This window comes from Lepus europaeus, chromosome 6 (genome assembly GCF_033115175.1).
Source record: "Lepus europaeus isolate LE1 chromosome 6, mLepTim1.pri, whole genome shotgun sequence".
NCBI lineage: Eukaryota > Metazoa > Chordata > Mammalia > Lagomorpha > Leporidae > Lepus > Lepus europaeus.
Genome location: NC_084832.1, coordinates 108573151 through 108861508, shown reverse-complemented (window position 1 = coordinate 108861508; position 288358 = coordinate 108573151). Strand labels below are relative to the sequence as shown.

The following is a 288358-nucleotide window of genomic DNA, read 5'->3' as shown; positions in this document are numbered from 1 at the left end:
ATAACAACACACATAAAGATGACTCCGAAATGTGAACAAAGGACTTGTTGGAATGAAAAACCAGCATCATCTTCAAGTCTTTTAACTGAACTGAAATATTCACATGAAATCATATCTAGATGAAGCATACCATTTCAAAATCCACATGAAAATAATTCCACAATCAAGACTGGATAGCAACTTGCCAATGATCTGCAAATCTCTGAAGACAAGAATGTTTCCCACTATGCTGAATCACAGAAGTGGATGAAAGTTTAGAAATCCTCGTAACCACCCTCTTCCTTCATACAGAGACCTCCATCTCAATTCCCCTGAAAGGTGGAGTACTTTTAATGAGTAACCAATATTTAAAGTGCAGTTACTAGTTGCAAGATCCTTAAAAAAAAAAAAGATTTATTTATTTATTTGAAAGGCTGAGTTACAGAGAGGCAGAGGCAGAGAGAGAGAGAGAGAGAGAGAGAGAAGTCTTCCAACTGATGTTTCACTCCCCAAATGGCCACAATGGCAAGAGCTGGACTGACCCAAAGCCAGTAGCCAGGAGCTTCTTCCAGGTCTCCCACATGGGCACAGGGGCCCAAGGACTTGGGCCACCCTCCACTGCTTTCTCAGGTGCATTAGTAGGGAGCTGGATCAGAAATGGAGCAGCAATGACTCAAACTGGCACCCATAAAGGATGCTGGCACTGCAGGTGGCAGCTTTGCTCCCTATGCCACTGCGCTGGCCCCCATAGACCCTTTTCTAATCATCATCTATGGATCCTTTTCAAATTATCTTCTATGTATTAGTTCTTGTCAAAAATTGTATGAGGAATATTCTAATGTAGAAATGGGGAAAATGGGGGCCAGTACTGTGGCGTAACAAGTAAAGCAAGTAAAGCCACTGCCTGCAGTGCTGACATCCCATATAGGCACCAATTCGAGTATTGCCTGCTCACTTCCAATCCAGCTCTCTGCTATGGCCTGGGAAAGCAGTCTCCTGCACCTGTGTGAGAAACCTGGAATAAGCTCCTGGCTCCTGGCTCTTGGCTTCAGATCAGCCCAGCTCTGGTCATTGCAGCCACTTGGGGAGTGAACCAGCAGATGAAGTCCTCTCTCTCTCTCTCTGCCTCTGCTTCTCTGTAATTCTACCTTTCAAATAAATAATCAGAGGGAGGAAGAGAGGGAGAGAGAGAGAGAAATGAGGAAAATGAGCTCAGAGAAATTAAGCAACATGGACAAAAAGCATGTTGCTCATACATGGCAGACATGGAATTCAAACCCAAGTCTACTGTCTTAATTGTGAGACCATCCTTCACTATTAACAACTAAAGCTATTCATTGATGAAATTGACTATTCCGAAGTGAAGTGAGTTCTCTCTCTTCCTCAGAAATACTCCAGCAGAGGCAAAACACATGAAAATTCATACACTATAATGGTTCAACCCCCTATCTCCCACATTCAAATTTCTATCTACTAGAGTTATTTCTGGTCCTTAGAGCTACAAATAGAACTTCTGATCTCCTTTACTCATAATAGACCTTAAATGATTTGACCCTTCCTTTTTCATTCACTCTTCATGCTACCTAGTTTTCACATTCTTCACTAACTGATTAACCTCCTAATGCAACTTCTACCGCCTCTCCACTACCCTCCTCACCATTTCAGTAAAGAGGATAGCCATCCTTTGCATTAAATGTAGCATTGGATTTTATGTGTGGTTGAGTGGTGGGCCAGTTAACTGATTAGACTTTTTAAAGTATTTTTAAAAATCAACTCTGAAAATTGATAGCAAACTTTGAATTGCTAAACCAACTAATATTTTTCAAGCTATCCAACATACATGCAATTGCACATTTTTGTATTTTACCTCAGTATGTATAAGGACAATTAATGGCAAAACTACTACTCAAACAGTACTCCATACTTTGCGTGTCTGGGTGGGTGCAGTCTATTGAAATCTTTACGTAGTATATACTAAGTTGATCTTCTGTATATAAAGATAATTGAAAATGAATCTTGATGAAGAGTGGGATGGGAAAGGGAGTGGGAGATGGGATGGTGCAGGTGGGAGGGAGATTAAGGGGGGAAAAGCTGCTATAATTCAAAAGTTGTACTTTGGAAATTTATATTTATTAAATAAAAGTTGAAAAAAAAGAAAAAAAGTTAACACTAAGAAGGGCTTATGGGTCAAACACATTTCCAGACACAAAGTAATTTTATTATTAGCCTAATCATAAATATATGGATCCCAGAAGGGGGTACAATTCATTTGTTTTTCCATGTGGGCTGCCCTTCTGAATATTCAAGTTGTCCAGCATCACTTCTCACTGCTGGTTGATGCTCAAAGTTCAACCTTGATTTTGGCCATACATCTGTATCTGGAAGTCATGATGCCCATGCTCTTAGTTTCAACCTGGCAACAAAGTTTGGCCATGGTGAAAGTTTTTACCAAATTCTTCAAAAAAAAGTCTCTAAAGAACCAACAAACTTCTGTCTTGCAAACAATGCCAAACTATCATTGAATAACTTAAATGATCACTTTACTAACAAAATATCTGCTTTTTCAACAGTTTTTGTTTTTAACAAGGCTTTATCTACATGCTATTAACACATTCTTGTGTTTCATTCATTTGTATTTTTATTTCCTATCTTGGACTTCATTCTTATGTTTTATGCATACGATCCTAAACTGTTGGTGAGCTCTCAAATTATTATATTTTTAAGTTTATATTTTTAACAGTTGGCATTTAAGTCTTCCTTGAATTTGCAGCAATATGACCAAAATTTAACTGGTGAGTTTACAGACTTCCATATAACTCTACCATTGTCTCTCTCCTCAGTGAAACTCAAAATTTCCCAAGGACGAGAGAACAATCCATCATGGGAAGCGGGATACACAGCAGACTCATAGAATGGCAGATGTTCTAACTAGCACTCTGGCCTCAGAATCAGCCCTTAAGGCATTTGGATCTGGCTGAAGAGCCCATGAGAGTATTTTAGGCATGGAAAGCCAAGACACTCTGGAAAAAAAAAAAAAGAAGACCTAAATGAAAGATCTCTGCGAGTGAGATCCCAGTGGAAAGAATGAGGCCATCAAAGAAGGAGGTACCTTTCTCTGAAGGGAGGAGAGAACTTCCACTTTGACTATGACCCTGTCGGGATAAGATCAAAGTCGGCGAACTCAAAAGGCTTCCATAGCCTTGGCAACTCATGACTAGAGCCTAGGGAGATTTCTGACGCCATAAACAAGAGTGTCAAATTGTTAAGTCAACAACAGGAGTCACTGTGTACTTACTTCTCATGTGGGATCTGTCCTTAATGTGTTGTCCAATGTGACGTAATGCTATAACTAGTACTGAAACAGTATTTTACACTTTGTGTTTCTGTGTGGGTGCAAACTGATGAAATCTTTACTTAATATATACTAAATCGATCTGTATATAAAGATAATTGAAAATGAATCTTGATGTGAATGGAATGGGAGAGGGAGCAGGAGATGGGGGGGGGTGCGAGTGGGAGGGAAATTATGGATGAGAAGCCATAGTAATCCATAAACTGTACTTTGGAAATTTATATTTACTAAATAAAAAAAAATTTCCAAGGACAATAGTAAAAGTACATAAATGTACTGTACTCTTGCTATATACAAGTACTTGCTAAGGAATATGTGTACAATGTTCCTTAACAAGCTTTCACATGTATGTTCATATCATCTGTATGTGTATAAAATGGTTTTTCATAACAATTAGAGGAAATAGGATTTTTTAAAGTCAATTCTATTGAGGTACGATTTTTAAAATAAAATGCACTCATTTTAAGTGTAGAGTTTGATGAGTTTTGAGAAAAGATTCCATCAGATAACTATCACCTAAATCAAAATATAGGACATTTCCAAAGCCATTCTCTTGGATGCCTTATCAGTCAGTCCCTGCTTCCCTTCCAAACCCTGGCAATCACTGATCTTATTTCTGTTTCAGTGGATTACTTTTGCTTATTATAGAGTTTCACTAACACGAAAGCATGCAGTTCATACTCTGTGGGGTCTAGTTTATTCTCAGGATTACGTTTTATGATTCATCAATGTTGCTGTATCAGTAGTTTGTTCTTGTTTCATTTTTATTGCTCAACAATAATATCCAATTGTACGGCTATCACACAATTTTTTATCCATTCACTTACCGATAGACAGTCAGTTGTTCCAATTATTTTTTTTCTGTTGATGGATTTGTGATATTTATTTATTTTTTTTGTAACTTTTATTTAATAAATATAAATTTCCAAAATATAGCTTTTGAATTACAGTGGCTTTTCCCCCCGTAATTTCCCTCCCACCCAAAACACAAAGTATAAAGTACTGTTTGAGTACTAGTTATGCTGTTAATTCACTTAGTACAACACATTAAGGCAGAGATCCTACATGGGGAGTAAGTGCACAGTGACTCCTGTTGTTGATTTAACAATTGACACTCTTGTTTATGGCGTCAGTAATCACCTGGAGCTCTTGTCATGAGCTGCCAAGGCTCTGGAAGCCTTTTGAGTTTGCCAACTCCGTTCTTATTTAGACAAGGCCATAGTCAAAGTGGAAGTTCTCTCTTCCCTTCAGAGAAATGTACCTCCTTCTTTAATGGCCCGTTCTTTCCGCTGGGATCTCACTCACAGAGATCTTTCATTTAGGTCTTCTTTTTTTTTTTTTTTCCAGAGTGTCTTGGCTTTCTATGCCTGAAATACTCTCATGGGCTTTTTAGCCAGATCCAAATGCCTTAAGGGCATTTTTTCTTTTGAGTATTACTAGGACTAGAATTGCTGGATATAAAGTAAGTGTATATTTTACTTTCCAGGAGCAAAAATTTTTTTGCCCAGAGTAATTATACTCTTTTACATTCTTATCAGCAAAATTAAAAAAAAAAAAACTTTAGTTGATTCACATTCTCACCAGCACTGTGTATTGACTATCTTTTTTTCATTTTAGCCATTCTAGTGCGTATGAAGTAGTATTTCACTTGGTCTTAATAAGGACTCTTTAATGATGTTTAGCTTCTCCTCATGGGTTTATTAGACATTAAATGTCTTATTTAAAGTATCTTCAAATCTTTTGCTCACTTTGGAGTGTTGCCTTCTTATGGAATTGCAAAAGTTATTAATCTATTCTGAATTCAGGTTGTTTATTAGATATTGCAATTACTTTTTCTCAGTTTGTTGCTTTCTTTTTCATTTACTCAATGGAATTTTGAGAGGATTTTAATTTTAAAATAGTCCAGTTTACCAACTATTTTCAAAAATGGATAGTATTTTCATGTTATAGGAAAACTTTGTGTACCTCAATGTTTAAAAGATCTTTCCCTTACTTTTGCTTCTAAAAAAAATTTTTATAGTTTGATCACTTGTTTTTAGGTCAATCATCTACTTTCAGTTTACCTTAGTGTATGTTGTAAAATAGAATCATGTTTTTTCATACAAATTTCCAGGTTTTTAAAAAGCATCATTTGCTAAAAGAAATTCTTTGCTCATTGAATTATCTTGGCACCATTGTGAAAAATCAACTGTCTGGGCTCTATTCTGTTCCATCTATCTATATTTCTATCATTGTGCCAATATCACACTATATTGATTACTATGGTAACATATTAAAATTACAATATTTGTATTGATTACTATGGTAAGTCTTCTCCATTTTGTTTCTTTTTTTCAGAATTGCTTTTGTCTATTTCAGATCCTGTGTCTCCTTATAAATTTTAGAATCAACTAATAACTTTCTATAATATTTTCACTCACACTTAGATTTTTATTGACATCTCATTGACTCTACAGGTATACTTGTGAAGAATTACTCTTAACTATGGTGAATCTTCTAATCTATGAGTATGATAAGTCTTTCTATGTATTTAGATCTTTGTTGATTTCTCTGATTAGTGTTTCTTAGCTTTCAGTAGACAGCTCTTGTACATATTTTAGTAAGTTTATGCCTATGTATTTAAGGAATTATTAACTACATTTTTCAAATGAAAGAGCAGGATGATCAGTGAGATTATGTAATTCTTCCCAGGCAGCAAGTGGTAGAGCCAGGATTTGAATACAGAAGTGATCAAAGACCATTTTTTCAACTACTGAGCCAGAAATTCTCATAGCAAAAATTGGAAGAGGCAGTTGAACCAACTAGGAAGCTTTTCCAAATCTCATGTGTCCACTGTCCCACTAAGCATTCTAATATCTCACTGGAGGAGGATGAGCAGGTCTCGATAGTTTGGAAAGCTCCCAAGGTGTCTCTGCTGTAACCTACTGGTTAACAACTACTGGGTGGAGATTTTTTTGCAATCAGAAACCTACAGCATGGTCAGTTTCAGCTGCCACCCTTTGAAGCCTTTGATAGCTGCTTTCTAAAAAGATCAAACCAGGAGAGAAAGAGTTTGGCATGACAATGAGAGCCTGACAGATCTTACACAACAAGAAACTACTTCATACAAAACAAAAATTGAGTCTCTCACACATTCTGATCTCACCTATGTTTCCATTCTACAGAGAAGCTTATAGTCTAGTTGTTTAAGATGAGACTTATACTAATTTTGAATATAAATAATGTTTTAAGGTCCAACATTTATTTCAGATCTCTTTTTCTTCACTCATTCTCCTTCAACCTATTTTGTTTCCCCTTCTGTCTCTCCTTCATTCAATATGCTGAATCAAATATTGATGTTTGGAGTATGGAGAAGCACACAGGAAAGAGAAAGGGATGGGAAGACGCATCACAGGTGCGACGTGCCTTGTGCTACATTCCGAGAAGAGATCACAGTCCTGGAAGCATGTTCACAGGGAGGCATGCTCAGGAACTGCTCTGCTTGAGAGGTCTGCATGATGTGCTGGGTGCCTTACACCACAGGGATTGAGTAGCACAGACATGGAAAAGAATAGGCTGAGCAGTGATATCTATACATTGTGCATTGAGGGGGAGGGCAAGGAGTTCACAAATAAAAGCTATTTGAATGGAAATCAAACCTTTAGTAGATATTTATTGTAATATTAGTAATTACCCAATGTTACTCTTCTCCCAGTCCACCTTGCACAATACCCTGACACCCTGACTTTTAGAGAGAATAAAGTGGCAAACACCCTTACATGAAAAGCAGTGCACCTAGACTCACAGGAGCTGAGTCAATTTACTTGCCATGTAGCTTTAGACAAATCATTGATGCATCTGAATGTATTCCTTTTATATTTAAAATGAAATGACAATGTGTGCTTACCAGGTTTTTTATGAGTATTAACTGTGATAACAGGGTTTGTTTGGTAAACCTCCAACATATAGTTGATATTGATGGTGGCATTAGTAGTATTAATAGTATAAATATCATTCACTCCTCCTAGCTCACTGCATATAAGCCACATCTCATTCTAATTACTTGTCTTAAGGAGCAAGTCATGTTATCCCTTTATCTGTAAAAATCATTCAGTTCCCTTGCTTCCACTCAATGGAGCTCCAAATATCATCAGAGTACTAGAACTAGGAATCAGGTGCCTGAATGACGATTGCTGAGATCATTAAATGGTCATGGAGCAAGATTGCCTCATTTTTAGACTTAAACATGAGTTCTTTTAGTGACAACCACATGGAGATCAGAGATACTGTAAAGTCACAAAACTTACAGGCCCCTATAGTCAGCCTAGCTACATAGAGTCTTTTGTCTTAGCCTCTGATTCTCATCACTGATATAACTTCATTCAGGGAAATTGGTATCTTGCCAAGATTAGAACTCTTGATTTATGCATCCTGGAAGGGATATACTACTTTGTGGCTTGTAGGACCACTTCCCTTTAAATATTACACTATAATATAGGATATTAGAATATTATTTCTAATAATGACTAACATCTAAATAGCACTTTACATCAGCAAGCACATTCACATTCACCCTCATAACAACCTTGTAAGAGACTTCATTTTATCCCCAAAAAGAGGCAATCAAGACTAGAAAAAGGTAAGTGAGTTTTCTAGTATGATACTAGTATATGCAAGCTAAGAGTTAAAACCAAGGGTGGGGGCCGGCGCCGCGGCTCAATAGGCTAATCTTCCACCTTGCGGCGCCAGCACACCGGGTTCTAGTCCCGGTCGGGGCGCCGGATTCTGTCCTGGTTGCCTCTCTTCCAGGCCAGCTCTCTGCTGTGGCCAGGGAGTGCAGTGGAGGATGGCCCAAGTGCTTGGGCCCTGCACCCCATGGGAGACCAGGCGAAGCACCTGGCTCCTGCCATCGGATCAGCGCGGTGCGCCGGCTGCAGCGGCCATTGGAGAGTGAACCAGTGGCAAAGGAAGACCTTTCTCTCTGTCTCTCTCTCTCACTGTCCACTCTGCCTGTCAAAAAAAAAAAAAAAAAAAAAAAAAAAAAAACCAAGGGTGGGAATTTGGCATAGCAGTTGAGACACCACTTGAGATACCCACATTCCATACTGGAATGCCTGGTTCAAGTCCTAGCTCCACTTCTGAGTCTGGCTTCCTGCTAACACATACCTGCAGATGATAGCCCAAGTTGTTGTGTTCCTGTCACCTATGTAGGAGACCAGGATTGCGTTTCCAGTTTCAGTTCCTACCTTCTGTCTGACTCAGCTCTGGTTTATACAAGCATTTGGGGAGTGACCCAGCAGAAGAAACATCTCTTTTTCTCTGACTTTCAAATGAATGAATGAAAGAATGAATGAATAAAACCATAAAACCACTACCTATGAGTTTATTTTGTCCCAACTTTAATTTAGTGAGAGAAGCCCTTATTTGGCAATTTGGTCAAAATGTACATTCATTGGGCCAGCATTGCAACGCAGTGGGTTAAGCCACTACCTGCAAGCTGACATCCCATATGGATGACTGAGTCCCAGCTGCTCCACTTCTGATCTAGCTCCCTGCTAATGTGCCTGGGAAAGCAATGGAAGATGGTCTGAGTGCTTGGGCCCCTGCCACCCATGTGGGAGACTCAGATGGAGTTACAGGCTCCTGACTTCAGCCTGGCACAGTCCCAGCTGTTGTGGATATTTGGGGAGTGAACCTGTGAATGGAAGATCTCTCTCTCTCTCTCTCCTCTCTCTGTTACCCTGCCTTTCAAATAAATAAATTTTTTTAATTGTTCATGAATTCATATAATCATTCAATGAACAAGTATGGGTTCACATACTACCAGTAACTTTGCCATCAAAGATATTCACAGTCTAGCAAGAAAACAACATAGGAACATGTCTTATTCACCTTTTTAAAATGATTTATTTATTTTTATTGATTTATGCATTTATTTGTTTTTCTTAAAGATTTATTAATTTTAAAGAGTAGAAACATGGAGCGAGAAAGAAAAAAAGAGAGAGAGAGCAAGAGAGAGAGGAAGAGAGAGAGGTATTCCATCCTCTGGTTCACTCCCCAAATGGCTGCAACAGCCAAAGCTGAGACAATCTGAAGCCAGAAACCAGGAGCCAGGAGCCAGGAGCCAGGAGCTTCCTCCAGGTCTCCCATGTGGGTGCAGGAGCTCAAGCACTTGGGCCATCTGTTGGCTGCTTTCCCAGGCACATTAGGAGGGAGCTGGATCAGAAGTGGAGCAGCCAGGACTCAAACTGGTGCCCATATGGGATGCTGGTGCCACAGGCTGGGGCTTTAACACACTGTTCCACAGCACTGGTTCCCCAATTTATGTATTTAAACAGCAGAGTGACATAGAGAGAGATGTAGACACACAGAGAGAGAAATCTTCCCACTGGTTCTCTCCCTAAATGTGTGGATGGTAGAAACCCAAGTACTTGAGCCATCATCAGCTGTTTCCCCAGTGCATTAGCAAGAAGCTGCACTGGAAGCAGAGGAGCTGTGGTTTGCATTGGTACTCCAATGTGAGATGACAGTTTTGCAAACAGCAATTTAACTTGCTGAGTGACAACGGCAGCCCCTAATAATGTCTTACTCATTTCCAAATGACCAACTGCTGACACACAATCTGGCACAGAGCATACTCGTTGAATGAATCAATGATATATGAATTAATATATCAAAAATTAAATTACTTTTTAAGGCAAGTGCTAACACAATGAGAAATTGCTCTGAAAAGCATGAAGTGCTACATAAATTTTAAGCATTGTAACTGTATTCAATGTGGGGTGGAATTTTAATTTCATCTAGAATGCTATAGTGAGTTCTTAGATAATCTTTGCAATGTCCTTCTTTTTTCATCCTATTTAACATTATTTCCTTCATATTCAACATGCCATCAGTAGGAAGACTGTTTTAAGTCCCTACTTCAAGAGTTCTTTAATTCCCTGACCTGATTGCAATCACTTCAGCAAATTCGCCCACCCTGATTCTATCATTGCCAAAATTCCCATATGGAAGGGGAGGAGCTCTCATAGAGGACTTGGCATGAATCCTTTAACAGCACTTATCTCGTTCTATTGTAATTATCTGTTGACATATCTTTTTCCTCCTCCAATCAATGCCCCCTTGATAATTCACCTACTAAAACTTTTTAAGATCTCAAAACACAACTCTCAAATTTCTTAAGCAAAATTTTCATCCTTAAGAATTAAATCCACTTAAAGTTCTTTTATATTTAAAAAAAAAAATATTTAACAGTGCTTCCACTGTGTGGCTAGGTACCTTTTTTTTTTTTTTTTTTTTTTTTTTACAGGCAGAGTGGACAGTGAGAGAGAGACAGAGGGAAAGGTCTTCCTTTTCCGTTGGTTCAACCCCCAATGGCCACTGCGGCCGGCACACTGCGGCCAGCACACCACGCTGATCCGAAGCCGGGAGCAAGGTGCTTCTCCTGGTCTCCCATGCGGGTGCAGGGCCCAAGGACCTGGGCCATCCTCCACTGCACTCCCTGGCCACAGCAGAGAGCTGGACTGGAAGAGGAGCAACCGGGACAGAATCCGGACTAGAAATCCGGACTAGAACCCGGGGTGCCATTGCTGCTAGGTACCCTTAATACCTGTCTTTCACTAAAGTCATTAGCATGTAAAAGCCTAAGATGTTTTGGAAAACACACACAAGCTAAGTTGAGAGAATAGTTTTGAACTAGAAAGCCCACTGTTTCCCAGTGATGTGGTGATGCCCATGGCTACCACATTTTATTACAAAAATTAGTTTACCTGATCTTTTGTATATAAAGAGAATTGAAAATGAATCATGATGTGATTGGAAGGGGAGAGGGAGCGGGAAAGGGGAGGGTTGTGGGTGGGAGGGAAGTTTTGGGAGGGGGAAGCCATTGTAACCCATAAGCTGTACTTTGGAAATTTATATTCATTAAATAAAAGTTTAATAAAAAAAAATTAGTTTACCCAGTCAGGATCAAGTTATTAGCTAATAAGTATTACATAGCTAAGAATTCCATGAAGCATATTCAGGAAAATGTCATGGACCTTGTGTTGATATTTTTACTTAAAATAAAGCAGCTGCTTTTAGTTTAAGGAAATACTTAACAATTGAGGTAACATCTACCATGCCACCCATCTATCCCACATCTGGGCACATATCTGAAAGAAACGAAATCTACATATGAAAAAGATATAGGCAGCCGGCGCCTCTGCTTACTAGGCTCAGGCTAATCCTACACCTGCGGAGCCGGTACTCCAGGTTCTAGTCCCAGTTGGGATGCTGGTTCTGTCCTGGTTGCTCCTCTTCCAGTCCAGCTCTCTGCTGTGGCCCAAGAAAGCAGTGGAGGAAGGCCCAAGTGCTTGGGCCCTACACCCGCATGGGAGACCAGGAGGAAGTGCCTGGCTCCTGGCTTCGGATCGGCATAGTGCGCCGGCCGTATGGGTCATTTGGAGGGTGAACCAACAGAAGAAAGACCTTTCTGTCTCTCTCTCTCTCACTGTCTAACTCTGCCTGTCAAAAAAAAAAAAAAAAAAGAAAGAAAGAAAGAAGAAGAAAAAGATATAGGCGGGGGCCAGTGCTGTGGCATATGGGTAAAGCCACCACCTTGCAGTGCGGGCATCCTATATGGGCGCTGGTTGGGAGTCCCAGCTGCTCCACTTCTGATCCAGCTCTCTGCTGTGGCCTGGAAAAGCAGTGAAAGATGATCCAAGTCCTTAGGCCCCTGCACCTGCATGGAAGACCCAGAGAAAGCTCCTGGCTTCAGATCAGCGTAGCTGCAGCCATTGTGGCCATCTGGGGAATGAGCCAGTGGATGGAAGACCACCCCCCACTCTCTCTTTGCCTCTGCCTCTTTGTAACTCTGTCTTTCAAATAAATCAATAAATCTTTAAAAACAAAACAAAAAAATTAAGCATTCCCATGTTCTTTGCAACACTATTCACAATAGCCAAGATAGGGAATAACTCAGATGTCCATTAATGGATAAAGAAAATTTGGTATACATACACAATGGAATATTATTCATTCATAAAAAGAATGAGATCCTGACATTACAGCAAAGTGAACTGGAAGTCACTAAGTGAAATAAAAACAGACACAGAAATACAAATACTGCATGTTCTTTCTCATATGCAGCAGTTTTAAAACAATTGATGTGAACATAGAATAGTGAGTATTAGAGACTGGGAAGGTTGTGGGGAGGGAGAATAGAGAGAGACTGGGTAACAGGTACAGACACACAGCCTGAGGTATTAAGCTCTAGTGTTCCACAGCACAGTGGGGAGACTCAAATTCATAATAATGTATTATATAAAAAACCAGAAGAAAGGAGCTGGTAGGTAGGCTCCAAACATTTAGAAATTATCAGGATATAAAGCTAATTGCCTGATTTGATCAGTATATGTCATTTGTTGAAATATTGCACTGTATTCCATAAAAATGTATAAATGTTACACATTAATCAAAAATTAAAAGATTGGGGTAACAATCACTTTTTTCAATAACAGATGGTCATTACTTTGAGCTCATTTTCTTGTGTGTTAAATGTTCCTATCATTCTATGTAGTATCTGTGTACCCATGCTAAGGAACTTCAAATTTTGTTAGGATCAGTCATTACAAGCTCCTCAAGAAAGAAGTAGTGTTATTTCAGTATTTCATTTGGAATAGTTCCTGGAGTGATGTGTTACTGAGACCCTTGGAAAGCCAAGATAGTTCTGCTTTGATAAATATGCCACAAGCAGATGTTCGGCATTTGTGCTGTGTACCAGCACCACCCACATTTGGAATTGTTTCAGGCTTATGAGAAGGACAAGACCAGAAAGAATATTTGACTCTGAGAATTAAGCTAAATAAGAGTAGACAAGCGTGGATGTTTGTCACAGCAGTTAAGACACTGCTTAGAACACATACATCCCATAGCAGAATGCATGGGTTTGAGCCTTGGCTCTGCTTTTGTTCTACCTTCCTGCTAATGTGCACCTTGGGAGGCTGCAGGTTTTGGCTTAAGTACTTTGGTCCCTACCATTCCTACAGGAGACCAAGATTAGATTCCAAGCTCCTGGCTTTTATCTGGCCTGGCTGTTGTATGCATTTGGGAAGTAAACCAGTGGATGGACAATCTCTCTCTCCCCCTCCCTCCCACACACACTCTCCCTCTCTCTGACTTTCAAATAAAATCAAAATTAATTAATTAGTTTATTTTTTAAAAGAACAGATTTTAAGTAACACTTGGAACAAAATATATGAATAGGATAGTATGTGATATTTAATGTTCAATTATGTACTATTTCTTTATAAAACCCTAAAGCCTATCTTTTCAATTCATTACTCTCTTAAATTTTTTTTTCAAAACATAATTTCAGGCTATGATTTTCAGAAAGTTAATTTTAATGGTAAATATAGTCATAGAGGGGAAAGGTTCACAAACACATTAAAGACAAAATTTAGCAGAGGAATGTTCTGTCAAAAAAATTCAACTCCATTGGCAATAGCTGTGTGACAGCGGTTACTCCAGATAGCCTACTGTTGAAGGCAGAGTTGCTGGGAAATGACTGACACATTTCATCAAAGCCTCTACTCAGCTGCCTTAGCCAACTGTCGTTGGTAAATGACTTAATCTTTGCTAAACTTTCATGCAGGAAAAGCAGAGTAGTTGAAATGCACCCACATATAGACCTGAAACTCTAATGAGATCATTTGACATTCTGGTTGATAGGAAATCTACATTGTGTTTTGACTCGCCTGCCACCATTGATACGGTGTATTTCCAGCCTGAAAGGTTCAAAAGTGAGAGTTATTTTATAACACATTCCAAATCTAACTTAGAATGAAGAAATCAGGAAATGAATGAGTTAATTGCAAGTTATTTGTTATAAGGTAAATTTTTAATCGTGTTTTACATATATTATTTGTTCCTTAAGGGAAGTAATTGGTTAGGAGGACAGAAAGACATAAATATTTTATGTAATCTCCTAAAAATAAAGAGTTGTGTGAGTTCTTTCATGAATATGTGTTTATATGCCTTAGGTTGAGGGAATTTATTCATGAATTTTGTTGAAATGCAAGATAATGCCACATGCAACATCTGCCTAAGTCAACTGTGGATGTCACTGCCACACCTAACATTCTGCTAGAATTTCATACTGTTTTGTACTTCACGGTAAACTCATGCTTCCCCAAAGTGTTGGGCTGGGTGCTGAATGCTGATCTTTTCTACAAATGGAGATAAGATTCTACTAATGTAGACAGCTTTTTTTGAGCAGGAGTAGGAATCAAAATGAACTCAGGGAGCCTCCGCTGTTCTGTACCACTGGGTCAGGTAAATCCTATTATGACATTTACATATGCAGTGGGCAGAAAGGTCCAGTATCTGCATTCATGTGCATTCCTCCGTTTCCATCACTGCTTGAAAAAGATAAATTGCTATTACCAGGAGAATTAAAAGAAAAATGTTCAGTTGATGTCATCCAAAGCTTCTTTACCAAGGGAAATTGGCCTAAGCTTGTTAGTCACTCAATATACTATGGCCCCGTGATCAAAGGCAACAACCCCAAATTGCATTCTGCCACTCATTCTTTTTCCTTTGTCTTTACTTCACCTCTTGAAACGACATCAGTCCATCTGTTGCTGATTCTCTACAATTAACTCTGCACATTGGGTTGCTCTCTCTCTCACAATCTTCAGAGCTGACTTTCTTTTAACTAGGAAATTTTATCTTGCCGGTAATCAGAGAGCTCAAATACAGACACGTATGAGTTTCAGTCAAAATTCTTAATACGTAAATTTGAGTTGCTTCTAAATTTGGCAATATGCCTTGCTTTCTCCAAATTCATAAGACAGATGAGACACAAAAGTGAGATAAATGATGGCGTCCTGCTATTTCAAATGCCATATTGATGTAGTCATTATTTGTGCCAATAAAGCTCACTGTCATCTAATTTTAAACTGTTTCTCTGTTAATTACACTTAATTTTTTTCTTTCCTCTTTTTTGATATCATATGTTCTTCATTTCACAGAATCCAAGTTTCTGAACAACTGAATCTTCCAAGCAGTTTACTGAGGGGCTATTACATGCAAAACACTGGTTGGGGGTTTGGAGAGTTTAAAAACATGAACCAGTTATTCCTAGCAGATAATATAGGCTCAAGAAAAGTGTGGAGGAAAGAACAGAGGAAGGAAAGGACAGCGGTAAAGGAAAAAAAAAAAGAAAAGTGACTAATAAGTCATTCCACAAAAGAAAATAAGCGTTCTGTAATATCCTCACAGCAGGCGTTATTACTTGACATTTTATTGTTTACTTGTATGTTTATAGTCTTTCTCCTTAGGCAAAAAATAAGGACCCTGAAAGGAACAAACTTGGTTTGTAAGTCGGTGTTGTTCACAACAGTGAAAATATTTTTCCCTGGAACCTAGGAAATTCCAAGGAAATGTTTAATTAAAGGACGGATGAATAAAAGGATGAATTCCTTGACCTTAGAAGGCCAAGAATGCTTTTCCACTTTCCACATTCACTCCTAATACACTACCTTCCTTTTATAATCTTTACTCCTACAACAGTGATGGAATCTACTCTGTGCATCTTGCTCATCGGCTAATCAACTGCTCTATGCAAACAAACAAACAACAACAAAAGTGAATTTGTCTCTGTTAATTTTCTTCATGCAGTCCAAGCTGGAAGCTGATCGCTTCCAACTGGTCTTCCTTCAGTAGGTTAAACATGTAATCCTTGCACTACATTTTTAGCATTGTTTCTCCATCTATCCCTCCAGCATCTTGCTTATTGTGTTTTTTCTTTCATTTCTTTTTTATTTAGCCTCCAGAAGTCCTACATTTTTCTGACTCAAGAATTCATTTTTTAATTTTTTTATTTATTAATTTTCATTTGATTTGAAAGGCAGAGAGGGGACCAGCACAATGCCAGCATTTCATATGGGTACTGGTTTGATTTCTGGCTGCTCCACTTTCTTTCTTTCTTTCTTTTTTTCTTTCTTTTCTTTTTTCTTTCTTTCTTTCTTTTTTTTTTTTTTTTTTTTTTTTTGACAGGCAGAGTGGACAGTGAGAGAAAGAGACAGAAAGGTCTTCCTTTGCCGTTGGTTCACCCTCCAATGGCTGCTGTGGCCAGCATGCTGCGGCCGGTGCACCGCACTGATCCGAAGGCAGGAGCCAGGTGCTTCTCCTGGTCTCCCATGGGGTGCAGGGCCCAAGCACTTGGGCCATTCTCCACTGCACTCCCGGGCCATAGCAGAGAGCTGGCCTGGAAGAGGGGCAACCGGGACAGAATCTGGTGCCCCGACCGGAACTAGAACCCGGTGTGCTGGCGCCGCAAGGCGGAGGATTAGCCTATTGAGCCACAGAGTCAGGCCCCACTGCTCCACTTTCAATCCAGCTCCCTGCTGGTTTACCTGGAAGGCAATGGAGGACGGCTCAGGTGCTTGGGGCTCTGCACCCACAATGGGTGACTCAGAAGAGTCTCCTGGCTCCTGGCTTCCATCTGGCTCAGCTCCAGCTGTTGCAGGCATTTGGGGAGTGAACTGGAGGATGGAATATCTCTTTCTTCTCTCCTACTCTCTCTCTATAACTCTACTTTTCAAATAAAAAATAAATAAATCTTAAAAAAGAAAGAAAGAAAGACTGAGAGACACACAGAAAGAAAGCTCTTCCATTCTCTGGCTCACTCCCCAAATGTTTGTAAGAGCTAGGCCTGGGCCAGGCTGAAGTCAGCAGCCTAGAACTCAATCCAAGTCTTCCCCAGGGATGGCAGAGACCCAAGTTCTTGAGTCATCACCTGCTGTCTCCCAGGGTATGCTTTAGCAGGAAGTTGGATCCAAAGAAGAGGAGTTTGGAATTGTACCAGGCACTCTGATATGTGATGTGGGCATCTTCATCAGTGACGTAACCACTACACTAAATACCCATCCTGTCTCAAGAATTCTCTTAGTTACTTTCCTGGAGTCTTATTTCTCTTCATTCCCATTTTTGTTTTATGCTTTTTGTCCCCAAACACATTTGATTTACCACAAACAGAAATCTGTTTCCTCCTGGGAAAATTTTGTTGCCTCATAGAACATACCACTAAAATAGTAAAAAAAGTGCATAGTTGATTATTTGTATTTAATTATAGTTCAGATACTCATGAAAAATTCTTTGCTTCTCTTTGCAATTAGGTATATTACAAAACCTAGTATATCACTCTCCAGTTATCCTTCAAAGCTTTCTTCTATTTGACGGTAGTGTAATTGGCTCTTAATTTTATATCGCATTGGTAGATTAAAAAGACAGCTTGCCCTTGAGAAATCTGAATGAGTAGGTTATAAAGATAAGTTCTATGTTAGGTATATCTTGCCACAACAAAAATTTAGTTTAAGGAAAAAAAAATACATAAAAGAATTAAGACCATGCTAATTATTGCCCTAAATGGGTCTGGTATCTCCTACTGACTAGTTAATAAACAGCTCCAAACCAAACTTGAACTAATGGCTTTGGCAGTGCTCTTGATTTGGCATCTTTCATAATCCTATGTTGAAGAATAACTATTATTATTATTTTTTACTTAAATAAAAACCCATATCTTCCTGAAAACTGTCATTTTGTAAAAATATTGCCAAAGGGCGGGCCCCTACTAAGAAATGTAAGACGTGCAATTCACACATCCTTGTGAAATGCAAGTGCCTGTGAACTCTGACAGGCAATAATTACTGGCAGGCAGAGTTGGCTGTCAGTTAATGGCATGATTTTAGTGGGGTAAAATGCTTCATGCCTGAGATTTCTTCTGTGTGCCCTCTAACTGATACCTTAAATTCCTCTATTAGACATTTGTTTTTAGGTGGATGATTCTCAAGAGGGTGGGATGTGGGAGGGGAGACAAGGAAGGAAAGGGGCATATGAAAATTTCCATATAACTCCAAAATCATATTTAATACATGCATTGTTTGGTCATACAGATTGCTGGAACTAAATGTCTTAGTTTTGTCTTTCTTTGCTTTGAAAAAAATGTGGAAAAACCTTGAAAGACACCTGAGTTCTGCAACACTGAATCATAACAGTTTTGGTGAAAATTTGTTTTCTTCATAATCTTTACAGTAAGTGAAAATGTTTCAGTGGGAAACAGTTTATCTGCTTGTTTTCCTCCACAGGACTCACCTAGTAGATCTTTATGATGATTTTGAAAGTCAACATAGCAAGATTAGTTTTGCTCATGACTAGAACCCTCTTTTAATCTTTCCTGAGTTCCACTGGGTCCTGTGGCGCATTCCAGAGCATGGGGAAACAGTGGCACAAGTTCACACTGACGACTTCACATGCCACTGAAGAGCGCCATTCACATAGGCTGCAATACATGGTGACCCTCAATTCTACATTCTACTGCATCTCACTTTTTTTCCTTCCCTCCCAAGGTTGGACCTTAACCTCCAAAACCATGAGCCAAAATAAATTATACTTCCTTCCTTCATAAGTAGCTCCTCTCAAGAATTTATGATAATGATAGAAGCTGACCACAATGTCACTTCTTCTCATCTTTCTTCAACCATCCAATCCCTCTCTCCTGATCCTCACTTTAAGCTGATAATCTTACTTCCTATGTCATCAATAAAGTACAAGTCATCAGAAGAGAATCTCCACACACTTCCACTATCATGTCCATTATCTTACTGCATCTGTACACAACTACCCTTCTGTGTTAGTCAGTTTTGTGTCACTGTAACAGAATATATGGTGCTGGACAATCTGTGATTCTGGCAGTTGGAGAGGGAAAATAAAACAGTGACAGTACCTGGTGAGGTCTCTGGCTGCATTACAACGTGCCAGATCTCAGATTGTGGGCATGGGGAAGAGCTGGTGGCTCATATAGAAGATATCACATGGCAAAAGAAGAAATAAGAGACTTGGGAGGGACCAGACCCACTTTCCCATAACCACCTGCTCCTTTTGGAACTAACCTACTCTTCAAGACCTGCATTGACTGGATTAAGATGGCAGAGTAGGGAGGGAGCTTGCTGCTCAAGTCTAGAAGATAATTTAAAAAAAAAAAATGGAAAGAGTGCAGTCTCAGGGAAGAGTTAGGGAGAAGAGAGCAGAGGAAACTACATAAATTGAAGGAAAACAGTGGACCTATGTGGAGGGCAAAGATGTGCACAACTTAGGATCCCACCAGCTGAGAGCCTCCACACCAACGTTGGGGAGCAAGGTAAGGCCAGACTGCAGCAGCCCAAGCCACTGGGGAAAAAGCTGCAGGAAGAGCCTAGAGGGAATCCAGCTTGGAGCCCCATGGGGGATAGTGTACCCACCAAACTAGAGGAGAAAAAACAAAGGCCGGGGTATGTTTTCTCTCTCCAATCATCCTACAAAGGCATCCTGTAACAAGCTGACAGAGCAGGTGCCATTTTTGATACATGTTAACTGCTGCACCAGCTTGTGTATGCACTCAGCAACCAGCTAAGCAGAGATCCCTGAGTTTGGTGGAGAGAATAGGCAGGGGGCTGAGTGCTCATGACTGTAAGAGGCTTGTGTGCTGGGACTGTGAAAACACTGAGGCTGCGTGGGAGGACTCAGAGTGTGACTGAGACATTGGGCAGTCACTTTGGGAGGCTCCACACTTTCAAGGCTCCCTGGTTATCTGGTGAGAGACATTCTAGAGAATCTGAACTTATACTGGGGATGCACATTGTGTGATCCTTGTGACAGAGAGGATGAATAATATACCCATTGGGGCTGGTGCTCAGGCACTGGTCTTCTTTGAGGAGAGGAGCTCAGCTGAGTCTATGCTAACAGACAGAACAAACCTCCTCTCTGATTAAAAAAAAAAAAAAAAAGAGATTTACCACACCAAACCTGGGTGTGTCACCTCAGATATACCCTTCACCCTGGAGCACTGAACAGAGCTCCCTGGCCACTCCCACCTCACATCTCTAGCTAGCCCTGAAAGCAGACACTCCACTAATCGAATCAGACACAGTCCAAAGAAAAAAGCCACCACAGCAAAAAAATCAAAGAAGAAACCAATGAGTATCCCCACAAATGCCAAATAACCAATCTAAGAAACAAGAACAATATGATGCCCTGAAAAGAACACAGTACCTCAATACTAGATTGCGAAGATGATGAGATTAAAGAAATGCCAGAGATGGAATTCAGCAAATTGATCATAGGATTACTTAGAAGTAATCAGAAGAAAATGTATGAACTAATAAAATCTATACATGGCATGAAAGAAAATTTCTCCCATGAAATTAAGATCTTAAAGAAAAAGAGAAATCAAAATGAAATCTTGGAAATGAAGAATTCAACAGAACAAAATAAAAATACAGTGGAGGGGCTGGCGCAGTGGCTCACTTGGTTAATCCTCCACCTGCGGCACTGGCATTCCATATGGGTGCTGGTTCTAGTCCCGGTTGCTCCTCTTCCAGTCCAGCTCTCTGCTGTGGCCCGGGAAGGCAGTGGAGGATGGCTCAAGTGCTTGGGCCCCTGCACCCGCATGGGAGACTGGGAAGAGGCACCTGGCTCCTGGCTTCGGATCAGAGCAGCTTCGGCCTTAGTGGCCATTTGAGGAGTGAGCCAGCGGAAGGAGGACCTTTTTCTCTGTCTTTCTCTTTCTCTCTCTCTCTCTCTCACTGTCTATAACTCTACCTGTCAAATAAATTTAAAAAGAAAAGAAAAATACAGTGGAGAACCTTAACAACAGGATTGGTGAAGCTGAAGAAAGAATATAGGACTTAGAAGACAAAACACAGGAAATTATACAGTCAGACCAAATACAAGAAGAAACTAGGAAACTAAAAAACACTGTTGGGAATCCACAGGATACTATCAAATGACCCAACATATGGGTTCTAGGAGTTCCTGAAGGCTTGGAAAGAGAGAAAGGATTAGAAGGCCTTTTTAGTGAAGTAATAACAGAAAATTCCCCCAATTTGGAAAAAGAAAGTGACATACAAGTACAGGAAACACATAGAAATCCTAATAGACATGACTAGAAAAGATCTTCACCATGACACATTGTAATCAAACTTGACACCATAAAACATAAACAGATTCTACAATGTGCACAAGAGAAACCGAGATTACTTTCAGAGGATCTCCAATTAGACTCACAGTGAATTCTCATCAGAAACCCTAGGAGAGGATGGTGAGACATAGTCCAAGTCTTAAAAGAAAAAAGAAAAAAAAAAAAACTCAACCCAGAATACTATACCCTACGAAGCTCTCATTTATGGATGAAGGTGAAATAAAGACCTCCCATAACAGAAACTGAATTTGTCACCACCTGTCCAGCCCGGTAGAAGATGCTTAAGGATGTGCTACACACAGAAACATGGTCATCACTATGGAAGAAGGTAAAGGAAGGAAAGCGCCCAGTAAAAGTACAAAGGAAATCCAAAGTAAAAAAATAGGAATAGTTATGGGAAAATGGCAGGGTAAATTTGTTACTTATCAATTGTCACCTCAAATGTAAATGACCTTGGGGCCAGCACTGTGGCACAGTGGGCTAATGCCCTGGCCTGAAGCGCTGGCCTGAAGCACCAGAATCCCATATGGGCACCAGTTCTAGTCCCGGCTGCTCCTCTTCCAATCCTCTGCTGTGGCCTGGGAAAGCAGTAGAGGATGGCCCAAGTCCTTGGGTCCATGCACTTGTGTGGGAGACCCAGAGGAAGCTCCTGGCTCCTGGCTTTGGATCGGCACAGCTCCAGCCGTTGTGGCCATCTGGGGAATGAACCAGCAGACGGAAGACCTCTCTCTCTGCCTCTCCTCTCTCTGTGTAACTCTGACTTTCAAATAAATAAATAAATCTTTTTAAAAAAGTAAATTACCTTAACTCTCAATTTAAAAGACACAGACTGGCTGAATGGATTAAAAAACAAAACCCATCTATTTGCTGCCTACAAGAAAGACACATCACAAAGACGCATGCAGACTTAAAGTGAAAGGATAGAAAAAAAATTTTTTTAACTTTTATTTAATGAATATAAATTTCCAAAGTACAGCTCATGGGTTACACTGGCTTCCCCCTCCCAAAACTTCCCTCCCACCCACAACCCTCCCCTTTCCCGCTCCCTCTCCCCTTCCAATCACATCATGATTCATTTTCAATTCTCTTTATATACAAAAGATCAGTTTAGTATAAATTAGGTAATGATTTCAACAGTTTGCCCCCATATAGCAACACAAAGTGAAAAAAAAAAATACTGTTGGAGTACTAGTTATAGCATTAAATAAGAGTGTACAGCATATTAAAGGCAGAGAGAAAGGATAGAAAATTATATTCCATGTAAACAGAAACTGAAAAAGAGCTGGTTTAGACATCTAGATATCAGACAAAATAGATTTTACACAAAAACTGTTAAAAAAGACAAAGAAGGACACTATGTAATAATTAAGGGGTCAATTCAACAGGAAGACGTGACTATTATAAATGTACATGCACCTAATTACAAGACACCTGCCTATTTAAAATAAATCTTATGGGATCTAAAGGTAGACATAGACTCCAATACAATAGTATTGGAGTAATGGACAGATCAATCAGACAGAAAATCAAAAAGGAGACAGCAGAGTTAATCGACACTATAGACCAAATGGACCTAACAGATATCTATAAAACTTTTCATCCTACAGTTGCAGAATAGATGTTCTTTTCACCTGTCCATGGAACCTTCTCTAGGATTGACCACATGTTAAGCCATAAAACAAGTCTAAGCCAATTCAAAAAAAATTGAAATCATACCATCCAACTTCTCAGACCACAATGCAATGAAGCAGAAACTCATCAACTCAGGAATCTCTATAACATATGCAAATCCATGGAGAATAAAGAACATGTTCATGAATGAACAGTAGGTCATAGAAGAAATCAAAAAAAGAAATAAAAAATTCTGGAAACAAATGAAGACAACACAATATATCAGAACTTATGGAGATACAGCAAAAGCAGTGTTAAAAGAAAAGTTTATAGCAATTGGTGCCGACATCAAGAAATTGGAAAGGCACCAAATAAATGAGCTAACAATGCATCTCAAAGAACTAGAAAAACAGCAGCAAACCAAACCCAAAACCAGTAGGAGAAAAGAAATACTTAACATTAGAGAAAAATCAACAAAAATTAAACAAAGAAAAAACAATACAAAAGATCAGCATAACAAAGAGCTGTTTTTTTGAAAAAATAAACAAAATTGCCACACCATTGGCCCAACTAACCAAAAATACATAAATAAATAAATAAAAGGAGAGAAGAGCCAAATCAATAAAATTGTAGATGAAAAAGGAAATGTAACAACAGACACCACAGAAATAAAGAGAATCATCAGAAGTTATTACAAAGAGCTTTATACCAAAAACTGGAAACCTGGAAGAAATGGATAGATTCATGGACACAGACAACCTATCTAAATTGAGCCATGAAGACATAGAAAACATAAACAGACCCATTACCAAGACAGAAATTGAATCAGTAAAAAACACTCTCCCAAAAAAGAAAAGCCCAGGACAAAATGGCTTCACTGCTGAATTCTACCAGACATTTAAATAACTAATTCTACTTATTCTCAAGTAATTCAAAAACAATTGAAAGGGAGGGAATCCTCCAAAATTCTTTCTATGAAGCCAGCATCACCTTAATTCCTAAACCTGAAAAAAGATGCAACAGAGAAAGAGAACTGACCAATTTTCCTGATGAACATAGACACAAAAACCCTCAACAAAATTCTGGCCAATTGAATCCAACAACACATCAGAAAGATCATTTACCCGGATCATGTGAGATTTATCCCTGGTATGCAAGGATGGCTCAACATTAGCAAATCAATCAATGTGATACATCACATTAACAAACTGAAGAAAAAAAACATATAATTATCTCAATAGATGCAGTGAAGACATTTGATAAAATACACTACTCTTTCATGATGAAAACTCTAAGCAAAGTAGGAATGGAAGAAACATTCCTCAATACAATCAAGGAAATTTATGACAAACCCAACCCATGGCCAGCATTCTATTGACTGGGGAAAAGCTGGAAGCATTCCCACCAAGATCAGGAATCAGACAAGGATGCCCACTCTCACCATTGTATGCAATATAGTCCTGGGAGTTTTAGCTTGAGCCATTAGACGAGAAAAAAAAATCAAAGGGATTCAAATTGGGAATGAGGATGTCAAACTATTGCTATTTTCAGATTACATGATTCTATATATAGGGGATCCAAAAGACTCCACCAAGAGACTATTGGACTCATAGAAGAGTTTGGTAAAGTAGCAGGATATAAAGTCAATACACAAACATCAAAAGCCTTTGTATACACAGATAATGCCACAGCTAAAAAAGAACTAAGATCAATCCCATTCACAACAGCTACAAAAAATAAATAAAATACCTTGGAATAAATTTAACCAAGGATGTCAAAGCTCTTTACAATGAGAATTATAAAACATTAAAGAAAGAAATAGAAGAAGAAGACACAAGAAATAGAAAAATCTTCCATTTCATGGATTGAAAGAATCAATATCATCAAAATATCCATTCTTCTGAAAGCGATCTAAAGATTAAATGCACTACCAATCAAAATACCAAAGACATTCTTATCAGATCTAGAAAAAAAAATAATGCTGAAATTCATATGGAAACACAGGAAACATCAAATAGCTAAAGCAATCTTATACAACAAAAACAAAGCTGGAGGCATCACAATACAAGATTTCAAGACATACTACAAGGCAGTTATAATCAAAGCAGCATGGTACTGGTACAAAAACAGATGGATAGATCAATGGAACAGAATAGAAATGCCAGAAATCAATCTAAGCATCTACAACCAACTTGTATTTGACCAGGGAGCTAAAAACAATCCCTGGAGCAAGGACAGTCTCTTCAACAAATGGTGCTGGAAAAACTGGATTTCCACATGCAGGAATATAAAGCAGGACCCCTACTTTACACCTTACAGGAAAATCCATTCAAAATGGATTAAAGACCTAAATCTATGAACTGATACCATCAAATTATTAAAGAACATTGGAGAAACCCTGCAAGACGATGGCACAGGCAAATCATTCTTGGAAAAGACCCCAGAGCTACAGGCAACCAAAGCCAAAATCAACAAATGGGATTACATCAAATTGAGAATCTTCTGTACTGCAAAAGAAACACTCAGGAAAGTGAAGAGGCAACCAACAGAATGGGAGAAATTATTTGCAAACTATGCAACTGATAAAGGATTAATAGTCAGAATATATAAAGAGATTAAGAAACTCAACAACAAAAAGCGAACAACCCAGTTAAGAAATGGGCAAAGGACTTAAACAGACATTATTCAAAGCGGAAATCCAAATGGCCAACAGACACATGGAAAAATGCTCAGGATCATTAGCTGTCAGGGAAAAGCAAATCAAAACCACAATGAAGTTTCACCTCACCCAAGTTATAATGGCTCACATACAGAAATCTACCATCAACAGATGCTGGCAAGGATGTAGGGGGAAAAGGTACCCTAATCCACTGTTGGTGGGAATGTAAACTGGTAAAATCACTATGGAAATCAGTTTGGAGATACCTCAGAAATCTGAATATAGACCTACCATATGACCCAGCCATCTCACTCCTGGGAATTTACCCAAAGGAAATGAAATCAGCAAATAAAAGTGTTATCTGCACCCCCATGTTTATTGCAGCTCAATTCACAGTAGCTAAGACATAGAATCAACCTAAATGCCTGTCAACTGAAGACTGTATAAAGAAATTATGGGATATGTACACTATGGAATAGTACACAGCAGTTTAAAAAAATGAAATCCAGTCATTTGCAGCAAAATTGATGAATCTGGAAAACATCATACTTAGTGAAATAAGCCAGTCCCAAAGGGACAAATAACCATATGGTCTCCCTGATCTATGATAGCTAGTAGAGCAACTAAAAGTAATCTGTAGAAGTGAAATTGACATTTTGAGAAACAATTACTTGAACAGCCCTTGTCTTACTGTCGAGGAACAGTTTTTGTTTTTTTGTTTTTTTTTCCCTTAATGGAGAATGGGACTGGGAATGGGAGAGGGAGGAGGAGGTGGAGTGGGAGTAGGTGGGAGGGCAGATATGATGGGAAGAATCATTATATTCCTAAAGTTGTACTTATAAAATTTATACTCATTAAATAAACAGTCTCTGTGGAGGAAAAAAAAAGAAAAATATTTTAAAAGACCAGCATTAATTCCTTCACAACAGCAGTCATAACCCAACTGCCTCACAGTAAGTGTGGCCTCCTAAAGCTTCCACCACATTTCAACACTTACATTGTGGGGACAAGCTTCCAACACATTAGCTTTCTGGAATAAATCATATCAAACCCACAGTACCTACCTTCCTTTTTACAGTGGATAAAATACCTGTGTTAAGACTAAGGTCCGGCCGGCGTCGCGGCTCAATAGGCTAATCCTCCACCTGCGGCGCCAGCACACTGGGTTCTAGTCCTGGTCGGGGCGCCGGATTCTGTCCCGGTTGCCCCTCTTCCAGGCCAGCTCTCTGCTGTGGCCAGGGAGTGCAGTGGAGGATGGCCCAAGTGCATGGGCCCCTGCACCCCATGGGAGACCAGGAGAAAGCACCTGGCTCCTGGCTTGGATAAGCACGGTGCGCCGGCTGCAGTGCGCTGGCCGCGGCGGCCATTGGAAGGTGAACCAACAGCAAAGGGAAGACCTTTCTCTCTGTCTCTCTCTCTCACTGTCCACTCTGCCTGTCAAAAAAAGACTAAGGTCCAAACTTGAACGCTAGATCTCATCTTTAAGGACCACACCAACAATTATCTCTCCCTCTTACATATCATGACATTTTTCTTTACTGCACAATCCTAGCAATATAAAATCCATTTTAATACATTTCTGACACTAAAAGACTTTTGCATATTTCCACCATCCCCCTTAAGTTACTATTCCATTCCACTACTCCTCTTTATATACAACTTCTCTAAAATTCATTCATGTTTGCTCTTTATTTCCTCTTTTCTCATTGTATGCTTAACTCACTCCAGTGCAATAAAACAACTCATCAGGGTCGCCTTTAGAAAAATATCAACAGACTGCCACTTCTTCCTTCCTGAAATAGTTGAATCTCTTGTATTTGGGGAAATTTTATCCCTTTTTCTCCTCTTACCTCCCTGGCCTCTCCCTCTTGATCTTCTTTGCTGTGTTTCTTCATCTCTTTGACCTCTAAGCACTCCTTTTGGAAATTATTAGACCTCTTAGCTTTTCTTGCTTCATTCACTTTCTAAATATCACCCAAATGCAAGACTTTAAATGCCACCCACCTATTGATGGCTCTAGAAATTATCTTTGGTGATGCTCCTCAACTTCAAATTCACAGACAACTCCTCACATGACATTTACTTGGATGTCTGATCATTTTAGAATTCTAACACATTATTTTCCATATCTCAACCCTGCTCTTTTCCTTCAATATTCTTCATAATAGTACATGTTCTTAACCAGCTGAGCAAGTCAACAACCTTACCATCATCTCCTTCTCTCATATCCACATCCAATCTAACAACAAATTCTAGCTTGTTTTCAAAATACATCTATAATCCAAATATTTATCAACGCTTTTACTGTTACAACTACTACCATAGAAAAGCATGATCATCACATACTTTGATCATTACAGTGAATTCAGAACTGGTTAGTCTCTCTACTTCTAGCCTAGGTCCCTGCTATCATCCATTCTCACTTATCCCATAGAAATAGAATTGAAGCTGTGTGCAACACTGCTCATCATTTACCAGATTCCTTTTCAGTAGCTTAGTTTTCACCATTAAAATGTGAGCAGCCCTATTTTATTAGGACTCCACCTAATAGCTGCATTGAACCTTAATTACCTCCTGCAAGGCCCTGTCTCCAAGCATAGTTACATAAGGAGTTAAGGCTTTGACATACAAACTGTGGAAGGACAAAACTCAGCCCATAACAACCCTAAAACTAGTCTGTTTTCTGCAGTTTTCAGACCATTCTCTGTAAATGTCAGATTAATTCATTCTTTGGTGGGAAATCCTCCAATGCCTTCTCATTTTAACCCATAAAAACCAAAACCTTACAATGCCCTCCTTCCCCATGACCCCTGCTAACCTCATCTAGTATCATTTTGCTTTTGCTCCTTTCACTCCAACTACAAGGGATTCCTTGCTATTTTTTCACACATTCTTTCACCTCTGTACTTTCTGTTGTTTTGTTTCCTGTACTTAACTTCATTTTCCTCTGATATCCACATTACTGGTTGCTTTACTTCCTTAAAGTCTTGGCCAAATGTTATTTTATTAAAGGAACTTCCCATGACTACCCAACAGAAAAGTACAACCCCTTACTCCCAACTCTCTACTTCTTACTTGCTTTATTTACATTTATTCATACATTGTCTCTCTCTCTACAAATTAAAATATAAGCATTATAAGAGCATAACCTTTATTTTCCTCACTGGTTTATCCCCAGTATCTAAAACATGCCCAGGACAAAGTAGGTATGAAATTTAGACACATTGTTTCCTTCATTAATAAATGAATATAGGAATGGGAAGGCAATAAAAGAGGCATTTAGAGACAGAAAGAAGTCGACAAGAGTTTTCTGCTGGAGCCGGCATGTGATGCAGTATGTTAAGCTGTCACCTGTGATGCCAGTATCCCATATGGATACCAGTTCATGTCCTGGCTGCTCTGCTTCCTATATAGGTACTTGCTAATGGGAAACCAGAGAAGATGGCCCAAGTCCTTCAGCTCCTGCACCCACATGGGAGACCCAGATGGAGTTCCAGGCTCCTGGCTTCAGTATGGCCCAGCCCTGGTCATTGCAGCCATTTGGGGAGTGAATCAGTGGATGAAAGATCTTTCTCTTGCTCTGTCTCACCCTCTCTCTGTAACCCTGCCTTTCAAATACATAAATATTTTTAAAAAAAAAAAGAGTTCTCTCCTAAGCATATGGCTTCGATTGGGTTGAAGAATTTGACAGAGAACAGAAGAGGTAGAACAGGAAACAAGATTAGTCCAATATTAAATATAATGGATTTGAGATTCCAGTAGGAATTGAAATATAGTCTGGGCCTGTAAAATGAATCTCATCTGGAGAAACATGTGGGCAACATCAATCTATCCATGACTGTATTTGAAGTCTTTGAAGTAGATGATCTCTCTCCAAGAAGAAGTGTCATAAGAGATCCATAAAAGACCTCCAAAAACTCCCATGGATTACTGATAATGGTATAAAATTAATTTTATTTCTTGTGTCAGAAAATATCTTTATGAGAGTATCACAGTTATCTTAAATTCAATTCTGTTTCTGCATCCTTGATAATTCTTTTATATCTTTTATATACATATTATATAAAATATATGATTTTTAGCTTTAAAAGTTAATAATTATTAACATTTTCCCATATTCACCTTATATGTAGATATTATATACATACAGATATATACTATTTCCTTGAAAACAAAGAGATTATTATCACAAAGTGAGTGATTCATGACAATGATCATAACATGGGGAAAGAAGGGTATATTGCCATGCACATGGTATGATTCAGTGAAGTAATTTTTTAAGATTTATTTATTTATTTGAAAGGCTGAGTAACAGAGAGGAAGAGGCAGAGAGAGAGAGACAGAGAGATAGAAGTCTTCCATCTGGTGATTCAATCCCCAGATGACCACAATGGTCGGAGCTGTGCCAATCCAAAGCCAGGAGCCAGGAGCTTGTTCTGGGTCTCCCATGAGGGTGGGCCATCTTCTACTGCTTTGCCAGGCCATAGCAGTGAGCTGGACTAGAAGTGGAGCAGCCAGGACTCGAACTGGCACCCATATTGGATGCCAGCACTGCAGACGGTGGCTTTAGCTGCTATGCCACAGTGCTGGCCCCTATTAAGTAATATTTTATAACTATTTACTAAATGATGTGACATCCACAGATAATTCTCTTAAAAAACAATATCTTGGTAAATTGATATCAGTCCATCAAATTTTGTTTCACTTTTTTGCTTGTTTGTATTTTTAGTCCATCAACTTTTGTGGCAGCTACAAAACAAAAAAGAAAGTTGTATTTCATGAAAGGGTAAGAGTTTCACACATCAGGTTCATTGTATACTAGCAGCCCATTTCCCAGAGATGAACTTTCTATTTTCTAAGGTATTTGCAAGAAAAGGTGATTTTCCTTCAATTGCTTCCATAAAGCATGAGATCTCCCAGTGAAAGAACAGTTTTCCAACTTTTTCTCCAAATGGACTTATGTCTTCGGTCTTTGGAAGAAGCTGGGCTTCATGATCTGTTTAGTAAACCCACAGAATTGTGTACCGCAATTTTGTGATCTTTTGGGCCGAACACCATCCTTTGCACTTGTGGTATCATTTGTCTCTCCCATTTCTTTTACTTAATTGCCTTGCTCCACCCTCCCAGTATGGAATTCTGGTGTAGCTGACACCACACCCTAGGTTCCAGGAATGGGCGTGTGACTCAGAGCTGCACAGGGATAAAATTTTATCCTCCTGGCCACAGTGATTTATTTGGAGGTGACTCCCACTTGGTTGATGATACTGCCAAGACTTGTGTCTACACTGCTTAGTGAATGGAGTTACATTTTCTAAGGTATGAAAAGTGGAGGATTCCAACTGGAGCAACAAGTTACCCATCTGCCTACAAACAGGCTTTGAATCAAGCTAATGAAGAAGGCAGAATGAAGAGATGAACAGAGACTCAGAGACTTTGTGCTTTTTGCGTTTTTGTCTCTAAAGATGTATTTACTTATTTTTTATTTAGTTACAGAAAGAGGAGGAGAGAGACAAAGAGAGAAGTCTTCCTTCTGCTGATTTACTCCCCAAATGACAGCAACAAGCAGGGGTTGTCCAGGCCAAAGCCAAGAGCCAGGAGATTCTTCCAGGTCTCCCACATGGGTGGCAGGGACTCAGAGACTTGGACCATCTTCTGCTGCTTTCCCAGGCACATTAGCTGGGAGCTGGATTGGAAGTGGAGTAGCAGGGACTGAAACCAGCATCTATATAGGATGCCTGCATTGAAGCCTGTAGCTTAATCTGGTGAGCCACAGTGCCAGCCCCAGGTTTTAGTCTCTAGATCAGGACATGTGTGATGCTAGTTCCAGCTTGATATTTTTCATCTCTCCAAATGATTACTCTTTTTCTTTCCAAGGATTTTGAATTCAGTTTCTACCATTTGCAAATCAATGAGTCAGTTAATGGACTGAAAAGGACTTGGACCCCAAAACTTACGCAGATATTTAAACCCCAAAATCTTATGATAATGGTTAATGGATTAATGCTAATTGTTAGTGGAGTGGGGTGGATGCTTGATCCAATCATAGCATCTGAAGGTGGAGCTTTGGGGAAGTGATTTGATCGGGTTAGGCTGCTAGGGTGGGGCCCATGGTCAGATCATGATGGCTTTATAAGGAGAGACTAGTGTGCTGCTTGTATTTCATTGCTTCCTGGCCCACCATGTGATGGATTCTCCACACATGCTCCACTTTTGCCAGCCTCCACTGATGCCAGACTAATGGGGTCACTGATCTTGAACTGTGAACTGTTAACGAAACAAAAAGCTGAGTAATCCAGAGTCTAATACAGAAAAGATTGTCAGAGTTCATATACTCTTACAAAGAAAATTCCAGACCACATCTGCAGATAAGCTGTGGGATACAAAAGCCCTGCAGTGTTTTATTATTCTATATGTGTAAGGGCTACCCATGTACTCTGGCTCTCAGTTTCTAAAGGGTTAGGTTGAGGGAGGAAGTCCATTTTATTGTCTTCAGTTGCAATTGGCTCTTCTAAATCTCCCCTATCTACTAAGGTAAGACTTGCCCAAGCCTCACGATCCCAGGGAGTGCAAAACCAGGATTCCCCTGGAGATTGCAAGATAATTTAAATAAGGTTGTCCAGCTTTATCCTATTCCTTAGAATAAGTTATAGCTATCGGCAATACCACTGCAATTTCAAGACCTGGGTTTATTTAAATAAACCTAATAAACTTGTCCCTGGGTCTCCTGTTCTCCAGCTTGGGGGTTTGATTAGTGTCATAATTAATTTATCAATGATCTGAGGCCAGAGAGACTTTGATCTCAATGTTTTTCTCTTAGCCTCCTCCTGTTTAGGTAAAATATTAACAAAATATGTTGATTAATAAGCTTTTAATAATTCTATTATCTTTTTACACAAATGAATGGATAGCAGGTCAACTGAAATTTGACTGTAGCCACAAAGCAAATTACTGGAAGAAGTTACCTTGTTTGTTTTCTGTTTGTTTTTGTATGTGTGTTTTTTCTTTTTTGAAAAGAATAGGAGCTGGCATTGCCTACATAAACCTTATTCTTTTCATCCTCTGACAAGGATTCCCAAAGGAAGACCCTGTGGGACACTATCTGTCCCAGCAGGAAAATACACAAAAGCCCATTCTTGCTTTTGAAGTTTATCACTTTTAAAATATTGCTATTATGATGATAAGCCCTTTTGAGATAGACTTTTTTTTTTTTTCATGGATATTCTGATAGTGTTCAAGTCAGGAGCAAAACAAAGTCACCTTTGAATTTCCTTTTTTGTGAAGTGTACTTCACTGAAAGCTGAACATCTCATTAGCATGGAAAGAAGAGACCAGAGGCTGGCATTGTGGTGCACTGGGTTAAGCTGTTGCTTGCAATATCAGCATCCTATACTGAAGACCTGGTTGAGTCCTGGATACTCTGCTTCCAATCCAGCTTCCTGTTAATGTACCTGGGAAAGCAGCAGAAGTTAGCCAAAGAACTTGGACCCCTGTCACCCATGTAGGAGACCAGGATAAAGTTCTTGGCTCTTGGCTCCAGCCTGGCCCAGACCTGGCTGCTATGGCCATTTGAGGAGTGAATAGGAAATGGAAGATCTCTCTATCCCTGTTGCTCTGGCTTTCAAATAAATAAATCTTTTAAAATAAAAGAGAAAGAAGAGACCCTTAAAAATTTAGTTCCAGGGTCTGATGCTCTGGGTGGAGTCCAGAGCTCTCACTAAGGAAGGCTGTCCACACTTTAAAATGTTGCAAAGCATGGTCCCAGTCTCACGGTATTTCTGGGGCTTTTAGCCCACTGAGAAAATGTTCACTCTATTTCTGAACCCTCACGGCTGACTTGGAACTAAGTGATAAAAATGCTTCCAGAGTGTGATGGGTCATTTTAATTGTCAAGTTGACTAGATCAAGGAGTATCTAGAGAACTGGTAAAACATTAATACTGAGTATGTCTGTGAGGGTTTTCCAGCAGAGATTGGTGTGAACATTGGTCCAAAGAGTAGGAGGAATCCAACCTCAATGTAAGCAGGCAGCATCCAATTGGCTGGGAGCCTGGATAGAACAGAAAAGAAGAGAAAAATATTTTCTGTCCCTGTCTCTGTCTCTGTCTCTGTCTCTGTCTCTCTCTTTACTGGAACACTCCCCCTCCTGCCCTTAGACATCAGAAGTCCAGGTTCCCCAACAACCAACACCAGCAGCCTACTGGATTCTCAAGTCTTCAGCCTCAGCCTCAGAATCACATTACTAATTTCCCTGGTCCTGAGGCTTTTGGACTAGCATTAAGCCACATCACTGACTTCCCAAGATCCCCAGCTTATGCATGGCCTGTCCTACTCAGCCTTCACAATCATGAGTCAATTCCTCTAATAAATCCCCTTCTCTCTCACTTTCTCTCTCCCCTTCTCTCTCCCTTTTTCTCTCCTTCCTTCTCCCTTCTATTCTATTGGTTCTGTCTGCAGAACTCTGATTTACACATAGAGCGCGCATTTCTTGTTGTTACTGGAATATAAATCAGATATTCCTAGCTTTTGCCTAGCAAGGGATATTCAGCATAATCCAAGTAGTCCGTTGGCATGTTCAACAAACAGCTGTTGCATATTTACATGCTACAGGTTTTCCTTAGCCCTGTCCTCAAGGCAGATCATCTAGAATTGTGTTACTGACTGAATATTATTTACCATTATGAAGTCATTTTTTGTCTTCACTTTAGAGAAATATAGTTGTCCTTCTCCCATATACCCCAGATAAAATATTTTCACATAAGTTTTTAATGCCAGTAGCAAAGGATCTTTTTTAAAAAATATATTTATTTTATTTATTTGAAAGGCTGAGTGACAGAGAGAGAGAGAGAGAGAGAGAGAGAGAGATCTTCTATCTGATGGTTCACTCCCCAAAAGGCTGCAATGGCCAGGGTTCATCCAGGCCAAAGGAAGGAGCAGGAATTCTATCCAGGTCTTCACTCGACTAGCAAGGGCCCCAAACACTACTATCCCAGCACATTAGCAACGAACTGGATTGGAAACAGAACAGCCGGGACTCAAACCAGAGCTACCATATGGGATGCTGGCTTCACAGGCAGCAGCTTAACCCCTGTGCCACAGTGCCATCCCTGTAGTAAAGAATCTTGAATAGGCAATTCCCAGAAGAAAAACTGAACTAGTAAAAAAAGTTTTAAACCACATGCTTCATAACTAATAAAGAACTCAACTTTGAATTTCAGTAAAATAGAACCCAATTTAGCCTACACAGAGGAAAGTCTAAACCCTTCCTAATTCCTTCAGAGTTCTTCAGAATCACTCACTGTAATTCTTTCCAACTCTTTTCCAGTTCAGGCACATGATTTCAGTGCATGCATGGAACATCATACCACAAGTAGTGTCTTTCTGTAAACCATGTGCCACAGACATGTAATGCATCCTTTCCTTAATTTCCACATGAAAAACAGACTTGACAAAAGGTTTATAGTGACAGCTCAATGTGAGTCACTATTTTTAAAGTCCTACTTCCTGGGACCAGTGTGGCACAGCTAGTTAAGCCACTGCTTGCCACCCCATCATACCATTATTGGAGTGCTGGTTATAGTCCCAGTTGCTCTGCTTCTGATCCAGCTTCCTGCTAATGTGCCTGGGAAGGCAGCAGAGGATGGACCAGATACTCAGACCCCTGCTACCCATATAGGAGGCCTGGATGGAATTCCTGGCTCCTGGCTTTGGCCTGGCCCACACCTGGCTATTGTAGCCATTTAGAGAGTAAACCAGTGGACAGAATATCTTTCTCTGTGTCTCTTCCTCTCTCTCTCTGTCACTCTTCCCTTCAAATAAAATAAATAAATAAATATTTTAAAAAAATAAAGTCTTACCTCCTTTAAAAGCTGCCCGTCCCTCTATTTTCAGAATCTGCCTCTCCTAGAATCATTTCCACCACCACTAGCCTAATCTCCTTCCTACATCAAAACTCAATTTCTGGGGTCGGTGTTGTGGTGTAGCAGGTTAAGCTGCTGCCTACAGTGCCCGCATCTCATATGGGTGCCAGTTCAAGTTCTGGCTGATCCACTTCCAGTGTAGCTCCCTGCTAATGTGCCTGAGAAAGCAGAAGAAAATGCCGAAGTCCTTGGGTCCCTGCACCCATGTGGGAGACCCAGGAGAAGATCCTGGCTTTGGCTTCAGATCAGCACAGCTCCGGCCATTGTAGCCATTTGGGGAGTGAACCAGCAGATGGAAAATTCTCTCTCAGTCTCTCTCTCTCTCTCTCTGTCTCTCTCCCTCCCTCCCACCCTTCCTCCTTCCTTCTCTTTCTCCCTCACTTCCACTCCTTCTCTCTCTTTGTAACTCTGCCTTTCAAATAAATAACCTTTTTAAAAATTTTTTTAAATAATAATAAAATAAAAAACTCAATTTCCCCATTTTATCCTGCAGTTTTCCACCCTTTACTTGACTCAAGGCATCCTGAGTCACTGCTATTTTCCCCTAAGTAATTCGTCTCTATTCCATATCCTTCCTTCAGCCTAGAAAACTAGAACTGGTGCAAATTTCAGAATTTTCTCTTTTGTTCTCCTATGGACTCCACAATTTTCTTTAAAAAGTAAAATCATTTAGGTATGTTTTCATTTCACCTTTTGGTACCTACTTTTAAAAGGGAGGCTGCGGTGATTATTTTGGTCTTTTTTTTTTTTAAGATTTATTTATCTACTTGAAAGTCAGAGTTACACAGAGAGAGAAGGAGAGGCAGAGAGAGAGAGAGAGAGAGGTCTTCCATCTGCTGGTTCACTCCCCAGATGGCCACAAGGACTGGAGTTGCGCTGATCCGAAGCCAGGAGCCAGGAGCTTCTTCTGGATCTCCCACGCAGGTGCAGAGCCCAAGGACTTGGGCCATCTTCTACTGCTTTCCCAGGCCATAGCAAAGAGCTGGATCAGAAGTAGAGCAGCCAGGACTTGAACCAGCATGCATATGGAATGCCAGCACTGCAGGCGGCGGTTTTACCCGCTATGCCACAGCGCCATCCCCTATTTTTGGTCTTAAGTAACATTTTTTTTCTCAATTATATTAAATTAACTACAATTTTCATAATAATAATAATAATAATAATAATAATATTCAGTACCAGCAAGGACATAGTGAGGTTGTCACATTAACACATTGCTACAAGAAGTGCAATAGAGAGCAAGGTAAAAATAGCACTGAAGTCAAGATATTTTCAAGAATCCATACTTTTGAGACTAGTAATTCCACTTCTAGAAACTTATGCTAGAAATAACAATGGATGACTTGAGGTTTAAGTCTAAAGATTTTCCCTGTAGTGTTGTTTAAATAAAGTAAGAGACAGATGGTAATAGCAGGCATTGTGGTTGAATGTGTTAAGCTGCTGCTTGGGATGCCTATATTCTACACTGGAGTGCCTGGGTTTGAATGCTGCCTCTGCTTCTGATCCCAGTTCCTGCTAATGTATACCCTGGAGGCAACAGATTAGGACTCAAGTACCTGGGTCCCTGCCACCCACATGAGAGCTCTTAAGAGAGTTCTAGGCGCCTGGTTTTGGCCTGACAGAGCCCTGGTTGTGGCAGGCATTTGAGAATTGAACCAGTGATTGGAAGATATTGATCCCTCTCTCTGTCATTTTGCCTTTCAAATAACAAAACCTAATTTTTTTTAAAAAAATTTAAAGACCAATGAGAAAAGAATAATTAATAATTCATGATCTATTTGTATAACATACTGTCATTAAGAGAGACATAGAGCAAGACAGCTTCCATCTGTTGGCTCACTCCCCCAGTAACAACAGTGGCCAGAGCTGGGCCAGGGTCAGAACTAGGAGCTGGGAATTCAGTCCAGGACTCCCATAGCGGTGGCAGGAGCCCAATCAATTGAGCAATCACCACTGCCTCCCAGGTCCTGTATTAACAAGAAGCTGAAATCAGGAGCCATTCATAGCTGGGTATCAAACTCAGGCACTTTGATACAGGACATGGACATCTTAACCAGCATCTTAGGTTAAATGCCCACCCCAAAGAAATCTTAAGCCATACAAAAATAGGTTATTCCAATTTTAAGCTTCAAGTTCTCAAAAATAATAAATAACTGATAACTAATTTATATTTGGACCGCTCAAAGTTCTAAGCACAGTCCCTGCCATGTGACAGGCATGCATTAAATATTTCTTAAATGATGAATGAATGCATGATTGAACAAAAAAATTCTGGGTTTGTAAAATAAGAGTTTCCTTTCTTTTCCTCTATTGCTTTATGATCTACGTGGTCTCTTCTCTTTGAGAACACACAATTTAGATGCAAGATAAGATAGACACATATAACAATAGTGAGCAAATAAGACATTTAGCAAGTACTGAATTCTACTCAGTTTATGGGGAGGTAGAGCAGAGAAGTCATCAGAGTCCCAATAGGAATTCGTAAATCCGGCCAGCGCCATGGCTCACTTGGCTAGTCCTCCACCTACGGCGCCGGCACCCCGGGGTTCTAGTCCTGGTTGGGGCACCGGGTACTAGTCCCGGTAGCTCCTCTTCCAGTCCAGCTCTCTGCTGTGGCCCAGCACGGCAGCGGAGGATGGCCCAAGTGCTTGGGTCCTGCACCACATGGGAGACCGGGAGAAAGTACAGGTTCCTGGCTTTGGATCGGCGCACAGCGCTGGCCTTTGCAGCCATTAGGGGAGTGAACCAACGGAAGGAAGACCTTTCTCTCTGTCTCTCTCTCACTGTCTATAACTCTCTCTCTGTCTCTTTCTCTCTCTCTCTCATTGTCTAACTCTGCCTGTCAAAAAATAAAAATTAAAAAAAAAAAAGAGTTCGTAAATCCGTTTCCATTGCTTGGATGAACAGACTCAAGACCTAATATCTTTCAACAGGTATATAGCCTTCATAATCAGGGGAGAGCATGTTTTCCCAAAATTGTAGTATCTTCCACCCATGCTCCCAATCAAGCTCAAGGAGTTCAACATAGGCAAATAACCCATGAAAAATTTGGATGTACATCTGCAGGCCCATACAGACTCCTCTTTTAGTTTAGCTGTTAGTCTTAAAACCAAGCTTGCAGAAAAGCAAAATTCTTGTTAAGTTATCTGGTTAAATTTCTTCCAAAATTCACCAAAAAGATTTTGGCTACCTTTATAAGGTGAGAACAAAACAAAATATATTCTATATCTAGTAATGTAGTGCAATCCAATGAAGGGTCATGACATAATAATACATAAGAATTTTTGTCCCCGCTCCACCCCTCTGAAGACCCATTAATGGTAATAGTGGCCCCATTGAGAATGAATGATCTACAATACTCCTGTGGGGAAGAAAAAAACAATTTAAAGTGCAACATTCTTTTTTTTAAAAAAAATTATTGACTGATTTTAAAGAATTACAGAGAGAGAGGGAAAGACAGACAGAGATCTTCCGTCTGCTGGCTCACTCCCTGGATGGCCTCAACAGCCAGGGCTGGGCTAGGCCAAAGCCAGGAGCCAGGAGCTTCTTCCAGGTCTCCTATGTGGGTGGCAGGGTCCCAAAATATTGAGCCTTATTCCAGTGCTTTTCCCAGGCCATTAGCAGGGAGCTGGATTGGAAGTGAAACATCTGGGACAGGAACCAGTACACCCATGAGATGCCAGTGTCAAAGGTGGTGGCTTTACCTGTTATGCCACAATGCTAGCCCCTTATTGCAACATTCTTAAACTCTAGCACTGGACCAGTAGGATTATGTTTGTAGATAAGGTTCAGCATATTTAAAAGGTTGATGTATAAAAGGTTGCATCTAGGGCTGGCATTGAGGCACAGTGGGTTAAGCTGCTCCTCGAAACAGTGGCATCTCAAGTTAATGCAGCTCCATGCTAATGTGCCAGGGAAGGCAGAGGAAAATGATCCAAGAACTTGGGCCCTGCCATCCATGTGGGAAACTAGAATGGAGTTCTTGGCTCCTGGTTTTGGGCTGGCCCAGACCTGGCTGTTGTGGTAACTTGGGAAATAAAACAGCAGTTGGAAGATATTCATTCTCTTTCTCTCTCCCCCACCCCATATTCCTATATCCCTATATTCTTAAATCCCTATATTCCTATATCCCTATATCCCTATATCCCTATATCCCTCTCTCTATAGCTCCCCTTTCGAATAAATAAATCTTTTTAAAAGATGGCAGCACCTTATTTTCTTAAGTATTTGATTCAATCTTTTATTTATTTATTGCCCTAATCATGACATCATATTTGGAAGCAAAACTTGAAAAGTAACAAAAATTTGATAACAGAAACCCAACAGATGATTAAGTTAAACATAAAAATCACCACCTATTCTAACACTCCTGACATTCCTTTGATAGATTGCTATTGGCAATTCTATACATAGCAGCTTGCATTTCTCTTGGCCCCCTCCCCACTCTCTCTCTCAATCATTCATCCTGCATATAACATACATAGCCACATATCTATATCACTGAGAAAGGATCAATCATTTTTTCCCTATGCTGCTGAGACATACAATATTTATCACAGGTTATAGAAAAGAAGAAAAGAAAATCTAAGAATATTCCCTTCAGCTGTATTTCTGTTGTGGAACTGGGAGCATCCCAGTCCTGATCAGTTTTGCTCAGTTGTCAGCTCATTCCAGCACAATCTAAAGTGCAACAAGGCTGATAAAGTTAGGTACCCACAGGCCGTGACAAAGAAAACAGACCTGGTTATTGGTGATTTTCTTCACTATATTAAACACTACTCCCATTAGGCAAACTCCCTTCCATTTCTTTAAACCTCTCAATACCTTGTAAATCAAATATTTATCAACTGAGAACCTCTTTTCTAGCCGTCTGATGTTTCAGCTCTGACAAAGTTGGCCACTAGCCAGTTGGTGAAGAAATCTGTGAAAGGAAAGCAGCCACAAGAAAAAAGAAAACTCTATTTCATTTTTATTTCACAGGAACAAACTGCCAACAAACCTTCCCCCACCTCCCTTTTTTTTTTTTTCTTAACTTGCCCTTGTGAAAATGCTTGCCCAGAGTGAGCAGCCTAGCCACTCACTTAGTCAACAAACACTTACAGAACACTCATCAGTGGGGTTCATACGTCTGTGGCCCCTTGAGATCCATATTAAGAATTTTCTAAACAGATCTTTAGGTAGACATTGTGACTAATCTTCAGCTCACAGAAGTGTGTACAGAAAACACAGCAATTTACAAAGGTGGATCAGGAGTACTTTGACAAACTGTGTGTTTAAAAAAGAGTAGATGCAGTTGTTTATGGAAAGTTTGTAAAAGGAGGCAAACCCTGAACCCTGACTTAAAACAGAAGAAAGAATCCATATGGTGAGTGGGCAGAAGGAGGTGATGAATCTACATGAAGATGCACTTGGCTTATTTCCATGGACAGTAATTGCTCCAATAGGATTACTCTGTAGATGGGCCACATTTAAAGAAGTCAGAACCATTTTCAAAACTGTTCTGTAGCTAAACATATAGAAAGTGGCCTAAAGCAACACAACTGTCTACAAAATATTTTAATTCAAAAAAATTAAATATCATGCATAATCATGCAGGTGCTGTGGTTACTGGCATATTGATTTGAAAAAGAACATGCTCAACTCACTGAACATCAATCTGGTTGCCCAGGACTGACATTCACCTTCTGTTTTATTCTAACCTCAAGTACACAACAGGACAAGTAGCAGGTTTTAAACATACATGTCCAGGACCCACCACTAGGGTTCTAACCCAGTGGAACCAGGATAGAGCCAAAGCATCAGTGTTTTTCATAAACTCTACAAATGGGGAATGGGCATTTAGCCTAGTGGTTAAGACACCCCCCCCCCATCCACATCAGAGTACCTGAGTTCCATTATCAGTTTCAGCTCCTGACTCTATCCTCACATCAATGTATACCTTGAGAGGCAATGGTTCAAGCAATTGGGTCCCTGCCATCCATATGAGAGACCTGGATTCTGTTCGCTGCTCCTGGATCCAGCCTTGGTCTAGCTCTGGTCTAGTTGGAGGCATTTGAAGAATGAACCAGTGGATGGAAGCATTCTCCCCCACTCTCTCTTTTTCTCTTGGTCACTCCCTCTCTCTTTCTCCTTGACTTTGCTATTCAAATAAATAAATCTTAAAAGAAACTCTACAAGGGACCCTACCGCACATGACAGGTGATCCTACCTTGCAGTACAGCTGCAAATTGTGGCTCAGCACAATTTCTTATTGCAGCCAAGTTCTCAAAATAACTGGCTTCAGCTTATGACATGGATGTCTACTTATGGTTTCGAAAACTGGTTCTTCAGCTTACCCTGCATTTTTTTGTTTTCAGAATCTTTATTTCCATTTTGGAAGAAGAAAAGTTAGTGACCACTCCACTTCCTGATCCTATAGCTCATGATTTCTACACGATGGTATTAGTCTTTTCCACATAACACAAACATAGGAACCCCTACATGGACTGAGGCTGCAACACTGCTTCCAAAAGCCTAGTGGCAGTTCCATGATCAAGAATATTTGATAAATAGTGGCATTGCTTTATATCAGAGCTGTGTGTGTGTGCATGGGTATTTATGAGTGTGTATTTGCAAATGAAGAAGAGAGAGGTTGAAGTTCTGGTCCCAGCTCTTAATCAAGTTCCTACATCATACCAGGCATCTTGCTGTGGCACAGTGGTAAGCATCACATAGCAAACATTACATATGAAACTCACAGTGTAACAGCAAAGGTAGAAAGTAATTATGAATGTAACATATTGTGGCTTAAGTGGTAAATTCTGGGAAGAAAATCAAGAAAGTACAGTGACAAGAGAAAGCCAAAGATTCTTCCCAAATACTAGAGTCAGAGAGGTCTTTCTATAGTCATAATATTTAATATTTAAGCTTTCAGCGAATACCTGAAAGGCAAGATGTTGATGATCATATAAAGAAGTAGGAGGAAAACATCTCATCCTTGTGAGGAAACTCAGAGCTCAAGACAGCTTAACCATCCAGAGCCATCTGTAAAATGCTGAAATTGGACTACATGGCTTCACATGTTACTTCCTGCTCTAAAATTCTATGAAAAACAGACCCAAGCAATTAATGAGTAAGGAGGTAGATGAAAAGCATTAAGCAAAGAATTTCACCACAATTTGACAGACATACTAAAGTTAGAGATGGAAATGGTCTGTTTATCTAATTCCAATTCCAGTGATTGGTTTAATGACCCAGAAATAAGGTTATTCGCCTCTTCACAGTGGTATAAGCAGGTGCTTCAACTCACAGATCATCTATATGGCATTTCTTGAAAACATCTCTTTAAAATGGAAAGCTTAATGGACAAAAATACATAAATGGATAATGTAAAAAGAAGACAGGAATCAATTATTCTCATTAGTCAAAAAGACAGAACAAGCACTCAGGGCTTTTAAGCTGTAGAAGGGAAAACTTGGGTTAAATAGAGCAGAACCTTACTAATTCCCTCTTCAATAATTTCCAAATCTTATAATTTCCAGAAAGAAAACTGGTAGTCACAGTCATATTTCAATAAGCATTTCCTGGCACAAATGTACATGCAAAGTTCTCATGAATTAGGATACATTGCTCTTTTTATGATTTTATTTATTTTTTTAAATTTTACTTAAGTTATACAAATTTCATGTATTTCATATATACAGATTTAGGAACACAGTGACACTTTTCCCCCTGCCCTCCTTCCCACCCACACTCCAACCCTTCCTCCTCCTCCCTCTCACATTCCCTCTCTTTAAAAAAAAAAATGTTATTTATTTATTTGAGAGATAGAGTTACAGACAGTGAGAGGGAGAGACAGAGAGAAAGGTCTTCCATCTGCTGGTTCACTCCCCAGATGACCACAACAGCTGGAGCTGAGCCGATCTGAAGCCAGGAGCCAGGAGCTTCTTCCAGGTCTCCCACGTGGGCACAGGAGACTGAGCACTTGGGCCATCTTCTACTGCTTTCCCAGGCCATAGCAGAGAGCTGGATCAGAAGAGGAGCAGCTGGGACTAGAACCAGCGCCCATATGGGATGCTGGCACCTCAGGCGGAGGATTAACCTACTGTGCCACAGTGCAGGCCCCCTTCTCTTAAATTTTTACAAAGATCTATTTTCAGTTTACTTAACTATCGTATAGTTAATCCTACACTTAGTATGAAGAAAAAAAAAGAAAAAAAAAACACTTCTTCAATGGAAGAGGATACATTACTCTTTAAAATGTACTATATACTTGGTGCAAGGTACAGTTCTGTATTTCATTCCTACTAAACTAAAAGTCCTTCATCGAAAGCAATAAGTTAAATACAGATTTGGCTATAGAAGTCTTTTGTCATAATAGAACTTTCCCTTTTGGTTGAACTCTTACTCTCAAAATCAATAAATCATCAGGGGGGTTTCCATAGAGCTGTGTGCATTAGAAGTCAGACATCAAAGTATCCTCTTTCTACCAGGAATATAAGCCTTGTTTCATAAAGTTTTCTTTTGCACTTACTTTCAATTTATACATATATCCCATAGGAAGATGAAAAACATCCTACAATGTTATCTCTTCTAAATCTTCAAAATAAAAAGTAAAGCAATACATAAAAATTACACACACACAAAAAAAAAACACTAAAAAGTAAATAATGTCCTATATGTTTTAGAATTTAAGAGACTGTCCTCTTTAGTTTACAAACTTGATGATCATCCTTAGGTCTGGTTCTATTCAACACTGGCTCAATGCATCTTAATCAGTCTTCCTCTCATCCTAATGGGCCACAAACACTCCATAGTATATCAGCAATTTGTAGTACGGATGGGAAATGTACCCGGGTACTTCAAAAGGTTCACAGAAAATGGAAATAAAAGGAGTTTTTACATTGCTGAGAAAAAAATTGGAATTCAGGCATTGCTTTTTCATAATGCACATTTAAAGAAAGGGTTTGGGGCAGATGTTTACTCTAGCAATCAAGACACTGATTAAGATCTGGGTCTGGCTCCTGACTCCAGCTTGCAAATGCTCACAGGCAGCAGTGGGTCCCACCCAATAGTTGAATCTCTGCCTTCCACATGGGAGACCTGGATTGAGTTCCTAGTTCCCAGATTCAGCCAGGCTCAGCCTGGGTCCATTGCAGGCATTTCAGGAGTAAACCAGCAGATGGGATGGCTGTGTGTATTTGTCTCTCTGTGTCTCTCAAATAAATATTTTTTTAAAAAGTGTTTCTTAAAAACAGAAAAAGATAGGTATCCATGGTTTGAATTGTGTTCCTCCAAAAATGATGTGTTGAGTCCTAATCTTAGTACCTTAGAACATGACCTTCTCGGAAGTAAACTCACAGATACAATCAGTTAAGGTGAGATCATGTTGGACATGTATGAGATGGTCATGTGAAGACAGAGGTGCACTGAGACAATGTCAACATTTCAAAGGCTAAAATTACAGTTAGGCAGCTGCAAGATGACAAAAGCAAATTTGTGAAATGCCCTAAATTTATTGACAAAGTCTGGAGGGAAAGTGGGGAGAGGGAGAGATAAGGGAAGTTAATCAGTCATATTTCTGCACGTGTGTTAAAACCTTGACTTAAGGGGGCCAACATTGTGGCACAGTGGGTTATTTTTTTAAATATTTTTTCCAAAAAGATATAAAATAAACGTGGGAGAGGATAAATGTGACAGTGAGATCTACAGAGTGAATCTACATAGTCATAAGGAATCAGAAAGGTTCCCCACCTAGCAAGTTATGGCACCAGCAGAAGCCTGAATGGGTTACAAGGATGATGAGGTAGATTCATTTCCTAGGGATCCTGTAGCAAAATAACACAAACTGCATGGCTTCAAACGATAGGAACTTAATCTCTTACAGTTCTGGGAACCAGAAATCCAAAATCTAGGTTTTGCAGGGCCATGCTCTCATGGAGGCTATTGACCTGCTTTCCTTTTGTCTCATCTACATTTCCAAATCTGTCAAGACACAAGCCGTTAAATTTCAGGTAGACTCTAATCCAGTATAAGCTCATATTAACTTGATGACCTCTGCAAAGGCCCTATTTCCAAATGAAATCACATTCAGGGTACAAGGTGTTACAATTTAGACACAGCTTTTTGAGAATACAATTCAACCTACAACATGGGGTTGTAGATGTTGAGTAGATGTTGGCTCTGACACACAATGTCAAGGATCATATGTTTCTCCATCGCCCTGAACAAAGTCCCTGAACTCAGCCGCGGTTCATCAGGAGATTCAACCGCAGAATTGACTGTATTAATAGCCTTGGGAAAATGGGATTTTTTAAAAAAAATTTATTTGTTAAACAAGTTTCACGTATTTCATATGTACAGATTTAGGAACATAGTGACACTTCCTCACCTACCCTCCCTCCTACCCATACTCCAACCCTTCCTCCTCCTCCCTCTCCCATTTCAGAATGGAATCTTAAAAAATAAATGGAGCATAGTTACACTTTTTCTCTTCCTAGATTATGGACTGCAATTCAGAAACACTGCAATACATTTGAGTAGGTGTATGAGGGTACTTCAAAACATTCATGAATAGATGGAATTAAAAAGATAAGTTATTTGATACAAAAAATTTTAATTCCTGCATGTGAGAGGTCTTCATGAATAATTCATATTATAAAAAAATGCATGGATTTCAAAAAAATTTTGCACCAAAACAAACATTTTAATTCAATTTTTCCACAAACATTTTGAAGTAGCCTCATATACAAAGTACTTTTGGCACACAACTAAGTCCAAGGGGCAGCAGGACTTGTAATAACCTTGTGCTAAACTCAGGAAAAAATAAGAATTAACTCACAGTAAAAAAGGATGAGAAAAATGCAAAAACCTTTCAAGCACAGAGAAAAATATGAGTTTAGGAAAAGGCGAGACAGAATTCTTTTTGTGTGCCTGATATTAACAATTGTATGAGGGGAGTAGCAGATGAGGCAGGATGGTGAGCTGGGGCCAGGTCCTGCCTGTGTCGGAAGGATGGCTCCAGTGGTTAAGTGAAGGAGAGTATGAGAAAGGCATCAGTGTAGACTGAAGTCAGTTAGGAGGTTACTGCAGTAAATCCCACAGAGACAGTGGAGCTAAGGCTCAGGTAGTTGGGTTCCGGCCATGCACACAGAGTTTCTCTCTCTCTCTCTCTCTCCCTCCCTCCCTCCATCCTTCCCTTCCTTGTTCCCACCTTCCCTCCCTCCTTTTTTCTCTCTCTCATCTCTTAGATAAATTTTTTTTTAAATTAAAATACAAATTCAAAAGTTTTATGAAAAATATTTAGCCTTACTATATGCAATTTTCTATTCTGTTATTGTTTTTAAATGCTACTTACAAGCCACTACATTGATTTTATGACCATTAATGGGACACCATTTTAAAAGCACATAGGAAAGCACCCACTGAGAGACAGTGGCACTGTCCCAAGAAAACAGAAGTAAAAATTTCAGGGAAGGGGGAAGAAAAAGAATTAAGCTGTAGACATGTTACTTTACAAGCCACTACATTGATTTTATGACCATTAATGGGACACCATTTTAAAAGCACATAGGAAAGCACCCACTGAGAGACAGTGGCACTGTCCCAAGAAAACAGAAGTAAAAATTTCAGGGAAGGGGGAAGAAAAAGAATTAAGCTGTAGACATGTTACTTTTTAAAGTTTATTTGAAAGTCATAATGTGTATGAGAGAGGGAGAGAGAGAGAGAATGAATGAATCTCCCATCTGTTGGTTCACTCCCTAAATGGCTACAACACTCCAGGCTTGGGTAGCCTGAGGCCAGGAGCTTGGAACCCATTTGGGTCTCCCACATGGGCAGCAGAAGCCCAGGCCCTCTTAGCAAGGAGCTGGGTAGGAAGTGAAGCCAGGACTCAAATCTGTGCTCCAATATGGGATGCTGGCATCGCAAGCAGCAGCTTAACTCACTGTACTACAACATCAGCCCCTATACATGTCTTTTTGATGTGCTAGGATTGAAACTTATCTGGGCTGATTTTGTTCACTTTGTACAGTCACATTTTGCTTCTAGAGTCACCTTCCTGAGGTGTCTGATAACAGCCATGCTGGACCCACAAAAAGCAGCCCCATACTTCTCACCTCCACATTCAGGTACAGTTGTGGTCTGTGACTCTGATGTCCAACAAGACCGGAAAAGAATTTTCTGTGACCTTGTATACATTTCAGTGAATATTTGGTAAAAACTGAAGTCAATACATGTTCAATAAATAAATTTTAAAAAACTAAAAAAAAATGAACTTGAGGAAATACAAGCAACTTCAACTTTGAATTTTTGAAATTGTAAGTGCACATTGTCCACAGTGATGAATATAGGAGGTCTAATTTTAAACATAGTAATGTTTTTACTAGGTGGATGATGCATGTGACCCAGGAATCAAGTATATAAGTAGCTATTACTAGAGGATATTTCTATACATTGGTTTTATAAATGGATACCAAATACACAAGGCTGCTCACTGAATATTCTGCAGCTCAAACTTTGCATACATCTGCACAGAAAGACACACACACATAAGACCTCAGTTTTCTCCTGCCTTTAAGCATATTTTTCTCTATCCTTTCCATTCTCCTACACTGTGATCCCCTGATCCTCTCACACACAAATCTCTTTGTATTTCTGCACACTGAAAGACTCCCTATTTTGTCACCACCTACCACTAATTAGATCATCTATCTCAGACTATAATTTATGAAGAAGGCTGAAATTTTATCATCATGGTTTAGACCAACAGAAAGTTTCAATTTCAATTCCACTTGGGTAACATGTGTCCTGATGGCAATTTTCTTGTACCAATTTTCTTTTGCCATCAATGCCACCAGAGCTTGGTGTTTCCTCCACCATCCTGCCCTAGATCTATTTCTTACCTTATCCACCATTGCCCCTAGGAAGTCTCAGTTACTTTGATAGTGAGTTACTATCTATGCCTAGATGAGCAGCATCTCTGTCTTCAGTACATACCTCTTGTCTGGGTTTCAGAACTATTGCTAATCCCATCTATTAAGTACCTCCACTTATTCAAATGGATTAGCCAATATGTCTAAACTTCAATTTCAAGATGTCCAAATAGAACTCATGGTTCATGGCTCTCCCTCAATTCACTCCTCCCCTGATTTGTTCCACCTGTGACATTTTTTAACCGAGTTAATGCAGGAAGAGATGAGAAGAATTAAAGTAAAGGAGAAATGGAAAGTCAAAATAATCATTGCTTCAAATTCTACTACTTTAACAGAGGCTCTTCATTCTTGCATAACAAAGAGAGATTTAGGACCTTGTATGGAGGTAGTTGGTAGTTAGTCGTTTTCAAGAGCAGGCTATGTGGATCACCATGCAAAAGCAACTCACCATGCTTATCGAAAAAAAATTTTTTGGACTGACAAATTCAGCCTAATTCCTCTCTTATCCTTATTTTTTGCTCTGGTCTATGAATTCCAGCAGTTCAACAGGATCAAGTGAAAGCAAATCCAAAATGAGCAAACAGTAAGGTTCACTGAAGACTTCAAATTACCTTAGCCTAAAGATAGGATTCAAAAAAAAAAAAAAAAAGCCCAAGTATTTCATCAACCCAGACAAAATCAGATACTTAATCCCGGCCTGTTCGTATAAAGAATAGGTGTTCATTTTAAGCACCTGCATTTTCCACAAAACAGTTTCTAGGCAGGCACTCAAGAAAAACTTTTGTTTGAATGTCTGATTGAATACGGTGCATCTAGCCTGTTTATTGGCCTCTCAGTTTTACTAAACTATCTCTAATCAGTAAACTTGCTGCTCTTAAAGAAACACAGAAAACAAGATGGTGAGTGGCTTTATCAGGACTTTCAAATCCTGTCAGTGCCTAGGATTCACAGCTACTGGAATAACCTATTGAGCATCAAATTCTGGCACAAGACTACAAAGACATTTGGCCTAGTGGTTAAGGTGTCTGTTAGGGACTGCATATCCCATATCAGAATGCCTGCCTTCAACACTCAGCTCTTGACATCTGCTTCTTACTAATGTAGACCCTGAGAGGCAACAATGATGGCTCAAGTAATTATGCTACCCACCTGGGAGACCCAGATTGAGTTCCCCATAGCTAGTACTGAACATTGCAGGCATTTGGGGATTGAACTAGCACATGGAAGCTCTGTGTGTGCATGTGTGTGTGTGCATGTTGGAGTGTCTGCCTCTCAAAAATTTTATTTTTAAAAGATTTATTTATTTTATTTGAAAGGCAGAGTTACAGAAAAAGAGAGACAGAGAATTTCCATCCCATGGTTCACTCCCCAAATGGCTTCATCGGCTGGGGCTGGGACTGGGGCTGGGCCAGGCTGAAGCCAGGAGCCAAGAGCTTCATCTGGGTCTTCCTCCTAGATACAGGGGCCCAGGAACTTGGAGCATCTTCTGCTGCTTTCTCAGGTACATTAGCAGGGACTTGAATCAGAAGAGAAGTAGCCAAGACTAACTGGTGCCCATAGGGAATGTAAAAGTTAAGAAGCACAAGATTAAGCCCTGTCTATTTAGTAAAGCATGGAGCATTTCTTTTTACTTTCCATCAAAAGAGACTACCTAGCTCTGAAGGACAGAAAGTAATTTTCAATTGTTACTACTTAATCGGAAAATAATAAATTCTTTATTTTATTTAAGTTATACAAGTTTCATATATTTCCTATATACAGATTTAGGAACAAAGTAGGGTTTCCCTTCCCTCCTGTCCACATTCCAACACTTGCCCCCACCTCGGATTCCCATTCTTAATTTTTACAATGACTTATTATCAGTTTATTTAGTGATCATATAGTTAGCCCTACTCTAAGTAGAGGAGTTCAGCAAATAGTATGAAGAGAAAGAAAATAAAACAAAGCAAAACTAAACAACAGATTGTTCTTCAATGGAAGAGACAAGGACTATAAACAATCATCCATTCTCCAGATGTCTATTTTGCTCAAATACATTACATTTCAGGTATTCTATTAGATGCATCAGATCAAGGAAAACATTTGTCTTTTTGGGACTGGCTTATTTCACTAAGTATAATGGTTTCCAGTTGTGACCATCTTGTTGCAAAAGAGAGGATTTCTTTTTTTTTTTTTTACAGTGGAAAACAATAAATTAATCTTAAATATCTAGCAGTCATTGGAAGAGCAAAGAAAGTACCAAACTATATGGTTTAACTTTTAAAAATATAAAATGCCCCATATAGTGTTTGACACATAGCAGGTACACAATTAATGCTACTGTCCCTTCCCTCCCTTCCTTCTCTGCAATCTACTTTACCTTCATTTCTGTCTGTCATTACTATTACCTTATTGTTCATGACTAATAGGCATAGGAAATAGGCAGATGGATATCTTGTGAACACAATTACTTCAATTTAGCTCAATAAGAAAAATGAGAAATCCTATTCAACAGGCATACTTAAAAGTCTTCAAACCATGTTTAAATTTTTTTTTATTTTCATTTTAGACAGAAGAGATCAATCTTCCATCTACCGGTTCATCCCTCAAATGCTGGCACCAACCAGGACTGGATCAGGTCAAAACTAGAAGCCCAGAACTCAATCTGGGTCTTCCACGTGGAAGGCCAGGACCCAACCACTTGAGCCATCACCTCTTGCCTCCCAGGGTGCACATTAGCAAAAAGCTGTAATCAGAAGCAGAGCACAGACTCAAACCCAGGCACTCCAAAATGAGATACGGAAGTCCCAAGCAGCATCTTAACTGCTGAGGCAGACAAATGCCTCCAATTCTTTTTTTAAAAAAGTGTTGCTTTTCTAAACATGCTATGGGAGAAAATATTTCTGTATCTCAGGTGGGCCCCAAACCTGAAGACTGTAAAATTTCTGTTTTTTTCTTTTATAGAGGGAAAGCAACTGTCGCTGTTTGATGAGAGGAAATATTAAATGTTTGGTGAAGCCTGAGTAAAATTTGAAGAAGGAGAAACTTAGATTTATTCAAACTAAAGCCCTCCTCTGACAACGCCCCTTACTCGTTCTACCTGCTTAATCCCCAGGAGTCCATCTTGTACCCTTTGCTCTTCAGAAAACGACAATTTCCTCTTTGGGTTTTTCTTTGAAACCACTGACGTTAGTCATCATTCATTGCCCTGATATGAGCGCAAAGCACTGATGTTTCAACAGGGCTGTAACAGGTGTTTACCACTGTGCAAACACACCTCTCTGCAAAGCAGATAAAACAAGTGCCCCCATTTCACCGACATGGAAGCTCAGGACATGTTCAAGGTCATACAGCCAGAAAGCAGGCAGCCTTTCTAGGAAGACAGCAAGAGAAGGGCTCTGTTTGGAAAGGTCTCTCACAAACCATAGGAAAAAAGTGAGACAGGACTCCACGATAAATGTTCTGCTCTCTTTACCAACAGGCCCTGGCTGACATGTACAGCACTAATATAGTGAATTTTCAAAATCAAAAAACTGCTAAATAAAAAGGAACCAGCCTTGCGTTCAGCTGGGTTGTTGGACTTGTTCCACTAAAACATTGTCCCAGAACTTCTCTGAGATTCACCCCCAGACTCTATTACTGGAGGAAGCCAACGGAATAGATAAAATAAATTCAGTGCTATTCAAAATGAAGTATCTTACACATATCTTACTCCTCGGTCTCAACCATATCGATATTGTAGTTGGTCTCTTGAAAACTCATAAATAGTGATGCACAAATGTCCTTAATATATGAGATTTTAAATTACTCAAATAATGACTAGAAAGTATAAGAAAGCAGATTGTCCCAATTTACAACCTCAGAGCCAGGGCAATGTGTGTAAGCTCCATTTGCGTATAAAGTGGTATTTCCCACACAGCTCCCGTTGGTGATGGCAGGGTGTCACCAGGCTGTCACTCACAGCATGTGGGTAAAAAAAATGGAAAGAATGAAAGGAGAAAAGGAGAAAGAGAAGAAGGCAGAAGAAAGGAACATAAGGGAGAGAGGGAGGGAGGGAAGAGAAATGGATGGAGGAAGGGAGGGAGGGAAGAAAGAAATCTTTAGTCTTTATCTAAATACTCAGTATTGAATAAGTCATTCTTAGAACTAGATAGCAGAATCAAATTGCCTTTTTGAGTCTTGAAGTAAATTATCAGCCTAGTACAGACCCAGGCTAAGACAGATATAGCATTTAACTTCACGGGTGGCTATAATTTCTGGATTTGTAAAAGAGTGATTCTGCTTAGTCTATTCCAAAAAGGACATGTAGTTTCTTAAAGGCCCTGTATAAATCAATTCACAATCATACTGAGGTAGTTTGACTGTGACTCCAAAATGTCTGAGTTTCATTTTCTCCCTGTTAGAGATGAAACCACTGACATTCATTTTTTATGGACATTTCCAGCTAAAGACTTTTTTTTTTGGTAAGTTAAAATGTGAAGAGCATGAAAGAGAAATTATTCTGATTTATGATGACTTCCAATCAGCACCAATTAAGAGAAAATGAACCAGGGAAATTGGAGTGGGGAAGGGAAATAAGATCCGGCAAAGTGAAAGTGTTTAAACTGAAGTTTTCTTTCACTCGTGATCCCCTGGGTAGAATCAAGCAAAGACAGCTTCAAGATCAAGGGCCCTGGTGCCCCCAAGGCCTCACCCACATCCAGCTCCTTCACCTCTAATCTCTCTCTAACACAACTGCCGGGGCCTCGTCTACACATCCACTGCCATTAGACGAGAGTCTTTCAGGCACACAGAAATGCTTGTCCTTTATTAGAATATTCCAGTATAAATGGAAAGCGGATTCTAATATCACCATATGCTACACTTATACTTGACTACATTCCCAGCTAAACACCTTCTGGTTTCAAGTTGAAAATCTGAAGCCTCAAATTTCACACATTTTTAAAAACTATTTATGTCAGTGCTGCCCTTAGATCTGAGCACGAGAGGCCTCTGGGCTGGGTTGGTGCTCTACAGGGTTCCCATAAGCACGTGGGCACACACACATTCAATCCACCCAGGACTGCATCTGTGCCTCTATCCCTCAGGGTCCAAGGCTGGCACAGCACAGCTAGTATCAAAACCACCCACCCTCGTGATGAACACTCTTCCTTTTTTGCCCCATTACCCCCTCCCCCCACCTCCCAGTAAGGAACCATAATTGCAGTAAAAGTTGTGGGTTGTAAATGAATGGGTAGCACTTCAGAGTATAAGGAAGATTTTATTGGCAGAGGCATTTAAGAGATGAGAAAAGTTAATTAACATGTACCATCTTTTCCCTGAGGTGGCATGAACACAGTATTTTATTGCATGCCACAGTTTTCAGCAGTGCTACGTGTTTCCTGTTTTTTCCTTTGTGTTCCAACTCAGAGGTCCAGTGGCACTCACAAATGAGCACAATAGATGCAACCATTGCACATGGCAGCATAGGTACATTTTACACTGTATGCCGTTCATATTGCTCTTACGGGTGAGTGTGTGTGTGTGTGTGTGTTTCTCAACTGCTAAACTATTCACATTTGGGGTAGGACAACTCTGTTATTGAGGACCTTCTCGAGTACCATAAGACATTTAGCAACATTTATAGTACATCTCCGCCAGATACCAGTAATATCTCCCCACCCATCCCCCTTTTCCCCACTACTTGTGACAACCAAAAATACCTCTAGGCATAGACAAATCTGCCTTGGTAAAGTCATCACTGGTCCACTAGTTGAAAGCCACTAGGGTAGACATTACATACATGAAGAAGGATGTTTCTTTTTGTACTAACAATCTGATTGAACTCTAGAAATTCATGAAATTCTATCTTTATAAAAAATTTACTGAGTTAAAATAATGTTGCAAGTATATCTGAAAAAAGTTAACTTATATTTTTACATTCACTTTAATTGACATTTTTAAGATTTATTTCTTTATTTGACAGGCAGAGTGACAGGGAGAGATCTTCCATCTACTGGTTCCCTCCACAAATGGCCACAACTTCTGGGACTGGGCCAGTCCTAAGCCTGGAGTCCAGAGCTCCATCCAAGTCTTGCAAGTGTGTTACAGGGGCCCAAATTCTTGGCCACCATTCCACTGCCTCCCCAGGAACATTGGTAGGAAAGCAGATCAGAAGTGGAGGAGCTGGGACTCAGACCAGCCCTCCCATATACCAAGCATACCAAGAAGCCGGCATCTCAAGAAGCAAGCTTGAAGCATGGCACTACGATACCCATATTGAATATTCATTTTGATAACAATATATTGAAATATTATACTTATGTGGATGACATATTTTTAATCTTTTAAATTTTTTGAAAGGGATATAAATAGAATATAGTATATCTTACAAAATAAAATGAAACAAAAGTCCTAAAATATCAACCTTCTAAAATGTGGACTACTTAAACTTTTAAAAACTGGGAACTATAAAAATGAGTAGACACCTGTCACTCATAACCCACTATGTTAACACTATTACCTTAGGTGAGATATGGTAACTCCCAATGTAGATGAAAAGAGGGAAATCAGAAAGCATGTTACACTCACAACTCCCTGGGGAGAACACAGCATACCACCCAAGGCTGCTCATGTGGTATGATGTTTCGCCTTCAGGATTCCAGGTGAAACTTAACCCCCATTGTGGTAGTGCTAAGGTGTGAGGTCATCAGGAAAGTAATGTAAGTCACGAGTGAGGAGCCTTCATGAGTATATTAGAGTCCTTTTGTTCTGTTCTTCTGCCCTTCCACAATGTGCGGTGAAGTCTTGGTTCCTTGTGCCTTTCTGCTTTCTGACTCCCACCACATGAGGAGGCATCAGAAAGCACCATCTGGAGCCACTGCTGTGGCTCAGCGGGAAAGCAACTGCCTGCAATGCTGGTATCATCTATGGGAGCTGGTTCACGTCCCATCTGCTCCACTTCTGACCCAGCTCTCTGCTAATGATCTGGGAAAGCAGCAGAAGATGGCCCAACTGGGCCCCTGCCACTCACGCAGAGACCTAACAAAGCTCCTGGCTTCAGCTTGGCACAGCGCTGGCCACTGTGGCTATCTGGGGAGTGAACCAGTGGATAGAAGATCTCTCTCTCTCTGTCTCTCCCTCTCTCTCCGTAACTCTGAATCTTAAGATAAATAAATAATCTTTAAAAAAGAAAAAAGCATCATTTAGTAGCAGAGACCAGGCCCTCACTAGACACCAAACGCGCAGACGTCTTGATCTTGGACAGCCAACCTCCAGAACGATGAGGAGAAAGGTATGCATCCTTTCATCCTTTTATAAATCATCCAGTCTCGGGTATTTTGTTCCAAGAGCAAACTGAACTAAGAGAGTCACCCTGGGAAAGCAATGGGGCCAGCCCGGGGAAGGAGAGAACTGTAGGCAAGGGTCTTACTGTGGATTCTGTGGGAAGTATCAAAGGACAGAATTATAACAAGTTTAAAGATGTTAATTGGTTTTGCTTGTGATACTAGAATCGGGTAATGCTCCATTTCATAACACAGAATAAGTATTTCAATGACTTGAGCAGAAGGAATTGATTTTATAGACAAAGAAAAGCTGAAGAAGGCAGCAAACAAAAAGCCAGGAGCAAGTCGATCCTCTAAAGTTCTATCCTTGGAAGACTGGACAGTGACAGAGAACAGTAGAAGTCTAACCAATTGGTGAACTTCAGGTGACTTTGGGCTACTTTTTTTGTAAAATTTGAGGCAGAGGGAAATTCATTATCATGCCAATTGAAACTGGCTTGTTTCCAAAATTTGGTTGTTATGTCTGTCTCCTGATTTTTTGCAAGGTAGATAACAACTTAGTTTCAGTTTGGTGACCTGGAATTAAGGAGGAGTATGCCATTTTGATTTTTAGACTGGGCTGTTGGAGCCTAGTACAGGAACTTAGTGCAAAACAATATCATCTTATTATTTTGATTTAACAGAAGGAAAGGAAGAAGCAGAGCAAACAGGTTTGAGATTGGATAAAATTTGAATAAATTAAGTGGGTTGGGACATAAGGGTATAGCCTGACTATTTCCTAACACCAGCAAAGTGAAAGCAGGAATGGGAGAGCTGGATAATGCAGGTGGATGGGTGTGTGGACCTTCCTAGTTGCTTAGGAAGGGGAATCAACCAATCCTAGCCAGGACTTCAAAAGTGAACTAAGACAGAATTTTTAAAAACTCTGTTATACCTACACATAGAATTCAGGAGCAGGACTTTACAATTTCTTCATTTGATACATAATTATTGGTCATAATAATTAAATGAACAAGAAAGGTTAACTCATTAGATAATAATTGGGACAGAGCATATAAAAAGCCTGAAACTTCATCTTCTCTTGTAAATGAAGATTTAATTAATTGTGCTCCAACAATGAGAAGGAATGAAGGCCTTCTGTAGTTCTTCTTGACCCATCTGCAAAGATGTTAGATGTAGACCTAATTTAACTTGATTGAAAAAGGATTTCAAATGGCTTACAAAAATGTATGTTTATTAGGGAATAAATGATAGAAGAGGAGGTCACAATGACGGGAAGATGAAGAGAGAAATCCACAGGGATAAGCCACTGCTCTCCAGGTAACCAATCCTGCATATAAAAGCTGTCTTTAGAGATGTTGTAGGACTTGTAGACTTGGGCAACAAACGTGATTCCCTCATCACCAAATCAGACATAACCAACAGTAAGTTCAAGACTCACTAAATACCTATCAAAAAACAAAAACAACTAGATAACCAGAAGTGCACCTTTTCCAAGAACCAGGAACCTGAGAATTCATTCTGGATTCTTGGAACTGAAAACTTTCTGTTCTGAATGATGCACAAATCATATTTTTATTTTTTTTTTTGTTCTTGGTTTTTTTTTTTGTTTGTTTGTTTTTTTGTTTTTTTTTGTTTTTTTTTTTTTTGCAGAGTTAGACAGTGAGAGAGACAGAGAAAGGTCTTCCTTCCGTTGGTTCACCCCCCAAATGGCTGCTATGGCTGGAGCTATATCGATCCGAAGCCAAGAGCCAGGTGCTTCCTCCTGGTCTCCCATGCGGGTGCAGGGGCCCAAGCACTTGGGCCATCCTCCACTGCACTCCCGGGCCACAGCAAAGAGCTGGACTGGAAGAGGAGCAACTGGGACTAGAACCCGGTGCCCATATGGGATGCCAGCGCTGCAGGTGGAGAATTAACCAAGTGAGCCACGGCGCCAGCTCCCACAATTCATATTTGTTGCAGAAGTTTTCTACCCTCCTGCATTAGCTAATTTTGCTTTATTATTTCCTTCCATAGGAATGTATAGCAGGCAGTGGTTCATTGTCACCACTCAAGTTGATTGTCAGCACTGTTGTGCTCCCAAGTGGCTTCACTGAGGGGAATGAGATGGATCAGGAAAGGCTGGTCCACCAACACACTTGATAATTGTGACTGGTGGCACTGCCTGAGGCACCAGGGAAATTCTCTTGCAATATATCAACCCTTCTCTATCTTTCCCAGGTTCTGGGCATCCAGAAAATGGTCCTTTCTGGATGGTAACAGATATCTTATGATTGAAGAAATGATGCTATAATCAGAAATTAGAGAGGGACCCATTCCATTTATCCATTTAAAATCTTACATCTGTGCTCAATACAATTAAATTCTTCTATTATTCCAAGAGCAAGCATCACAAAATAACAAACTCAGTGGCAGAGAAGAAAAAAAATCTATTTTTCAAAGTGACTATATTTTCCATTTATGTCCCTAACTAAAGTTAATTTACTGATTGCTTTTGTTTGTCTGACAACTAATCATATTTAGTGAGTACTTATTGCTGAGTACTGCCTTAAGTACATTGTGTCTGTTTATTCTCAAGACAACCCTATGAAGTTATTGTGACTTTGCATTTAAGGAAGCTAAAGCTTGAATGTGCTGAATAATTTGTGCAAGGTAACACAAATAAAACAAAGACTCAGAATTCAAACTCAGGACTGTCTAAACACAGACTAAACAACTTTAACCATCATGCACCTTAATAATTATATTACATTGCAGAGGCATGATTTGCTGCATTAATCAAATGTGTGTTTATGTTCTGAGAAGTGCTCATTAAGTGATTTTGTGCAAATATCATATGATGTACCAACACAAAATATGATAGCTATGCATGACACTAGGTAATATAATCTTATGGGACCTCCATCAAGTATGCAGCTCATAGTTGACTAAAACATCATTACACAGCACGTGGCCTATACGTACCATAGCTCAGATACACCATGGGTTAAATAAACTTTTGAACACTAGCCAAAGAACATTACAGTCAGATTGATTTTAACTTTTAAAATAAAATGTTGTGTTGGGTATTTAGCTCAGCAGCTAAGACACTTTTTGAAATGCTCATACGTCATATTGAAATACCTGGGTTTGAGTCCCAGCCCCTCTGCTTCCAATCCAACTTCCTGCTAATGTGTAACCTGGAAGGCAGTAGATGATGGCTCAATTATATGGGTTCCTGCCACCCAGGGGGGAAACCTAAATTGAGTTCTAGGCTTCGAGCTTCAGCCTGACCCAGCCCTTGCTGATACAGGCATTTGGGTACTGATTCAGTAGAGAGGAAGCTCTCTCTCTCTCTTCCTCCCTCTCTCTCTCTCTCTCCCTTTCAAATAATAAAAAGAATTTTAAAATATTTTAATAAATAATAAAATGAAATCAAACAAGATGTACTGGATGCTTCATTTCAAGTTAACATGTATACATTAGGGAAATGTGGAGATGTGTACAAAAGAAAAGAAAGGGCTCCCCTTCAAGAAAGGACCCTACTCTGTGGAAAAAACGCTGGAGTGGAATCAAAATTGAGCAGAATCAGCCCAACAGAGACAAAGGAAACAAAGTTGGGGGGATGTAAGGGAACCAGGAAGTGTTGGAAAACAAAAGAAGTGGGAACTCTCCCAAATTAGAAAAGCTACCCTAAACCAGGCCTCTAAGACTCAGAAACTAATTTCACATAAAAAATGAGCAACACAAAAAGTTTTGAAGTCAAGTCCTATGCAAAGTATTTATAAGATAAAAGAGAATAAATAGCAGAATAGCATCACTACAGATAATAAGAGCATATCATACTGACAAGGACAGATCAAAACTGGAACCTATTTCAAAATGAGCAAAAAGACATTAGGAAAATGATATAAGGTCTAAAAGAACAGCATAAATCAGAATTACAAAAACTCAGAAATCAGGTGACAGAACATAGGAAAGAATCATAAATAAATGAAAAAGTCACTTCAGAAAATAAAACAAAACTAGAAGGAAAACAAATCAAAAAAGCACAAAATGGGGCAGGTGTTTGATAGAGTGGTTAAGTAACTACTTGGAATGCCCATATCCCATACAGGAGTGTCTTGTTCAAGTCCCAACTACTTCAATTCTGATCCAGCTTCCTGCTAATGCAGCTTCTGGGAGGCAGCAGGTGATAGCTCAAGTCCTTGGTCCCTGCCATCCATGAGGGACACACAGAACAGGTCTCCTGGCTTCGGGTTTGTTGCAGGCATATAGGGAGTGAATCAGTGGATAAAAGGTCACTCCAGTCTGCCTCTCTGTCTCTCTTCTTCTGTGTCTCTCTTTCAAATACAACTTAAAAAATTTTTTAGAAAAGCACAAGATGTGAAATTAAGAAAAATTTTTAAAATAAGAAATTTTAAAAGATTAATAAGAAATTAACAAAGAGAAGATGGGCAAAGATTTTAATTTCATGATATAGAACAATCTAAGGAAGAGGGGAAAAAAAAAGAAAACAAATGCTAAAACCGTTAAATCAAAAGACTTTTCTTGAAATTAAAAAAGAAAATGCAAACCATACACAGAAAGAGCACACCCCACATCTGAAAAAATCACCTCAGAATGCCCACCAAACCATATCCTATAAAACTCATGGATTTTAAAGAAAAATAAGTTCTTTGAGGAACTAAGAAAAAAAAATAACAAGTGACTTGTAACAGAAGAATTAGGTTACCATCAGAATATATAACAGCCATGCTTTATGACAGACAAAAATAAAGTAACCTAATTAATACACTCAAGGAAAGAAATGACTAAAGGAAATATAAAGAACAGGATATTTTATCTGGCAAAATTGACTTTTAGGTATAAAGAGCATAAACAGATATCAACATGCAAGAGCCCAAGGAATATTATTCCCATAAGCCCTTCCTGGAAAACATACTAAAAATGACCTTCAGAGAAAAAACAATCATTAGACACAAGGACTGATGTGAGAACTAAAAATATAAAACATGTGGTTATAACAGAACTATAGCCAAGTGAACAAAGGGGAAGTATATACTAATGGTTATATGTTTAGGTACTGTAGATACAGTAGAGCTATAAAACTTAATAGAAGGATGGGGAAAATATATTAAAAAGTATTTCCAGTAACTATAGTACCAGTGATAGTGTTATTTGAAAATATATATGCAATCGAGTAGAGAAAAACCAAAACCCTCACAAGGTATATGCTGCATGTATATGAGCAAGTGGCATTCAGCAGGTATGTGCCACCAAGTGTGAAGGAATTACATCTGCAGACACCTCTTGTTCTAACCCGTGCAAGCCAATCCAGGCCTCCCTCACGCTCAGATTATCATTTCAATTTCTCAGAATACAAGGTTGAATAGCAGTAGACCTGGACAAAGCCCTGAGTAAGCCCAAATCTCCCTGGAATGTTTAGCTTTCAGAAATGCTCTCTTCTCTGTTTGGAAATAATAAGTGACAGAGCACACTACATAAGGCTCTCCAGCAAGCCAGTGTTGAGACAAGATTACATGCATGAGATTTACGGGGGGTGTGCTCGTGGGGACCAATATCTTTGAGGGAATTTAGGAGGAAGCATTCCAGCAATGGAAGAATTGGGGTTATGATACAGGCAAAATTCAGATCTCAGATAATTCACAGAAATTCCTGGAGGTCAGGTGGTTATTTGAGATTGTCCCACCTGGAGGTGAGAGGCACCAGACTTCATTACACACATTCGTGGAGGTAAACTGCATTTCACCTTGTCCCTTCAGTATCTTTTGAGTTTATATCCTGAGTAAGAGTTTTGCTTCAAGCTTGTAAAAATGTCTCCACGTTTGACCTTTAAAGAATGCTATATGCCCAACCAAAATTCAGTTTAAATGAAAAGCTGCAACACATTGCTAGTATCACAACATTCTCATTCGCAAATTCAACCCATATATTTTTTAATGTTTTCTAAGTCCAAGCACTGAGAGCAAAGCAGTACAAACATGGTGGTGAACATAGTTCCCTTTCTGGCTAAAATTTACTGTCTCTGATGTATCACTCAATGTTGTTCAATTCTGCATAATGATGACATTCTGCATATGTTCAGAGTAATCTTTCATTCACTTCCATTCTGGGGATGATGGCTACAGAAGATAATTATGCCATTCTTGAAAAACCTATAACACTTCAAGATTTTTCTGTGACATTTCTTCTGTGAGATAAGTGGCTTCTTTAACTTGATATCTATTTGAGATTGTAGCCAGAAGAATTAGGCAGGGGATTTAGACAGCAATTCAAGATAGTGTTCCTGATGCCTTTATAATGATTGGGTGTCATACTCAGGGACAGTTGAAAGAAAATTACACTACCAGCGTTTGTAATCATTCACCTTTTTGCATGGGTGCATAGAACATGTGTGGGGATTTAATTTCCATGGGTTTTTCAAGTTTCTGTATGTCTGGAGCCTGTATGTATATTTGTGCAACAAAACACTGCCTTTACAATGTTGTTTATCATTACTGCCATTCTGTAGCTCTTATGTCATGATTAATTTACATGCTGGTATTGTCACACTATTAGGATCTTTTTCTTTGTAGAGGATGACGTTTTCCTTATCTTTTTGCTTCCAGCAATTGTGCAGTCCCTTGAACATGGGAGGGACACTACAGCCGTATTCAAATGAATTGGATATGAGGACATGGGACTCCAATATGCTTTACTCATTATATTAAAACTTGGGGTGAGCATTCATTGTAGTGGCTAAGATGCTACTTGGGATGACTGCAGCCCATATCAGGGTGTCTGGGCTCAAGTCCCAGCTCTGCTTCCCACCCCAGCTCCCTGCTAATGTTCACCCTGAGAAGTAGCAGGTAATAGTTTAAATACTTTGATCTCTTGCCACCCACATGAGAGATCAGATTGAGTCCCTGGCCCCCAACTTTGGTCTGATTCAACCCCAGTGTTGTGGACATTTGGGGAGTGAACCAGCAAATGGGAGGCATCTCTCTCTCTCTCTCTCTCTCTCTCTCTCTCCTTTCTTCCTCCTCCTCTCCCTGTTTCCATTCCTTTTAAATAAATATAAATAGATAAAAATTAAGATCTTGCCCAATTCATGTTAAAGCTGCTGTTTTACATGTCTACCAGAGTTCAAAATTTCACACCTAAATTTCACTGAATTTAAATAATTTTCTCAATAGTGTAATCCAGTATTAAGGAAAAGGAGACCATTTCATATAAGATGTTTCCACCTTTCATGACAGCAATCTGACAATACCAACAGATTTTTATACACTTGAATGCAAGGACACATATAATAAAAGGATTTATTCTAAATAAATAATCTTAAGTGTAGCCACACTGTTTGAGTGTTTACTTTTATTTCTTTAGTGTTTCCTAGAAACTTTAATGACCCATGTTTAATTTCTGTACATCTCATAATTTAGGGAATATATCTTACTCAGAAAAAGGATTTCCAGTATTTCTAAATTTTTATTTCTGATTTAAAAAAAAAAGAGCCTTTAGCAAAATGCTTGGTTATTTATTTAGGTTACCTATAGCTTTTACTTGTTTTCAATCCTTAAAGAGTTTAGGAATAGGTAGAGATTGTTAGCAACTACACAAATGAACAACTTAAAGATGTAATCTTGACATGTGTTTTAATTTCACACTCTCATCTGGCCTTTGTACTTACTGGGAGACAACATTCATTCTCTTTGATAAACAGCAGAAATTTTATCAGATTTTGTAAAAATTAATGAAGTCAAGAAGTCACAGTCAAATATTCTGTGAAACCACTTTATTAGAGCAAGATGGAAGGAGAGCTGCAGTTCTGGGCTCCTTGGGGAGCTTCCAGCACTCAGGATAGTAGGAAGATGTGGAGAAGTGGATGGGCTGTGCATTCTTTCCTGGTGAAATATGGACTCAAAAGTGACTGCTTCCACTCTTCTAGCTGCCAGCAAATAGAGAGCGGGGATCTGCAGTTTCTCTTAGGAGCTCCTGAGATGATCGTTATTCCCCTACTGGCTTTTTATACAGGTGAGTGCCAACAAGGTTGCCTCTATATATTCTTGAACTTGAGTCACCTCAAACTGTGTATTAATTACAATTTGCACCACCATTACCACCACCATGAATACTTAACTCCAAGCCTAGCCTGCAGCAAAGTCAGCATTTGCCCACCCTCTCTACCCAGCCTACAGAGGCAAAGCTTGGCGGTGTGGCCCCTGTGGGAATAAGGGTGATAGGTAGTTTTGGAATTATCAGTTACATCCAGAGCAAGAGGAATACTCAAAGGAGGCAATCCTAAGTCTCATTTAATAGTAGCAAATTGGTCCAAATTTGAAAATAGCTTTCTGTTGCAGGGAAGTAAAATTCTTCTAAGAGATTTATTTTCCAGCTGTGCTAATTAATCCCTGGGTGTCACTTGGTGCTGTTGCTGAGAAGGTGTCTCTCTTAGGACACAAATTTTCCTTGCAGCCTGCGAGTTTTGAAAATTGTCTGGGGGAGAACTGGATGGTTGCACTCTTGCCAACCACCCCCCACACACACACACAAGGTAAAGCTGGCAGCAGCTTCCTCTTCAGTAGCTTAGCAGACACTTCCAAACTGTTGAAAAATGTAAGTTGGGTCAGGACAGGATGCAGGGAGAACAGTTGACAACACTAGACAATTCTGTGGGCTCTGCATGAATTCAGGATGCAAGCATGCACAACATTAGTTCCTTTTTCTTTATCCCATGGCACAAGAAAAGGGACTCCACAGTTACAGAAGTAAAAGAAATTTCAGAGTCATAGCTGTGGGGATAAGGGCCCCCAATTTCTCCTGTGGTTCATAACACTAAAGTAGAGAGGTTGCTCATGGCTGTAGAAATATTAAACTGCATTTTGGCCAAGGGCACTATTGGAGAGAAGACAGAGCTAAGAGTCCATTACCAAAGATATCTGGGGGCAAGGAGTAGAGAAGACAAGATGATGGAGCTTCAAGAAGACAAAAGATCCATTCATGCAACCAACATTACACACAAGTTAGGAAAAGGGGTAGCTGCCATGGGATTCAGAATTTGGGAAGATGAATAGTCCCAAAAGAAGAAGGGCATTTGGGCCCTGGAGAACAGTGTGAGGGAAGGTGGAGGAGGAAGAATCAGCAAACACAGTTCATCAAAGCTAGAGCATGGATTTGAGGAATGGGGAAGCTATCAGAGAATGAGGCCAGGGAGGGAAGCAGGGGCCCGGCCATGCAAGGCCTTTCCACCATGTGGAGGACTTTTAGTTCTAGATCTTAAAGTAAAAGGGGCTCAGGCCATCAACACACCTGTGTTTTCAGAGGTAACTAGTAATTACAGGGGCTTAAAGTAGAGGAGAGTGCATTTACCCTAGTGTTTAAAACACCTACGTCCCACATCAGGGCAGCTGGGTTCAACTCTTGGTTCTAGCTCCCGACTCCAGCTTCCTGTTGATGCAAACCCTAGGATGTAGTGGTGATGGTTCAAGTAATTCAGCTCCTTTCACTTACATGGGAGATCTGCATTTGTGTCCTCAGTTCCTGGCTCTGGCCCCAGCCCAGGTCTAGAGAGACAGAGAGAAGCACAATGTGGTGCAGCCAACCTGGTGGCAGCCACATCTTTGTATAGGATTTTATGGAAGCCTACTTATTCATTACCCTAGCCAGCCTGGTGTCCAGGGACTGACGCCTTGGCATTGAAGTTTGTTCACTATGTGAGCAAGTTACTTAATGTCTCTGAAACTCTATTTTTCTCATCCTTTAAAGTGGGGATATTATGTCATTTCACAGGGTTACTGTGATAATTAAATGAGTTAATAACATTGATAATGGCTTATAACGTACTATCTGGTATGTAAATACCAGTATATGCTATTTTCTTTCCTTTCTTTTTTCTCCTGTATTTTTGTATGTGGTGATAACCCTATTGGCATGAATTTCTGTCCCTTTCCCACTGTTCAAATCTGACTTGATTTGTTTATTCATTTATTCATTAGTCCCTTCATTCAGCAATGGTTATTAAGTGCTTGTCATGTACCAGAAAATGTGATCGGGGTTGAAGATGAATATGGCAGTGCACACTCTATTGGAAAGGATAAATAAATAAATATACAAAGGCAATGTAAAAATAATATGAAATCTTCCTTGACTGCTCCAGTTGTATATGATTAATCATCTCTCTGATTCTTTATGCCACTTTCATCACTTATGGTAAAATTACCTTGAAATGTAGTTAACTTTTCAAGTGGCTATGATTCATCTCCCCAACCAGACGTAAGTTCTGTAAGGATGGGCACCATAGCTCATCATTTTTGCTACTTCCTCATTGCCTTGATCATGAGAATTCAATAAATACATGAAAATGATTGTCATGAGATAGAGAGACAGGACTTTATTCATTCACACAGGTATGCGAGTACATTCCACTTAGACTCTGCTTCTCTTTTTCAGATGTATCATGGAATCAATATCCAAAGAAATAAGGCATGCAATATAAGTTTTTATCCATAAGAATGATGTGTTTTTCCCCACTATGTACAAAATTCCTATTTCCAAACTCCAACCTTTCTCCAGTCTTCAGCCACACCCAGGACCTCACATTCTGCAGTGCAAAGAGCTAGATTTTTCTTTCACGAAAAAAGGAATCTACATTAAATGGACATTTCTCAGACTTTCTCTCCCTGTTTCCCCCACACACACACATTCATTTATGGCTTCATCTATCTTTCTCCCATCCCATCCTATCTTCATTCTTGCTTAATCTTACACACTTCAACTCTCCTCTGAGTATGATTTTCTCCCAATTCAGATGAATCTTAATTGTTCACTTATTCCTCCCTGCCCTATGCCCAATTCCTAGGATTTGAGCTTTTCTCAGCTGGCTACTTTCTTGGAGCAAACAATAAGGGTCTCTAACTATCTAAAGAGTAAGAAAAAATATGGAGGAGGAGGAGAAGACAAAGAAAAGAAAACCCCCTCTTTGACTAATTCCCTCCCCTAACTGCCTCATCTCTGTCCTTGATTCATAACCGAGCTTAGTTTTGGTGTGGGCCACACTTTTAAAAGACTTTCCACCATTTAAAAAATGAATACTGCCGGCGCCGCGGCTCAGTAGGCTAATCCTCCACCTTGCGGCGCCGGCACACCGGGTTCTAGTCCCGGTCGGGGCGCCGGATTCTATCCCTGTTGCCCCACTTCCAGGCCGGCTCTCTGCTATGGCCCGGGAAGGCAGTGGAGGATGGCCCAAGTGCTTGGGCCCTGCACCCGCATGGGAGACCAGGAGAAGCACCTGGCTCCTGGCTTCGGATCAGCGAGATGCGCTGGCCGCAGCGGCCATTGGAGGGTGAACCAACGGCAAAAAGGAAGACCTTTCTCTCTATCTCTCCCTCACTATCCACTCTGCCTGTCAAAAAAATAAAATTAAATTTAAAAAAAAATGAATACTGCCTCCATACGGAAGTCTTAGAGAAAATTTCACAAGCATTTTTAATGTCTATATATTTCGTTCAATTTAAATTTAAAGACAGTATGCTTTTTTCATAACTGAATCACAAATTACTTAATCAATGCCTTAGAATTGAATGTTAAGGTTGTTCCCAATTTTCTGTCATTATAAACAATGTTGTGATAATTAGCTGTGTATGTGCATTTTGTGCACTGGTAATTAGTAATAAAATGAAATTTATGGGTCAGAATCCAAATTTTGGAAGGGTTAAATATTTTCACAGATAACTCACCTTGAAGGAGCTCACTTAAAATCCATACTTCTTTCCCTGGCATTCACTCTTCAGCTCACAGAAATCTGACTTCCATTCTCACCACATCACTGAATCTGTTTACATTATCTTTTGGCATCCAATTTCTAAATTGGTCTCCCTAACTCCTCTAAAGCATCTGGCACCATTGACATTCTCTTCCCACTCCCAAGAAATTTTCTACTCTTAATTTCATGTCCATCGCCGTAATCACTCAGCCACAACTACCTGTTCTAGTCTTAATTTCTGCTACATCACTGATCCTTGCCTTCTTTCTTGCCTTTCTATATTCCCATCTCCCAATTCAGGTTTTCCACACTGCTTGGGCTACCCATTAAAGCTGTTGTAAGATACTCATCCCATCAAACAACATTTTAAAATACCACCAGAAACAGCTAACTCCAAAAACTCTGACTGCAGTTCAGGAATGTTTTGCCTTAGTTGTAAGCTAGTATATCCAGTCACCAACTGGACATTGCTTTCATATTCAACATTTACAAAATTGAACTTAGCCTCCTGGCCAACTAGTTCCTTTGTTGGCATTTTATATCACAACTATGTTGATTGTATGATAGAACCTAGTTGTCTATCTCAGAGCCATCCCACTTCTCATTATGCACCATGTTCTACTTTTTTTTCTCAGTAGAGCTCTCCTTTTTTTCCCTAGGCTGTCAATGTCATAATCAGTGTTCCTTTCATTGTACAGCTGAACTATGATCGACCTTTTATATTTTCTGTAACCTATTATTCTGTGGACTTTTGGCTTGGGAACTGAGATTGAGTCCTCCAAGCCACAACACAAAGTCTTTTTTTGAAAAGGGATAGATATAAGTTAATACATTTGTTTACACTCAATAAAAATTTTTTGAATTGAAAAACTGAATACATGAATGATGGCTTTATGCTCCTTGTCACATTTTTGAAGTAGATGGTATCTATGGTTCTTGCCTCCCTTGTCTGCCTCCCTTAAGTTATTCTTTCTTCTCTCAAGGCATTCAGACCTTCAGTGTTGATCAGCGTCTTCTATGTTGACTAATGAGCTGAAAAAGGCTTCCCTTGTAATATGTGTGATAGCTCTCCTAGAACTATTTGCATGTTGACTGGTCTGTAGTATAGTAGAAACGAATGACTGGTGGAGGACAATGGATGTTTGCAATAATTTCATGTTGCCCATATGTAACAGAGACAGAATTTTCGTGCAATATAATAGCAACTAAACATTTGCCTTGAGAAAGTATGCTAGGGCAGGTCACCGTGTTATATAGAAGCCGTGGTCTTAGCACACGGTCTTCTGCCTTGCCTGCTCAGGGACGTGAGCTATGTTGTGCAGAGGAATCCCTACATAAAAGGGCCAAATACAAAGCCATGCTCCCATGGTTGAACATGCTCCCATGGTTGAAAATGGCCCTTGTGGTTCACGTGTTTTGTTTTTTTTTTTTTTTTATGTCAATAAGCCACATATCTCAACCTTAGAAACTATCCTGTTCTTTACTCAAACGTTTAAAGGAGAGGGAAAAAAATCTTCAGTCTTGCTAATTCTTTGTACAGTTCTTGCATTAAGTCATTAAAATCTCTCTACAGAGCTTTACAGGTACTCAAGTGGATTTAAAAAAAAAGTGCAGGACAGTTTGTATTTCAAGAATTATGTAACACTCATTCAGCTTAGCCCCTGTTTTTTCCTTTTCAAACTCCCAGTGGCCCCCAGCTTTATATGGAGAATAATGCACTCAAAATAATGCTGGTCGGCACAGCAGTCTCCCATTTTTCAGGCCACAGGATTCCTCATTATACACAGCCAAGATAATGTTCTATGCTGGCACACTGGGCTCTCCCCAAACATCACTACATTCATATAATATATCATTTAATTGGTGAGGAATGAACAAAGTGCAGGATTAGATCAGGGCAGCAACAGACTGGTTTTTGAAGTGCTGTGACATTATTTTATAAATGACATATCTCAATCTAAAGATACTTTATACTTGAGGCACTATAAATTCCACTTGCATTTGTTGGTTTATTCCTGTGAAAATATTAGCATGAAACATTGAACAGCTTCCATCCTGCCAAAAGCAATGTTTCACTTCATGGGTATCTGTGACTTCCACTGTTCCTTCCTAAGCCAGTAGTACCTGGCAAATGACATCACTGAAGACTCTGTTTCTGTTTTTCCCACCAGCAAGGTGTGGCTGGAAGAAGGCAAAAATCTAACCCTGCTTGTCCCTCAACCTCTGCCTTTCTCCTCAGAAGTATCTCCTCTAAACACCGTACTGCCTTTATTCATCTGTGTAACATTTTTTGAAAAGACTTATTTATTTATTTGAAAGGCAGAGTTATTGAGAGAGAAAGAGAAAGAAACAGAGAGATAGATTGAGATTGAGATTCTATTTGCTGGTTCACTATTCAAATGGCTTCAGCTTTTGGGTTTGCACTATGTTGAAACTAGGAGTCTGGAATTCCAGCTGGGTCTTCCACCTGGGTGGCAGGGGTCCAAGCACTTGGGCCATCTTCTGCTGCCTTCCCAGCATACACATTAGCAGGCGGTTGGATTAGAAATGGAGCAGCCAGAACTCAAACCTGCACTCTGATGATGCCAGCATTGCCTGCAGAGACTTATTCCGCTGCACCATATTGCCCACCTCCTGTGTAACATGTATTATCAACCATGTTCAAGGAATTTATACTCTTTATTATTATTTTAACACTTTACTTTGCAGGAGTCTCTGTCAGAGTCTTTAAGAATGATACTAAGACATCCATTTCCTACCAAGATGAGTAGCATGGACCAGATTTATACCCGGGCTAAAAGAACTAAAAACAAACAAACAAATCAGAAAATGTATGTAAAAAAAACTATTTTTCAAGACATTGGAATTTGAGGCTGGCATTGTGGCATAGCAGGTTAAGTCTCTGCCTGCAAAGCTGGCATACCATATGGTGTCAGTTCAAGACCTGACTGTACTACTTCTGATCCAGCTCCCTGCTAATACACCTGGGAAGGCAGTGGAAGATGGCCCATGTGCTTGGGCTCCTGCACCTAAGTGGGAGAAGCTCCGGGCTCCTAGCTTCAGCCTGGCCCAGCCCTGGCCATGGTGGCCATTTGGGGAGTGAACCAACAGATGGCACATTGCTCTGTCTCTCCTCTTCTATGTAACTCTGCTTTTCAAATAAATAGAAAATAAATCTTTTTTTTTTCTTAACAAAAAAAGGACATTGGAATTCATAAAATTAAGAGCAATGACTGCTGAAAAATAGGGGAAGAATGAGATGAGTACTGTGAATGCCCAGTTTATTAACTGGAAAAAATTTCCCAGGCTGTAGAATAAGAAAGGACTCTTATCCTTTTGCCTGAGCTGAGAAACAAACTAGAAATCTAGACAGGCCCAGGCAGCTGGAACTCATTGTTCAGGGTGCCACAAAGGAGAGTGTTTCACAGTTAGTTCTGGAGATCTTCAGGCAGTCTCCCTGGAGTATAAAATAATTACACCTCATTATAGAATTCTGCTCAGGAGTAACACAGGTGATAGAATTTGACAAGGACACTGAAAGAGTTATGATAACTGTATGCCATGTGTTCACTAAGGCAGAGAAAAAAATTGTTAAGCAGAGACACAGAAATTTATTAAAGATGGAAAGCAAACTTATAGAAATGAAAACTACAATGCCTGAAATGAAAAATATACTGTGTGAGAATAAAAATAGATTAGATGCTCACATGAAAAATCTTAGTGGATTTTCAGACACAGAGAATTAGAAGTTACCCAAAAAGAAACACAGAAATAAAAAAGAGACTGCAGAGGCAGGTGTTTGTTATAGCTTTTAAGATGCTTCTTGAGATGCCAACATCCCACTTCAGAGTGCCTGTTTCCAAGTCCCAGCTCTGCTCCCAATCCCAGCATCCAGCTGATGCACACTCTGACAAAAACAGGTGGTAGCTCAAGTAATTGGGTCCCTGACACCCACGTAGCAGATCTGGATTGAGTTCCCAGCTTGAGCTTCAGTCTAGCCCAGCCTCGGTTCTTGTGAGCAGTTGGTGAGTGAACCAGTGGGTGGGAGAGAGATATCATTTGCTCACCCTCTCTCCCTTTCAAATAAATAGATAAATAAATAAAAATTTTAAAAATTTCCAACTCTTTCCTTAAAGAAAGAAAGAAAACTGAAAAAAATAAATGAACTGAGCTTCCATGAATTTTACAACTAAGTGACTTAAGATACATGTAACTGGTATCCACAAAAGAGAAGGGGCAGATAAAATATGAAAAGGTGTAAGGTATAATGGCCAAATATTTTCCAAATTGGATGAGAACTATAAAGTCAACCCCATAAAACCTAGACACCCAACAAACCTCAGCACACACACACAAAAAAAAAATGCAGAAAATGTCATCAAGGACCATCATTGTTAAGATGGTCAAAACCCGCCATGAACAGGAGTGTCAAATTGTTAAGTCAGCAACAGAAGTCACTGTGTACTTACATCCCATGTGGGATCTGTCCTTAATGTGTTGTCTAATGTGCAGTGATGCTATAACTAGTACTGAAACAGTATTTTTACACTTTGTGTTTCTGCGTGGGTACAAACTGATGAGATCTTTACTAATTATATACTGAATCGATCTTCTGTATATAAAGACAATTGGAAATGAAAAAAAAAACAAACCTGGTGTTAAATTGGAAATGGCATAGAAAATTAATTAATTTTTAAAAAAAATATTATGTAGGATCTCTGTCTTTAATGTGCTGTACACTCTTATTTAATGATATAACTAGTACTCCAACAGTATTTTTTTTCACTTCGTGTTGCTATATGGGGGCAAACTGTTGAAATCGTTACCTAATATATACTAAACTGATCTTCTGTATATAAAGAGAATTGAAAATGAATCATGATGTGATTGGAAGGGGAGAGGGAGCGGGAAAGGGGAAGGTTGTGGGTGGGAGGGAAGTTTTGGGAGGGGGAAGCCATTGTAACCCATAAGCTGTACTTTGGAAATTTATATTCATTAAATAAAAGTTTAATTAAAAAAAAAAAAAAAGATGGTCAAAACCAGTCACAAAGGTCGGTGCTGCGGCTCACTAGGCTAATCTTGCGGCGCCGGCACCCCGGGTTCTAGTCCTGGTTAGGGCGCCAGATTCTGACCCGGTTGCCCCTCTTCCAGGCCAGCTCTCTCCTGTGGCCCGGGAAGGTAGTGGAGGATGGCCCAAGTGCTTGGGCCCTGCACCCGCATGAGAGACCAGGAGGAAGCACCTGGCTTCTGGCTTCGGATTGGTGCATCACGCTGGCCATGGCAGCCATTTGGGGGAAAAAGGAAGACCTTTCTCTCTGTCTCTCTCTCTCTCACTAACTCTGCCTGTCAAAAAAAAAAAAAAAAAAAACACAAAAAGAAATCTGAAGCAGCCAAGGGAAAAAAGGCATATTATGTGCGGAACAAAGATAAGGATGGTAACAGACTTCTCATTGGAAACAGTATAGCAGCATCTTTCAATTACTAGAAGAAAAATACTGATTTAGAATTTTATATCCAGGCCAGCGCCGCAGCTCAATAGGCTAATCCTCCGCCTGCGGTGCAGGCACACCGGGTTCTGGTCCCGGTTGGGGCACCGGATTCTGTCCTGGTGGCCCCTCTTCCAGGCCAGCTCTCTGCTGTGGCCCAGGAAGGCAGTGGAGGATGGCCCAGGTGCTAGGGCCCTGCACCTGCATGGGAGACCAGGAGAGGCACCTGGCTCCTGGCTTCGGATCAGCACAATGCGCCAGCTGCAGCGCGCCAGCCACGGCGGCCATTGGAGGGTGAACCAACGGCAAAGGAAGACCTTTCTCTCTGTCTCTCTCTCTCTCACTGTCCACTCTGCCTGTCAAAAAAAAAAAAATTATATCCAGCAAAATATTTTATAAAAGTGAAGGCAAGGCATAATGGGTAAAGCAACCGGCTGTAGTCGGTATCCCATATGAGCACCACTTCAAGTCCCGGCTGCTCCACTTCCAATCCAGCTCTCTGTTAACATGCCTAGGAAAGCAGTGAAGGGCAGCCCAAGTGCTTGGGCCCCTGCACCAATGTGGGAGACTCAGATAAACCTCCTGGCTCCTGGTTTCAGCCTGGCACAGCCTTGGCCATTGAAGCCATTTGAGGAATGAACCAGCGGATGGAAGATCTGTCTCTCTCTCACACTCTACCTGTGCCTCTTGCTCTCCCTAAGTCTACCTTTCAAAAAATAAATAAATCTATTAAAAAAAAAAGTAAAGGCAAAATAAATGCTTTTTCAAGAGTACAAAGCTGAAATAAATTAATCTTTTTTCTTTTTATTTAAATCTCCCATAAAGAATTTTTGCTTTTCTTTTGGAACTGGAACTCATATGCACTGATGAAAGCATGTAAAATCATATCACCACTTTGAAAAATAGGTTAACAACTTCTTAAAAAGTTACATCTACTAGCTATTCCATTCCCAGGTATTTACCTCAGAAAAACAAGTCTTGATCCACACACCAACCTTTACACAAATGTTTACAACAACTTTATTTGTAAGTAGTCAATAAATGGAAATAATCCAAAAGTCCATCTGCAAACAATGTGGTATATCTATACAATGGAATTCTATTCAGCAATAAAAAGGAATGAACTACTAACATGTGGAACAACACAGAAGGATATCAAAATACTTATATTGAGAAAAAGAAGTCAAAATTTAAAAATAATACATATATATACATATATACATATATAAAATTCCAGAAAGTACAAATTAATCCATATTGACTTTCGGTGATTTGAATGTGTTCCCCAAATTTCATAATGTGGGCACTTAATTCAGATGTTAATTGCAGGTGGTGCTTCTGAGAATTAAAATGAAAGTCATCAGCTAGAGTCCCGTGATGGGACTGGTGGCTTTCTAAGTGGAGAGCCTAGCTGACCAGTTTGCTCTGTCCTTCCATGCGATGCCCACCCCGTGTTATGACACAGAGAAGACCCTCATCAGATGGCTGCACCTTGCCCCATACTCTTGGACATCCCAGCCTCCAGAACTGTAAAACATAAATTTCTTTTCTTTATAAATTACCCAGGTTGGGATATTTTGTAGCAACAAGGAAAAACAAACAAACACATGATGGAAAGTAGATCAGTGGTTGTTTGGGGCCTGAATAAGCTAGACTAATGCATTTTTGAAATTCATGCACATGAGGGTTTTCAAAATCATCCAAAGATTTCAAAATAGAAATTTTCACCAAAATAAACTTATCTTTGAATTCCATTTCACCGCAAACTTTTTGAAGTACTTGCATGTAAAATCAATTGGTACCAAAAGACTTGAGTCTGATTCCCACAAAATGACCTTGACATGTCCCACACACTTCTCTAGTATCAAATTCTTGCATTATGAAACAGAGATAATGCCAGCAAATTCAAAGGGTTGGTGCAGAGGGCAACAGAGAAAGGAAAGGAGAAAGGAAAGGGAATGCTGTCTTGTGCAACCGGACCACAAATTCCATAAGCTTCCTGTTTGCTGGAGGATTCAAGTGAGCCTCCTCAACCACTTCAGGGAGCGCCCCAGTGCCCTCAAACCATGAATCACTTCCGTGTTTGAAGCTGTCTGGGAGAATAGGCTGGTTGGTGAGAAGCACTCTGCTTCTGTGTGACAAGAGTCATGCATAAAGAAACAGTGGAAATCGGTGCAAATGGCCAGCTCAGATTTTATGTTTCCAGCCATGAAAACCGTACAATTTGCACTGTAAAATTATGCTGGCTTATTCCTCTCAGTGGATGCGTCTCGCTTATCATTTGTTTTAATTATTCTTGATGTGTTGCCTATCACATCACAAAGAGAAAGCAATAAGCAGTTGTCATAACAACAAAGCTCTTCATTACCCTGGGAACCTTCGACAGCTTTATTTAAAATGAAGGAGAAAAAAGAACCCTAACCAATTAGCTTTATCAGTCTGATTCATGTTCTTAAACTGATAACAGTGTTTCCTGAAGAACTTACAATTTGATGGGGAATGTGTCATGAATATTTATGCTAACATAAAACTCAGAGAAAAATTGGCAAGCTAATTATCACTTGGAAGGTGTTTCGGTCAAATTCCTGCCCGGTGATCCATTTGATTTTTTTAAATGACTTTTATTAAGCAAATCAAAGAATTAGTGGAACTTTCACCAACATCTATTTATTGGTTCAAGAACAGCCATGAGACCTCTTTGGGTTTAAACTTTAAAGCTAAGGTTTCACCCTCACTAATTCGATTTGCTTTAACTTCTCATTCAGTGAAACCGGAAATGTTCTCGCCTGCCTCCACTCTTCCTTCTCTGTGCTAGAGATACGGCGGAAGTCTCCAGACAGTTTTTAATTCCGCCCTTCTCTGCAGAATTTAAAAAGCAGATGTTTTCTTCTGGCTGCAGGAGATAAGACTGAGAAGTAATTATTGTTCTGGTCCCAAATCCCACAGGTGTTTTCATTCCTGCCCTTTGACCACAGGAAAAATAAATACTAAACCTGAGAGGGTCTAGCTGGGGCACTCTTCAAGTTCAGACTTGAAGCCAAATGTTTGACTACCTCCTGGAAGTGAAAACCTGTGCAGGAGTCAGAAAATGTTTTCTGTCAAGAGCTACATATTAAAATGTTTTGACTTTGCAGGACATAGGGTCTCTGTTGAAACTTCTCAGCTCTGTTGCTATTGAGTGAAACAGCCATGGAGAATATGTAAACCAATGGGCTTAACTGGATCTGGCCCAGCCATAGTTTGACATCTCCAAAGGATTCCCAAGAAATTAGGTGTCTCCCACGAAGGAAACAAATGCATGCATTATTTAAATAAACACTTGTGAACATTTGGATAACATGTTCACAAAGGTTTTTCATATATGTTACTTCATTTAATCCTAAAATGAAGATTATTGTAAGAGGGAGGCATTCTCATTTCTTCATTGTCCACAAGGGAAAACCAGGCCTGAGGTGCTTAGGTAACTTGCTTCCCAAGATTAAATCACTGGGGCCGGTGCTGTGGCTCACTTGGTTAATCCTCCGCCTGCGGCGCCAGCATCCCATATGGGCGCTGGGTTCTAGTCCCGGCTGCTCCTCTTCCAGTCCAGCTCTCTGCTGTGGCCCGGGAGTGCAGTGGAGGATGGCCCAAGTTCTTGGGCCCTGCACCCACATGGGAGACCAGGAAGAAGCACCTGGCTCCTGGCTTCGGATCAGCATGGCTTCGGATCAGCATAGCTCCGGCCGTAGCGGCCATTTTGGGGGATGAACCAACAGAAGGAAGACCTTTCTGTCTCTCTCTCTCTCACTGTCTAACTCTAGCTGTCAAATTAAAAAATAAAAATAAAATAAAAAAGATTTAATCACTGATCTCTGGATTTCAGTTCCCATGCTCTTTCCAACACCCAGCTGCCTCATAAACAAAGAAATCCATATGGATCAAACAGAAACAAATATGATCGATCAAAATGTCTTATAGATGTGGTTAATGCCCAACAGAGTAAAAAATAATGCTTCAACACTCCTCAAACCCCACTGATTCCCCCTTATACTAACTCAAGCAGTAGACCAAGCTGTGAATAATAAGAAAACTCTGTGTCCTAGGTTCATGGGTCATTTTAGGAACTAACCATATAAGCCTGGTTTACTCTAAACTGCCTGATTCCCCAAATGGCAACCAACAATGATTAGCAAATGGTTTGAAATCAAGGAGGGAGATCTTTCACTTTGAACCAAATTCAGGAGTAGTGATGGACCAGGTTTGGAACACACTCAGAGGCCACATAGAGGAAAGAATATTCAGTTCCTAAAGACTGTGCAGACAACTACTACTTAATTATGACGACTCCACACAGGATATTGCATTAGGAGACACAGATGCACCATCTGTTAAGGAAACATGATTTAACTGATTTTTTTTCCAGTAGAATTTAGTCCTGTAAATATTAACTCTATATTGTTTGGCTCAAATGAAAATCTTCATGAAAAGTATTTGCTGATGAGGCATCTGTGGTAGCCTTCGTATCCAAGGTAATTCATTTCTATGAACATTTACTGACGGACTCATGTTTGGCATAGGAAGATAATCTCTGTCTCTAGGGACTTTACACTTTTATGAGTATGACCCAAGGCAGAATTCATTTCAGTAACAGACTTAATATTATGTGGATTCAGAGAAAGAAAGGATCTGGGGAAACAGCAGTATATGATTCTGTGTGGGTTGCTAAAAGAAAATACCAGAGACTATGCTGTGTGGCTTATAATCAGCAGAAAGTTATGTCTCACAGTTCTGGATGCTAGGAAGTAGCAGATGAAGGTGCCAGTGCATCTGGCGAGGGCCCATTTCATCACAGATAGACGTTTCTCACCATGACCTCACAGGTGGGAGAGGTTAGGGGATTCTCTGGGTCTCTTTAAAAGGACACTAACTCCACTCACAGGGCCCCACCATCATGACCTAATCTCCTCCCAGAAGTATCATCAGTTATACCATCACATAGGGGCTGGGGTTTCAACATATGAACTTGGGGAGGGCACATTCAGTTTATAACAATAGGGATCAGGAGAAGTTGACAGGAAGAGAGGAAAAGTAGCTGTCCTGCTCATGGACTTGCAGAGACAAAGATACTGGGGCAGAAATTCTATTAACATAGGGGCCAGCATTATGGGGTAGCAGGTAAAGCCACTGCCCGCAACACTGGCATTGCATGTGGGCTCCAGTTCATGTCCTGGCTGTTCCACTTCCCATCCATCTCCCTGTTACTAAGAAACCTTATTAGTTCTACCTACATGGAGGACCTGGAAAAAGCTCCTGGATCCTAGCTTTGGCCTAACCCAGCCCTGGCTGCTGCATCCATCAGGGAAGTGAATCAGCAAATGAAGATCTTTCCCTCTATCTCTCCCTCTCTCTCTCTAACTCTGACATTTAAAAAAATAAATAAACCTTTAAAAAAAAAGAAAGAAAGAAAATTACATTGTACATTGGGTATTTTGTTGGTTTATAATCCATCACAGAGATTAAAACTAGACGTCCAGAGACCATATTCGGCCTGGAAACTTTATTTTCATTTTTGTTTCGCATATTTTTTTTTTATTTCAATCAGTTACCAACATTTGAAAGTTGGAAGACTTAGTATAAAAGATTTCTGGCTCCTTTTAAAGAACTGGGTAGCAACCAGGGCACCTTTACTACCTGCCAACCATAAGCCCTGTAGAGGCTCACCCCATGAGATACGACTTGACTTCTCTTCTTTGTTTGTTTGTTCCCCTCCAGATACACTTTATACCCACATGTTGAGCTTGCAACAACTAGTTAAAAAAAAAATGATAAGAGAACTTGAAACCATTTCAGTGTGATTAGGAGGGTGTTTAAAATTATCCTGCCCATTTTAAAACTAAGTGAGTGACTATTAAACTGTGAATCATGAATTACTGAAATAGGAAAAAAAATTAGAATAAGTAGATTGAATCACCTCTACTGCAGAGAACATAATTGAGTTGCCCATAAGCCTCAAATTGTGAATTTGACCCAGTAGACAATGGTGAGGAATCAAAGGGATTTACACAAAGGAGTAAATGCTGGAGTTAATTCTGGCTTGTCCAAAAGATGTCAATTCAGACTAAAATAAATTTGAAAATTTTATGTGCTTCGTTTCAGCAAGTGAACAACTTATTTTATGAACTACGTTGGAACTAAATGTTCTGTGAATTACACTGATGTTTTGATTTATAACTTAGTTGACCTCAATTTGAATCATTCATCTCAAAATTTTCTTCAGTTCTCTACATGAATTTCAAAACATTTTCCATAAATATAAGTGAAGCCACAATCATTAAAATGCTTTAGTTTCATAAAGCTATGTGTTTTCCTATAACATTCTTTTTTTATATCACTTATAGGCAATTATTTTCAAATGGAAGATAATTCATGCTGAATACATACTCTAAAGTTCCTTTTTAAATAGAAGAGAATTATTTTTGAGACATACATGTATATATACTATCAAATTCTTCAAATTTTCTGTTGATGTCAAAGTGTGTTGGTTCCCTAAGGAATTTAAAGTTACTCCTTTCGTAGCATTTATATATGCACAGTCAGCCTTTTGAGTAAACAGTGTCTCTAACAAGAACTATTTTATCCTTTATTTCAAACATTCATATTTTCTTTGTATATTCGTGTAATAATTTCAGTAATTTATGGCCTATATATTATAGTTGTCTCTCTTTTAATGAAGTGAACATGGTGGTTTTAAGTGCCTCCTGGTAATAAATTGGTTAAATCTTTTCTCACATTTTCTAAGGAACTATGTCACTGTGTGGGCACACCTCACCCTTTCACCATTTTTAAAAATTCTCTTTTTTGTATTGCATTACCCTCCCCTCTCCTAAGGTTGTTAGTCACGGCTCCTTTTAAATTTTAGTATATTTATAAAATTTCAAACCCAGCATTTGGGCTGTTGGCCAAGAAAAATTCCAGCAATAACTACTAGTTATATATCAGCTAAGGTCATTTTCATTCCTGTCACTGCTATATTGTTGTAGAACCTTTAGTTTTTAGAACCACAATCTCCTTAGTTCATTACAAATAATGAGCTTGAACCTGACAATTGTATTAGAATTGCACATATTTTTACTTCCTGAATAGGGCCTGTCAGATGACAAATTTTAAAATAATCTCCTCTTCAAGATGAAGGCTCTTAGGCAGACCAACAAATGTTTGTCCTCACAATAGAACTAACAAGGAAATGATAATTACTTTCGTAGTCATTGGGTTTCTGGAAGAGATACCTACACATGTGCACACATTTAGGTTGTAGTTGTGCCATTTATACCTCATAAATCAATCTGGCAGGACCTTATAATCACTTGTGCTTTTCATGTCTGAATCTCCTTAGCTTTACAATGCCTTTCTTATGTTGAAATCCCAAGATCATGTGTATTACTGCAAAGTGTTTCACCAAATAGACATAAACAGACTTGCCTGTATTCTTCTCAATCAAGAAATGTGATTTCTTCACTTACTCTACCTAAAATCCTATTGCTTCTCTTCTGCACCCTGTTGTATTATGTGCTTACGTGATTGTGTTGCCACTTATCTCCCCAATCTATTCAGCATTATTACTATTTTCCTTCAATATGAGTGTTTGTGTATTTTCTCAAGCTCCTTCATTACTATTTGGAATAATTGTCTGCATGGATTTGGTCGACCAATTTTCTTTTCCGATTTGAAGTTCGGTATACCCAAGAGAAATTAGGTGATGGTTTTTGAGTGTCCTTCTAATAAATAATTAAGTCAAGTTCCAAATGTGTTACTGATATTGAATTCCTTTATCTAGTCATTTGTATCTACAATTATTCTTGATTGCTACAATCTGAACAGAATTTGCTTCTCTAAATTCATGCATTCATTTATACCTTAAATTCTTATGTCAATGGCTGATGGATTAAGGGTGGAAATGCGGCCAGTGCCGCGGCTCACTAGGCTAATCGTCCACCTGCGGCGCCGGCACCCCAAGTTCTAGTCCCAGTCAGGGCGCCAGATTCTGTCCTGGTTGCTCCTCTTCCAGTCCAGCTCTCTACTGTGGCCCGGGAGTGCAGTGGAGAATGGCCCAGGTCCTTGGGCCCTGCACCCACATGGAAGACCAGGAGGAAGCACTTGGGTCCTGGCTTCAGATCGGCACAGCGCACCAGCCACAACATGCCAGCTGTAGCGGCCACTTGGGGGGTGAACCAACGGAAAAAGGAAGACCTTTCTCTCTGTCTCTCTCTCTCTCACTGTCTAACTCTGCCTGTCAAAAAAAAAAAAAAAAAAAAAGGTGGAAATGTGACCTAATTATGGCATCTGGGAGGCAAGCCTAGTGGGAGATCTTTTTCCCCCCAAAGATTTATTATTTATTTATTTGAAAGATGGTACTAGAGACAGAGACAGAGGGACAAAACAGAGGTAAAAGGAGACAGAGATTGTCCATCTGCTGAGTAATTAATCAGCAAATACCCAAATAGTGGCAAATCTGGGCCAGGCTGAAGCCAGGAGCCAAGAAGTACACCCGTGGCAATACCTTCCCAGAAACATTAGCAGAGGGCTGGATTGGAAGAGCAGTCAGGACTCTAACAGCATTCTGCTAATGGATTCCAGTGTCACAAGCAGCATCTTAACCCACTGCGCCACAGTATTGGCCCCTGGGATCCAGGGATTTCTCATCACCCCAGCAACTAATTCATAGGGAGAGGGAGAGTATTGAGAGAGATAGTCAAATCATATACTATTCATGATTTTTGAGAAAAAAAAAATCAGTGCAATTGTAGAGAAAACGTTATCAACATTTAGAGACTGAGATAAACAAGAAATGCAAAGTATAGCCAGATAGCTATCACTGGATATTTTAACATTCAGTACACAGCAGGGATTCATTGCATGCTTGCAGGATCTATGCATGGTGGCATTTCACTATTTGTGTGAGCTTGTACATGTGCAAGTCACTGTGACAGAACTTTGTGTAGATTACCTAATATGAAAAACTAAATTTTTATCAACAGGTAAAAAATTCATTTTTATAAATATTATTTAATGTATATGACATTAAAGGCAGAGTTATATAATTCTCTTTACATGCTCTGTCCCATGCCAGGCTCCATAATGTTAACACTAGCCAAGCTCTAACAATCCCAAAAGGAATGCTGTAATGACTTCCTTAAGAGAATTCGAGGGAGTGCCTTAATCTTACACAAAAATGAGAGCTATACACATTTTGCTGCTCTTAGGGCTAATGATCACACCACAAATTATAAACCCACCCAGTGGTGATCACATACCACGGCCTCTTCAGGACCCTAAGCTATTATGAGCAAAAGAAGAGTTTATCTTACCTTGTCTTCTCTTGTGTTAGCCCAGTTCCTCCACACAGTTCTCTAGGATGGTCTTCTCTTTCCTTCTGGAGGGGTCTCTGGAACAAGAAAAGATATTTTCATCTACAAATGACCACAGTTGTCTTTAGGTTCCCCCTCTGAGTTTCTTAAGAGCTTTCCTCCCCTCCATCGTGTCCAATTCTCATTTGTTTTTTTGGCTCAGAGCCATCTGTCCGGCTAGAGCCCTCTCTGCCAATTACTGTCTCTGGCAGACAGGATCAAAGTGCAGACTCAGAGTCCACACTCACTGGCAATGTGAATGGTTTCCCATTTTGAAAATGTGTTTCCCAGTGTCCCTGCCATTATATCACTTCAATCTGCACATCCTGTTGGAAGCAATGGTTCAGAGACTTTGCTGTGCTATCCTTTCCTACCCAGAACTGTGTGAGCTGTATCTGTATCTATTTGTGATTCACTTTTCACATCCTCAAATCTCTTCCTTGTGTTCCCTATGATTTTACTACTGGCCTGAGTTAGTGTTCTTTCTCCATTTGCAGTTTCCCAGTGTTGTGGTTATGGGTAAAGGATAAGCCCTACTAGATAGACCTCAATTCCAATCTGAAGCACATGTAACTATCAATCTTTGATGTGCATGATTTACTGAACCTGCAGTAGTTCTGATCCTTTCATTCACACTGAGATCATCGTCCAGGTGTTACATGAAGTACTCCAAATGCTTTATTCCGAGATGTGAGTGAGAATATTTGTAATTTGAATTAGAAAAGCTGTAACCTCAGTCATTCAACATTTTTAACAACTTTTATGTGCTACAGAAATGGCAGGGAACAAGATAAACAGAGGCTCTGCTCTCTTAGAATTTACATTCCAAGAGTTTGTCATTAGTTAGTATTTATTAACTACATTCGATATGGAAAACATCTTAGGTGTTTGAAAGCAGCCAATAAATAGCATCTTTTTTTCACCAATTGAATTCAGAACCAATTTAGAGATAGAAAAGATGGCAATCAAACCAACATCTTCATTACTGTTAAAGCTGATTGGAGAATGTGGCTTTAGCACTGCCTTTATTGCTGATTTAAAACCCTTGTTTCCTTATTCCTAGGTACAATCTTGACACTTGCAAGACATCGACCCTAGAAACACAGCCCCATACTGTAGTAGAGGCCTTCCTGAAACCAAAGTGGCGGGGGGGGGGGGGGGGGGGGGACTACCTTATCCTGGGAATGGAATGTGGCCATTATCTAATTGCTTGTAACTGTTAAAGCTTCAGCCTACTAGCACAAGCAATGGTGCTAGCCAATTCCAGTGTACAGCTCAGTATGTGTGGGGAAGAAACATTAGGTGTATTAAGGGAAACTGGTTAAACATTAACAGTAACTATGTATGCATGTGCAGTTGCAGCAATTTCTATAGCCACCATGTAGCATTAAGACATCCAATCAAAAATGTGTGTAGCCAGAGACAGGGGACAAAGAAGGTAAAAAACATATATATAAAGAAATTTCCTTCTTTGTTTGAGGTTCAGTCCTTTTGGATATGAATCCAACTGAGCCTTAAGCCAACATAACAAAGATTTCTTTCTGTTAAAGGCCTTGGTGTCTCATCTCTCTGTTCACAAAAAACACTACATTTTCGGGGGCTCATCTGGGATCAGAATGGTGGTTTTCTTTTGCACCTCCCTTGTCAACCAGGGCATGGGGTTCCCAGGGCATCGGTAGAAAAGTGGACTCTCTTGGCATCTGAGGACTACTGGCTCTGTATGGGGTGACCCTCCCCTGAAGTACCAGGACTCGGACCCTGGGAGCACAACAGAACCCAGTGAGCACAGCAATCAGTCAATGGAGCACCATCCACTGAAACTGATAGGAACCCTGATTCATTTGGCTTGGCAGACCTGCCCTTAGTGGCTGAAGGGGAGTTTGACCACCCCCCAGAGTTTCCCAAGTAGTCTCATAAGACAATAGCACACAGAGATGAAACCACAACTCTAAGGCAGTGGGTGGGGGGTTGGAGACTTGGTAAGAGCCTATGTGGATGATGACTGAATGGGATGAACAATAAAAGAGTGGTCATACAAACTAAAACTGTTAAACTAACCCAAAATACTTTTTTTGGTTCATGGGATTCAAATAAGTCTCTGATAGATAGGTTGTTTTAAATTTGTTGGCAGAAAAAAAACTAAAAATATATATTTTTTAAATCATTGACAGGTTTGTGCTTGGGTTTTCTAGTCAAGAACATTACACTTGTATTAGATATTTCCAATCATAAATGTATAATACTGACCTAAAAATAAGAAAGGTAAGGGTATGCCGCAATGCTCACTGTTCCCTATAAAATCCAGTTTAGCTTCTAAAGTTGTTCTTTGACAAAAATCATGACTTAAGATAATAACCATGCTATCTACTATTTATATTTGAGTTTCTTAAGTAATTTAATTATTAAAAATAAATTGTTAAGTGTAAAAGATAAATGTTTCCAAATACATGTACTCTTGTTTTAAAATTTATAAAAGGCCAAATAGCCTAGCCACATACAGAAGACCAAATAACATACTCAAAAATAAAAGCTTAAACTATGATATTATTTTACAGTCAGATTTATTTTGCATAGGCACAATACACAGGCAAAACCCCCTTCTAAAACCAAACTAAAGGAGAGATAAAAAGTTTTACTAATGACTTCAACATTTATAGACAGGTTGGGTAAGGTGGTCATCATTTTGATCTTACCTAAAAGGACATAGCTCTCCTCGTGGGCATTGTCTTATCTCACAGGAAAAAAAAAACACTGTCAAAACATGCCTGTGACTTTAGATTTCTAGCTCAGGCCACCAAAGATTAGGGGTTGGACTGAGCTCCCCCTTGGCTGACATCCTAAAGGCTGCCTCTGTTGTCTACATCACCAGAGAGTCAGGGAAAAAAGAAAAAGAAAGAGGAGCAAGCTAGACAACAGGAGCAATGTAGAGAGGTGGCAGGCCAATTAACTGCTTTACACTGTCATCTGCCATCTTGAGACCCAACAAGGCCAGTCCACCCTTCAGTAGCACTGTTTTGGATGTGGGAACCCAGGGAATTAGGCAAACAGCTACTGTGACAGAGGCTAGCTTCCAAAGAGCCCTGTCAACTCTGCTAAGAGCTGGGTCACTGGGAATGGAACTGCCCTGGGGCTGAAGAACTCCCAGGTCAGAACTAAAGACCTTGTTGGCTCTAAGCTGAAAAAGCCCTTCCCTCTGCCCAGCTTTCTACGTAGCCATTGCTACCGAGGGGACAGCCTAGGGTCAGTAACATTACAGGCAAAGCTATAAATTCCAGGCCAGCTCTCTTCTCAGGCCAGCCACATAATGAGGGTCAGTGGGATGTCTTTCTTAAGGAGAGTCACACCTCCCTGTGATCTCTTCCAGTAACCCATGTGAAGACATAAATGGGTCAGGGCCTCACATATACCTGGCCAGGCCTTAATGCCCAATGATTATTATCAAATCCCTCCTGCCAGCTTTTATTTGCCTCTCAATGAAAACGCTTCCTCCTGGTTTGAACAGCACCTTTCCTAGGTCCTCTAATAATAATTCTGTTAGTTCTTGGCTTTGGACCCTGTGTATTTACTCTGCTTCTTAGATCTGTTTCTTCCAGACTTAAAACCATAAAATTCTAGAAGGCCATGCCCATAAAACCTCAGATGAAAACAGTTTCCATGGGCTGATGCTGCGGCCCTCTCAACAGGCCACCTTCTGTTAAAACCCTGTCTAGACTATGGGCCCCTACTTTGCCCCTTCTCAGCCTAAAAAAAGCCAGACCTGTAGTTGCCCTAACCCATGTCAGCAGCCAGGGTTTCCATAAACACAAGAAAGAAATGAAGGAGCCCAAAACAAAAAACAAGCCATGTCCTGAGAGACCTTTGGAGACAACAGCCCTGCTTTAGACACTCCAGAGGCTGACTAATCTACGCATGGCAGAGGCTTGAGGAGTCAACTGCCCAACGAAATAAATAAACTGTTCTTATCCTCTTTGTTGGTACCCTGACTGTGATGTATTGTTACCCTTTGTTTCTATCTATTATTGTGATTTTCATCCTAATCTTCACAGGTTTGGCAAAAACACTTTAGCTGACCAGACTCAGGGTGAATGGTCTGTGTTGGTGCTCTTCTACAACTGTTGTAAATTGGAGACTGAAAAGATAATCAATGATTCCCTAAACAATCATGGCCCTGCCGCCTGGGCAGAAGACGGGTGCCATGGACACTGCACCCCTGTTTACGTGTTCTTTCCTTTTTCATTTGACAGAGTTAGACAGTGAGAGAGAGAGACAGAGAGAAAGGTCGTCCTTCCATTGGTTCACCCCCCAAATGGCCGATACAGGGCCAGAGCTATGCCAATCCGAAGCCAGGAGCCAGGTGCTTCCTCTTGGTCTCCCATGCAGGTGCAGGGGCCCAAGCACTTGGGCCATCCTTCACTGCCTTCCCGGGCCACAGCAGAGAGCTAGACTAGAAGGGGAGCAACCAGGACTAGAACCCAGTGCCCATATGGGATGCTGGCACTGCAGGCGGAGGATTAACCAAGTGAGCCACGGCGTAGGCCCCCGTTTACATGTTAAACCATATCATTAAGCTACAAGCTATTGTCAGTTACTTGCTTGTTTCTAAGAAGGGGGAGAGGGGCTATAAAAAATATATTAACCTGAGCAACTGCTGCTTACAAAAGGATGATGAAGACAAAGTCATAAAAAAAAATCACAAACTAGATTTATAAAAACAAACAAACAAAAATAAAAACCTATATCATGTTCATGTCCAGACCTGGAAGGACTGCAAACCTGGAGATTTGTTTGGAGGATGGTTTTCAACTTTTGGGGGATTTGAGTCCCTCATAGATGCTGTGATTGTAATGTTGGGTGCTTGTCTGATTCTACCTTGCCTGGTGCCCTTGTTTATGAGATCTGTCTCCAGCCTCAAGAAGTCCTGGTCAAAAAAAAAAAAAAAAAAAAAAAAGGCTACATGTGTCATGATGTTATATCAAGATGCTCTGTGACCCTGAGAGCACTGGAATATCAGAGTGGGGGGATATGGTAGAGGCCTTCTGGAAACAGAAAAACAAAAACAAACACTTATTTTGGGAATGGAATGTGGTCACTACCTACTTGCTACTGTTTCACCTCATGCCTGCCAGCACAGAGCAATGGTGCTAGCCAATGCCAGATAGTGTGCAGCTCAGTATGTATGGGGAAGAAATATTGGGTGTATTAGGGAACCTAGTTAAATATTATCAATAACTATGTATGCATGAACAGTTCTGTATCAATTCCTATAGCCGCAATAAGTAGCAATAAGACATCCAATCAGAAATGTATATAACCATATATGGGGAACAAGGAAGCTAAAAAATATAGCTTCTTTGTTCGAGGCTCAGTGCTTTTGGTTATGAATCCAACTAAGCCTTATGCCAGCATAATACAAGATTGCTCCAGCATAATAAGTGATTGCTTCCTGTTAAGGCCGTGGTGTCTCAAATCTCTGTTCACAAATCCCACTACAATACCATTAGACAGAGGGCTGACAAGAATGCATGAATCCTGTGGACATAGTCATTCTGAAAAAGAAAGTTCTAGCAGGGCCGGAGTCCAACATGTTCACTTTCCAGTCCTGAACTTAAAAGTCAGATAGTGGACAGGAGTCTTATTCCAGTGGAAATCCCATCACATGTATATGCTTGGGGCTTAGGACCCTGGATAAGCAATTCAGATTCTGACAGGTCAGAAAACCAATTGGAGCCTTTGTGGGTTTATATCTCCTATTACACTGTTGGAAAGAAATGCACAAGAAACTAGTCCCTGACTGCGGTGAAGTCACTGGAGATTTCTGCCTTTGTGTCGGTGGCAGTGGTTGGATACACACACAGAGACATCCAAATACATTCACACATAGTCACATCCAGCCACATATGTCTGTCCACATCCATCCACAAGCAATCATGCCAAACCATACTCCCCACTTACTTATATGGGTTTACAGACAATAGTGACCTGGAGACAAACAGTAACATAACAGACTTATGGGCAGCTAGCCAAGCAGGTGAATCTGCTGGTTACCATGACACACAGAGGTACACAGAGAAGGGGGCAAGGCCATAAAGGTGTGGTAACTTGGTAACTTCACTTTCCCAAGTTCACCTTCACAACACATGGGAACCAGACTTACTACACAAATAGCAAGTGGAAATCTGGAAATACGTATAATTGAATGAGGGAGAGCTTATTTGCCCTTGGAACACCAAAGATTTACTTAGACATTTGAAAAACTCTGTGAGAGTCACGGGTCCACAAGTTAATTAACACTGGTTTTGAGAGTCTGTGCTGGGCAGTGATTTCAGTCAGTGGTCATCACACTAATGGAGACTTCCATTTGGAAAGCAAAAGTTGCAGGTGAGGCAAAGATATGTAGATCAGGAGTTGCAAGGTTTTAATTCACATCCAAACTAAAAATAAATACCAATTTAAAATACAGTCTATACAACAGTGAAGAGTAATTATGACAGTAATTGTGGGAAATATTTTTAATGAAGCATTACATGTAGAGACAAGTTGTTCGAATAAGCCTATCATTGAAAATTCAGTATCACCTTCTTGCAGACTTGGATTTATTAAGCTATTTTCCAATATAATCTAAGAAGAAACAAATGGTTTTCAACCATAACAACCAGAGCAATCATCAATAAGACCTCAAGCAACATTGGATGACAACTCTCTCTCACTGGAGGCTGCTGCAGACACAGGACTCAGTCACTTTCCAAATCTGTTGCTTGTTCCTTAGAGATCAGGTCATACACACTATTGAGTCCCCCAATTTGTTTAAATCTGTTATTTTATTTCAAGTGCTAATTGTCTCTCAAAACAAACAGAGATTCCTCTCAGCTGCAATTATTGGTATTACAATAGATAATCAACAGGACAGCCAGAACACAGAGCAGGAAGAGTTTCCTTGGTTACAACCCTGAAATGCTTGGGGTATTATACTCCTAGCCGTGTTTCTACATTCCCTAAAAAACCCCAAGAGCAAAGTGCTGCTTTCTTTTCCTTTCTTTGTGGTCCATCCAAGTTTTGCTTTAATCAAAGTAGAGGTCTAGTCCTATCTGAATATTTTTATGAGATCTCTTCAAAAAATAACCCTACAAAGCAGGGCTTTCATTTAGAATGGTTGTGTGTACATGTTCATGGGCTTTTAGAATAATGAGAAGAAATCAGAGTTATTGTTTTGTGCTAGAGTACCATTTTATTATATTTGTTCTCTCCATAATTACACAACATAGTCATTATTTTACATTATACTTCATCTCTTTTTTCTTAAATGCAAATGGAAAAACAAATCACCTTGTGACCCATCTATATTCCAGGCCCCAAATGATATTTTCCTTCTAGAGTACAGACTGAATAGGGCTAGTGGGGCAAGCCAAAAGATAGACTACCATATAGCACTCTGCTGGTAATTATTTTGTTTTGGTGCCTCTTCATCTACGTAGTAAGTTGAGTTTTTAAATATTGAGATAACTATTCAGATAATGCTCTGTTAATATAATTACCAGTTTAGAAAGCACATAAGAAAATCTTTGCAATACTTCATAGAACATTCTATTCTTCATCAGTCTGTATTAGAGCCAGTATGATCTCTCCATTTACTAATTAGTCATGGCTATAGGAGATCTTTTTAGCTTTACTTTCAAAAGATCATATGTACCTCTATATAACTGACATCTCACCTACCTCCATGAGGATGTTAAGAAGTAAAATGATAATTACTATTTATTAAAACTTTGATTCTGACAGGCCCTGTATTAGAACATATAACAAATATTGTACATTTACAATACTATAATATTATACTATAATATCTACCTTATGTGATAATCCTATCATGCAAGAAATAGTATCTTTATTTATAGATATGAAAACTAAGGATCACAATGTTACTTGAAGGGAAATTTTCTAATCCAAAATGTTTTCACTATATAAAGCAGAGTTTGAGAGCCAGAACAGCTAACTGCTCCACCTAGCTGCTCCACTTCTGATGCACTGCCTGCTAATGTGCCTGCAACAGCAGGATAAGATGGCCCAAGTCCATGAATGCTTCCACCCAGATGAAAGACCCAAATTAGAGTTACAGGCTCCTGGCCTCAGCCTTGGCTGTTGTGGCCATGTGAGGAATGAACCAGAGGATGGATGATCTCTTTATCTCTGTGTTTCTGTTTTTTCCTCTGTCACTCTGTCTTTTTAAAAAATCCTGGCTCTGCCTCTTATAACTTTTATTGACAAGTTGTTTATTCTTTCATATGATTTTTAATCTATAAAATAGAGAAATAGGATTATAATAAGAACTTTGTGAGTTAATACATGTAAAGCATGTGAAACAATGCTAGGCACATGGTAATTTATCAATGTTAACTCTTTAAATATCTAAAATATTGTACAACTTGCCAAAATATTTATTTTTTGAAAGGCAGAGAGATGGTGAGAAAGAGGGAGACATACACACACACACACACACAGAGAGAGAGAGAGAGAGAGAGAGAGAGAGCACTTCCATCCACTGGTTCACTCCCCAAATCCCAAATGCATACAATAGCCAGGACTGGACTGATCAAGCCTGGGAGCCAGGAACTCAATCCAGGCAAGGGTCCAACTTCTTAAGACATGATTCGCAGGAAGTTGGAATCAGGAGTCAGAGCTTGGACTCAAACACAACTACTTCAATATGGTATAGGCATCTTAACCAATGTCTTCACCACTAGGCCAAACACCCACCCCAGACAGTGATCATATTTTAATGTTTTGATTATGTTATAGCTATTTCTTATGTCTATAGTAAGATTTGTTATCTCTATCAAAGTCATTGAATATAAAATATCAGTGTGGTTATAAAGTATTTCTGTTCTGTGCTTAGCATAGCTGAATAGGCAACATAGATTTTAAACAGAAATGTGTATTATCATTTGTATATTTATTAATATTTACAACTAGGTTAACCTTTCTTTGTCAGTATTATTATCTGCAGGCATCAAATATCTCAGTCACAGCTAACGCTAGGCAAACCTATGACAAGAATATCGTCCTCTTCATGTGCCTCTCTGAAACACCTCTGGATTTTCCTCTTTATGAAAATCAGTGTTCAAATTTCACCACTCATAATAAGCAGGGTGATTATTAAGTGACTGAATTCCACCCCTTTATAATCTGATGGGAGGGCTAAGATTTGGCAAAATACTGCCCAATGGAGGGCAGTATGGAGAATAGGGGCTGCTTTCTCTACGCAGATTGTTCACTTATTTTTAGCATCACCTGGTGTCCGTCGTGGTCCCTCTCCCCAGCATTGTTCATCATTCCTCAGAGGCACCAGGTGGGAAGCTCCTAAGCTCAGGATTGAGCTCCAAGTTCTGAATCCATTGGGCCCCTCTGACTTTCTGAGACACTGGAAGCAGCTGAATAGCTCTTCTACTCAGAAGACTGACTCAGCTCTGCAGGGTCTCTTCCTCAAGCTTATAGGAAGACAACACCAACTTCTTTCCTTTGTTCTACAAGCCCTGATTGGTGACTACTTCCTGTAACTACTATTTCTGTGTAAGCTAAATGTTGACGTTTTGCTTTTTCATTCGGTCAACATTAATTTCAAAATTAAATTAATTAATTTTTTTAATTCCCTCTACTGAAATACCTAATGTAGTTTCTGATTTCCTGTTAGGGTCTTAATTGACATAAAAATGCTAAACATAACTGCTTAAAATGTTATATTCTTGTAAGTTTGGTTAATATATTAAGAAAAAAAGAACTAAGGAGAATCTTAGGCACTTTTCAGTAGACAAAGAAAATTTTATGGGGGCTGGTTTGAGTCCTGGCTGCTCCACTTCTGATCCAGCTCTCTGCTGTGGCCTGGGAAAGCAGTAGAAGATGGCCCAAGTCCTTGGGCCCCTGCACCCCCGTGGGAGACCCAGAAGAAGCTCCTGGCTCCTGGCTTCGGATTGGCGCAGCTCCTGCTGTTGCAGCCATCTGGGAAATGAACCAGCAGATGGAAGACCTCTCTCTCTCTCTCTCTTTCTCTGCCTCTCCCTCTCTCTGTGTAACTCTGAATTTCAAGTAAATAAATAAACCTTTTAAAAAAGTGACTTTGAAAAGTAAAATTTCTAACATTTCATTTTCAATATGAAGGAGACTTAGAGGCTAACTATGTCTAGTCCTTACCTAGCTTTGTGGATCAGCCAACTGTATGAAGAATGGAAAGTCAATCGCCAAGGCAAGCAATTGAGTTAGTGGAAGGGCAGTTACTCGTAAGCCCACTGGCTTACATCTGGAAAGTGCATCCAGAGAAGAACCTGACCATAGATAGGAAAGTAAGGTTGAGGGATTAAAGATTTTAATTTTCTGTCTTAGTCATTCTCCTTCTATGGAAATCTGGAAACCGACTTTTATAGATGACTGGCAGAGATTCTTTTCTAGTCAGTGTCCAGGCCAAACTTATCTATCTATATCTATTATCTATCTAGCATCACTCATCTTTCTATTTATTTGTCTATCTACCATTATCTTTCACCTTGTTTTTTTTTTTAATGTTTATTTTTATTTATTTTCATCTACTTGAAAGGCGGGGGTGGGGTGGAGAGAGGGAGACAAAGAGAGGGAGAGGAGAGGCCTTCCATTCACTGGTTACTCTCCAAATGCCCACAACAGCCCAGGCTGGGCCAGACTAAAACCAGTAACCCAGAACTTCATCTGTCTTCTGCATGAGTGGTAGGGACCCATGAATTTGTTGCGTCCAAGAATGAATTAACGGGAAGCTGAACTGGGAATGAAGTAGCTGGGATTGGAACCAGGCACTCTGAAATGGGATGTGGAAGTCCTAAGTGGTAATTTAAGCCACTGTACCACATGCCCACTCCTCTTGCACCTTTGAAAACACTAATGTCGACAAGGTTATTTTCCTTGCTTATGATTAGAGCTGAAAAGACAGAAGCATCCCTATGTAACCCGCCACACTGACAGGTTATCAAGCATTCTCTCAGAGAGATGGTGTCCCTCAAGTCTAGCACTGTCCCTGCCTGATGTCGATCTCACTCAATCTGTCTTTGACCAGAATCCCCACAACACCCACAGCAAGGCACCAAACTCACAAAGGGCAAGGATGACTAGAGAAACGTGCAACATAACTCAGTTCACACTGGCCATGCCCATTAGGCTTCACTCATGTTTAAGGAGGATAGTGAAAAAGAAAAGAAAAAAAAGTAGGAGGGGCCAATGCTGCAATGCAGTGGGTTAAAGCCCTGGGCTGCAGTGCCAGCATCCCCTATGGGCACCAGTTTGAGGTACTGGCTGCTCCACTTCTGATGCAGCTCCCTGCTAATGTACCTGGGAAAGCGGCAGAGGATGGTCCAAATCTTGGGCCTCTGCACCCAAGTGAGAGATCCAGAAGCTCCTGGCTCCTGGCTTTGGATCAGTCGCAATAGGTGCACTGAATCTGGGTGTCTTCCTTTTGACATACTAGGAATAAGAATCACTCAAATCTGTCCATACTACCCACATTCTCTCATTAAAAAAAAATTCCAAAATCCTTTCTGACTTCATTTAACAATTTCTCTGGGCTTTCAGCACTATTTCTCACTACACTTCCCAACACCACTCTCCTACCACCACACAATTCCTTTTTTAAAAAAAAAAAGATTTTATTTATTTGAAAGACAGAGTTACAGAGAGAGAAAAAGAGTCGGAGAGAGGGAGAGAGAGGTCTCCCATCCGCTGGTTCACTCCAGAAATGACCACATGGCCAGAGCTGAGCTGATCCAAAGCCAGAAGCTTCTTCGGAGTTTCCCACTCCCACTTGGGTGCAGGGGCCCAAGGACTTAGGCCATCTTCTACTGTTTTCCCAGGCTATAACAGAGATCTGGATCGGAAGTGGAGTAGCTGGGATACAAACCAGCACCGATATGGGATGCTGGTGCTGCAGGCCAGGGCTTTAACCCACTGTGACACAGTGCTGGACCCAACCACACATTTCTTACTCCTACTCTTTCACTTCCCCTTACCTTTGCAAATGTTGACACCTTTGCTTGGAACATATTTCTGCTCTGCTTCACTCAGACTGCCAGATTCACATGCAATTCTTCCTGCTACAGAGAAGCTTGGCCCCTGAAGTTTGTTCTGGGGAGTCCATGGTAGCCAGCTTTTATAGTGGCTCCCAAGGATCCTAACTTCTTGGTGTTCATGCTATTGTGGTGTCCTCCCACACTGAATAAAGCAGACCCGTGCAATCTGTAGGAAATTATAAATGTATGGCTTTTGAAATTAGGTTATAATAAAAGTAGTAAACCATTCCTTGCTTTTTCTTCAAACATTTTTTTAAAACATTTATTTATTTATTTCAGACCCTCACTACTATCTGGCGAATTTTTTTTTTTTTTGAAAGACTCATGAAAACATGATCTGGGGTACCTGATGTTCTTAATCTGGTTTGCTCATAGCCACTTTCTGCTCAGATGGCTGCTGCTCAGAGATGATCTGTGCTAGTGGAATCTTTGTTATCTCTCTAAGATGTTACTTGGCACTTCTTCATGTCTCGTGTATGAATGGGTTCACCTATAGGGAAATTGACTTCCCATCTTGACAGCTTCCTTTCCCGGGGCACAGCAGCCTGTGCTCACTAAGCTCAGATGGCAACAGAACCCATGGACACCAAGTCATTACAAATGGGGTCTTTGCAGCTGGTGTTAAGAACAGCAGGTAGATGTGACAAATAAAAACCAAAACCTTTCCTCTGCTGAATCTGATTAGGATATAGGACTTGTGTCATTTTGAGGCCAACCGGCTCTTACAAGCAGTTTGGTTTACAGTATCCATCAGAGAAGGGTGATGATTTGTGACAACAAATCACAATAGTGTCTTCACTAATAGGAATATAATGGTAATAGAAACCAGCACCAAGTTACACAACAAGAAACTATGGCTTGTCAAGTCTTCCCATTTGTACAGGTTTTCTATAAAATGAAATGATAGCCTTGCTGTAAGCACCAAGCTGTCTGTTTATCCTGCTGCTCTGAAGAAACACGCTAATTGCATGTTGAAGGAAAATGTTCTATTTCTAATATATTAAGGGCAGAATTAATGTCAGCTAGTTCAGTCAACATTTATTGAGTGTGGAGTTACAAAGAACCAGGAAGATATTATATCTTTGCCCTAAAGTAACATGCAATGTAATATTTCCTTTTTTGGTTCCACTGGATTCCATATACTTTACATTTTTTATAAAATTGTTTTTCCTCCTTTGAGATTTTCATATTAAATGAAAGCAGGAAACTGGAGGAGCTGTGCCATATGACTGTGAGGATTTGTTGAGCATTACTTAAAACAGTCTTTGAGATGTACACACTCAATGACTAAAGAGCTATGGAAAAAGTAAACAACTGGAAAGTAAATTTAAATCTTGTCCTATTAAAATGTCTTTGAGGGCTTCCATTTGGCCTAGCATTTAAGATGCCAGTTAGTACTCCTTTGCCCCACATCAGAGTGCCTGGTTTTTATGCTTGGCTTCAGCTCCTGACTTCAGCGTCCTGCTAAAGCAGACCCTGAGAGACAGTGATAATGGCTCAAGTAATTGGGTTTCTGCCACCCATGTGAGAAACCTGGATTGAGTTCCTGGTTGCTGCCATTTGGAAGTGAACTACAGGATGGAATCTCTCTCTCTCTCTCTCTCTCTCTCTCTCTCTCTCTCTCTCTTTCTCTTTCCCTTTCTCTCTCTCCATCAATTAATACTTAAATAAAAATTTTAAAAGATAAATGTCTTCTTTCAATATTCTAGAAAAGTATTACACATAACAAAACCTTATGAAAAACTTGTTGTATTTTTTTTGGGGGGGGAGCAAACAAGAGATAGAGGGCCTAATGACATTTATTTGTAAGACAGAAATAAAGACAGCTCCTGTAAATCAAATTTACCAATATGTCATTCCATAGAACTTACAAACATAAGCTTGGTTACCATCAATCCAATGAATATAGGACTGATGCCACTGAGAAAAGAATGGGGTAAAAGCTATAATGATAATAAAAATGACCATATTAACAGTTCCTGAACTTGTGGGTGAGCTAGGCACTGTTCTGAGCTGATCAGGTAAGTACCAAAATTACCAATCAGACTTTGCTTTCAACCACACTGAACCCCAACCCAAAATGAAACACACTCTTCAACATGACTTTTGCATATTTAGGGAAGATCATCAGGTTTCCATCGATAATATGAAATATAGAAACTATAGCTGATATAACCTTACTGAATACATGGAAATGAAAAGAACACATTTTAAAAGAGAACTTGATATGTCTAGTACCTGTGGCAGGTAAGTTGACATATACTATTTTGTGAAAACTCATTCCCAGTCTTGTCTATAGAAAGCAGTACTTGGCATCTTTATTTTCCTCCTTTGTCAGTCTTGTCTTCTGATAACAATATCAGTACTGGGAGGCAAACAGATGCTTTGGAAGCCCGTGACTGAACACATGTTTGGGCAAAGCTGTACAGAGTCTCTTGGAGTAGAGTAGAGTAGAAGCCCTCCAAAGAAGAATCGCAGTTTTCTTAAGACTCACCTGGTTTGGGGCCAGCACTGTGGCGCAGTGGGTTAAAGCCCCAGCCTGCAGTGCTGGCATCCCATATGGGTGTCAGTTTGAGTCCCAGCTGCTCCAAATGCAATCCAGCTCCCTGCTAATGGGCCTGAGAAAGCAGCAAAGAATGGCCCAAGTCCCGCACCCACATGGGAAACCAGGGGAAAACTCCTGGGTCCTGGCTTCAGATCTGCTCAGCTCCAGTCGAAGCAACCATTTGGGTAGTGAACTAGCAGATGGAAGACCTCTCTCTCATACTTCTCTCTCTCCCTCTCTCTGTTCTACCTCTCTGTCTTTCAAAAAATATCATCTGGTTTTATGTAATATGAATTCACTAAAATATGGTTAAAAAGATAAAAAGGGTTTTAAAAGAAGGCCACAGGGATTTCCTGTGAAGCTCAATTACAAGTACATCCTTAATACACTGTTGGTGGGAATGCAAACTGGTGCAACCATTACCATTTAATATAATGTAAATTCCTCAGAAATCTAAAAATAGATCTACTATATGACCCAACCATCTCACTCCTGGGAATATCCCCAAAGGAAATGAGATCAGCATATGAAAGAGTTATCTGTACTCCCATGTTCATAGCAGCTCAACTCACAATAGCTAAAATACAGAATGAACCTAGATGTCCATCAACTGATGACTGGAGAAAAACAATGTGGTATTATATATGATTGAATATTACTCAGCCACTAAAAAGAATGAAATCCTGGGAGGTCAGCCTTGCAGCAAAACCAGTAAATCCACAGCCTGAGATGCTGGCATCGCAAATGAGAGGTTCAATTTTTTTTAAAAAAAACTATAACTTTGGGTCACTCACATCTCTTCTGTACTCTGTAGATATAAATGAGAATTTTCTTGTGGTTGAAGAGCAATAGAAAGTTCTTGGATTCCAAGGAGGAACACACAGAAAAAAAAGAGCCTTGGGCAGTGGTCCTGAGGGCTGTTGGCTCAGCTACTGTAATGGAACCGGTCATTTATTTAGTTCCACCAACCAGTTTTACTGGCTTTTCCATTTAATTGACTGGTCACTTGAAAATTGCAGAAATGCTCTGGAATGTGGGTATTACTGAACTGCCACATTAAAACAGATTGCAGTGAAAGAAGCAGGGCTCTGCTGGGTACTGGGATCAAATAAACTACCACAGTTTGAACAGCACAGCTTTCTTTACAAATCTCCATCACTGGGAATTGTTTTGTGATTTCTATGATAGGCAAAATTTTGTCACCATCCTCTGTCCCTTGAAACAATTCTCTCCTCCAAGCTTCTCAAAGCCTAGTACCATTGACAATTATTCTAATTTTAGCCAGTCTCTTAATTCTTATTCTTTACTTAAAATATTTTATAAATTGTTTCGGGAATTTACATTTTCCTAGTTTGTCCTATAAAAGGGAAAACTGCATCATTTTTTTCCTTTTGCTAGATTGGTGTCTCCGCCCCTCCATCGCTTTGTATTAACTTATCATTCATGTTGTACTGCCTTCTCTCTGTCAACTTCAAAAAAAAGACTACTTTTTTTAGCCCTTTCTCTCTGTACTGTCACTTTAGATTCACAGTTGCTAAGTATTCCATGAGCCCACCAGAGGGACTTTCTCAGGGTGTGATTTGTAAACTTTGAAATAACACCCACCAACAGACGTACCATATGCTCTGGAGTTACACAGTAAACTGACAGGAGCATCTCATTTGTCATTTGAAATTCAGAAAATGTCAGCAATTCTCATGCCCAGCAATTGCCTAAATGCCTCTGTGGTTAGCAGTAACATTCACTATATATACTCGCAAAAATACAGAACTTTCTACTGTGATTCTAGAGGAATAATAATGGCAAAGCCAGTATTAAGATCTGCACAAGCTGATGAGCACATGGACAGATAGATCAAGTTTCTATTGTCACTTGATACCCAATATGTGCATCTCCAGATCGTGGTTTTATCCACAAGATAGATGGCATTTGGACTATTCACATTCTATAACATTGCTGATTCAAATGTACCTTTTTGTAATAAATACAATATCAAAGAATATTTTTAATCCATTAAATGCAAATTTAACATAAAACACAAGCTGTTTCCTTTGTGATTAATTTTCATCCAGCTGCACTTAGTGACAACGGAGCCAAGAGAGAAAACTACTTGGCAATTCTTCCTAATTAAAGGATGTTAATTACTGCTAAATACAATACACTTTCTATGTTATAAAGGTTCATCTAAATCAATGTTATTACAGCACTAAAGAAATTAATAATGAATTCAAATTAAGTAAGTGTAGTCAAACTACCAATTAGATCACACTTTAAAACAACCTTACAGTGAAATCTTTGAGTTGACACTGTATGAAGCCTGAAATGTTCATGGCCTAGCACATTTAGCAAATCTTTCATGTATTAATCGTTACACTTGATGGTGTCTCTTTCTCACAGCCAAATGTTGATGACATGACATAAAGCAGAAGCAGAGATGGAGACAAAGCCGAGACCACAATAAGTTTCTGGGCTTTCCTCACTCTGAATTTGCTTTTGGGTAGCACAACCTCCCTGTATTAGAGAATGTTAGACAGAGTGCTCCATTCTGTGTGTGACCAGTAGATCAGGACACACAGAGACACAGAAACTAACATTAACTGAGACCCAGATGTTTTCTCAGTTGATACAAGTCCTTCAAGGTAGGCATAAATAGCCTTTTTAGTATACGAGCACTTTGAGGCTCATAAATGAATGTGCTTAGGTGTACCCAATTCAGAAGTGGCAGAGCTAGATTTAAAACTCAGTCCCTCTGACTTCAGCAAACAGATTCCTTCCAATGAATCTAGCTCCCTGCTATGTAAAAAGATTGGAAACCCCCATTTTGCTTTATAATCCAATATTCTTTCTTCCGTATCACTTCTTCACAAGTCCTGCTATGTATATTTCAGTTTGGACTCAAGAGCTGGCTTGTTGCCTTATTCTACTTATGCTGTGCTATGGTTTGCATATGGTTGGTCTCCCAGAGGTATATGTGCTGAAGGCTTGGTTCCCAGTGCTGTGGTGTTCTGGTGGAAACTTTAAGAAGGGCCCAGTGGGAGGTGGTAATGTAATGGCAGCACCACCCTTAGAAGAGAGCAGTGCTGTCTCAGAATGGGCTAGTTCTCCAGAGAGCAAGCTATTACAGAGTGTGGCCATTCAGGTTATTATACTGTCTGTTCCCTTCTTCACATAGCCATTTCCCTTTCTGCTACTCTGCCATGTTGTGATGGAGCCATGGGGCTCTCATCAACAGCCAGACATATGAGGTTGCTGATCTCATACTCAGTCTCCAAAACTGTGAGCTAAATAAATCTTTGTTTATAAACTATTCAACATCAGGTATTATGTTATGACTACATGAAGTAGGCTAAGATATGCTGCTATAATGAAATAGCTGAGACTCTGTAATTTATAAATAAGAGAAATGTCTCACAGTTTGGGAGGCTGGGAAGTCCATTACCATTACACAAGACCCTGTGTTCCAGAGAGCCCTGGACTTGGCTATATGCTCTACTGTCATTAATTGGAATTCTTAATAACTTTATCTTTGAACTTGTGTTTTGTGAATGAAGTCCTATGTTACAATGGAACATGAACTGAGCAGAGGAGACACACCCAATATCTGTGTCTGCCTCTTAATGTATAGCACTAGGGATGCCCATACAAATTCCAGTGGACCCACCAGGCTCATGTATTCTGAAAATTCAAAGCAAGAACTGGGTAAGTACACAGTATTCCTGACTATGTGGGGCAAGGACTGACAGCCCAAGATGTCACTCTTTCCCTTTGAATCAGAACTTGTTTGAAATAAAAAAGTAGATCATTGCTTTTCATGAAACATAATGTGAAACAAATATCCAAGTCAGATCCTTTCTGACTTTCATGTTACTTAGGTTAAAAATGATTATATTGAAGAAAAGAGAAAGATACAGCAATGCATAGTTTCTTTTCTTTACTCCTTACTTTGTTAGTAAAACAAAGCATTGGTAGAATGTGTGTATCTCAAGAAGTTAGATAAAAGCATTCAAATTAGTTTTGTGCAGCACTTAGTAAGTGCTGGATACTGTTGATGTGAGTGTTCCTGGAGATTATTATTATTATTACTATCATTTTGCCATTGAAAGTGTAAGAAGGGAAAGCAAGCATTTAATCATAGTTAAAGATGCCCATGTCCCACATCAAGAGTACCTGGATTTGATCTCTGTTTCTGGCTCCTGACTCCAGTTTCTTGCTAATGCAAGCCTGGCAGGCACTGGGGACAGTTGTGATGGTTTAAGTAGTCGAGTTCCTGCCAACCACATGGGAGACCTCTTCTCAGTTTCTGCCCCCAAATGTGTCCTCTACTCAGCCCCAGCAGTTGCTGGTGGCATTTAGGGAGGGAACTGGTATTTGGGAGCATGCTCTCTCTCTCTCTGCCTCTTAAATAAATAAATAAACATTTTACAGTATAAAAAACTTGCAGTAGACAGTAAAAGTTAAGAATGCACGCTTTGGGGGTGGTGGCTTTACCTGCCATGCCACAGCACCGGCATCCCATATGGGCGCTGTTTCAATTCCCAGCTGCTCCACTTCTTTCTTTATTTTTTTAAAAGAATTATTTTACTTATTTGAAAGAGTTACAGAGAGAAATAGAGCCACAAAAAGAGAGAGAGATCTTCCATTCTACTGGTTCACTCCCCAAATGACCGCAACAGCCAGAGCTGAGCTGATCCGAAGCCAGGAGCCAGGAGCTTCCTCTGGGTCTCCCATGTGGGTGCAGTGGCCCAAGGACTTGGGTCATCTTCTACTGCTTTCCCAGGCCACAGCAGAGAGCTGGATTGAAAGTGGAGCAGCCTGGACTCGAACCAGTGCCCATATGGGATGCCAGCATTGCAGGCTGGGGCTTTAACCCACTATGCCACAGGACTGGTCCCCCCACTGCTCCACTTCTAATCCAGCTCCCTGCTATGGCCTGGGAAATCAGTAGAAGATGGCCCAAGTCCTTGGGCCCCTGTGCCTGCATGGAGACCTGGAAGAAGCTCCTGGCTCCCGGCTTCAGATCAGCACAGTTCTGGCCTTTGTGGTCATTGGGGAGTGAACCATCAGATAGAAGACTCTCTCTCTCTCTCTCTCTCTCTCTCTGCCTGTGATTCTTGCTTCTCTGTAACTCTACCTTTCAAATAAATAAGTAAAAATTTTAAGAAAAAAATGCATGCTTTGGATTCAAATGTATATGCCTAAATTAAAATCCATATTCTTCAACTTTCTAGCTATGTCATCTTGGGCAAGTCATTCAGCTATTCTGGACCTCAGAAAATCACAGTGCAGACTCACAGGACTGTTTTGAAAGATCACTGAGTCAATGTACCTGGACTAATCTACATTAGATTTTGAAACTGGGCTAATCTCATTCGATTTTTGAAACTGTTAATTTTTGGGTTTTTGTTGTTGTTGTTGGAATGCCATTGTAGAAGAAATTAATGATAATTTGCAGAAATCAAGGAAGGTTGCACATGTGACCTGTCCCTTGTGAACTTCATGTTCACAAATGAAGTTAATGGAAATGAAGTCAGCCAGAGAAATGGCTTGAAAGAGCCTGCAACATTTACTGACTTCAACAGCCACACCACACTCATCAAGTCATCTCCAGACTTTCAAATAACTGTAAAACTATTTAGGCCAGCACACAGATGTTGATTTACGGTCTTAGAAGTCCATTCTAAGAAAAAAAATAAAACTCTTTACAACACATAGTTGTCAGAAACAATCCAAGATTCCTTCACTGGAAGACTGCATAAGAGAACCTCTTAGCAGAATAAAATTGTTCTTAATGCACACGCATACCCAGGTATCAATCAGCCCGTTCCTACAGCTCTTGTCTGTTCATTTTATATAGTTGCCCAGCTTGACAAGAAATCTGGAGAAGGGCTAAGAAGTGTTGTCAGCATAAAGATGGGAAAGAGGTGATGTACTAGGCTAATAAAAGGACTCACAAAGGTCCCTGAAGTCATAAATCCTTCTTGTAGCTTTTAAAATCTGTTTCCTTTGTAGGAATGCAATGATGGAGTTTGACAGAATGCCCTTCTGTCCTCTTCCCTGCCTGTCAGAAACCCTGAGCTAAGTACATGGAGGGAAGACTGAATGCAGCACAACTTCCTGCTTTCACTCTTCTCTTTCCTCCACACAGCCATGTTCCACCCCTGGTGATGGACAAAAGGGGAGTGCTGCTCAGGACTCCCTGTCAGTTCTATCGATTTCCTCTTCCTCTTGCACACTTCAACTACCAGATTCTCATGTATTCATCCACATCCTGGCACTCGGCTTTGGTGTTTTTATTAAGTAGATGGGTTTCTTTTTGCTTTTAAGACAAATTCTTGTGAAGTTGGCATGTACTGCATTTTTTAAAAAATTGTGGACTGGCACTGTGGCACAGCAGGTTAAGTTACCAGTTGCAGTGCTGACATCCCATACTGGACTGCTCATTCAAGCCCCAGATGCTCCACCTCCAATCTAGCTCCCTGCTAATGTGCCTGGAAGGCAGTAGATGATAGCCCAAGTAGTTGGGCGCCAACCACCCAATGTGGGAGACCCAGATGACATTCCAGGCTTTAACCTGGTCCAACCCTGGTGGTTGCAGCCATCTGGGGAGTGAACCAGCAGGTGGAAGATATCTCTGTCTCTCTTTCTCTGTGTCTCTCTGCCTTTCATATAAATAAATAAATCTTTAAAAATATTTACTTATTTGAGAGGCAGAGAAAGACAGAAGAAGAGATCTACCATTCATGGTTCCCACAAACAGCTGTGGTGGGGCTAGCCTAAAGCTGGAAGCCAGGAGCTAGGAACATGGGTGGTGTTGACTCCAACAATTTGAGCCATCACCTGCTGCCTCTCAGGATGGACACTAGCAGGATACTTCAATAAGGAGCTGAGCTGGGCCTCAAACCAGGCAGTGTGATATGTAAAGCAGCTGCCCTAAGTGACAACTTAACTGCTGGGCCAAATGCCTTCCCCTTGCACTGAATCTTTGACAATGAACAGTATCCAGGGAGTGTGTGAACACAAGGGCACCTTAAAAAGAATGTGGAAAAATGGAATTAAAAGAGAACTCTTGGTGCCAAAAAGTTGTAAAATCCATGACTTGTCTTTTCATGGTATACATTTTCCTTGAATTTTAAGATTTATTTTACTTATTTGAATGACAGTGTTACAAAGAGGGAGGGACACAGAGAGAGAGAGACCTTCCATCTGCTGGTTTACTCCCCAAATAGCCACAAGAGTCAGGGCTGGGATAAGCCAAAGCCAGGAGCCAGGAAATTTTTCTGGGTCTCCCATGTGGATGCAGGGACCCACATACTTGGGCCATTTTCCACTGCTTTCCCAGGCACATTGACAGGGAGCTGGATGGGGAGTAGAGCAGCCATGACTTGAAACAGCACCCAGACATGAACTTTTAGAAGACATGTTGCAGGTCATCTTGGAGCATAGTAGCAATGAAAATAGACATAGTTAGCTACATTGTTCATAATAACATGTGTGGGAAATACAAATTTATTTTTATACTCATTAATTCAGGGACAATGAAATTAAGAAAATAAACTGATGCCACTATAAAACTGTGCTATCTCAAGTACAGCACTAATGTATCTTTATTATTGCTGTTTTTGCTTATCCATATACAACTTTTTCTTATACAATGTAAATATTTCAAAGTTGTTGGAGATACTTAAGAGTTATAAATACCCTACTCCTGTTAAAATTCTTAAAACAAAACAAAATCTAACTACCTTTTTCATGTATTTAAATCAGTTTTCCCCTCAACACCTATGGTGTGCTGTGTACTTGTTTCCATGCGCCATCAATGCCCCCAGTCATGTCTCATTTTCCCCCATCAGGAGATGAATCTATCAGTGTGGGTCCTAGAAGGACAATGACATGGAGCAGGGCTATGGCTGTCCTGTGGGAAGTGGGAGTGAGACATGAGCCCTTATTGCATTGGAAGCATTCTCTGGTCTACAGTGAGCCATTCAATGCCACATTCAGAACCATAGGCTAAATCTAATCTTGTTACTTCACAGTCAGTTGGGAATACTTTATTTTCTTTAGGTGGCTTGAGATCAGATTTGGTAGTAGACGGCTTTGGGCTACCTTAACAAATTAATTTTGCTCTTTGAGGATGATGATGAGCCTCATTGAGTCTTCAGCCACTACCTTACTAATGGTTGGTCAGGGTAATTGTTCCACATCTCGGACTCCACCAAGAAGGTTTTTACTTTCACCTGCCTATAGCACATTAGGCAAAAGAAAAGCAGGACTATAGTCAAGAAGAGAAGTGGAGATGACAGCTAAAACTGGGAAGCTATGGTCATGTCTGAGTTATAAAATGATAAGCAATAGAGAGAGTAAGCAATGGATTAAAAAAAATAAAAACCTAGGGCTTTTGGATAGAAATGTGAGTAGGAAGAGACCCAACGTTGGGAGCCCAAGACTCAAGGCAATAAAATGATGAGAGAATGTTTGAAACCTCCTTTCTTTATGGTGCCATAAAACCCAGAAGATATTCAAAAGAATGTTCCAGAGGCTCTAAATGCAATTCTAAAATAGCAACTCCAAAAAATGTTTTTATCAGATACAAAGTGACATTGAAATAACATCCCAAGGTGCCTCACTTGGGGAAAAAATGCCATTTGGGTGTGTGGATTCTGACGTATTTGTTAAACATCAGACATATTATTTTAGAGGGACTCTTTAAATATGCAATATGCTCAGACAGAGTAAAAACCAACCTGAAACACTGATGTGTTTTATTTCTTTGTTGCTAGAGGTCTTATACTTTTCTTTGTTGTTTTCCTCAAAACCCAGAGTCTTCTTCTCTGAAGATATTCATGTGTGTGTGAGAGGATATGAGAGTGTGCATTGTTCTTTGAAACTTGTTTTTTACATCACTGTATTCTCACACATCTTTCTCCATGGGGCACAATGACTCTGCTTCTTTACAACCATCAGTTCACAAGTCCATAGGGACTCTACATGTCACAGCTCACAAGAAGTTTCTAGTTCTGAAAGATGTGGGGTAAGGGGAACCATATTAACTTTGTGTCAGCCAATGAAGCCAGTTGCTTTTTTTTTTTTTTTTTTTTGAAACCTTTATCAGTCTGACCCCACATGGAGAGGTAACGTGTTTGCTAAGTTACAGTAGGTCAGATGACACCTTCGAAGATTGTGATTCAAGTGATAGTTGAATTTCACTGCTTTAACATTGATGTTTGGGCTAAGATGCTTTGCCTTTTGGAATTTCAGTTTCTTCTCCCAGTGCTTCCTATCCACTTCACAAAGATGCTGTGAATATTAACATCAAAGGGCTTTGAGCACTCCTGAAGAAAGACATGCTCCAAATACAAGGCATTAAGTAATCTGAAAGGCTCCACTTCATGATTATCATATAAATTATCAGGAGGATTTTGCCAAGAGAGTAGTTACTTTGTGCTAAATCCAGCTAAATAATGGGGAGTAGGGGTGGGAGGGGGGCAGGGATATGGGATGTGTATAAGAGACAGAAAGTAATACAATATCCTAAATGTGTATATACAAAACTGCTCCAACTTGGTGGGGGTAGGGATAAAATGCAAATCAGTAAGTGAGCTGTTTGCAGTGGGTATTTTAGACTGTGGGTGCACCTGATTTTAGGTAACAGAATTCCTGTTTGATCATGCACATAGAGTTCAAGGTGGAGGGCAAGACTCTGTGGCAAGAATGCAAGAGAGGTACATGAAGAACTAACTACACACATAGCTGACTGGTGTCTGTGAAAGAGGCTGACATTGCCAAAGCCTGGTGAAGGTGTGAAGCAGTTAATGCGAGTTAACTCCTGGTGGGAATGTGAAGGGGTACAACTACTTTGAAAATCTCAGGAAGAGTCCCTCCTGTTCCTTTAATCACCTTCACTTACCTTGTCTTTTGTCTTTGGGCTAAGTTGGCCAATGAAAAGAGAGACTGGACGATGGAGAATAAGAGCACTTGGACTATTCTGTCACTCTGTGCTAGAATAGGGTAAGGTGGATGTGTCCCATAGTTTGGAGTTCTTATCATTTGGAGTTCTTACCATTTGGCCCTTTCATATCACTACAGTTCTCACTGGATCCAAATAACTACCTTCTCATCTACTCCTTCAATTGTAGGAGAGAGCTGTGGCTTTTTTTGTGCTTTTGTTTTTTGAAGATTTTTATTTTTTTATTTATTCGAAAGGCAGAGCTAGAGAAGAGAGAGGGAGAGACAGAGTGAGAGATATCTCCCATCCACTGGTTCACTCCCCAAATAGCTGCAATGGTCAGGGCTGGGCCAAACTGAAGCCAGGGGCCAGGAGCTTCATCCAGGTCTCCCACACAGGTGGCAGGGGCCCAAGCACTTGGGCCATCTTCTAGTGGTTTCCCAGGCACATTAGCAGGAAGATGAATTGGAAGTGGAGTAGTCAGGATTTGAACCAATGCCCATGTGGGATGCCAGCATGAAGACAACGCCTTAACCCTCCACGCTGCAGCACCAGCCCCGAGCCAAGCCATGGCTTCTTGAGGCTGCTAGCCCTAGGGTCCTTCACTGTCTTTTGTTGGCTTCCCTTAGCACTTCCTCAGCATCCTCTGTAGTCCGCTGGTCAAACTCTCCTCTCCTTTACTTGTCTTCTGTCTCTTGCTAGGAGCTTAACCCATGTGCTGCATACAAATGGCTCTTATGATACTGATGCTGTCAGGTCTCAAAAATATTCAATTCCTTTCCACCGATCTCATCCATCAGCACTGTCCCAAAGTTTCTTTTATCATAAATTTTCATTGGCTTTTCTTTTCACTCTTCATTTCTTTGTTATATATGTTTAATGGAAAAATCAGAAATAAAGAGGAGGTTGACAGGTGGGCATTTGGCACAGTGCTTAAGTCACTGCTGGTGATGCTCACATCACACACCACAATGTTTGGTTCAAATTTCTGTACTCAGCTTCTGATTCAGCTTCCTGCTAATGGGAGACAGAAGACAATGGCTCAAGTAGATGGGCCCTTGCCATATACATCGGAGCACCAGACTGAGTTCCAAGACCTTGGCTTCAGCCAGCTTAGCCCTGGCTGTTACAGATATTTGGGGAGTCAACTAGCAGATAGAAAATGTCTCTGTGTCTCTCTGCCTCTCAAATGAAAGGAAAATAAATTAAATTTTAAGAAAGAAACCAAAAGAAAAAATTTTAAAAGGCACTTGTAACTGCTATTGCTGATATGTTGGGAACTAATCGTCCAGATTTTGTATGTACTTTAATACATATGTAAATACATTTTACCCAAGAAGCCAAGGCTTGCAATGCTGTATCTTATCCACCTCCTTCTTCTAAGGTACCATACCCTTACTCTTTGGTGGAGGAAAGTGGCTCTAAGTGATGCCTTATAGGCAGTAATAACTGTTTTCTATACCAAAGAACCCTATTCCTTGCTTATGACAGAACAGTCTTCAGCAAATTAGCTGGCCACAGACAACCTATTCACAGGCTGAACAGTGGCCTTTGAGTGATGTGGTTCCAACAGAGACAAATGGATCAGATTTTCCCTCAAGAATTTTAATTAGAAGTATGAAAGTGGCATTTGGCCTAGCGATTAGGATGCTTATATCCCACATCAGGGGATTTCCAGTTCCAGCTCCCGACTCCAGCTTCCTACTAATGCAGGCCCTCAAAGGTAGTAGTGATGGCTCAGTTGAGTCCTTGCCTCCCATGTGGGAGGCCTGGATTGCATCCCTGGCTCTTGGCTTCAGTCCCAGCTAGGGGTGGGGGCATTGTAGGTATTTTTGAGAGTAGGCTGGCAGAAGGGAGCTCTCTTTTTCTCTCTTAAGTAAATAAAATATAAAAAGTAGTAGAAGTAGCAGAAGTATGAAAAGAGAGTAATGCAGTTGGGAAAAAGATCAAATAATAGACAGTACTTAGGGCATCTTCAAAAAGTTCAGTGCATATTATGAAAAAACTATGCATGAATTTCAAACAGTCTGCACCAAAACAAACAGCTTTTAATTCCATTTTCCATGAACTTTCAGGAAACGCCACAACTGGGTAGAAACTAGAAAAGCAAGGTACAATAGAGAAACATTTCCCCAGTAGAGTGCAAAGCAGAAGAAAATGGAACTGGATGATGCTATGAGCAGAAGCAGAAGGAGTCCCGCCACAAGCCCCAGGAAGCTCAGATGGGTCCTGTCTGTCCTGGGAAGCTTGACTGATGACTGTGATTCTTTGTCTTATCACCATGACAATAAAGCCTCCCAAACTTGACATATGCCTAGCTTCTGTCCTTTCTAACCAACCAATCTCATGTAAGCTCTACATTAATATAACTGCAATGTAATCAGACGTCTAATTTTTATTATAAGCATTTTTACACTCAGTGCTACATTTTAAACTTCTTTCCAGGTCTGTAAAAATCAAATTTTATACCCCAGTTCTTAATGGTACTAGAAGCTTACTATTCATATTTACATTCCACATTTTTAACAATTCTCCAAACTTGGATCATTGTTAGGGTTTCTTGGGAATGGGCTTGAAAATTTTAGCATTGACCAGGCATTTTTTTTTTCATTTTTGGGGAACAAATCAAATATTGTCAGTGGTCACTGTGCTTGTACACTTAACAAATCTACATACGAGCATTGTTGGAAAATGAGCCACTTCTGTGAGTCTTTTGATTAGAGCCTGTGTGGTTTGTGAACCATGCTGCTTTTTAAAAAATGCATGACTTTATAAGAAGTGTTTCAAAAAAATATCCTATTTTCATATCCCAAATATGGCAACTAGAAGATATAAAAGAATTTTATTGCAGACTTACAATGTTGTTCCAGAAACAGCAGTCCCGTGAAATCTTCAGACTTTGATCTGTGTGGCTGTGGGTAATCTCTCTATCCCCGCTGTCACCTGGAGTCCTGGGGAGAACAAGACCAATTCTGGTGTCCTTTGGATTTTAAAAACACACCTCCATGCAGGTGGCTGAGGGCAGAGCAAGTGTGTTTGGAATGTATTTGGGTGCTGAATTTGATAGAGAATCAAAGGCACATGGGTCCTTTTATCAACCTCTGTCCCTTTAAATACTGAATTCTCCACCTCATTATAATGAAAAATATCAAGGTTCAGCCTGGCCCAGGTAGTGGAGTGATTCCCAGAACTAGCAAAACCTAAAACATGGGCACTTGGATTGCTTTCTACTTTTTCATCTTTATGGACAATACAGTACTACAGTAGATGCTCATATATAGTACTTATAACATCTGTTCAGTTATTTCCTTCAGATTAATTCCTAGAAGTGGAATTTCTGAGCCAAAGTGCATGCACTGTTCAAGACTTCTGGTACACACTGCCAATGACACTCCTTTATATCAATATCAATTTGTAAGCTTTCCAGGGGAAGACAAGAATGTTCATTTCCGCATCTTTGCCAAAACTGGAAATGACAATTCTTTGTGACTTTTGAAGCACTGGGGACCTAATGGGAATTGTATTCTCTGCTATAAAGCCTCTGAAGTCATTGTCATATAAGTTCTTTCTTGATTCAACCCCAAACCTTCTTTAATTATCTTCTTTGGTGTGCTCCTTCTTAAAGCCATATTTCTGACTTCTTCCCAAACACATTATGGATTTTCAGTTTTGTATCCAGTTTTCTCTTCCAAGAATCCCTACCTCTGGCTGCTATGTACAAACCAACAAGTGATAACCTTTTAAATCTGAATAAACTCAAACAAAACAAAGCAAGCACAAAGAAAGACAGGAAGAATGTAATATCATCTTTATTACTGACAGGCTGATTTTGAAGAATGTAGCTTCCCAAATGGCAACAGTGAGATCCTGATGCTCTACCCCTGGGACTTCACAGACCCACTCACCGAGGTGCAGGCATCACTAGACAATTGTAAGCCTCCCCAAATAGAATCTCTTGCTCTGTTTTTAAATTATGATGGTGAAAGGGTTTGTTCCCAAGAGAAAGAGGGAGGAAAGAGTTACTTAAAATGCCTGGTTTCTTATCCCATAGCCAACAAAAAGGTACATCACTCTACCTTCCCTAGGGAGTGAGGAATCAGAGAAACCAGGAGCAGTAAACTAATGGTTTTCTTGTATAGGAAAGAAAACAGGGGGCAGGTGTTGTGGTGCAGATCCATTGGGAACACCCATATCCCATATCGGATTGCCTGGATTTGAAACCCAGCTTTGTTCCCCTTTTAGCTTCCTGCTAATGTACACCCTGAGAACCAGTATGTGGTGGCTCAAGTACTTGGTTCCCTGCCACCCATGTGGGAGATCTGGACTGAGTTCCAGGTTCCTGGCTTCTGCCTGGCCTTGCCTGGCTGTTAAGGCATTTAGGGAGTGAAATAGCAGATGGAAGATAGCTCAATCACTCTGTCTCTATTACTCTGTGTGTGTGTGTGTCACTCTTTCAAAAAAGCATTTTTTTAAAAAATCAGAAAACAAAAATGAGGATGAAGCATATCTCCCTCCGATTCCCCACTCCAACACACAGCACAACCAACACCATCCATATGCAAAATCCCAGCCATAATCAGACATTGCCTCTTACACAAAGCTTTGTTTAACTTCCTGACATATTCTCCCCCTGGGCCATATGGCATTTTATATAAAGTAAATTCAATAGCTATTACTACTATTATATGCAAGGGAAAAGGATACAGGTACAAATAAGATTATTTCCATCTTCAAAAATTTGGGGAAAGATCATTGTGATGGCATCTCTGATTTAGTTCTCAGATTTCCACTCTCCGAATTTATGCTTTCAACAAATTTAGAAGCACCAAACACACAGACACCCCATCCCAGTAAATCTGCACATGTCATTGCACCATCTGACTGCACTGTTTGACCCCCACAAATCTCTACTCAACTTTCACCTTTCCAAACTTCTCTCCTCTCCTATCAAGATCTAGTCAGAACAATGTCACCAGTAATTATCTCCCAAACCCAACAATTCATTTTTCATTCTTTTATTTCCCTCATAATTTTATACTTGGTAGATGCCTTTCTGTGTTTGTGTTTTGTATTTACAGCTATAACAGTAGAAACCTGCAAGTATCACAGCTCATTATATAAGGATTTGGAAAAAACATGGGCTGAATCCCAGATCCTAAGAGCAGAAGACAGGATAATAAAAACCCAATAGTTTTAACCTATTAGAGGGGCATTTTTTCCGTTCCTTTACAGCTCATCGCTACACTGCTCTCTCTCGCTCTCCATCTATAATTCTATTATCTGGGTGAGCTTCCTTTTCTCAGGAGTATGCTACAAAGCCTTAATTCTGCGAAAGTTCTTGGCTCCTAATCTGTCACATAATTAAAATCACAGACACTGGAGCCACAGCAACTGGCCTCAACCCTTGCTATAGGTAAGACCTTAAGACAAAGCATTTCAATTTCTCTATGCCTCCAACAATCTGTAAAATGATAATAATCATACCTATCTCAAAGCCTTATTGTGAGATTACAAAAAATAACCAATACATATAAAGGCATTTTGAAGAGGGTCTGTTACACACTAACTGGACAAGAAATTGTCAATTATCAGTTAGCAAATAGGGCTGGCATTGTGGCACAGAGGGTTAAGCTACCACTGCCCATGTAGGAGTGCCAGTTTGAATCCCAGCTGCCCAGCTTTTGATCCAGCTTCCTGCTAATGCAGTTGGAAAGACAGTGGGGGATGGCTCAATTATTTGGGTCTCTGGAGTTCCTGTCCCTGGCTTTGGCCTGGCCCAAATGAATGAATGAATGAATGAATCAGAGAATGGTAGCATACTCTTTCTCAGTCTTCCCTGTCACTCTCTCAAATAAATAAATCTTTAAAAATTATGTGTTCAAGGAATTCTTCCATGAATTCCCAGTAATTTAAAATATACCAATAATTGGCACCTAGAAAATGCTGAAGACTGTTCTTGAGGTGGTATTGTATGGCTCTTATCCAAACCTTTAATTTAATTTAATTTAATTTAATTGAAAGGCAGAGTTGCAGAGAGAGAGAGAGAGAGAGAAATCTTCCATCCACTGGTTCATCCCACAAAGGCCACAACATCCAGGGCTAGGCCAGGCCGAAGCCAGGAGCCAGAAGTTTTTCCGTGTCTCCCATGTAGGTGCAGAGGCCCATGCACTTGGATCATCTCCCGCTGCTTTCCAAGGCACATTAGCAGGGAGCTGGATCAGAAGTAGAGCATCCAGGAATCCGGCACCCATATGGGATGTTGGTATTGCTGGCAGTGGCTTAATGTGCAATGCCACAGAGCCAGCCCCATCCAAACTTTCTAAGTATCTGATCAGATCATAACAAAAAGCTTTTTAATTAGAAAAGTAGTTAGTCTTTTTTGAAAACTAATATTCAGCATAAATATCAGGTATACACATAAGGTTCTACCAACTGAAATTCTACTATAAGGTATATTTGAATAATTGTGGTATATCTGAAAATATTCATATAGATTATTTTTTAAAGCTCAAATCAAGCATTTACATACTGCAATATCTCTTCTTTGCAAAACCTTGCTATGAGTGTGTCAAAGGCTCTAACCAGTCTCCCAGATAGAGATACTCAGTTTAAAGGACATAACCACGGCTCACTAATCCTCTGCCTGTGGCGCTGGCACCCCAGGTTCTAGTCCCAGTCGGGGTGCGGGATTCTGTCCCTGTTGCTCCTCTTCCAGTCCAGCTCTCTGCTGTGGCCCAGGAAAGCAGTGGAGGATGGCCCAAGTGCTTGGGCCCTGCACCCACATGGGAGACCAGGAGGAAGCACCTGGCTCCTGGCTTCGGATCGGTGTGGTGCGCTGGCTGCAGCGCACCAGCTATAGCAGCCATTTGGGGGGTGAACCAATGGAAGGAAGACCTTTCTCTCTGTCTCTCTCTCTCTCTAACTCTGCTTGTCAAAAAAAAGGACATAACCTAATAACATATTCAGTAGTTAAGCTTGGAAAGTGAAACAAACTTTCAACCATGGGATGGCTTAAGTTGTGAGTAAATTTGGCACATTTGCTCTAAAGTCATTTTAAAAGCATTAAAACATATTTCAAGGATTTCAAACATACAGTTATTTTTGCTGCCACTCAAAATATGAAATAAACATGGCTTTTAAAAAGATGTGTGCTTTTTTAAATCTATCACAACAAACAGCTTAATGAACAAAAATTGTTTTTCCAAACAATTTTCATACATTTGCAACTCACCCAGTATTCTTCAGTAGTCTGAAATTACAGGAGCCATTGGTAAATCCTATCCCCCAAATTAAGATTATAAAATATATTAAAAGGAGGGTGTACATTATGAAAAACTCCTCTAAAAATACATCTCATACATTTCCCTTGGAACTGAATTCACTAGTAAAGCTGTACTCTGTCCACCCAGATGCCACTGTTTTTTATGTTTGTCTTGTGGATGGCTCTTATTTTATAATCATACCTTCCCTGAGCTCATGCAAAGTGATAATTACCTTTTAAATTAACTAAACAAGGCCGGCGCCGCGGCTCAATAGGCTAATCCTCCGCCTTGCGGCGCCGGCACCCCAGGTTCTAGTTCCGGTTGCCCCTCTTCCAGGCCAGCTCTCTGCTGTGGCCAGGGAGTGCAGTGGAAGATGGCCCAAGTGCTGGGCTCTGCACCCCATGGGAGACCAGGAGAAGCACCTGGCTCCTGCCATCGGATCAGCGCGGTGCGCCGGTCGCAGCCCGCCGGCCTCGGTGGCCATTGGAGGGTGAACCAATGGCAAAAGGAAGACCTTTCTCTCTGTCTCTCTCACTGTCCACTCTGCCTGTCAAAAAAAAAAAAAAAAGAAATTAACTAAACACATAAATCCTGAGCACAGCTCTATGAGGTGCTGCACTAGATGCAATAAGGGGTTTAAAGGAGGTTAAAACAGGCAAGCCTTTGGTTTAGTGATTAACATGCCCGCATCCTCTATTGGAGTACCTGGAGTTAATATCTAGCTCTGGCTCCTGACTCCAGCTTCCTGCCAGTGCAGACCCTAGGAGGCAGTGGTGATGGCTCTAGAATTTGGGATCTTAGACTTGGATTGAGTCCCATCTCTGAGCTTTGACCTGACCCAGTCCTGGCTGTTGGAGCATCTAGGGAGTAACCCAGTAGATCAGAGTTCTATCTGTCTCTTCACCAAAAAAGCAAAAACAAAAACTTAAAGCTGGTTACAACAGCTTTACCTCTTGAAAAGTTCCCAAAGAGGGGAGCACAAAGGCAATGCAGACAAATCAACCCAATACAAGACTATCTGCTTTGCCCCTGTCCTTTTGCATGTTCCAGGACTGGTGTCATCATGATGGAGGAGGTACACGGAGGTCAACCAGACCTTTGTCCTACACAACCAGTGTTGGAACTGCTTTCCACTGGACCCTGATTTCTTATTCTGCCATCTCCAAGTTTAAAGCCTGGCTGCCTGTATCCACCCTAGGCCTGTGCCTCCCACTGATGTAATTTCTCTCCACTCCTGAATCCCAGACTAACAGAGCTCCAGTTACAGAATCCTGTGCTAGTTACTGAGACCCCTCCCCACCCTCTGCTTCCCCTACCCCTGCTACCTGCATCCCATAGAAGGAGAATCAGAAAAAAAAAAAAAAACCACAAGGCAATAATTTTATTGTAAGAATGACTTAAAGCATGACAGAGACCTGTTATTACAGTCAGAAAAGTGAGAAAGGGCTCTTGATTCCAAATCATTTTTTCTGATGTTGCTTAGTGACAGGCTTAAAGGACGCCCAGTAGGTAGAACAGAAGCATCATGTTTATACTCATGAAAAGATTAGATGTGTATTATCAAAACATATATTTTTACATGTGTGATTTTTTTTTCCACCTTTATTTGTGGTGTCATCATGGTCGCGCTGGAAGTTTTAAAACAGCTTCTACATGCCAGGCACTTTGCAGATCCAGTTGTGTTTATTATTCCCCTCCACATTCCAATAGGGAAGATAAGTTTTATCTGAAGGTGAGATACTGAATAATAACAGACGCCTCAGGCAGTGCAGCTTCATCCCCTCCACCCCCATTTCTCAGCACTTTCCTTTTCAGAGTTGCTGTCGCTTCTCCTACTGTTTCAAAGTGAATCAGAATTTATATTCATTCCAAATGTAACTCTTCCTATTCAAATGTAACATTTATACAAATTCCAACTCCTTGGCCTCAGACAAAAGCAGCAGATCAAAGTAGGTAGCACACTCCAGAAAGACAAACCCAGAACATCTATAGATGGATGGGGATAGGTGCATGGGCTGGCAGCAGAAGTTCCCCTGGACTCAGTCTTGGCAACAAAGAGAAGCAGGAGAAGTGAGGTTAAAAGAAAAATGACAGAGCAACTAGACATTTGCTGGAGGCAGCCTGTCATTGTGGCAGGGCCAGAGAATAGAAGTGTATTGTGAGTAGCCCCGAAGGCACTGATCCCTGGTGTGTAGGGAGGGTACAGGACAAAAGAACGTTTGTGTCCATGAATAACAAGAATTTCTGCTAGCCTAGAACAGGGACATGGAATTTCTCCTACACAAGCCACCCACCAGTAGCTGATCCAGGAAAAAAACATGTCTCATATAAAAATGTGCATCTATGCAAAGCTGCTACAAGAAAATGAGAGAAGAAATAAGAAGAAATGAACAATGGAGGAGGTGGTGGTAGAATGGAAGACAAAGAATACTCAACCAGGAAAAGTGTTCTCATAGAGGAGATAAAAACTTGGGCCAGCAGCATTAACATAAATTAAGAAACAAACAAGCAAATGACACAAAGTTACTGTATTTTTAAAGCAAGAGCTTTTGTCAAGTACACAAGATCTCACCAAAGATATTGCAAGACAAGACAACAGGAAAAGAAATATGATTTGGTAAAGCCTAGGAAACAAACATTACCATGCTGAAAACAAGGAAGTAAAAGAATACAAAAAATAAGGGTGCAAATAAAGGAAAAAGAACAGAAAACAGGAAAAAGTGCAAAACAAATTAGAAAGAAAAGAATTCATGAGAAAATAATAGGTGGGCAGGACAAATGAAGAATAACATGCATAACAGCCAGCATTCTGAAAAACAGGTTGAGAAAATAGTAACAAAACATATCAGATACACTCCAAGAGTGACTTTTCAGAAATATGGCATGAGTCTGTAGATTGAGAGCACAATGAATCCTGGGAAAAAATGGAAACAAAACATTCATCCCTGAACCAAATTTTAATAAGATTATTGGAATTAAAAGAAAAATCTATTGTGCACTAAGGCAAAAAACATCCACAGCAATGTCCAAAACTAGAAGACACTGGAGCAATGGAACAAAATCCTCAGGGAAATATAGCATGTGATGTAAGAACTGTGCATTGCCAAATAGTCATTAAAATGCAGACACTAAGCATCCTTCAACTTGCACAAATTCGGGAAATAAGTCCATAAGCTCTTAACTCCCTTTTTTTTTTTTTTTTTTTTTTAGATTTACTTATTTATCTGAAAGGCAGAGTGACAAAGTAAGAGAGAGGGAGAGAGAGAGACAGAGAATCTTCCATCAGCTGGTTCACCTCCTAAATGGCCGCAGTGGCTAGGCAGCCCCTGCTGCAGTGAGAAACCAAGAACTCCCTCTGGGTCTCCACCCAGGTCTCCTACATGGGTGGCAGAGGCTCAAGCACTTGGGCCATCTTCCACTGCTTTCCCAGGTGCAGTAACAGGGAGCTGGACTGGCACTACCATAGGAGATACAGGCATTGTAGATGGCAGCTTAACTCACTGTGTCACAATGCCAGCCTCAAGCTCTTTCTGAGGAAACTACTGGAAGCCCCTGGTCACCAGTACTGACTCCATTTACCTTAAGAATAAAACTCAAACAACTGTGGAGGTTATGGTCACATACAGAATTTAAATATCATAAGCTCTAATGCTGTAGAAATAACCACTGAAGTTTTGGAGAAGAGAAAAAGGTGGGGTTGGGATGTTGATTTTCTCATCTGGTAGAACTGGGTTCAGAAAAATTATTAAAGCTGATAAATCATAATCTAGAGTTATAAGCATATTTCAAAGTCTAATGAGTGTGACAGAAAATTATTTATAAGAATCAGGTAAGTTAAGGAGACAGGTGAGAGCTGGAAGTGGAAAGAACTAATTTTATCCTTATTTTTGGTAGGATATCAATAGATAGCTGTCTACGTTTGGTGCAGGCATTTGGACTAGTAGTAAAAAGATGGTTAAGACATGCCCATCCCATACTGGAATACCTGGTTTTGATTCCTGGCTCTAGCCCGTGACTTCAGCTTCCTGCCAAGTCTTACACGAGGAGGCAGCAGTAATGGCCCAAGTGATTGGGTTCCCACGACCCACATAAACGTGGATTGTATTCCCAACTCCTGCCTTTAGCTCCAGTCCAGCTCCAGCCATTGCTGGCATTTCCAATTGAACAAGGCATGTGTTTGTTCTCTCCCAATCTCTCAGTTTTAAATAAAGTTTTTAGAAAGTAACATAGGTTTCAGTAAGAAAGAACACTGTGAAACTCCTATATTGCTACTGAAGATAAATCTCTTTAAACAGAATTCCACTGAGCTTCCTCGGAACTGTTGTTTCAGAATGAGACAAGAGAGGACTTTGCAAAGTTGGAGACCACCTGAAAATGCAAATATAGTGGAGGGACAATGAATCCTTCCCTGCTACTAAGGTGTACCATCTGGTTGTACCATAGTTGACAACCATTAATATTCATCATCATCCAATATCTTCTGAATACTACATGCACAGTGACTCCTGTTGTTGATTTAACAATTGACACTCTTATTTATGATGTCAGTGATCACCTGAGGCTCTTGTCATGAGCTGCCAAAGCTATGGAAGCCTCTTGAGTTCACCAACTCTAATCTTATTTAGACACGGCCATATTCAAAGTGGAAGTTCTCTCCTCTTTAAGAGAAAGGTACCTCCTTCTTTGATGGCCTGTTCTTTCTGCTGGGCTCTCACTCACAGAGATCTTTCATTTAAGTCTGGTGTTTTTTTTTGTTTTTTTTCCCAGAGTATCTTTGGCTTTCCATGCCTGAGAAACTCTCATGGGCTTTTTAGCCAGATCTGAATGCCTTAAGGGCTGATTCTGAGGCCAAAGTGCTGTTTAGGGCATTTGCCACTCTATGAGTCTGCTGTACATCCTGCTTCCCATGTAAGATCATTCTCTCCTTTTTAATTCTATCAATTATTATTTGCAGACACTGGTCTTATTTATGTAATCCTTTTGACACTTAATCCTATCTTTCTGATCAATTATGAACTTAATCTGATTACTTTAACAAGTAAGATGGCATTGGTACATGCCACCTTGATGGGATTGAATTGGAATCCCCTGGCACTTTTCTAGCTCTACCATCAGGGGTAAGTCCGAGTGAGCATGTGCCAAAGTGTACATTTCCTCCCTCTCTTATCCCACTCTTCAAATATATTTAACAGGGATCACTTTTCAGTTAAATTTAAATGACTAAGAATAATTGTGTGTTAATTAAAGAGTTCAACCAATGGTATTAAGTAGAACAAAAAAATACTAAAAGGAATAAAATAGTAAGTTGTTCCTCGACAGTCAGGACAAAGGCTGATCAAGACATTGTTTTTCATTGATTTTCATTTTAATTCATTTACTTTATTTGAAAGATAGACACAGAGAGACCTTCCAAACACTGGCTCACTCCCCAAATGCCCTCAATAGCTAGGGCTGGTTAAGGCTAAAGCTAAGAACCAGGTACTCCATACAGGTATTCCATTTGGGTGGCAAGGACCCAAGTACTTTAGACACAGCTTATGCTTCCTACATTGTGTATTAGCAAGAAACTGGAATTGAAAGCATAGCTACTATTGAACCCCCGGCACTCTAAATGGGATGCAGGCATTGCAAGCGTCAACTGCAGCACCAAACGCCCACCCCAGGTCTTGATTTTAAGTACATTATTACATTGTAATCACCACAAGTTAAAGCACTCCACATTGGTAAAAATCAAACACAGCTGAATTTTACTATCTTTGCTTGCTAAAATCCTTGGGAGATTTTATGGATAATGATTCTAAACTCATCTAAAATGTTTATTCTAGGCTCTAAAGCTTGCTTTTAAGCCCAAGTGGAATCAGGTTCATTGCCTACTGTGAAAGGATTAAGGGATAATGTCTTTGCCATTGTTCCCTATCTCGTTTTCTTGGCTATGAAAAGTAACAAAATACTGTATACACATTTATCCTAGAGTCTCATGATAAAGGAAGGCTGCAGTTGGTGGGGTGTACTGCTTAATGGATGCATTTACTTTGGAATCTAGATGTTCAGTACAAAGCTTTCTAGTCTGCTGGTTCTCAAAGTGGGGTTCCTGAGTCACACTGTCAGCATCACCTAGAAACTTTTTGGAAATACAGATTACAAGTCCCAAAGCCAATCTATTGAATTGGAAATGTTGTGGAGCTCAGAATTCTATATAAATAATGCTACACCAAGTGACCCTGGTACACATAGAGCTTGAAAACCACTATCTTTGGTGGCACCACCAAACCACCCCAATTAAAGGAGAATCAACTTCTGAAATGGAATGGATTTACCTCCATATAACACATTCCAGACTATCAGTTCTCCAGAACTGTTTACAGCATCATGTCACATTCACAGAGGACACATGGGGGCATTCGAAAATTTGTGGAAAATGGAATTTAAAGGTAAGTTTATTTTGCTGAAGAAATTTTCAGAAATCCATGCATATGCAGGGTCGTCAAAAATTCATGAAAAATGAGTATTAAAAAAAAACCTACGCATGGATTTCAAAATGTCTTTGCACCAAAATAAAATTATAGTGGTGTGGGCATTGTGGCATATCAGGTTAAGATGCAGCTTGGGATGCCTGCTTCCAATACAGGAATATCAGTTAGTCTTAGCAACTCTGCTTCCTATCCAGTTCCCTGCTAATGTACATGGGAAGCAACAGATGTTGGCTCAAGCACTTGTGTTCCTGCCACCCATGTAGGAGAACCAGATAGAATGCATGGCTCCTGGCTTTGGCCAGGCCCAGCCCTTGCTGCTGAGGCCATTTGGAGAGTGGACCAGCAGATGAAAGATCTGCCTCTGTCACTCTGCTTTTCAGACAAATATATAAATAAAGCTTTAAAAAAATTACCATTTAGTTCCATTTCCATGAACTTTTTGAAGTACCTTCTACTAGTTCCTTATATCCTACCTACATTTTACAAAACATTAAAAAAATAAAATACTTTTACAATACAATCAAATTCTAGGCCTGTCTTTTCCAGATATTCTGATTCCTCCTCCTTAAATCCTGCTGGTTTTTTGTTTTGTTTTAAAAAAAAAAAGTTTTGGTTTATTGTAAGGTCACCAAGTATTTCACGTACATTTCATTAAACATTCAGAGCCTCATTTGCCCTATTAAATAAGAGTCGACCAGATGGATAGTCCTCTGATTCTCTCTCCCAAGCAGGTTTTAGTTAATTAAAAATGATTATTTTTACTACATATTTTATATATCAGCCAGATGTTACCTGTGGTCATTTCTGGAAAGAATCATTTGGTGGTGGTTATAAAACACATATCTTCCTTTGGGAGGGGAGACTTCTGGGGGTGATCAGGAAAACAAATGGAGACACTGATTTCAATCTACACCTTTATCCTAGTGATGAAATAACATTTCACTTCCCTTGAAGGTAAGACCCATTCAAATTCTTCTTGGTATCTCTACCAAAATTTATCAGGTTAATGGGAAAAAAAATTGTTACTTTCCCTCTAGATTAGAGGTCTTAAGTTGATTCCCCCTCCCCCCCAAAGAAACTGATTTAGTTTCACTAGATTTGGTTCAAGAAAGACATATATGAGAGTACTTCAAAAAGTCCATGGAAAGTGGAATTTAAAGGTATGTTTATTTTGGAACCACTAATTTTGAAATCCACATAAATGTGAATTTTCACAAAGTTCATGGATGATGAGTATTATGAGATGCTATGCATGGATTTCAAAATTGTTTGTACCACAATAAGCTTATCCTTTGATTTTGCTTTTCATGAACTTTCTGAAGCCCCCTTGTATTATGACAAACTGTGCTGCTCAATCTGGACAGAGAAATGTTGTTGTAAGGATGAACTCGGAGGATCTGTAACAGTTCTCACTTTTTCACAGGTCACCTTCAAAGCTATTTTCCAGCCTAATTTGTCTTTTATTTCCCATTAGTGTTAAAATAATCCAGAGTGAGGCATTAATACTGTGGTTATGAAATCGTTCGGTGATTATACAAGTCCATTTTCTCTCCATGTGTATACAAATTAAAATCCAAACAAGACTCCATCTTTTTTTTTTTTTAAACAACCTTCTTCTCTTTAAAAATTCAGTTTTAGGAGTCACTCCAAATTCTGAAATCCTAACAGGGGAAATCAAAAAGCTATGCCTTCATACTGTCACATGGGCAAGAATGGGATGATTGGTTTTTTCAAAAAAAAAAAAAAAATCTTAAAGACACCTAGAGGCACAAGTGAGTCTTCTGCCTGTCTGCCATCCCCATGCTGACAGACTTAATTAAGTATGGCAGGGTGCATAGACAAATAAGACATGCTCAGTTCCAAAAACTGTATTTCATCACGCAGTGAGGATGTGTGTTCTGGCCTCGGCTCTGACTTTCAATGTGACCCAGCATGGGTGACTCCTCCACTCCGAGTTTCTTTCCTCATGTAAAAAAACGACAGAATTGAACTAGATATTCCCCAGGGTCTCCTTAAGCTCCCAAATTGCATGACTGATTGCTTGAAAAATAAAACTTTAGGGCCTATTGGGCTTTCCTGAGCAATTGCAACGGTTTTGGGGGGAAAGGAAGGTTGCTTTTATTGATGTAGAAGCTTTCAAGGCAGAATACAGCACCTCATTTTCTAATTGCATAAAGCATCTGCTCCCAATGATTTGAAGTACACAAATCTGCTTGTAGTAAATCAGAGTCACCTCGGAAATGACCTCTTCCTCTCATGTTTTCATAGCAATCAACATTAACGAGGGGGTTCCTATGAAAGTCATCTGCATTCTATTTGATTTCAAGAGCCAGGTAAGAAGGGGCAGATATTCCTGATGAAGGGCCCCCTGGTCCTTAGGATAAGATTGTTGCCCAAAATATAACATTATTTAGCTTTACATCAGACCATGCTCATCAGCTTCTAATAGGGCTGAGGGACTCACCAGTCTTAATTTCCTACGTGAATCTGTAATTGTCCGCAGAGGTCGATTTCAGTGGATGCCTCATATAAATTAAAATTGAAGATAATGATGCCTGTTCACTTGATCAACGAAAATGACCAGCTGGGTTTAATGGGAGGAAAATAGAAACCCCAGTGAAATTGGAATAGTTTCCAAGGTGATGGAATGTAATTATTTTTTTCTGTAATGTTTCTCCTCCAAAGGTGACTGGCCAGTCCATTGATGGGCACCTGGGCCAGCATATTACGGAACGAGATGTGGCATTCAGAGCCACTGACCATATCCAAAGGCACAAGTCAAAAGTCAGCATCCTGCGAAGGCACTGGGGGGGGGGGGGGGGGCAGGATTGTTTTTACGTTCTCATTTTAGTCATTTCATTTACAGTGAGAGAGGTGCATTGAGGGACTTGGTTAATTGACTCCCGAGAGGCAAATTTCAATTTAGATTGGTACAAAAGTGTTTTCTCTTTCTAGCCATAAAACATTTTCTTGAATTTGTTCTAATTATCCTTAGGGTAATGCAATGTTCGGTCTGAACTAACCTTGAGATCACCGGCCCCACTCACTTTACAGATGAAGAAATTGAGGTCAAGAGAAGTGAACTGACTGGACCAAGGTTCCAAACCTAGAAAGAGGCAGGGGCTAGGCTAGAATTCGGCAGATGAGACATTGAAAAGAAGACTGAGTGTGGGTTTGTGCTTGTGAACCACTGGTGAAGCCAGAGTCGTCATGGAGTGGTGGGTTATGTCACTGCTAGCAGTGCCGGCATCCCATATGGACACCAGCTAGAGTCCCGTCTGCTCCACTTCTGATCCACCTCCTTGCTGATATGCCTGGGAAAGCAGCAGAAGATGGCCCAAGTGCTTGGGCCCCTGCACCCACATGGGAGACCCAGATGAAGCTCCTGGCTCCTGGCTTCGACCTGGACCAGCTCTGGGCATTGTGGTCATTTGGGGAGTCAATTAGCATATGGAAGATCTCTCTAGTTCTCCCTCCCTCCTACCACCCCATCCCACCCCCACCCCTTAACTCTGCCTTTCAAATAAAATGAATCTTAAAAAGAATTGCTGGAGAGTTGTTCGTGGAAGGAAAAAAAAAAAAAAAAAGACTTTCTCTGGATGAAAAGATCACTTTTTAAGGCAACTAGTTTTATAATATGGTAGAGGTGGTAGCAAGCTAAAGAGCTGAAGGAGGGAGGCCGGGAGAGACAGCAAGGGGAGTGAGAAACCACAAGGCAGGCAGCCATTCCCCAGAGCTGAGGGGAGTTCTGTTTATGTGCATTTAGTTGTGCGCAGAGGGACCCTCATTCATTCCTTTGATGGAACACACCTGCCGGCACTTGACACTAGACTCTTTAATTTTGAGCAACTTTTGGCAAGCTGCTTAAATCCTGTTCTCCAGACCCGCCTTTAACAAGGTGGCATTATCAGTACTTACTGTTGTACAGATTTCTAACCTTACTGTACTTTCCTGAGCAGAACAGGACTAAATGAACTGACATGTGTAACGAGCCTAACACACCTCAGTGTTTGCTGTTTCCCCCTATTCACTATGCCAGGAAATCTTCAGTTTCAGAATTTATACATATGTGGTGCTCATTAATAATGTAGGCAGGCACCTGATCTGAGATATATGCCCAAGGAATCCACTAGGGATTCAAAAGGTGACTGCTAAAACTTTCAAAGACATTTTTTTTGGTCTTTTTTCTTTTGTTTTCATTTTCTTTTCAGTTTGTTTGAAAGACAGACAAAGAGAGATCTATCTATCTTCTACCTGCTGGTTCACTATCCAAATGCCTGCAACAGCTGGGGCTGAGCTAAGTCAGATAGGAGCCAGGCACTACATCCAGGTCTGCTACATGGGCGGCAGGGACCCAAGTACTTCAGTCACCACCTGCGGCATCCAGGGGTGCACTAGCAGGAGCTGGATAGCAACCGGAGGTGAGACTTGATTCCAGGCACTCCGACAAGGGAAGCAGGCATCCCAAGCAGTGGCTTAACCCACTGTGACACAACATTCACCCCAGATAAACCTTCTTTATCTGTTTAACGGATTCATTTTCAGTGTGTATTATTATAATTTAAGGTGTATGTACATGTGTGTGTATGTGTTTAAATAGACAACTACGGGGATTTTTTTTTATTGAAAAAATTCAGTGATGTTCACAGCTTCATATAACAATGCCAGAAATTTCATTAGCAAAACAATTAGTAAAAGAGCATATCCGCTGCAAAAATTAAAGACGATTCTTAGGAAATTCGCGCTGAGTCAGCGAGTCCTGAGGTCGCTCCAGCTGCAGTTCCAGAGCGCCGCTCTCTCCTTGGCTACAGCACGCTTCTCAGGCCATTCGACTTCTGTTAAAGCCATCACCAACATCTCAGAGATTTTAGGAGAAAACCCACACAAAATTAACTGCACGCATTGCCTAGGAAGTGAGACCATTTCTGCCTGCAATGAGTAGCATGTGTGGAGTTGTTTGTTGTTTCTTTTATTCTTTGAATTAAGCTCATTGGAAATTTTAAGAGGAAAGAAAAGTCAGCTATCTATTCTCCTGATTTTAATTAAGCAATTTTTGCCAATTCTGTACAGAAATAATTGTTAAGTAAAAAATATCACTGTAAAGAACTTCCCTGGAGTGGGCTGCTGATTTAAGACATTGGAAGATCATGGTAAGCAGCGTATCTTCCAGTCACATGGTGGTAAATCTGCAAGGTAAAACAGAGTTTAGCTAATTAATAATTATCACATAATTACACATATCAGTTAACAATTATCCTATCACGTAACAATGATCATTTTCAATTAGCGTTTCATTTTAAGACCTCACTAGCTGTGTCTCTGTAGCTTTCTCCACCCAATCTCCTTCTTGTGCAGACACACTTAGAAGGAGGCAGAGGTTTGGATCTGATGAGATCAACCACATGACTTTTCATCTTGAGCTCCTCTCAATCTGACTTTCTAATTTCTTTCTCAGAAACACCTGCCAATTTACCCCCAGGGCAAATGGTTATTACTTACCTGCCTCTCGATGTCAGAAAGCAGACTGCTGGCACCTATTCGAAAGAGTTCAGGCGTCAGCCACTCATCTCCCAGCTCCTCCTTGACAAGAGAGAGCCAAGCAAGGGAATCCTTTGCACTGCGGATGCCTCCTGCTGGCTTGAAGCCTATCTAAAAGGCGGGTGATGAAACAGTATTTATTGTTATTGGATTGCTTTGGAAAACAGTACTGTGTATAGAGTCTTCATTCTCTCTCCAGTTTCAGTCTTTTTTGCTTCATCCAGAATAACAGCGTAGGTCACTGACTGTTGAGGAGATGAACTGGGGAAGGTGAAGTTATCAAGTTCCCACCCCTTTTGCCCTTGTCCCTTATCTGTGGGTCTCTATGGTAATCAGTGTCACGGTACCCAATAGGTCCACCTGCCTGGCTAGCTGCCCACAAGTCTGTTATGCAACTGTTTGGCTCAGGGCTATGATTGTAAACTCATATATACATCGGGGGAGGGAGGGTTGTGGAGGATAGTTAGGTGTGGCTGTTTGTGGATGAGTGTGGACACGCACATGTGGCTACGTGTGGAGGTGTATAGATGTCTTTGTGTGTGTGTCTGCCGCCATGGATGCAAAGGTGGGTATCTCCTGTGGCCCCACCGCTGTCAGGGGGCCAGTGGCTGTCCCTTGAGCATTTCTCATCGCCACTGTGAGAAAAGGAGACACAAAGCCACAAAGGGCTCCGAGTTGTTCTCTGACCCATCAGAATCCAAATCTTCTTGTCCTGGGCACTAAGCCGCCATATACAGTGACTGACATCCATTTACACTATAAAGTGACTTTTCCAAGATTAATGGGAAGAATGTCATTGCTTCTAAGGAGACACTAATGAGGGTTAGCAACCCTCATTAACATCTCACTTACTGGGAAATCACAAACCTTCACCATCTACCCTGGAGCTGTGGACCTGGGATGAACAAGAAAGGTGTCAATAAACAGGAAAATGTATCACAAGAGCTCGTTTGTTGGATGTTTCTACAAGTAAGCCTGTACAGTCACCTTTCAACCTTTGTGAAGGCGTTCAAAACACATACACTTGTATTTAAATTCAAAAGACAGAATCAGTGAGGCCACAGGTTCACCCTAAGCAAACTGGCAGCAACCCTGCGAAAAGCATTGACGGCTGTTTTCATCAAGTTTACTGCAGGATTTACTCTGAAGTTATAGGGGCCCAGAGTTATATACAAAGCAGGCAGATCAGGTATGTAAACACAGCAGGACAAAGTGGTAGAGAGGTTCTTCAGACTTCACAGTCTTTTTGGGTTGACCATAAAATAACCCAATCAGCCAGTATCTGATGTTTACAGACGACATTCCTGGATACATTAAAAAGGGAAAAATACAGTGCATATACAGTAAAGCCTTGATTATCTGGATTTCTTTGTTCCAGGAACTTGACTATCCAATAGAGTAGAGCATGTGTAATTGGGAAGTTGAAACAACAACCCACAGCCCTAGTATTAAAGTTCACACATTTTATAACTCAGAGCTGATAAAAGAAAAAGAAAGCACCAGCAAGAGGCGATTTTGCTAGCAGGATGCTAGAGAGGTTACACAACAAATGAACAGTCTTACAATTAACCCAAGCAAGAAACTTTAAGAGTTAACCTGAGGGGTCAGCGCCGTGGCTCACTTGGTTAATCCTCCGCCTGCGGCACTAGCATTCCATTTGGGCACCGGGTTCTAGTCCCGGTCCCTGCTGTGGCCCTGGAAGGCAGTGGAGGATGGCCCAAGTGCTTGGGCGCCTGCACCCACATGGGAGACCAGGAGGAAGCACTTGGCTCCTGGCTTCGGATCGGCGCAGCACACCAGCCGTGGCAGCCATTTGGGGGTGAACCAAAGGAAGGGAGACCTTTCTCTCTGTCTCTTTCTCTCACTAACTCTGCCTGTCAAATAAAAAAAAAAAAAAAAAAAAAAAGTTAACCTGAACTCTGCTATTCCCTGGCTACATCACACCAAATCAATGGTCAAGTCCTGTCAATCCTACCTCCTCAGTTTCTGCATCTCCCACATACCCACCTTCCTCTCTACCCTCTCTTATCATTTCAGTTTGGACCCACATCAGTTCTCACATGGAGCATCAGTAAGACTCCTAACTGGTTTCCCTGCCTCAGTCACACAACATCACACAGCTAAGCAGCCATGCTTCTAACCATATCTGCTATTCCCCTGGAACCCAAGTTACGCCTCTGTAAGGCAGCAGAAGGGGATAAGGAAGATGAGGTTATTTGTAGAGAAGAGGCCCCCTCAAAAATCAATTAGCTGATATTAGCATACATGTTAATCACAAGAGCATTTTGTCAATTAGGAAGCGCTTCATATAGATTTTCTATATAGTTCAGTTTGTGTCAGCAAGTCTGTTTGGCAATGTTTCCAAAGAGAAGTTCTAACATGAGTTTATCCTTTTTTTATTAAGGGAGAGAATATGGAAAACATAAATCTATAATGAAATCAGTAATGAAATATTAAACCTCTGCTTCTCAGGAGGGACACTAATCATGTTCGGGAAGGCGAGCTATCACAGTTTTAAAACACCACTTAAATCAATGAGGTTGAAACTTTACAGTCTAAAGGATGCCCAGGCAACCGGTCAACAACATAATAGGCTGTGCCTGATTTGGACCCTTCTTTTTGAAGTTAAATGTGATTCCATGAATATGACTTGACACACACCCTGCCTCTTTCTTAATGAAACTGTGCAAAGACAAGGCACTGGGTACAGCAGTTGTAGTTAAGATGCTGCTTGAGATGCCAGCATCCCAGATCAGAGTGCCGGGTTCAAGTCCCAGCTCTGCCTTTGATTCCAGCATCCTGCTAATGTACACTGTGGGAGGTAGCAGGTGATGGTTCAAGTACTTGGGTCTCTGTCCCTCATGTGGCAGACCAAAATTGCATTCCAGGTTCCTGGCTTTGATCAGACCCAGTCCTGACTGTTGTAGGCATGTGGGGAGTAAACCAACAGACAGAAGATCTCTCTTTCTCTGTTTTTGTCTCTCTACCTTTTGAAAACAAACAAACCACACTTGGATGGACTTTATTTATTAGCTGAGGGAAGAATCAACATAATTAGAAGGAACTGAAAGACTGCAAAGTGTCCCTTCCCCTGTACCTGTTCCAGAACACTGAGCACTGAAAACTTGAATTGAAATTCTTTGCTGGTTGTTGAACAGCTATGCTGGGAACAGACTTGCTCCTTTTTGTATTCATGACATTTAACTCAGGTGAGCAAGGCACATGGTTGACGACTCAGTAAATGTTTATTAAGAACAATACAGGATTGAGCCCCATGGGCAAGTTTTAATCTTGAAAGTCGAGCTGATGAAGCCCAGATAACCGAACACAGCCTAGGTCCACAGTTGCCAGAGATGTGGGCCCAGGCATCCGTAGGTCTAAAAATTGTCACACTGAACTTCAGTGTTTCGCAGAGAATGAGAACCAGTAGTCTAGTGAATGGCAGTCATTCCAATGGAAGGACCAATGATGGATTTCTCATGTTTTTATTTTTACATAATCTAAAAAGATTTATTTATTTGAAAGGTAGAGTGATGGAGAGGGAGAATGAGAGGGAGAGAGAGAGAGAAAGCTTCCATTGCTGGTTCACTCCCCAAATGGCTACAATGGCAGAGGCTGGACCACGTGGAAGGCAGGGCCCAGGAATTCCATCAGGGTATTCCTGGGTGAGGGTAGCAGGGGTCCAGAGACTTGGAACATCCTCTGCTGCTTTGCCAGGCAGATTAGCAGCGAGCTGGATCAGAAGTAGAGAGGCTGGGACTCAAACTAGTGTTCTGATATGGAATGCCTGTGTTGTCAGACCCAGATTCTTCATCTTCAAAATAATAATTTTTCTAACTTCTTTAGATCTTTGCAGAAAGACTGACAAGTAGAGGTTACTCAAGTTGTGTTGGCGTTCCTATGTAGGTTACAACAGATACCCTATTTGTACTTAAGGAGACGAAGCTATTCTAGGGAAGAAAATTCTGGAAGATGTTTATTTCATCTCTAAAGAAGTGCATCACAAAACAAAAATTTCCTTTTCCAAAATAAACTGAATCTACAGTCATATATATAAAGTCATCACTTTCACTGGAAAGGATTAAAGGCCTTTTTTTTTGTTTCTGTTCAGCAAAAATCAAGATTGGTTTTAAAATACGTCTTTCAGGAAGGGAAGGTCTCATTAAACCTACACACACACATACACACACACACACACCATTCCCTCCAATGAGTTAAAAAAAAAAATCCCTTGAGATAATTTGCAGCTAAACAAGCAACTTGAAGTGAAAGGAAAATCCAAACTCATTTAAAAAAAAACCACTTCATACACATTTTTCCTTTTAACTTCATATGTTTCAAAAATATGTATTATTTTTCAAAAAGCTGACAAAAGCTGGTCTCTACCCTCCTCAGCTTTACAGTGTTCCAAAGAGCACATCCAACCGGCATAAAACGCCAAAATGGATATTTAATTCAAGAGCTATATAACGTCTAGCTACCTTTTCCCTGCTGTTTCACAGCATTTCATTATTTTGTTTAATAAGTTCATCTCCTCGAGAATTTTCTCTTCACCTCATATTATTAAAAGTAATAAGTTTTTCTGGACCGGGGGTTTCCCAACAGAAAAACCAATTTATGTGTGTCCTTCAATAATGACAGAAAAAGATTATTTCCCATTATATTGCATACTTTTCATATCACCACCACAGCTTATCATTCAATAAATGTTACTCTGCAATTCTTTCCATTCCTCAAGGAAGTTTAATTTCTGCATTAACCTGTTTTCGCCAGCCAACGCCTTGCCAGAATGCCTTGTGTTGCGGCAGAATTAGTTCGTTAAAGAACCTATTTAGGAATCTCTTGTCAGTGATAAAATTGTCTTCGGTTAATAAAAGGACATAACGTGAGTTTACATCTTGATCACACATGCTTACTCCCACACTCACACTCACTTTCTGTTAATCGCACATTTTTCTCCATAAATGTGTTCTTTTACAATGAAAGGTAAATTAAACATTTATCTTAATAAAGGTAACTCATTCACACCTTCTGCATAGAAAGACAGTTATCGTGGTGGCTGTAACTGGTATTATAAATAACATTATCTTACTCTCAAGGAAGATTTGCTGGCAATAATATATACCTTGTTTCCAGTTTTCCAGAAGAAATCTCTAATGGCCCGTAGCATTACTATAGCTACCGGGAAGGTGGCATTTACTGTCTCTTTCCCCGTAGAGGTCTTAATAAAATCTGCTCCTAAAACAAAAAGAAGAAAAATTCCATGTTAATTAATTAAAAACTTATTTTCTGCACTTCTGAATCAGTGAAGAAATAAGTTGTACAGATTGTTTTTCCAGAGGAACACAACTTTATTTTTTATTAATAATTTGAAAAACTAAAACTAAAATCTCCCTTTAAAATAATTCTGTCCAGACATCTTACTCCCAAATGGGTTAAATTAGGTCCCAAATGGATTTCTCACTGACCTTTAATCTTCCTGCCTCCATATTTCCACACCACAAATTAAAATAATCAAATTGGTTTACTTAATGCATAATTGAGATGAATAAAAACAATTTTATGCCTTGTGCTTAAAGTTATATATCATTTTACTATGACACTGGAGTACCTACTCATTTCCCCCTCATTTCCTCATATTTGACAGAAAGCACACAGCACAGTTGGTAAAACACAAAAAGGGTCACCATTAGCTGCTTTTTAATGCATTTTTCAGTAATGGAAGCGCTATGTCTTTCAACCAGTTCAAGATTTTCATAAACAACACCATCTCTTTCATACTCTGCAAATATTTTGAACAATTTCCTCCTCTCAAATGTATCTTAAACCTACTAATGTAGTTTCACAGCATAGGAGCAGCACAAGGAGACAATGAAGGGACACTATTTTTTAAGATCCACTGAGTGCTATGTGCAGTGTATCAAATATCTCGGTCCTCTGCAAGTATTAACTCAGTCAATCCTTATAGCAACTGCAGAAGCAATGTACTAAGATGGCCTCCATTTGTAAAAAGGAGATTGAAGCACAGAAAAATTACTTGCTTGAAACAAATAAGTCACAGTAAATGGAGGAGGTAGAATTTTAACCAAAACAATCTAGTTTAATTTATGTTACTTGTAGTGTTCCCAAGAAATAGCTGGGTAGAGAATCCACCTTTCATGTGGTTACCTAGCCTCCAAATATTCACACCAGGACCATGGGCAGGGAGCGTGGACAACACCAGGGGGATTCTTAAAAAAATGCAGACTCTCAGGCCCTAATCAGCTCAACTGAAGCGGAGTCTAACATAAAAACAGTTTCTAGGTGATTTGTGTGCAAATTCATGGTTCCAAGTTCATAGAACCAAATATAAAACTAATCTTTGAGATTCCCCAGAGGTTCCTCAAGGAAATGGGAGATAGAATTTGAAAAAAAGAAGAAAGTGGCCAAAAAAACTAAGTGCCCTCTTAGTTTTGGTTGGAAAAAACACTGCTACAACCATTCTGTGAATGGAGAGGCTCAAATAGAAACACAAGCACACTGTGAGTAAGGAGTGTGGAAACTACAAAAGCTAATAATCAAGCCTTTGCCCTCAAAACCACATATTCTACACGCATGTGGAGACGAAACACGAACCCTAGATAATTCTTTCTGAATTAGAAGTCAGGAGATCTGGTTTCTAGCTATGGCTCTGACAGTTACCTCCCTCATTCCATCTCCTTACTTTTCTCACTTATAAAATAGGTCAACAAAGCTCCTACCTGCTTCACAACGTCACACAAAGTATCAAAAGAGAGAATCTATGTGAAAGCACTTGGAAAACAGTAAAGTATTATATTAACATAAATAAAGCAATCTGGGTAGAGTCACAATCAGTAAAAATACCAGAAAAATTCTGATACATAAGAGCCATACACTGGAAGCCTTCTTTCCTTTGAGTTTGCATGATGACTGGGAGAAATGGAGATACGCCTACCATGCAATCTACAAACATTTGCTGAGTGCTTACTATGTGCCAGACTCCATTCTAGACGCTGAGAACAGACCAATACACAAAACAAAGTTCTTGCCCTTGGGAGCAGATTTTCTAGAAGAAAGACAATGCACACACATACACACAAATAAATGTCAAATGGAGATAAGTTCTATGAAGAAAAGTGATGCATGTGATGAGATAGTGCGTGAGTTGGGGAGGGGGATAGTAAGCAATCATCAGAACAGCATCTCTGATTAGTGAAATTCAAATACAGATTGAATGAAGGGAATCTAAGCAAACTAAGCAAAGAGAAATCTCAAGTGCAAAGGTTTTTTAAATACCAAAACGAAGATCATGAACAAATGAATGACTGAACAGACTACTGAACTGTTCCCTGGCTCCTACAACCTCAGAAATAAGACAAAAGCAAGTGATCAGAGCCTCCACATAGATGCTAAGAAGGTGAGGGGAACATGTCCAGAGAATTCACCATGAGATCAAGATATGTTTTTCTAAGATGTAACATTATCTTTTGATTCACTCGAAGGTTTTTGTGTGTGATACTGAATATCTTCTAAATTTTTGTAAGCACCTTAGGAAAGAAGATTATTAAAAAATCAAAGCTATATTTGGAGGACTAAAAAAAGGCATGGTCACTTTAAAAAGCATCTAAAGTTAACCACAGGAGTCAAACTCCTTGGGAAGAGTCTGGAGGTAGAGTAAGGGTGGACTCTCTTCCTCACTTATTGAGGAGCAAAACATAGCCAGCAGTAGTCCAGAGCAGCAGTAGTGGCCCATACATTTGTTTATGTATTGAAAGAGCTCCAAATGGTCAAAGCTGAGACCATTTGAACAACAAAATAGGTAGTATGGGATTACAAACACAAATATAAAGTTAATATCTTCAAGTGTGTATGGCACAAATAAATTAAGGTAAATTAAATTTTTTAAAATAAATTTTAATGTAATTTTAACTTTATTGAAAGATAAAGTTAGAGAGATAGAAAGAGCTTCCATTTGCTGGTTTACACCCCACATGCCCCTAACATTATCATCTTACATTAGCGCAGTGCATTCACCACAATTAAGGAATCAATGTTGATATATTACAATTAACCAACACCTACACTTCAGATTTCCTTAGTTTTACTCAGCCCAATCCCACCAAGGGTACTATGATTGTTACATCCCTAAGATTCTTCTTGGCTGCAACAGCTGCTTAAAGTTTCCTTATTTTTAAGATTTACTTATTTATTTGAACAGCAGAATTACAGAGAGGCAGAGGCAGGGAGAGAGAGAGAGAGAGAGAGAGAGAGAGAGAGAGAGAGAGAGAGAAGCTTTCATTTGCTGGTTTACTCTCCAGATAGCCGCAACGGCCGAAACTGCACTGATCTGAAGCCAGGAGCCAGGAGCTTCTTCCTGGTGTCCCACATGGGTGCAAGGGCCCAAGGACTTGGGCTATCTTCTACTGCTTTCCCAGGCCACAGCAGAGAGCTGGATAGGAAGTAGAGAAGCCGGGACTCGAACCGGCACCCATATGGGATACTGGCACTGCAAGCGGCAGTTTTACCTGCTATGCCACAGTGCCACTCCTAGGTGTTTCCTTATTTTGATGATTCTGACAGCATTGAAAGTATTAGTTAGGTATTTTGTAGAACATACTCAATGGGGACTTTTCTGATGTTTTTCTCATGACCTAACTGGGGTTATTGGTTTAGGGAAGATCACAAGTGTAAAGTGTCATTTTTATCCTAACCTATTAAGGGTACACAAGATCAAAGTGATTTACCACTGTTGATGTTGACTTTCAACAATTAGCTAAAGTAATATTTTTTTCTACTGGAAAGAAAATCTTTATCCCACTTTCCATACAGTACTCTTTGGAAATAAGTTATAATGTGAATCCCATATTTAAGAAGTGGGAACCTACAATCTACTCCCACAAACAGGGAGTTATTGCATACAATAATATACAATTTTTTTACCTGGGAGATTTGTTTCTTTACCACTTTTTAATTTACCATAATTTATTTATGCAATACACACTTGAAGATACCTACTTTATATTTGTGTTTGTAATCTCATACTACCTATGTTGTTGTTCATATGGTCCCAGCTTTGACCATTCAGAGCTCTTTCAATGAGAGTTCCTAAGGCTCCATACTCTCAACAGGTGTTGACAGTTTCTGGATTTTAGCAAATCTCATAGATGTGCATTTAGCTCCAGTATGTATTTTTGTTATATTCATACTCAACCTTTTCATTTTGGCGTACCTTTATATATTTTGTTTTCTAAATTTCAGGAGTGGATGTTTAGTCTAATGGTTAAGATACCCGTATCCCATGCCAGAGTACCTGAGTTTAATTCTTGGCTTCATTTCCTTAATCTAGTTTCTCAACAATGCAGACCCTGGAACAGTGGTGATGACTCAAGTAACTGGGTTCTTGCCGACCACGTAGGAGACTTGAATTTTGTTTGTAGTTCTTGGCTTTGGTTGTAGCCCAGCTATAGGCATTGTGGGCATTTTGGAAGTGAACCAGCAGTCTCTAACTCTCAAATATATATAACAAAAAAAAAAAAAAAAAACTTTTCTTTAGTCCAAAATATCAGTATTTCTTCTTTGATTCATGTGTCATTTAGGAGAGTGTTTAATTTCTAAACATTTGGGGATTTTTCAGGTATGTTTTTTTTCTTTGATCTATATCTGTTAAGGTGTGTTTCATGGGCCAGAATGTGGCCTATCTTGGTTAATGTTCCATGTGAACTTGAATATGTATTCTGCTGTTGATGGAGATTTCTTTAAATGTCAATTTGATAATGTTGAATGATTGTGTTGTTCAGGTCAACTATATCCTTGCTATTCTTCTGCCTGCCTGAGTATCAGTCACTGAAAGAATGTATCTAGCCATGACAGATATTTGTCTACTTCTCTTTTCAGTACTATCAGATTTTGTCTCACATATTTTAGTGCTCTGTTGCCAACTGCACACATAGTTAGTATTATTATATCTTCTTGGAGAAATGACCCTTTTATCACTATGTATTACCCCTTTTTATCCCTGATAATGTTTCTTCTTCTGAAGTTGACTTTGTCTGAAATTAATACAGTTATTCCTGCTTTACTTTCCAATTCTTCACTTTTAAACTTTTATGTCTTTACCTTTAAAATTAGATTCTTATAGACAATATACATTAGGGCCTTGTTTTTTCATAATCTTTTAATTGATGTATTTAGAGCATTAATACTTAAACTGATTATTGGTTTAGTGGGATTAACATCTCCCTTATTAAAACTTTTTACTTGCTGCATTATTTATTTATTTATTTACTTGAGAGACACAGAGAGAAAGAGCAAGCTCCCAACTGCTCTTACTCCTCAAATGTCCATAACGCTTTGGCATTGACCAGGTCAAAGTCAGGAGGTGGAACTCAATTCAGGTCTCTCATGTGGGTGGTAGAGCCCCAACTACCTGGGCCTTCAGCATTGCTTTCCAGGATGCCCAACAGCAGGAAGGTGAAATTGGGACTTGTGCTTGGACTTGAACCAAGCACTCTATATGGGAGGTGGGTACCTTAACTGCTGGGTGAAATGTCTGCCTCTTCTTCTTGTTGTTTTGTTATTTTCTGCATCTCTTTTTCTGCTTTCTCTGGATTTAACTGAACATTTTATATAATTCCATTTTATCAATTATACTTTTTGTACATTATTAGTGACTTCCTAGAGTTTTCAGTATATATTTTTAGCTAGTCTAAGTCTGTCTTCAAATAGTATTAGTACCACACCCACTACGCAAGTATTATAGATACCTTTTAACAAAATATTCTTAGTTTCTTTCTCTTGTCCCTTGTAACATGGCTGTCATACATTTCACTTGTTCATATGGTATTATCATTCAACAAATTGTTATGTGATTAAGCAATTACCTTTTAGAGCAATTAAGACAGAAAAATAACTTATTTTTATTCTCCATTTATTCCTTCTCTGATACTCTTCCTTTTTTTAAATGTAGATTACAGATTCTGATCTATATCATTATCTTTCTCATTGAAGAATTTCTTTTAACATTTGGAACTTTACTAACAATGAACTGTTTGATTTTGTTAGAGTTCTTTCAATTTTGAAGGATAATTTCACTGGATCTACAATTCCAGGTTATTAGGTTTTTTTGTTTTCTTAAACACTTTAAGCATTTCACATCCTCATCTCTTGTTGACATGGCTTCTTATGAGAAGTCCACCATGGTTATTTTCTTTTTCTTCAAAAGTAAGGTTTAAAATGTTTTTAAAAGCAGATTTTCTAAATGTCTTGGTTTTCTTCAATTTGCCTAAGACATTTCTAGGTGAAAAAAAAATTTTTTTTTTATTTGACAGATAGAGTTAGACAGTGAGAGAGAGAGACAGAGAGAAAGGTCTTCCTTTCATTGGTTCACCCACCAAATGGCCACTACGGCTGAAGCTAAGTCGATCCGAAGCCAGGAGCCAGGTTCTTCCTCCTGGTCTCCCATGCAGGTGCAGGGGCCCAAGCACTTGGGTCATCCTCCACTGCCCTCCAGGGCCACAGCAGAGAGCTGGACTGGAAGAGAAGCAACTGGGACTAGAACCAGTGCCCACATGGTATGCCGGTGCCGCAGGCAGAGGATTAACCAAGTGAGCAATGGCACCGGCCCCGCTAGGTACAATTTTTAAAATCTTTATCCTACTGGCTGCTCTCAGTTTCCTAGATTTATGGTTTTGTATATGCTATTAATTTTGGAAAGTTCTTGGTGATTATTACTTCAAGTATGTTGTCTGCCTTATGTTCTATTTCTTCTTCTGCTGATATCCCACTTACACACGTGTTACTACCTCTCTAAGACCGTCTCATTTTTTTTTTAAATGTTCTCTTCTCCCTGCATTATTCTTATGCTCTTTATCTTTCAGCTCAGTAAGTTTTTGTGTATCTCCTTCATGGTTGCTGATTTAGGTGCAGTGTAATAATGGGTCCATCAAAGACATTCTTCATTTTGGTTACAACGCTTTTTATTTCTAATATTTCCTTTTGACCCTTTCTTAAGAGTGTCCTGGGGTGGGTGCTGTGGCATAGCAGGTAAAGCCACTGCCTGCAGTGCTGGCATCCCATATGGGCGTGGGTTTGAGTTCCAGCTGCTCCACTTCCAATCCAGCTCTCTGCTATGGCCTGGGAAAGCAGTAGAAGATGGCCCAAGTCCTTGGGCCCCTGCACCAGCGTGGGAGACCCAGAGGAGGCTTCTGGCTCTTGGCTTCAGATTGGCACAGCTCTGGCTATTGCACACAATTGGGGAGTGAACCAGCAGACGGAAGACTTCTTTCTTTCTCTCTCTCTCTCTCTCTCTCTCTCTGCCTCTCCTTCTCTCTCTGACTTTCAAATAAATAATAAATAAATCTTTAAAAAAAAGTTTCCCTTCTCTGATTACACTACCTATTGTTTTGTTATCTATTTTCCCAGTATATCCATGAACATACAAGTCATAAATTCTGTTAGACAATTACAAAACCTCTGTCATATCTGAATCTGGTTCTGATGTCTCTTTTTGCTCTATAGACTGGATTTTTCTTTCCTTGATTTTAAGCATTCATAGTTTTTTGTTAAAATCTACATATGACATCTTGGGTAACAGTAATTGAAATAAAAAACTTCAGTGTAAAGTTCTGTGTTAACTTGGCTAGGAGATGGACTGTATTTAATGTTTGGTGTGGCTATGGATGCCAAATTCCTCAAATCCCTTTTATCTTTTTTTTTTTTAATTATTTTTTGACAGATGGAGTTAGTGAGAGAGAGAGAGACAGAGAGAGATTATAGACAGTGTGAGAGAGACAGAGAGAAAGGTCTTCCTACCATTGGTTCACTCCCCTAATGGCCGCTATGGCCGCCGCTGTGCCAATCCGAAGCCAGGAGCCGGGTGCTTCCTCCAGGTCTCCCATGCGGGTGCAGGGACCCAAGCACTTGGGCTATCCTCTGCTGCCCTCCCAGGCCACAGCAGAGAGCCAGACTGGAAGAGGAGCAACCGGGACTAGAACCCGGGGTACCGGCGCCACAGGCAGAGGATTAAACAAGTGAGCCACGGTGCTGGCCTGTATCATTGTTTTTAATCTCCCTTGTCTCTTTGTGCTTCTCTAAAATTCTCAAAGATTATGTCCTTTATTCTGTCAGCTGGAATCCAGTGTTGTTAAACTATGTTGGAGCTATGCTGGTGTGGCTCTAATGAAGGGGTCGGGGGAGAAGTATTCTGTAATCTTTTGACTAGCTCTCTCTTTGTAGATCTTTGCTGTAAGGTTCACAAATGTTTCTTATCTTTGCTCTCCCACTTAGGTGAGGCAGGAAAATGAGAGGAGAAATAATCTTGTCCCAAATGGGATAAGACCCTGGAGTGCAGGCCAGAGCCAGGAAGGGACCTTTCTTTTTGTCTCTGTGACTACCTGTTGGGTTCCCATAGGCTAAAACCCACAAATAAGTGGGAACCACACTCAGCCTTCCTTAATTTGTCAAAATTACCATTTAAGTGGTCCTACTAGCTTTTGGCTCTAATAGCTTCTGCTTCAGGTAAGCAGGTCTCAATTTTGACCCTCAGGTTTCTCCCTTCTCTCCAGATTTCAAAGTGATGTTTTCTCTTATGACTCTTTGACAGACCTAAGAAAAGTTACAGATTTTCAGTTTATTCAGGTTTTTCTTCCTCTAAGGGATGACAACTTCCCAATTCCATTTATATCAAGGCTGAAACTGGAACTCCTTAAACACCAAGCCTAACCTTTACTGTCTGGAAATCAAATAGGGGTTCAACTAAGAATAAATATGTTATTTAAGGTGTTCTGGGTATACACCAAGGATTAGGGTTAGCAAGAATTGGAAAGGTTCAGAGACACCCCGTTTAGCTAGAATAAACAGGAAGGCTTCTTGGGCCAGGTGGAATTTCTTACAGACCTTGGAGGTGAGATAAAGTTGAAAGCTGGGCTGGCACTGGGGAAGAGCTGCACCATCAGTGGAAACACCAAAAGCATCAGAAGTCTAAGGCACATCGAGCGATAATGAATTAAGGAGTATCTGATGGGCTGGGGGGGCGGGGGTGGTACTTGATAGAGTAAGACCTCCCTCAGGAAAATATCACAGAGGACACTTGAATCTGCAAACACTGGGGCTCTGTTCTTTAGGCAACAAGAAATCAGTGTTTTAAGATGCTCCATGTACCTTCTATGATTAGATGTGTTGAGAAGGACAACTGAGAGGCAGGGACCACAAAAAAGATGAAAAATAGTTCAGATCTGCAGGCAATGGCCTTTCTTTAAATTCAGGAACAACACCTATCCTTAATCAAACAAAACACAGTCACATACCACTTTACAACAGAGAGATGCTCTGAGAAATATGTCGCTAAGCAATTTCATCACTGTGTGGAAATCACAGCTTGCACTTTTGGAAACCAACATGGGATAGGTAGGTCAGTAGATGTGACCAGTGCAATCAAGAGATGTAGTCAACACAAGCTGCCTGAGACTGGTGTAACAAGGCACACTGGTTTTCCAGTGAACTTTCTTATAAGTAGAAGGAATGGTCTCTACAATAACAATAAAACATACAGCACTACATAACCAGGTAATGTAGTGGTTTATTATCACTATCAAGTATCCCGTACATTACACAGGTGTATGCACTACACTTTTATATGACTCACAGCACAGTGGGTTTGGTTACACCAGCATCACCACAAAAGCATGAGTAATACATTGCACACACTATGAAAACTACAGCCGCTACAATGCCATCAGGCAGTAAAAATTTCTCCATTCTGTATAATCTTATGGGACCACTGCCATATATGTGGTCTGTCACTGACCAAAATGTTATACAGCACATGACTGTTAATTTTTAGAAAGTACATTAGCACGTTACTATTGTCAAAAGAACAATGGATTTTCCACTGGGACTAGGGAGGCACACACTTTTGTTTAACTTCTCATTTTAATATAGCTTCCTCTGCCCTCTACTAAAACAAAATTACCTTAGAGAAATAAATGCTACATTCTGAATTACCAACACCATGGAGAGCTACAGACTCTCCACAGAGCTCATGTAAATCCAACATTAACCAAGCTTACCTCTGCTCAGCTTGGGGGAAAAACCTTATGAGAAAATATCTCACAATTAAAATAGCTATCCATACAAATGTTCTTTCATCAGTGCCCATAATTTCAATGAAACAACTAAATAGGAGATTAAAGGCCTGAAAAAGTCAAAAGTAACACATTAAATAGATTAGTATTCAACTGTGCTTTGTTGAAATGAAAATTAATAATATATTTATAATATTATATTTTTTTATTTTCCTAATTTGAAATCTTTAGCACAATACTTTTTTTGTGGTCTGAAGCTACTCAAAGCTTTTCTAAGGCCTATAATTACAAGTCTCCATGGTACAGTTTCATTAAAAACTTTCATTAAACAACAGCTGCCCTTGTATATGGTCTTCTAATCAATTTGGTCAAACAGAATGACTTCTAATCAGCTGTTGATAAAAATAGAAGATGAAATTTTAATTCTAATAGATTAACCACAAACTCAAGACAGTCTTCAAAATCCATCTAGCTCTATTCTCCAGTGGATTTAATGACTATTCAGCAACTCATTACTAAATAGAACAAGATGAACATTTTCCAGTTCATTAAAGAAATGTACTATGTATTTTTGCATTGTCCTCATGATTCGTTACAGGGAGTCTTAATTACAAGATAATGGATAATGGTTATTAAATGCAGACTGCAGTAATGAAGCTCTATTCATTTGCGAACCTCAGAGACTGCAAAGAGAGGAAAATAAAATTACTAGCTTCAAAAGATTAACGGATCAAATTATTATTCAATTTTGAAAATCTCATTCAGACTTCATAGAAACAAGAAGAGATTAAAAACTAGTATTAAGACCAAAGTAGTACATTTAAAACAATAATATCTTAAGGCTATTACTGTATAATAAGCTTCAGATGTGATTATTAGAAAAACATATAGCTAACAATGGGAAGCATACATTTTTATTTCTTGAACAAATCTTATTTATGATATAGGAAGTTACTGGTAAGATCTTAGAGTCTTGGTGAACATGGAAGATACATGCTACTATGCTACAAAAGAACAGCACAATGGAAGGTATTATTAACATTTTATACTTTAGCAATGAAAAATAGGATTTAAAACCAACTGCTACTTGAGAAAGCTTGTCATTAAGTGGAATTCGTGCCAACCCTATAATAAGAGCTCATGGGCACATTATTCATTAGCACTGTGTTTTCTATCACTCTCTAAGAAATTACCGATTAAAGTTAGCAAGAGAGTTTTGTATGGTAATTCTGACACTAATTTATACTTGCAATTTGCAATGAGACACTTCTTTTTAATAAACAAAGCGTGCAAAAATATGAAGCCCCAAATTATAACAGGGTCTTTGATATTGTATTTTTTGGCTCAACATAGCTTGAAAATAATTTAGGGTGAGATATAAAGATCCAGTGTCATCGATGAAGAACTGTCTAGAGCCAGGAGGGAAACAGAAAACCCCTGTGGAGGTTATCAACGTGGAGCTAATACTCTCTCTGGAGACAACTATTCCACAAAAACACACGTATTGATCCAGGGATAAGAGCTACTCATGTGAGAAAAAGGAGACATATCTTCTGAGAGGAAGAAGAAAATCATCAGAGATAAATAAATAAATAATAAACACTTGCTTTCTCCAGTCCTTTCCTTCAATGTGAAAAGTGAGCTACAAAAATCCTTCTCCCTGGGTCTGTCCATTAGATGAGCAAAGCAACAGAGCCTCATAATTAAGCAGGAAGGCATATTCAAGCAGAATGGCAATCAGAAAACAATCATAATTTCAGGGTAAGAAAATATCTCCAATACCCCCAGGGTAAGATTAGCTCATGATAACCACATTCCTTGCAATGGCCTTCCCTTCGATAAAAATAAAGATGTGGCCATTTAAAATAATGCAAAACAGTGTGATTCAAATGGAATACAAGGTAGGGACTCTGACTTTATAATATCTGGTAATTGACAGTGGTGTCCCGGGGAGAATATTCTAAACAATTATGCTAACCATTCAAAGCAATGCTGTAGAATTGCTGGGTGCAAGCAAGTGCCCCTGAGTTATACCTAATAGGCCAGAGGTTCTCTTTCACTTCTAAAATTTAAGTTGTTCAAAATGAACTTTAGCCGGCACTGCGGCTCAATAGGCTAATCCTCCGCCTTGCGGCGCCGGCACACCAGGTTCTAGTCCCGGTCCGGGCGCCAGATTCTGTCCTGGTTGCCCCTCTTCGGGCCAGCTCTCTGCTATGGCCCAGGAGTGCAGTGGAGGATGGCCCAAGTCCTTGGGCCCTGCACCCCATGGGAGACCAGGAGAAGCACTTGGCTCCTGCCTTCGGATCAGCGCAGTGCGCTGGCTGCAGCGCGCCAACCACGGCGGCCACTGGAGGATGAACCAACGGCAAAGGAAGACCTTTCTCTCTGTCTCTCTCTCTGTCCACTCTGCCTGTCAAAAAAATTAAAAAAAAAAAAAATGAACTTTAGACCTGCAACAGTGCTGGAAAGGAGTTACGAGTCCATGCAAACAACTATTTAATGTGGGCTTCAACTGTTTGATCTAAGTGTTTTTTTTTTTTTTAAGTTTTATTTTATTTATTTTTGAAAGAGTTACAGAGAGAAGTAGAAAGAGAAGGAGAGCGAGGGAGGGAGAGGGAGAGGGAGAGGGAGAGAGAGAGAATCTTCCATCGCTGGTTCACTTCCCAAATAGCCCCAACAGCTCGAGCTGAGCCAATTCAAAGCCAGGAGCTTTCTGCAGGTCTCCCATGTGGGTGCAGGGTCTCAAGCACCTGGGCCATCTTCCGCTGCGTTCCCACATGCATTACAGGGAGCTGGATTGGAAGTGGAGCAGCTGGGACTTGAACCAGTGCCCATATGGGATTCCAGCGCTGCAGACTGGGGCTTTAACCCACTGTGCAACAGCACCAGCCCCTTGTTTGTTTTTATTTGGAAAAAAGAACAGGATTATTTAATTCATATACTTATAAGGCCACCTGGTCAGCAGTCTAGGCTGAGAGTCCCCAAACACAATGTCTCCTATGTATTCTCATGGGCTCTCCTAAGAGATGTTACACTTCTCGGGTCTCCCTTCTCCACATCCCCTGCCTGCTCTTAACTAAGGTTGACCAAGAAGACGAGTTGTAGGGAAAGGAATCCTAGAAAACTGGTAATGTGTAAATACAGGACTCTGGAATTAGACAGTGTTAATGCCACACATCTATGTGAATATGCTAAAAACTCCTGAAGTGCACATGCTGAAGGGAGAGCTTTGCACATAAATTATATCTCAAGTAAGTGCACATGTGCGCGCACACACACACACCGAGGAGTTAATTCACCAGGGAAAAAGGAGGCAAATAAAGTTAAACTAGGTAGAATCATCTATTGGCTGACAACAGGAAGCATACATATCATCTCCACCTTCACCCCTCTTTCTGAACTCATATCTTAAGGGTGTTCTTAGCCTTCTCTGTAAGTAGTCTCTCAAATACAACACCCATGTTCTAGGCCTCCTCTGTAATCACCATGTGGTTACCTCCTGATGCTGCTTCACTTGGTAGAGAAGACTATCCAGAGCATTAATGTTGAAAGAAACTAATTCAATATATTTATAATTATAGTTCCTTAAAGAGATATTTTAAGAGTGGTTTCAGCAGGCGCCGCGGCTCAATAGGCTAATCCTCCATCTGCAGCGCCGGCACACCGGGTTCTAGTCCCGGTCGGGGCGCCGGATTCTGTCCCGGTTGCTCCTCTTCCTGTCCAGCTCTCTGCTGTGGCCTGGGAAGGCAGTGGAGGATGGCCCAAGTGCTTGGGCCCTGCACCCGCATGGGAGACCAGGAGAAGCACCTGGCTCCTGGCTTTGGATCAGTGCAGCGCGCTGGCCGCAGCGGCCATTGAGGGGGTGAACCAACGGCAAAGGAAGACCTTTCTCTCTGTCTCTCTCACTGTCCACTCTGCCTGTCAAAAAAATTAAAAAAAAAAAAAAGAGTGGTTTCAACATTGAGAACTTCACCCAGATTTTTGGTCATCAGGAATTTTAGGCAAGTTTAATGATGCCAACTAGTAATTAGTGATCTATACCGTGAACTGTGTAAGGCTACACTGTCCAATATGGTGGTCACTCACTAGAGGTGGCCAGTGAGCATTTGAAATGTGGTTATTCCAAAGTGAGATGTGCAAAAGTGCAAAATACACACAGGGTTTTGAGAATAATAGCAAAAAAATGTAAAACAGCTCAATAAATTTTATATCGATTATGCAATGAAATGGTATATTGTGGATTTATTGGGCTAAGTAATTATAATTATTGTCTTACTTTTTTTTACTTGATTAATGTGGCTATTAAAATTTTTTTAATTACACATCTCTGTTAGAGAGCACACATATGAGACTTCAGTGAGAAACCAAAACACAATCACTCTGCATAGGCTAATGATTTTGATACCCTCTTAGACCAGTACCCTATAAATGCTAGTTCAAAATTTATTGAGAAAAAAGGATTAATTCTGCCTGGAGCTAGAGTAGAATAAGAAGATCCCTGGTGACCATCCTTGACTGTTCTCCCATGTCCAGACAATTTGGCTCTGCCTCCAAATTTGAGTATTTCATTCAGCCAAAACAAAAGCTCCATCATTAACTCAATCTGCGCTCTAGAAAGTACAAACTATTTATATAAGGCACAGCAGAACATATCCCTGGAATGCCTATGTCTAATCCCAAACACAGACAGTAGAAGAATTCTTTCACATACAATTTTCTGTCTTTAACATTTTAACAGTTTCAACAGAATACCCTCTACAGCTTAGCACATTAGGAAACTGTTTAGTTGACTAGTTCATTAATCCTGTTCTAAAACTGGTCTTATTTTCAGCTTTCTCTTTAAAAAAAAAAAAAAAAAGTATTTATTTGAAAGACAGTGACATACACACAAAGAGAGACAGAGACAGAGAGAGATCTTCCATCTACTGGCTGACTCCCCAAATGGCTGTAATAACCCCGGGGGGCTGGGCCAGGCTGAGGTCAAGAGCCAGGAAGCCCATCCAGGTCTCCCACATGGGTGGCAGGGGCCCAAGCACTTGGGCCATCTTCTGCTGCCTTCTCTGGTGCATTAGTTTAAAATTTATTTATTTATTTATTGGTTTATTTGAGAGGGAGAGACAGAGATAGAGAGAGACAGAGAAAAGATGTCCAATCTGCTGGGTTACTATCCACATGTTTGAAATGGCTAGGGGTGGGCCATGGCCAAAGCCTAGAGCCAGAAATGAAATCCAGGTCTCCCACATGGGTCACAGTGACCCACATACATAAGCCCCCACCTGCTACTTCCAGGGTATTTATTAGCAGGAGGCTGGCACTGGGAGCAGAGCCAGGACTCAAGCCCTGGCACTCTGAGACAGGACATGGGGCATCCCAAGAATTGTCTTACTCACTAGGTCAAACATCTGTCCTACTCTCAGTTTTCTAACACAAAGGAGTAATGCTAAAATGACACTCAGAAACTCAGGATTGTGTATGGCTTTAATCACACCTCAGCACTCAATCCAACATCTCTCTTTCCCAATGCTTCAACATCCATCCAACTTATATTTTCTGAGCACCTACCATGTGCTGATACTGTTCTAGACCAGTACACAAGACGAGACTCTTTCATGAGACTCAGTGCCCTTAGCGGAAACATTGAGTCAATGTATGATTTATATATGATTTTTCTTGATCTTAACTGTCTCAATCACATTCTGTTTGCTTTTCTGAGAGCCACTGGCATTGCTGAGAGGAAAAAACAAACAACAACAAAAACCCAAACCAGATGTAGGGCCATTAGACCAGTATATTACGATCAAAAGAAAATGCCAGAAATAGCCACAGCCATTACTATTATGCAGATATAATAATCTGGAAAAAATATTAAGTGTTTCAGACTCAAGACAAAATGAAAATATCTATCTGTCAGTCAAATGATGCCAAATGCCTCAAAATCAAAATGTGTTTCCCTTTTTTCCTCTAACTGAACTTACTGACACTGGGATTTACTATGATAGGCAAATGTTCTCTATCAACAGGGTAGCTTTTAAACTCATCTTAAAATGACACAACCATATCTAACACATTCTTTCCCTTCACTATGTGATTTCGGTGTCACTATACTTTGGCAAAGGAGAGTAAAATGAAGAAACGTTTTAACGAAAATAACAAGCTAGATATGCTTTAAACAACTGAATTTCATTTTGATTGTGCTTTGTATTGTCACGAGCAAGTTTGGAATATATAGTATATATTAACATTAAAAGTCAGGTATGCTTGTATGGAATCTATTAACTTGGGAGAAAATTACTCAAATTGAAGAAATAGCTGCTTAAAATGGATTTAGAAATACATTTTACTGAACAAAGCAAGCTAGAAAATTAGGCTACTTTATCAGGATTAGAAAGTGCTATGAATTTTAAACACAAAGCTCTTAAAAACAATGTAGAACATATTTGAGATTATCATACCTCAATGTCATCATAAATCTTTTCTTTCCCCCAACAATTGATGATAAGTATGTAGAGTTACTTTTTACAGTGACCTGTCTTTCATAAAGGAAGTTGTGTTAATTTTTCTGTGGGATGCTTTTATCTCCAGGTGATTGTTTCACCGTACCTGGAGACTCCTGCACTTCCCATTAGCAGATCTACAGATGGTGGACCTTGAAAAGGGCTCTGAATGGAATGCAAGTACCACGTGGCGCCATGGCCATCTGGATTGCTACAGTTTCCACTCACCAACCATTTACAAAGACAATGCAGCCTCTTTCCCTCTGTTCAGAAATACTTTTCAAGTTAAAATTTCATCTCTATTCTTCATCTAGTCATGCCTTCATTCTATCTTGGTTCTTTCACTGAGCTGCCACCAGAGACCTCGACTCCTCCACAAAAGAGGTAAATGCTGACCAAGGAGAAAAATGCAGAGTTCAGAGGACCTCATGGGTGGGTAAAGGCACTGTTTGGAAAAGTCACCCAAAACTTGCCTCATCACACTAGCATCACTGGGATATCACAATCATTCACGCATATCCAAAGAAATGTGAGGCAAGGAAAAAAAGGAGAAAGAAGAGGAGAGGAAGAAGCTTGTGACCTGAGCAGAAGAATGGTCAGCAAAAGTTATTAATACCGCGTATGCCTGCAAGCTGGATCCATCTTGCATAAAAACGGGAACTTAACCTGGGGTCCTTGGATGTCATTCACCTTTTGTTTTAATTAATTTGAAAAGCAGAGAGTCAGAGGAAGATGGGGGGTGGGGGGAGAGAAAAAAATACCCATCCACTGGTACACTCCCACAAAAGCCAAGGCTGTGCTAGGCCAAAGCCAGGAGCTGGGAACTCCATCCAAGTCTCCCATGTGGGTAGTAGGGACCCAAGCATTTTAGCCATCACCTGCTGCCTCTCAGGGTGTACATTAGCAGAAAGCTAGAACTGGCAGCCGAGCTGGGCTGTGAACCCAGGCACTCTGATATGGGATGTAGGTGTACCAAGTGGCATCTTAACCACTGCCCCCAATGCCCATTTTACCGCACACTTTTTAGCAGGATACTGCCTTGCACACAGATACACACAGGGCTTTAATAAGTTCATGGAAAAATATAATTAAAAGATGTGCACTTCCCATGAGCTTTCTGAAGCCCCCCTGCATATGCTTATACACAGCAGAAGGAAATGTGGGGGTTCCTTTGCAAAACATGTAAATGTAAAGTATTTTCAACATATAGTAATCATGTATATTTTAGACAAACTGTGTATAATACATACTTAATAAAGGAGTGTTATCTGTCTCTCACAGAGCTTCCTATTACAAAACTAACAGGTTTGATTAAAAGGCCTTGCCTTTTTAGGACAGTTCCCTCCAGCAGAAAACAAAACATAAATAGTTTCTTAACATGCATACTATCAGATTTAGGTGTTTTTTTTTTTTTTTTGCTTACCTTCCTTTTAAATTTGCATTTTAAGTTTCTGATATATATTTAAGGTTACCTGTATTAATCTCAGCATGGCATTTATTTCCCCCCTAAAAGTACATACCAGAGTCCTCTGTGTCCCAGATATAATTCCTCCCAAGTATTTCAAAGAAGATATTAAATATCAAAATGCAAAGTGAATACATGGTAACTTGAAAACATAAAAGCTTAGTGAAGAAAAAAATTTGGCTGTTAATTTTATAACCAAAATGAGGCTCACAATGATAACCTACCTATACAGCAACAAGAGAGCTAGAAAACTGGGTTAGAGACAGTTCAGTGTCATCTTATACTGGAGACCACCTTAATCATGCTTTTATCACAAAGATCATAAATTTCATCTTGAGAAGCTTTCTGGGTTGACTTAGTGCCCTGCTCTTTTTGGTTTTTTTGGTTAACATTTAATACATGGCAAATAAAGATAGCACAATTTTTTAGGTTTGAGCAGACAAAGGTGTTGTAATGTGGGATGGACAGATTAGACTGGTTGCATCATCAAAAAAAAAATCATAGCAGAGGGGAGATAGACATAAAAAGAGAAGAGAGTTCCTATCTGCTGGTTCACTCCCTAAATACCCTTGATGGCTGCAGCTGAGGTGGGGATAGGGATGGAAGCCAGGAACTCACTCTAGTCTCCCAGGTGGAAGGAGGAACCCAATTACCTCACCCATCACCTCTGCCTCCCAGGGGTCTGTATTAGCAAGAAGCTGGAGTCAGGAGCCAGAGCTGGGAGTCAAACTCAGGTACTCTGATAGGGAATACAGGGATTCTAATTGCTATCTTACCACTGAGCCAAATGCTTGGCCAAATCTTGGAATTTTTCCATCACAAAATCTTCAGCTACTTAAAAAAATAAAACCATAGGCTTTCCACTCTCAGGTTCTGAATTTAACCTCCTATTCTCTTCCACACTTCACTCTAATGCAACTTGGGCCCTAGCTAATTCTGATGACGAGGACAACAATGGAACACCAGAAAGGGAAGCAGAACATAAGATGTGCTTGGCTCCTCCTACATAATTTATATACAGATTCCCATTCAATCTTCACAGTACCTTCAAGGCAGATCCTCTTAGTATCTCCCCATACCAATGCAGAAATCAGGGTTTACAGAGGCTGAGGAACTCATTTAAAAGCAGCTTAATTAGTGCAGAATATACACAGGTTCTATTAGACTAGATGAAGCAAGTCTTTTCTAGGTCAAAATTCAGGCTTGGAGCACTACACACGCCTGCCTCCTAAGCCCAACAAGCTGTTATTTCACAGAAACACCCACGCCTTCCCAGCTGTCTATGAGGTTGCACAGTTTCTCATGATATACATTCTTCATGAACTTCCTGAGGAATCCCTGCATGCATGGATTTCAATTTCTTTTCAACATCAAAATAAATCAACCACTTAACTCCATTATTCAAAAACTTTTTGAAGAATCTTCACAGTAGGCAATCTTTCTCCTCTCATCAGAACCCTATCTGGCCAGGTTCAATTGTCTCCTTCCATATAAAGAGGCATCACCCTTGCTTTCTTCCTGCTTTGACTATGAAGATGAGGATCAGAGCTGTGGCAGCCAACTCACAACAGTGAAGGAAATGCTGTAAAACAGAGCTGCCGATCCTGACACTGACGATGAGCCCACAGCCGTGACTGCCATGACAGGCTGCGGCTCTAGACTTCTCATTACATAAGAAAAGAAATCTACTTTTCTGCCCAAGCCACCAGGGTATGTTGTATCTGCTGCTACATTCCCTGGACCTTCTGCTGTGCTGATCTAGGCAACCAGTGGTACATACCTGTTCACTTCAGTGGGCATTACAGAAGTGTAACCTGTGACCCGGTAACCACAGATGCAAACTTACCTCCCTACAAACTCCACCCCTAAGACACCACCAGCTATGCCCCTCCAGACCCCAACTCCTAACTCCACCTACACGGGTAAATCAGAAGGAGTCAACATCCAACAGAATGAAATGTGGAAGGAAAAGCATGGGAAATGAGATTCAAAGAAATTGTTAGGAATTATTAGAAAAATCTAAAAATAGGAAGCCACGGAGCAGGGATGTTTGTGTTGCTGAAGCAGCCACCTGGGAGACTAAATGAAACATCTATAAACCAATCTGCCCGAACAGGTTACTGAAGGAACAGAAACGACTGCATTATGAATGAACAAAGAACATACACAGGTTTGGGGCCGACGTTGTGGCGTAGCAGGTAAGGCTGCCGCCTGCAGTGCCAGCATCCCATAATGTGAGCAGGTAACAGCAGAATATCAGACATGAGCTACAGGAATGGGGAGAGAGTGATGTTTAAAGAGTCTACAAAGCAGGTTTTCTAAAATTGGACCACTTACACCTGCCTCCTTATGCTCCTATAGTTATATGTTCATTGTAATCTTGTCTGCTTAAAAATTTATACTCCCACGGAGCATCATCTTCCAAGTCTAAAGGAGGACCTGACAGAACCTAGTTAGTATCCACTTACTCCATTCTTCAATATTAATGCTACATGGGGCAAATTTAGCCATTCCTAAAATAACTTTGGTATGACGGGCTTAAAAAGAAACACACAAGTTTCCTTTCTGTAAACTTTCAGGGGCTTTTCTAAATACATGTACACCTAGCATGTCTTACTCATATTGCAAAACGTTCCCCGAAGTTGTGTGATTGATCATAAGGCCCTGTGTTAGAGAGCTTTTCACTAAAATACCATTTGACGGAACACAATTTTAGAAATCAGTTTCAGGGGCCAGCACTGGTGTATGTCCTGGCTGCTCTGCTTCTGATCCAGCTCCTTGCTAACGTGCCTGGTTGAAAGCAATAGAAGAAGACTCAAGTACTTGGATCCCTGCCATCCATGTGGGAGACCCGGATGGAGTTCCTGGTTCCTGGCTTTGGCCTGGCTGAGCCCTTTGACTATCACAGCCACTTGGGGAGCAACCAAGTGGATGGCAATCAATATCCTCTCTTTCTCTGTGTGTGTGTGTGTGTCCCTCGTTCCTACTGTCATTCTGTCTTTCAAGTAAATGAATAAATCTTAGAAAGAAAAAAAAATCAATTTTAGCTGAAAATGGTCCTCAAATACACAACCTTCCTGTATTGATGCAATTGGAGGCAAGTAGGTGTTCAGAGCAACCTTTTCAATTCTGACACTACTTCTCCAGCATGGCGCATTATCGAAGGGCACGTGCTGTCAAGTACATTATATCTACCAGCTAATGAAAACGAGTTTTCAAGCAGACTGCATGAAAAGAAAGAAAACTGCATCTTTTAAACTTCCAAGCTGTTAGCAAAAATGCAATTTGAACTCTATAGGGCACAGAACCACATTCTTGGTTGCTTTCTCTAGTTATTCACAGATTCTAAGTCTTAAAATAGGTTCAGAGGTGTTGGCATTGTGCTGTAGCAGGTAAAGGTGCCATCTGAGACATTAGCATCCCCTATGAGCGTGGTTCAAGACTCAGCTGCTCCACTCCCTGCTAATGTGCCTGAGAAAGCAGCAGAGGATGGCCCAAGTGCTTGGGCCCATACACCTACATGGGAGACCTGGAAGAAGCTCCTGGTTCCTGCCTTCAGCCTGGCCCAGCCCCAGCCACTTTGGCCATTTGGGGAGGGAACCAAAGGATGGAAGATCTGTCTCTCTGCCCCCTCCCCATGACTATTTCAAATAAATAATAAATAAAGCTTTATAAAAATAGGATCACAAATCCCATTAAATTACCATGTTTTCTGTAATATTGCTATTGTCAGCAAGCGATCTAGGACTTGCTCCCTCATTTCTCTATTCTAAGCCCAACTTGTTCTTTCATTTTTCTGTTCTCTTCAAGGTAGGAAACTAATTCTATTATGAAGGAATCTGTAGGACGCACAATTTAATCTTTAGACCTTATAAAAGAGATGGCTAACATTTTTCTGTAATAGCATAGCCAAAATAAGAGCTTAAATTATAATTTCATAGCTAGATTTACTTCGCCATCAGTGAAGTAAACAGTAAGTAGAAAAAACCTCCCTTTCAGACCAAAGGGAAAGAAAGTGTTTAAGTGAGAATATAATTTTCCTCATGGGCATTGTCTACCTTAGAAAAACTACCACAGAACATGCCTGTGACTATAGACTTGTAGTTTAGGCCACAGAAGATTAGAGATGGAACTTGGGCACTCCCTTGACTTGCATCCTCTGGTCTGCTTTAGCAAAAACCAGGAGGAAAAGAAAGATAGGCATCAGAAGCAATGGGTGGCAGGCCTATTAATGGCTGATCTGTACAGTGATCTGCCCTCAAGGAGACCCAACAGGCCAGTCCACTGCAGTGGCTTTCAATGTGGTAAGCCTGGGCTTCAGCAGAAGTCAGCTTGTGAAGAGCCCTGGCAGCTCTGCCAAGAGTTGGATCACTGGAAATGGACCTGCCCTGGAGTCGAAGGATGCCCAGGTCAGAGCCACAGATCTTATTGGCTCTAAGCTGAAAAGCCCTCCACTCAGCCCAACTTCCAAAGTGACCACTGCAGCTGAGGGGACAGCCAAGTAGGGTCAGCAACATTGCAGGCAGAACTGTAAATTTCTTGTTAGAGATGCCACCTGCCTTTACCTGGCCAGCTCTCCTCCCAGGCCAACTAAGTAATGAAAGTCAACAGAGTGCCTTCCCCCAGGAGGTTCACACCTCCCTTAGGATATACCCCATGTGAAGAGATAGATAGGTCTGGGCCTCTTAACTTACAAGGCCTAAAGCCCACCAGATTATTATCAAGCCCCTTCTGTCAGGTTCTATTTGCCTCTCAATCAGAAAACTTAATTGTAGCTTAGACAGCACCTTTCTTAGCTCCTCTAATAATGACTCTGTCCTTTGTTCTAGACCCTGTCTAGCGCACTTGGGCCTCATTCCTTTGTAATCATAACCTCTACCACCAATAGCTCTACTCCCAACCTGTGTGTACTGATGGTCCTCTTCCCCACTTAATGCTGTATAATTGTTCAAAATTTCTCTACAGACAAACCCCTCTACCCACAAAAGATGAGTGACTTTTCTCCTAGTCTTGTCTGGAATCAGCTTTAAGCCACATCCATAAACTGTCCCCACAAGGGTCCAGAGGCCTCCCCCACCCCATTTCCTCTCCTCTATGAAATCCTCTCATTACCTGGTTAATGCCACTCTTAGGATCATTGGTTACTATTCTCACCCTGTCTTTTACCCGTGCTCTCTCAGCTCTTCCCTCCTTCTCTCTTGGCCCTTCTCGCCTGCGCTCTCTTGGCCTTTCTTGGCTCCTCTCTTCTCTCTTCTCTCTCCTCTCTGCTCTCTCTCCTCTCTTAGCTCCTCTCCTCTCTGTTTCTCTCTTATACTCTCTTTCTCTCTCTTTCCTGTTGCCACCCCTTCACTCCGATCTGTTGGGTGTTCCCCAATAAACCCTTTCCCTTAAAAAAAAAAAAAAAAAAAGAAAGAGGGAGGTGCCTTTCTCTGAAGGGAGGAGAGAACTTCCAATTTGACTATGACCTTGTCTAAATATGATCAGAGTCGGTGAACTCGGTAGGCTTCCATAGCCTTGGCAACTCATGACGGGAGCCTAGGGTGATTACTGGCGCCATAAACTAGTGTCAATTTGTTGGGACAACAGGAGTCACTGTGCACTTGCTCCTCATGTGGCATCTCTGTCCTTAAGGTGCTATACATTGTGATTTAATGCTATAATTAGTACTCAAACAGTATGTTTCACTTTGTGTTTCTGTGTGGGTGCAAACTGTTGAAATCTTTACTTAATATATACTAAATTGATCTTTTGTATATAAAGAGAATTGAAAATGAATCTTGATGTGAATGGAAGGGGAGAGCAAGTGGGAAAGGGGGGGGTTGCGGGTGGGAGGGAAGCTATGGGAGGGGGAAGCCATTGTAACCCATAAGCTGTACTTTGGAAATTTATATTCATTAAATAAAAGTTAAAAAAAATCACCATGTTTTCTAGCCCCTTACACTAAGAAACACATATACACTATTGATCATGACAAACCAGTTAAACCTAACCTCACTTTGGGAATTCTCAAGGCATCCGTATCACAGTTTATAGTGAGATTTTCTCTAGTTCTTAAAACAATTTAATACATACACTGCATCTTAATTTTTGAAATACAAATGTAACAGAGAACCAAAGTCCCATTAAGAAATTTGTTTTCATGGTACAGAGAATTCATCTGCAAATGCTCTCTTGATTTTTAGTAGAAAGCACACCAAGCTAAACTTCTAAGAAGGTGGTCAGTCTTTCATTCCTTCTTATGTCAGAAAATATTAATCCCTCATTAACTTCAATTCTTGTTCCAATACATTAATAAAAATTGAGAACTGTGCTATTTAAAAGCAACCTTTTGGGGTAGGCATTTGGCTCAGCAGTTAAGATGCCAGTTAAGGAGCCGGCGCTGTGGTGCAGCAGGTTAACACCCTGGCCTGAAGCACCGGCATCCCATATGGGCGCCGGTTCAAGACCTGGCTGCTCCACTTCCAAATCCAGCTCTCTGCTATGGCCTGGGAAAGCAGTAGAAGATGGCCCAACTCCTTGGGCCCCTGCACCCACGTGGGAGACCTGGAAGAAGTCCTGGCTCCTGGCTTTGGGTCAGCACAGCTCCGGCCGTTGCGGCCAACTGGGGAGTGAACCATAGGATGGAAGACCTCTCTCTCTCTCTCTCTCTCTCTGCCTCTGCTCTCTCTGTGTAACTCTGACTTTCAAATAAAATAAATAAATCTTTAAAAAAAAAAGATGCCAGTTAAGACATCCATATCCCACACCAAAGTGCCTGGATTTGATACCCAGCTCTGGCTCCTGACTCCAGCTTTCTGCTAATGCAGACCCTGGGAGGGCTCATTGGTGACTCAAGTTGGCTTTTATCGTTCACATGCCAGTCTCTTGAACTGACTTCCTGGCTCCAGCATCAGCAAGGCAGGAAGAAATTCAGTATCAGCTACACCTGGGTATGTGCTCACGGACAAAAAGTGAAAATGAGAAATGTGCTTCAAAAATAATTTCAGCAGAAAAATATATGCAAGAACTACTTGATTTAGAAAATACCAACAGTAATGAAAATATAGCAAAACAGTTTTAAGGATCTTCATTTTATATTTTTGAAAGGCATTATAATATTGAATCCTGTGGAGGTAGGCACTGTGTGCACAGGTTAAGTCATAGCTTGGGACCCCTGCATCCCATTTCAGAGTGTCTGCAATCAAGGCCCACTCCACCCTACTTCTCATGCAGCTTTCTGCTAGTTTGCCTGGGAGGTAGCAAGTGATGGCTCAAGTACATGAGTTTCTGACACCCACGTGTGAGACCTGGATGAAGTTCTGGGCTCCTGGCTTTGGCCTGGGCTGTTCTGGCCACGGTGCACATCTGGGGAGTGAACCAGCTTGTAGATGATCTCTGCCACTGTCTCTCTTTCTCTGACACTCTGCCTTTCAAAAAACTAATGACGAATAAAACATCTAAAAAATCTTAAATCTTGTAAGGTAAAAAATGCAGAGAAAGGCATACAAAAAGCTGCTTCTGAATTATCTAGGCTACCTAATCTATAATCCCAGTAAAAACTTCAACATCTGATGAATGCAACTACAGATGTTATTATAAACTCAGAGGTAACTTATATGTCTTTTCTTTTTATTAAAAAATAAACAGGAACACTTTAATTATTCACTAGGATGTTAATATCAAACAAGCGCGACAGCGGCTATGATTCCACAAACAGCTTTTCGCTGGCTTTGTGCGACTGAGATGATCTAAATCCTTCCCCATGTCATTGACTATTCAGTGCCTTCTCGGATGTCCCTGCCCAATTTAGCAGCTTTGTAGAGCAGGAAAGTTACTTTGGATGCCCCAGTCGGCGATGAATTTTTTACAGAGTGTAGGATCACACTCATTCTTGGGTCACCAGCAAGCAAAGCATCACCCTGGTAATTCAAGGAAAACCATGAGCCTCCTTTTCCTCCTGAATAAGGAAACAGCTGTGCTCCTTCTCCACTTCCATGTTTATGCTCTGTCTTGCTAATGTTTTCTAGGTAAAAAAAAAAAAAAAAAATAGCCACTCTTTCTTTTACCTTCACAGCCTGAATTAGATTTCCTTAGAAAACTGAAAACATTTTTTTTTCCTGGTCACAGGAATAGGAAGGTGGAGGAGAGGTGGCTGCTGCATTCTGCAATACACCAAGAACAGGGGAAGGTCTTGTACAGGGCAGGCCAGGCTCTGGTTCCTGGGCTGGGGGGAGGCCTGGCTTCTCTTGAGTCACCGCCCTGACCAGTGAATGGCCCCATCCTTTGTTGCAGCTGCCCTTTCCCTCCCAACTACCAGTCACTTTGCTCCTCATATCCCACAGCCTCCTGCTCCTCTGCCTCTTACTCTTCCACTACGCTACCTGGTTCAGCTCCCAGGCACGATCAACCGTCCCCTCACAGCTCCCTGCCTCCAGTTGAAAGGCCCTGCCCACAAGTTATGTCCTGAGCCTAGAAGGAAATCCAATCTCACTATCGCCCCATTACTGCAAAGTGTCTGGAGGAAGGGTGCATCGCTCCCCAGTGCCCAGCATCCGGCAGACTTCCCGTACTCCTGAGGACTGAATGACTATGTAAACAAACGACACCCAATGGCTCATTCCTCAGGCAAAAAATAAAAAAAAAAAAAAATTAAACAACAACAACAACAACAAAAACACAAAAAGACAAAAACAAACCCCCAAAACCATTCTGGACACCCAAGTAGGAAACCAAGATTTGTAAAATGGCATCAAGCTCCACACCACTAGCCAGCTTCCCTCCCCACTTCCCTTGCAATTTCCTGCCCACACTGCACACACCAGGCTTCTCCCCTGGACTGCTCTTGTGTGTCTCCACACGAGAGCCACGGGTTCCCTCTCTGAAATGCCTTCTTCCACATGTGCATCTAAAACTCCCATGCGCCTGGCACTTGGTGAATTCTTCCGGCACCTCCACTTAGCTGTATTCCTGCAGTGCTTGGAAAAAAAATGTCCCTCGGCTTCCTGCATTCCCAGTGGCATAAATCAGAAACCTATTTTTCATTTCTTCACCACACTAGGATACATTGTCAATTTTAAAGGCCAGGGGCTATCACACTTGTTTTCTCTCTCCATGTTCTCTTCAAATCCTCCAATGCCTACAATATCAGAATAGTATCTGATAAATACGTTTTCATGCAATACTTGCTGGATGAGTCACTTAAGGGGAAGCACCATCAATAGGCATTTAGCTGGCAAGCAACTCTGGCCGGTCCAGAGACTACATAACGAACAATCTTGTTTCACCCGGAATGTTGGCTCAGTGTTCCAAATAAGCAATCCGTAAAATGAATAGCTAGAACAAGTGGCTTGTTCACTGGAGCTGTCTGATAAAGGTACTCTCTCCTTTCCAAATCTGAAGCTCTTTCTTTAACAAATTTCTAGACTACAAGTGTGAGTGAAGAGATTTCCCATCATCATTTCAGGAATCCTAGCTTCTCCATGAGAGATTCTCACTCCTGCCCACACAGGAGAAGCACCTGGAGAGTTTTAAAAGGAACTTAAAAAAAAATACTAATTTCTGGGCTCCACGCAAGGCCTATTAAAGTCTTTGGTAGTAGGATTTTAAAACCTATTTCACAAGCTCTCCCTGAGTCTCTACTGTGCGGGCCTCAGAGAGAACCCTTGTTCTGGGCAGAATTTTGACTTGAGTTATTTGTCCTCGGGCAAATTCCCTGTGAATTTGGCTTTTCTGGATCTCCATTTTCTCACCTGTGAAGTGGAAGTTCTGAGGTTAATGAAGTTTATTTTATTCTTCGGTTTTCTAAGCATGTGTAACTTTCGAATGTCTATCTGCTGCTCTCTTGGCTTATCTGACAATGTACAAGACACAGGGAAATGGAGGTGAATGTGTAAAGCCCTGGCTGAGGTGACAGAAGCAGCAGGCAAAATTCCATTTGGAAAAGTATGTTTCCCACATACTTAACCAGTCCCTGGGAAGTCAAAAGTTACATATATAATCAGTGATGTTTATAGATTTTCTTACAGCCATGTTAAACTTTAAAAATAAAAAAATTTCCATAATATATTTAACTCCCTCGGATGTTGCCTCATCATCTAACAATGACTTTTTGTGTATGCTTCCATTACAGCCATGACTGCAGAATAGGTGGATGATTTCAATAATGCCCCCTCGCTCCTTAAGTCTTGGAACAGAATAGCTCACTGAGCAATTTAACACACGGGGCCCCTGTTTTTTTTTTTGTTTTTTTTTTTTATTCTAGTGATGGCGATATAAACTTTGTCTTGCTTCAACTATTTTTTTTCTTCAGTTAACACATCTTTCCAAATTTAAAAAAGCGTATTTTTTCATTTACTTGGCTTATAAAGTAAACCTGCAAACCTCCAAATATTTTTTAAAGCAAATAAAGAAATATTCACCCATGCAGAAGAAAAGGGAACACAGGAGGATTGCTTGCTCCATTTTATAATATTATGGTACATTGTGTAGTCTTGTGTCAGTATTTATTATCAGTCATTTAGTTTATGATAGAGAATAACTTTTGATTACTGATGCTTGTAGTATTACTCACTCTGTCTTGGACTGTTTGAAGATCTGTATTTTTATTACAAAGTCCAATAAAAATAAAGTGAAAAACCCATAGGTCCCAAAACTGATTCCTGGCTTGTGCTGTAAGTCACTCCTTTCCAATCTAAAAAGTATTTCCTTCTACTGTTAGTCTCTGTCTCTTGCTCATAAGCAAATTTATTTCCTAATGCCTCATTCTTTATTTTAGCCATTAATCTCCCATTGAGAACCTACCAAATGCTTTTTGCAGATAAAAATATTTAATATCTACTAGATTTCCCCTATCCACAAAACCATCCAACATTGCTTAGAGGGAAAAATCAATCTTTTGTACCTGAACCCAAGTTTGCCAGTATGATTCCAAATATTTGCCTCTAACTTTTTCAAGTCTTTGTAGAAAATAATAGAGCCACAGAACATGAAGCCCATTTCTCCTTACTAGGAAACGAATGGTGCCCCTTCCCTAAATAAAAGATCCATCAAAATGCCAACTCCCAATATCTCAGAGAGTGACCTTATTTGGAAATGGGGTTACTGCAGATGTAATTAGTTAAGAGAAGGTCATTCTGAGTAGGGTGGCCATAATATTACTGTTTTCCTTATAAGAAAAGGAGAAGACACAAAGACACACACTGAGAAGATGGCTACGTGACAACAGAGGCAGACATCAGAGCAATGCATGTACAAGCCAAGGAATGCCAGCACTTGTCAGCAAATACCAGAAGTGGAAGAGACAAGAGCTTTCCCCTGTAGACTGCAGAGGGAATACTGCTGTGCTGACACCTTAATTTCACCTTTGCAGAGCTCTTTATTTTGCTCTCAACAAAGGATGGTGATAGGGTGGCTAGGGGTACACTTTCGGAGGCTTTTGCTCGGGGACCTGATTTTAAATGTAGTCTGTGAATGAGACAGCAAGTTCACTTCCAGTCTCTAAGTGGTTGAATTCCCAAGGCTAGTTTAAGAAATGACAATAAATTTGTACTTTAAATCCTTCAACTCTTTTTTAAAAATTTATCTATTTATTTGGTAGGCAGAGAGAAAGAGAGAGCACTCCCATACACTGGTTCACTCCCCAAATGCCAGCAACAGCTAAGGCTAGAACAGGCCAAAGCCAGGACAGGAAGACAATTCAGGCCTCCTATTTCAGTGACAGGAACCAGTCACTTGAGTCACCATCTACTGCCTCCTAGGATCTGTGTTAGCAGGAAGCTGGAGTCATGAGCTGGAGCTGGGCTTCAAACCCAGGCACTCCAGCATGGGATGCAGGCATTCTAACTGCCAGGCCAAACACCTGCTCCTGAATCCTTTAACTTAACCCAGTACACATCTATATTATTTCACTTTTCCCACTGATGAACTTTCAACTGCCACATCCCTTTTCATAAATGAAATGTTCTTCCTATGAAAAGCAAGATCTTTTTAAAACACACACACACACAAACACACAGAGGCTGGAACACCGCAGGGGTCTGGATGCACCATCTGGATCAATACTCCTTGAGTGTACAGAGATTTGCAGCCTAAGACAGAGGACTCAGTGTGACAATCTTCAGAAAAATAAATCACTGTCATGCTGTTTGATTCATACTTAAACTTTAAAAAACTTTTAGATGTTAATTAGGTATTAATCACCCTTTGTTGTTAGTGTTTTTGTTTCCTTCAGCCACAGAAATTTCCCCACTATTTTTTCTCCTTCAGTGTATCTTCTAATGTCTTCTCTTATATTTTCTCTGCTTCACCTCATTCTTTTTGTACTACTTTGATCTTATTGGACTGAATTTCGCATATTCCCTCCCCTGGCTCCAATTCTTTTCATTTTTGATTTCCTGTACAATGCAAAATTCCAACCAAGTTTGAAACTCATTTTGCATTCCTTCAAGGTCTGCTGTCCGCTCGCCCCATATTTTTGTGTTCGTACTCTTCCCACAGATCTTCATCAGCAATTCAAACCTGATGACATTATGATTGCATCTTCAGTGCTTCTCGACTCCAACCTTATTTATCATGCCTGCATTATTTCCAAAGATAAGGTCCAGAATAACTTCTGAGCAGAGCTTGTTAGCGGTTGTGTGTGCGTGAACAGCCCACCGCTACTGAAAGATAAAGCCACTTTCCTTCATTCTGGCACGCTTCTGAGTGTGTGCGTGTGCTGGGCTGAAATCCCTCAGCAGTACACTGACCCGCTTTCCCCTTCTCTTATCCGTAAGCATGTTTCCCTATCTCACTTCCTATCACCTTGTTCTTGGATTGTTCGATGAAAAACACACGGCTCTGGTTTCTTCTCTGATTATATTAAATTCCCTTCCAAGTGTTCACTCCTGCCCCGCCTCCTCCTTGCTTGTATTTCTCTCACCAGGTTTCCACTAAAGTAAATGGAAGGCCCACGTTTTTCACCAAACAGCCAAAGTGAAGAGGTCTCCTGAGGCCTTCCTTGTCTCTAGAACCACCTCTGAATATTTACAGCCCTAAATATGTCATACCGCGGCCATGCGCTGCCTTAAAAAAAAGCCTCAGAAATGTAATCCCCTTGTCAAAGGCATAAGTCATCTTTTTGTCCAATTAAAATAAGTCGGCTCTGTTACACACAACATGTTCAAACTCTACAAGGTGATGGTATATCAGGTAAAATGCATCTAAATTTTCAAATTTCACTTTGCCTCCTTTCACTTTTCCTTATCTCTATCTTCCTCCCCCCTTTCTTTCATTTATGTATTTGAAAATGTTTTCTTAGGTGCCAGGCATGATGGTGATCAAGAGGAATAAAATAAGTAAGATGTTGTCATTGGCCTCAGGGAAGTTCACTGTATTGCAAAAAATCCAAGGAGGCAAAACAAGTGATGACAATGCCATGTGACAAGTGCTACTGGTATTTACAACAGTTCTCCTAGGAGCACCACACTAGGATCAACCAATTAATTCTGTCTCTAGATGAAAGAAGAGGTTTAATGGAGTATGGAAACTGTATCTAAATCTTTAAAAATGGCCAAGGGGATGGGGAAAGGGTGTAACAGAGAGAGGAAATGATATAATGGAGAAGAAAGTACCTGGGATATTTCCAAATATCAACAACAATGACATAGAAGAGCAGCAAAAATATCCTTTTACCCAATGTTTTTACTTTGTCATATAAGAGTACCTGCTTCATAGGATTACTGTGAAGACTAACTGTAAATACACATGAAGCCCTTAAGACAGTCCCTGGCACATAGTAAATGCTCAAGAAATTTTAGTTTTATTGTTGTTTTATAGTTTATATTTTATATTTTTCTTTTCTGATTTCTGGTTTCATCTCCAGTTAAGAGCCACTGTATTTGGTTACATGTCTGAAAAGCTGATGTGGATGCTACAGCTTCTAGAGCTTAAAAAAAAAAATTGAGAGTTGACAAAAAACATGGCTGAGCACACACACAATTAACCTGGCCTCAGTCAGAGTCAGTTAATCAGATGCATTTTACACCTGGCTTCTGGAAGACAGAGGCACAAGTTCATATCTTGATTCAGGGAACAAGCCTGATGGTATGGTAAGCTTTGGGATCAGTACAGAAAGAACTCCAGTTCACTGTCAGATATCTTATACAGCTACACCAAATGGTTTTTAAAAGGAATGTTGTGTCAGTATTTTTCACTTTGTGTTGCTATGTGAGAGCAAACTGTTGAAATCTTTACTTTATATATACTAAACTGATTTTCTGTTTATAAAGAGAATTGAAAATGAATCTTGATGTGAATGGAAGGGGAGAGCGAGTGGGAAAGGGGAGGGTTGCGGGTGGGAGGGAAGTTATGCGGGGGGAAGCCATTGTAATCCATAAGCTGTACTTTGGAAATTTATATTCATTAAATAAAAGATTAAAAAAAAAGGAATGTTGTAAATTATATTACAGTCTAGGAAAAAGATTGGATTTTGTTTCCTTTCTCACTGAGGTAGGATGGAGTGGAAAGGTATACCAATTTTTAAAAATAGCTTGCAAAATATTCAACTGACAGTTTATAATGTATTTGTATACTTCACTCATTGGACTTGATAATCAGGTTAATACATTCATTCAGGGTCACAAATGTTCACGAAAAAACAAGAGCCTGAGCCTTCTTAATCCTGCAACTGTGCTCCTTCTCCTTTAAACATTCTGAAAGATAACTAAGAAAGATTAAACCAAAAGTAGGCTACTAATTATTTAGGTGAACAAAAATGCAAATACCTTGGGCCAGCATTGCAATGCAGTGAGTTAAGCTGCTGCTTGTGACACCAGCTTCCTTTAACAGGTGCTGGTTCAAGACCCAACCACCTCACTTCAGATTCAGCTTCCTGCTATTGCTCTGGGAAGGCCCCTTAGGGCCCTGCCACGCATGTGGGAGACCTAGATAGAATTCCTGGCTCCTGGCTTCAGCCTGGCCCACACAGGGTTGTTTTGGCCATTTGGGGTGTGAACCCCATTTGGGGTGTAGACCTCTCTCTCTCTCTCTCTCCCTCTCCCTCTCCCTCTCCCTCTCTCTCTCTCTCTCTCTCTCTCTCTCTTTCCAAGCAGATGGTAGACCTCTTGTGTGCATGTATTTGTATGTTCCTCTCCCTTTCAGATAATTTTTTTTTTTAAAAAGGACAAACATCTTGGTTAACTGAGTTTTACTTATAATGATATATGAAGGGCTTCAAAAGTTCATGGAAAATGTTCATTATCTTTTTTTTTTCCCAAAGATTTTAGTTATTTATTTGAGAGGCAGAGTTACAAGCAGAGAGAGGGAGAAAAAGGTCTTCCACCTGCTGGTTCACTCCTCAAATGGCCACAAGGACAGAACTGTGCCAATCTGAAGCCAGGAGCCAGGAGCTGCTCCTGGGTCTCCCACACAGAGGCCCAAGTACTTGGGCTATCTTCTACTGCTTTCCCTGACCATAAGCAGAGAGCTGGATTGGACGAGGGCAGTGAAACTTGAAGCGGTGCACATATGGGATGCCCATGCAGCAGGCAGAGGCTTAGTGTACCACGCCATAGCACTGGCCCCATGAATTATCTTTTAATTCCATTTTTACACGAATGTTTTGAAGTGTCCTCATATAATACTAAATGCATGGATCTCTCTAACTATTCTTCCTCCAGACAATTGTTTTTGCAATAATCTAAATAGATATCAAAATTACAAAATAAATTATTATGAATATATACCATAAGCTACTTTTTTGAGATTTTCATTACAAATTAATGTGGAAAAACAGCAATGATAAATTCCAGACCTAACAGAATAAATAATACCAGAATTTCCTTCCTGCCATAAATAACTATAACATTGAACAAATATTTTTTAGGTACTGGAAAGCTGGCTGCTCAAGACACAGACTCTGTGACATCCAGATGTACAAATTCATAGACATTTCGTAGACTAAATCAGTTATTCTACAAGAGTCATTCAAAAGTTTGTACAAAGTGAAATTAAAAGATAAATTTACTTTAGTGCAATAAAATTTTCCATGTGTGTAATTTTTTCTAATGGCACATTTTCTATGAACTTTTTAAAGACCTTTCATAAATACATTCAAAGACTTAAAGGAAAATATGACCTCAATGAGAGAAGTAGGAACACTGAGAGAAATCAACAGGCAAACATAATAATCCTAAGTGTACACACTCATTAATAGAGCTTTAAAATACATGAAGAAAAAACTAACAGATTAAAGAATACAGACAAATCCACACCCTCTCTCAGTAATAAACAGAACCAGCAGACCAACACAAAACAAGATCTGAATAATACTATCAATGAATCTGACCTAACTGACATTTGCACTAAGTTCAGGAAGTATACATTTTTAAACTGCACTTGAAGCATAAATCTATCATAAAAGGAGCCATAAAATAACTCATTACTTTAAAAAAAAAAAGATTCCTGCAATGAATATTCTCTGAACATAACAGAATTTTAAATTATAAATCAATAATAAGAGATCCAGAAAGAAGCACTATCTGGAAAGTAAATATCCCAACGCAAATAACACTTCAAAAAGCATTCTAAACAGCAAGAGATATCAAAGGGGGAATTATAAAATACATTAACTGACCCTTAATGAAAGAAAAAAAAGCAAAAAGTTGACTCTGAATAAATTGATAAAATTGGCTATGCCCTAGAAAAGACTTTTCTAGGAACAAGTGAAGAGGAACAACAAAAACAGGGAAAAAAAAAATAATCAAATCGCGAGTGAAGAATGTGATATGAGTACAGATCACACAGATATCGCAATCAGAAGAGAATATATTATAAAGAGCTTCATTTCAATCATTTTAATAATTCAGTACAATGGAATACTTTTGAGCAAACTCCTTAAAATGTTGGCTGTTATCTTGAGCAAAAGGGAGGGGGAGCAAGCAGAAAAGTGTACCTACTGTGTGACTGTAATGCTCTGAAATTGGCAAAGCTAATCGATAGAGACAAAATCAGATCAGTGGCAACACCAGTAGCTAATACCTAGTAGTAGGTGATTAAAGTGGAAATGACCATATACAAGGGCACACAGGATACTGCTGAGATGATGAGAATGTTCTATTTCTTGATTAGAATAGTGGTTCTAAATGTGTAGCACATAACACCTGAATTTCACTGAATACAAACTGACCGAAATGAAGGTTTTTTTAAAAATTTCTTTATTTTGTATTCATTTGAAACAGACACACACACACAGGGAGAAAGCTCGAGCGCATGAGTGGAGAGTATGACCGAGAGTGAGCTTCCACTGGCTGGTTCACTCCCCAAATGCTCACAACACCTGGGGCAAGGTCTGAGGTATGCCACTGGCATCCCATATCAGAATGTCAATGCAGGTCCCAGCTATTCCATTCCCCATCTCACTCCCTATTAATATGCCTGGGAAGGCAGCCGATGATGGCACAAGTCTTTGGGGCCCTGACACCCAGGTGGGAGACCCAGATGGAGTTCCTGGCTCCAGACTTCCAGCCTGGCCCAGCTCCTGTTGTTACAACCATTTGTGGAGTGAACCAGTGGATGGAAGATTCTCTCTTTCTCCCTGTCAAAACAAGCATATCTGTCAAATCAAAGGAAAAATTTTAACAGAGTATTGGTCTATATAAATGAAGCTGCATCCATATAGTAAAATATTCATATACAGAGAATATATGTAGCCACTGATTTCCCATAATTATACATTATTGTACGTGGAATGCAACTCCTAAGTAACAGATGTCAAGATTGGCCAGATGTGCCTGTGATGAAAGTCTCAGCCTCACACCACACCAACATTACAGCTACCATGCAGGAGTACCACCTGGGACTGCTGATATCCATTTCCAAATTTTTACTTTGCTATACGTGTTAACATTCTCTTGTCCTGGCAAGAGCTTGAAACAGAGGCTATCTGCCTTCCTTAAACTCTATAGGATTTATCTAGGTTCCAAAGAGTTGTGGCAAGTCTTCTACTGTGGACCTCTGAAATGTCACCAACAGGGGTGGATACCAGGGCACAGTGCATTAAGCTGCCTCTTGAGATGCCTTCATTTCACATTGGAGTACCTGGGTTCGAGTCTCCCTTCATTTCTGATCCAGCTTCCTGCTAATGGAGGCAGAGGCAGCTTCCTGCTAACACACACTCTTGGCGGCAGCATACGATGGCTCAAGTACATGGGTTTTTGCCACATGGGAGAACAAGATGGAGTTCCTGGCTCCTACCTTTGGCCTGGCCCAGCCCTGGCTGTTGTGGGTATTTGCTGAGTAAACCAGAGGATGAAAGGCATAGTCTCCCCCTCTACGTGTTTTTTTTTTTTTATGAAAGGCAGAGTTACAGAGAGGCAGAAGCAGAGAAAGCGAGAGAGCGAGAGAGAGAGAGAGAAAGAGAGGTCTTCCATCCAGTGGCTCACTCCCCAGATGGCCACAATGGTTGGATCTGTGAAGAACCAAAGCTAGGAGTCAGGAGCTTCTTCCAGGTCTCCCTCAAGGGTGCAGGGGCCCAACGATTTGGGCCATCTTCCATTGCTTTCCCAGGCCATAGCGGGGAGCTGGATCAGAACTGGAACAGCTGGGACTAGAACCAGCACCCATATGGGATGCCAGCAAGGCAGATGGCAGCTTTACCCTCTATGCCACAACGCCCTCCCTATACCTTTCAAAGAAATAAATAAAACTTAAAAAATAATTCCACTGATAAACTACTGTTCAAAGTGTTTCATTCCTTCTTATATCCTTAGGTTTTTCAGAGATTTTGCTCTAAGTAAGACAAGCAGAGCAGCTATTTTCTGGAAACAACAGCAGTGATCAGAACGTTAGCACCATTAATGCCTCGGCACATCTAGGGGATGATCCACCAAGTCTGACAGAGCACTGAGAACAGTACACAAGACTGTAAAGAATCTATAGAGTGATTGCAATGGATGGCCCAGGTTTAAGACCATTTTAGCCAAGTATCTCCATCCAAATACAGCTCCCCAGTTGGGCATCTAGACATTCGATACTTAATGGCAGTCTAGTGTGATAAATTATCTCATAAAGGTTTTTTTTTGTTGTTGTTGTTGTTAATTTATTTGACAGGTAGAGTTATAGACAGTGAGAGACAGAAAGAGAGTAAGGTCTTCCTTCCATTGGTTCACCCCCCAAATGGCTGCTATAGCTAGAGCTGTGCCGATCCAAAGCCAGGAGCCAGGTGCTTCCTTCTGGTCTCCCATGTGGGTGCAGGGCTCAAGCACTTGGGCCATACTTCACTGCCTTTCCGGACCACAGCAGAGAGCAGGACTGGAAGAGGAGCAACTGGGACTAGAACCCGGTGCCCATATAGGATGCCAGCACCACAGGCAGAGGATTAACCAAGTGAGCGACGGCACCAGCCCCTTGTAGAGGTTCTAATAGAATGAATGGGAGTACACAGAGGAGATGATGAAGCAGATCCTATGGGAGGGAGTGCTATCGGAGATATTCCCCAACAGGGTGACGTCTGTGCTGAATCTAAAGACCTTAGGAATCATTTGGGCAAGAGACACTCGAGGGAGGGGGCACAGTCTACACCAAGACTCAAAGGGTTGAAAGATGCCCCCTGCAGGAAGCTTCAAGTAATTCTACATAGTTGGAACACAGGAGGTGAAGGGAAAATGAGACGGCAGAGGCACTTGTAGCGTCCTAGGGAGGACTTTTTTAAAAATAAGGACTAAGGAATTTATAGTGTACGTAGAAGTTGAAAAGAAGTCACTACAGGATTTTAAGTAAATAGTACATAATCAAAGTAGAGTTTTAAATTTTAAAAAATTTATTCATTTTCATTTTATTGGAAGGCACAGAGACAGAAACAGAGAAAAACTGCCCACCCACTGATTGACTCCCCAAATGCCTACTATGGCTGGGAATGGACCAAGCCAAAACTGGGAGCCAGAGATACAATCCCAGTCTCCCATAGTGGGGTAAAAATCTAATTACCTGAGCCATCACCTGCTGCCTCCCAGAGTGTACATTATTAGGAAGCCAGAATCAGGAGTGAAGCCAGAACTTGACATGGACATCCCAAGAAGCATCTTCGCCAATTGCACAGCACCTGCCCCCAAATTAGCATTTTCGAAAGATATTTTTGATAACAGTGTGGAGAACAGATTTCAGTTGGGCAAAAGTAAGAACAAGCCAACTGGCTGAATGGGGGATGATGGTGGCCAAAGAAGGCAACACCTGGAATGGAAAGATGCAGTACACACAGCAAAGAGACTCATCAGCTGGCCTGAATGCATAGACTTGCTCCTCATGGAAATGAAGAAACCATCAACCTACATTTGAAAGTATAAGAAACAATGATGGTGTGCTAATTTTTTAACTGACACAAACAAAAGCAGAAGCTGTTTCAGATAGTATGGACACATCTGAGAAAAATCAAAAGTTTAAATACAGAGAGAGACAAGTAAGTCAGAGTTAAAGAAATGCATGTCTCACATATGTTGATCAATGAATAATCAACACAAAAGGCAATTCACTAACAAGAGAGCCATCTACTGCCTTATAAGAAAAATGCAGCAAAAAAATGCAACAAAAATGTGGAAGAAAGCCAAGAATTTTTGACCATGTCACACGGTGTATGAGTGCATAAAATAACTGACTCCCACCTCACAAAAAATTCCAAGTGGCTGGCACTTTTAATAACAGCCAACTGCTTTCACTTTTTCATTTGTCTTGAAAACATCAATTCCGTATAAAACATTACCTGACTGTAAGACACTCACCTGCCATCATTGCTATCATACTGGCTTTATAGACATTAGTAAGAGATCCAAGTTCTCCTGTTGCTAAGATGGTTTTGAGATGAGCTTCCCCACAGGCCTTGCGAAACTGACGAATTTCATCATACAGGGCTAGGGAAGAAAATAATTGAGGCAGTTACAAAGCAGGCAAGTGATAACGTAAGTTGGCAGCCGTTTAGAGCTGGTAGAACCCATTTCAGATTTAGGAAACATAAAGCATTTGTCACTTTCTTAAAATCACCCCAATTTAATATCGCCTAGAGCACTCTGTTGCAGTTCACATCCAGTTACAAGGAAAGCTTAGTTTGCTACCATTACACCGTTTCTCAGCCTTGGCCTGAGGTCCAGAGTCATTGAGCTTTTAAAATATCATTATAATGACATGCAAATTATAAATAATTTCTACCTTTGCCAGATGATGGCTACTTATAAGAAAAAAATTATTTACCATACATACAGTATTGTACCATTTTTTCTTTTTTTATCGTTAAAATTATTGTACCATTTTTCAAAAATAAGGATCCCTATTAATTCTTCCACTCACATGTCATAGGTTCTCCTGTCGGAATATAAAGTAGACCTTTCCTGAGAGCCCTGTTAATGACAAAGAAAACATAACAGCTTGTCCTACTCTCTGCCAAGGTGGATGTCAACATAGCTGACTAAGTGTTGAGCCTGGCCAAGTAGTGTTTCATGAATGTACATAAAGCTTTTCATAGAAAGTTTCAGAAATGCAGCTTTGAATCTATTTATCCCTGACCTCAGAGCCACATCTGGCTTTTGAAGGCACCATATGGCACCCAGAAAGCACCTTGACTTAAAACACAAACACACACACACTCAAGACGTTCACAGGAGACTAGAATTAAAACATAAGTTTATGTTGGTGCTAACACTTCTGAAATCTATACATACAAGGGTTATGCAAAAAGTTCATGGACAATTGGCGCAGTGCACCGGCCATAGCGGCCATCTGGGGGATGAACCAACAGAAGGAAGACCTTTCTCTTTGTCTCTCTCTCTCTCACTAACTCTGCCTGTCCAAAAAAAAAAAAAAAAAAAAAGTTCATGGACAATGCATATCATGAAATAATTATGCACAGATTGCCAACATTTTTGGCAATAAGAAATATCTTTTAAGCCCATTTTTCTAGGAACTTTCTGAAGTACTCTTCTTGACAAAAGAAAATACAAAAAAATGTAAATACTCAAAGTAACAGGATTTTAGTAAACAAAACCAATATGATTAGTATTACGTTTTTGAAAATTGTTTATCAATCTTTTGTCAATGATGCCAGTGGATTTTGGCTTTTACTCAAAACGTGTAAGTTCCCACCTTCACTCTAGAACTCAGCCAATTATTACACTAGTAGGACCACGATGGAGTTTTTTTTTATTTTGTGTGTGTGTTTGTGTGTGGCTGAGTCATGGGAAGCAGTCTGATAAGCACATGGAATGAAGTGAACAGGAGAGGAACATTCATAGTAAGGAGTAGAGTTTTGGGACTGGTGCTGTGACATAGCAGGTGAAGCCGCCACTGATTCCCAACTGCTCCACTTCCAGCTCCTTACTAATGCGTGTGAGAAAGCAGCAGAGGATGTTTGGGCCCCGGCACCCACGTAGGAGACCTCGAAGAAGCTCCTGGCTTCAGTTTGGCCCAGCCCTGTCCGTTGGCTAGAGTCATTTAGGGAGTGAACCAGGGGATAAAAATACTCCCATTCTTTGTCTGTCGGTTTCTCTCTTTGTAACTCTATCTTTCGAATAAATAAATATAAATTAAAGACAAAACAAATCTACCATCTTTTGTCTAAAGACTGCTACTTAGTGCTACACAGTGGATTTCTTTACTTATGGTTAAAACTAAACACACACAAAAAGATGCATTTTATGATTGAGCTATTTATCAGCCATTGAGAGGTTATGTCTTTTAATCCATGATCCAAACAGAATGAACAAAATGTGGTCATTTAATGCTTAACTAGCTTTAACAAACATGCAAACACTGCCTTCTCATTCTTTATCTGCCAGTTCTGCAAATCACTTACTGACCTATGTCACCACAAACAAGATCAAGGTTTCCTGAGAAAATACCTTAACCTTTCAGGTTAATATTTGGCAAGTTTTCATTTCTTTCTGTTACCAGCCTACCCCGAAAAATACAAGAATAATTAAATTAAAAAGTACAACAAATTTTGGGGTGAGCATTTGGCATACTGGTTAAGGCACCTGTATCCAATCACCAGAGTGCCTGGTTTCTGTCCCAGCTCTGTTTCAAATCCAACTTCCTGCAAATACACACCCTAGGAAGCAGCAAGTGACAGCTTAGGTACTTGGGTCTCTGCCACCCAGATAGGAGATCTGAATTGAGTTTCCGGGTCCTGGCATTGGCCTGACTCAGCCCCAGGGATCGTGTGCATTTGGAGAGTGAACCACAGTGAATGAGACTTTTTTGTCTCTATTTGTCTTTCAAATACATAAATTAAAACAAAAAATTTCTTTAATGTTGTGCGAAAAAAAAAAAAAAGTACAACAGATCAGGCCTTTCAATGCTACTGAGCGATACAAAGAGGAAAGAACAATTGCCTTCATTATTGCAGCATCAGCACACCAGCAACTTTAAGAGGCTAGTAGCCTCCTGTCTGGCCATCAAGCAACAGTACCCATGCCGGCCAGTGGCAGCAGCACTCACTCTGGCCCTGTGGCCAGACTCTCCAGTAGCACAATCTGGCTATATTCCATTCCTCAGTATAGCATCATCCTGCTTGTTTGCCAAACCTGGTTCTCCAGGCTTCCTCTTGTTTCAGTGAGCTACTCTATGACCTAATAAATCTCCTTTTAGCTTGATGTAATCAGAATTGGTTCATTAGTTTTCAATTCATAATTCTAGTATAATAATATTTACTGAGGCTGTATGGTGCTATGCAAAATAGCGTGAGTTCCCCCAGTCATCTGGGTTCATATCCCAGCCCTACCACTAAATTCTTGTTTCATTTTGGCAAGTTACTTAGCTCTTCTATTCCAGGACATCTTTAGAAGTATGTTCTTCTCAGAGTTAACTTTGAGCATTCAGTAAGATAATACAGACAGGCTAAGGGCCCTAAAGTGAAAATCAAAAATGTTCCAAAATCTGAAACTTTTTGAACATGGTGTCACAAGTGGAGAATTCTAACCAGTGTTTCATGCATAAATGTACTTAGAATATGGTATACAGTCACCTTCAGGCTATGTATATGTAGAGAAGGTCTCTACAAAACATAAGTGAGTTTTTTATTTAGATTCAGTTTTCACATTATGGATATGTAAATATCCCCAAATCCCAAAAATTTAAAATCTGTAATATTTTTGGTCCCAAGGATGTCAAAGGACACCTAACCTGCACATATAACATGGTAATGACAGTATCGAGCCCATGGTTAAAGTCCAAGGAATGCCAGCTCCTTGTTGACCTACAGCTGTTGCCAGTGGTTATTATTGGCACTGCAGATGTCTTATAAACCTCAAGATTCCAGAGGACTTAGAACAGAAGAAGACACAGCGACCTACGTTTCTTAAAGAACATAATATAAAACTTATTTGGGGCACTAGAAAAGCAGTCTGCAGGAGGGCCAGCACCGTGATTTACTTGGCTAATCCTCTGCCTGCAGTGCTGGCATCCCATATGGGTGCCAGGTTCTAGTTCCGGTTGCTCCTCTTCCAGTCCAGCTCTCTGCTGTGGCCCGAAAGGGCAGTGGAGGATGGCCCAGGAGCTTGGGCTCCTGCACCTGCATGGGAAACCAGGGGGAAGCACCTGGCTCCTGGCTTCGGATCAGTGCAGCGCGCCGGCTGCAGCGGCCATTAAGGGGATGAACCAACGGAAAAGAAAGACCTTTCTCTCTCTCTCTCTTTCTCTCTCTCTCTGTCTATAATTCTACCTGTCAAAAGAAAAAAGAAAAGTAGTCTGCAGGAAAAAGTTAACTATGTATTTTTTTTTTTTTCATTTTATGTGAAAGGCAGAGAGACAGAGATGGACAAAGAAAGATCCCCCATCCCCTAAATGCTTGCAACAGCCGGAGCTGGGCCAGGCCAAAGCTAGGAGCCTAGGACTCAATCTGGGTCTCCCACATGTGTGGCAAGAATCCAAATAAGCAATCACTTGCTGCCTTCCAGGGTGCTCATTAGCAGGAAGCTGAATCAGAAGAGAAGGAGCCAGGACTCAAACCTGGTCCTCCAATATAGGATGCAGGCATCCCAACTACTGCACCAAACACCCACCCACCCCACACAATTCTTTTTAAGCTTGGAGCTCATGCTTCTTTAAATAGCACAGGCTCTTGGGATAAGACGGTTATTGCTGCTCGTTAGCTATCTAAACATAGGAATTACTCAATTTCGTAATCCTAATTACTTAGGAAAGCTCAGTTTGCAGATATTTTTGTGAAGATTAAGTAATACATGTGACTAGAATTAAACCAACAAGGAAGGCATTTAGTTGGCATTTAGTCATTCAATACCAGTTTTCTGTATCTTTCCTCAAAAACTACCAGAAATAGAGTGAGAGTGTGGGCGGAAGGGAGGGCAGGATGGGAAGGATCACTGTGCTCCTAAATGTGTATCTATGAAATTTATCCACCTTACATAAAAACAAAACAGAAAACCAAAAACAACTTTAACAAAAAAAGAAAGCACTGAACTAATACTTCTGAAATTAGAATCTGCAGATTTAAGAAAAAAATAAGACACTTCACTCTCCAACATAAACGGCTGAAGTCGCAAAGAAGTACGTTAGTGCTTGGGGAGTTTTGAGCAACTTCATGATACAGTGATATATATCCTGGAAACTAGAGAGGTGATACATGCATATCAAAGTGAATTGGTAGCTAACATGTAATTCAGTCAATTTCAAGTTATATCCTTTAGCATACTCATCTGACACTTTCCTTTCGATATAAATGAGAAAGACAACAGAAAAATGAATGGGTAGCTATTCCGCTACATTAGCAGGGGTAATTACAGTGGTAGGGTATGGATGTATTATAATTGCAACTTGGCTAGACCTCTGGAAGGAATTAAACATGTGAAGCAACAAGAGATTCCTTTCCAAAAAAGTCTTCACAAATAATAACTTCTCGGAGGGATGAGAATTCCCAAGCTTTCAAAAATCTTCCTTCAAAAATCCTTCCAAGCATTCAGACACATCATTTAAACATCACTTGTGCATTCATAAGCTTTTGAACACTATAACGAAATGTCCGACACAAGCTATTTAGGAAGAAATGCAGTTTACTTAGCTCACAGCTTCAGAAACTGAAAATCCAAGCAGCATACTGCAGGCACTGTGGTGAGAGCAAGGACAAACCCTTGGCTGATCACTTCAAGGGACCGATGGCAATGGCCAGAGTGAGTGTAGGAAAAACCAAGTGACAACATCTCAAACCAGGAGAGAGAGAGCTGAGTGGGGCAGACTTACCCCTTTTATTTATTTATTTATTTATTTATTTTTAAAGAGTTATTTTATTTATTTGAAAGAGTTACAGAGAGAGGCAGAGACAGAAAGAGGTAGGTCTTCCATCCACTGGTTCACTCCCCAGATGGCTGCAACGGCTGGAGCTGCACTGATCCAAAGCCAGGAGCTTCTTCCAGGTCTCCCAGGCGGGTACAGGGGCCCAAGGACTTGGGCCATCTCCCACTGCTATCCCAGGCCATAACAGAGAGCTGGATCAGAAGTGCAGCAGCCGGGACTAGAACCGGCTCCCATATAGGATGCCAGCACTTTAGGCCAGGGCGATAATCCACTGTGCCACAGCGCCGACCCCTACTTACCCCTTTTATAATAACCATTTTGTGAAAACTCAAAGGGTCACAGGAGAACTACTTTCCAAGGCTACACCCTCAGTAACCTAAGGAACTGGCACCAGGCCCTATATCTTAATGGTTCCACTACCTCCCTACACCACCATGGTGGGCACTATGCCTTTTAGCACATGACATTTATAGGAAACAATCAAATGGCATTCAAACCACAGCATCTTGTGAGGTAGCTCGCTGCCACTTCCACATTTCAGATGAGAAATGTGCAATGTGGAAAGATGAATGGCTAGCCCAAAACCTTATCACTACTCAGCTGTAAAACAGAGATCAGAATTTCATGTCTTGAGAAGTTGAATATAATTTTATTTCCTACTTCCTCAATCTTTTTTGCCTCTTTCTAGCACACACACCCATACATGCATGTGCATATAAACACTGTATTAAAAATGTATTCTCTGGGCCAATGCTGTGGCATAGAAGGTTAAGCCTTCATTTGAAGTGCCAGCACCCCATATGGGAGCTAGTTCATGTCCTGGCTGCTCCTCTTCTGATCCAGCTCTCTGTTTATGGCCTGGAAAAGCAACAGAAGATGACCCAAGTGCTTGGGCCCCTGTATCCAGGTGGGAGACCTGAAAGAAGCTCTTGGCTCCTGCAGTCTGATTGGCCCAGCTCCAGCTATTGTGGCCATTTAAGGAGTGAACCAGCAGATGAAGACTTTCTCTCTCTCTCTCTCTCTCTAACTCTGCCTCTCAAATAAATAAAATCTTTAAAAGAAAATGTATTCTCATGGAAACAAACATAAGTACTTCCAATAATAAAGTAATCAAAACCCAAAACCTAAAGGGATACCAAGAGCCATCCCATTTAAAACAATCCATTTTATAGATGGGTGGTATAATCCTAGGACATGGCCATTTTTAGTGCTGTGGCAGGAGGAGAGGGGAGAGTTCATAAAATGTTAAGTTCCAAAGCAAGTCAGAAACATAAAATACTTTATTGTGTATGATTCAGTATGCTAAGAAAATATGTAAACTGCTCTCCTAGCCTCCAGGATGGGAACAAAAGACAGAATTTGTGTTGCAGGAGGGTCTCCATGTTTCCGTCAGGACTTCTTGGCTGGAGCTTTCTGCTAATTAGCTGTATTTCTCAGGAAAGTTACTGAACCTCCCCAAGCTTCATTCTTCTCCTTAAGACAGGACAACAAAGTTTTCACTTTCCAGCTAAAATACTTCTTAAATTCTGAGGATAAATATAAAAGTAATTACTCAAATGATTCTAGAGGTAATCAATTAATTATTTCCTTGCAGCTCCACCTTTAATAAGCACATGTAAAATGAAGATAAACTGATTTACTCCAAAAGCTTAAGCTGCTAATAACTAAGACCGAATAGTCTCTGTTTAAATTGATTTAAAAAGACAATTCTTTTTTTTTTTTTTTTTGCTTTTTCTAACAACTTTATTTGTCCCTCATTTTCAACAAGTGGTTTTTCTGGTTTATAAGACATGGTCTATTTATTGAAATGTCCAGATCAGAGAAGTAAGATCTAACTAGCTGATACCAAGAGTGGAGCCTACATGTCTTTGTGCTGTTTACTGACAAGTACTTACTAGAAGTCACCGTTTTTCAAAAAGCACATACGTGTTCAAATACGCTTATTACATATATTTGCGACCAAGGCATCACAAAGAGGTCACAAAAACACAGGCTTAGTTTAGTTCACAATATAGATCCTGTGAAAACACAGTTCTCATCTTCGCAGTTTACAATTTTCATATAAATTTAAAGCAGTTAAACAACCTTTGAAACTACATCAGTTAAAAAAAAAAAAAGACAGACAATTCTGACTGTCTTGGGGAGCCTTCAGCTAAACAGAGAACAGGGGAGCAGAGGAACTAGAGGCCACTTACCACCACAACACGTGGGACACATGGGGCAGTAATGTCACCAGAATCTAGGGCAAGAGTCCCTCACATGCTCACATGCTACACTTGCAGGTAAGGAAGGGCTTTCAGCCAGCTCTACCAGGAAAAGAGAAGGACACAACTATTGGTGAAGACTGAGAAGGAACTGGCAAGCACAGACCGGGGGACAGGCTAGGGAGACAGTGTGATGGATCTAAAGACAGTCCTATTTAAGGCAATCCAACAAACAGGTAAATAAAGATCAAATTGATGAACATTCTGAGGACAATGGGAGGAATATGTCTCATTAACAAGACAGAGGGACACAAAAATGGAAAGGAAGATGAGAATAAACCACATGGTGCTGGACTGTCATGGAGGTTATCATTGTGAACATAGGAGTTCCAATACAGATACAATTCTTGCTATGAACCAAAAAAACAGTCATTTGGAAGGCTATTCTGAAAGATGACTGATGTATGAAATGGAATTCAAATGCCAGGGCTGCAAATTAGTCAGAATAATGCAACAGTTAACAAAACACACATATCAGAGAGGTGGCTGGCATAGTGATATCACATCAAAAACTTGGTAATAAATGCTTTGATTTATAATGAGGTTTTCTGGAGTAGTGAAAGCAGGTGAACTAGAGACCCAGGATGTATTACATTGTAGATGCTTCACCAATATCATGACATAGCAGTAGAAGAACTGAGTCCTGTCTGTCCCCACTATCACTCCGATTACTGTCATACTGACGACAAGTAGAAGTCATAACCTGACCTCTACCCATCATTCCCAGCTGAGAAACAAATGAGGCTGCACCACTGGAAGGTTCACTGTCAGGAACTGGAGGACTCAGCCACAGGGAGAAAGGCCTGTGTGCATCTGAACAGATCTAGGCAGTCGAGGGAGGAGTCACAGTGCATGTGTTCAAACAGCATCTGAACAGGCAGACAACTGGCTCTATCTTCTTCAGTCCTGCCCCTATTTACCCCCTACTTATAGGAACCTGCATCTATAGCATCTGACTTTTCTCTACTTTGCATGATCTTCCCTCTCACCTAAGAGGAAAGTATATCCATCTTGAAGCAGCTGACAATTCACTGAGTTTTTTGGAAAAGCACTGCTCTAGACATGAGACCTGTTTAGAATTAGGATTTCAGTAAAAATCCAAGTGTACAAAGATTATGTTCCTAATTTGTGTGTATCATGCATTCAAAGCCAGTTACAAAAAAATAACTGTTAAGGGAATCGGCACTGTGGTACAGCAGGTAAAGCTGCTGGCAACCCATTTGGCTCCAGTTCGAGTCCCAGCCACTTCATTTCTGATCCAACTCCCTGCTAATGCACCTGGGAAAGCAGCACAAGATGGCCCAAGGGTTTGAGTCCCTGCACCCAGGTGGGAGATCCAGAAGAAGCTTCTTGCTGCTGGCTTTGGATTGGCCCAGCTATGGCCATTGTGGCCATTTGGGGAGTGAATCAGAAAATAGAAGATCTCATCTTGCTCTCTCTCTTTCTAACTCTGTTTTTCAAAAGTAAGTAAATCTTTTTTTTTTTTTTGAATAACCATTAAGGTGCCGGGCACGGTGGTGCGCGCCTGTAGTCCCAGCTACTCAGGAGGCTGAGGCTGGAGGATCACTTGAGTCCAGGAGTTCTGGGCTGTCGTGCGCTATGCCACTCGGGCATCCGCACTAAGTTCGGCATCAATATGGTGACCTCCCAAGAGCGGGGGACCACCAGGTTGCCTAAGGAGGGGTGAACTGGCCCAGGTCGGAAACGGAGAAGGTCAAAACTCCCATGCTGATCAGTAAATAATCATTAAGGAACGTATCCCAGCAATTAGTTTTTGAGTGCCAGAAAAATGTCCAACACTGCACAAGAATGGCCTGAAAATAACTCCTAAGATAATTTTATGGACAGTAAAACACTATAAAATTGTATAGCAACCATCTAAACTAGAAAAGTTACAAAAAGTTCATAAACAATGTCATCCACCAAAGCAACTAATTAATCTTGTAAGGCTAAAAACGGAGATGGGCTGAAAAACAAAGCAGTAAAATAACTTACAAGAAATAATATTTTTGTCAATAATTTTTGAACTTGTAAAGAATCATAGCATAAAAACAAAAGCCCATAAAAGCACACAGTTGCCGTAAGTACCTCTAAACTTTGACTGCTATAAATAACTCTCAAAACAGAAACCACTGTTTACAGATTATATGATTCCTCCCCAAAAAGTATCTATGATTTTAGAGATGGCTTTAAAAGATTTATTTGAAAAGTGGTGGTAGGGGGAAAATCTTCCATTTCCTGGTTCACCTCCCACCCCAACTCACTCCACCCCACAAATAGCAACAACAGTCAGATCTGAGCCAGGCTAAGCCAGGAACTCCATCCTGGTCTCCTACATGGATGTCAAAGACTCAAGTACTTGGTCATCTCCCACTGCCTTCCCAGCACAGTGGCAGGAAACTTAAGGAGAAGCAGAACAGATGGGACTTGAATCAGCACTCCCATATGGAATGCAGGAAACCTACATGGCAGGTTAACCCACTGTGCCACAACGCCAACCCTCAGAGACTGCTTTCTAATAAGATCATGATTAACATTTCTAAAAAAGAAAAAAAAATCATAATTTCTTTTCAGAAATGTTCTTTCTACCATCTTCTGGTGTAAAAATAAGCAAAATAAATTAGTACCCCAATTTTTAGAATCTATGCTATACAAGGGTACAACAAAAAGTCCACAGAAAAATGGGTTAAAAAGAAATCCATTTTGGTGCAAGAAACTTGGAATTTTTATACATATTTTCTATGAATGTTGTAAATACCTCTAATATGAGAGAATGACAGAATTTGTGGCTTTGGCCCTGAGATTTCTTTATTTCACCCTAAAATTTGTAATAACCATAAGGTATGTACTCCACAAACCTGGTTTAGGAAAGTAACTCAAGGGTGAACAACTGGAGATGAAAAGTATATGAGGCTGCAAATACAGGAGACAAATGATATTTTCAATTGCCACATTGAACACATTATGCTAGGAAAATGTCATAGAAGGTCTTAGCTACCTTTGGAGACATGTCTGGTGACCAAGGCAAACAGCTGATAGCCTTTCCATGTTACTGGTAAGTAAATATATTAGGTACCTACTCATATATGCAGGAGATAGAGTTCATTTTAAAAAAGCAAAGGAAGAAAAAGTAAAACAGTAAAAGATACCTCTGTATATTTACAGAGTATGGAATATATTTAATTTTCAACATCTGGCTCAATAAGATTTATGAGATGATGAATCCCTTCTAGAAAAGGCTTGTTTCCAGGAACTGTTTAAGAATGGCAACTTAGATGTCAACTTCAATATCATCACAAAGAAATATTATATTACACATGCTGATCATGAGAATACTCACAGGGAAAATGCCAAACAGAAAATCACAGGTCATTCTAACTCTACAGGACTGTAAACATCATTGAGTTCCATCGCCTTCTTCTGCTATTTCCCATGCCAACACACTATCATCATCAGGAAGGGGAGGGATGGAGAAGGAAACACTGCAGTTGGCATGGAAGGTTTCATCTGAGCCAAGAAATGCATTGTGGGAATTTACATAAATCATTCACTTTCATCACTATTGTTGTCCTGTGACTGAGGAGTCACTATCACCATGTTATATAAAAGAAATGGAAGACACATAGAGGAACTTGCTCACAAGTAAACTGGTGGACCCAGAATTCCAACCTGTCTCTGCCTAATGCCAAGACTCTGCTCTCAGCTACCCCTTCTCACTCCAGTGTGTTGGTTCTAGGTCTGAGTCCAACAATAATCGGGTTATCTGGATGAACATCCCCCTTTAGTTGCTGTCTTCAACACAGAGTGCAGCCTTCCCCAAGGGCACAGAAGTAGACACACTTTCTGGCTACACTCACCAGAGTAAAACTTTATTCATCAAGCTTCCTATTTACAACTAATTTCAGAGCAGGCTACATAAATAGAAATGCATGGGAACAGGAAGTGTACTAATTAGTCAGTATGTAATTCAACAATGTATGTATGTAAATTTAACCTTGCTTCAATTATCCAGCACCTAAATTATGTGAAACCAAGAAGCACAAACTTGGGGACAGTGCTGTGGTGTAGCAGAAAAAGATGTCACCTGCAGAGCCAGCATCCCATATGGGCACCAGTTCAAGTCTTGGATGCTCCATTTCCAATCCAGCTTCTGCTATGGCCTGGGAATTGGGAATGAATCAGCAGATGGAAGACCTCTCTCTCTCTCTCTCTCTCTCTCTCTCTCTCTACCTCTCTTTTCTCTGTGTAACTCTCACTTTCAAATAAGTTAACATATTTTTTAAAAAAAGCACTAACTTGAAATGTCTTCTTTTAATTTTTGAGCAAATATCTAGTCTGTTTAAAAATAAAAAGAAGTATGTTTAAAAGTAAAAAGAAGACATTCCAAGTCAGTGCTTCCCAGTGAGGAAGGAATATGGGATGGTTGGGGTAGACCAACCTGGAGAGATTTTTACAGTGTAGGAAGCATCTATTCCAACCAACACTCAATTGTCATATTACACATGCCCAGAGGGATCTGAGAGATTCTACTGGCAGAGGAGTTGGGATAAGCAATGGGAAAATGTCATCAGGTAATTCTGAGAATCAACAGTATATCCCATACAGTATCTTGTCAAAACCACTGTCCTTAATGATAAATTAGATATACTCATCTACATCCACATGGAAAGGTAAGAAAGAGGCACTGGTAGGAAAGGAAAGGACAGTGTGCTCCAGTGAGTTGAACATGACCAGACAATACAAAGCCTAAATACAAAAAGTCCAAGACTCTGTGTTGTCATCTAAGGAGTGAGTCAACTCAGGGATTTTAGGAGCCTGTGAACACATCACTCACTGTATTTCAGAATACTACAAGGTACTTCAACAAGGTCACAGACAATGGAATTTAAGGATAAACTTATTTTTGGTGCAAAAAAATTTTTGAAACATATGCATATGAGGGATCTTCAAAAATCTCATGAAAAATGTATATTAAGAAAAACAAATGCAAGGATTTAAATATTTTGCACCAAAATAAACCTCTTTAAAGTTTACTTTCCACTAGTTTTTGAAGTATCTTCATGTAATCTTTGGTAAAACAGTCCTGAAAAATCAAGAAAAAGCTGTATTTAATAGAAGTTGTGAATAAAACAAGGGAAATATAAATTTTTTCATAGATTTCTTTATAAAATGGCTAGATTCTCAGACTTCAAGAAGATTCACTGCTTTTGAATATTCACTTCTAAGAAAATGAAGGATGAAGAGCAACATGGTTTGGCAAGAAAATGCAACAGGAGTTTTGGAGCCAAAGAGATGTAGGGTCCAGTGTTCAGGATATCAGCTTGTCCTGGGCGTACAGATGCAACTGTCATCAGTGAGAAGAAGTCACAGTGGGACAGAGCCCAAGGACCACTGACACCTCAGGAGTAGCTGGAAAATCCTGCACATGAGACACAGGAGTGACCTCAGGAATGTAGATGAAGCAAACCCAAGATAAGGAAGTGTTTACAGAAGGAAGAAACTGGCTACCTTGTGAAATGCTGCTGAATGAAAGCTAAATAAAGAGCTGAGGAATGTGCCGTGGACACAATGAGAGGAGGGGTATCAGTATCTTGTTTAGAAATTGTTAAATTGGAAATGGCATAGAAAATTAATTAATTTTAAAAAAATATTATGTAGGATCTCTGTCTTTAATGTGCTGTACACTGTTATTTAATGCTATAACTAGTACTCCAACAGTATTTTTTTCACTTTGTGTTGCTATGTGAGAGTAAACTGTTGAAATCTTTACTTAATATATACTAAACTGATCTTCTGTATATAAAGAGAATTGAAAATGAATCTTGATGTGAATGGAAGGGGAGAGGAAGCGGGAAAGGGGAGGGTTGTGGGTGGGAGGGAAGTTACTGGAGGGGGGAAGCCATTGTAATCCATAAGCTGTACTTTGGAAATTTATATTCATTAAATAAAAGTTTAATAAATGAAAAAATAAAAAATTTAAAAAAAAAAGAAATTGTCAAGACAGAGGCAGCATTATGATGCAGCATGTTAAGCTGCCTGTGATAATGGTGTCCCATATGGGTTCTGGAGCAAAACGCAGCTGCTCCACCTCCCATCCATATCCTTGCTAATGAGACTGGGAAAACAACAGAGGGTGGTTCAAGGGGCCCTTGCACCTGAGTGGGAGACCTGGTTGGAGTTCTAGGCTCCTGGCCTTGGCCTGGCCCAGCCCTGGCCAACGTGAGAGTAAACCGGTAAATGGAAGCTATCTCTCTCTCTAACTCTGCCTTTCCAATAAATAAATAAATCTTTAACAACAACAACAAATTGAAATTTGTCAATACAAACAAGTAAACAGACTGCTTCAAGAATCTTAGTCATGAAGAAGAAAAAAAAAAAGAAAGGGAGAGTTAGCTGGGGGAGGAGAAGGAATGTGGTTTATTTTAAAAACTGGATTTTAAAAACAAAAGCTTGAGTTTGTTCAAATGCCTGATGGGAATGACTAGAAAGAGAGAGGCTCCAGACACAGCAGGAAGACAATGGCCAGCACACGCATCAAGGACTCTGACAGTGCCAGGGCACACAAGCGTCACCGTGCAGGAAGGAGAAAAGCAGGAAGAAAAGGAAGCAGACCTGATGCCCTGACTATAAAAGACCTCCTGTCCCACAGTTTCTATTTTCTCTGAGGAACAGCAGGAGGGTCATCTGCTAACAGAGGATGGTACCTAGGAGGGGGCAAGACTTAGGAGTTTAAGGAAAATGGAGATTGTAAATTAAATAAACCTTCCTTCCTCTATTTATTCAAGAGGTAGAAAAGGAGAGAGAGAGAGAGAGAGAGAGAGAGAGAGAGAGAGAGAGAATGGCCAGTCAAGCTGGGCCACGGCCAAAGCTAGGAGCTGGGAACTCAATCCAGGTCTCTTGTATGGGTAGCAGGATCCCACTTACTTGAGCCATCACTATTGCTTCCCAAGGTCTGCATCAGCAGGAATCCAGATTCAGAATCCAGAGCCAGGTATCGAACCCAGGCGCCTTAACTGGTATTTTAACTGCTGGGCTAAAGGCCTACTTCAAAACAGAGATTTTAAATGATCACCACGGAGAATCCTAAGTGAGCAATAAGTTTATTTCCAATCACTTCTCCCAGTTCATACCACAGGCTATGGACTCTTATGACCATTAGAAATGGCTGGGATACACTCTGGACAGCTAGGCTTAAAAAAATGAGGTCATTTTTCTTGTCCTTTGCCAAGTGTTCCACAAACTTCAGCGCCAGAGAGGAGATAGCCCTGGATTTGAAAACATAATAATAGCCTGGCAGAAGTTTCCATCAACAAATTCCAAGAGATCTATTTTAGGCCTACACTTGCATTTTAGTAAACAGCAAAAGTTAAAACATGACACCGGCAAAATAGAATATGTGATCAAATTGAGAATCAAAATTAAGACAAAATATGGTAGTGAAAAAAAGTCCTAAGTCATGGCAGGTTTCTATTCAAAAATAGGTTTCTAGTATTAAATATTCCTTTTCAATTTGTTTTGGGCCAAAAGGTTATTAACACCATAAAAACATGCAGTTAATAGAAAAGCATGGTCTAGGACAAAGATGTGTTATATTTGTACAATGTCTATTATTGGGAAATTATCAGTTCTAAAAAACAACCATTCCTTTGTATATTAAGGGATAGCCAATTACCTCAAAACCCATCATCTTGTATTTTATTTTATTATATTTTATTGTATTGTATTTTCCAATTAGCAGTATTCTAGAGATATGAGCACATGTTATAATATAAACTATACTTCTATATCTATAACTGCTCAGTGAAAAATGTAAGAGACATATGGATTTTATCCAACTAAATCTCACAAAACTTATTTTAAATATTATGCTTACTCCAAATGTTTTAAACATTATGCTTATTCATTTTCTCTTATTCTAACCTTAAATCTTAACTGAAATCTGTAATTAAAAGCAGACAAACAGAACAACATATTGAAAGATGGATATTTATTTACAATAAGTTTTTAAGAATGACTGTAACTGATTGAAACAAAAAATGAATGATAATAAGAAACACAAATTAAAAGTACAAGGCAAGCATTTGGTGCAGCAATTAAGAAACAGCTTAAGACACCTGCATGCCGTATCAGAGTACTGGTTACGGCCTGGCTCCTCCATTTAACATTCAGCTTTTTGGTAATTCAGCTTTTTGCAACCGGGAAGTAGCAGATGATGGCCCAAGTTCTTGTGTCCCTGCCATGACCAAAATTGCGTTCTGGCCTCCTGGCTTTGGCTATGACCAACATTGGCTATTGTGGGCATTTGGGGAATGGGTGGGAGAAACCTTTCTTTCCCTCTCTGTAATTCTGCAAAATGAATAAATCAACTTTTTAAATAAAACACAGAGTAGGGAGAATCTCCATAGTTGATTAAACTTTGATTTTACTTGATGTGTACATATTTAAAGGGACAATATACTAGTATTATTCTGGCTTTAACTTCTGATTTCACTAAAAATTTACAGTTAAACTTGTTATAATGGTTTTCCTGAAAGACTTCTACTGCCATTGACCTCATCTTTAGTGTAAGACAGAGGTAAAAATTTATTTGATCCTTTTTTACAAAAGATTTACTGATTTATCTATTTATTTATTTAAAAGGCAGAATCACAGAGAGAGAAGAAGACACTCGGAGAGAGTGGGATCTCCCATTCACTGGTCCAGTCCTCAAATGACTGCAATAGCCAAGCAGGGTTAGGCCGAAGCCATGAGCCCAGAACTCTATTCGGGTCTCATATGGCTGATGGAGGCCCAGGTACTTGAGCTGTCTTCTGCTGCTCCCCCAGGTACATTAGCAGGCAGCTGGAACAGAAGCATAATAGCCAGGACACAAACCAGTGCCCTGATATGGGATGCTGGCATCACAAGCACTGGCTTAACCCACTTTACCTCAACACCAGCCCCTATCTGATTCTTTAATATCTAATTATAAAAGAAACTGCTTGTTACTGGAATGGGTGATGTCTTACTCTCTTCTGCAATGACAGTGCATCATTAATCTCAAACGTGAATATGCAACAATACTCATAGGACTGATGTTTAATAATACGAGGAACAAAACAGACTCAGCTTACTTATTATAATCCCACACTCTCAGAACCCATAGAGATTAACAAAGAAAGGGAAGAGCAGGGCCCAGAGTGTGTACTAGAAGTTCAGACACTGGTTAGACTGACCACATTCCATATCAGAGTGGCTGGGTTTGAGGCCCACCCCCAGCTCCTAACTTCAACTTCCTATCAGTGCAGACCCTAGGAGACAGCAGGAGATGGTTCAAGTAATTGGGCTTCTGCCATCCACATAGGAGATCTAGACTGAGTTTCCAGCTCCCAGCTTTGTCTAGGCCCAGACTCCACCACTGTGGACATTTAGGGATTGAATAGGCAGTGAACCAGTGGATAAGATTCTCTTTCTTTCTCTCTCCCCCCTCTCCTTCCCCCTCTCCCTCTCGCCATTAAAAAGAAAATGGAAGTGGGGGAATTTCCTGCAGTGATTTATGTACTGGGAAACAAAACACACTACAGAAGAGTAATAATTTTTCCTTTCTAAAAGAAAAGCGTATTGGTAAAATCAATTTTTAAAAAAAATTTTATGAATCAATTGCATTGAAGATAACTGTTCACCTAACCATTCAAAGGGATCTAAAAAGTTCATGCAGGCAAGCAACAGTGTAGATTTATGAGACACAAAGATGGGCAATACCAGCCCTGCTTCCTCCCGAATTCATGCTCTAATGTAGCAGCTTGTAACCTTCAACGGTGACCTCCAAAGCATGCTGCCTCCTAGCAGGTCCCCCTCATTCGAGTCACCAAGGAAGAACTGTGATTCTATCAGATAAGGACATGCACCTACCTTCCCACTGGCCAGTCAACACCAGGTTCCTGTTAATTACCACGTCGATTTCCGAAGCCCCGTCTTCCACGGCCAATCTGATCTCTTCTAGTCGTGTTTTTAAATGAGTCTGTCCGGCTGGAAAACCAGTGGCCACTGGCAGAGATTAAGGAAGGAAGGGTGGGATGAAGAGAGGGAGGGAGGGAAAGAAAAAAAACTCAATTCATCATTCGCTCAACAAAGAATTCGTGTTTTGAGACCAAAGCATTAATGACACTTAAGAACATCATACATATCCCACAAACTACATGTGAAGAAATAGAATGTTATCTAATAATGTACTGGAATTAGGACAAATACTAATGTATTTTCTGGATGAAATTAAATTGCTGCAGAGATATTCCTGAGGGTACATTCAGTAACCAACAATAATGAATAAAATATGTTTTCATCACAGTGATAACCAAAAAATAGTAGCTACAGTCCAAAAAGGATGAACGCCGGTTAATTCTGAATCCTGCTCTTGGTCAAGCTGGCTATCGTGATCCAGTCTTGACTCACTCAGTTGAGACTCCCCTTAGCTGTGGGAACCAGACTGTAATATATTTTCCTCCCACTGCCTACCTTAAAACAACCAGCCAGCCAGACAATAATAAAGAGAATGCAGAAGGGAAAAACACCTGTTTAGATCGCAAAATCGGGGCACATGGCAGAGCTGGGACAAGGAGGGCCATGTGTAAATACAAGGAAAATGAAAATATAACAATACTTATTTACATGCACACCACTCATTCCACCTCTGTGTGTAATGATAATCTTTTGTGTTTCTTTGATGTTATTAAATTCCCTACGTGTGCTATCTTAGAAAAAAGCACATTTCTCTGTTGTAGAAAAGAAAAAATTGAAGGTACTGAGGCTGATGAAAAATTAAGTTCCATGAAGATATAGCTGCCAAATGCGTGGGGAATTCGCACAAGTTGCATATCAATCCTGCATACCATGTTTCTTTTGATGTATCCCTAATAAAATGAGTTAATAATCTTCAGAGACTCCTTTTAAAAATTTTATTAGTATAAAGAGAAAATATTTCATATATTTCATAGGTACAATTCTAATAAGATAACCATAATTCCATCCCTCTCACCCTCCTTCAATCTCTCGCTACTTCCTTCATTTTTTTTACTTAATTTTAATGTATTACTAATCACAATATCAACAAGTAAAAGAGTAGAAAGACCACTATTCCACAGGAATACAGATAAGGGCTATAAACAATAATCAAATCATAAGATTAGCAACTATTTCTAAAGCACTGTGATACTCCAGACATCTTTTTAAACCAGATTCTAACCTTTTACCTATGTACCCATCCGTCTACACACAGACACATAAACTGAAATGAAGCTATTCTTTTAAGATAGAAAATTTTACCAAAAAATAGTAGCAAATATATACACACACACATACACATTTTCATATTCCATGGCCTGCTGGAGTTACTGCAGGGATGCAAGTTTGGTTCAACATCTGCAGGCCACAAGAGCAATCATGTGATCATATTAATTCAAAGGGAAAAAGCATTAACAAGTACCTATTATGCATAAGAACTATTAAGAATTATTATGTGTAAACTGACACTAAAAACCCAATACCACACATAATATCCCACAAATTTGTACCTAAGTAAAGATGTAAAAAAAAAAATCCAGGATCTATATGCTGAATATTACAAATCTCTAGTGAAATAAATCAGATGATCCAAAAAGAAACACATCATGTTCCGAGGACTGGATATAACACGGTAACATTTCAGGTAATACCAAAATAATCTAAGGTACAGTTTTAAGGCAATTTCAATCAAAATCTAATCATATGCTTTATAAATATAGAGAAGTACATGATAAAATTTACATGGAAAGCCATAAATAAGAAAACTGACATGGAAGGCTAAATCAACTTTTAAAATAACAAAGAGAACAATGTGGTATTGGTAGGTATTTACCCCTGCCAATAAAACACAGATAGCACAGAGGTAGACCAACATAAATAAGCCAAATGATTTTTGACTAAGGCCTAAAAGCAATTAAATAGAGGCAGGACAACCATTTCAATTTTTTTTTTTTTGACAGACAGAGTGGACAGTGAGAGAGAGACAGAGAGAAAGGTCTTCCTTTTTGCTGTTGGTTCACCCTCCAATGGCCACCGCGGTAGGCGCGCTGCGGCCGGCGCACCATGCTGATCCGATGGCAGGAGCCAGGTGATTCTCCTGGTCTCCCATGGGGTGCAGGGCCCAAACACTTGGGCCATCCTCCACTGCACTCCCTGGCCACAGCAGAGAGCTGGCCTGGAAGAGGGGCAACCGGGACAGGATCGGTGCCCCGACCGGGACTAGAACCCAGTGTGCCGGCGCCACAAGGCGGAGGATTAGCCTAGTGAGCCGCGGCGCCGGCTTCAATTTTTAATTTTATTAATTTCTTTAAAAATTGAAAGTCAGAGTTAGAGAGAGAGAAAGAGAGAAAGAGAGTGATCTTCCATCTGCTGTTTCACTGCTCAGATGGTCACAACAGCCAGAAGCTAGGTGGAAGCCAGGAGCCTCTTCCAGGACTCCCACATGGGTAGCAGGGGTCCAAGTACTTGAGCCATCTTCCATTGCTTTTCCCAGACTCCTAACAGGGATCAGGACAGCCATTTCAACAGTGCTGGAGGACCCAGAGTGGTGGTACAGCAGGTTATAGCACCACCAAGGACACCAACATCCCATTTGAGCACTGATTCAAGCCCTAGCTGCTTCATGAACTGAATCTTTTAGGCCTTTTCTCTGCCTCAGTCTAAATCCTACTGACTCTATCTTACATGAGTGTCTCCTAAATGTACTCTCTGCTTCATTCTCTTGCTTTAGTGTAGTTCTCATCCTCTACCACACAGACAGTGATGAGTCTCCCTAACTCCATTGTACTCCTTGCTCATTTGTCCCCTGCCATCCTCTAACTTACTACACCATGAAGCTGATCATGCAAAGCTTTTCCTTAATACTTTTCACCATCTTGCCCATCATCAGAATAAAGCTCACATGCCACAGCAGGGCATGGATTCCCTATGAGATCTGATCCCAATCTACCTGTCCATTATCTCCTGTAGTTCCTCTTTGCCCTACCTGTGTACCCAACAACTACATAAAAATCACTCTGAGTTCTCCAAACATGCTTCTGTGCCTTCACACATGGTAGTTCCTCTGTCTAAATGCCACTGCCATCTCATCAACTGTAAACTCCTCCAGATCCTTGAAAACCTAATGTGGTTATTGTCTCTGCTATGATTACTAACACATTTCCTTCCTCTATGACACCAACCTGTGCAGAAATCAGCATTTCCTACTCAGTTACAACTGCACTGTTTGAATATCTTTATTATATATATTTATCATACATATATAATACATATATGTATATATAACAGAATATATACATAACAATATAAAAATATAAAACAGAATATATATATATATAATTGTAAGATAAATGTAGGTACACATACAATGGTGAAATGGAATGAAAAGTTTCTTTGGATACAAAAAAAATCTGAAATTCATGCATCATTCTTTCATAATATGCATTTTTCATGAACTTTTTGAAGGTCTCTTATAGACAAGGATTCCAAATGTTTTTGCATCAAAAAAACTTATCTTTTAATTACATTTCATCATGAACTTTGTGAAGTAGCCCCACGTATATGTGTGTGTGTATGTGTGTAAAATACTATATCTGCATTATGACTTTTTTTTAATCTGACTTTACCTCCTAAACAACTACATTTCTTAAAGGATAGTTCTGTATTCTTGAGAGTTAATGTGTAATATGTACTATATACAAAGCAATAAATTAATATTAAAATCATGAATAAATATAACTAATTAAATAAATTGTTTTAGATCAAAATATAAAATTATATAATTCCCCATAGCATCTGAGTTGAGGGACTGGAAACACTGAATAGTAACAGCAAAATTCACAACATGGGTGAACATTTGGTGCAGGAGTGAAGAGGTCCAGTTGGGGTGCCAGCAACTCACATTAGAGAGTGCCTGGGTCCAGTCTCAACTCTACTCCTGACTCCAGTCCTGCTAACGTGCACCCTGGGAGGCAGTGGGTGACAGCTCAAGATTGGGGTCCCTGTCACCTTCAATGGGAGCCTGGATTGAGTTCCCAGATCCCAGCATTGACGTGGCCAAACCATGCCTGTTGTGGGCATTTAAAAAGTGAAGCACCAGGTGGTAGCTCATCTCTGTCTCTCTGCTTCTTGAATAAATAAATGATAAATAAATAACTTTTTAAAAATATTTATTTTTTTGAAAGGCACAGCAGAGGCAGCAGAAGAAAGAAAGAGGGAAGGGGAGAGAGAGAGGAAGAGATCCTCCATCCATTGGTTCACTCCTCAAATGGCTGCAATGGCCAGAGCTGAGCCAATACAAAGCTAGGAGCTGGGAGCCTCTTCTGGGTCTCCCACATGGGTGCAGGGGCCCAAGTACTTGGGCCATCTTCTACTGCTTTCCCAGACCATAGCGGAGAGCTGGGTTGGAAGTGAACAGCCAGGTCTTGAACCAGCACCCATCTGGGTTGCTGGCATTGCAGATGGCAGCTTTACTTGCTACATTACAGCAATAAATACTTGCTACACCAGCAATAAATAACTTATTAAAGCCACAAGAAATTCTACCTGATGCCACAGGGATATTGCAGCCTGCGGCCTGTAGTGCTCTTACGGCATCACACACCCTAGCCGGGTACACACAAACAGCTGCTGTGGTGATGCCTGGGAAGAAAGAAATCAGAACAGGATGTTGGGTAAAGTTCAACTCTCATGATATGCTCTTAATGATTATTTAAACCACAAAACTGGCAGAAATCAGAATGAGAGAAAAAATAATCCCCCACAACCCACTAGAGATTAAAAAGCCATTTTATTTTTCACTCTCTTCCAGTTCTTGACTACCTGGATTGTTTTCTCAGGGTTACAACCATAAAAAACAATTTTGATACTTGAGGCTAATGTAATACCACTTTTAAAAATGCCTAAATAATAAACTTCGTGATCATGACTCAACGCAAATATTTCAGTGGATAAGAAAACACAGATCGGCACAGCATCCAAAAAGGAAGTACAGAAGAAGGAAAATTAAGTGATATTCACAGGACATTTTAGCAAAGTAACATTTAATTCATCCTACTCTCTCTTTTGTAAGAAATAAAATCTGAAATAGAGGCCTCATTTTATGGAATAAGCACTTAAATTAAAAAATCAAATACTCATTATAAAGCAAAGCAATATTGTAAGACTTCATACAAAAGTTGTTACTGTTAAGTGCTACAAGTAAGATGTTGTTTTTATTGTCAATTCAAAAGAAACATAATCAGCACTTCTCAAAAGCTTGTAGGGTTGTTTAGGTCTGTAGGTTTTCTACAAATTATTTCACATAGAATAGCTGCATGGGGCCAATTCAACGTCTCTATTTGAACTGGTAACAGACAGACATTCAGGTGTAACAAACCATCACTCTGTGGAAAGGGATCTGTCTCCAAAAATCATAGAACAACCATGAAGACAAATGGTCTTGAAAACAGAGCTTAGCCTTCCAAGTCTCAGTTTCATCATCAAGAAAATGAGTGGATCAACTTCCAGAGGTCTCCTCCAATTCTAAAATGTTAAAGTTCTAAATTTTGGACAACTTTACAAAGTTCTTTCATTCATATACACTAAGGAACCAAACGTCAGTCTTTTTTCAAAAGATAGAACCCAATATATGAGCATGCGATATTTCCCATTTACATTTTATTCTCAAAAGTATTTTGTTTACTCACAGAAAATACTTTATGTATGAGATATGATTATTAAGTAATGAGACTAGCTTTTGCACATTTGGCTAGGGAATCAGAATTTCCCAAACTGAAGAACTGAAAAGAGCTACAAAATAACTCTGTACCAGCCACTTTAATCCAGGGATGGAAAGAACTGACCTAGAAACAAGATTAAGACTCTCTCCCTGTTGTTTGTCAGAGAAGAATCTCAATAATCTGTCTATGGTCAGAGTTTCTGTTGTGTGTTTTATTCTCTATCATCATGTGCCAGCTACTGAATCTCCTCTCAAATTCTCTTAGAAGTAGGAATTAGGATTGTAAACAAATAAACATGAGATAGACAAGACACAGCAACATTACCTTTATCATGCATATTTAAGGCTTTTAAGAGATCTTCCCGGATTGGGTATTTGGCTTTATAACAGAGCCTTTGAACATTGGAAGCTGTGTCATCACCAGAAAGTGTGGTAAGATCTATGAGGGTCACAGCTTTCAGGAGCCAAGCAGCCTGATAGGAACAAAAGTAAAAACAAGGTACATTTTTTAAAAACCTTAACCTCCAACCCTGTTAGTTAGTAGAAAATCATTAGACAAATTTGGGTCTTAGTATCTGATGTCTACAATGGTATAAGGCACATTCTGACATGTAAGCATTGTTCAGGAGTGACCAACAAGATGAACATTACCCAGAATAGAATAAAAGGGAGAAAGAGCAGCTTTAAAAAAATTTTCCCCACAGATATCTCAAAATGAAATCCCTAACAGGCCATGTTGCCTTACTTACGATATCCATCATAGTCCAAGGAGCCCATCACAGTTATCCCAGTTTGGGAAAACTCAGGATTAAGAAGGTTCTGGGGCCAGTGCCATGGCTCACTTGGTTAATCCTTCACCTGCAGTGCCGGCACCCTATATGGGCACTGGTTCTAGTCCCAGTTGCTCCTCTTCCAGTCCAGGTCTCTGCTGTGGTCCGGGAAAGCAGTGGAGGATGGCCCAGGTGCTTAGGCCCCTGCACCCACGTCAGAGACCAGGAAGAAGCACCAGATTCATGGCTTCAGATCAGTGCAGCTCCGGCCGTGGCAGCCACTTGGGGAGTGAACCAATGGAAGGAAGACCTTTCTCTCTGTCTCTCTTTCTCTCACTATCTATAACTCTACCTGTTTAAAAAAAAAAAAAAAGGAATAAGAAGGTTCTATCTTAATTTCTTCTCCATCACTGATATTTTGGATGAGATATTATTTTTTAAAGTTCCCAAGTCCTTTTTTTAAAATTTAATCCAATCCTATTTCTAAAACAATATTCCTATTTCACACCTCATTCTGATGAATTTCCTTTTATCTTTTCAATCAAAGTACTTCCAAGGATGAGCAAAATGTGAAATGTCACTCTAAAGGACTCAGTCACAATGATCTGCCTTACTTGTGAAATGAACTCCAAATTCCTTTTAGTCCTGTATGGCACGTCTTTGATTGGTGTACAAGGATGAATACGCTGACTGCAAGTCCTCTATGAAACATTGCTTTTGGGATTTTCAAAAATGATTTATGAAAAGTAATGGTGAGGGAAACATGATGATCAAAGAAGGTCAGACACTCTTAGGATCTGACCATTGGACATACCAGGATTAGATGTTATGGTTTTTAAATTAAAATAAAAGACAACTAAAGAAGGCATGTCTAAGAAACAGAATAAATGTGTTGAGAAAATATGCCATTTAATTCACTCATGAATAAAGATGCTTTAAATTCATTTGTGGTTTTGCCAGTCAAGAGTGATAAGATTTTTAACTTGTTTGGATAAATGTGTTATCTTTCTCCAACCCATCATCATCATATATGAATTATTAAAATAAGTCATGGACAGCTGCAATCTTTTAAGTTTCGATGCATCCTGAGCGAAATTCAATATTGTGGCCTTGAGGGAAGAGTCCCTGAGTTGTGAAACACAAGGACAGAATGCTCAAGAAGAACCTTTACCTGCCACTCCTTTTTCACCGTCCTGCGAGCCTGGATTTGTTCCGCACGCCTCAGAACCGCTGGTTGATTCACTTGAATTTTGGAAATCCAACTGAGGTCTAAAGGAGGGAAAATGATGACTTTTTTTAAACTGAGAAATTTTATTAAATAGAGTAACCTATTTTCACATGGTTCTTAAACAGATACATTTATCATTTGACATCAATGCTCTTTCACAGCTTATGTTTTGTGTTTTTTTTTGTCTTTGTGTATGTGTGTGTGTGTGTGTGTTTCATGCACAACAACAAATAAATAACTTTGTTGAAGGGAGCCCAGTCATCAAAAGGCAAACATCGTACAAAATCAAATACCTTTGGAAATGGCAGGGCCTGTATTGATTCATTACACAGACATGTCTAACAATGGGGGGAAATGATGGGTTCCTCATGCCATGTGACTCACTTTTGACAGCAAAGACTTATTTGTGAGTGTCTAGTCTGGGAGAGAAAATGATTAATAAATACTTAAGTGAATTAATGTTCGAGCTGAAAGGAATCCTTAATCATACCCCTTTACTGACAAGATTAATATCTACTAGATGCTGATATGGTACAACCCATTCTTTCTGCAAAGAAGAATTTTTTCAAAATGTATTAGAAATAACAACATTGATATAACAGAGGTTAGGAGAAGGGAAAGGAAAAAGCAAGTCATTAAAGTTCCAGGAGACACCTCAGTTGCTTCTGTTCAGAAATGTTCCTTCAAAGCTACCTTTATCCACTCTTTCTTCTCTATTGGTTGACTAACTTGTTCCTGAAAAAAGACTCAGCCAAATGCCAGCTTCAGTGAAGGAACTCTGCCAGCATCCCAGATAGAACTGGTATTTGAGGGCCGGTACCACAGCTCAATAGGCTATTCCTCTGCCTGCGGCGCCGGCACCCTGGGTTCTAGTCCTGGTCAGGGCACCGGATTCTGTTCCGGTTGCTCCGCTTCCAGAACAGCTCTCTGCTGTGGCCCAGGAGTGCAGTGGAGGATGGCCCAAGTCCTTGGGCCCTGCACCCACATGGGAGACCAGGAGAAGCACCTGGCTTCTGGCTTTGGAGCAGCGTGGTGCACCAGCCATTGGGGGGGGTGAACCAACGGAAAAGGAAGACCTTTCTATCTGTCTCTCTCTCACTGTCCACTCTGCCTGTCAAAAAATAAATAAATAAATAAATAAATAAAAACCACCAAGGCATAAAAAAAAAAAAAACTAAAAAAAAGAACTGGTATTTGGGTATGTCTCTACCATAAGTGAACTTATTTCTGGCATGATCCTTTGCATCTTTGAATGTCCAATGGGAAACATAGTATCTGGCACACATGCCTTTCAGGTTCATCCACTGACATTCTGTAATGGTGGCCTCACAGTGAAATGAGCACATACCCATTTACTCTCTGTAATAGATCTCATTTCTGTATCCCTCTAGCAACTCCACATTTCTGTAGAATAATCTTAGAAGGGCCTTAAAAGACTACTGTCGGAAAGGTTATGCACTAGGAACTCTATCCTACTTACATAACTCTTTGTAATACAATGGGAAATTTGCTTTCCACACTCTGTACTATGTAACAACACAAATAGTAATTATTTCCATCTACCACAAAAACTACCAACAAAACCCATTTATAAAATATATTCTCTCTCCTATTTCCATCTGATTCTTATTAATTATGTAGTAGAAATTCCAAGTTGGAGTTTGAATGATTAACAATGATAACCTTATTTAAATATCACCAAAGAAGAAATCAACTTTTGGTGCTTCCTTTTTTCTAATTAAATTATTTTGTTAGCTGAAATTTTTTAACAAAACAGATTTTTAACATTTCAGTCCATCTGCTCCTGTTCTTCAAAGACATTGTATGTTTTCCTGCTTGTTTGCTGAGCCAACTTCACAGAGAAAATAAGAGCTTGAGGTCAGGCAGATTAAATCTATCTCTTCTTTCCAAAAGACTGCTTTGGTTCCAGGACAGGCCAAAGGGAAAAATAACCAGACAGACACACTAGACTGATTCCAGTATATCTAAGACCTCTGAAACCGCCCCCCTCCCCCCCCCCCCCCCCCCCGCCGCCCCACCACCATCCCAATATAAGAAGCTCTCTTGTTTATTTGTTTTGATGATCAGTAACAGTGATTAGGTTATGGTAAAGATCGTTTCAGGCAGATAGTAAAGCTGAGTGAAGTGTAGAGTTGGGTGAACTACAAGGCTCACCACTAACTCAGTGTTGGCAGTGGTCAAAGAGGGAAGTTCTTCCCCTCCTCTTCTCCACTCCCCACTCCCATTATCGTAAGCACTGCTGCTGGACGGTGGCCCTGGGCAGAACTAGGACTCTTCATCATCTGGATCCTTCCTCCTTATCATGCTTGCTAGCTATCAGTAGAGAGACAGAGAGATCACTCTCATCCACTGATTCACTCCCCAGACACCCACAATGGCCAGAGGCCAAAGCTAGGAGCAGGGGATTCAATCCAGGTCTCCCACATGGGTGGAAGAAACTCACCTAGTTGAGCCACCACCACTGCCTTTCAGAGTCCACATCAACCAAGAGCTGGAGATCAAACCCAGTATTCTGAGTGGGTCTCGTAACTGGCACCCTCACCTCTAGGCTAAATAAACATCCAGCCTTCAGGCTCACCTCTTCCCTCGCAGTCCGTCTAACTCTGTGTTCAGCCATCCTAACCAGACACATTATGTCAAGTTCTATCTCTGGTCCTGTGTGTCCTGTTGGTTCCTTGTGCCTAGCATGTCCAATAGTGCCTTGGCCAGAGTTAACTCCTACTCACCCTGTAGGCTCAGTTAAATGTCACCTTCTCTGTGAGCCTTCCCTGAACCTTCCAGGTTGCAATATTCCTTTGCTTCTTCGTGCTTCCATGTAACTTCACATTCTGCCCACAGTCCAGTTCCCTTCCCTTAGGATGGCAATAAGTATCTAAATGTTTATACCCCTGATTTTACAGACTTCAAACAAAGCAGCTGCCATACGGGTGGTACTCAATAAAGAAGCTGAATGGCTCCCAAAGACCAAACATGATCGGTTTCTGGGCACTGTCTTTATCAATTGATTCTGATTAGAAAAGACTTTGGATTCTTCATACACAGAACTGGGACTGCAGCATGAATGTGATGATTGGGAACACTCACCCTAAAAAAGAATTTTTCACACAATTCCCACCAAAAGTTAGAACCTGCAGGGCCTGCCCTCATCCTCCTCAGACACCACTTGCCAGAGGTCCCTGCAAACCATCTAACAGAGAATGTAACAGAATTACTTCTCTCACAGTATCATCCTCGACTGCTAAAAATATCATTAGTGGTCACAAAACTACCCAGCCCCACTTTTAATGCAGCCACAGGATTTGCCTCTGTGACCTCCCTTGGCAATGAATTATATAAGTGACTATCTCATTTTATTAGCACTTAATTTGCTACTCTTTAATTTCATCAAATAACCCTTGTTCTCCTATTATGTGGTCTGGGGAAAAGAAAGGACTGATTGGCCTTTGTGATGGCCTTCATAATTTTTAATTTTTCATTCAAGTACCCTTTAGTGTCTCCTTTCCAGGAGAAGTGATTCTAGTGCACACAGTCTCATCAGGACCACAGTATCTTCTTCTTAGGGGGGTACAGGAGGGGTTTCAAGTGCATGTGCCTTTGGGGAGAAGAGACTTGAAGCCCTAATTGGAAGGCAGTGACACTCTTCTTTTAAAATTCTCCAATGAAGAAAATCATACTGTTTCTCTTAGGACGTCATTTTGGTGGCTTGCGTTCAGTTATAAATTTGTGCTCAAATGCTCTTTTCACAATTTCATATTATTATTTTTCCTATTCAAGTCTCAGTGTATACCAGTATTATTTCACTGCAAACCTTTCCATCACTTCTATTTTTGTCTCTACATAATTTCCTACATTCTTCACTATAATCCTAAAACATGTAATACCAAACAATAACCCTGTAGAAGGAGGTATAGTTTCTGTTTTGATGTGCTTTTCTTCCTAATGAATTAATGTAAAATACATTGTGATACCTTATAAGAGGCTTTTCCACACAAAATTTAGGGAAAGTAAGATTAAATTTTCCATGGTTTCTCTTTTTGAAAGATTTTTTTATTTATTTGAAAGTCAGAGTTACAGAGAGACAGGGTGGGGGTAGGGTGGAGAGCGAGTGCTTCCATCTACTGGTTTGCTCCTCAGATGGCCACAATGGCTGGAGCTGGACCAGGCCAAAGCCATGATCCAGTAGCTTCTTCCAGGTCTCCCACATGGGTGGCAGGGCCCAAACACTTGGGCCATCTTCCACTGCTTCCCAGCCCACTAGCAGAGAGCTGGATTGGAAACAGAGCAGCCAGAACGTGAGTTACTGCCCATATGGGATGCTGGTGTTAAAGGCAGCAATTTTATCTGATATGACACAATGCTGGCCCCTCCATGTTTTCTCTTAATTCTGTGTAGGTTTGGGTATCTAACTTTATAACTGTATCAGTATTATTTCTAAACAGTCACTTCCTGACATACACTTATATAGTATATTTTAATACCAGAGTATATTACTAAGTATCCTTCTTACTTTATTCAACTAATTCTCTACTGTTTCTGTATTATCTTCCATTCTAATTTTCAACTGGGAATTAGACACCCCCTTTCATGTGTGCAAGTGCCTAGCACAGAAACAGTTGCTCAATATATGTTTGTGCCCATTCTATCATGATAAACTTAATTTTGACCAGCAGATATTGAAAGTAGTGAATATCATTCAACCACATTTAATCCAACCTTAGCCTTGCAGAAGTTAGGTTGGCAAGGTAAATAAAATAAAATAAAATAAAAAGACTCCTGGGTATCACTACATCCTTGATCCATTCAGGCTCATCAGACCTTCAATTTATATAGTAAATGAGTAACTTATCCTAGCCCAGACCCTAACCCAAAAAGGAAACAGACTATGCTGAGAGCCCCATCTTCACCAGCAGGCGAGGGGTCTAGAAGTAGTTTTCTTTCCAGTGCCTAGCATCTCACAAACCTTGAATGAACTCTTCAGAACACCCACACCCTCACTGGACCTTAGATAACTCACATAATATTCTACTGGTTAAGTCCAGACCTTAGAGCCCAAACAAATATTCTAGAAACCAAGACACCAGCACCCTGACAACATATACTGCCATACTCCAGAAAGTCTTGCTGGAATGGTATATATCTCAACTGCCACTCTGCTCCTAAGCTCTAACTCCCACCCACATACCTTCCCTGCCAGACCATTCTCTAGACTATCAATCTAAGACCAGGAGAGTCACGAGATTATTACATCCCCTCAGAAGTTACAACTCAGATTGCTGGCATCAAGTTGAAGGCAAACTTGTTCTCCAAGTTCATTGCTGCTACACCAGTGTCATCTGTTGTCCTCTTCCATCTGGCTGTCACTTTCAGGATGTCTTGCATCCATAGCAATTGGTGTGACAGGGTGGCCTTAAGTTTAAGGTTTTCCCAGAGGACATAGCCTGCCCAAGTGGTTATAGGTTATCTTGCTTTGTTGCTTCAGAACAGGGACTGTTCCTTTGAGAGAAACAAGTTATACATATTAGTCTATGCCTCTGGCTTTAACTGGCATATTTCTGGCTTCTGTACTTCTGCTCACTTGCTTGATAACGGTCAAGGCCACCAAAATGTAGTTTCTGCCTTTGAAACCCCCCACCACTGCAACTCGGGGCTGTCTTCTCCAGACTTGCTCTGTGAGAGGGCAGTCACCAGCTGGCTAATGAAGACTCCTAATTTGATCTCAAGAGTCTCACTGTATTTTTAATATGTGCGCCCCACAACATTGGGATCATAACACTTCCAGAATACATCCTCCTGTGGGAGAAACTCTGGGTCCACATTGCAAAGTGTATGCCTTCTTGTACCTTACTTTGTATAGCAGCATCATATAGATGATCTTAAGGTGTTCCTACTTGGATTTATTTTTCATCCATCCTGAAGACATTCATCACTTCCCCACTATTGCTGCTCTTTGGGAATCAACTGCCTTTTTCTACCAATTGTATTCCTTCTCTCTACATGAGTTATCACCAGTAGGTTAAATCTAGGCACTAAAAGAACCTCATCATTTACTCTGGCATCTAAAATACGGAGTGATATGGGGTTCTGGCTGATTATTTGAGTCCCAATTACTCCCAGGATGCTCATGAATACTCAGGTATCAGCCTCAAAGTTTCCAATAGCAGCTGGCAGCTGCAGTTAGTTGGCCAGACAACCACGTCTTTTTGGTGCAATGAGATCTACTTCATATCTGAGCACCCATGTGCAAGCCCTACAACCTCCCTGTTGAGCATTTGTAGAGTACAGGCATTGCGCTAAATGATGTGAGAAATACAATGGCATAAAAGAGGTTGCTCTCACCTTGAAAAAACTTAGGAAGAAAAATCACAGGTCTGGGAAGAGTTGAAAAATACAAAATACAAGCCAACATACAAGGGTAAAAATCAATATTTTCTTTTTCTTCTTTTTTTAAATATTTATTAATTTATTTTAAAAGCAGAGTTATAGAGAGGCAGAGGCAAAGAGAGAGATCGTCTATCCACTGGTACACTTGCCAGATGGCTGCAATGGCTGGAGCTGTGCCAATCTGAAGTCAGGAGCCAGGAGCTTCCCCCAGGTCTCCTACTTGGGTCATCTTCCACTGCTTTCCCAGGCCATAGCAGAGAGCTGGACTGGAATTGGAGCAGCCAGGCCTGGAACCGGCGCTCATATGGGGTGCTGGCACTGTACATAGTTATGCACATAGTTTACCTGTTATGCCACAGTACCAGCCCCAAAATCAATGTTTTCAACCAACACTTCCCCACTGATTTCAGAGGCTTTATCAGGAAGAAATCCTTCCATAGAAAATAATGGAAACTCACTTTGCTGATTGGAACAAAAATGGAAGGGTATTTAGTTTTCATAAAATTCAGGGATTTGAAAGACCAAGCTCAGAAAACAGACAGGAACCAAAGATACCAATTGAGAGTCACACGCTAGACCAAGAACAATGCTGATGCTCATGTTTAACAGCAACAGTCAGCCCAAGATGCCATGGCAGTGGCCACCTAACACCATCACTGACATCTCCTTTTACCCACACAGAGCCTAAAGTTCTGTATTAAGAAATCCAATGCCTGAACCCAGGTCATAGGGAGGGAAGAGATCTTTCTCTGCCTTCCTACTAGGATTCCCTGATGTCAGCAGAATGAGTCAGTATGATAAATTTCTACAACAATGATTAGCTTGGGACATGTTAGATGGGAAAACTTTCCTTGGAGATGCATAAAGCATATTAGCATATTAAACTCTATGACAAAGTCTATAGTTTTTTTTAAAAAAAAAACTGTGATATTTTTTAATCAAGCATTTCTCAAATTTTCCGACCACAAAACACTTTCCCCCATAACATTTACTTGACAACACTGGCTGGATAATCAATTTTAGAGGAAGGGTGGCTCACAGTAGGCTTATCCAGTTTGACTAAGAAAATCCAAAGTGTCTAAGCAGAGATTTGCAATTGACCCTAAAGCACCAGTTCTCAGTCCGGACACATGTTCAGTTGTCACAGTTGGGGGATACTCTGCTGAACATCCTCCAGTGCACAGGGCAGCCTCCTACAGTGAAGAACTCTCTGCTCCCAAATGTTAGCTGTGCCATGGTTGATAATCCTTCACCAAAGATTGGGCAGGACTCAAGAAAAGCAAAAAAGGAAGCACGGCAGGTTTATGGGGTAAGGACATATCACAAGCAAAAGCAGTTTGGCTATATGTGCCTGACTGACTTTGGCTGATTCGAAAAATGCCTTAAGAATGAGGCTAATGAGCCCAGACCAGTACTGTCCAGACCAGTGCTAACCAACCAGTAAGCACTGGCCACATATGCTCATCTGAGTACTGGAAATGTGGATATCCTACACTGAGGTGTGCTTTAAGTCTAAAATACACAGATTTCAATGATTTAATAAAAAATAAAGGGTATAAAATTGTTTCTTTATTAGGTTTTAATATTGATTAGCCAGTAAAAGTAAGATATTTATGATACATCTAAGTAAAAAGTTATTAAAAATACTTTCATCTGTTTTTTTTTACAATGTGCATCTAAAAAATTTAAAATCACATTGTGTCTCATATTTCTATCAGACACCACTGGTTTAAGACTTTATCTATAGGTGATAAGGAGTCACTTTTCACAGGATTGTAACAGAACTAAAGAACTATTTTTTTCAACTTTTATTTATTTATTTGAGATGCAGATAGAGAGACAAAAGACAGACAACTCTCATTCACTGGTTCACTTCCCAAATACCCACAATGGCCAAACTGGCCAGGCTGAAGCCAGGAGCTGAGAACTCAATCCAAGTGTCCCATGTGGGTAGCAGCGATTCAACCACCAAAGCCGTCTTAGCTTCCTAGGGTGTACATTAGCACAAAGCTGGAGTTAGAAGACAGAGCTGGGAACTGAACTCAGGTACTCTGATGTGGGACACAGACATCTGAACCCTTGTGCTAAACATCCACCCTCAAAGATGTATTTGTATAAAATAATCAACTTACAGAATATGTCCCATGGAAATACCTACATAGGTATGCAAATGCAGATATTAAAAGGTATTCATGGTAGCAATGTCACATACGACACCAAGATCTGTGTCCAGTTCAAGAAAATATAGCAAGTTTCAATATGGAATACAATTCAGACTTTAAAATGAATGAGGCACTTAAGTAAATATTGTCATATAAAACTAATTACAACATATTACTCAGCACAGCAGGTGTCTTTTTTTTTTTTAAAAAAAAATGTTTATAAAAATTCACAGCAGGTGTACCAAACTGACAGAGTGTTTCTCTTAGGAGATAGGATTATACATGATTTCTATTTTCTCACATTTCTCATTACCTTATTCAACAGGAAAAACAAAATATATTAAATTCTTCACTTAAGGAATGCCAAGCATTAGAGTGCAAAAGAGGCAGAAAGAGAGGCAGAAGACAGTAGGAGACCAGTCAGGCAGCTGTTACTGTGGTCCAGGCAATAAGCATCACTTCCACGGGCATCTGCACCACAGCAAACCCTCCATGACCAATCCTTGGCCACTGAGCCCTTCTCAAAGTCAGCCTGACACCGCTGCACAAAGTCAGGTGCAAATGATATCCGAATGTCCCGTTACTGTTCCCGCAGAATTGATGACCAAAATGTGAGCAGCACAATAGACTATGGTGATCCTAGTACTCCTTCAGGATACCAACACTGTACCTGGATGAGAAAGCCCTACAGTTAGCTGCTCTGGCCCACTCATAAGCCATGCCCCTCCCCGTAGGTGGGCAATCTGTGGGGATAACAGGACATATTTTCCCTGGACCATATTCCTCTTCCAGTTCATGCTCAAGGTTGCATCGGACTCCAGGATTCCTAGGTTCTAGGCTTGCTTTAAGGACTATGGTGATCATCACCTAAAGTCAATAGCTTAAAATCAAGATAGATAAGGAACAGACCATCTACTGGAAAGCTTGACAAACACAATTCTAAGTATGAATTATATTCATTCATTTGACTAGTAGCAAAGAGGTACCCTTCACAGTGCTAGGCACCGCTGTAGGCCACACGAATATAGCAGTGGATGACAAAACAAAATCTTTATTCTGCAGATGTAATAAACATAAAAATATCTATTGAACACATGGGCTACAATGAAAAACTGCATAGGGCAAGGGAATGGAGAATGCAGGGATGAGCATCAGCAGGCCAAGTGTTTGATAAGAAAACACTGGAGCAGATCCCCAGGTGAAATGAAGAAGGAAGCTGTGAGGTCCTCCTCTGGCGGCACAGTGTTCTAGGCAGAGAGATGTGCAAATGCAAGGTCCACAAGGCAGAGTGAACAGATCTTATCTTATCTGAGGGGACAGGCCTGAGCACAGCTGTCTGGGGAAACAGGAGAGATAAAGTCAGACAGGTTGCCAAGGGCCAGATCATATGACATTTTCCAGAATGAGGTTACAACCCATAGATAGGACATGGAATCAGTTCTGTCAGCTGCAAACAGCACTTAAAAAAAGTTAAAAAAAAAACAAAAACAAAAACAAAAACCAGAATAAAATAGAAAATACCAAAGGGTGTTGCATGTTATAACAGTAAGGATCATGGAAGTTTTTTTCTAATTACACTTAACTAGCGTGTGGCAATACAAACTCCTCTGCCTATTGTGAGCATGGCCAACAGGTCTGAGAGGCCCTTCGTGAGGACTTTTTCAGCATGGAACCATCAGGGTGTGAAAAGGCTGGCCTTAAAGACCAAGATGATCTAACTGACATTTTCAAAGCATCTTTTTGGCTGTTGTGGGAAAGGCAATAGGAGCTCAGGCAACAGCAGGTGGTGGCTGGAAGTACAACATTCCTAGTGGCAGAGGAGAGAAGTTCCAAACCTCAACAGCCCATTGGCTGATGATTTTCTGTTGTCTTTAAAGCTGGACTCCAAACAAATGCGAGCTACTCACTCTCTGATGCTGTTACGTTTCCACCCGGAGAGTGAACAAAGAAAAATTTCTATTCCAGAAGTGGCAGAGTTCACAAAGCCCAAAATTCAAGGAAGAGCTTCCTCTGTTCACTACCCATAGAGACCACCAGATAGGTCAGCGCAGAAGAGTCTACAGACTGGAACAAAGAATCAGGGCTGATCTCTCTGCCTCTCTCCCCAGCCACTGCATGCTCCAGTGACAACTAGAGTAAAATTTAAAAATTCCTCCCAAAATTGCCCATCTGCCAAGCTTTGGGACATCAGTAGGGTGACCTTGTCATCCTTGTTTGCTCAGGATGTGCCTAATTTTCGCCCTGTCCCATCTCGGTATTTGTCTTGTATAATTCATTTTTTTAAGAAAGTTAAAATAAACCAGGATGGGTTTATTCCAGCTTCTGCCAGGTCTCCAGCAGTAACAACATTGTGAGGCAGGTGCAGCAAACTGAGTTCTCACTTGACCAAATGGCTTACTCTGAAAGGAGTCCTCAGCCTGGACTCTTTTTCCTTCCCTCCCACACATTAGAAAATAAACACTCCCATTATACACAGCATTCACTAATAATTGAGGGTTTTTACAATATTTGTTGCTTCAGCTGTGTCCTTCTGGTTTGGGGTAATAATGGGAAAAGGAATCAGTGAGACCCAATTGTTGGTCAGGTACAGCCATGTGTGGGTGAGGGGTGTGTGTGTGTGTGTGTGTGTGTGTGTTTGTAGTGTATTTTGTTTTTCCTTGCAGAGAGCAGACTAAGGGCAACATTCTTATAGTTTATTATATTCTGTAAACATAATGCCATTTACTTTGCATCAGGATTTTTTTAATTTTGAAAAAAAATCAATAATAATGACCTCAAAAACGCATAATGGAAAATGCAATTCTGAACTCCCATTTCTCAGCAATAAAGTTGATTATCTGTAATTTGCACAAAATATTTTTCCGCATTTGCCACATGCCATGGGAACCACAGAGATACAGCTGACTAGAAGACCTAAATCTGCTAAAAAGCATCAGTATCTACTTCAAACAGTATCAGTTATATTAAGAAGCCTGTGCCTAAAGAATTCAACACATCCTCAAAATACAGCTACATTAAACTTTGAAGCATGACTTCCTTTTAGATAAATGATTATTTTAAACAGTCCTCTTTTTTATATCCAAATATTATGGTGGATATAGAAGAAGTAAAGCAGGAGTTACTGCCTTGGTGGCTCCATTAACAGGAGGATTTCACAACCAACTAAATATATTGGTTTCATATCAAAGGCAAGTACCACAGACAATCAGTTAAATTAATTCAAATATTGACCCATTTAAAAAATTTAACTTATCTAATCCAAGAGATATATTTGGAAGTCTATTTTATTGAAAGTAAAACAACTGGCATCGTTATGACTGAACTATAAATTCAATTAAAGAGGTTAGCATTGAACATATAATTATTTGATTTTATAGTGATAACAAAGATATAAATTTTGTTGGGAGGATAATATCATTATTAAAACAAGTTTTTATTGAATTAAGAAACCTATGGAGCAGAAATATACTTGGATCTTATGTGACAGACACAGAAATTATAATTTATTCCAAAGAAGCTTCCATATTCTAACAATTAAAGTACCAGGGTACTGGGACTGGCACTGTGGCATAGCGGGTAAAGCCACCGCCTGCTGTGCCAGCATCCCATACGGGCACCGGTTCGAGTCCTGGCTGCTCCACTTCCAGTCCAGCTCTCTGCTATGGTCTGGGAAGGCAGTTGAGGATGGCCCAGGTCCTTGGGCCCCTGTACCCATGTGGGAGACCTCCTGGCTCCTGGCTTTGGATTGGCCCAGCTCCGGCTGTTCCAGCCAATTGGGGAGTGAACCAGCAGATGGAGGACCACTCTCTCTGCCTCTCCTTCTCTCTCTGTGTATCTCTGACTTTAAAGTAAAATAAATAAATCTTAAAAAAAAAAAAAAAAAAAGTACCAGGGTACTTCAAAAAGGCCACAGAAACTGAATTAAAATAAAAGTTTATTATGTCTTCCAAACATTTTTAAATCTATATACAATTTTTTCATGATATGAGAATCACTTTTATCCCAACTATAGTGGTCAAATTTAAAATATTTTATATACATGCAGAACAAGTGAACTAATTGTTCTTTGTGAGAAAGTTAATGCTGAATTTTTAAAAAATTGATAGAAAAAAATTGCATACTACAATAGTTGTATGATTTTGTGACTACTCTAAAATTTACTTTGTAAATGAAGTTGAACATCTTTTCATTTGGTTACTATTTGTAGTCCTTGCCTATTTTCCTGCTGAACCATATGTATCGACTTCTTACTTTTTATTAACCTCTTCACTTAGAGGAGCATTAAGCTTCTGACTATAATCCAAACTAAAATGTTATCTCAAAAATAATAAATAAAATATTGAGTTGGAAAAAAGGAAAAAAACACATCATACCCTATAAGTATATGCAACTGTTATTTCTCAAAGATAAAGACATAAAATTAAAAATCAAAAATAAACATTGCATGGCAACAAGCACTCTCTTTGATGGTCATTTTCAGTTGAATATTAGAAAAATTTAACTCTTGGAACTCTAATAACTATTTTGCCAATCAATCTAAGCTTATGTACATTGGCCTTGAACTATTTTCTAAGTAAGATCTTTACATTTTGGCTTTATGTCTTCTTTTTTTCAAAATCAGCTGAAAATCTTTTTTAAAAACTATTAAATAAATAAAACACCCAAAGGCTCTAGTTTTTGAAGTTTTTACTGGCCTATAAGTATTGAAGGCAAAATGATAAATAGCAAGATGATAAAATTGATTCCTACAGAAATGAGAGAGGATTTAAACAAATCCATTAAGAGATTTTGACTCTGAACAACAATTTTCAAAAACTAAAATTGCACTATGTTCGGTGCTGTGGCAAGGACTCTGCTTGGGCTGCTCACATCCCATATCAGAGTCGCTGTGCTCAATTCTGCACTCTGCTTCCAATCCAGCTTCTTGTTAATGCACACCTTTGGAGGCAGCAGGCGATTGTTCAGGTTCTAGGGTAGGGACCATCCATGTGGGAGACTCTGAGATCTTGGTTCCTGGCTTCAGCCTACTCAGCCCTGGCTGTGGTAGGCATTTGTGGAGTGAACAAATAGATGGAACACCTCTGTCTCTGTGTCTGTACATCACTCTGCTTTTCAAATAAAAATAAAAGTTAAAAAATAAAATTGCGCTTTGGAATATCTCAACTTACTGTGTTATTATCTAGCGTTGCATGACACACCACCACAAAACAGCACAGGTAAACGTGGTATCCATTTCCTCACTTGTCCTAATGAGCTAACTGGAGTTCAGCAGTTGTGCTGCTGCTCTCCCTTGAGATTTCACAAGTGGCCATGGTCAGCAGGCAACTGGGGCTGGAACATACAACATGGTCCCACTCACATGCCCAGAGCCTTGGAGAGGGCTCTGCAACAGTTTAGCTGAAACTATTTTCTTTCATTTTATTTAGAGGGAGGGAGGGAGGGAGGGAGAGAGAGAGAGAGAGAGAGAAAGGGCAGATTCAGAGAGACATACAGAGAGATCTTCCTTGTGCTGGTTCACTCACCAAATGTCCACAACAACCATGGCTGAGCCAGGCAGGCCAAAGCCAGGAACCCAGAACTCCTTCCAGGTCTCCACTGTGGGTGGCAGGGAGACCTACTGCCTCCCAGGTGCACATTAGAAGGAAGCAGGGGGCTCACATAAGGAAGTACTCCAATACGCGATGTGGATATCATAGCAGCATCTTAACCACTGAGCCAAATGTCCATCCCAGTTAGCTAAATTCTTACAAAGCCACTCAGGGCCCTCAAAAGTATAAAAGAAACTCACAGGGCATCACTTCTGCTGTGTTCTATGCATTAAAGTGAGGTACAGGGCCAGCTCAGGATCACTACATTTGGAGGACCACACTAGCACATCCATATCAGATACCTGCACCTTTGGAGATTACTGACCACAGCTTCTACTGTAAACTTGATAAATTTCTATGCCATACTAGAAAAAAATGAAATGAGGAGGTATGCCATTTTACAGTATTTAAATTTAATAAAATATTCAAAAGAATAATAAATAGTTACTTGACAGGCTTTCTTACAAAAACATAAATAAATTTGTCTGATAATGGAGGTAAGAAATACTAGCTATGAAATTGTGCTAAAATATTTACATATTCCAATGCAAAAAAAAAAAAAAAGGAATTGAGAATACACTCCATTGTTGGGCACCAATAGAAAATATTTTTTCAAGGCCACACCGTGGCTCACTTGGCTAATCCTCCGCCTGCAGCGCCGGCACCCTGGGTTCTAGTCCCAGTTGGGGCGCTAAATTCTGTCCCGGTTGCTCCTCTTCCAGAACAGCTCTCTGCTGTGGCCCAGGAAGGTAGTGGAGGATAGACCAAGTGCTTAGGCCCTGTACCCACATGGGAGACCAGGAGGAAGCACCTGGCTCCTGGCTTCGGATCGGCGCAGCACGCCAGCTGTAGCGGCCATTTGGGAGGTGAACCAACGGAAGGAAGACCTTTCTCTCTGCCTCTCTGTCTAACTCTGCCTGTCAAAAAAAAAATATATATATATATATTTTCTCAATTAAAAATATGTTTCACATATAAGAATCAATTAAAGGTGTCCACAATTTCAAATTTAATAAATGTAAAAAGTTTTGAGGCAAGCATTTGGCCTAGCCAGTTAAGACACTGGTTAGGACATCCTGTCCCACATTGGAATGTGTGGGTTCAAGTCCCATCTCTGGCTCTCAATTCCAGCTTTCTGCTAATGTAGAACCTGAGAAGCAACAGTGATGGCTCAAGTAATTGAAATCCAGGCACCCACACGGGAGACCTGGATTGTGTTCCCAGCTCCCAGCTTCAAGTCAGTCCAGCCCTAGCCATTGTGGGTATTTGGTGAGTGACCCAAAGGATAGAAGATCTCTCTGTCTCTCCCTCCCTGCCTCACAATAAATAAATGATTAATTTGCAGAAAAGCTAGTTTGATGTAGGTCAACATCAAATAGCCAATGACATGTCATTTTTGAGAAACTTTCCCCAGATCAGTATTACAACTTTGTTTAGACAACCATCACTTGACTGATGCACTCAGTGGGGCAAAACAGCACGGCAGTGCAGAGCAAGGCAGGAGACTGCTCTGGCTCCAGTGCTGCCATTGTGAGACTGAGCCGGCCAGAGAAGGCTTCTACAACCCAACTCACCTTGAAAGATTAGCAAAAGTTAACCAGGAGCCAAGGAGCAGAAAGATATTTGACACTGAGTATAAAGTAGAGGAAGATCAATCCAGGAATGGGTACAGCCTTTTTTTACAGAAATAACAATATCAAAAGTTGGGAATAAAGGTGTGGTTGCTATCTGGTCAAGGAGAACCTTGAAATTTAGACAGAGGTCTCAAGACTTGAAACACTAGGCGCCACCATTCATTAATATGGTCAGATGATGTATAAGACTAAATGAAAAGAAGAGAAAATATTTTAGTCAAGTTTTTTGCCCATTTTGTAAAATGACTATTTACTTATTTGCAATTCTAGTAATAAAAAAATACAGGTCAGATTAAAAGACAAAGGCAAATGGGGAAAAACTGGATCAAATGGATATTTTGCCTTTGGTGTGAAATTATAATATGAAATGCAGATGTAATAGGGATATTTTGAAGGGTTATTTAGGAAAAGGATGTCAGAACATTCATCGGCATTCTCTTAGGTGGGCTAAGAGAACTTAGAATAGATCACTGGAGGCTGGCAAGTACTCCCAAAAGACATATCATTCTTGGGTTCTTCTTTAAAGATAATTAAGTTTCTTTAAAAAAAAGTTACCTTTGAGATACAATGACTTTGAACAGCCCTTGTCTGGACTGTTGAGGAACAGTTTTTGTTCTTTTTTTTTTTTTTAATGTTTTTTTGTTTTTTACTTTGTTTTTCTTTCTATTTTCCTCATACAACAATGTGATGAACTCTTTACCTAGGATAGAATTAATCTTCTGTGTATAAAGTTAAATGAAAATAGACCTTAATAAAAATCAAGACTGGGAACAGTCCAGGAAATATGTAGAGGGGTAGGAGTATGTGTGGGAGGGTGGGTACCATGAGGAGAATTAGTATGTTCCTAAAGATGTATTTATGAAATGCATGCAAATAAATAATAAATAAATAAAAAGAACAGGACTATGACAAAATTAAAAAGAAATCGTATGACTAATGCAAATATTCAGCTCTACACAAGTCAATATGCTCATATCCAGTGTGCTAAGTTTAAATCCTGACTCTATGCAAAAATTTCAAACATTTCATTTACATATTAGAAAAAGCCTTGGTATCAATTAGGTAACCACCAAGAGAGGTAGTCTCTTCAATCTACAAATTTCCTTTGATACTCTGCTACTGATGTATTGTTCTGATTCTACGCACCATTACAACTAACTGCCATGTCATCTGCTTCCCCTCCCCAAGTAATACTGACCCATCTCTCAAACAAATGTATATGCCCTGTGCCTGCACTATTCCTCCCTCCAGCCTCACTCAGCTAATTCTCAATCACCCTTAGGGTGTCAGTTTAAACACCACATCTTCTATGAAGCTTTCTCTGACTCCCCCATATACATTAGATGCCTCTGCTAATGTGGTCCCTCAACAACCTGTTCTACTTCTGCTATCAAGATTATCACAGAGAGCCAGCGCCATGGCTCAACAGGCTAATCCTCCGCCAGGCGCCGGCACACTGGGTTCTAGTCCCGGTGGGGCACCTGATTCTGTCCCGGTTGCCCCTCTTCCAGGCCAGCTCTCTGCTGTGGCCAGGGAGTGCAGTAGAGGATGGCCCAAGTGCTTGGCCCAGCACCCCATGGGAGACCAGGATAAGCACCTGGCTCCTGCCATCGGATCAGCGCGGTGCACCGGCTGCAGCGTGCTGGCCGCGGCAGCCATTGGAGGGTGAACCAACGGCAAAAGGAAGACCTTTCTCTCTGTCTCTTTCTCTCACTGTCCACTCTGCCTGTCAAAAAAAAAAAAAAAAAGATTATCACAGAGAAATTGGAAATGGAAGCAAGAAGTGAAAATCTATATTCCGTGCTTCCACTAGGTCCATTCCTCTGTTCAATTCTGAAGACACTTGCACACGGGGTTATGTACTCCAAGGCAAAATTTAGGAGGGTTCATTTCTTAGACCAAGAAAAGAGACTCAAAGAGACTGGACAACTGGGATATTCTTTGAAATTTCCAGCAAGATCACTCTATGGTTGTAAGTATCACACATGCCCAGTGAACTTCCAGTGAGCTTTCAACTGCTACAAAGTTTGGAGGAAGTCCACAAGTCATAGCTCACTTCTTGCACTAATTACAAGTTCTGGGAGGGGGCCCTAAGACCACATCAAGTTCAATAATTGACCAGGACATTCAGAATTCACTGAACGCCAGAAAGCGCTTAAACTCAGTCACAGTTTTACTGCAGCAGAAGTATACAGATTAAAATCAGGTAAGGAAAAATATCTACAGGCAAAGTCCAGGAGACTTCCAAACACAGAACTTCCAGTTGTCCACACCCCGCGGAGAAATGAACAGCACTCACTCTCCCTGGCATGGGACAATATGCTCAGACAGCTGCCAAACAGGAAAGCTCACTGGAGCTTTCGTGTCCAGAACTTTTCCTTGTGCTTTTGTCACCAGGACAGGGTTAGATGTCCACATTGCCCTTCTCAGTCTCTAGCCCCTCTGGAAGCTGAGTTGATATCACAGGACCAAAAGTTCTCATCATGAATCACTCTGTTAGACCGTCTGGCATGGCCCAAAGTTCCCAAGTAAACAAAGCATTATCAGACAGAACATGCTTAAGGTCCAGAATGATCTCCCAGGAGCCAAGGACAACAAATATCACATCTCTCTTTGGGCAAGGTTAAGTTCATTACTACACAAGTGCCTCCTCCTTAAATAGGAATGGAACTAAGAATTACCTGATATATTAGGAAGACTTCTAATCTAAAAGATACACACTAAAAGCAAAGGTCAATAAAGGGGGGGGAGTGGAAGGAGGAAAGTACTTAGAGGAAATAATACATTGTAGGAAGCAGATGAAAACTTCAAAATAACTGTAAATAATGTTTTGCACCATAAAACAAGAAAAGGAAGTGATTAAGAAAGAGAAAAATGAAGCTAGCAATGTGGTGCCATGGGTTAAGCCACAACCTGCAATGCTGGCATCCCATTTGAGCACTGGTTTGAGTTCCCACTGCTCCACTTCCAATCCAGCTTCCTGCTAATGGGACTTGGAAAACAGTGGAAGGTGACCCCAGTACTGGGATCCATGATACCCACTGGGAATGGAATTCTAGGCTCCTAGCTTTGGTGGCCATTTGGGGAGTGAACCAGCAGATATAAGACCCCTCTCTGTCCAAATAAATATTTTAATAATAAATATGCAGAAACAGTTCTTAAAAGTTAAAAGTGTGACAGTAGAAATGAGAAATGCAATAGAAAACTTAAAAGATAAAGTTGAGGAAACTGCCCTGCCCCTCAATCCTTCTAACAACAACAAAAAAAGAGTGAGATAGAAAACAGAAGGAAAATATATCAAAATTAGGGGATCCTCAGTCTTCAAAGTACAATATCCAAGGAACAGAAACTCAAAAAATTGAAAATGCAGACAATGAAAGGATACGGAGAAAATGTAAAAGTGCATCCATTTATGTAAAACAATACAGAGGTTCTTAAAAAATAAATCAGAAACAGAACTACCACATGATCAGCAATCTCATTCTTTAGTATTTGTTCAATGGAAATGAAATCAGTATGTCAAAAAGATATTAACAGCCCCATGTTCACAGCAACAGTGTTTACAATAGCACAGAAATGGAATCAATCTAAGTGTCCATCAACAGATGAATGAATAAAGAGCATGTGGCATCTATACATAATAGAATCGTGTTTGCAACAACAATGATGATGTTGGAGGATATTATATTAAGTGAAATAAGCCAGACACAGAAAGACAAATACCACATGATCTCACTTAAATGTGTATTTTAAAAAAGTTGAACTTATAGAAGCAGAGAGAATGGTGGTTACCAGAGGATGTGGGTAAAAAAAGGACTTGGGAAATGTTGATTAAATTGTACAAAATTTCCATTAGAATAAATAAGTTGAAGAAATCTGTCACAGAATATGGTGACTCTAGTTAATGTATTACACTCTTGAAAATTGCAGACTCGATTTTAAGGGTTTCCAACACAAAACATGTATAAGTTACTACATATGTTAATTACCTCAATTCAGTCATTCTACAATGTATATACACTTCAAAACACCATGTTTTATGCCATATACAATTTTTATTTGTCAGTTAAAAACTAATTTTTAAAAGAAAATGAATGGAAGACATTAATCAGATAATTCAAGAAAAGTTCCCAGAACTAAAAGAACATATGAATTATAGGCTGAAAAAAACTCTTCAAGAGTTCAGGCAATTAATGTGGGTGATCCTGTGCCTGGCTGGAAGACTATCTGCCTAGCCAATGCAGGAGGTTAAGAGGGCATGGCACACCATGCCTCCCAGGAAGACCCTGGTCTAGAGCTCAGCACACTGAGACCCCCCATACATGACCTGACTGCTGGCAGACGGCAGGAGCCTCAGGCACATTTCCCCCACCCCCAGTTCCTGTTGCCAGGGCCTTGTGATTGTCAACTAGGTGATCAGCTCCCAAGTGTGGCCCAGACCCATAAGACCGCCTGGAAGGCTACATGGGCTAAGTGACCTCCAAGCTTATTGGAGAAACATAGCAGCACCAATATTGGCTTTATCATATAGACAGTGTGGCTACCCTGAGCTAGCTACTCCCCTTTGCCTGTCCTACAAAAGCTTGTGTCTGACTGTTAATAAACACACATGTTCACCAAAACTTGTCTCTGGAGCTTCTTCTCGAAGAACACCGTCACCCCACCATCCCAAGAGTGTGGGCCTTGCAGGACAAGCCCACAAATTAAGGTGGGTATTGTGGTACAGCAGATTAAGTTGAAGTATGTGACACCAGCAACCCCTATCAGAGTACTGGTTTGAATCCCAGATAGTTTATTTCTAATCTATCTCCCTGCTAATGTGCTTGGAAAGCAACAGATGATGGCTCACATACTTGAGTTCCTGCTGCCCATGTGGGGGACCCCAATGGAGCTCCTGGCTTCAGCCTGGAACAACCCTAGCTGCTGTGGCCATTTTTAGAGTGAACCAGATGGATGAACTCTGTCACTCCGACTCTTACATAAATAAGTAAATCTTGAAAAAAAAAAAAAAAAGAATGCAGGCAATTAAAAGGTGTCTAGGAGGTGGGGGGATCTACACCACAGCATATCACTACCAAATTTCAGAACACTGAAGATAATGCAGAACATTTCAAGTTTCTAGAAAGAAAAATAAAAAGACATTACATTACAAAGTGTGGATGAAAACAGCATCAAATTTCTCGACAGGAATAAAGTGACTAGAAACTAGAACATAATGAAAGAATGCCTTCAAATCCTGAAGAAACATCAGAGTTCTCAAACAGAAATCTACATTCAGCCAAACTATCAATTAAATATGACTGAAGAATAAAAGCATTTTCTGTGGAAGTCCCTGGAAAGATCTCCAGAAAAATAGGAAACTGATAAATTAACTGATCTGTTTAAATGACAAAGAAGAGTTTAATTAATTAAGAAGAACTATACAGAAAGCCAAGTAAATGAGACAATTATGGGGAAAATAAAAAATTTGTAAGAAATGAAATGCAATTATATTACACCATATGCTTAAATATGAATTAATATGTATGTAGTCACAGTAATAAAAACACTGAAAATAGATCTAACTAGAAATTCTATTACTAAAACAAGAGAATGGAAGAGGAGAGCTTAGGGAGAAAAAAGAAGAAGAATTATGAGAAAGCTAGCTCTACCTTTCATAGCAGAAAGTCAATGCATAAGATTCAAAATTTCACTGTATCTCATACTTTGTTTTGGAAAGATAAGGAAAAAACATCTAAGAAGCAAGAAGACAGAAAACCCTTTATAGTTTCTTAATATTTTGCCTAACCTTTCACCTTTTCAACCTAAGTGATAGTTTTTAACTTGTACATACACTCATAATCACAACACACAAAGAAACTTAGGGATCTTTATGGATTCAAACACGCTTATCAACTACACACTTGCAATGGATCCTTCAACCATACTACTTCCAAAAATTGTCATTTAAAAATCAGGCCGGTGCTGTGGCGCAGTAGGTTGATCTTCTGCCTGCAGTGCCGGCATCCCATATGGGCTCCACTTCTAGTCCCAGTTGCTCCTCTTCTGATCCAGCTCTATGCTATGGCCTGGGAAAGCAGTAGAAGATGGCCTAAGCACTTGGGCCCCTGCACCCACATGGTAGACCGGAGGAAGCTCCTGGCTCCTGGCTTCGGATTGGCCAGCTCCGGTCACTGCGGCCACATGGGAATAAACCACAGATGAAAGACCTTTGTCTCTCCTCTCTCTGTAACTCTGCCTCTCAAATAAATAAAATCTTTAAAAAAAAAAAAAGGTCTCTTTCATGTTTTTCAGTCAAATAAACAGTTTAAGCAAATACAGTATCGGACAGAGTTGCCATTTCATTGTCAATATCTCAGTTTACTGCTACAGGTTCTCATGAATATATACCATATGAGACTCAGTGAGCCACACTTAGCTTTCCAAATACAGAGTCTCTCAAGTTACTGTACACCAGAGAAACTTCTGACAGGAGTTTTCACCAAGCCTCTAAATGTGCCTGGTGTTCAGAAAGAATCATTAGACCTTAGAGAAAATCATCAAGAAGGTGGATAACTTGGACCCCCTGTTGGGTAAAGATTCAACTCTCAGCTCTTTGAAAAGATTTGATCAATTATTCTGGGAGCCAAGAGCTTCAGAGAAAATCTATTTAACTCTTCCTTCTCAATGAGAAACTTCTCTCTCAATGAAACACCTGATGAAGGGCTTTCCTCAACTGAAATTTCAGAATGTCTAAAGATGCTCTGTTATTTAACAAATTTATACCATCAGTCAACAAAAATCATCCATAAAGCTGCGACCTCTGCTGGATGCTGTGTTAATTATGCAAGTTAGAAAATCTACAGGTAGACCTACATGCTGAAAGAGACAAAATTACTACTGTGAAAATATCATAAATATTATTTAAATGCTCCAGAACAGAACAAACTGAAAAGAATACAAATATTTCACTTAATCTAAATAACCGTGGTCAGTTCTTAGAAAAAGAAATGAAGAAAGGAAGGAAGGGAGGGAGGGAGGGAGAAAAAAAAGGAAGAAAAGAAATAGTTAAATACGCTAATGGAAATTAATGGCTATAAAATGTACCTATTTTTCCTAAAACCTATTCCCCCATTACCACCACCTAGTGCTCAATGACCTACTCATAGCACACATTATTCCATCTAAATCTTACTTTAGGAAAAATCTATTTTACTTTACCATGAATTTAATGCAATACAAGATCTCTCCCAGGAACAATTACTTTTAAGTTTTACCTCTACGTTAGTAAGATACAGTAAATTATGAATAACATACTTTATGAGGGTGTTAACAACTTTCAATTCCTAAACCATGTGAGTTTAAATTATTCCTGATGCCTAACCTTTTCAACAAATACTTTTAAATGACCGATTGAGAATCACTGCAATCTTGCAATTGAAATTTATTTGAATTTTGAAATCAATTTCGGGGCTGGCAATGTGACGTAGCAGGTGAAGCTGCCACCTGTTGTGCCAGCATCCCATATGGGTGCCGGTTCAAGTCCTGGATGTTCCACTTCCGATCCAGCTCTCTGCTATGGCCTGGCAAAGCAGTGGAAGATAGCCCAAGTCCTTGAGCCCCTGCACCTATGTGGGAGACCCAGAGAAAGCTCCTGGCTTCTGGCTTCTGATTGGCGCAGCTCTGACCATTGCAGCCATCTGGGGAGTGAACCAACTAATAGAAGATACCACTCTCTGACTCTGCTTCTGCCTCTCTGGAACTCTCCCTTCAAATAAAATAAATAAATATTTTTTTTAAAAAAAGATAAATCAATGTCTACTTTGGCCACAATAAACTGCTGTTCTCAAGTACAAGTATATCAGAATCTGTCTCTGGCTGCTTACCTACAAGTCATAAGATAGTGTCAACAAAACTTATTGAATGATATATACTCTATGGTCTGGCTACTGGTGAATTTTTAGATGTTGACCAAGAAAAAAATAAAAGATCTTGGGACATATAAATTCCCATGGAATGGTAGGTAACAATAACTTCAATCACATTTCCATATGAAGGATAGTAAATCAGTGAACGATATTGAATACATGTTTAGTTTCAATTCTCATCTGTAGAGACAATGGGGCTCCAATTGCCCAAGACCCCTAAATTTCTCCCTCACATCCCCTATGTTATATTCCAGGCAGCAAATATCTGTTTTCAAAAGCACTTATTCTTTACCTTTAAAGTCAGAACTGTCCAAAAGTCCTATTGTCCTATTTTATCTTTATCTAGCAATCAACCCACCAATATCTATATCTATTGATCAATCAATAGATGGTTTCAATTTTTTTAAAGATTTATTTTTTTATTTATATATTTGAAAGTCAGAGTTACACAGAGAGAGAAGTAGAGGCAAAGAGAGAGAGAGGTCTTCCATCTGCTGGTTCACTTCCCAGCTGGCCTCAATGGCCAGAGCTGTGCCAATCTGAAGCCAGAAGCCAGGAGCCAGGAGCTTCTTCCAGGTCTCCCACAGAGGTGCAGGGGCCCAAGAATTTGAGCCATCTTCTTCTTTTTTTTTTTTTTTTTTAATTTTTGACAGGCAGAGTGGACAGTAGAGGGAGACAGAGAGAGAAAGGTCTTCCTTTTTGCCGTTGGTTCACCCTCCAATGGCCGCTGCGGTAGGCGCGCTGCGGCCAGCACACCGCGCTGTTCCGATGGCAGGAGCCAGGTGCTTCTCCTGGTCTCCCATGGGGTGCAGGGCCCAAGCACTTGGGCCATCCTCCACTGCACTTCCTGGCCACAGCAGAGAGCTGGCCTGGAAGAGGGGCAACCGGGACAGGATTGGTGCCCCAACCGGGACTAGAACCCGGTGTGTGGCGCGCAAGGCGGAGGATTAGCCTACTGAGCCACGGCACCGGCCCTTGAGCCATCTTCTACTGCTTTCCCAGGCCAAAGCAGAGAGCCGAATCAGAAGTGGAGCAGTTGGGTCTTGAACCAGCGCCCATATGGGATGCCAGCACTGCAGGCGGCAGCTTAACCCACTATGCCACAGTGCTGGCCCCGATGGTTTTAATTTTTAAAATTTATTATTTATTTGAATTGCAGAGAGGGAGAGGGAGAGGGGGAGGGAAAGGGAGAGGGGGAGAGGAAGGGGGTGGGGGAGAACAGGAGAGAGAGAGAGATCAAAGCCAACAGAGATCTTCCACTTGCCCGTTCATTGCCCAAATGCTTGCAACAGCAAGGACAGGGGCAGGGGCAAGGTCAGGCCAAAGCAAGCCCAGAACTCCAACTGATTCTCCCACATGGATGGTAGGGTTTCAAGGACTTGAGCCATCACCTCCTGCCTCCCCGGGTTTGCATTAGCAGGAAGCTGGAATTGGGAGTGAAACCAGGACTCGAATTCAGGCATGCAAGAAACACCCTCTCAGTCCTAGTATATTGTGCATAAAGGGAAGGGAAATTCTTGTTGTGGCTCACCATGTTACATGTAACACCCCAATTTATCTCCACAGTTACCCTGTGACTCAGTTCTTATTCATTACATTTCTTAGGTATGAAAACTCGGAAATCACAAATCACAGAATCAGCACTTGAATCCCAGGCAATCTGTCCTCATAGTTCAACTTGCTTTCAAAAAAGAAGCCATGCTTAATTAAGTGGGTTACCCTCCCATCATACATATTCATTTACAAAAAAAAATTAGGATAGTCTAGAACTACCTAACAAAATTCTTAAACTTGGCTAAGAGACCATTCTTTGAAACTGAAATGACCTAAATTTTGAAAGGAGAATAAGGAAAAAAAGAAATATTTATTGTGTAGCTACTGTATACATTATATGAGGGCACTTTAAGAAGTTCATAGATAGTACCAGTGAAACTTATTGAGTGAAAACTTATCCTATGGAAAATGATAATCAAGAAAAAAACTATTCATGGATCTCATTTTTTTGCACCAAAATAAACTTAGTTTTGAATTTGGTCTTTCCAAGACTTTTTTGCGTTATCCTATATATGTTTTAAATCATCTCTTTGATTTGCAAAAAACCTAAAGCTCTCCAGATCTCTGCTTAGCAGTCTCATGCTCTCCAGTAATGCCTTTATATGTGATATATAAATTTAAATACACACAGACACACACAGAAAGAGCTTGGAATGTAGGTGTACTCCTTAAACAGCAGGGATCTAACATGTGCTAAAATGTTCTGACTGTAAGCAGACAGGGCTTGAGTTGATATTGTCTCTGAAAACAAACAAACCAACCCCCGCTACAGTATGGAGCACAGTGACTGCCAAGGCTGTCGGGGAATATCCTTTCAGAACGGAATTAGAGTGGAAATCACCACCTGCTGGGTGCTGATTCGAAACACTGCTTCCCCACAACACCTGATCTCCTGCAATTTCTCCTCCTGAAGACGTTCTTTTGTAGCATAGGCTTTGACAAGGTGCCTGGTTTTCCCGTGGCTTTCAGATGCTCTCTGACAAGTCATCAAAAACTTTAAAGCACCATCCCTCCTTTAAAAAAGAACTCATTAGCTGTGCCCACTCAGAAGTTAGTCTGAGTTAGTTTGACAATAACACAGTGGCATTCTCCCTTGCGCTGCTCCACGGGAACACAAGCTTCCCGCAGCCTGCTCCAGTGACCCAGGTGAACCTGCAGCCCCGGGAGGAAGTCACACAGCCAAGTTTGCTCTCTGAAGAAGCTGAGTCTTACCCAATTTTCAGAAAAGTCTGCTCCTGTCTTCAGGGTGAGATTTAACAGCTACAGATCCAGAAGGCTGGGAAATGTAGTTAAGGGTCCAGTGTATAAAACAGAGTGGACAGAAGTCACAATGGCAAGATTTCAGGGATGGTAAGAAGGCTCCCCACACTCAAATATTCCCTTTAGTTAAATGTTTTAAATTGCACAAAGTTCATCCCTTGGTAACTATTAAAGTTACCTCTCTCAGGAAAAGCAGTTCTTTATACCATTAGCCTTTCACATTTTAGTGGGAACTGAATTTTCTCTTCTTTTTCCAGACAGCTTTAAGTAGAAGAAAGTCATCCTCAAAGTGGAAACGTCAATGATTAAACTACAGCCTTTTTTTTTTCTTTTGGACTATTTTTGAGAGGGGTTTTAGATGCACAGTAGAATTAAGTGGAACACACAGAGAATCCCCACATAGCCCTGGCTGCTACACATGCCCAGGTTCTCCATTAACTTCCCCACCAAAATGACACATGTGCTACAAATGATGAACCAACACAGCCATGTGTCTGTTTTACAGATTTGGAAAGTACAAGCCACTGCACTGAAATCCTCTGCTCGTGGTCAACAGCCAGACGTCACCAGAACTAGGACTAATGTGCCTGTGTCTCAATCTTGCATCTTTCCCAGATAAACAATAATACAATCAGTGAAACACACATGCCCAAGTACACATTGCCTGACATTCATTCCAAAGGATGTCTAATTTCAACTTGGCCTGCAAAATTAACTATTGTCAATGGCACCAAAATGGCTTGCCTTTGTTTAATATGTAGAGAGCACTCTGCATTTCTTTCAGATACTCTTTAGTGTTATCAGCATCAATGCCTATTTTCTGGACTCCACATGCTGTGTTCTATTACTTCTCTATATTATGCAATTACTATTGCAGTACTGTACCCAAACTCTATACATCTACAAACTGAAATTCTGGTTTTTTTTTTCTTCCTGGAGACAGATCTATAAAAGTGTTTGCAATGATAAAATCTGTTTTGTCTAGCTCAAGGTTTCCCACAACACAGTAGTCTGCCCCTTTGTCTGTGAAGTTGCTTTCCATAATTTCAATTAACTGTCACCAATCATGGTCCAAAATATTAAATGGAAAATTCTAGAAATGAACAAGTCATAAATTGCACACCATTCAGAACAGAACGATGAATTTTCACACTGTCCCACTCCATCCTGCTGAGGAAATGAATCATCCCTTCCCCGGGGGTATCCACACTATATACACTACCACCTCCATTAACAGACCTGACATTGTAGTATCTTAGTGCTTGTGTTCATGTAACTATTATTTCATTCAATAATGGCTGCAAAGTAAGAACAGTGATGAAGGTAACTCAGATATGCCAAAGATAAATGGTAAAGTGCTTCCTTTAAGGGAACAAGGTTTTTGACTTAATAAGAAGAAAAAAGGCATATGCTGAGGTTACAAAGCTCTAGAGTACAATATTTTGATAGACAAAATCCACATTAACTTTGTTATAATATAGGGTTAAAATTGTTCTATTTTATTATTAATTTTGTGATATCTCCTCTGGTCCTAATTTATAAATTAACCTTTATTGTAAGTGTGTATGGGAAAAATAGTATATATAATAGGGTTTGGCACAACCCACAGTTTCAGAGATCTGGGAAAGTACCCTCCATGGCTTGGAGTACTGTATTTTTAAGTGACTATCCAAAGGTTAATAAACACATTGTTGACTGGTTAACCATTTACACAGGGCAACACCATATCCTAATGATGGGCAAAGTCTGTTTTCCTTGATAATAGGAAATGTGTACTTCCATAGGGGTACTTATCAATTTTTATGTGTTTACCTCAGAGACAGAAAGAGTGCACTCCCATCACCAAATGTGCTCAATGGCTAGGGCTGGGCCAGACCAAAGCCAGGAGCTGGGAAATGCAAAACAGGTCTCCCACGAGTGGAAGGGACCAAACCACTTGAGCCATCACCTGCTGCCTCCTAGGGTATGTGTTAGCAGGAAGCTGGGATGGGGAGAAGGGCCAGGACTCAAACTCAAACATTCCAACATGGGATGCAGTCATCTCAAGCATCATCTTAATTACAAGGCCAAATGGCCACCCTCACCAGGGAAGTTTCTCAACTTCTTTTGCTCTTGTAGCTTTCCCAAAGACACAGCTAGTCATTTGCTACAAAAACATTGCCAAATTGACATACAGATGTTAACATAAAGGTAAAAGTGACAGAATTTGTCAAAAAATAAATACATGCCAATAAAAGATTCTCTGAATATCCAATTAATCTGGGTCTCCTTACCACTTACTACAGGTACAGAATAGGCAGCATCTGCAAAAATCACCTGAGAGCTCGTGGAAATGCACATTCCTAGGCTTCTTTCCATAAATACAAATAACTGAAAGCATTGTGGGGCTCAGAAATCTGCATTTGAAAATTGAGAGGGAGGGAGAAGGAGAGGGAGGAGAGGAAGTCTGGAGGGGGGAAGAGAGAGAGGAAGAGAGACAGAGAAAGAAAGCTCCCATCCATTGGTCCACTCCCCAAATGTCCACTGGAGTCAAGACGGGCCAAGCAGAAGCCAAAACTCCAACTCAGGTCTCCCACATAGGTGGCAAGGACCTAACTACTTGAACCATTCCCTGTTACCTCCCAGGGTTTGCATTAGCAAGAAGCTAGAGCTGGAACCTGAACACAAGCACTCCACTGTGGGACATGAGCTTTTCAACTGCTAAGTTAAACACCTGCTCCCAGGAATCTGCATTTTTATCAAGCATCTCTGGTATTCCTGATGCAGGGCCAGAACCTAACCAAGCTCCTAGGAAGCTGGTGAGAAGATAGGTAATGCTCGATATGGGAATAAATCATCACACAGAGTCTGAGTTTCCCAGTACTGCCTCTAACCAGCCCTGTGACCACAGGCCTAGCTTTCCTAAGTCTTGGTTTACACATCTATAACAGAAGGGAGTTAGGCTGATCCTAAGATGCCTTCCTGCTACAAAATTCTGATATATGTTTAAAAAATAACAAAGAAAGACAGCTTTATAAATGTGGAATCTATTATTTTCTGAGAAAATAATATTTATAAAAAGAATATTTACTGAAGGATTTCTACATCAGAGACAAGGAAACTCTGACTATAGCTTATGCATGCTAGATATCTAGTTCAGTGTCAAATTTTAGACATTTGAATGAAACCACAGTGTCTCTCTCTCTCTCTCTCTCACTCACACACACACACACCTTGAGCTGTGGGGCCAGGAGTGTGCTCACTAGATGTCCAGCTGAATAGCTTATCTGAATCCAGGTTAGGGGAGCAGTGTCTGGAATTTTTCCAGGTTTTAAACATCATAATCCTGAATCATTAACTACATTCCAGAAGAATCACAGCATCTCTCTTTTCTTCTTCTTCTTTTTTCCCCCCAATTTGACAGAGAGATAGAGACAGAAAGAAAAGACAGTGAGCTCCTATCTGTTCTGTTGGTTTATTTCCCAAAGGTTGCCGTTGGCTGGTGCTGAACCAACGCCAGAGTTAGGAGGCAGAAAGTCAATCCTTATCTTCCACATGAGTGGCAGAAACCCAAACGCTTGGATCATCACCACTGCCTTGCAGGGTCTGCATTAGGAGATACCTGGAGTCAGAAGCCTGAAGGGGAATCGAACCCAGGCACTCAGAGGCAGGATGTGAATATTATGACTACTAAACTAAACAACCACTCCAAGAGGCACCTTTTTAGGAAGCAATTACCAGGAGCTCCTCATATCTGAAGCACTGCTTTGCAGGAGAAAGACCTGCGTATAAAAAGAGAGCGAAGTTGCAGCCAGAGTGTCTCAACATTTAAAAAAATCTGTATGGTTTGCTGGAGCTGAGATTAAACATTTATCCTTCTCTTGCAACCACTTTGGTTTCCAGGGAACTGACTGCTACGGCAGCGGCAGGCTGAGGAGAGGTACATCTGCAGACACACACACAACACACACCAAAGTTAACGGAAACATTTCAAAGTGCCTTTTTATGCCTTTAACTCAAAGATGAACACATTTCAAGGTGACCTAATCCTCAAGTGACAGACAGTGTTTTAAAAGGGCCAGAGCTCTCCACTTAAACAATTTCTGGTGACATGTTTAACTCACATCCTCCAGGGCTCTGTCTGCGGTCTCATTTACGAGTCTTTCTTTCCTGGCCCAGGCATCCCAGTTTAAATGAGTGCTTGAAGTTTGTCTTCCTTCCTAATAATTAAAATCCACAGGGCTTAGATGCTTTTTAAAAAAAAAGTCTTTTAATTTAGCAGGCACCATGGAGGACGTTTAATTATTTAATTATACAACAAACCCAAATTATTACTTTATAGTTTCTCTATTTATCAAAACAGCATCAGGGTACTAAAAGACAGCCTCATCGCTGTGATAGACTTCTGAGGCAAAATCAAAGCATCCATAAAAGAATGTCCCATTTAAAATCTAAAAATGCACATAATGATTATATTGACTTTGTGTATTTCATATACAAATTATGAAGGATTTTTCTTCATTAAAATATTACTCTTAATCATTATAGTATAATGAGAAGATTATGCCAGGAATCTGAAAATTGTAGTCCTATGTTTAATGAAACTGGATGCCAGGCTGTATTTGCTCAATGCCTCTGCAGACACTATGAGAAACATCCTTCCCGAGAATGTCCGTCCTGAATCACTGTGAATTAGTCTTTATCTTTGCAGTCGCAGCCTGCTTCTGCTGTAAGTTTTAGCACACTCCACTTAACACAATGGTCTGCCTTAGTTCACTGTGAGCTCTGGGAGAAAGCAGCAGACAGGTGAGGCTCACCTTGGTATCCAGCCATTACCATAAGCAACCAAGTAACGTGAAGCAGCAATAGCAGGCACTCCACATTTGATCCTGAAATACCTTTACAGAAAAAGAAACAATGGCTCCCTCTCGCTGCCCTCCCTGAACAACTGCCCTAAATCCCTGGAATGAGGAGTGGGGATGGAGGTGCGCAATTCAGGCAACTGAGCCAGGCTGGGAGGAGATGGGAGCCCAAACATGTGAAGGGGGCACCAGTACACGGGGTGTTACAGAGTCCAGGGGAAACAAAGAAGGAATCTGCACAAAGGGGTAGCCACACACAGGGAGTGAAAGCGCACACAGGGGAAGGAGGACACCCACAAGGAAAGGCAGCCGGCACGGTACTCACTGTAAGGGTCAGGGGTGGCCTAGGGCAACAGTCTGCAGCCAGAAGGTAGAGTACAAGTGGGAAGAGAAAGGAACCCTCATGTGAGAGCTGCCCGGCTCAGGTGCCAGAGCCTGAGAAAGTCAAGAGTATCTCCCAGGGTAGGAGAAGGACAGCCCCAGCTGTGGAGAGCTCCAAACATGCAAGTGGAGAAAACTGGAGACATCCGTTGGGGCTGCACTGCAATCAGAGGTTTCAATGTGAAGTTATGGTTTTCATGCTGTGGAGAGATACAGGTAGATGACAGGTAAGCAAAGTGTGAGTGTGTGTGTGTGTGTGTGTGACATAGTTTTCAGCTTTACCACCTGGAAACACAGACACACAGTCACCATAAGTATACCCAATACTTGGCATCTAAATACCCTTATCCGTTGAAAGAAATGCTCTTTGGGATACTACCTGACTCCAGAGCTGGAGCACGGAGAACACAAGGTAATCCAGAAGCATCTTGTAGAGCCAGAAATTAAGGAAATACTTAAAAAATAATTTGGAGGCAGGGCAGGCAAGGAACATATCTTAAAAAAATATAAGCCAGCTTGAAGGGGATACCCTAAGTAAAATCTTAAACAATCTGAACATTAGTGGCCTGGAAGTGCAGTGGAGGATGGCCCAAGTGCTTGGGTCCTGCACCCACATGGGAGACCGGGAGAGGCACCTGGCTCCTGGCTTCAGATCAGTGCAGTGCGCTGGCCACAGCATGCCGGCTGCAGCGGCCACTGGGGGGTGAATCAACGGAAAAGGAAGACCTTTCTCTGTCTCTCTCTCTCACTGTCCACTCTGCCTGTCAAAATAATAATAATAATAATAATAGAACAAATATTATCCATTGGGAAAACTCAAAAGCATACTAATATAAATAAATTTACAGTCTACAGAGGAAACAAAATATTTAAGTTGTTTCAAAGTACCTCTTGAAAGATAGAATTAATGACAAAGGCTGAAGAGCAACTTTAAGGGCCCCCAGTGCTGGCTTCCCATATGAGCACCCATTTATGTCCTGGCTACTACACTTCTAATCCAGCTCCTTGCTAATATGCCTAGGAAAGCAGCAGAAGATGGCCCAAGTCCTTGGGTCCCTGCACCCATATGAGAGACCTGAATGAAGGTCCTAGCTCCTGTCTTCACATTGGCCCAGCTCGGGCCATTGTGGCCACTGGAGAGTGAACCAGCGGATGGAAGATTCTCTTTCTCTCCCTTTCTCTCTCTCTCTCTCTCTCTCTCTCTCTCTGGCTCCCTCCCTCCCTCCCTCCCTCTCTGTAACTCTGCCTTTCTAATAAATTTTTTAAAAAAGAGTAACTTTATAGTCAGAGGTCTGGCACATACAACTTTTTTTTTTTTTTTTTTTTGACAGGCAGAGTTAGACAGTGAGAGAAAGAGAGAAAGGTCTTCCTTCTTGTTGGTTCACCCCCCAAATGGCTGCTACGGCTGGTGTGCTGCGGCCCATGCTGTGCCGATCTGAAGCCAGGAGCCAGGTGCTTCCTCCTGGTCTCCCATGTGGGTGCAGGGTCCAAGCACTTGGGCCATCTTCCACTGCCTTCCCGGGCCACAGCAGAGAGCTGGACTGGAAGAGGAGCAACCGGGACAGAATCCAGCGCCCCAACCGGGACTAGAACCTGTGGTGTCGGTGCTGCAGGCAGAGGATTAGCCAAGTGAGTCGCGGCGCCGGCCCTGGCAGATATAACCTTAACCCAGTGACTGAACCATCATCCATCAGGAGACAAATCAAAATCATGTGCTACCAACAGGATGCAGTGAGAACACAGCAATTCCTTTTGTGTTACTGCTGCTAAAGATGCATAACCTACAGCTAACCCTGAAAAAGGCCTTAGCAAAGATACTGAGGAACATTCCAAAAGTATCTGGTCTTCATGCTTCAACATAAAGATCCTACAAGTCAATGAAAGTCTAAGCAATTGTTCCAAATACAACCAAAGAGCCACAGCACCTAAAGGTAATGTGTGATTCTGAACTGGAACTTTCTGAAATAAACAACCTAATTTGGACTGCAGGCTGAACTGGAGGTTGTGGATTAGACCTTAGAAAGGTACTAATGCCAGAGTTCTCATGGTAATGTTGCAATTACAAAAGGAAATGTTCCACTTTGCAAGAAATTAACTAATGTATGCAGGGATGATGGAGCCTCCTTCTCACATGATTCAAGGGGAAACTTTTCTATACCTCACTTAAAATTTTCCTAAAACTTTCAGATTGTTTCAAAGTTTAAAAGAAAAAAAAAAGTATACTCAAAGAAGAAAACTGTTTATACTGGTTTATAATTAATATTCCACAGAATGATAAAAAATTCATCAGGATAATCATCATAATTAAATAAAGATAATTATTTTCACATTTTCTTTCTTCTCTACAACATGATAAATAATATGTTTCTCTACCTAGAACATTTACACACCCAAGAAAGAAAAAGACACAGACTCTGCTGTTTCAACACTTGTGCTGTTTTTCTTCTGATAGGACCCATGAGTCTATTTTGTCAGAAATGCAACACTACAGGATGAAGACGCATGTGCTCAGTGGAGGAAAATGTGCCCAGAGGTAGCTTCAACATAACACAGATAGCTAAGAACTTGTAATCTAAAGTTCTGAACTTGAGTCATGATTTCACTTGTACCAGCTCTGAGAAGTTAAGCAAGCTATTTAGGATTTTTTTAAATGATTATTTTCTTATTTATTCAAAAGGCAGTGTGGCAGAGGGAGAGGGAGAAACACACACACATGGAGAGAGAGAAAAAAAAATGAATTTCATCTGCAGATTGACTACCCAAATGTCTGCAAAAACCAATATGAGGTCAGGCTGAAGCCAGGAGTCAAGAAGTATAAAAGATGTCCAGGGACCCAAGTATTTGAGCACCATAATCTGCAGCCTCCCAGCGTCATTAGCAGGAAAGCTGGGTCTGAAGCAGGGAGTAGCCAGGACTCAAACCAAGCACTGCTCTGTGGGATGTGAATGTCCCAGGGTGCAGCTTATCCTCCTGTGCCACAATGCTCACCTCAAATTATTATGCTTAGTTTTCTCATCTACGAAATGAGAATAATAATAATTTTCATAAAAGATAACTGGGGGCCGGCGCTGTGGCTCACTAGGCTAATCCTCTGCCTATGGCACCGGCACCCCGGGTTCTAGTCCCGGCTGGGGCACCGGGTACTAGTCCCGGTTGCTCCTCTTCCATTCCAGTTCTCAACTGTGGCACGGGAGGGCAGTGGAGAATGGTCCAAGTGCTTGGGTCCCTGAACCCACATGGGAGACCGGGAGGAAGCACCCAGCTCCTGGCTTCGGATAGGCACAGTGCGCCAGCCGTAGCGGCCATTGGGGAGTGAACCAATGGAAGGAAGACCTTTCTCTCTGTCATTCACTGTCTACAACTCTCTCTCTCTCTCACTGTCTAACTCTGCCTGTCAAAAACAAAAACAAAAAATGATAACTGTGACAATTCAACATGTAAAATTATCCTATTCAACCTAACAAAATACACAGTCAGCCCTCTGTATTCTTGGGTTCCACATATGGATTCAACCAAACCCAGATTGAAAATACCAAAAGAAAGAATTACATCTTTATTGAACAAGCAGACTTCTCATTATTATTCCCTAAATAATAGCACATAACAACCATTTATAAAGCCTTTATGTTGTATTTGTTGTGATAAGTAACCCAAAGACGATTTAAAGTATACAGGATGATGTGTGCAGTTACAAGAAAACTATATGCCATTTTATATAAGGATCCATGGATTTTGATGTGGGATATATGGTAGGTCTTGAAAACAATCTTTCATGGATACCAAGGGATGACCATACAAGTATGTATGTTAAGAATTAAAGAGACAAGGCCGGCGCCGTGGCTCAACAGGCTAATCTTCCGCCTAGCAGTGCTGGCACACCGGGTTCTAGTCCCAGTCAGGGCACCGGATTCTGTCCCGGTTGCCCCTCTTCCAGGCCAGCTCTCTGCTGTGGCCAGGGAGTGCAGTGGAGGATGGCCCAAGTCCTTGGGTCCTGCACCCCATGGGAGACCAGGAGAAGCAACTGGCTCCTGCCTGCCTTCGGAACAGCGCGGTGTGCCAGCCGCAGTGCGCCAACCGCGGCGGCCATTGGAGGGTGAACCAACGGCAAAAGGAAGATCTTTCTCTCTGTCTCTCTCTCTCACTGTCCACTCTGCCTGTCAAAAAGTAAAAAAAAAAAAAAAAGAATTAAAGAGACAAAATACTAGATTCAGAGATAAAACCAGCAGCGGTTCAGGTCCCGGCTGTTCCATTTCCAGTCCAGCTCCCTGCTAGTGTGCCTGGGAAAGCAGTGGAGGATGGTCCAGGTTCTTGGGTCCCCGCACCCACATGGGCGTCCTGGCGGAAACTCCTGATTCCTGGCTTTGGATTGGCTCAGCTCCAACCATTGTGGCCATTTCGGAGTGAACCAGCAGATGGAGGACCTCTCTCTCTCTGTTTCTACCTCTCTCTATAACTTTTTCAAATAAATAAAATAAATCTTTAAAAAAATTGCACAAATCAGTTTTATTAAAAAAAAAATCTCAAATTACCTCCACTTGCAAAATTCACTGCAGATGTCTAACAATTTCTAAATTTTTAAAGGTTTGCTTATTTATTTGAAAGGCAGAGTTACAGAGAGGAGAGACAGGGAGAGATCTTTCATACATTGGTTCACTCCCTCAGTGGCCACAACAGCCAGGGCTGGGCCAGGGCAAAACCAGGAGCCAGGAACTCCATGTGAGTCTCCCATGTGGATGGTAGGGTTCCAAGCACTTGAGCCATCTTCTGCTGCTTTCCCAGACAAATTAGCAAGGAGCTGGATCTGAAGTGGAGCAGCCAGGGCTTGAATAGTTGCCCAAATGAGATGTCAGCATCACAGGCGGCAGCTTAACCATTCTTAAATTTATCTTAATGAGAGATTCCAAGATGGCAGAATATGGAATGGCATACTGTGCTAGGCTAGGGATAAATAATTAAAATAAAAGTGGAGGGGGGAGGTAGGAAGTATATTTTCAGGTGAGAACTAGAGAGAAAACCGTAGTGGAAATTCTATGGAAGGAAAAGTTAGCACCGTGGATCTATGTGCCAGGTGCCTATGTGCAACATGAACACGGACACAACACACGACTCCACCAGCCGAGAGTCAGAGAAAGCTCCAGCTTTGGAGACTGGGGTGAGATCAGACAGCAGCAACTCATGCCACTACTGATAAAGCTACAGGGAGAGCCAAGCATGAGTGCAGCCTGGAGCCCTACGCAGGAGATGGTACCCACTGACCCAGTAAAAAAAGGGAGGCACATTCCCCTCACCCACCACCCCCAAAACAGCACCCAGCAACTGGCTGAGAGAGGGTGGGTGCCACTTTGAGCATAAGTGGCAGCTGCAGAAGCCCTTGTGTGTGCACAGCAACTGGCTAAGATGCCATCTTCTCAGTATTACTGGTGGCAGCAACTGGTAGGAAGAAGGCACCATTCAGCCGACAGCTCTTGTGTACCCATGTGGTCTGGAGATTCCAGAAGAAGGTAAAATCCATTCTCCCCACTGACTTTGAGTCTGGCTGGGAGGACTGAAAAGGAACTGGCATCCATATAGGGCTGTGAGGCACTTCCAACCTCCCAACATACCACAGGCTCTGGGGATCAAACCATTTAGGAGAGGAACCCACAGATGGCTAGCTCCAGGAACACCTGCCTTTCTGTAGACCAGACAGACTAGTGGGGTGGAGCAGATCCTCTGCACCCCATAACTGTGGAAGATTGTATGCTGAGACTATGGGGACTCTGTGACTGCACAAGAGGGTGCAGGGTGGAGTTGGGTCTCTGGGCAATCACTGTAAGCAGCTCCACACACTCAGAGCTCCCTAATTATCTGGGATGGATCATTGCAGAGGGATCTGTGCTCACAGTGAGGACTGCACAAATCCTTGGTGTAGTTCATAGTAGCACAGATGAATACTGTATCCACTGAGGGTTAAAACCCAGGCATTAATTACCTTGGAAGACAGGAGGAGATGGTGTGATCACACCAACAGAGGTGACCATATCTCCCCTTCTGTTAACTAGAGATCTGCTATGACCAACTTGGGTGTCACCCTAGATATTCACCCCACCCTGGAGCACTGACCAAAGCTCCCTGGTCACACCCAGTACACACCTCAAAAGCATAATTCAAAGAAAAAAGCCATTAAAGGAAAAACCAACAAGTAACTCAACAAATGCCTAAAATAAATAAAAAAAAAAAAAAACCTCAAGAAATAAGAACAAGGAAGACTATGAACCCCCCACGAGGAATACAACACTTCAATATTAGAATGTGAAGATGAAGAGAGTGATGAAATGCCTGAAATGGAATTCAAAAGACTAATCATAGGATTACTCAGAAGTAATGAGCAGCAAATCCACAAATTAAAGAAATCCATACATGATATGAAAATTTACCCATAAATTTGAGATTTTAACAGAAAACAAAATGAAATATTAGAAATGAAGAATTCAAAAGATCAAATTTAAAAATGTGGTGAAAGACTTAACATCAGAATAGGTAAGGCAGAAGAAAGAATATCCAACCTGGAAGACAAATCTGTAAATTTTTCAGACCAAAAAAAAAATCAGAAATATTAAAAACCGTGTTGGAGATTTATGGGATACTATCAAATAACCCAACATACAGGTCTTAGGAGTTCCTGAAGGTATGGAAAGAGAGAGTGGATTAGAAGGCCTATTCAGTGAAATAATTACGGAAAACTTCAACAATTTGGAGAAAGAAAGGGATGTCCAAGTACAGAAAGCACATAGAGCCCCTAATAGACATGACCACAAAAGATCTTTACCATGACACACTGTCAAACTTTCAATAGTAAAACATAGAGAAAAGATTCTTAAATATGCCTGAGAGAAATGCCAGATTACTTTCAGAGGATCTCCAATTAGATTCACAGCTGACTTCTCATCAAAAACTATATAGGCTAGGAGAGAACAGAGAGACATAGATGCAGTCTTAAGAGAAAAAAAAACTGTCAACCCAGAATACTGTACACTGCAAAGCTCTCATTTATGAATTAAAGTGAAATAAAGACCCTCCATAGCAAACAGAAATTGAAAGAATTTGTCACCACTCATCCAGCCTTAAAAAGGATGCTTAAGGATATACTACACACAGAAAGACAGAAATACAGTCATTATTATGAAAGAATGTGAAGGCAGGAAATCTCCCATTAAAAGTACAAAGGATAGTCAAAGAAAACAATAGGAATATTTATGGGAAAATGGCAGGGCCAAATCATTACTTATCAATATTAACCTTGAATGTAAATGGCCTCAGCTCTCCAGTTAAAAGATACAGACTGGCTAAATGGATTAAAAAACAAGACCCATCTATTTGCTGCCTACAAAAACACACCTCATGAACAAAGATACATGCAGACTAAAAGTGAAAGGATGGAAAAAGATATTCCATGCTATTGGAAAGCAAAAGAGGGCAGGTGTAGCCATCCTAATATCAGACAAAATAGACTTTCACACAACAACTGTTAAAAGAGACAAAGAAGGGCACTATGTAATGTTTAAAGGATCAATTCAACAGGAAGATTTGACTATAATAATGTATATGAACCCAATAACAGGGCACCTGCTATTTAAGAGTAATGTTAATGGATGGATCTAAAGAGAGACATGGACTCCAAAACAATCCTAACTGGGGACTTCAACACACCACTTTCATAATTGGACAGATTGACTAGACAGGAAATCAACAAAGAAAAAACAGGGCTAGTCAACACTATGGACCAAATGGACCTAACAGATATTGACATTTTTTTTTTTTTTTGGACAGGCAGAGTGGATAGTGAGAGAGAGAGACAGAGAGAAAGGTCTTCCTTTTTGCCGTTGGTTAACTCTCCAATGGCCGTTGCGGCTGCGCATCTCGCTGATCCAAAGCCAGGAGCCAGGTGCTTCTCCTGGTCTCCCATGCGGGTGCAGGGCCCAAGCACTTGGGCCATCCTCCACTGCCTTCCCAGGCCATAGCAGAGAGCTGGCCTGGAAGAGGGGCAACCGGGATAGAATCCGGCGCCCCAACTGGGACTAGAACCCAGTGTGCCGGTGCTGCAAGGTGGAGGATTAGCCTGTTAAGCCACGGCGCCGGCCAGATATCTACAAAATTTATCATCCCACAGTTGCAGAATACACAGTCTTCTCATCAGTGCATGGAACTTTCTCTAAGACAGACCATATGCTGAGCCATAAAGCAAGTCTCAGCAAATTCCAAAAAATCGAAATCATACCATGCATCTTCTCTGACCACAATGGATTGAAGCTGGAAATCAACAACTCAAGAATTTCTAGAACATATGCAAACACATGGAGACTGAACAACATACTCCTGGATAAACAATAGGTCACAGAGAAATCAAAAATGAAATAAAAATATTTCTGGAAATGAATGAAGATGACAAAAATCATATTAAAAGTTATGGGATAGAGCAAAAGCAGTGTTCAGAGGGAAGTTTATAACAAATGGTGCCTACATGAAAAAGTTGGAAATGTACTGAATAAATGAGCTATCAATGGATCTCAATGACCTAGAAAAACAACAACAAACCAAGCTAGAAATTAATAGAAGGAAAGATATAATTACAAATGGAGAAAAAATAACCAAAATTGAAACAAAAAAATACAAAAGTGAAATGAAGAGCTGGTTTTTTAAAAAAATAAACAAAATTGATATACCGCTGGCCCAACTATTAAAAAAAAGAAAAAAGAGAGAAGATACAAATCAATAAATCAGAGATGGAAAAGGAAATGTTAGCAACAGACATCACAGAAATAAAAAAATCACCAGGAATTAATAAAGACCCACCCAATAAAGAAAAGCTCAGGACAGGATGGCTTCCCTGCTGAATTCTACCAGACATTTAAACAGGAACTAACTCCAATTCTTCTCAAGTTACTCAAAACAATTGAAAGGGAGCATATCCTCCCAATCTCCTCCTATGAAGCCAGCATCATCTTAATTCCCCAACCAGAGAAAGATACAACAGAGAAACAGGACTATAGACATTTACCCCTGATGAACAGATGCAAAATCCTCAACAAAATATTAGCTAATCAAATTCAACAACACAACAGAAAGATCAGTCACCCAAAGTGGGATCTATCCCTGGTATACAAAGATGGTTCAACATTCTCAAATCAATAAATATATCACATTAACAAACTAAAGAACAAAAACCACATGATTATCTCAATAGATGCAGAGGAAATGTTTGATAAAATACATCTTTTCATAATGAAAATTGGGAATAGAAGGAACATTCCTCAACACAATCAAGGCAATTTGTGACAAAGCCACAGCCAACATCTTACTGAATGGGGAAAAGTTGGAAGCATTCCCACTAAGATCCAGAACCAGATGAGGATGCCCACTCTCACCATTGTTATTTTTTTAAGGTTTATTTATTTATTCAAAAGTCAGAGTTACACAGAGAGAGGAGAGGCAGAGAGAAAGAAACAGGTCTTCTATCCACTGGTTCACTCCCCAATTGGCCACAATGGCCGGAGCTGCACCGATCCAAAGCCAGGAGCCAGGAGCTTCCTCTGGGTCTCTCACACAGGAGCAGGGGCCCAAAGACTTGGGCCATCTTGCACTGCTTTCCCAGGCCATAGCAGAGAGCTGGATCGGAAGTGGAACAGCCAGGCCTCAAACTGGCACCCATATGGGATGCCGGCACTTCAGGCCAGGGCATTAGCTCGCTGTGCCACAGCACCGGCCCCTCACCATTGTTATTTAATATAGTCCTGGAAGTTTGAGCCAGAGAAGAAATCAAATAGATACAAATTGGAACAAAGAAAATCAAACTACCCCTATTTGCAGATGGCATGATCCTATATATAGGGGATCCAGGACTCCAATGAGAGAATATTAGAACTCATAAGAGTTCAGTAAAGTGGCAGCATATAATACTAACATATAAAAATCAATAGCCTTTGTATACACTGACAATGCCATGGCTGAGAAAGACCTTCTAATATCAACCCCATTCACAACAGCTACAAAAAAATTGTAAATACCTTGGAATAAACTTAACCAAGGATGTCAAATATTTCTACAATGCAAATTAAAAAAAAACATTAAACAAAGAAACAGAAGAGGGGCCAGCACTGTGGCACAGTGGGTTAAAGCTCCAGCATCCATATGGGATGCTGGTTAGAGTGCTAGCTGCTCCACTTCTGATCCAGCTCCCTGCTAATGTACCTGGGAAGACAGAAGAGGTTGGCCCAAGTCCTTGGGCCCTTGAACCCATGTGGGAGACCCAGAAGATGCTCTTGGCTCCTGATCGGCTCAGCAACTTTCGTTGCAGCTATTTGGGGAAGGAACCAGAAGATGAAAGAGCTTTTTATCTCTCTGTCTGTTCCTCTCTTTGTAACTCTTTCAAATAAATAAATCTTAAAAGAGAGAGAGAGAGAAAGAAAGAAATAGAAAGAAGACACCAAAAATGGAAAAATCTTCCATGTTCATGGATTGGAAGAATCAGTATCCTCAATATTTGCATACTACTGAAAGCAATTTACAGATTCATTGCAATCCCAATCAAAATACCATCAACATTCTTCTCAGATCTAGAAAAAATGATGCTAAAATTCATATGGAAACACAAGAGAGCCCTAATAGCTAACACAGTCTTACACAACAAAAATGAAACCAGAGTAATCACAATGCCAGATTTCAAGACATACTATAGGTGAATTATAATCAAAACAGCCTGGTACTGGCAAAAATAAAGAAAAGGAAAGAGAAAAAGAAAGAGAGAGAGAGAAAAGGGAGGGAGGGAGAGAGGGAAGTAAAGAAGGAAGGAAGGAAGGAAGAAAGGAAGGAAGGAAGGAAGGAAGGAAAAAAGAGAAAAAAAGGTGTGTAGACCAACGCAACAGAATAGAAACTCCAGAAATCAATTCATGCATCTACAATCAACTTATCTTTGACAGGAGCTAAAATCAATCCCTTGAGCAAAGATAGTCTCTTCAAAAAATGGTGCTGGGAAAACTGGATCTCCACGTGCAGAAGTATGAAGCAAAACCCCTACCTTATACTTTACACAAAATCCATTCAAAATGGATCAAAGACCTAAATATATGACCTAATACCATCAGATTATTAGAGAACATTGGGGAAACCCTGCTAAAAGTCAGGAAGACCTTGCCACACACATCGTCCATTTCATCAGTCAGGCCTCAGAGATCAGACGTCTGACAAAAACTTCAAACGTCAGACCACCAACCACCAACTCCTTTCCCTGGTTTGCCAGACCACAGCCTTTATGGTCTTCAACACCCAGAAGACCTCAAGGACTGAAAGAGAGAAAAAAAAGAGAGAGGGATGTGCTTTATCCAATACATGGCAGCCACAATCAATAGTTCTCTGCCCACCAGGCGCCTCAGGGCAGCAAGAACTCTGGGACCAGCACCTACCAGGGCATCTTGTACTTGCTTCCCCCTCCATCGACCAAGACACATGAGTTGGGACTGCCAAACCCCACTCCTGGATGCTACCCAATTTGTAAGCAGCAGGGACACTGGAAGTGGGACTGTCTTTGTCTCCTTCATGCAAAAAGGTCACTCCACAATGAAGGATCCCAGCCCTTGTGGTAATTCAGGAGAAATGGCAAATGACTGTAATACCCTTGACTATGAGGAACCCAATTAAACAGAAGGAGACAACTCCCTCCTTCTCAACTGATGGGGCCCAGAGACTATATAAACTCCTGTATTTTCCATCACCATGGATGAGCCTCAGGTCATCCTGGGTGCTACAGGTAACAAAGGAGATATGTGGACAACAGGGCCACATATAGGGGCACATCCTCTGCCCTTACTACTTTCTCTAGACCTTCCTTGCAGCCCTTGATCTTCATGACCAGCACAGCCAGCCAACTCTAGCCCAGCTACTTAACTCCCTTTAAGTGTACACCCTCAGAGGAAAAATCTTTCCTTGTGCCTTTCTTGTCATGCCTTTACTTAGAAGGGATATTAGGACAAGACTTTGTGTTAATGTTCACCTGTCTGAACTCGCCTGCTTATTGCTGGCATAACTGGCCCCTAATGCCCCAAGTCCTATCAAAGTATAGTCCTCTGTCCTCCAACAGATCTCCAACTACATACTCCTCCATCACCACCCCAGGATGATTGCTTTGCCTGCAGATTCCATAAGAATTAACTTGAAGGATCCTAACTTCTTCCCCCTCAAACCCTAACTGCCCCAAAACAAGAAGCTCAAAGAGGCCTACAACCTCTAATTGACAAGTTCTTGGTTCCTGGCTTACTGTGTCCCTGCAACTCAGCATGTAACATTCCCATTTTGGTGGCAAAGAAATCAGATAGGATCTACCAAAAAGTACAAGATCTGAGAGCCATCAAGGAGGCAGTAATCCTTGTATACTAACCTCTATCTTCCCTAACCCATACAATCTCCTAGGACAGATCCCCTCCAGCACTTCCTCATATACCCTCTTAGATCTCAATGATGTTATCTTCTGTAACTCAGTACACCCTGATTCCCAGTTCTTTTTTTTTTTTTTTGTTTTTTTTTTAACTTTTATTTAATGAATATAAATTTCCAGTGTACAGCTTATGGATTACAATGGCTTCCCCCTCCCATAACTTCCCTCCCACCCGCAACCCTCCCCTCTCCCGCTCCCTCTCCCCTTCCATTTGCATCAAGATTCATTTTCAATTCTCTTTATATACAGAAGATCAATTTAGTATAAAGATTTCAACAGTTTGCACCCACATAGAAACACAAAGTGAAACATACTGTTTGAGTGCTAGTTATAGCATTAAATCACAATGTACAGCACATTAAGGACAGAGATCCCACATGAGGAGCAAGTGCACAGTGGCTCCTGTTGTTGACCCAACAAATTGACACTCTAGTTTATGGCGCCAGTAACCACCCTAGGCTGTCGTCATGAGTTGCCAAGGCTATGGAAGCCTTCCAAGTTTGCCGACTCTGATCATATTTAGACAAGGTCATAAAAGACAGAGTGAGGATAGTAACCAATGATCCTAAGAGTGGCATTTACCAGGTTTGAACAATTATACAGCATTAAGTGGGGAAGAGGACCATCAGTACACACAGGTTGGGAGTAGAGCCATTGGTGGTAGAGTAGAGGTTATGATTACAAAGGAATGAGGCCCAAGTGCGCTAGACAGGGTCTAGAACAAAGGACAGAGTCATTATTAGAGGAGCTAAGAAAGGTGCTGTCTAAGCTACAATTAAGTTTTCTGATTGAGAGGCAAATAGATCCTGATAGAAGGGGCTTGATAATAATCTGGTGGGCTTTAGGCCTTGTAAATTCAGAGGCCCAGACCTATCAATCTCTTCACATGGGGTATATCCTAAGGGAGGTGTGCCTCCTAGGGGAAGGCACTCTGTTGACTTTCATTACTTGGCTGGCCTGGGAGGAGAGCTGGCCAGGTAAAGGCAGGTGGCATCTCTAACAAGAAATTTACAGTTCTGCCTTCAATGTTGCTGACCCTACTTGACCACACCCTCAGCTGCAGTGGTCCCTTTGGAAGTTGGGCTGAGTGAAGGGCTTTTCAGCTTAGAGCCAATAAGATCTGTGGCTCTGACCTGGGCATCCTTCGACTCCAGGGCAGGTCCATTTCCAGTGATCCAACTCTTGGCAGAGCTGCCAGGGCTCTTCACAAGCTGACTTCTGCTGAAGCCCAGGCTTACCACATTGAAAGCCACTGCAGTGGACTGGCCTGTTGGGTCTCCTTGAGGGCAGATCACTGTACAGATCAGCCATTAATAGGCCTGCCACCCATTGCTTCTGATGCCGAGCTTTCTTTTCCTCCTGGTTTGTGTTAAAGCAGACCAGAGGTTGCAAGTCAAGGGAGTGCCCGTGTCCCATCTCTAATCTTCGGTGGCCTGAACTACAAGTCTATAGTCATAGGCATGTTCTGTAGTAGTTTTTCTAAGGTAGACAATGCCCATGAGGAAAATTATATTCTCACTTTAAAACTTTCTTTCCCTTTGGTCTGAAAGGGAGGTTTTTTCTACTTACTGTATACTTCGCTGATGGCGAAGTGAATCTAGCTATGAGATTATTATTTAAGTTCTTATTTTGGCTATGCTATTGCAGAAAAATGTTAGCCATCTCCTTTATAAGGTCTAAAGATTAAATTGTGCATCCTACAGATTCCTTCATAATAGAATTAGTTTCCTACCTTGAAGAGAATAGAGAAATGAAAGAACAAGTTGGGCTTAGAATAGAGAAATGAGGGAGCAAGTCCTAGATCGCTTGCTGACAATAGCAATATCACATGAATACTTAGCAAACCGTTTCAACCATTAGATAACAACTTAAGAAAACATTTACCAGAAGGTCCAATGCCTTCTATAAATTTTAAGAATCATGTATTTGAAAACACCTCTTAAATATCTAACATGGTGTAGTTTGTTTAGCCAGTAAACTTAAGCACAACCATCTAAAATGTTTTTAGTTTCTTTCTACCAACAAGTCTAAAATATATGATACACAGATTCAGGTCACACAAATTAAAATGTATCTTTGATTGATTTTAGCAGCTTAAATTTATGGACAATCTTATCTATAAGCCATTTAAAATAAAACTCTTAATAAAATTTCCCCATGTGGACATACAATATGTACACACATATAACATAGCATAATAGACCAATATAGCAATTTTAATAATAGCTTTTAAAATCTTTAACTCTTTTTGTAGATTGCCAATTGATTTGAATTGCTTTTTGTTCCTCAACCCTGAGGAACCAAACACAGCTCTCAGTCCACACTCATCTCAAGCCTCTAAGGCTCCACTGAAAGCAGACAGTCCACTTAATATAGAGCCATAGTATAACAAGAAAAAACCCCACAGTGAGGAAACCAAATATCTCCAACATGCCAAACAACAAACGCAAAAACCAAGCTAACAAGAACAAGGAAGAAACTATGACGCCCCCAAATGAAAAAGACACCCCAATTCAAGATTATGAAGATGATGAGATCGAAGAAATGCAAGAAGCGGATCTCAAAAAATTGATAAGAACATTAAGAAGTTCTCAAAAACAAATTCTTGAACTACAGAAATCCTTCATGGACAAGATAGAAAATCTCTCTCGTGAAAGTGAAATATTAAGGAGGAATCAAAATGAAATGAAACAACTAGTGGAACAAGAAATTCTGATAGTGACTAGAAATCATAATGAAATGAAGAGTTCAATAGATCAAATGACAAACACATTAGAGAGCCTTAAAAACAGAATGGGCGAAGCAGAAGAGAGAATATCAGACTTAGAAGACAGAGAACAGGAAAGGAAACAGGCAAACCAAAGAAAAGAAGAAGAAATCAGAAATCTAAAAAATATTGTCGGGAATCTACAGGATACTATTAAAAAACCCAACATTCGGGTTCTAGGAGTTCCTGAAGGCATGGAGAGGGAGAAAGGATTAGAAGGCATTTTCAGTGAGATACTAGCAGAAAATTTCCCAGGTTTGGAGAAGGACAGAGGCATCTTAGTACAGGAAGCTTATAGAACCCCTAATAAACATGACCAAAAGAGATCCTCACCACGACATGTTGTAATCAAACTCACCACAGTGAAACATAAAGAAAAGATCCTAAAAGGTGCAAGAGAGAAACGTCAGATCACTCTTAGAGGATCTCCAATTAGACTCACAGCAGACTTCTCATCAGAAACCCTACAAGCTAGAAGGGAATGGCGAGACATAGCCCAGGCACTAAGAGAGAAAAACTGCCAGCCCAGAATACTATATCCTGCAAAGCTCTCATTTGTGAATGAAGGTGAAATTAAGACTTTTCATAGCAAACAGAAACTGAAAGAATTTGTTGCCACTGATCCTGCCCTGCAAAAGATGCTTAAAGATGTCTTACACACAGAAACACAGAAACATGGTCACCAATATGAAAGAAGGTAAAGGAAGGAAACCTCACAGCAAAAGATCACAGGAAGCTCAATTTCTCTTTGACATAGAATTAAACTCTGATGCTCTGTTAAAGCAATGTGTTAAAGTAATCTATTATGTTCTCTTGATGTCTGTTAAATTCTAATTGTTCAAAAACAGCTGAATTTTTATTAAGAGCTATGGGTTATTTAAATATGTGCTTTTTTCAAAAATTTGAATCATCACCTTGTAACAATGATCAAATTTGGTCTATGTTATGTCATGATTTTAAGAAATCTTATTTCAACCAGATATTTTGGATTTTGAGCCTTCTTGGCATTCTTGACAGGCATTCAAAAAATCAAAGTTTCAAACAATCTGGTCTCTAAAATTTCCAGTAAATCCTGGACTTTGGTTTTTCCAGTTTGGGCCCAACTGAAAAAATCGAAGGACCTATGTCTCTCATCTTATAGAGACACCAACTAATCAGTCTATTTGGAGTATATTAGAAGTACTGTCAAGATGTGATGTGGTACCAGACTTTAAGTTTCTATAATGGAAAATGCTATTAATACAAATGTTTGAGAATTAAAAAGTCTAATGATCTTGTGTTACTAGACATGATAGTTATCTTAATGAGAAAGCCCCAGAGGCTTAAAGGGTTAAATACTTGTAAAACCCTACAGGTGCTTTCAAAAATACTGTGAAGTAAGCAAGTGCCTCTTGTTGGTTGATGAGTTTATAATTTTAAACATGGCGACTTAAAGTCTTTTGTCATCCACAGTTATATATGATGTGCTGCTCATAAAACTAAAGCGTTGTTGGTTCTGTGTTTAGCTGTCCTCCTATAGGTTCCTATGGACTTTTTCCAGCCACTTTTATTGTATTCAGTACTTTGGGATGGCTCTGTAAACAGATGAAGCCAATAATGTATTAACAGTACCAACTGAGAGAAAGTATGGTTAACTGAGGTTACTAAAAACAAAAAGCAATTCAAATCAATTGGCAATCTACAAAAAGAGTTAAAGATTCCCAGTTCTTATTTGCCTTCAATAGCAAGACCTCTCCCTTCAACTCCAGGGCACACAATGACCAGGATGGTCTTACCCTAGGGATTCCGGGACATCTCACACTTATTTGAATAGGCCCTATCCATTCTCTACCTCCTTTACGGTAGTGTATATTTTGCAATACAACGACAGTTTGCTTTTATATGTAGCCCAGATGAAGAAACCTCAGACCAAAATACTATATGGTATCATGAAAATTGGCTTCTGGTGGCTATATTATCTCCCCTTCTAAATTCCAGATCTCTTCCCAAACAGTCCATTTCTTGGAACTGATAACTTATTTCCAGACCAAAAAGTCCCTCAGACCACTGCAAAGGTCTTATTTTGAATGTAGGAGCCCACAATGAAACAGCAACTGTGCTCGTTTCTAGACATGGCAGACTTCGCCTAACAAAATCCCACAAGAGGCTCCATGGAGTCCTGACGAAGATCCCTTAGGGTGGAGCTGAGAAACGGAAAGAAGCCTCAAACAGGCTAATAACACGGCTCCTGTTTTAACCTTGCCAGATATTAGGAAACTCTTCTATTTGTCTGCCCTTGAAAGAAAGGGCATTGCCCTCAGAGACTTGACTCAAGCTCTGGAACTCTCTCAGCACCCAGCTACAAATCATTACTCAGTAGCCAGAGGGTGGCCTCCCTACCTTGAGGCATTGGCATCCACAGCCCTTTTACTAGAAGAGGCTTCAAAACCGAGATTGGGTCCAGGAATGGTTGTTTACACTCCCACCAGGGACCTGAAACCTTGAGCTCCCAGGCTCTTCCACTGGGTCTCAAACCCCTGAGCTGAACATCAAACCATGCCAAACCCTCAACCCTACTACCTTACAGACAGATCCAAACCCAGAATTGAATCCTTACTTGAATATTCCTGTATGGTGAACTATAGAGGCCATAAATAACTACCAAAATCAACATAGCCCAGGGCCCAAGCCTACCTTCATGGGCCATACCTACCCCAACATTGTGCCTGGGGAATGGATATATAGTTCAAAGAGCTCCCACAGGACAAGAAAGCACTGAAACCTGCCTGGGCCAGACCTCATCAAGTCCTTCTGACAATGTCAACAGCAAGCCTTTCCTCATGGATCTACCTCTCCAGGGCCTGCTCTGCTTCTCTCCTGGAGGACGACCCATCCAAGAACTGCAGCTGCAAACCTATCGGAGATCTGTGCCCACTGTTCAGACAGCACTCAGGTGACACCCACCAAACTCTCAACACTCATGAACGTGGCTCTCCTCTCACAACTACACTGTAAGAGTCTCTCAAAGGAGTTTGCTCTACATGTCCCTACAGCACGAACCTTTGTCTCTCAAATCATAATGAAATCTTTCAACTAGGAAATGCTATAAAATCACCTATACATTACATAAATCAATACTGAATTTTTTTCTAATACATAATTAATTCAAAAACTTTTTTCAGCATTTGAGACTAAACTTGTCTGGATTAATGATTAGTATCAGTGGAGGAAAAACACTCTTAAAATAAACCAATTTTAACAAAGAATGATGATAATAAAAGTAAAGCAATGATCATTTAAGTGGTTATATAAAATATTTATTATTATACTTAGTAATTTTTTCTGTATATTATCTCATTATTCAACATATGAATGGAAGGGACCCTAATTTTCACAAATGACAAAAGCAAAGTAATTGAACTGTATGTCTTTTTTTTTTTTAACAGGTAGAGTTATAGATAGTGAGAGAGAAAGAAAGGTCTTCCTAGCCGGCGCCGCGGCTCACTAGGCTAATCCTCCGCCTTGCGGCGCCGGCACACCGGGTTCTAGTCCCGGTCGGGGCACTGATCCTGTCCCTGTTGCCCCTCTTCCAGGCCAGCTCTCTGCTGTGGCCAGGGAGTGCAGTGGAGGATGGCCCAAGTCCTTGGGCCCTGCACCCCATGGGAGACCAGGATAAGCAACTGGCTCTGCCATTGGAACATCGCGGTGCGCCGGCCGCAGTGCGCCTACCGCGGCGGCCATTGGAGGGTGAACCAACGGCAAAGGAAGACCTTTCTCTCTGTCTCTCTCTCACTGTCCACTCTGCCTGTCAAAAAAAAAAAGAAAGGTCTTCCTTCCGTTGGTTCACTCCCCAAATGGCCGCTACAGCCAGCACTGTGCCAAACCAAAGCCAAGAGCCAGGTGCTTCCTCCTGGTCTCCCATGCGGGTGCAGGGGCCCAAGCACTTGGGCCATCCTCCACTGCACTTCCAGGCCATAGCAGAGAGCTGGACTGGAAGAGGAGCAACCAGGACTAGAACCTGGCACCCATATGGGACGCCGGCGCCACAGGCGGAGGATTAACCAAGTGAGCCACAGCGCCAGCACCGAACTGTGTGTCTTAAAGGAAAATCTTTTTTTAATTTCTCAGTTTTACAAGAATGTGGCACTTTGTGCACAGCACCACACAGCCATGTTACTGGAGTTCCCAAGGGGAGCAGGACATAGCACCCTATCCCTACTCCCCACCCACCAACTTCATGGACAGTCCACTCTAGAGGACAGGTCTCTACTACTAAAGCCCATGTTTACAGACATAACTAAAGTTTCAAACATAATCTGCTAGTGGGTAGTGACTAAAACCGAGTGAAATTGCTGAGGAAATCAATTTTTTTTTCAAGACAGATTTACTTTCTTACCAGGCAACAGAAATTCCAAATACCTCTTGAAGTCCAGACTGTTTAGGGGACACAGTCACTTTCACAAAAAATTATCTGGTCAGCATAGCAGCGCAGCATCCCTACTACTGCAGCTGGGAAGGCAGTGGAGGATGGCCCGAGTGCTAGGCCCCAACACCCAGGTGGGAGACCTGGATGGAGTTCCAGGCCCCTGGCTTCCATCTGGTGCAGCCCACTGGGGAGTGAACCAGTGGATGAAAGCTCTCTCGCTCTCTCTGCCTGTCAAATAAATCTTCTTTAAAAAGTTTCTGTAGGGCCTGGCACTGTGGCATAGCAGGTAAAGTCATCACCTGCAATGCCTGCATCCCATATGGGTGCTGGTTCGAGTCTCAGCTGCTCTATTTTTGATCCAGCTCTCTGCTATCGCCTGGGAAAACAGCAGAAGATGGCTGAAGTCCTTGGGCCCCTGCATCCACGTAGGAGACCCGGAAGAAGCTCCTGGTCCCTGCTTCAGATGGGCACATCTCCAGCCTTTGCAGCCATCCAGGGGAGTGAACCAGAGGATGTAAGACCTCTCTCTCTCTCTCTGCCTTTGCCGCTCTGTAACTCTGCCTTTCAAATAAATAAATAAATCTTTTTTTTAAAAAGTATCTGTACATGTGTGTTATATTTACAGCCAATATCCCCAAAATTCTTTCTCAACATTGATATTATCACTTATCTAACAGTTACTAGGTACCCACAATGCACCAAAAATTTACCCTTTCATTTAATCTCCAAGCCACCTAATACCACAATAACAGTGAAGAAACTAATCAGTCCAAAGCCACACAGCTAAGAAGCTGAAGATCCAAGACAGAGAGCCAGCCAAGTTGTAAGCACTGTTCATCTTTGGCTGCACCGTGGTTTGGCTTTCTGAATTACAAAATTTCCACATTTTCGGGAATCTGAACTAAGTTTTCTTGCCAGTAACACCTGAACTAATCTCAGAAGGATTAAAAATGGCAAAGTAATTCAGGTGCCGCCACAAAGCTTTGGACATCTAATAAAATACATACAGTTTGGAACATCAAGGGCGGCGGCAAGCCTGCTCCTGCACCAGCCCCAGCACTTTGGGTTCCAGGAAAACTACCTGTGGCGATACTGGATGAAGCCACACAGGTACCCCGCAAAGGGAGGGAGGCAAGGTTTTTATCTGCTTTGGTTTCGTTTCGAGTTTGGTTCGGTCTTTGGGTTTTTCAGTCAGCGAACTAGAAAGCGAAACGACGGGTTGGAAAAAAATCCCATCCCTTCCTCGGCTTCCAGACGCAAGGCTTGGGCGCCCAGGCCCGCGGCGCCAACGCGCACTCGCGGGTCGGCCTCCGCGCGGGTCGGCGCCCCAGCGGCCGCCACCGCTTCCCGCCCCGGCCCAGGCTACGGGCGGCCGCGAGCCCCGCGCTAGGCTCTGCGGTGCGGGACGCGACCGAGGGAGGAAGGCGACCCACGGGACCCCTTACCGAGCTCGGTACCCGGGTTGCGCGCGGACATGGCGCGGCCGCTCCGGAGCTGCGGCTGGAGGGCGCCCGCCTCGCCTCGGTGCTCCGCGCTTCCTCCTTCCCGTCCGCCCCGCGCCCGCGCTCGCCCCGCCCCCGGCCCCGGCCCCGGCCTTGAACTCAGAGAGGGAAGCCGCCGCACGCTGCTGCCGGGTCTTCGCCGGGAGTTCCACCACTCTCCAGCTCCTCCAGATTCCTGCTTTACAATACATCACATATGGGAGTGCCAGCATTCCAGCCCCTACTGCGCTACAGATGCCAGCATTCCATCCCCTACAGTGCTCCCTGGGTTGTGATGGTGCAAGTACCTAGGGCCCTGCCACCCACGCGGGGGACCTGGATTGGGTTCCCAGCTCTGGCTTTGGCCTGCCAAACCTGAGCTGTTAGGGGCATTTGAGTAGTGAACCAGGGGATAGAAAATTTTTCTGCCTTCCAAATGGTAACAATAAACAATTTGCCAACTGTGCTTTGTTGTGGGAATAGGGATCCCCAAATTACGTTGTGATGGAGAGCCCTGACTGGGTTCAGAAAAAACCCTCGAGCCGTACCTAGTCCAGGTTCTCCTTTTCAACCTTTCCTAACAACCTGGGAACATAAATAAGAAAAGGAGGATTTATTGAAAGACAGATAGTACATGCTAGATGGGAGTACAGAGAACTGCCCCCTAACCAGGCTGAGGTCTTCCTTTTATTAGGGTAGGACCTGGTTGAAGGCCCAAATAACACAGTATTTGGAGTGGGGCTCTAGTGCACGTGGTGGTCTCTGGGAAGGTGTCGTGGCACCTGGTGCCTGCTGTAAGGTGAGGCTTGGCTTCATGAGGAGTGCACGTAGATGACAGAATTTGGGTAGTATACAGGGCTCAGGTGCTGGTAGTCCTTAACTCCTGTCCTTGACTCCCTGCTCTGCTCACATCACCCTCCAGGGAGAGGATGGCTGCTGTGTTCAGTATAATTGGAAGTGTCTTCCTGGTCTGATATGATTTGGTGCTGGGTTAGAGGCTTATTTCAACACTGCTGAAGATGAAAAACATATAACTTTAATATTGTGTTGTCTATGAATAAAAGGGCAAAATAGAGAAGGGATACAGAGGGTTACCCATTGCAGACTTTTAGGGAAGAGTGGGGAAGTAGCAGAAATAGTAAGGAAGAAGGCCTTGAGAGAGAAATGAACCCACTGTGGCGAGAGCAGCACAAGCCAGGGAAAAATGGAAAGCTCACAGAAGGCAGGAAGCAGACATTGTGAAAACCCAGTTTAACGGAAGCCATTACTCAGGAAATAAGGCAGTCTCTTCATATCCTAAAGCCATGGCCTTTCTTACCGGGCACTGGATGGCGAGGACGAGGGTCAGGATTGTCACTGGTGGTTCTTTTTCACAGATGGAATGATTAATTAATGCTTCAGAGAGGTCAAAGTAGGCATAGTAAAGCAATTTTTTACGTAAGTTCCAAGGGATGGACTGGCCAGTCCTGAGGAAACATGGGCCCCTGCAGGGGTACTAAAATGAATTTAAAAGTATATTCCAAGGGGGGATTGGGCCAGTAGAGAAACATGGCACCTTTTCTTCCTGGTTTAGGGCTTTCATCCCAAGTTTGAGGGGCATTGACTGTTGATGTGGCCATGACACTCTTAATTGGCATTTGTGATTGACATCTGGGAGTTGCGTAACTTTGGGCTCTCTGCATGTGGCTGTAAACTAGACTTTCCTGGTTTGGCTGAGCTCCCCATTTACCAGGATAACTTTAACCATAAGCTAAAGTGCAAAGTGAATAGTCTTTGCTGGGTCCTGGTGGAGAGCAGGCTTCCTGGCTCCAGCCAGTCAAGCCTGAATCATCTACCTGACAGAAGTTACGAAGGCAGTGCAACAGACCATGTGAGAAATATTTAGCCCGTCTAAGGTGGCAACTATGGAAATGAAGCAAAAAGCAGATTCAAAACAGCCCACAGGACTCACACATAAACTGGACATGGCAAGTGAGAAGCAAAAAGGAGTTATAAACAAGTGAGGTTGAAAGAAAAACAGGTTTGGTTGAAAAATCAAATTTGTGTTAAGGTAAATAATCTGTGAGGCTTATCATAAAGATTAAGTGGAACAACAAACTATGCCACTAAATTGGTGCTCTGAGGAAGGCTGAATATACCATTTGGGAAATATCAGAAGACAAATGCTACAATATTCTTTTCACCAGAGAAGTAGAAAGGATAGCCCAGATTTGATATCATGAAGGAACTGGCAGGACCTGGCACTGCAGCACAGAAAGTTAAGCCAGCATCCCATAATGGAGTGCCTGTTTGAGTCCCAACTGCTCCACTTTCAATCCAACTAATGGCTCATGTGGCTGGGAAGGCAGTGGAAAATGGCCCAAGCACTCGGGCCTCTGCCACCCATGGGAGGAGATCAGGGTGGAGTTCCTGACTCCTGGCTTCTGCCTAACCTAGATCTTGCTGTTGTGGTCACTTGGAGAGTGAACCAACAGACAGAAGCACTCTCTCATCTTGCCTTTTAAATAAATCTTAAGGAATTTGCAAATACAGGGTAAGATATAAGGAAACCAGGAGTGTGTTCATAGAAGCAAAGAAAATAAGCTGTTTGAAAAATAAAGATTCAATTATTGGATGCTGTGGAATGTTTGTAGGATGAGGAGAGTAAGTCACCACCAGATTGGAAGCATTAGAACTACAATGAGACTTCTGGCAAGTGCAATTTTGCGGGAAGTTGAGCTTTTTGTTAAGTAAATGAATTTTACCATTGCAAAGTGTGGTAGGCAGGCCAATAGTCCCTTTAGTCCCCTGTAAATACCCTACTTTGTATGGAAGAAGAGACTGAGCAGATATGATTAAAGGTCTTGAGCTGCAGAAGATCATTCTGGATTGTCCAGGTGGGTCCAAGCACCCACACACATCCTCCTGGGTGAAAACGGATAGGAAAGTCAGAGTCAGAGACCTCAAGACGCCATGCTGCTGGCTTTGTAGTCAGAGGTGGGAACGTGGAGCCAAGGAATGCAGTTGGCTCCCAGAAGCTGAAAAAGGCAAGGGAAGTCTGTCTCAGCGTCTCCAGGAGAAATGCAGCTCTGCTTAACACCCTTTTGGCTCAGATTCACTTCTGACTTAGGAAGTTTCAAACTGTAAGATAATAAATTTGTTTTAAGCCATTTTGTGGTAATTTGTTACAGTAGCAAAGGAAACCAATAAAGAGTAATATATTTTATAACATAGGTTGGATTTTAGAGTGGGGTTTTTAGAAGTAATGAAGGATAAAATGGGTGGGAGAAAATGGCGTACAGCATCTGAAGAAAGATAGGGGCTGTGGCCTCTAGAAGTCATGCACTGCCATTGGAAAACCGTATTGGGCACCAATATCAGATCCTGAAGAATCACCTGGAGTAATACTCATCCTAGAGACAAGGAAACTACAGCAAACAAACCAGAGACTACAGTACTGTTACATGGTTTTCCATTATCATGTATTATAATCAAAATGTTTGCTTGAATAAAGAAAAACCCACTAAACACTCAAAAAAAAAAAAAAGAGAAAGAGTAATATGTTTTAGACTTTAATGAAAACTACATAAAATAATTGTCAACTTGCGGCAGGCATTTGGCCTCAAGAGATAGGACTGGAGCACTGGATTTGAGTGCTGGCTCCACTCCTGATTCCAGCTTACTGTTAATGTGCATCAAGAGGTAGCAAGCGATGGTTCAGGTAGCAGGGTTCCTTCCACTCACGTGGGAGACTCAGTTCAGGCTCCTGCTTCATCCTGACCCAGCCCTGGTTGTTGCCGGCATTTGGGGAGTGACCCAGTACATAGAAGCTTGCTCTCTGTTGTATCTCTAAAGAAAAATATGTAAATCTTGACTTTAATTTAGAGTACATCAGACTGGGATTTGAGTCTGACCAACTCTTACAACACTGAAAATAAATAATTATTATTGCAGAGCAGAGGATCAGAAATATATCTGACCACATACATACACATATACAGACATATATAATGACCACATAAAACCACCTCCAGGCTAGTGTTGTGATACAGCAGGTTAAGCTACTGCTTTGAATGCCAACATCCTATTCTGGAGTACTGGCTACTCTGCTGCTAATCCAGCTTCCTGCTGATATACCCTGGAGAAGAGCAGAAGATAGCCCAAGTCCTTGTGGAAGACCAGGAAGGAGTTTCAAGCTCCTGGTTTCAGCCTAGGCCAGCCCTGGCTGTTGCAGCCATTTGGGGAATTAACCAGCAGATGAAAGATATCTGTCTCTCCCTCTCTCTCGCTTAGTCATTCAAAAATAAATGTGTTGTTTTTTTGTTTTTTTTTTTTTTAAATAAGGGCCACTCCCCATGAGACCCTATGTGGGTCATCAGCTGGTTCCTCTGAAATACTTCTCCTGGCCCTGTAAGGCTGTCATAGTCTACAGTGCTTTCTTCAGAAAAAACCCTCAAAAGTGAATCTTATATTTTGGTTGGTTCTTTTGCTTTTAAGGAAAGTTATCAAGGGGCATTCATAAGGTCAATCAGGAAAGAAAAAGCAAACTGGCAGAGAAGTTATTCATTGCACAGAAATCTAACTCACTAATAACCCTTCCACATTTTAAAAAATAAATACAAGTTTAAATTACTTGATCCAATTTATTAGAAAGCTGACCAAAAAAGGCTATTATTTGAAAGCAGCCTGTAATTAAAGGATGAGGTAAAATAAATTTTGATAAGACACTGAAGGTTTATAGTTATCCCATTTTCATAAGATCATTTCTGTATACACAGTTACATTAATATGCATTAATGATTACTCAATTTTAGTAGGTTCTTGGGGGGATAGATTTTAGTGATATTTCTACTAGCTTCCTGCTTCTGTTTTTTTTTTTTTTCCTTACAACTTGCATGCATCATTTTGATAAAGTCATTAAAATACAGGTCAAGGTTTCTATCCAGCAATGAAAGGAAGGTAAATTCAACTCCAGCAAAAGACATAAATTTCAAAAATTCAGTACAAGTAACTTAATTTCAAAATTAGGAAACAACATTCACTACAGATTCTTCAAGCAAACTGTCTTTTGCTATGGTTACAATGTAGAAAAATGTTCAGGCTATTTTTAGATATATCTATCAGTTTTTCCCAAAGAAACAAACACTGTTTTGTTTTAGAGACATTTTATTTAGACAACTAAAAACAATTAGATGTTCTGAAGCAAGTACAATGAAAAGAAATCAAACCAGATACTTTATCATGTATTCCCTCTTCTTTGCAAGTAAAGAAAAGGAGAAAAAAAAAGCATTCTGCTTTAAGGGAAAGTCAGAAAAATAGGCCAATATATTTTTCTTTTCCATAATAACATAAACAGCTACAAGAAATCTAATTGTAATAAGAGAAATTGGATGTTGGCTTGCACATATTCATTAAAAAGACAACAGGCTGTTGTATTATAAGAGCATAACTCCACCTGCCTTCGTCAGATACTCCTGAGTTTTCACTTACAGGTAACACCATGTTAGTTGTTCCAAAACTCAAGCTAATTCATATTCCCCATTATTTACTGCTGTGGTTGTCCTAAGCAGAGAGTAACTCTGGGAGGCTGACGCTTTTCTCTGCTTGCTCATTTTAGTCCATAAATTGTATATTATCTGTGGTAAATGCTTCATGCTCAGGCCTTAACTTCAGGAGTTGAAGAATAGATGGAATCTGAATTCTCCGAAGCAATTTCTTCTACAATTAAAAAACATACATTAGTTTAACAAAGAAGCAACTCTAAACTTCTATATAAAAAATAAAGATCTTTTGAAGAATAACTGTGGTGAGGGAGGAGAAAATGAGAACTACACATGCCTTCAATGACTAAACTCATGCCACTGAAAAAACAAGGAAGAACACGTTGATGGTTACAATCATAACTTCCAAGGGTCACAGTTTCTGGACTAAATTTTCAACAACTCTAGCTATCCAATAAACACTGAATTAAAGTCATCTCTTTAAAAGATATGGCTCTCTCCTTTAGTGATTCAAACCTCAATATTTAATACTATTCAAAATCAAAACATTAACCATCTAACATTAAATTTTTACAAAAAAATACTTAATAAAGAAAAATCCCTCGTAAATGCTAAAACTCTTCCCAAGTTCCCCCTTCAATCATCACACCCAGTTTATCATGCCAGCAATCTCAAATCTTCCTTATCATACTTCTAATGTACATCTAATAAACTTACCAAGTTTTATCAATTCTAAAAGTAAAAAGACTCTCCTTCATCTACCTTTTTCTGTTCTCAATGCTGTTCCCCAATTCTAAACCAAGGATTGTTCTTCATCTAGAACATCTAGATCATAGAATAGTTTATGTTTACTCTTGCTTCCACAATTTACTAACTATTATTATTCTTAAAATACAAGGGTTTCTTATTGCACTTGGAATAAAACTCGAGTCTTAATATAGCAAACAAGGCTTTGAATGATCTAGCTTCTCCACCCACACTATGCCCTTGCTTTTTTAATTGGAAACAATGAATTTCTTGTGGTTCCTCCTATGCTGTGCTCCTTTCTGCTTCTGAGCCTTTGTTTCTTTCATGCTGTTAATTTCCCTGCCCTGCTCATACTACCTATGTCACTCATTACCTGAGTCATTCTACTAATCCTCAGGTCCAAGTTTAAATGTTACTTCTCCTAGAAGCTTTCTCTTACTGCCCTTAAAATTGTGGTCACATGTTTAAATACTGTGCTAAAACAGCATCTGTCTCCTAGGTTATACTCTAAGTTCTATAACAACAACATGTCTACACTGTACCTCAGTGCCTACTACTATGTAGCAGATGTTTAAAGACTTAGTTTATAAACAAGTACATGTAAATATGTAACTCTATAAACCTTCCATTATTAAATACTCCTATGTTCATGTTTAGCAGATTTCTTTTTCCAAGGAGTATATAACAAATGAATGACTCTGAAAGTGGTCACTCTAATATTAGAGTTTACCTAGCTCCTCTTCTGCTGTCTCTGGGAAATTGATCTTCGGCTTGGCCAGCTCACCACTGTCTTCTTCTATGGAAAGATAAGCAATGATGATTGATTATGGCAATGATGACTGATGATGTCAATATCTCAAGTAATTTTTAGTCCTTAATAAGCAAGAAGAGTAAGACAAGATTACAACAAGCAATGAGTTACAAAATACAATAGGAACAATTCCTTTTTATATAACTGTGATTCTATAATAGTATGTCTTTTCTCAAAAATTACTTTTACGTTCTTACTGTAGCTGCTCTGGGATCAGTAATCAAGATATTTCCTATTAACATCACATCTACCTTTTTGGCAAGGATCAGTAATACTATTCAGAGATTAGATACATTTACCTATAATTTTTTATATTGTCCACCAGTAAATTTTGAATTAGTGTCATTCTACTCACCAAATGAGCTAGTGTAAAAAATTTAGGAACAAGGGCCAGCACTGTGGCATAGCAGGCTAAGCTTCTGCCTGCAGAGCCAGCATCCCAGATGGGCACTAGTTTGTGTGCCGGCTGCTCCTCTTCTAAACCAGCTCTCTGCTATGGCCTGAGGAATCAGTAGAAGATGGCCTAACTGCTTGGGACTCTGTACCCATGTCGGAGACCCAAGAAGCTCCTGGTTCTTGGCTTCAGATCAGCCGAGGTCCAGCCATTACGGGTATTTGGAGAGTGAACCAGTGGATGGAAGACCTTTCTCTCTGTCTCTCCCTCTCTGTAACTCTCTCAAATAAATAAAATCTTTTAAAATAATTTTGGAACAGAAAGACTGCACAACAAAAAATTTAAATAAACAAAAATACACAGTGGCCAGTTTATAATGATGGACTATTCTGAAACCATTTGATTTAAAATCTATAGAAAACAAAAACATTGAAATAGAATTACTGGTGAAAACTAAAGACAAAATCATTCATAACTCTGAATAAAAATTCTTACCAGGAAGCACACATTTCCAAAGGCCATATGTCTTTCCTACCACAGTTTGCCATAGTCTCAGTGTTCCGTCTTCAGAGCCACTGGCATACAGTTCTCCATCAGGACTAAATCTCACACAGTGAATAGGACCAAAGTGTCCTTTGTAGGATTCTGAAAAAGAACAGAAAGGTAATGAAACACTATTATTTGAGAAATGTAAAATTCTTAAGGCCAATTGTAAAGAAGGTGCCAAATTAAAAATAAGTTCCACCACTAAGAGACACAAGATGCCCACTATTTCTCCCTAAGACTACCCTTTCCCAAATCTAGCACATATTATAGTTTCAGATTATCTCTCTAAAAAAGAAAATAGGGCTTCATATTCCTTTATGGATGAACAGGGAATAAATAAAAATCCCACAAACTGCATAAAAAGTAGACTTAAAGCAACAGTTCACTCTCAACTTCCAAATCCTAAATTCACCACCTACTGACCAGGGAATTAAGTTTATTATGAAAACAGAACCACCAGATGGAGCTCTTTTACACACTTTGCCTCTTAATTTCCTACCAAGCTCTATACATTCCAATAATCATTTTGTCACATATAATGTTGAGATACAGGATCACAACGATCCTTAAATTTTAATCTGTAGAACCCAAAAAGAAATATGTCTTGTTAGTCATACCATGACTTATGAAGCTTTCTCATTTACTTTCTAATGTCTCACCACCTTAGTCATTACAAAAGCTCTACTAGCGGCCGGTGCCGTGGCTCAATAGGCTAATCCTCTGCCTGAGGCGCCAGCAAACCGGGTTCTAGTCCCGGTCGGGGCGCCGGATTCTGTCCCAGTTGCTCCTCTTCCAGGCTAGCTCTCTGCGTGGCCCGGGAGTGCAGTGGAGGATGGCCTAAGTCCTTGGGCCCTGCACTCGCATGGGAGACCAGGAGAAGCACCTGGCTCCTGGCTTCAGATCAGCGCAGCACGCCGGCTGCAGCGGACATTGGAGGGTGAACCAACAGTAAAGGAAGATCTTTTTCTCTGTCTCTCTCTCTCTCACTGTCCACTCTGTCAAAAAAATTAAAAAATAATAATTAAAAAAAACTCTACTAGACCAATGTTCCTGCTCCATGCCGCATCTGCACAACCAGAGAAGAGAAAGCTATGATAACAGAAAGAACATGCGGCTACAGAAAGAGAATGATCTGATATTTACTACCTAAGTCCTCAGATCTCAGGCAAATAATTCATTTCTTTCATCTTGGAAAAGGAATAAAACATGTGATGACAACATTCTAAAACTGGTAAGAACAATGGAAAAGAATCTCTTTTTTAAAGTTCACTGATACTGAACCAATAAAGGATGAACCACAAGCAATTAAAAAAGATACTATATGGGGGCTGGTGCTGTGGCGTGGCAGGTAAAGCCATCGCCTGGAGTGCTGGCATCCCCTGTGGGCGCCAGTTTGAGTCCCAGCTGCTTCTCTTCCAATCCAGCTCTCTACTATGGCCTGGGAAAGTAGTGAAAGATGGCCCAAATCCTTGGGCCCCTGCATCCACCTGGGAGGCCTAGAAGAAGCTCCTGGCTCCTGGCTCTGAACATGCACAGCTCTGGCTGTTGCAGCCATCTGGGGAGTGAACCAGTAGATGGAAGACCCCCGCCTCTCTCTCTGCCTCTGCCTCTCTGTAACCCTGCCTTTCAAATAAATAAATCAATTAAAAAAAAAGAGAGATAGTACATGGTCCATTCACCAGGGTTCCTCATACAACTCAAATCCATCAGCTTTCCCAAAGAAACAAAACATAAAATTTTTTTATTCCTTGTATATATATTACAGCTTTGCTTAGTTCTTTGGGTAGTAAAACAGGACAGCTAGAACCACAGGGTCAAAAAGTAACAGCTTTCATATCAAAAAATGATGAAAATTACATGTACTTTTAGAACTATGAGCAAAACGAGTTGGGAAAGTGATTAATATTATGAGAATCATACATAACTTAGATCAGATAAAGTTAGGATATACACTAAACTCAAATTAGTCCTACATTAAAACTCTCCCTTGTTAAGAACTATTATCATGAAAATGTAGCAAAACTCAGTTGCCAAAAAAAGAATAAAACTCTCCAAGTTAGATTCTTAAAGGCATCCCTGTAAGGTGCTATAGTAACCCTTCTCCACTATTCTGTACACAGGATCTTATGGATTCTGAACTTAGAAAAAAGGAATGGTGGCCAGCTCACTGGGATTATACCCACACCATACTTTGGAAAAAATAAATTTCCCTGTGTCTATTTAATACATAAGTTTGACATAAGATTCCCCCCTCCCCATAAAGCCTGAAAACCACTACACAATATTACAGAACAACAGGATAAGGCTGAATTTCAGCTAAAAGAAAAAGACACCATTAAATTCAGCATATTTTGCTTATAGATCTATAAAAGTTCCTATCCAAAATAGATAAATACTTTTCACTTGTAAACATCAAGGTTTAGTTGGATGAAAAATATGCTTCCAATATGGTATATACATAAATGAAGCATTAATTTTTGGAACTCAGCATTTGATAAAAGGAAAAAGGAGGATAACTTACCTAACTCTTCCCCACTATTATAATCATACTTATAAAGTTTAAAATCTTCACCACCTGCAACAAGAAATTCTTTCTCAGGATGAAGAGATGCAGAATTGATGGTTGCAGGAGCTTCGAAGGATTTAATTGGGTCCAAACTGGAAAAAAATTTAAATAATATTTACAAGTTCTGAATAATGTAAATGATTATAGTTAAACTGTTCCTAAATTCTGACACAAGGACCAATTAAATATTCAAACACAAACAGTGATGTTTAAAAAAAAAAAAATAACTAAATAGGGGCTGGCATTGTGGTAAATGGTTCAGGCTATTGCTTGCAACAGCTTCACAGGCTGAGTCCCAGCTGCTCTGCTTCAGCTTCCTTCGAACACACCCAAGAAGGCATCAGAAGATCTTCCAAGTACTCAGGCTCCTATGGGAAGTGACCCAGATCGAGTTCCTGGCTCTTGACTTCAGGCTGGCCCAGAACTGGTTGCTATAGCCATTTGGGGAATGTGCCAGTCGATGGGAAATCTCTCTGTCATTTTAGACTTTACCTCTCCTCCTCTGCCTTTCAAAAACAAAACAAGAAAAAACCAACCAAAAAAAAGCCTTGATAATGTTATTAGCAAAAAAGGTGCCGAAGGATCCTGTGCCCACCTGGAGTTCATCTCAGGAATACAAAGACATTTCAAGAGGGATACCCACATCTTGAGCAGCAGACGCCATCCTGGAAATGAGTTTCTCTTCTAATTAAAACTGCTCGGAAAATGTTGGGATTTTTGCTTTAAAAAAATTTATTCTGTATTCTATTTTTCTTCAACAGGCACACATTGCTTTTGTAAACAGATAAAGGTTTTACAGTAGGTAATGAATTACTCTAACATAAAGGATTATAGGTATGTTATTCTCAATTGTGAGGGTTTAAGCTTTTGCAACAAGAAAATGCTATAAATATGAACCTGTGAAAAACAGCTGTTTTTATTATCATGTAGTAAAAGAATGACTAAAATTTGAGGCCACAGTTACATATGAAAAAAATCAATGCATAATAACAGCTTCAGCTGAAGAATCAATTACAGTTTGGAGACTGGCTCTTTTTCAGTTCAACCCTGAAAATGATGAAAGGCCTCAAATACACAACATACCATTCAGGCTCCTAAAGTCACTCCTCTGTTCCCATCACCTCATAATATAATGCATGAAAATTAAAGTAGCCATGACTTACTCAGGGTCACTTGTTGGCTCAACTGTTCAATAGGGGGTGGTTGTTGTGGAGCAGGTTAAGCCACAGACTAGGTTACCTTCCCTTATTTCATTTCTGAGTGCCATTTCCAGTCCTGGAATCCCCACTTCCAATCCAGCTTCCTGCTACTGCATCCTAGGAGGCAGCAGGTGATAGCTTAAGTGCCTGGGCCCCTGCTACCCTTGCTGGAGACCCAGATGGAATACTGGACTCCCGGTTTCAACCTACCCCAAGTTTGGTTATTGTGGGTATTTGGGGAGTGAATCAGCAGATGGAAGGAAGACAGATCTCCCTCTCCTCCTCTACCAACCCCATTGTCACTTTCTCACTCTTGCTGTGCCTTAAAGTATATGAAAATAATTGTTTTAAAAAAAAGAAAGTTATGGGCCGGCGCCGCGGTTCACTAGGCTAATCCTCTGCCTTGCGGCGCTGGCACCCCGGGTTCTAGTCCCGGTCTGGGCACCGATCCTGTCCCGGTTGCCCCTCTTCCAGGCCAGCTCTCTGCTGTGGCCAGGGAGTGCAGTGGAGGATGGCCCAAGTGCTTGGGCCCTGCACCCCATGGGAGACCAGGAGAAGCACCTGGCTCCTGCCATCGGATCAGCGCGGTGCACCGGCCACAGCGTGCCTACTGCGGCGGCCATTGGAGGGTGAACCAATGGCAAAAGGAAGACCTTTCTCTCTGTCTCTCTCTCACTGTCCACTCTGCCTGTCAAAAAAAAAAAAAAAAAGACTTAAGTTTTGTGACTAGAAATACAATAAGTGCTCTTGTAAAAATTTTGGAAAATATGATATAATTGAGAATAATTGACTCAAAATCTTATAAGAAGATTCCAAACTACTAATGGCTGTATTTTCTGCCATTTTTTTTTAATTCTTGTGTGTTTTTAAATTAAGGCCATAGTGTAATTTGGCCTTGTTATTTAAAAATATTTTAAGGTATTAAATATCTTGGAAAACAGATTTGCTAGATACATTGCATTGTGAATTACAATAAATTATCAGTGCCCTGTTTTAAGTCTGTAGTGAGTGAGATGCTTATTTCTCAGTGTTTTCCTTAGAATCACATAAGTACTATTATCAGTTCTAAGGGTAGGAATGAGTCTGAAGTTCTTAGTTATATGTGTCACTTATAACTTGTTGATTTCCACAAGGATTATACAACATGAGACCAGCAGTTCTGACATTTTGTCTACAGTGCCATTTGCAGTGCAAAGGTTCACTGAATGGAAGGGAAAAAGAAAGGATTAAAATTGGAGTAAAACAATTCAGAATGTAAAGGAGGTACACACACACATGAATTGATGATAATAGAATGCTGTATCTCAGCCACATCAAACTGTACAACCATATTGTTCTCTTTTGGAGCGATACAACATGCAGTCCTACTGGAGAATGTTGCTCCAAGTTCCATTTTAGGGGCAGAGATTTGCTGACCCATTGAATAACTTTTTTTTTTAAATTTTTTTTTATTTTTTATTTATTTATTTTTTTGACAGGCAGAGTGGACAGTGAGAGAGAGACAGAGAGAAAGGTCTTCCTTTGCCGTTGGTTCACCCTCCAATGGCCGGCGCACCGTGCTGATCCAATGGCAGGAGCCAGGTGCTTCTCCTGGTCTCCCTTGCGGGTACAGGGCCCAAGTACTTGGGCCATCCTCCACTGCACTCCCTGGCCACAGCAGAGAGCTGGCCTGGAAGAGGGGCAACCGGGACAGAATCCGGCGCCCCAACCAGAACTAGAACCTGGTGTGCCGGCACCGCAAGGCGGAGGATTAGCCTAGTGAGCCGTGGCTCTGGCTAAGTCTTCTTTTTTTTAAAGATTTATTTTATTTATTTGAAAGACAGAGTTAGAGGGAGGGGCAGAGAGGGAAAGGAAGGGAGGGAGGGAGGGAGAGAAATCTTCCATCTAGTTTACTCCCCAAATGTCCACAACAGCTGGGGTTGAGCCTCCAAGTTTCCCACACAGGGGCCCAAGGACTTGGGCCATCTTCTGCTGGTTTCCCAGGCACATCAGCAGGGAGCTGGACTGAAGTGGAGCAACTGGGAATAGAATTGGTGTCCATATGGGATGTTGGTGTCCCAGGCAGTGGCTTAACCTGTTATGCCACAATGCTGGCCCCGTTTTTTAAAAAGAGGTCCGTATATACTCGGGAATATGAAAAAAACGTATTATTTCTCTATTCAAGATAACCCTAGTTTTATACAATAAACATTAATTATAAACATCAATCCAATGGTTCTTTTAAGAAAAACAATTTTAACATTTAATTTTACCAATAATTGATATAAACACCTGGAATTTGATTAACTCCTCTGATTAAAGTATACCAAATTCTCATAAAAACACATTATGGCCCTTATCACCCAAAACAGAAAATGGAGGTATTTCCTGGACTTACCTTACTGCACTATGAAAAGCAATAGATCGTCCGTAAGTTATAACCAAGATCTCTCCTTCAGGAATATACTCCATACTACTAACAGACATATTAAAATTTAGAGATTTCACTTCTGTCATAGTAGCATGATCCCAAAGGCTGCGAAAAGAAAAGATGAAAATATGGCAATATTTACTCATTTAATTTACTCATTTAAGAAAACTTACAATGGACTATGATCATGCACAAAATTGTCATGGGGTTAAAATGAGTGTTGGTGAACTCTTCTAAGCTACACTTGTGACTCTTGTGATTCGTAAACTACTTCAAAATACAAGTCATTGATTAAAACCACAACAGTAGTAGTTGAGTAAATATAAAGGACACTTATGCAGGTCAGAAAATTGGATTTTTGAAAGCTTCAGTTTTAATTATATCTGTAGATAAACCAAGGAAATAATAATCACAATTGTGGTAAAGCTACAGTCATTTCAAGTCCTAAATTACAGACACAGATAATTTTGTGTTCCTACACAATGGGAAATTGGGAGCTTGTTGGGGAAATCAACCTTACTAGCAAACAACTTAGCAAAATTATGTCATTAAAACACATAAATCCTCATATCATCAATTTCAGCACTGCTGTAAACAGTGGTTCTTATATTGTTGTAGTGACTCATGGCAGCTCTCTTTCCAAAAAACATGTGTCAGTACCCAATATTTTGCATAAAATTTCAGTAGTTCCATGGACCACCCCCCACACCCTTTAGCTAACCTGTCCCACAGACCTAGATTAAGAACTCCTGCTAATAAAGGTGTCAATAGTCTTAATTCAGGTTCTTCTGAATTCTGCTCTGGCTATGCAATGGTAAATGGATGGCTCCACATAAATGTGATCTATGCGCATTTTAAAGTTCAGACCATTTTTCCTACATAATAGTTAAAAATAATACTTAAAAACTGTTTTTTTTCAAACTTCAAATTATCAAAGAAAAATTACCTACCGAACAGTTTTATCATCAGCTGAAAGGATCTGTTTATCCTCACTGCACCATAAAGCCTTTTTAATACCAGATGTGTGACCACTGATTTCTTTAGGTTCTTATGAAGAAAAAATTTTAAATGTCTGTTAATATTGAATTTTTTAAACCAACAAGTTACATAGGTAATAAGAAACAGAAACACATTTTATGTTAGACTGCAACTTTTCTAAGTGCAGCCCAAAATAATAATTCAGTTTTTCTATACTAGTTCCTTACAAACAAAAATTTATCTGTACAACAAAGAATCCAAGAACAATGATGCTTGCTTTATTGCATTTGAGTAAATCAATAATAACTCTTTCTTGGCTAATTTTCTGCACAACTAGTAATGCTAAAAAAACAACACACTGTACCATAATGAAATAATAACTAGTATGAATAATGTGGCATAGTTTAAGAACATGGGCCCAGGAATTAGAAAACCAGAGCTAATCCTAGTGCTGTCATTAACCCTGTCACTTGCATCCAGACATTGTTGGTAGAAATTAAGAAGAAAAAAAAGACATTGGGGATAGGAGAAATGGGGAAAAAAAAAAACAGCACAGCAATTTCCAGAAACGCTTTTATATTGAGAGGAAAGCAGTTTTTAAAAAAAAAAAAAAAAAAAAAGGAACCCATCTCTGTAGGAGAATTTCCCTTCAAAACATTTCAAAAAATCCTCATTATCTCTAGGCAAAGGCAGCTACTGGAAGCAATGCCATTCAACAGTACTTTGACTTTGGGCATGTTACCTGTTTGAAACTGCATTTCTTCATCTGTAAACTGGGCTACAAAAGTTAGTGCACCTCAGAGTTTGGGAGGCTCAGATAAAAATAAACCTCTGAGGCACTTTACATGGGTGTCACACAGCAAAACTTGTTAATTGCTACCATTTCCACTGCTAGAATGTGGAAGAGCAACTCAAAGAGAACCTCGGGAAAGGTAAACGAGGATGAAAAACACCCACCCAAACCCTGAACTACCTTGCTGCAGCACATAGCTTCACTGATTAAATGAGGTTGGAGAACTCTGCTTTGTTTTGGCATAGAGGTATCAAAAAAGAAAGCAGAGCAAAACTCCTAGGTGCCAATGAATACAGAAATCTACAAATGTCTCACCCTAGAAATGCTTTTATAAATCAGTTCCCTCGAGCAAATAACTGCTTACTTTCCAATGTAGCTTTGAGGTACTAAAAAAAATGTAATAGGTAGCAATTACTACATAATAAGTGAAATAAAATTTGGTTTATCATGTTTTGGTAGCTTTTAAACTATACTTGTATTTACAGCTAGGAAATCATTACAACACTACAAAAATGGAGGTAACTATCTCAACTGTGTAAGAGGAAATGCCTACAACTTCTGTACAATGACAGTTCATAGAAGAAATGACAGCTCCCGCCACCAAAATGTTAAAAATGTATATGCCTAGGTATACATCAAGGCTTCTTAATGAAATTTAAAACCAAATGGCAAATTAGGATGCAATAAAGAACCTTCAAAAACCAGTAAGTTCTCTTTTTCTCCATCTGTCTCTGTAATTCTGCCTTTCAAATTAAATAAACAAATCTTAAACTAATACAAATTTTAATAAAAGGCCTAATATTGTGGTACAGGCGTTAAGCCGTGGCCTGCAACACCAGCATATCATAGGGGAACTGGGCTGCTCCCCTTATGAACCAGCTCCCTGCTACTGTGTCTGGAAAAGCAGAAGATGATTCAAGTATCTGGGTCCCTGCATGTGGGACTCTGAGATGGAGCTATGGACTCCTGGCTTCAGTGCTCACTGCTCACTTGGGGAGTGAACCAGCAGATGGAAATCTCTGTCTCTTCTTCCCACTGTCACCCTACATTTCAAATTAATATTTAAAAAAAAAAAAAAAAAGACTATCTGCATAGGAAAAGAAACCTGGGATGATATGAAACCAAAGCTAAAGGTATTAAAAGTGTTGAATACTAGATGATGGATTACGTTTTAATTTTCTTTCTTACGACTAGCTTCCAAATTTTAGTACTTTTTTAATCAAAGTTATTTACATTAAAAGGAAATAAAACTATAAACCCATACATTAATTATGCTTACCTGCTTCAGGTTTGTTCAAATCATATATGCGTAACAGTTTATCCTGTCCACCAGTTAACAAATAATTACTATCCTGAAAAGACAAATAAAATGTTAACAGATGATCCATTTAAGAATATTTCTCTCAAACTTCCTCAATACCGAATAAAATCCAAGTATAGCTCACAGACATCACAAAGACATGCAACACACAAGCAATTACTTCTGAGAGAACACTATAGAACAGTTGCCCTTCTCTTAACTGTCAAACCCCTTAAGCTTCACAGTACAAATGGGTTACACTATCAACTTCCATCTGAATCTGCCCTAACCCCATCCCCTCCCTCCTAAGTAGCACTTTTATGATTTCAAATGAACTTTTCCTTGTAAAAGTAGTTAGAAAGGGGTATTTGGGCTCTTTAGGCATTTGTTCCCTATTGTTTGAGGAGTGATACCAGAGTTTCAAGGGATCTTTAAAGCGAAACAGGATTAACAACAAAAACAAAAATTAAGTCTGTACAGCTTCAAACAGGAACCAATATACACAAATCGTCCACCAAAATCAATTAATAAAATATAAAATCATTATCCTACTATATAGTAGTAGCAACTTAGCTACATAAAATTCAAGGGCCAGTGCTGTAATCTAGTAGATTAATCTATGGCCTGTGATGCTGCAATCCCATTTGGGAGTGTCAGAGTCCTGGCTGCTCCACTTCCAATTCAGCTTCCTGCTAATGCACCTGGGAAAGCAGCAGATAATAGCCCATGTGCTTAGGCTCCAGATATCCACGTGAGAGACACAAGTGGAGTGTCAGACTCCTAGTTTTGGCCTGGCCCAGCCAGCCATTATGGCCATTTGGTAAGTCAACCAGTGAATAGAAGATTTGTCACTCTGCCTTTCAAATACATAAATAAATAAATCTCTTAAAAGTAAATAAAATAAATTTCATTTTGGATACCTGTGTGAAATCCACAGTCTTGACAATGTGTTTATGAGCCAGGGTCATCAATTCATCTCCTGAGACAGCATCCCATACTTTTCTGAAAGTAAAAAGAAATAGAATTAAAAGGATAAACACTATTCAATATATTAATAACTAAAAGCACAAACATAATAATTTTGACAACTAGTAAATAAATTACATATATGAAATTTCATAAGCTCATTATAAATCTCCTTTGCCTCTAATATCCCTCATTATTAAACTTCGTTTGAGGGCCGGCGCCATGGCTTAACAGGATAATCCGCCTTGCGGCGAGTCACACCAGGTTCTAGTCCCGGTCGGGGCGCCGGATTCTGTCCCGGTTGCCCCTCTTCCAGGCCAGCTCTCTGCTATGGCCCGGGAAGGCAGTGGAGGATGGCCCAAGTCCTTGGGCCCTGCACCTGCATGGGAGACCAGGAGAAGCACCTGGCTCCTGGCTTTGGATCGGTGTGGTGCGCCAGCCGCGGTGGCCATTGGAGGGTGAACCAACGGCAAAAAGGAAGACCTTTCTCTCTCTCTCTCTCACTATCCACTCTGCCTGTCAAAAAAAAAAAAAAAAAAACTTCGTTTGATAAAATATTTAAATGTGTAAAAAGCTTCTCCCCAGAAGTCTTATAACCAACATTTTTTTGACAGTGAAAAGGATTTAAAGAATTTACATAAATAAGATTCATGAACCAACCCACTCTTACTTTTGCCTACAGCCATACACTATCCCTTTCAGCGAGGTCACAAAATATTTTAGGTAATTTTTAATTTTATAATGCAACTTTTTTCTCTATTTCTTACTCACATGCACATGAAACAAAAAGAAGTTCTTAAACTTTACAAGAGAATGAAAGAGCTTGAAACAAGTTTAAAAAAATCTAAATGGGGCCGGCACTGTGTCGCAGTTGGTTAACGCCCTGGCCCAAAGCACCGGCATCCCATATGGACCTGGCTGCTCCACTTCCTATCCAGCTCTCTGCTATGGCCTGGGAAAGCAGTAGAAGATGGCCCAAATCCTTGGGCCCCTGCACCGGCATGGGAGACCTGGAAGAAGCTCCTGGCTCCTGGCTTCAGATAGCTGCAGCTCCAGCCGTTGTGGCAAGCTGGGGAGTGAACCAGTGGATGGAAGACCTCGCTTTCTCTCTCTGCCTCTCTGTGTAACTCTGACTTTCAAATAAATAAATCTTAAAAAAAAAAAAATCTAAATCAAGATAGTGGAGAAAATATTTTCTTCATCTTGTCCAAAGCTGACCTTTAAATTTTCAAATGCCTATGCAATTAACTTCCCTTAAAGTATCACTTTTGATTACATCTTGCTAAATTGAGTTTTTATTTATTTATTTTTATTTTATTTTATTTATTATTATTTTGACAGGCAAAGTGGATAGTGAGAGAGAGAGAGACAGAGAGAAAGGTCTTCCTTTTTGCCGTTGGTTCACCCTCCAATGGCCGCTGTGGCCGGCGCATCGCGCTGATCCGAAGCCAGGAGCCAGGTGCTTCTCCTGGTCTCCCATGGGGTGCAGGGCCCAAGCACTTGGGCCATCCTCCACTGCACTCCTGGGCCATAGCAGAGAGCTGGCCTGGAAGAGGGGCAACCGGGATAAAATCCAGCGCCCCAACCGGGACTAGAACCCAGTGTGCCGGTGCTGCAAGGTGGAGGATTAGCCTGTTAAGCCACGGAGCCGGCACTAAATTGAGGTTTTTAATCTCTGAATTATATGCTTTCCCTGATCCACCCCACCTCAATTTATGTTGGTGCTTGCAATCATACATACATATATGTTTTCACATACGTTATGGGAGTTACAATTGAATGATACTACTTTATAAAAGTACTTCAAGACATTTCCTAAATAAAGATGTTTAAAGAAGAGGTTAGTGAAAAAATAAGAAAATTTTTAATGGAGGGAAAAGAACTGTTAAAGAGTAAAGAAATTATGCTTTGGGGCCACCACTGTGGCATGGTAGGTTAAGCCTCCACCGGCAGTGCCTGCATCCCATATGGGTGCTGGTTCAAGTTCTGGCTGCTCCTCTTCCAATCCAGCTCTCTGCTAATGGCCTTGGAAAGCAGTGGAAGATGGCCCAAGTGGGAAAGTGGCTTCGGATTGGCCCAGTTCCAGCCATTACAGCCATTTGGGGAGTGAACCAGCAGATGGAAGACCTCACTCTCTCCCTCTCAAATAAATAAATCCTAAAAAAAATGATTCACAGAAATTTCTTTATAAGTGACATTTATGTTCACAAAATAGTGGGATTGAGAATGGTATTGTGGCACAGGGAGTTAAATCACCTCCTGTAACACTGGCATCCCACAGGGGAACTGGTTCATGTCCCAGCTGCTCCACTTCCAATCCAGCTCCCTACTAATGTATCTGGGAAAGCAGTGGAAGGTGGCCCAAGTGCTTGGGCCTCTGCCACTCATATGGCAGACCCAGAAGAAGTTCTTGGCTCCTGGTTTTGGTCTGGCCTAGCCCTGGCAATTGTAGCCATTTGGAGAATGAACCTGCAGATGAAAGATCTTGCTCTCCTGTCTCTTACTCTAACTCTGCTCTTCAAATAAAGAAATACATCTCAAATCTTTGTGGGCAGTGAAACAGTAAAGGATAAAAACCAGCAGAAAAAATTAACGTTATGTTTTCTAGTGTTCACTAAAACATAAGACAGATATATCAGCAGGAATAAATACTGACGATACACTAGTGATCCTTACACATACTCTGGCCATGAACTGCTGAGTATGGTCTGAGAAAACAGTATTCATTCTAAGTAATACTGCTACTAAATTCCCAAGGATTCATTTAGCTTTGCACATGAAATCTGCTTTACTCTCTTCCCACTCCAATTCCAACTTTCTGGCCCCAAACTATTTTTCCAGCCCTATTTTGTGTCTTATTTCTCTGAATCATGTCATGCCAGACTATAAACCATTTTCCCAACAAGCCACGTATTTTCTTCCAAGCTCCCACATCCTGGATCACACTGTTCTCTTAAGTCTGTATTTAATATTCTCACTATCAAAGATTGGCTTATTTCAAATGCTATCTCTTCATTAAGCTTTTAGCCTCACCTACAATGCTGAACCATTATTACCCTTCTGTTCTTCCTCAAAACTCAGTTTACATTAATTACTGTATTTTTTATTACAGGAAACTGGTTCCATGGCTGTGACAGGCGTTCACAAGAATTAAGATGACAGAAACATCAAACATAAAGGATGTGTCAAATGTACCACAAATTTCTATCCCAGTTATTCACATGGGTCCCAAGAGAACATTGGGTAATGTCCTTTGAAATACTTATTTCAAATATATTAAACAATCACCCCAAAACCCTTATTAACTGTAAAGGAGAAAAAACTGGCATGACAAAAAAATATGAACCAGAGAACTAATGTATCCATGGTCTTTTTTTATTATCTAGAAACACTACGAAAACAGAAGCGCAGTATTTTTTGACACAGCACATTCTGATGATCACCTGTACTAACTCTGGCATATTTCCAATACTCATCGTAAGAGTCCTACAAAGAGTTCAGAGTCTTAAGAATCTGAAATAATACAAATGTTTTCCAATGTATTATCCAAACTCTAGGCAAGAAAACTGACATATACTAGCTGGCTGCAGAGCTCAACTGAGGACAGTGAGACACCATTAACAGTATCTTTTCATCAGCCTATCCTGCAGCTTTGACTTTTCACACAACTCATCTGTTTCTCACATAGAGTCAGGGTTAGTCAATGCTGCCTGTTCCATACTTTTCACAACCTGAGACTAGGCTCAACCATTAGTCTCAAAAGAGGGGCTTGCTTAATGTATTTAAGCTTTGACAAAACAATTAAGCTATCTTAGGAGGAAGAAAGACAGCATAAGTACTTTAAAATGTTGACCAAGTCATAAAGAAGGACACAATGCTATCTTTGATTTATCCAGAGCCTTATTCAGGGCACAGTTAGATTTTTCAATTGGCTTTTATAAGAAAAACCCTACACTTTAATTACAGCCATAGTCCATCTTTGGTTGCTATTAAAAAAAAAAAAATACTTGAGGCCAGGTAATCTATGAAAAGATGAGGTTTGTTTGGTTCATTGTTTTGCAAGTCTAAGAGTGTGGCACCAGCACCTGCTTGGCTTCTGGTGAGGGTTTTGTGCTGTGTCACATCACGGTAAAGCAGCAGAAATAAGAGATGTGTGCGTAAGAAACACATGTGCAAGACACAGCAAGGAGAGGAGTCACACTTGCTCTGTGGCAGCCCACTCTCCTGAGAACTAATCCACTCCCACAAAAAACAATCCATTCTTGAGAGAGTGGTGCTCCTATGACCTTATTACCTCTTGAAGGTCGCCAACATGTCATTGGTGTTCAAATCCCAACATGAGATCTGGCCTAACTCCAGATCTACTTAAGTACTATGGGGTAGAGCTCAGAATCTTCTATGCTTTAGTGAGTACAAAAGCATCTCATATGGGCACTGGTTCCAGCTCCTCCACTTCAAATCCAGATCCCTGCTAATGGCCTGGGTAAACAGAAGATGAACCAAATGCTTGGGCCCCTGCACCCACATGGAAGACACAGATGAAGCTCCTGGCTCCTGGTTTTGGCCAGGCTTGGCCCTGGCCGTTGCCACCATCTGAAGAGTGAACCAGAAGATGGAAGATCTCTCTTTCTCACTCTTTCAAAATAAATAAATAGCTCTTAAAAAAAATTTTTAACAGACCCATAGATCTGTTCCACTGAATATAGCTTCTCTAACAAAATTCACCTCTAGATGACCATGGCATAAGTTTTTAAGTAACATAATAATGGGGGGAAAATAATTTTCCTAAAAATGATTTATATTAACTATGACTCATCAAGTAAATTGGGTGAGACACTCTTGAGCTCATAGCAAGCTCCATGCAACATTAAAAGGGGAGATACACACTCTTGAACACACACTATCACATCTCAGAGACAAGAAAAATAAAGGTAAATGTCAACTACCTCATACTATCATTACACACATACTACTACGTGACAGGGATACAATGAAGACAGATATCTCTGTTCCAACAACCTTGCTGACTGCAGTCTCATTTTACAGATTAAAAACTGGGTGAGGTTTAGGAAATATTTCCTCATCAAACTAGAAAAACATAGCACAATTAGCACATAAACTTGGGCCCAACTCATGTCTATGGTTACCACATTCTTGCACTCAAGAATGGCACATTAAGCCTTAATCAAGAAAACAAAAATCTTCCTTCTTGGCATTTAAATTTACTCAAGGTTTCAAATGGTTTCATGACTTTGGTATAGTATGGGAGGTAATCTTGCCAGTGACAGCTATCATTGTTACTTTACATATGTAATCCATAGCTTTTATTCGATATCAAGTATTTGAAACATACTAACTTATTTAATAGTCACAACCAATGTAATGACATATCATTACGATTTTAATGTTTACAAATGAGGAAACCGAAAGAAAAAGAGAGATTAAATAAAGTGCCCTAGAGTTAAAGACTTTAAACAATTGAGCCAGGGGGTGGCCATCTGGTGTTAGCAGTTAAGGCATCTGCATCCCACATCAGAGTATCTGGTCCCAGCCCTGACTCTGCTTCTGATCCAGCTTCCTATTAATGCACACTCTGGAAAGATGGTGATGCCTCAGGTGCTTGGGTCCCTGCCACACACTCTGGAGACCCAGATTGAGTTCTGGACTCCTGGCTTCAGCTTGTCCCAGCCTCAGCTATTGTGGGCATTTAGGGAGTGAACCAGTGATGGGAAATCTGCCTCTCAAATAAAACAAATTTTTTAAAAATGATAGAACTAGTATTTAATCATAGGCCATGGGTCTTCAAAATTTATGCTCTGAATACTACTTGTAGATATAGACACTATGACCCAAAAATGTTAAGTACAAAACAATACCAGCAGCCTGCTCTCAAGCATGAAATTTTGTTTGCATGCTCTACGAGTGACCCAAATAAAGATAACTGTTCCTCTGGCATCAAGATAAAGATCTGAACTACTTTCAAGACTCTGTTAAGCATTTACAGTAATACATTTTTTCCACAGCGTTCTGTGTTGCTATTTCAAAGTAACTATCCTAGCAACAGTAATTTCTTCCTAGTGTCCTTTTCCTCCTTATTCTTCTTTCCCCTAAGGCTTGTAATACAATTTGCTCAAGTGTACAATGTAAGAGATGACCCAGATTTTGCAAAAAAACAAGAATTCTTCCTAATAACTTTTGCACTGTTCTCTTAAGAATCAGAATAAGACTATCAAGCAAGAGGTGACAAAGCAATCTGCTAACATAATTAACATTGCTAGGGCCAGATAACAACAGAATTGAGGTTAATTTTAGAAACATACTTGAAGCAGGCATTCAACCTGGCAGTTAAGATACTGCTTGGGACATCCACAATCCCATATCAAAGTGCCTGGGTTCTAGCTCCAGCTCTAGATCCCAATTATAATTTCTTGCTAATGCACTCAGGTAGGTATGTCCATAACTTGTGTTGTTTAATGCTAATATATGCAGTGTCTATATTTATAGTAATTATAATTCATTTTAAAATATCATTATATTAACTATTGATCTATTTCTACCAAACTGGAATCTAATTACCATAGTGAAATTTCTGAAATCTGCTCACCAAATTACCTGTAACCTAGAGTTGTGTATGTTAATCCAATTTTCTACATTCATTATAAAATCATCAAAAGCCTTTCCCAATGACAATATGTCTAATGAATTAAGTGAACAAAGTCTGGAATAACTGAAGATAAACCCATGAAAATCACACATAAGTGTCTGACAGGCAAAATCAAGATCTGTTAATTCATTTATCCTTCTACTTTACAAAGTTTTCTCAGCTTATTTATCTGACAAATATAAGGTAATGAATAAGTCAATGATAACAAAAATAAACCACACAGCCTCTGAGAAAAATATAAGATACAGGAACTCCACGGTAAGTTTACCACATCTGAAATCACTTTTACTACTACTTTCACCTCCCCAAATTGTCAAGAGTATTTTGTCATATTATACTTAGTATGCATGCTGACCAGTAACTTTTGACCGGAAAACTACTTACACAGAAGAACTTACATCAAACCAAGCAGCTTTTTAGTGTTCTGCACCATTACAACAGGATAGAACACACTAGAGCCTTACAATGGTTACACCTAATGACATAATAACAATCTAATTCATTACAGGCACATACACACACCAAAAAGTCCCTACAAGCATATATTAGTTTTTCTTAATTGACTTTCGTCATCTCAAATTTACTCATGTAATATTACTACCTGATAAAATTTTTTCCATCGGTTACAATGTATGAATTTCAAAAAGTACAATCAATGTATCTACAACCATGACACATGCCCAAAAATAGAAAAAGGGCTGCTGCAAGTCAGTTCAATAACAAATGCAAAACCAAAAGCTGGCACAGCTAAGGTGTGCTCTGGCATCAGTCTGTTTAACATTGCTAGACTTTAGGGTTTATGGTTTTTGGTGTACAGTGCAGAAAATGCTGCTGAGGAACCAGGATGAAGCCTGGTTCAGCAACTCCTACTTATGCTTGAGGGCAGTGGTTGTAAGGTTTCAAATTACCAAAATAAACATTAGGAAAGGAAACGCAACTTATGACAAGGACCCCATCTCCAGATTGCCTAAGCAAGAATTTCTCCAATATCTGAGTATTTTAAAAACTCTTCAATTATTCTAATGTACATCCATTGTCAAGAACAACTAAAATGGTAAATGGAAGACAAGCAGGTCATTAGGTAGGTAAGTAACATGATGAATTTTGCTTTCAGGAAGATGATGGGCAGCAATAATGGAATACTGAAGAGGGAAGAGACAGGTGATGGGGAGTTAATCCTGAACCAAGGCAATGAAAGATACATAGAGAAACATTGTATTCAGGGGACAGTCTGCCGGTAGAATCAGAAAAGACCATAACCTGGATATAAGAAAACATCAAGAATGATTTAGATTTCAACCACAAAAAACTTAGGAAATAAGGAGCAGGGACACAACAGGTTTTAAATCTAAAGCCAATTTAACAAAAACTGAGAATGAAATAAAATGCTGGGGCTTTCCACACACGCTATCACTAGGCAGCACGTATAGAGCAACATTTGAAAAGGAGATCACCAGTACTCATTATCTGGAATACTTGCTAATAATGAAGATTGCGGGGTCACAATCAAGACTTCAGGAATAAATCACTTACGCCTCTGTGCACTGAGAACCACTAAAGACAAAGTAGCACACAGGACCCGGAGGTATCTTGAGGACGTCAAACATCATGTGTTCTACATGGCTGCCAGGTGACTGGCACAACCTTAGGAATAACTGAGGCTGAGGTTTTCAACTACTTCACAACACAACCCACAGGAATCCAGGCTTAGCCAAGTAGCTTTGGCTACTCACGCTGTGAAATCCGCAGCTGCTGTTGCTGCTTTGGTGGCATCCTTGTTCAATGTTGCACCCCAAACAGCACCTTTGTGACCCAGAAATGTTCCAATCCAGTCTCCTGTATCTCCTTGGCGTAGCATAGGTTTGCCATCTGGAAAACATTTTAGAAGACACGTGATTTACAAGTTCAGATTACTCCAACACCAAGTGATGACGCTGAACAGCCAAATAGAACGCTGTTTCTGTTGTCTAACTACTGCCTACTCACTGGGGTCACTATGAAACATCCAGAAATAAATTAATCGAAAGAGCTAAACCGGTAGTCCCCCTGGTTAGCATGTGTGATTTGGTGGGGATACCGAAACAGAGGGGAAGGCTTAATTTTGGCCGAACTAGTTAAACTTCAGCTTTCCACTTGAAAAATGCAACTGATACAACAAAGGGATATCCAATGAGATCACGAGGCAGAATGTCTCTGTAAGCGAGGGCTGGCCTCCTTTCTCCTGCCCCTAAATCCTTGGAAGGTATTGACTGCGTTGTTGTCCGAAGGCTGCAGGCAAGTGCAGACCCAAATAAAAATGAGAAGAGGCTGTGGATGAGGGTAATAGCCTCGTCCGACGCGTTGGAAACGAGGCCTAGGTTCCAGCTGCGGATTGATCCCCTAAGTCCACTCCTTTCCCGCATAGACCAGTGTCGGGCCTTAACATCCTTTGGCTCTGGGGCGTGCGGGCCCCACGCCCTCTCGTCCTGACCTAGCCCCTCAGGGCCACGCATCCGCGACCTCGCTCACCTTTGCAAGCGCTGATTAAGAAATACCCATAAGGCGTAATGCCACTGAAAGCCAAATCGACCACAGGCCGCGTGTGGCCCGAGCAGGTGAGCGGCGTCTGCCTCATTGCCATGGCGGCGGCGAACTCAGCGACGCGGCTGGCGAGCAGAGGGTCGTCGTCTTCTCCGGCCTCGGCTGCAGCGCCTCTGGCTCCGCTAGGCCCCTCGCCCTGACACTGAGACTGGGCCGGGAAAGAGCAAAAGGAGGCCAATCCGGCGGCACCGAGGTCAGGAGGGGGTTAGGGAGGGGTCAGGGAGTCCGCGACAGGCGACCGACGGCCGCTAAGGGAGGGAAAGGGAGGGAGGGAGGAGAGCAGGGGAGGGGAAGAACCGGAGAACCGGCCCAGCCACGATCCGCACCGTCCACACCGTATCGGCAGGAAGTGACGATGCAAATGACGCAGAGCATCCGCCGGATGTGACGACACGCCGGGAAGGCGGGTTCGCCTGGCCGACTGAACGAAGGCGCAAGGGCGGGAATGCGCAGGCGCGGGCCCGCCGCTGGGTTGGGGCGTGGGGAGGTGGTGCAGGTGTCCAGCTGTTTGTGTTCGGGCCCTGGAGGCGCCCTAGGGTGTGGCGTGGTGTCGTCGGCGCGCAGTAGTAACGGGGCGGGAGTCGTTTGCTGTCCCGGGGCTGAGGTGGCCAGGCCCGAGGATTGTTCCTACCCTCCTCAGGCCCTGGGGACCGCGCGCCCAGCAGGCCAGTGGCGTGTTGAATTCCGCGGCCCAACACTCCCTCAGAAACCCGAGCGGTTCCCAGTGGCGGGCCAAAGTGGCGAAGAAACGTCAACGGACTTTTTTGATTTTTCCTATTAGAACGTACATAGGCACCCCCCACCCCCAGGATTGTCTACAAGTAAGACTTAAAGTAATATCCCCAGCCATCCCTTCTGCTATGTAGCTTTCCTTTTATTTTTGGTGTTTTAGAAATGAATGCTATGTGGTTTCATATTCTCTTAGCTATTTTTGATAAAATATTTTGCATCGATAAAGTTTGAGCCTGCGCTCCCAATGTATGGATAATTTGAGAATTGCATACATGTACATTCTACTACACAGGCAAAGATAGAAATATTAGAATACTCCAAAAACTAAATATAAATAGAAACTCTGATATTATCTTCCAGCAGGTAGCCCACTGAAGAGTTCAATGCTGTCATTATGGATTGGCCAGAAGAGTAAGTGATATTTAGTGAATGTTCAGCGAATGATTGTTGACTGATTAAATAGATTGCTACATTATTGCTGGAGGTAAATAAATGAAAGATACACTCAAAACAACAGGACTAATCAGTTAAATATTAGTAGGGGTTCATTTACTGCTCACTGTAGGTAAGAGTATAATATTATACTATCTACTTTGGCTATACAGAATGTATTATACATTCACTTCCTGTTCACTTGTATTATATATTGTGAGAGTTGTGTATCCTAACCATTTTTATGGGTTTCAAGGTCAGTTTAATATTAGAAAACACTAGTGCAATGAATATAATACTGAGGGGAATATGTGGCTTTTGATACAATTGAGCAGTTTTTTTTTTAAAGATTTATTTTTATTTGAGACACAGAAATACAAACAGAGGGAGAGACAGAGACAGAAGTCTTTGATCCGCTGGTTCACTCCCCAAATGGCCACAATGGCCAGAGCTGGGCAGGTCCAAAGCCAGGAGCCAGGAGCTTCTTCCAGGTCTCTCACATGGGTACATTGGCCCAAGCAGTTGGGCCATTTTCTGCTGCTTTCCCAGCCCACAAGCAGAGAGCAGGATGGGAAGAGGAGCAGCTAGGACACAAACTGGCGCCCATAGGATGCTGGTACCACAGGTGAAAGTTTATGCCATAGCATCAGCCCAAACATTTGTTCTTAATCACTAGAAATAGAAGGGAACTTCTTTAACCTGATAGAGTCTATGAAACACACACCCACTTCCCTACAATGATACACTAGAAGCCTTCCCTGTTAGACTGGGTACAAGACAGAGATGATTCCAACTATCCTTAAATACAACAGTGGTACTGGACATTCAAATATCCCAAACAGGCATAAATGTTAGAAAGAAAGTTACAGATCTGTGATTCTTTGTGGAGTTTAGAAAGAATATCAGATTTTTTTTCAAAGTATAATAAAGTATTTCCATACCTTAGTAACAAACAGAAAATGAAAGTTTAAATTCCATTTAAAATTTGAAAATTCATAGCCTTACAGAATAGCTTAGAGGTACAAAGTTCATGGGGATAAGTCTCACAAATTTTAGTTCTCAGAGGGAAAAATAAACTGGCACATGGAGATGATCCCTTCATCAAACTGACCTGAATTCCTACATTTCAGTGTGCCAGTTTATTCCTGAATGGGAGCAATTATCTTAGCCTGAATTTGCAGAAAGGGCTATAGCTGTAGAAGGCTACTCCAACGTAGGATGTGGGCATCTTTACCATTAGGCCAAATGTCTGCCTCTTTACTTTTAAGTCTTATATCAGGTCTTTGATCTATTTTCAGTTAATTTTTCTAATGGAGTTGAATGAAGGTGGAATTTCATTGTTTTGTATGTGAATATCCACTTTTCAGGTATCATTTGATGAAAAGACCATCCTTTCTTCTACTGAGTTGGTTTAGCCTCCTTGTCAAAAATCATTTGATTGTATATGTGAGGGGTGAATTCTGAGTACTGCATTCTGTTCCTTTCATTTAAATTTTTTTTTTTTTTGCTTGTGCCAGTACCACACTGTTTTGATTATTGTTGCTTCATAGCAAGCTTTAAAATCAGGAGTTGTGCATCCTCCAGCTTTGTTCTTTTTTCAAATTTTTTCTATTTATTATTATTTGAAAGGCAGAGTTACAGGGAGGCAGAGGCAAGGAGAGAGAGGTCTTCCATCCGCTGGTTCACTTCCCAAATGGTCACAATGGCTGGAGCTAGGCCTATCTGAAGCCAGGAGCCAGGAGCTTCTTCTGGATCTCCCATGGAGGTGCAGGGGCCCAAGGACTTGGGCCGTCTTCTGCTACTTTCCCAGGCCATAGCAGAGAACTGGACCAGAAGTTGAGCAGCAGGGACTGGAACCAGCGCTCATATGGGATGCCGGCACTGCAGGTAGCGGCTTTACCCGCTATGCCACAGCTCTGGCCCTGCTCAAATTTTTTAAAATTATCTGTAGTCCCTTAAGTTCCAAATGAATTCTTGTTTCTGAAAAAAGAAAAAAAAAAAAAAAAACCTCTTGTGTTTTGACAGGAATCACATTATATCTGTACATCATTTTGAGTAGTACTGACATCTTAACACTATTATGTCTTTCAGTCCATGAGCATGGGACGTTAAGGGTGTGTTGTTTAGTTTCCACCAATTTTGTGAATTTTCCAGTTTTCTGCCAGTCATTGGTTTACAACTCAGCCTGTTAGAGTAGTCAATTTTTGTGATATCTATCTTTACAAATCAGTAGGACTCAATTTATGTCCTAACATTTGGTCTGTCTTGGAAAGTGTTGCATGAGAAATTCAATGGTATCTTTACTTTCAAGCTAACAAGATCCACACAGGAATGTGAACTAGTTTCTTAGATTAGTTTAAGAGAGTCTATGATTTTGAAACTCTATCATAGACTCTCTTAAACTAGTGTGCTTAGGTTCTCTAGAGGCAGAGATGCGGTATATATCTGAAGTAATATTCTTCAGGAAGAGGGAAAAACAAACACTTTAAGGGAATCAGAAAAGGATGAGGAATGAGAAAGAGCCAAATAAACATCAGGGCCCCTTAGTCTCATGAGGTAGAGGGGCTTGGTAGACTGTAGCAATAAATACGCAGAGCTGCCTTTGCTTGAAATGAGGGAACTGACCTCCTGCCCTTCTGCATTCATTCACTGTCTGTGTATCGTGGGTGGGGAAGACAAATGGTAACCTCCCAGGCAAGGATCTCCAGTATCCAGTGAAGGGGATAATCTCTGAACATTTGTAGCCACACTCAACAGTTCAACTGTTCTGCAACTGGTGCACCAACTACTGAGAGGATCTCTGCAGGTCACCATTAACAGCTATACACATTATATACCACCAACTGGCAACATTAGCTTACTGTACTTTTGTTATTAAATATTTATCTCATGGGATGCTTGATCTGCTTTATTCTAGTGTTTAGTCATCTCAATGGTTGTTGCTAATCTCATTTTGGTTAGACATAGAAAACAAAAATTTTACTTTTATTGACTTTAAAGCTCATTAGCCCTGCCATCTTTTTACTGTTATGGATAGCTACAGAATGGCTAGTGTGCTAACAGGATCAGTGTATTAGATTTTCACAAATATTTGGTTATAATCTATTTTTTTTGTTTCTTCATTAAATATTATGTTAGTTTTCTATCATAGCAAAACAAATTATCAAGAAATGAACCACTTATAACACCACAAGTTAAGAGTCTAACATATTTTAGCTCCAGCTTCTGTCCAGTGTTTATCAAGACTGAAATCAAGGTATTGGTCAGCTGTATCCTCATCCAGAAGCTCAACTAGGAAAATAACCACCTCCAAGCTTGCCCCAGTGGTTAGGCAAATTGAGAGACAGAGAGAGAGAGAGAGAGAGAGAGAGAGAGAGATATCTTGCATCTGCTGGTTCATTCCCCAAATGGCCACAAAAACTGGAGCTGATCCAAGCTGAAGCCAGGAGCCAACAGCTTCATTTGAGTCTCCCAGGTAGGTAGCAGGGGCCCAAGTTCTTGGCACATCTGTTGCTTTCCTGGGCACATTATAAATGGAATATGGATATGAAGTGGAACAGTTGGAATTCAAATCGGCTCACCTGATATGTGATGCATTGCAGGTAGCAGTTTAGCTTGCTATGCCCCCTGGAGTATCACCCTTTCTACTCAAAAGGAGTGTTTTTGTTTTCCAGATGTAGCGGAATATAAAATCCATCAAGAAATTGAAAGTACAGAATCCATCTGCAGTATAATAGCAAGACTAAATATATAACTGTAAATAGAGCTTTGAACAAAGAACATCAATAGATGCTAAATCTAGAGGGAAAATTATGATAAGAGTAGAAGATTGACATGGTTTCCCTACAGTTTCTTACTATTTCAAAGAGGAATGTTATAACTATACAGAGGAGAAACCATATAACATCTTGACCAAATTTTTTTAGAAAACTTTTAATAAATATAAATTTTGAAAGTACAACTTTTGGATTATAGTGGTTTCCCCCCCATAACCACCCTCCCACCTGCAAACCATCCCATCTCCTACTTCCTCTCTCATCCCATTCTTCATTAAGATTCATTTTTAATGTTGATCAAATGTTGACAGAAAATTTCTTGGAGCTGATGCTATGGTACAGCAGGTTAAAGCCACGATGTATGCACGCTGGTTCGCATCTCAGTTACTCCACTTCCAATCCAGCTCCCTGCTAATGGCCTGGGAGAGCAGCGGAGGATGGCCCAATGCCTTGGGTCCTTGCACTCCATGAGAGACTGGGAAGAAGCTCCTGTCTCCTGGCTGCAGCCTTGCCCAGCCCTGGCCATTCCAGCCATTAGGGAGTAAACCAGTGGATGGAAGATATCTCTCTTTCTCTGTCCAACTCTCACTTCAAATAAATCAATCTTCTTTTTAGAAAATTTCTTATGGGTCTCTGTTAGTTTCTCATGACCAGAAACACTTCATTTTATTCTGGATTATTATTTTGAAGATATTTTTACAGAAAACATCTTTGGAAGATAATGTCTCTCCATAGCCAAAAACAATTATGCTTACTGCCTATTATAAAAGATTTAGGTTCCCCAAGCTCTAGGTCTCTCTTTTGTAATACAACCCACTAAATGTGCAGGCATCTATCAGAGCCCATTTGATTCACCCCTTTGAAATGTCTGTGCCAGAGGAACTGATGTAAATATTCTGATTTTCATATTACTTTCAGTGCTATGAATATATTCTTTGTGTCTGACCTAGATTTCATTACCAATATCTTCTACCAGCATCAGTGAAACTGCAGTTTATTTTTTGGTCTCCTGTAATAGAGAATTCATGTCCTTCTATCTTTAAAGACTGAATGGAAGTATTTGTGTAAATGTGTCAGCTTTTTTTTTCCTAGTAGTTCTTTATCTGTCCTTTGCATTTATTTTTCTTTTATTTATTTATTTTTTTTTGAAAGAGAGAAAGACACAGAGAGATCTTCATTTTTAAAATGTATTTATGTATTTGGACAAGAAAGAAGCAGAGAGAGGGGGAAAGATGAGACAGAGATCTTTCATCCACTGGTTCACTCCCCCAAATACCTGCAGCAGCCATGACTTGGCCAAGCTGAAGCTAGGAACCTAGAATTCAATCTGAATCTCTCATATAAATGGCAACAACTGAAGTACTTGGGCCATCACTGCTGCCTCCTAGGGTGCATATTAGAAGGACTTTGGAGCTGGAAGCTGATCCAGGAGTTGAATTAAGACACTCTGATATGAGATGCAGGCATCCCAAATGGTTTCTTAATCACGGTACCAGACACCTGCCCTCATTTTCTTTTTTTTTAAAATAGATTTTCAATGCAAAAATCCTGAATCACTCACCTTTAAATGGTGGCAGTTCTATTCATTTAGTCTATAATTTGTACAAGAACAGGATAAATAATCTGATGTATTCTTCTCCTTGCATTGAGAGTTATTTTGATTATATCCTCAGAACTTCAGCTAGAAGAATGAATATTAGTTTATGATTTGGGATAAAATTAGCTGCTTATGATATAGAAAATCGCAAGCTACATATCAAGTGAAGAGAAGGGAGAACTAATATGGATTTGTTTGGCTTTGCTTCTGTTTGAGTGTTTTAGACAAAAGAATCAGCTTCCATGGATGGATATTGAGACTGAGATAACTTAATGGGATAAAAATGAGATCCATTTCACCATCTTCACCCATACTTTTCTGAGAGGAAATACTAAGTCATCAAAAAGAATCCATCGGAGGATGGCATAATTTTTCTTGGGTGATTCATACAGACTTATTTCAAGCTGAAGTTATGGTTCCTGTAATATGGACAAGCTCATGAAAAGCCAGAAGATCTTTATTTAGGAATTCCAGGATTTTTTATTTCCCAAGGAGTAGTCAAAATCACATTATTATGAAAGTTATACTTCCCTCATATTATCCTGGGTCATGTTGTCTTGGAAAGAAAATTAGTAGTCATGGTGGTGAGCTGCCCTTGTCCTTAAGGAAATGGCAGCAGCCCTTTCCTATGAAGACACCAATCTAGAATCAGTGCACTCTCTGCCCCATCTACACAACCTGACCCTATGAGGTCCTAGGCTGAAGCAAGCTCTCCAGGAAGATGGTTAGCGTTTGGGGAGCCAGAGGTCAGAAATGAGGGATGATCTACAGACTTTCCATGCTTTCTCCTTCCCTCCAGCAGGACCAAGGAAAGAATCAGATAAAGTTACAGTTCTTGTATTCCTCTGTTTGCATCTATTGGTAATGCATATTTAAAAATTGTATCAAAATAGCCACTGAAATTGTCATTGTAGCTCAATGTGTAGCCTGGAAACATAAAGTGTTGGTCTTTGAAAAAGCAATCCATCCAAATTAGGACTAAAGGGTCACTTTTCCATCCCCTGCAGCCCTCTAAGATCTAATCAGGAGACAGAAACCACAGCAGTTATTTGAGTAGAAAGAATGTCATATAAATAATGGTAATTTACATTTAAAGGTACTAACTTCCAAATGGGGAAAAAGGACTGTGAACAATCATGGAAATATATGGGGACTTAAAATTTTATGAAAAATGAATATTATGAAAACCTATGCATGTAATTCAAAAAAAAGTGTGCATCAAAATAAACTTATAGTTTAATTCTGTTTCTCAATGAACTTTTGACTGTGTAGCAATGTCAGGAGGCAAGCATTGCTCCCAATCCTGAGGGTAGAAGGTAAAAAACAGAAAACCTTAGAAACTTGGGAAAGGGGGTCTATGGTGCTAAAACCTAGGTCCCTATGGAGCAGACTTCAGCCACTTGATGCTGATGGGGGTAGTGATGTGGGCTCTGCAAGTTTGGAAAATACTGGAAACAGGATTTAGCTGCTATTACAAAAAAATATGACTGCTGCAGGGCTGAAAAAAGTGTGGCCAGAGTGATTTTCAGTAGGAACCACAAGCAGGTAGGAAGTCATCAAGAAGCAAACAGGAAGCAAGTCCTTTCTTCCTCTCCAGTGTCTACCTTTCATGGCCCCTGCTGGAAGATGCCAACCTAGAACCACTTAGTGGAGCAAAAATGTGGTCTGCAGTGCCCAGGCCACACACTATCACAAGGAGAGAAGGGGAGACTAAGGTGCAGGTAAGAAACAGTATCTGGTACAAGGATGAATAAGAGAGCAAACAGGAAACTTATCTCAATGTGTTAGTGATGCATGTAAAGGTAAATGGTGGCTTCATGGAAAACCTCACTCTCTGCTCCCACCCACTTACCCCATCAGCTCTCTTTCCTACTGACACCCCCATCCACCAAGGCACCGTTAGAGAATAATCCTCGATGCTTACCCTTTCATACCTTGTGTTCAGTTATCAACTAGACTCTGTCTCTCCCTCTCAGTGTCTGTAACTCTACCTCTCAAATAAATAAAATCTTTTAAAAGGGGGAGGGGGGGCACTGGTTCTAGTCCCAGCTGTTCCTCTTACAATCCAGCTCTCTGCTATGGCTTGGGAAAGCAGTAGAAGATGGCCCAAGTCCTTGGGCCCCTGCACCCACACGGAAGACTGGGAAGAAGCTCCTGGCTCCTGGCTTCGGATTGGCGCAGCTCCGAGTATTGTGGCCATTGAGGAGTGAACCAATGGATGGAAGACCTTTCTCTCTGTCTCTCCCTCTCACTGTCTGTAACTCTATCTCTTTTATTTAAATAAATAAAATCTTTTTAAAAATTATCAACTAGAGTCAATTCTGCCACTTAAATTAACTTCTCCACATACACTGTCACTAAACCAGTTTAGGCACACATCATTTCTGCATGTTCTAACACAACATCCTTAGCAGTGCTATTGCTCTGTGCAGTTTCATCTCCTTTTAGTCTAGTGATTCTCATCCCCAAGCAATGCAGTAGTATCATCTTAGAACCATTTAAAAATATTCCCAAGAATGTTGATTTAATTGGTTTGGGTTGTAGCCTGAGGATCAGCTTTTTTTTTTGACAGGCAGAGTTAGACAGTGAGAGAGAGAGAGACAAAAATTAATTAATTTGAAAGGCAGAGTGACAGAGAGGGAGGGATTGAGAGAGGGGAGAGAGATGTTCCATCCGTTTATTCACTTCCCAAATAACCCACAACAGCCAGGGCTGGGCCAGGTCAAAGCCAGGAGCCAGAAATTCCGCCTATGCCTGCTTTGTGAGTGGCAGGAACCCATGTACTTGGGCCATCATCCGCTACCTCCTAGAGTGTGCAGTAGCAGGAAGTTGAGTGAGAAGCAGAAGCAGTGCTCAATCCCAGGCACTCCAAAATGTGATATGGACATCCGAAGAGGCAGCTGAACATGCTGTGCCATGGTGCCCCTGAATCAGCCTTGTGTGCTGCATTCCCTGTAGTTCGAAAGTTTATCCAGCCTTGACAGCCATTATTTTAGTCTTTCTTCCATGTCAGTCTCATATCATCATTATTTTTTTGATGTGCAAATCCTATAATGTGTCAGTACACCACCCCAAATCCTCATTGATTACCCAAACCAACAGATGATGTAACTAATGGACATACTCATATTTCCTCTTAATCTGGTTCCCACATGCTTTTTTTCAGTCCTGTTAATTCTTTTCCAAACACTCTCACTGACCTGAAAAGGCCTAACCTCATTCTCAAACAGCATTGAGCTTGTTGCAATTTCCTGAACAAAGGATGCTCTGTCACTTATGCAGACACCTGTACGTGTTCTCTTCCATCCCTCCCAGAAAGACTCTCACTCAAACCACAGTGAAGTTGAATCACATAATTAAGAATACAAAATGTAATGTCAGTGTTTTAACTGTAGTGGTTTAAAGTGTTTTTGTCATCCACAGTTTTTTATTCTCCTCTAAAAACACTTGACAGTCAGATTTACAGAGGACTCTAATAAATATTTTTTTGAAAAGTGGGAGTATTTTATTAGGTAAGTGAGAGAACAAAGGAAGCAAGGAGAAAGCAACAGCAGAGCTCTCAGATCATAAGACAGGGGGAGAGGACCCCAGAACTGGCTGTCCATCATAAATATTCTCAAATATAGGTTTTTCTGAGATCAGTGGACTAGGTAAAAGTTCCAGAACTCAGGGGAAAATAAAAAATTGTTTATGCAAATAAATCAAAAGTAGTTACATAAGACAAGGTAAAATAATAAAGTTGTAGATTTCATACCTTTTGTTTAAAATATTGTAAGTTCTGTATTTGACTGTTTTCTAGGTTCAGGAAAATGTTTTCCTCTTCTCAGTGTTTTGTTCTAGTTTTGTAAATTTAATCAATTATTTAATTCATTCTTTAATTCTTCCAAAATGCAAAAAAATTTCTAAGGATTTTTGCGTTTTTGTGGCAATGTGATTATTTGCATGAGTTCAATAAGAATCTCCTCTTATCATAACAAGCTAGAGTTGACAACATTGGCATATCTGTGATAAAACATCTTTTGCTATTGTGCTTAATACAAATAGTCAGCAAATTAAAACAACACTTTCTTTGAAATGTGAATGCCAATTGTTTCAGACTTGCTAACCTTGAGAATTTTCTGTTTGGTGATTGGGTATCCTTGTTCAGTGTTTTCAACATACCAACTTGATTTGTTACGTTCTTGTAACAAATATGTCTTTTTATATATTTTCCTCTGTGAGGTTCATGGGTGATACCTGTCAGGATTCTACACAAGTGCATCTCACAGCGAGGCAGTGCTGGCCTGGCATTTGGAGAGGATGCCTTGTGACTATACAACAGATAAAGTGAAGTTTAACACTGGACTCTAGTTGCAGTTGCCTAGGGACCACTTCTAAAACTTCTTTGTTTCTTAAATGTGGCTTATGAGGTTTTTGACACTAACTCCTGGACATCAAATACTTCTCTCCTTATGAATGCCCAGATTAACAACCACGTCAAATCTGACCTGGCACCAAGGGACAAGTAGAAGCTGTCTATAAGGTGATTGATCAAGGTCAGAACTGTGGCACAGCAGGTTAAGCCACTGCCTGCAGTGCAGACATCCTGTATGGGCACTGGTTCGAGTCCCAGCTGCTCCACTTACAATCTGGCTCTTTGCTGATGCACCTGGGAAAGCACGGAAGATGGCCCAGGTCTTTGGGCCCTGTCACCAATGTGGAAAACGTGGAAGAAGCTCCTGACTCCTGGCTTTAGCCTGGCCCAGGCCCAGTTGTTGCAGCCATTTGGGAAGCGAACCAACAGATGGAAGATCGATCTCTCGATCTCTCTCTCTCTGCTTCTCCCTCTCTTTCTGTGACTCTGCCTTTCAAATAAATAAGTAAATATTTTTTTAAAATGTTAGCTGTTATTGTCCCTAGGTGGTGGGATTATATAAATCTTTTTTGTTCTCTATACTTTTCTGTAGCTTGTAGATTTTCTATAATTATATATACAAGTATTTCTAAGCAGAAAAATTACATTATAACTTATGGGAAAAAATCACTTACATATTTAAAAATCCACCAAATATATCTCCATATCTGGATTTTTTTGATTCCTGAGTTCAGATAGAAGAATTTGATTAATGAAATAGGGTAGTGAGTAATACTAACATTTGCTCTCCTCCCAAACACACAAAATGTATTTTCCCTTTGGCCACTAGATGGTAGTCTTTTCACATACATCACTCCATTTATAATGCTGATATCTTCATGAAGATTGTGCATAAATTACATGCATATTTTTATTTTTCAACTAACAAATTATAATACTGTTTATATTTAGAAGATATTTTAGTACTTGCTAATGTATTTTTTCATAATCTAAAATTTAAATCATTTTTTTCATAAACATCAAATTTATTGGTGTCATCCCTACATGTTCTATTTTCAGTTAGCTCCAATACTTAAAAGTTGGCAGAAATTTGAATTTCTCTTTGCTTTTTTCTTTAACTTTAAAAAGTTAATTTGAGAGACAGAGATTGACAAAGAGAGACCAAGCACTAACACTCATTCATTCTCCAAATGCTTGTAGCAACTAGAACTTGGCCAGAACAAACCTAGGAACTGAAAACTCAATCCATGTCTGCTACATGAGTGGCAAGGAAACAACTATTTAACCCATTACCTGTTGCCTCCCAGGATCCATGTTGTCAAGAATGTTGGAATTGGAAGCCAGAGGCAAATCTTGAACTAGGTACTCTGATATGGGAAACAGGCATCTTAATGATTAAGCCGAATGTCAGCCCCTATTTTTATTCTTTAGGCCGTGAACTTGCAGATAATACTCACAGAAAGTGCTTATTATAACTAGTGATAGTCTAACCTAATGAGATTGCCACCCTCCTAATTCTATCAATCTATCAACACTGGCAGAGACCTAAGAAAAGGCTTTCATGGGGAGTCAAAGGTTAGAGGGCAAGAGAGGAGATATTTCTGTGTCAGAATGATTCTAAATCTTGTTTGAAATAATGTATCTAGGGATATTAATGAATACATGTAAGATTTTAGAGGATAATAGATCTTTCAGTAATTTTTTTTAAATGGCTGTCACCATTCCTACCACTCTTTGCATATAGAATATACAGGGGTGGAAGAAATCTCCAGTCCTCTTTC

At 40.4% G+C, this 288358-nt stretch overlaps 2 protein-coding genes and 1 long non-coding RNA gene across 4 annotated transcripts; 1 reads left to right on the top strand and 2 right to left on the bottom strand.

Annotated features, from left to right (window-relative positions):
- Positions 1–125166: 125166 nt before the first annotated feature.
- On the bottom strand, positions 125167–248326 carry DERA (deoxyribose-phosphate aldolase). 2 transcript variants are annotated; one of them, XM_062194887.1, is made up of 9 exons: positions 248217–248326; positions 195348–195445; positions 193732–193879; positions 192233–192328; positions 187541–187675; positions 169868–169996; positions 131225–131337; positions 126061–126210; positions 125167–125747 (listed from the first exon to the last, which is right to left on the bottom strand). In XM_062194887.1, the coding sequence occupies exons 1-9, from the start codon at positions 248245–248247 to the stop codon at positions 125691–125693; spliced, it is 957 nt and encodes a 318-aa protein (XP_062050871.1). In that variant the 5' UTR covers positions 248248–248326; the 3' UTR covers positions 125167–125690. The 2 variants fall into 2 exon arrangements, with proteins under 2 accessions (XP_062050871.1, XP_062050873.1); XM_062194889.1 differs by lacking the exon at positions 169868–169996.
- A 4590-nt stretch (positions 248327–252916) lies between these two features.
- STRAP (serine/threonine kinase receptor associated protein) lies at positions 252917–276054 on the bottom strand. Its single transcript, XM_062194886.1, has 10 exons — positions 275615–276054; positions 274840–274975; positions 266397–266478; positions 265456–265528; positions 263356–263452; positions 262373–262510; positions 258752–258888; positions 256180–256329; positions 255210–255275; positions 252917–253949 (listed from the first exon to the last, which is right to left on the bottom strand). The coding sequence occupies exons 1-10, from the start codon at positions 275724–275726 to the stop codon at positions 253888–253890; spliced, it is 1053 nt and encodes a 350-aa protein (XP_062050870.1). The 5' UTR covers positions 275727–276054; the 3' UTR covers positions 252917–253887.
- A 139-nt stretch (positions 276055–276193) lies between these two features.
- LOC133761921 (uncharacterized) lies at positions 276194–284479 on the top strand. Its single transcript, XR_009866233.1, has 4 exons — positions 276194–276507; positions 276779–276829; positions 283821–283944; positions 284293–284479. It is a non-coding gene; the product is annotated as an uncharacterized LOC133761921 (long non-coding RNA).
- The last annotated feature ends 3879 nt before the right edge of the window (positions 284480–288358 follow it).

Bases quoted from the DNA above. Each gene is read 5' to 3' on its own strand.
- DERA (XM_062194887.1), bottom strand. From the start codon at position 248,247: ATGTCCGCGCGCAACCCGGGTACCGAGCTCG. The intron at 131,338-169,867 runs GTGAGTGTCTTA...TTTTTGTTTTAG, and splicing joins TATGATAGCAATGATGGCAG to GAGCAGATTTTATTAAGACC. The intron at 126,211-131,224 runs GTATATATTATT...CCCGCCTTTTAG, and splicing joins TCTGGAAAACTGGAAACAAG to ATAGGCTTCAAGCCAGCAGG.
- STRAP (XM_062194886.1), bottom strand. From the start codon at position 275,726: ATGGCAATGAGGCAGACGCCGCTCACCTGCTCGGGCCACACGCGGCCT. The intron at 256,330-258,751 runs GTAAGTTATCCT...GTTCTTTTTCAG, and splicing joins TAATAGTGGGGAAGAGTTAG to AATCCTACAAAGGACACTTT. The intron at 253,950-255,209 runs GTAAACTCTAAT...TTTTAATTGTAG, and splicing joins GACAGCAGAAGAGGAGCTAG to AAGAAATTGCTTCGGAGAAT.